This window comes from Malaclemys terrapin, chromosome 12 (assembly GCF_027887155.1).
Source record: "Malaclemys terrapin pileata isolate rMalTer1 chromosome 12, rMalTer1.hap1, whole genome shotgun sequence".
In the NCBI taxonomy this organism is placed as follows: Eukaryota; Metazoa; Chordata; order Testudines; family Emydidae; genus Malaclemys; species Malaclemys terrapin.
Window position 1 is genome coordinate 17940028 of NC_071516.1, and position 288358 is coordinate 18228385.

The 288358-nt window shown below is 43.6% G+C and overlaps 1 protein-coding gene across 2 annotated transcripts; it reads left to right on the forward strand.

Annotated features, from left to right (window-relative positions):
• The first annotated feature begins 4664 nt into the window (after window positions 1-4664).
• On the forward strand, window positions 4665-224384 carry PREX1 (phosphatidylinositol-3,4,5-trisphosphate dependent Rac exchange factor 1). 2 transcript variants are annotated; one of them, XM_054045980.1, is made up of 40 exons: window positions 4665-5058; window positions 90389-90460; window positions 96045-96167; window positions 106981-107085; window positions 111610-111711; window positions 126271-126432; window positions 131813-131946; window positions 135684-135799; window positions 137273-137422; window positions 141663-141810; window positions 148657-148757; window positions 152894-152997; window positions 154115-154164; window positions 158051-158126; window positions 165935-166007; window positions 169104-169246; window positions 177756-177848; window positions 184948-185096; window positions 187807-187892; window positions 191686-191822; window positions 192519-192690; window positions 195372-195538; window positions 196401-196562; window positions 197182-197392; window positions 198717-198996; window positions 201195-201395; window positions 206319-206407; window positions 206908-206990; window positions 207716-207806; window positions 209484-209612; window positions 211047-211088; window positions 213626-213843; window positions 214651-214750; window positions 215930-216073; window positions 216840-216954; window positions 217486-217552; window positions 218198-218385; window positions 218960-219062; window positions 219715-219782; window positions 222073-224384. In XM_054045980.1, the coding sequence occupies exons 1-40, from the start codon at window positions 4906-4908 to the stop codon at window positions 222113-222115; spliced, it is 4950 nt and encodes a 1649-aa protein (XP_053901955.1). In that variant the 5' UTR covers window positions 4665-4905; the 3' UTR covers window positions 222116-224384. The 2 variants fall into 2 exon arrangements, with proteins under 2 accessions (XP_053901955.1, XP_053901956.1); XM_054045981.1 differs by having other exon boundaries at window positions 198720-198996.
• The last annotated feature ends 63974 nt before the right edge of the window (window positions 224385-288358 follow it).

Here is a 288358-nt window from a genome sequence, read left to right on the forward strand (position 1 = left end):
GAAGACAATAGGACTACTCACTATTTGAAGTTAAGCATATGCTTAAGTGCTTTGCTGAGCAGTAATGGGATTACTGGGCCTCAGTCATTGTCTCTTCCATATTTGGGGTGATTTACTAGAAATCCTTTTATCTGTTCTCTTCTGGGTCTATATGACTTCTTGGGATGCTGCGACTCAGATGAGCAGTTAGGATGAAGAAGACATCCAATAAGCCAGACTTGTGTAAAGAGCCCATGTCCATAGACAAACAGACACTAAAATTACCAGTCAGTAAAAAGCCCTGGATCTTCATCTCAAAAATCACCAGCCTATCTATGCTACTTGCATGAAAGGACTAACTCAGGCCTTCTCTACTTTAAATACATCAATTGCTTATGTTCCTCTGTTGATTAAGATGCACCTTGCAAACATACGTCCGTTGACTAATAGGGAAGCCAGGATGGAGTTGAAGTACCCGATAACTTGTAGAGATAATTGATGGAAGCTCAATAGACAGAACACGCTGACACAATCTGTTCAGTGAACTCCGACAGTTGTCATCTGCTTGATACCAGTGGTCGCAGCAGTGTACATACCTTCATGACATAGCAGTAAAAACACCTGGGCCATGGCTACACTAGCACTTTCACCATTCCTGTCAGTTGCACCCAGTGGTGAAAAAAGGGCACCAAATTTGCTAGCATAGAGTGTGTCAGTAAGTCAGTGGCAGAACCTGGAACACAATCCGGGTCTCCTGAATCCCAATTCCTGGTTCTAACGACTAGATCATATTCCTTCCCTGTGAGCCATTCAGTCCCTCCAGCGCAGCTGACCATATGAAATGTAACTCTCTCCCAAAACTTTAACATGAACATCTCATAAGAAATACTCTAGAAGTGACTAAAATTCCAGAATGAAAGCATTTTATTAGCACTTTGAGTTTTTCGGACACAGGTAACATCCCTTTAGCAACTGTAATAGCTTTGTAAGGACACAGTCACAGCACTGCTCCCCATGTTAGCATCTAAATCAGGAAAGTCTTTGAAGCTGGGTAGTTCATCAGCAGCATCAACAAAAAAGGTAGCCACATTAAATAGTAGTTTAAATATTGCTCAGATAGCATTGCATCGATAGCGTGATTTTCTCCTGCATCAGCATTTGCTAAAGGGAAATGAAATTCACTTTTGAGGTGAACACAGGAGACAAAGTTGGCAAACTACCAACTTTCAAGTTACCAACTTTCTGGTTCAGCCACAGGGTGGGGGCGCAGCTTTGGGGATTTTAGCTCCCAGGCAGAAGAAGCAGAGGGAAGCATTGTGATTGTAATTATGTGTGGAATAGGAGGCTGGGTCCTGGCATTTGCCTGGAACAGAAAAAGTATCTGAGGGTATTTAATTTATGGCAACAGGAAAATAAATAAATAAATGTAGCAGTGACTTTGAGACAGAAACATAAGGTTAAATTAAATCAAACTTGAAGGAAAGAGCAATTAACTTGAGGGTCTTATCAGATCCGTTCTACGGTGCTTGCTCTACACCGCCACATTCAGGCCTGCAGTGCAGCTGTTCTCCCATCTCCCACTGTGCTCTTCTTGACAATGGCTCAGACCTGCATTGCAGTGTTACAGTACTTCCGTTGCTTTCCCATCTCCCCTACTGCTCTTCTCTCAGACCGCCTGCCTATAGAGTTATAGGAGCTCTACATCTTTCTTCCCACAGTGAGCACTGACACTTGGGGGCGATGCACTTCAGAAAAGCCTGGTCTCTTAATATTACAATTATGGAGGCAGATTGTGGTGTCGCAGTGTATCAAGACATAAAACGTGTCTGTCTGCCTGCCTGCCTATAGACATTCTAAAGCAGGTTGGCAAAATCCTGACAAAACATTTTTGGTAGAAAATGTTTTGTGGAAACAGTTCTTTTTCAATGGTCTTCTGGTGGACCCCAGTCAGAGTTCCGTAGAACCTGACTGGTTTCTTGCCAGCTTGCCTACCTGGTTTCTTGGCAGACCGCTGAGCCAGGAACCTTTCATTTGGGAGCTGGCACTTCCAAGGCTTTCACCGCTGCCAAATACTTAAGAGCAGTCATGAAACTGACCAGATTGTTGTTAACTTGATAATGAGAGTCTCCACAGTTTCATGGCTGCTATTCAGTGGTGGGCTGTGGTGAAAACATCCAGGGTCATGTCAGTTCCAATCAGTAGCTGCCACAGCTTCCAGGGTCCCTGGCTCCACTGCAGGCCTCCAAGAGGGCAGCTGAGGGGTCCAAGGGAGCTCAAAATCCCCAAAGCTGCACCCCTACCCTGCTGCTGTTCAGAAACTGCATGTCCAAAATGAAATATTGTAGGATTTCAGTGTTGCAAACATTTTTGAGTTTTTGGCCTTTTGTTAGGATTCAGGATGAAAAATATGTCTGAATACGTGAATATTTTCACAGAATTAAAATTCAGTTTTCTGGCTAACTCTAATGCACACTCTGGGCTCCATTTTCTGTTGCACCAGAGCACTGCTCGTACACCTGAGGAAGAGCATGGGACACTCATGACTTTTTGCCACTTTTCTGCCTCACCCAATCCCAGGACAGCCATGTGTCAGATTGGCTGCTGGAACAAGTTGCAGGGCTGCTCCAACTTACACCAGGCATAAAGGCCCCTGTAGGAGCCATTACACGTGCCCAGGATTACCAAAGTACAGAAGGACTCTAGACAAACCTCCTCCACCTTCTGGGACAGCCCCTATGGTGGTGGACTATGAGTAGGTGGTGTAGTCCTCACTTTACGTTGCTTGGGGATTTGCTTTGCTGTTAGCGCAGCCTTAAATCCGCTTGTGGCACCATGATGGCACAAGGGGGCTTCCAGCATTTAAGGATCTGGCCTTCTGTTGCGTGCACTTGTGCATGTGTGTGTTTGATATTAAACTAAAACAAATGTTTTCATACTGTGCAGGCAACCTCTCAAACCAACATATCCCCCCTATTCCCCCTGAACAATCCCCACCTCCTTAAAATGGACATTGTCATCCAGCTAGGAATGAAAACATCCTAGATCTCTCAGTTATACCAGAAATCTGCAGCCAACTTCAACTGTGTCTTTATTGAATAGATTTGTTTATTTCATGTAATATGATATGGACCCTAAATCAACCTCAGGATGACAAGGTGTATCTTTCATTGGCATCATTTTTTGCTTCTAAACAGAAAATGTTCCTAAAGGTTAGAATAAAGGAGCTCTAGGAAGAACAAAAGCTTACTGTTAAAATTAAGAAGGTAATGACCATTTTGGTTGGCTTGTAGATAAGCTAGATGGATCCTAAATATGTATCTAATAAGTTTTCCTCCATTCTTCTGGTGGTAATATCAATAAAATCATAAATAATAATTCATAATTAATTATTAATAGCTCACATTAACATTTCTTCATTCTTTCATTATTTTTCCCTGGAGATGTTAAAATATTTTTAAAAGGGAAATAAATATGTATTAACACTGGCAGCCTGGAGACTGCAGGGCTGTTACACTGCTTTGTTATGGTTCAATAGCCATTTGAGACATTGAATCAACAGAACTCCTTTAAAGTCAATGGGAACGATGCCAATTTGCACCCGCTCAGGGTCTGTCCCATTTGTGTGTGCTATGACCTGGCTCACCTGCCCAGATCCACTCTGCACATACAATTACCTGACCTAGGGTGACCAGATGTCCTGATTTTATAGGGACAGTCCCGATTTTGGGGTCTTTTTCTTATATAGGCCTCTATTACCCCCCACCCCCTGTCCTGATTTTTCACACTTGCTGTCTGGTCACCCTAATTGACCAACTGTTTTTTCTAAAGCGTCACGTTTTGTTTGGTTCACACTAAGAAAGTATTTTCCCTGTGTACTGTGCTCTGCCATGGGAAAAGTGTGTGACCAAACCACAAACACGTCAAACGTCACAATTTTAAATGGATCATCTCTCCAAGTGTGTATGTTTGTATATATGTGTATCTGTTTGCATATATATATGGGGACGGGGTAGTTGTGTCTATCAGTGTGTCAGCTCAGCGTCATCTCTTTTCAAGCATGTGTATGTGGCCGTGTACGCCAAGTGCTGCCTTTTGTATTTATGTATTTGTGTATATTTGTATTTGCTTGTCTGTGTGTATTTTTGTTGTAATCTGTGTGTATGCATATATTTATCCCTCTCTTCATATTTGTGTACCTCTCGGTGTGTATATTTCTTTGTGTGTGTTTTTATCTCGGTGTGTGTTTGTCTGTACAGATTTCTTTGTGTGTGTGTGTAGCGTGTGTGTATATTTTTCTGAGTGCGCACACATTCCTTTACCTATGTGTATTTCTCTGTGTAGCTGCGTGTGTGTGTCCGTGTATTTGTGTGTATTTCTCTGTTTGCGTGTTTATTTCGCTGTAGGTCTCTGTGGATATACTGGCTAGTCTGTGTGTGTGTTTCGCTCCATGTGTATCTATGGGGACACTGACTGTCTGTGGCTCTAGTTGTGTGTATTTCAGTCTCTCTGTGTGTGTCTGTCTCCCTCTCCCTGCACTTGTACCACTGGCTGCGCCTTGCCCTCTCTCTCCCCCCCTCCTGCTTGCAGCCCTCGTCTCGGGAGCTGGGCTCAGGCCCCCTCCCTCTCCCCCGCCCGCCTCCTTCCCTCCCTCCCTTGGCGCTGGGGCTTCCCTTTCCCCGCTCCATTCAGTGCTGGCCGCGCCGCGCGCTGCTGCCGCTGTCCCCGCCATGTCCCGGAGCCGAGCTCCCCCGGGCAGCCGGACTTTGTAGCCGGACGGAGCGCTCCCTTCCCGGGGCGACTCCACTGGAGGCTCCGTGCCCAGCAGCGCCAGGCACCGCACGGGGATGGAGGGAGCCTGAGCCGGCCACGGAGCAGGAAGAGCAGGCGGCACCAGCGCTCGCAGCCGGCTAGGGAGGCGACAGCACCATGGAAGCGCAGCCAGCGCGGGGCCCCACGGCCCCGGACCCCTCCGGCTGCCCTAAGGACTCGGACCGCCAGCTGCGCCTCCGCCTCTGCGTCCTCGTAGAGATCCTGAGCACGGAGCGGGACTATGTGGGCACCCTGCGCTTCCTGCAGTCGGTGAGTGCTGGGGTGCAGGGCGCGGGGGGGGGGGGCGGTCTCCAATGGGCACCGGCGGGGGGTAGCCTGAGCGCACGGCGCGTCCAGCCTGGGGGTCCCCAAGGCACCGGCGCGGGGCAGCTGGGAGGACACAGTAAGTTTCAAGCTGGGGTCTGCCATGGGGCACGTGGGTGGGCGCCTCCTATGCAGCCCTGCTGTGCGGTGCCCAGGAGGTATGCGCTCTCCCCCGGGGGGCAGCGAGTGGGTCCCAGGGACAGGGGGGCACTTGGCGCAAGTGCGCCCAGTGGTCGCTGCAGCTTTGCCGGTGTGGTTTTTACAGGATGCCTATCGTGATAGTTACGCAGAGGCGTGTTCACAATACTTGAGCGGATTGTGCAGTTAAATGTGTGTGTGTGTGTGTGTGTGTGTGTGTGTTGGGGCAGAGGTTTGGGGGTACACGAGTGTGTGTGTGGTTTATGTGCTTGTTGGGGGCGGCGAGGTGTGTGTGTGTGGTGGGGGCGTGTGTGTGTGGTGGGGGCGGCGGTTTGGGGGGGGACGACTGTATGTGTGTGTGTGTGGTGTATGTGTTTGGTGGGGGGCGGCGAGGCGTGTGTATGGCGGGGGCGGGTGGGCGTGTGTGGTGGGGGGAAGGCATGCGAGCGCTTTGGAAAGAGCATTGCTAGTAGCAGCAGAATTTGGTTTAAACTAAGAAAACCCTTTAATGCAAAGTGATCTAAATGCCTCCTTCTGTAGCCCCCAGTCACAGTCCCAGTGAACTCTGCTCTCCTGCCCGGAGTAGAGCGGGAAGGGGATTCATGTCTGGTGTCTTGTATGATAATGACGGGGACCTGTAAAAAAATGAGTCGCGTCCCTTTCTGGGGAGGTTCGCTTTTGCTTTAGTTTCGCTGTTGTTGAGAAGTGACTGTCTATTACACCCAGATAGAAACTCTCCCCCTCGTTGCCTGTTTTTTACTTTAACGCTAAACATAAGTATGGGATTGGGTCAGGGTGTGTCTGTCCATGCGGGGACAATTACACCCTTCCCCTGAAATTATCCTCGGACAAGTTCAGAAGTAAAAACTCCCATTTCCTTCTTTCTGAGTGTAGAAATCTGGACTTGGAATTCATCAGCATGCCACCACACTCCTGTGTAACTTTGTTAAAAGGCTTAATCGTTCATGTAAATAACCAGAGGAGCCTGCACTAAAAGTCACTAGATAACGGATATAATTAAAAGAGAGAGAGAGAGACTAAATACACTGATTGCAGTAGCTCAAGATGCAAAGCTGGAGGAGGAATCCCTGAAGAGACCTCTAACAGATTGGAGAGGGCTGAAATTTTCTTTCTGGTGGATTGCTAGCCAGGTCTTCAATTCTGGACTCATCTAACTGGCTTATACCCTGAACCCTTTCTCAGTTGTCCTTTCTGGCAGGTTTGTCTGTTGGTTTTTTTTTTTTTTTATCAGTTTGGCTGAAGGGTTTTTCAGCATCTCCTAAGTGGCAAATTGCCTAACATAAAAGATAAATGAAAAGACTGTAGTTGCTTTATGAGCTGGGACCTACTTAAATCCTCCTTTTCTCTCACAAATGGTTGAACACAGGAAGAGTCTGTACATTTTGAAAGCTCCCAAATACATTCAGTTTGATTAATTCAAAAACACAATTCTATTTCAGTTTGACAGGCTTCTCTAAAATGCTACAAGTTGCAAAACGGCCCCTAGCCCCAGACATAACAAAACAAAAAACTCAGAGGAAAAACTCCTCTGTCCTAAGTACTGAATTTGCAATTTTGTCATCTGCAGGCTGGAATGTCAGTCACTGGCAAGATCCCGCTGAGTGTATTTTAGCTTCAACATGTACAGTTCAATGCCTGTTCAGTCTCATTAGTGGGATTTTCATTTATTTCAAAAAGTAGCAAATTTATTTATTGTCATTAGTTTTCAAGACAGCAGTAGCGATTACTATGCCTTATGTAATGGAAGGGGGAAAACATTGACAGAGGCACTTTATTCCATTTCCACATTTCAGAACAGAGCAGCAGGCAGTCTCTGTCTTTCACCATCGTTCTGTGCTGCACTGGCTGCTGCTGGGTGTTGATTGGCTTGGGTATTATCTTGGGAGGTTTGGTTGTTACAATATAATCTTACCCCACTGAAAAGTTTGAGTTGCAGTAATGATATTTGAATCCAGGCCTGGAGGATGGATTAGATGTCCTAACAGGTCTTTTCCACTTGTAGGTCCTGATTCAGGAAAGCACTTAAGCATGTGCTTAACTTTAAACATGTGTTTAAGTGCTTAAGTTCTGTCCCTAATAAGGATGATTTTCTGAGTTATGGGCCTAGTTTTTATGGGTCAGATTCTGCCCTGGCTACTCCCTACGCAGCCCCCTACAAATATTTGAATGGCATGAGCACCTATAAGGGAGAAGAATTATGTAGTGTGGAGCATGAGGGTAAAACTAGGAGTAATGGGGTGAAACATTAAGATGATGATTAGGAATGAATATCCTATTAGCCTGTGGAATATCCTCTCCAGGGAAGTTGTAGAAGTTCCATGACTTGGTACTTTCAATACTTGACTGCACAAAGCACTAAAAAATGAGAGCTGTAATATTTTGGTCTAATTCTGGTTGTGGGGCTTGGAGTGGAGGTGAGTGGGCAGTGTTTAGTGGCCTGTGATATGCAAGAGGTCAGACTAGATGATCTGATGTTCCTTTCTGAGCTTAAACTCTGTGACTGTGACTCTAGTGCAGGGAACAATCTGCACTGGTTCCCAGGGGATGGAGGAGTGACCCATTTGGTCTTTTCCATCTTTAACATCTAGGATAATACGCTCTGTGGAGTCAATGGGATTGCATGGGGTTGTAGGGCAAGGATTTTGCCCTATGGCTCTATTAAAAACAAGAGATGACCCTGTGCTCCCAAGTACAAATGCCTTTATTTCTTTTTCCTTTTTTTTCTCTTGGTCCTTTGATAGTATTGCTTAAGAACTGCTACTTCCTACCTGTCGGTCTGATCCTCCACTGCCCGGCACTGTGTGTGACCAGTCATTTACCCCTGTGTAAAGTGAGCATAAACTGCTGCCATTCTGAGGGACGTACCCAGTTAACATTCAAGTATTGTTGAGGAACATGTTAGGCTTCACTGGATGCTGTGAATTTTATTGTCATCAAGTGGATTTCTATATGCATTAGAAGTTATTGGCCCAATTGGAGCAAAAGTCTGTGCAGTATTCTCACTGTTCAAACCCACAGAAACTCATTTTCCTTGTCTGAGGCCAACTTGTTCCCGTCAGTGATTAACAGGAGAGACACAAGGGCCGGGGGAGCACAGTTCTCTTGGTTACTATCATTAAATATGAATTTGATAAATACAAGAGGGCTAAATCCTGCCATCTTTGTTCAGGCAAAATTATCAGTGGGAGTTTTTCCTAAATAAGGACAACACAGATGGCCCTAGAAGGAAGTTAGGCAGAGGGAGTCTGTGCCCCCTGTTAAACATTCACCATTCAAGCCCCAGTTCTCATTTAGTATTCTCAATAAACAATGTTTTAAAAAGCAAACAACACAATTCTATGGGTTTATTCACAGTGTTGACACAGCCATCTACCAGCAACCTCCTTGTCTTCCCTGGTAATGTAAAAGAATCTCATGGGTATTTGATGTTATGGATTTGCCAATAAATCAAAGTAACTAAGAGCATTTTTATCTCTTTTAGAAAGACTTGTATATGGTCATGTAGCAGTAAGGGAAAGGATTTTTGTTTTTTTGGTGCTTAGAGACCTTTTCCCCCTAAGCTAGGTAGGGGTCCCTATACACACAGAGGCCCAGCCTTTATTTGCTTTGTATAAAAGATTCTATGGCCATTATTTTGTTTCCATGGCTCAGTCAAGTGGACATCAAGGAAGTTATAGAATGGAGCGGCTTTTAGGTTTCCAACAAGAACGGTGACAGTCACCATGGAAAACTGTTGGATTTTTTTCTCCTGGGGAATAAGAAGATGTACTTGAAAGGGGCATTTGATCTAAGGGGTTAAGCCTCAACTATTTATGTATCTAAATAAAATATATTTCATTTTTAAAGTAACTGACCCAAAAGAATCATATACGTGAAATGCCAATGTTCTGTGTTATTGATAATACTTTAGAATCTAAAATTATTCAATCTGGCAAGATATAAAATATTTAATGAATTTTTCACCAATTAGCCGTTGGTTAACTTTTTGCATTTCATTGAGTTTTGGACAATGAAAAGAGTCTCCAGCCAGTTTTGTCCCTGTCTTGTCTTGTTTCTGGAACTCCTGTAGAAGGTAGCATTATGTTATGTTTCAGAATCCTGGACGGGGAGATTTATATAAAACCAACAACTTATCATCACATTTTTTTCAAGTTCTCACAAAAATGCTCCTATTCACTTTAATTGCAGGAATTTTATTTTAACAAAATCTAGAATTTCAACCTATCCTAAATCAATAGCACCCCTTTAATGTCCTTTTAACTATCCTTCTGAGCCTGCAAAGCCTATAATTTCCTTAAACTTAGGGCTACCACCCTGAATAAAAAGTCAAAGCTTTCTTTTGGGCTGTCCCCCACCATTGAACTATGGCTACGGATTTGATCATGAATGTGGATGTGTATTGTTGTACCACCTTTCTTATCTGCCTATCTGCTCCATACTCCTAAGCAGGCATGGTACTGCAATGTACAAGAATCCTGCTATGTAAGGCTACATCTGCACTACAAGCTAGAGGTGTGATTCCCAGTTCACCTAGACATATTTGTGCTAGCGCTCACCAGGGCTAGCTAGCTTACTGAAAGTAGTAGTGTAGCTGGATAGCCTGGGCAGTGGTAGCAGCAGCAACAATACACGCTGCATGCATACCCAAGGAGTTCAGGCAGGTTTGTACTCAGTAGGGCTAGTCCCATGCTGCTTCTGCTCATGCCAGTGCAGCTACAGTGCTATTTTTAGTGTGCTAGCTCCGAGTAGAGCTAGCATGATTATGTCTACATGAGCTGGGAATCACATTAGTTCATAGTGTAGACATAGCCATAGCGTAAAGCATTAGACGATCAGGACCCTACTCTGCAAATACCTACACACATGAGTAACTTAACTTTACTCACACTAGTATAAGTTCATTAAAGCCATTTGTGGTATAGATGGGACCAAAAGTTTCCATCAACAACTCTTTAAACCATCAGTGAGGCATTTGAGAGGGAGAAAGTGAAAATCTGAGGATGCCAATGTAGTTAAAGGAATATTGATCAAATAGGAGATAAAATGGAAAACATGTCAAAGGCTAATGGAACTTTACTGAAAGTTGCCGGTGGCATAAGATGGGCTTCAGAGAGAGAGTTTTATCCTTGGTGTCGGCTGAGATCGTAAACCATAAGAATTTTCAGAGTCTCCAGAACCTAAAAAGATTCAATTAATTCGTTCCCTCACTGCTGCCTGATTTAACTTTCTTCACTGTGATTTGGAAAGGCTTCTCTAGGTCCTGTGCTCTGTGTGACAAAATAAAAAGCTGTGATCAAAGGTTTATGTGAAAATCCAATGATAATCTCAATCCAGTGCCCAGCTGGGTACACTCCAAACCCACCTTCTCAGTTGGTACTATGGCAGGCTTGCTGGTATTCCCATCAGAGAGGCCAAGAATGGAATAGATCATTGAGACTGGGCTATTGTCTTTGAGGCTGAGGCATGTTGGCTGTGCACTGCTATTGCTCATAGAATCATAGGACTGGAAGGGACCTCGAGAGGTCATCTAGTCCAGTCCTCTGCACTCATGGGCAGGATTAAGTATTATCTAGACCATCCCTGACAAGTGTTTGTCTAACCTGCTCTTAAAAATCTCCAATGATGGAGATTCCACAACCTCCCTAGGCAAGTTATTCCAGTGCTTAACCATCCTGACAGGAAGTTTTTCCTAATGTCCAACCTAAACCTCCCTTGCTGCAATTTAAGTCCCTTGCTTCTTGTCCTATCCTCAGAGGTTAAGAAGAACAATTTTTCTCCCTCCTCCTTGTAAAAACAACCTTTTATGTACTTGAAAATCGTGATCAGTCTTTTCTTTTCCAGACTAAACAAACCCATTTTTTTCAATCTTCCTTCATAGGTCATGTTTTCTAGCCCTTTAATAATTTTTGTTGCTCTTCTCTGGACGTTCTCCAATTTGTCCACATCTTTCCTGTAATGTGGCACCCAGAACTGGACACAATATTCTAGTTGACACCTAAGCAGCACGAAATAGAGCAAAAGAATTACTTCTCATGTCTTGCTTACAACACTCCTGCTAATACATCCCAGAATGATGTTCGCTTTTTTTGCAACAGTGTTAAACTGTTGACTGATATGCAGCTTGTGATCCACTGTGACCCCCAGATCCCTTTCTGCTGTACTCCTTCATAGGCAGTCATTTCCCATTTTGTATGTGTGCAACTGATTGTTCATGCTGTACCTAGTCTGTGGATAAAGAGAAGTCTTCATTCACCAGCACTGTCAGCACTAAAATTCACTACCAAATTCAAAGAAAACAAGAAAGCTGTGTTTGTTAGAGTTCTGTATATTCATTTCCAAAAATCCCTAATCAAAGCTGCAGCATTGCAATTATGAAGGGCCAGATATTTGGTAAGGGAGACCTGAAAGCCATCTTAGAAACGCATTTGCAATTCCATGCATGCTCATTTACTATGACTCCAAGAGCAAACCAAATATTGGTGCCCACAAATAGTTAGATAGAAATCGTTATTTACGTGTTCATTCGGCCAGTTTGCCAATGTAAACATCTGATCTGCATGTGGAACTGTCGTAACTGCATGAACCCCATCTCCCACTGCAAATGTTATGTAGGTAACCTATTGTACTATACACATTTCTGTATACACCTTGGACTTCACTAAACATTGAGCCCTCACTTATGCTTGTAGCTAGCACAATTGTGCCTGAAATCAGGAAATTGCAAGGATATATGGCTAAGTTGTGCCCAGCTTGTATGAAAATCAGGCTCAAGATTTCACCTTTGTAAAGTCAAATCACTAACTTGTAACATTTGACAGAATATATTTTCTGGTCACTATGAGCAACTGTTGTGTGTATTGTGGTGGCATGAGAATAATTTTTAAGTTAGACTGTCCCTATCTAAGGCAGGTTTCATGTAGGGTAAGTATTTGCACCTGATCTATTTTTAGATCAAAGTATTATACAATCTTTTTTGATAGAATCTAGACGTCTTTCTCCATCTTATCATTTGTGTAAATGTGATATGTTAGGACACATGCCATCGCATAAATTAGCCCACATTCTACAGACTCAAAATATTTTTGTTCTGTACCCTGTAGTATTTTCTGTTATTTGCTTTGCGTTGTAATCAATCTGGTATCTCTGAATTCTGCACTCCACCCATCTCAAGAGGTAACAGGCAGAGGTGTTTTTCATATTTTCACCAGCTTGTTTGCATTCAGGATCAGTGCTTTGGGGTTCAGAGTCAAGAAAACACATTTGTCTCAGAGGTGTGGTATGATTTCCTGTCCTGCCCTGTTCTACGCCTGTTTCAGGTTCAGTAGATGCAGATAAGCTCTGCCTGCAGGAAGGCGTACCCTGTGGTTTAGGTAACTGTTGTTTCTTTGCTCTAAGGCAGCTAAAGGGAGTGGGGAAAGGAACTCACTGGGAAAAGATCTAAATTAGCATTGCTGTCCTCTGGTTTCTGGGGATCAGCGCCACGTGCTTATGTATTGCTACAGTGTATGTGAGAGGCACTCAGATTTATTTATTTTCCTTTTGAAAATCATTACCATTCTCAATGTTGCTAACTCTTACGATTTTTTTTTTTTGAGAGAGAGTCTCATATTCAGCATTGTTTTTAAAGCTCCAGCTCATGGAGTTGTATAAATACATGGGAATCTCTGCTTTCATTTAAAAAAAAAAAAGTTTCTAGCCCTCCAGGTTCCGGAGAAAAGCTTGAAAATGTGAAGCAATAGCCCTCTTCAAGAAGGCAAAAGAAAAAACTCCCAAGTGTATTATTCTTTTTTAAATCCCATGATTTTTTTTAGGGGCCTGACTCATGGTGCTTGAACGTTTGGGGTTGGCAATACTTCATTCTGTTAGTTAAAGAGATTTCCCTTCTCAGAAGAGTCCTCCCTTCCAGTCTGGATAAGTTCCCAGCAAAACTGACTGTTAAGGACTAGGGCTTAAAATGCTACAGTGGTGCCACTGTAGTGGTTCAGTGTAGACACTGTAGACAGTATAATCCACTTTCCTGAAAGGCGGTAGCTAGGTTGATGGAAGAATTCTTCCATCGATTTAGCATTGTCTACACAAGAACTTAGGTCAGCTCAGTGATGCCACTTGGGGTGTGGATTTTTCACCCCCTCTGACTGACGCAGTTAAACCAACAGATAGAGAATGAGGGAGAGATTCAGGGCTGGTCTATACTGAAAACTTGGGGCGTGAGAAATCCACACCTTTGACAGGCATAGCTGTGTAGATCTAGCCCCCGGTGTAGACAATGCTAGTTACCACCTCTAGGGGAGGTGGATTAACTACAGCAATGGGAGAATCCCTCCTGTTGCTGTAGGTAGCACTGCAGCTGTGCTGCTGTAGTGTTTTAAAGATAAATCCTCAAATCACTCTGGGTACTGTAGGCAGTGGCTGAGCCATTGGAGGCCGTCTGTATTTTCCACTGCAGAAAGCAACCGGAATGTAGGGAATGAAACAAAAGCAATTAAAAACAGACAAACCAACCCACCCCAGTGCCAACACCTGTTTCTTCTTCAGTCAGTATCTCAGCTGATATAAATCAGGGTCGCTCAGTTGAAGTCCGTGGAGCTCCACTAGTTTTCTCCTGCTGAAGGTCTGGCTAATAATGTCCTAGCAGCAATGAAAGGGTTATTAGGAAAAACGGATAGGATAAAACATTCCCCTTACCTCTCCCTCTCCCCTCTCCTTCCTGCTGAATTGATGTACCAAGGATAAAAGAGGTGTACTTCTGAAGTGTGCACTAGCATGTCTGAAAGGGAGGAGAAAGACAATGGAAGGGATTAGCTTTTTCCCATGGTATCTTCATGCCTTTCAGATGTTTCCAGTGCCTCCTATGGAACTCATCTTTTGTAGTTCAGAGCATGGTACTCCAGAGGCTGAATCATGTTGATGTTAATGACACTGAGCTCTCTATGTGTCATGGAGCTGAGAGATCCCTACAATTTTTACTTGTTTCGATGTGCCAATAAGTGGCTTCCTCTCACCCTCCTTCTATAGCATAGCTTGGAAGGCAACAGCATATAGTCTAAAGGAGGGGTAGTCCTTTTTTTTTTTTGTCAAGACTCAAATTTCTTGGTCAAGGTATAGACAAAGGGCAGACTCCAGAGAAATATTTTCCACACAGCAATAGCAATAATGATAATAGGTAAATAAGTAAAAAAGATTTTGCGGTTCGTTCAAAAGCATCTGGGTCCAGATTTGGACCGCAGTCTGCCTACTGAGTGCCCCTGGTCTAAAGGGTTAGAACAGGAGATTGTGAACCAGGAATCCAGGGTTCTTTTTTTGATTCTGCTAATGACTTGATCTGAGATCTTGGTAAGTGTTTCTCCATCTGCAAAATGGGGTGAATAATACCTACCTTGCGGGGTGCTGTGAGACTTTGTTAATTAAGATGTGTAAAGGTGCTGCAGATGTCTTGGATGAAGGGAGTTGTGTAATTACTATGTATTATTATTGCTTTCTAATAAAGTCTCCTTTACTGCATAGACATGATGGATAGAATAGCAGAGCCCCGCCTTACCGCAGAGCCTAGATTTGACCAGATACATCCTACCCTGTTTACTACAATCTGCCCAGAAGTGATCTCAGACTGCTCAGCTCATGACATTGGGGACTGCGGATTGGTCCAAAAGGAGCCAAAAAGTCAGCCAAAGGGACACTTAAACTATGATTATATTTGTGTGTGGGATGGGGGTTATTTCACAGAATGCAGCTTGGAAAACTCTCTATTTTTTATTTGCTGTTATAAACAGTAGATGGCACATGGATGGAGCCCTAAGATCTCACTCAGGGTCTGATTTGTAGGAGCACTAAGCACCCAGAACTCCAGTTGAAGGCAAGATGAACTATAGGTGCTCAGCACCTCTGAAGAGCAGGCCATCACCTCTTAATCTGAGTGACCAAACAGAGCAGGCCCTGCCCTTGAGATGCCATCTCAAGTGTGATGTAAGGGGGTGTGCCCAGCTCACCCTTCCCTACCACACCTTCCTGCATGAACAGGACTCAAGGAAAGAGAACTGGAACCCCTAATTCTACTGAGCTGCATATAGCCCATGGGACCGTTGCATGCTAAAAACACCCCTGAACTAATTGTTGTGTACAGTCTATTTGTCACCAGTTCACTACCAGATATGCCAATTTGGTGGGGATTAACCCGTCATTTCTCTTGTTCTCCTTGGTTCATTGCAGCCCAATGCACTCCTGACCCTTGTTGTGGTTTATCTCAACCCCACTGTCCTTGTGCTCGCCACCTCCACAGATCAAGGTGTCTAAGCTGAATATAGTTCTGCTGTGTGCCTGAAGACCATTATTTATCCCTCCCCTGAATTGCAGTAACCAGCAATCTGCCCTTTTGCCATTCAATCCTTCCCCTCGCTACAAGGATGCCAGTGGTTTGATCATGTGTCATTATAAGGGGGCAGGGAGCAGAGAATAGTTCTATGGTTTCCCCGCCATTCTGGTGCCTGTGCAACTAATCTCCTTTGCAGAAGCAGCCCAGCAGCTGGGTGAGTGCAAGTGAGGGGCAGAGACCCTGGGCTCTGACAGGAAAGGACATGTGGATAGAAAAATAAAACAAACCACTAATAGTGAAGATGCTTCTGGCTTCCTTCCCTGGCACATGATTTGAGTGAACACCTCTGCCTATATGGCTGAAGGCAGGGAACATCCAATTCCTGGCTTCGCATGATGGGAAACTGTTGTTATCCATTAAGAATATTTTGCTTTCTATAGATAACGAGAGGGATCACATTTTTCCTATGCTTTCAAATGGGCTTATTATTCTTCATCTCCTGCCCTAAACTGGTTACGGTTGCTGTGTTCCATGAGCAGAGGTGATGCATATTGGGTGGGCTATGTGATCCTGTAATTTTTATATATATCATAGCAAATCAGTCATGTTTTTAAAAGGCCTACTCTATTTTTGTGGGCACAGATTTTGCACCTACAATTTTAAGACAGTTTATTGCTTGTGCCAGTGCTAGCATTGTAGATGTGTGAGTGTCTGATTTGCAGCAGCATTCTAGTACTTAGACATACAGGGTGAGATTCTGTGTTGTGCTGCTAGGCACAACATAGATCTCACAGCCCAGGGGGAAGGGGATAAGGCAACTGAAGGGACCCTGGTGTAACTTAGTCTGGGGGTTGTCCATATTACAGCAGCTTCCTGGGTCTGCCCTATGGGCTATCACCCAGTGCAGAATGTGTGCAGCACTATGGGGCTGTAGCCCCGCCCCAGCACACCTCCTGTACCAGGGCTTGCAGAGGGGTCGTCAGAGGAACCCACAGGGCCTGTGACGGAGGAATCGTCCCCTGACTTTTAAGGCCTTTTTCTGCTTCCATCTGGCATGAAGGGGCCAGAGTGGGGAGGAAGATTTCACCCTGAAATGGGAGAATTTGCAGCCACAGTTAAATGTAGTCAGAAAAGCACATCTGCAAAAGTTGGGTTCCCTTTTCAAGGTCGTCTCCTTAAACTGTACTTGTCTTTGTCTCACCTGCCCTCAGTACTATTTGCAAAACCTAATATTTGATGTTTTAAGGAGCAGAGTGCTCCCCAGTGAAGTGTGTCTGTACTCATCCAAATGAGTCTGGGTGACAGGTGAAACCTGTCAAAGTAGCAGCTAAAAAATAAATAATTTCTGGTGCCTGCCTGTTGTTTCCCTTCAGGCAATTGGAAGAAAATACAAGAAAACTAAAAACAAGGGTAGTTTCTGAAATTCCCTGTCCCTACTGACATCTTGGGTTTTTCTCTTCATCCTCGGAGCTAGGTTCTTTATCTGAGCTGGGTTTTTTGCTGGCAGGTGCCTCACAGCAGCCGTCACAACCATTTTTCAAATATGAGATATAACTGCTGTGGCTCTTGGAATCTGTTGTCCAGTGTCAGAAGGTCTATGTGGGTTGCCAGTGGAGAAATCAGCTGAAACGCATTGATGGCTCAGATATGTTCTGCTACTCTCCATAGCTTTGACCTCCATCAAGGACCATCACCACCTTCCCCATCACAAAAATTAAATCCAGTAACAGAGAAGAGCAGAAGTTTTGCAGAGACCTCATTTGACCTCTGAGTTCTTGCCTGCGCCTTCTAGAGATTAGCAGATAAAACCACAGGTGCCGGCTTCCAACTTTCCCCGGGGGTGCTCAACCTCTGCTCAGTCCCAGGCCCTGCCCCCACTCCACCCTTTCCCCCAAACCCTCACCCCGCCATGCCTCTTCCCATCCAGTTCCGCCCCCCCCCCGAGCGCACCCCATCCCCGCTCCTCCTCCCTCTCAGCGTCTCCTGCATGCCGCGGAACAGCTGATCTGCGACGGGCAGGAGGTACTGGGGGGGGGGGGAAGGGGCGGGGAGAAATTGATCAGTGGTGTGCCGCCAGTGAGCGGGAGGTGCAGGGAGGAGCTTGGCTGCCAGTGGGTCCCACACACGCTACTATTTTGGAGAGACTTTTGATTTGCTAGTAACAGTTTTCATGATAGCAAAAAAATCTGTCTTGTCAGTGAAATCTCTGTAATCGTCACAGACGGTTCTCTCTCTTCCCCCCTCTCTGGCTACATGACATGATGGTTCCTCCTCAGCCGACTTTCAGCTGTGAAAAAGCCAGAGCCTTTTGTTTTGTGCTTTGGATGACAGGAAAGAATGTGCAGTTCATTAGTGCTGCCCGCTTACTCCCAACCTCTTTGTATTGTGGTGGGACACTTAATCCGTGTTTACACAGCAGTATTTCTGTTAAATGCCCTGAATTGACAGAATTGTTAAATGCCTTCATTAATATAATCAGTTAGGTGGTGCTGTTTTAGGGCACATGAAGGCCAGTTGGATTAAAGAGCTAAAAAGCAGCGGCAGGGCACAGTCATCATCTTGGATTTTAACTGTTGTTTTCTTCCTTTGGGGCTGGGGTGGTTCCTGTCTATCCATTTCCAGTTTTTCCCTGTAATTTACATTCTGTACTCCAGCTCACACTAAAGCAACCATCCTTCTGTCCCCAGAGCATGGGCTAGGACTACAATTCCCTCCTGGAGCTCCCTTAGTATCACTCCTTATTTATTTGCAAGGGTTGCCTTTTAGTATCTGAAGTGTTCCTGGGGATGAGTGCAACATTCCCAGCCCCTACCAGTCAGAGACTGGGGCAGAGGATTGAAATGCCCAACAATGTCAGTTCTTAATCACCCACAAAGCAAGAAGCAGTGCTTTTATGTAGGGGCTGCGTTTGCTGCCTCTGCAGCTCTCCCATTCCGTTCTGGACCATAAATTGAGGCCTGGTCTCACGAGTGCATCCAACACTGTAGTTGTGACCTGAACAGAATCGTGAACTTTCATCTAGCTGCAGATCAAAGGCCTGACTGGGACCTCAGCCTTGCCTCCTGTGGATGTGAGTGAGTCACGTTGCTAGGGAGAGTCAGACCTGGTGGCAGAACTGGATGGCGAAAGAACCCCCGGGAGATGTCATTGTCCAAAATGCCTTGCTGATGATCACTCCCTCCTTCCCCCGCTGTAGAAGCCACTTTCTTGGTGAGGCCTCAGGAACCTTTTGAACTGCAGATGCCAACAAACCAGAGTGAGAGAAAACAGCCAGCCCTGTGGCTGTGCTCCTTCCCTCTTCCGCTGGGAAATGCAGAGCCCTCCTCATTAGGAGAATAACCCCCTGCTTACACAGCTGATAGCCAGATGTCAGGCCATAAGATAGTGATTGCCAGCGGCTGACTGGCAGCTCTGATAGGCCACTGGAAGTCTGATGACAGAAAGACAGGGTCTGACCCCTCTTCCCCAGCACCACTCTGCAGCTCAGGGACTTATGAACTGGTTGGCAGCCTGACTCTACAATGCAGAGAATAGCTCCAGCCCGCCACTTCCTTTATTGCTTTGATTGTGGAAAAGGCAGTCGATTTCTGCACCTCAGCCATTTTGGGGTTAGGCCAGGTTTCCCAAGGCGATGTTGGAGAGGGCGTGGAGTGTTGAGCTGTGGAATCATTTATGTTCATGTAAGCCTTTGGTTGCTTAGTGGACTGGAGCTTATCGACTTCCTGCAGCAGGTCATTACTGAGGGACCATATCAACTACACAGAGGAGCTTGATTCATCCTTGCTGTAACTCCATTGACTTCAGTGGCCCAGAGGGTGAAATTTCACCCTGTCTCAAGCTGGCCTCCATTTTTGCACTCCCAGTTTTGCACTTGCAGATCCCTGATCTTTGCAGACAAGTTGGATTGTGCTTCACAAAGTGTCTAGTTTGCCTATGTAAAATGGATGCACATCCACTTTTTCAGGCACTGTCATTTATCCCTGCAAAAACAGAGGCTAATTGCTGTTCAGCTGGCCCCAAAAGCTGAATTCGACAAAGAGAGGGCTATGCTTTACATCCAGACAATTGGAACTTTTTTTCCCCCTGTGAGTCATCAGTTGTTCAGTTGCCAGTGTTTAGGGACACATTTTCCAAGGCTCCATATAGCCCATGTTAGGTGCACAGTTAACTGATTTGGGCATGCAATTGGATGCATGTGTAAATGTTTTGCTTGCACTAATCAGAGTGCTGGAGGAAGTGTGTGGTGTGGCATCCTGGGTGTGGTGTTCTGTCCCGTCTAGTGGCACCGAGACCACTTAGAGAGAGCGATAAAATGAGTCTGCTCTACAGCCTTAGCTAATAAGCGGGTGGCTTTTAGCTCACGCAGTAGAGGCTCATGCACTAAGATCAAGAGGCCCCTGGTTCAATCCCACCTACTGGCGACCGGGGCCTGTTGGCATTACAGAAGCACTTGATATTGCAGGACTATATGGGTTGAGTGGCACAAGCCCACCTCCTTCCAGTTGCTATACCCTGCACACGTCTGCCATAAGTGCTACTACTGACAGCTCTGAGAGTGTTCTGCCAGTGTGCCTCAGGCCTGCCCAGGAGGGACGACTTCTACAGAGAAGACGATAGCTCGGTCTTTATGTCTGTTGATCCTCACTGCTGAGACTGCCAACATGATGTGGACATGAAACAGACTGAAACCAAACCCATTTTACATAGGGGCCACTGCATGGCCAACAGATGTTAACTATGGAACTGGGCTGGGTTTGAAGCAGGGCCCAGAGATAAACTCTAAATCCCCTGAGACATCAAGTTGTCCACGATAAATCATTCTAAGGCTAGCGCTGTCATCCTGGCCGTTTTGCGTGGCTGCTGTTAAAGGCCCACTAGCATTGCTTTAGGAAACTCTTGTGGTAACTCTTGGTGACCCCTGATAGGATAAAGGAGGGAAATGCTTGTCTGGAAAGACAGAGAGTGGCATAATAAGTTGTGCTGTGGCTTTTCCAGCAGCCTGGATAAGGTAACTCCAAGGGTCTCTGGAATGGGTTGTGAGGGTGAGGGGAGTGGATAATGATGGGAGTTCCCTGCTCTTGAGAGGGGACTCTAATTGATAGGGGCCCAAGGCTTAGGAATGGAGTGCTAATAAGGGGTCTGCACTTTTACTGCGTTCTTATCTCAGCTAGGTGGGTGAGTTTCAGTGATGCAGGAAAGAGCCTCTGGCCCTATGGGATTCGCTGCCTAACCTGACTACTTTGAATTCATCACCTCACTGGAGCCATTTGCTCGGAGTGTTGTTTCTGGGTGGTGAGGGTAGCCCCTCTCCTTTCCTTTGAAGGGGCAGATACAGAAGGTTGTAAAACTTTTGATCTTGCAAAAATGCTGCGCTCTCCGGTAGCTAGCAAAAATCTAGTCAAAGTTGTTGGTGGCATTCACGGAGCAGCTGCAGACAGTGGAGTGCTGCTTCTCGGACATCAGTTGGACATCATTTTGGAGTTGAAAAATCCACAGTGGGCCAGGCTGTCTTAACACACATGTGCGGGGCCATTAATTGTCTCCTGCCAGGCAGGACTGAGGTGGAGTGACTGTCTGCTGCGTTTTAAGCCAGGCACAAGGGCTATTAGAAGAGCTCAATATGGAGCTCTGCAGCCAGTGGCCACAGTAATGTGGTGTAGTGGGCTGTGCTCTTCCCGGACCTGAAGTTATGGGGCCTGCTAGGAATTGTGTGTTGGTTGTTTAGTTGCATGAAACAAGCATTGGGTAATGGCACTGAATGCTGGCACTGCTTTCGACAGGTTGTGGTGGTTTTGGCTGAAATCTCACTCTTGAGGGTAACAAAGGCACAGAGAGCACAGATGCTGCTGGCATCCGAAAGCCACCCAGGCCCGTATGCCACTAACCTGTTTACTGCAATGGTGTCTGCCAAAGTGATCCCAGAGTGGCATGGGAAAGTGTCCTACCGCGGCGGAAAAAATAAGGCAGTCCTCCCCAGAAACCTTTGGCAGTGGATTGCAGAGTACCTCCATGAATGTTTCATCGAGATCTCTCAGGAGGATTCAGGGGACATCCCTGTGTACGTAAACAAGATACACAGCATACCCCCCCGCCTAACTCTACACGGGAATGGAAAGCAGATAACGGCTCAACCTCACTTTGTTGTACGCCCTACCTCTTCTAGTACGAGTACATTACTGAAAAGTCAATAGAAAAAGGAAAGAACAACAGGGGAACATTTCCCAGGAAAGCTTCAGAGTTGCGTCCGCTGTAAGCTTGCAACTGACGGAGGCGTGATCCTTCAAGAGAAACAGAAAAGGGGTGGATCAGAAATCACAGAACTTGGCCCCTATGCTGCCTCCAGATATAAACAAGGCACTCACTGCATGTGCAAACATTCCTATAGTACACACACAGCTCCCTGTCCGTGCCTGTGCATGGCTATTAGCCAAATGAAGCTGAGAGGCCAAGTGGCCCGAACAGTTGAACTGAGCTGAACAGAGCAAATCAGTGTTGCAGGCCATTTGGGCAGGAAGGTGCTCTCTTCTCTTGAACCTTTGCCTGGATGGTGAAATACACCGCAGGGCACAGGGTTTGTACAAAGTCCCTTTGGACCATTTAAGTCCTGTTAAGCCCTTAATGTGGTGCATAGAGCCTTATGCAGGCCCTGTACACAGGGCTGAATTTCTGCCTTGGGGTACAGATTAAGCACAGATAACCTTTATATTTAGAATCTTCACAAGCTGTGTTCCGGGGGAAATAGCAGCAGGTGTCATCAGTCACTGCAGCCTGGAGGATGAGGTGAACTGTGCTGATACTGCACTGCAGGACACAAAACCAAATGCAGAATTTCATGTCCCAGGCTCTGGTTTAAAATGCAGCTGGGCTTTTAACTGGGCCGGGCCTGCTGCTTTCTCTTTAGGCTGAGAATCTGAGCTTTCCAGTGCACCCAAACTCCAGACGTACCCTTGCCTGTCCAGTGGCCTGCAAAGCCTTTGCACAAGCTCTGAAGGAAGAAAGTCCGATCCCACACATTTTTTACATCTTCTCACATTCCTCCTTTTCTATGCTCTCCATCAGTACCGACACTATACGCAGGACATTCCAAAGTAACCATCATTCCGAGATAGAGGGCAGGGGAAGAGAGATTTTGAAAGAAAAATGAACCGATGAAGTTGCAACAGAGGAGAAAGCTCTTGTACTAAAAGTAACCAGAAAGGAGGTTGATTCTGGATGAATGGAAGGAGTAGGAAGGGAGAGAGGAGATCTGTGAGATTACTGGAGTAAGCAGATGGATGGCTATGGAAGCATTTAATAAAGCCTTTTGCTATTCACTAATTATTATGGTGCCCTATAAAAACTCAGCTGTGAGCAAGTCTAGGTATTACAATCTTAGAAGTTGCATATGGTTTTTCTATTCTATTACTTTATTTTTTGTACGTTTGCCAAGCAGGATATAGCTCTGTATAGTTTTACACAGAGAACAAAACATTCCCCGAAGAAAGACAATTTTTTTCAGCTGTCAAATATTTAAAGGAAGAAAATGTTAACATGATCAGCTGCAAGTTGATTCTGAGCTGGCGAGCAGCTCGGGTTGACAAAGCTTTGCCTTGTGGGAGGGTCTGTGTTGGAATGAAGGGTCTCAGAAATCTACAGGAGCTACATTAAGAGCAGCAAAAAACAAACAAACAAAAAACCAAACAATGTTTTGGATAAAATCCATCTCTGAGACCAGCATGGTAGAACTTCCTTCCAATATTCTGGTCTCCCTATGGGCTCAATCCTGAGCAGTGTGAAAGCTAGTGTGAGTTGAGGGAGCTCAGCGCCTGGCAAGAGGTGCCTACCACCCTGCACGATCATGCGTGTAGATGGCAAGCACTGTAATCTGCAAGGCACATCAGACACTTTTGCTTTGAACTCTGTTTCCTTCCTCCCTTTAAAAACAGCTTAATAAGTATTTTGACATAAAAGACAGCCAGAAGCAACAACTGTTTGTCTGACTGTGCCTGTTGTGTGTGTCATGGAGGGTTTCTTTTGCACAACACAGGAACACTACATCTTTCGTAAGCGATTGCACAAGAAAAAAGCCACAATATTTGGAAAGTAAAGTATGAATCAAATTTTTACTTCAGTACAGCCAGAGGAACTGAAATTTGCAACCGGGCAGCAAGAATTAAACTGCAGTGGCTATGTCCAAGTGGTGTGTGTTTGGAGGCAGTGCTTTATGACGTCGGTTCTCCTTTAATGTGGTTCTGGGTGTGCTGTCAGGCAGAGTGATACCAGGAAACAGTTTAGCCCAGTGGAAAAAAAATCCCAGAAAAGACACTTAGAGAAGAACATTTGGCTTTGAAGTACATTAAAGACAGAATATTGCTACTTTGCATTTACGCAGCACTTTTTCATCTGTACCCTCTCCATGTTGCAAAAGTATTGAGGAACAGATGGCAAGACTGAGGCCCAGACAGGTGAAGGGATTTGCCCAAGAGCCACGCAGGCAGGCAGTGGCAGAGTTGGGAAGAGAATCCAAGTCTCCTGGCCCCTTGTGCCTGGCTTTACAGGAAAGTAAGCAGAACAAACAGCAGAACACAAACATTTGCCCCATTAATTGAAAAAGGGTGAAGAAGGAACTTTAACTCACTCTTCTGACAACCATCTGACAACTCTGGAAACCCATGCAGAATGAGCTGGTGTTCCCAGAGGAAGTGTCTGCATCACAGTTGGCCTTAATTGTCCAGTTTATTGACATTCTCAGTAAAGACACCAATAATTGATGGGGCCAGAGAGATTAACTCCTTTCTCACTTCGAGGAATTGTCTGCCCTGGTAGAGTTAAGGCACCTTGCTAGGGTGAAGAAGTGGAAAGCTTACCCTGCTGCAACCCCATGGAGTACTCATTGGGTGGTTAAAGGAGGACTTCATTCTTCAGGGCTGTCAGTCGCTGCCGCCTTATTGCTCTTAAGTGAATAATAAAATAAAGTTATGTCTCACATTAGCAGAATTGCTTGATCACTGTTGTGTGAGCAATTGTTGTGATTAAACTGAAATCTCAGCAAATGCTCACACAACCGAGCAGTTGGACATCTGGGTTCTTTACCTGTTTGCGTATTCACACATGTTGCTGAAACAATCTCACCTCACTACTAGAGGGAATTGCTTATTCTTACTAAGAGGTGAGCACACTCCTGAAGTCTGTAACCAAGTCTGACTTGCACAATGCCAGTTGCAAACTGCACATGTCAGTGGCTTGCCTTGTCAGGAGATCTGACCAGGATGCCCTCTGTGTCCCCTGGGGATGGGCAGAGCTGTTCTAGTAAAATACGAGCTGACTTGGACCTGAACTGAGCCTTCTGTGAAAAAAATGTGGGGAGATTTAAACTTAAAAATAGAGAATGCTTCATTTGTGTGGCTTCCTCTGCACTTCCTGGTTTTGGCTAGTGATGTAAATGCTGAGATGCCGCAAAACAGAAGCCTCTTCTGAGGAGATTTTCAGCCTAGATGTACAGGCTTGGGAAGCTTGGATGAAGAATGGAGAATTAGTTGAGCTTTTCAGAAACAAACACTGGACTCTGCTGTGAGTCTCTCATGTCCGGTGTGTTTATGAATTTCTCTCAACTTCTCTGTTCCTCACAAGGGTGCATCCTGTTCCTGTTCTCTTTTGCATTGTTCTAAGGGTATGTCTTCACTTCAGAGTTCATTCAAGCTCTGACTCAGGTGTTACCCCTAACCCACCTCCTGTCCACACACATACCTCTCTTAACCAAGTTTGTTGGCGTTTTCAACCTGTCTGACCTGGCTGGACTCAGGTCCACTTTCACTTGAGGCTGGTAACTCACTTTGCAGTGAAGGTGTACTCAAGTGTCGATAGTCCTCCAATGCCATCCCACAATTCCCCTCATGTGCCCAGGACACACAAGTTCTCCCAGAATTCACTGTGAAAGAATCAGAGTGGCTCAGCTTACTGCGGCACATCGGCTATGCCTCCAGACTTGGGTGCTGGTCACCTGGGCTAACTCTGCAGTGCAGATGTACCCTAGTACAGTGCTTGCTTTCTGGGAGCCAAGCCCTTAGCTTTTTCTTTTTTCAAAGGTGAGTGCAGAAGATACTTGAGAGATGGCTTCAAAAGAAATAAATATGGGCGGGGGGGGGAGGGAGGGAGAGAGAAATCTTGCTGCCTTCTTTTACTTCTGTTTTATGGGCGCATGATGACATTGGTTATGTTTGCTGTGTAAACAGCAGCTCCAGCTGAACTGATGAAATATGGTCAAATGGTTGAGACTTTAACAAGAAACAGGAACAAATGCTCCAGGGTTGTAAATGTGAAGCAGGATTTGGGGGTGGGCATATTCTCTCTCTGACCATAATGAGACTCAAATGTATACCAGCCCTAGCAGTGGTGAGACGGGGGTCTCTTGGTTTCTCCATTGCAAACCTTCTTCTTTAGGGATTGATAACCCAGCCATTTTCATAGGCGTTAATCTTAAATTGCACAAAGTGAATCATTTCCAACCTCCCTCCTCCTTGGACAAAGCTGTCTTTTGCTTTTATATTTTTTCAAAGGGGAAAGGTCTCCTGTGCATTGAAAGAGGCCTCTTTCCCCCAGCGTTTTACACATCAATCAATTGTCTTGAGCCTTTTACAGTTCTCCTAATCCTGTTATCTCCCTTGATGTTATCTTCCTCTCAACCTTTCCTGCCCCTCCCTGGATACATCTGAGGATGCCCTTTGAGACTGTTGGGTAGTTTGCATAATGACATCCATCAAGACCATCCCTAGGCCTAGAACCCATGGAGCCCTGATATTGTTATCAACTCACATCTCATTTGAAGTTCTAGGAGAGCTGCAAAGAATCTCGGGTGCATCCGTGCAAGAATGGCTGACTTTAGCATGGCAGGAAGAAAAAGGATTGAGACCCCCGATATACTGACTTGCCTAATATGGCTCCTTCTGAAGATGAGGCCTCCGTTTGTTTGGGCATGATGAATCAGTGCTGGTTCTTTACTCTCTTTGTCCTTGTTGATGGAGATTGATGGGTTTTTTTCTTTCTTTCTTTTAGAGCAGGGGAGAAGGAGAAGCTGTATATCAGTTTCAGGTTAGTTTTAAATGTGGATTCCAAGTTGTGACAAGGAGCGAAATCCTATAGCAAGGTCTCTCGCCACATCTTTCTTTAATCAGCACTGAAATGAGATCTACATTAGGTGTGCAACATTCTGCATACCATGGAAGAGGCTCTCATTGGTTTCAGGAAGAACATATTTCAGTCGAGAGACTGTGAAGCTGGAAAATGCCAGTTTCGCCACATGTTTTCATTTCTTGTTCTGGAAGAGTGTGGGGGTTTTAGTCTGAGACATTAAAACATGCAACTATTTCAGCTTATAAACTGACCCTTTTGTAGAGCAGACAAGTTTTCATAGGGTCAGAAATGGAAGCAAATAACTGTTTGAAGATCCACTGGTTTCATGGGGAACTCAAAAAACCAGCCCACTTGGAGGCAAATTCTGCTGATACATAAAATGGGAATTTTTCTGCCTCTGTGTTATTGTTTTTTCTTATTGCTAGAGATATCAGCATGAAAGCAGGTTCCTTATTCCTGACTTCATTTGCTTCTTCTGCTTATTCCCTAGCAGCAACCAGAATCCTGTATGTGTTGACACGTGTTTCGGAGGGGTGGATAGGGGAGCAGGTGATCTGGCAATCACTGTGGTGCCATGCAGGGTTTTAACCTCCGGGGAGGTAGACAGGAGAAGCAGATGAACTGCTAGGAAATAGAAGACCCCCCAACCCATGTAAACGTCCCCAGCGATACAAAAGAAAGTAAATACAGTAAATACTCTAGAAAATAAGGGACCTGGGGATAGAGTGGATTCTAAAACAAATAGGTTTCAGATGTTTTTATGTGGCTTCAGCTCCAGTTGGAGGATACATTTGTGTTCATATTAACCAAGGGATACAAAAGCAGGAGTGATACATTTCTAAAACGTTTCTCACATGGATTTTCTATGTAATATAGAGCATATGCAGATTACACAAGAGATATGAAAGGATTAGGGCTAAAATCTGACTCCGTCTGTGCACCAACACAGGGAAGGAAGACTGTCCCACAGACACCTGCCACTGGACTGCCTGGACTTTAGGTCCAGGCACAAAGATATAAGGGGTGCTGCATGCCTGCTTACTCCTCTGTACCAGAGACAGGTGCATGGGGATGGGTGAGGAATGGGCAGAGCTGAGCCAGAGAGGATAGGGAGGTGTAATTTGCTCCTGGTATAGGGCAGCAACAAATGATCACCTTCATGAATAAGAGGGGAGCAGAGAAGAAATTGGGTGTAACATCTCATATGCATGCCACAAAAGCTTATGTAACACACCACACCAGCGTCTATTTCATAGTTTGTTATGTTTACTTGGTATTTCTAAATGCATTCTAATACATCAGTAACTTTGAATATTCTTTCTATCTATCTATCCTTACCTCCTCAACCATGACAGATGTATGGTATTCATCATCGTGCTGGACAGTGAATGCTCAGACATTACTGAAGATTAATGTGGAGCTCTGATGAGTTTACATAGCAGTCATAACTCCAAATGCATAATCTATTGATGTGTGGCACCAACTGTTAAAGCATGCGCCAGCTGCAAATCTAAGCAGAGTCTGGAATGAGTTATGAAGAGCATTCATGCATGGAGTGTGTGAAGTTAGTATTATATGCTGCTGCTCCTGCCCAGTGGTTCACATGGGCTTGCCAGGTCTCCAGCTGTTTGCTTGGGCAATGGCTGGTTTTTAAACAACACCACCACCACCAAATGCATTTTGATTCGTAATAGAATTTTGTTTCATTGATTAAGAAGTCAGAGGGAGATAAGTTACTGCTGTTTCCCTTCTCTATCCTCTAGGAGCTTGGATTAAGAATTAATTTTCTTATGGTCTCTTTAAAACGAACAATGAAGCAGTGATGGTGGAGCCTGGTTTGGATTTTATTAAGGAAAAATGAAAGATACAGATGCAATGGTGGAAACTGAGGCAACGATCTTGCAGAGGCAGGAGTAATTACAACAGGGCAGCGTGCTCAGGCCTGGGGGAAGGACGAGGAAGCCCCTCCTCTCATGTCTGAGTGACCAGCACACATGTCCCTTGGCTGGAGAGCAGCTTGGCCTGAAGCACAGCCTACAGCAGGGAGAGTCAAGCACAGCAATGTCACTGGACTGCCTCGCCCCTGAAAGAAAGTGGGAAGAAAGGATTTACGGAAGAGAGAACAAAGAGTAAACACTCCAATCCCAGGAATGGAGAATTGAGGGTTGGTTTTTTAAGGCAAGTAATCAAAGGGCTGAAGAAGAAATGCCAATTGGCCAACACATTTCCTGCTGCCCCATCCCATTGCTGCCCTGGTCCTGAACACTCACTTCAGCATGAAGCAAACTCAAGGCTCCCCATCTGGGCACCTGACTGGAACGCACCGATTCGGGGCTGTGCCTGCAGGTGAAAGCTGCTCTCTTTTTTGCTTGGAGAAGCATGAAAGGAGATGACCCCCACTGGGCACAGTGATTCCTTGAGTGAATAGGTGAATGGCTCTGTCTGGTTTTCATTTGGCTGGATCGGGGACAGAAGTAGTCAGTCACTATTTAAGGGTCTGGCTATGCTGCGATTAGACACTTGCGGCTGGCCTGTGCCCGCTGACTTTGGCTTGGGCTGTGGGCTGTTTTATTGCAGCGTAGAGCTGCAGCCCCAACTCTGGGACCCTCCCCTCCTCACAGGGTCCTAAAGCCTGGGTCCATCTGAGCCCGAATGTCTACGCCACAACTAAACAGCCCCTTAGCCCGAGTCAGCTGGCACGGGCCAGCCATGGGTCTTTAATTGCAGTGTAGACATACCCTAAGAGGACAACATAGACAGAGCACGCTGCCGGGAGACAGACAGCACAAACGAGTGGAGAAAAGCCCTCTGGGTCATAAAGCAAGCAAGACTAATATATAAGACCTCTTATGAATTAATGGGACAGGCAGTGCCTGCTTATAAATCACACACCATTAATAAAACAAATTCCCTCATCTGTGTGCAGCTAATATGCTATTAAAAGTGAAAGAGTTTGAAAGTCTGACTTGTGTTTCTTCATTGAAGCTCTTTGTTTATAAACTTCACTCAGTATGGACAATGGAGCTAGATTCATCCGTTTCTCCATTCCTTCTAGGTAGCTTCCCTTTCTGGTTACCTGATCTGATCTGATCTTATCTTATCCCTGTAGTCTCACTGAATGTCAATGGGACTTAGGCTCCTGAAAATGGGACTTAGGTGCTTTCAGAAATTTTACCTTGTCTTTTCTAAATCAAAAAAGCCTATTTTAAAAAAATACCCAAATGTAGAAAGACTTGGCCTTTTGATGTTGGGAAATCTCAGGGTAAAGCAAGTGGAATGAAGGAAAGTTTTTAACTGGAAGTTTCCCTTAAGTTTGTGTCAGATGTTGGACTGCGGTTTTAAAAATACCACCGCTAGCCACAGGTGCAGAAACAATCTTGTGTGTCACATGCTGTGACACTAGAAGGATATTTCCACATCTTGAGGCGATTACCTGGGTAAATATTTTGCCCAAGTTTTCCTGGAGAGTGAGTGTTTTCTGCTAGGGAAATTCTTTTTTTCCAGAACTGATACCCACCTAGATAAATTGCAGGTATTTCCTGCAAATACTATGTCTTAATAATTCATTAGCAACCCCTATGTGAGTCTGTTGGGTTCAGGGAACCCTTGGCTCTTAGATACATTTGGTTGGCATTGGTTATTATTATGACACTTAGTTTTTAAAAATGTGAATGCCCCAGAAAATTCGCTCCCTTTCTATCTTGGTCATACTGACAGGGTGGACAACTTTAAACTATCGTTGTCCCAAACACATCAGCATGAAAGATGTGTGCAGGGCAAGTATCAATATCACATGAGGAGCAGGTTTGGAGCTTAGATGCTTGGTTTACAGCATCACCAGGTGTCTGCTTTTTATCAATGAATTTGTTGCTGTTGCTTGGGTGAGGCATGGGGAAAGCTTGCCCCCCACAGCTTTGCTAGTGCACTTTAATCTAGACCCTGCTGTTCCGTGTCTGGGATCCTCCACGTAGCTCTGCCAGTTCACGTCAGTTGAGTGCTACACTACAGTTGCCCCAGCTGTTCCAGCCTTCCTCGTAGCTCTGCCAATGCATTTAAACCCCAATCTCTAACTTGCTACTCCAGCCCTGGGCTTCTCTTCAACAGAGACTGGGAGTGAATTTGCCATTTGTAACAAATTGTGCGGTGTTATTGTATAGTCTAGTTACTAGACAGCAAGTGCCTATATCACAATTAGCACTCCTGCCCCCTGGCATATTAGAGATTTCCCGTGTTGCTACTGCAAATGCTTTAGCTATTCTGTGCACAAACAGAGGAGTTGCCCTACCTCCAGCACCTTCAATGAGAACTAAGTTCACTTTGGGCCAGACTCTGCCGCTCTTATGCTGAGTAATTCCCCCTCCAAGTCGTCTCATTAAAGTGTAAGGTGCCGCTCAGTGCAGGGGTTCTGGCACTATGGGTGCTGGTGTGCAGCATCATCCCCAGGCTTGAAGTAATAATAGCAACTGACTACATGGCTACCATCATCTACAGGGCTTACAGTTTGGTTCAATGACTTTCAGCACCCGGCACTGTAAAAATTTCCCAGTACCTTGACTAAATGTGAGTAAGGATGCCAGAATCAGGCCCTTAGAGAATATAAGTTATTTTAAAGAATGATCTGACAGTCCATGCAAGCGAACTTGTGGCTCTTGTTCCCTGGGATGGTTAAATGCCCATGTCTGTCTCCGACCCATTCATCCTCCCACCCATCCAACTTCCTGAACACTTGTCATTCAGTTCCCTTTCACTTCTTTGCCTGGGAAAGATCGTAGCAGACAGAAAACTCTTTAGAAAAGTGTTCAGAACAGTTTCCTTAGGCTGTCAGATATTGTTTAAGGAAAAATTCAACTTGCTGCTGAAAGGTGACTCCACATTCTGAATCGATACTCCAGAGAGGTAGCTGCGGCACTGGTACCGGAGAGAGTCAAACAGCAAGGGGACTATTGGAGGTCAAAGCCTGATATCATTCACTCAGGATCAGATGAGGTGAGATCAGAGAGGTGTCCTGGTCTGACTGTCTATGATTCTAAAGAATTTCCAATGAAATTGGAAACGTGCTATAGATTATAAATGCCTTGTGATAGGGATTTGCCACTTGGAGTGTTTTTGTACAGCACCTTGTACAGCTGTGATACTAAATACATTAATAATTACAAATCATTCATGGTAATCTTCTGGTTGGTTTGTGAAGATTTCCTTCCTTCCTGGAATTCTGTGAACCGTTACTATGCTTGGAACATTTCCATGGGCCGTAATACCTCCCAAATTCAACATGGTTTCTGACTTGGATTTTCAAAATTGCGCATTCATCCAAACTGGTCATTGGCATGTGCAGGGATGGTAATTCCATGCACAAGTTAGGCTTGAGGGTCTGAAAAGTTGGGCTCTGGTTTACAACGTTGTGCCCTTGTACTGAACTGTTCAAGGTGTCTTTGGAATCAGTGTAATGGTTACTTAGTCTACAGTCAGTGGCCCAGCCTTTGTTAAAAGTCTGTTTGGGTCAGGGTGCCACCATGAATGATTTCTCCTCGGGGATAAAAGAATGATTCAGGCTGTTGCACATTGTGGTGCAAGGCTGGGGGTGATGTCATTGTGCTGGATCATGAAGAAGTTCCAAGCACACTTTGGTGTGTAGCTGGCCTGGTTTAAAGGTTGTGGAAATGTCCCATCAGAACTGGGACAATCTTACAAAAGTTGGGACAGGTGGCAAAGTGACATCCTGTGCTCAGTAAACAAATCAGTGAATGGCTCAGAGTTTTATTACATCAGGCAAAACTAAGCAATTTCCAGCCCTCTACATCTGCTAAACTGATGAGGCCAGAAACATACCGAAGTTACACTGGAATCCTCTTTGACACTCACCCTGCAGCCATTTTTGCTAAGGCTGGGATCTAATTTAGAAAAGCATTACAGGCCCAACTCCTCATGGCAGAGCTGGACTCTTCTATTGTGCTCTCCCTACATGCCTGGCTCTCTGAGATCTGCACATGTAGGAGGAGCAGCAGATCAGAGTGGAGCTTTGCTGGGCAAATCCCAGAGAATTTTGCCCATAGTTTGTAAGTAACTCTGGATCCAGAACTTGGGGTTTGTCTTTGCTCAGTGTTCTTGGCATCCCTCTGCAGCATTTCCAGTATTCTTTATCCTGATCAGTATCACTACTCTTTGGAAGTGGCTTCCCCACTCAACGGTATAGCTGTATTTTTCACTCCTGTAGACAGTATTTTTTTCCCCTTAGTGCTCTTCCTCCTCAGCCGGGTATTCCCACACTTTATAAATACACTTGCAGAAGTGCCATAAGCCAACCCTCCTTATTTATGGACAGAGTTGCAAATTCAATCCAGATGGTGCTGTTTTCCAAAGTCTGCTTCTGAAATCTGTTTGCAAGATATGATCAGCACGAGCATATGCCCAATCGCCTGCTTTCAGGAGATCTCATTTCAGGTTTCATGGTTAATTGTGCAGTATCAAAATCACCCTTCCATAAATGCCCAGAGTAGGTGGGATTGGATCCTTTCTGGTTGCCACAGAAGCTCAGTGTCTAAAAGTTGCTTAGACTCAATTGTTATTTTAAAAAGAGCTCTGGTGATGACGTACTCGACATAATCATTTCCAGGAAATTCTCGGGCCTTTTATCTTGATAAGAATAAAATGTTTTTAATGCTAAAACAGCAATTAATGACACCATTAATAATAATCATTACCTTTGCATCAAGAAGCATATGATTCTAGTGAATGCTAGAGACACATAGGGGATGTGGTTTCTCAAAATGCCAGCCAGAAAGAGACAGTCACATTTATTTAACAGTGCATGTTCTGGAGAGCTTGTGTTCATACTACTCACAGATTTCATGTTCTGGACTCAGTGCCTGCAATCAGTTCACAGCATTTCAGTTTCCCAGGCCGATCTCTCTTCATATTCATCTCCCTCTCTCATAAGAACATAAGAATGGCCATACTGTGTCAGACCAACGGTCCACCTAGCCCAGTGTCCTGTCTTCCAACAGTGGCTAGAGCCAGATGCTTCAGAGGGAGTGAACAGAACAGGGCAATTTGTTGAGTGATACACTCATTGTCCAGTCCCAGCTCCTAGCAGTCAGAGGTTTAGGGACACCCAAAGCATGGAGTTGCATCCCTGACCTTTTTGGCTAATAGCCATTAAGGGACCTATCCTCCATGAACTTATCTAATTCTTTTTTGAACCCAGTTATACTTTTGGCCTTTACAGCAATGAGTTCCACGGGTTAAGTGTTCATTGTGTAAAGATATTCTTCCTTATGATTGTTTTAAACCTGCTGCTTATTAATTTCATTGTGTGACCCCTGGTTCCAGTTATATGAAGGAATAAATAAAACTTCCGTATTCACTTTTTCCACACTATTCATGATTTTATAGAATCTATCATATCTGCCCTCATTTGTCTCTTTTCCAAACTGAACAGTCAAAGTCTTTTAAATATCTCCTCATATGGAAGCTGTTCCTTACCCTTAATCATTTTTGTTGCCCTTCTCTGTACTTTTTCCAGTATCTTTTTTGACATGGGGCAACCAGAACTGCACACAGTATTCAAAGTGAGGGCATGCAATGGATTTATATAGTGGCATGGTGCTATTTTCAATCTTATTATCTATCCCTTTTCTAATGGTTCCTAACATTCCGTGGGCTTTTTTGAGCTGCTGCACATATTGAGATATTTTCAGAGAACTATCCACGATGACTCCAAGATCTCTTTCTTGAGTGGTAACAGCTAATTTAGACCCTATCATTTTGTATGTATAGTTGGGATTATGTGCATTGCTTTGTGTTTATCAACACTGAATTTCATCTTGCCCAGTCATGCAGTTTTGTGAGATCCCTTTGTAACTCTTTGCAGTCTGCTTTGGATGGAACTATCTTGAGTAATTTAGTTCTGTCTGCAAACTTTGCCACCTCACAGTTTATCCCCTTTTCAAGACCATTTATGAATATGTTGAATAGCACTGGTCCCAGTACAGATCCATGGGGGGCCCTGCTATTTACCTCTCCCCACTGTGAAAACTGACAGTTTATTCCTTCCCTTTGTTTCCTATCTTTTAACCAGTTACTGATCCATGAGAGGACCTTCCCTCTTATTCCATTACTGCTGACTTTGCTTAAGAGCCTTTGGTGAGGGTCCTTATCAAAGGCTTGCTGAATGTCTCTTGACCACATGTTTGTAGATTTGTGAAGCATGATTTTCCTTTACAAAAGTAGTGTTGACTCTTCTCTAACATATCGTGTTCATCTGTGTGACTGATAATTCAATTCTTTACTTAGTTTGAAGTATTTTGCCTCGTATTGAAGTTAAGCTTACCAGTCTGGAATTGACTGGATCACCTCTGAACCCCCTTTTAAAAATTGGTGTCACATTAGCTATCTGCTAGTCATCTGGTACAGAAGCTGATTTAAGTGGTAGGTTACATACCACAATTAGTAGTTCTGCAATTTCACATTTAAGTTCCTTCAGAACTCTTGGGTGAATACCATCTGCTCCTGGTGACTTATTACTGTTTAATCAATTTGTTCCAAAATCTTCTCTATTGACACCTCAGTCTGGGATAGTTCCTCAGATTTGTCACCTAAAAAGAATGGCTCAGGTGTGGGAATCACCCTCACACCCTCTGCAGTGAAGACCAAAGCAAAGAATTAATTTAGCTTCTCTGCACTAGCCTTGCCTTCCTTGAGTGCTCCTGTAGTGCCATCATACAGTGGCCACAGTGATTGTTTGGCAGGCTTGCTGTTAGTTTTTGTGTCTTTTGCTAGTTGCTTTTCAAATTCTTTTTGGGCCTGCCAAGTTATACTTTTACACTTGACTTGCCATAATTTATGCGCCTTTCTATTTTCCGCAGTAGGATTTGACTTCCAGTTTTTAAAAGATGTCTGTTTTGTCTCTAACCGTCTCTTTTATTCTGTTGTTTAGCTATGGTGGCATTTTTTTGGTCCTCTTACTATTTTTTTTAATTTGAAGAATACATTTAGTTTGAGCCTCTTTATGGTATTTTAAAAACGTTTCCATGAAGGTCGCAGGCATTTCACAATTGTAACTGTGCCTTTTAATTTCCATTTAACTGGCCGCCTCATTTTTGTGTAGTTCCCCTTTTTGAAATTAAATGCTACTGTGGTGGCATTCTTTGGTATTCCCCCCCCACGAGAATGTTACATTTAATTACTTTATGGTCACTATTACTGACCAGTTCATCTATATTCACCTCTTGGACCAGATCTTATGCACCACTTAGGAGTAAATCAAGAATTGCCTTCTCCCTTGTGGGTTCCAGGACTAGCTCGTCCAAGAAGCAGTCATTAATAGTATCTAGAACTTTTATCTCTACATCCTGTCCTGAGGTGACATGTTCCCAGTCAATACTGAAATCCCCCATTATTATTGGGTTTTCTGTTTTTGTAGCCTCTCTAATATCCCTGAGCATCCATCTCTCTCTCCTTGCTCCGTCCCTCCTTCAGTCTCCAAACTAGATGAGCACCATCATCAGGAATAGCCTTAGCAGTTTTTGCCAGGCCTGCAACCATGCCAGAGGACCTAAAGGGGTTCTTGAATGGTTTAAGTTTCAGAAAGTCATAATCTCCAGAAGGCATGGTCAGGAAAACGTACAGAGCAGCAGCACAGGTGTGTGGGTAAGTCTGCCGCAGCCCATGCTTCACAATATGATTCAGACAGGCTCGTGGGGATGAAGGTCTTAGTATCAGTGATGCCAACTCTTGCAATTTTATGGTGCGTCTCACCATATTTGATGTTTTCCTTAAAGCCCCAGCTCACATGATTACAGGAAAATCTCAGCTTTCCTTTCTAGGCCTCATGCTACAGAGAAAAGCTTGAAAATGGCACTGGGATGCTTGAGATGTCCCAGTGCCATTAATGGTAGCTTGGGAGGCATTGCCTCTACAGCTGTAAACCTGAACTGAGGCCTTCCCAAAGGTCAAGGGACCCATAGCTCTGTCTTGTCCAGACATGGGTGGCTGTGACTGGACAGCAAATAACTTGTGATCATTAGGAAAAATCTATGAGAAGCCTTCAAGCCTAGTGTTCATCTGGCACTGGCTACATTTCCAAAGCTCCGCAAAGGGCTGCAGAACTGCGATTTCCCTTTACACTTCTTGGTCCCCCACATTCAGGGCGGGAAACCTGGCAAAAGCTGGTTTTGACCATTGGTACCAAACTGATCGGAGTCTGACCTCAAAGTCTATGTTGGACAACAACCTCCCTAAAAATCCTGCTTTTTTTCAGGGATCTCCCAGTGGTTGCTATTTACATCTGCCGAACAAAAACATGCTTTGATGTGATGAACTATTGAGGTGATCTGGCTTCCCTGCTCCAGTACCTACAGAACCTTCATACTGCATTTAACAGGTGTGGGAAGAAAGAGAGTGGGCAGAGAGGTGTGTGAGCTGACTAACATAGGCAAAGAGCAGGAGAGATTCTATGGTCTTCTGCTAGTGCCACAGACTTTTGACAGTTCTAAGACATGTTTAACTTGCCCTTAGCCATTTGCTCCAAGCTGGAGATCTGCATAGATCTTCTCAGGCAACTAGGGAATAAGAGCAGCTTCTGAAAGAGGTGGTGGAATCAAAATTATTTGAAAGGTTTGAATCCCAGCTTGAGGGTCAATTACTGGAATTGGTGCAGGGCAATGACACGCAACCTTCAACAACGGCAAAAACTACCTGTGCCTCAAGAAGTCCCACAGTGAGTCACAGTCCCTACTCCGTCTGCAACAATGCACGTAACAAGCTGGTGAGAGTTCACTCATCAAAACAGCACAATAAAGGTCACAGAGTTATTTAGGGCTCAGGGAGAGATTTAGCATTCACAGCCTGTCATCAGAGGAGTTTGGCTTTCTCATTGTTATGACCCCATATATGTGTCTCTGTGTGTGAATCTCTGTGTCTGTCTGCCAGTCTCTGTGTTTTGGTTCTAAATAGCCATTGTGTGGACTGACTCAGCCCGGAGAATGGAGCCACATGCTGAGCTATGAAGGATCACATGCACCTCATGAGTATTCCCGGCCTAGAGATATGAAAGGGTTGTGGAAATAGCAGCAGGATAGACTGGATCTCCTCCTCTTTCTGCCTGCAGTTCTGCCTATGATCTGGAGGCTTTCTCCAAAAAAAAAAAAAAAATGTGGAACTCTGAGGCGGGTAGGTCAGAATGTGGACTTGGGCTTCCTTTTGTGAGTCTGTGTCAATGTAAAACAAACAAATGGTGAGCACACAAATCTTTTCACTATTTGAAAAAATGCACATATTTGTACAATGGCTTTGGGCTATGCATTTCCATAAGAGGGAGAGTGAACTCACTCCATGGTAGCCGTGGCTTGTAAACAAAGAGATCCACCATTACAAAATATGGCAAGCTCTGTTTTCACACAATGGGTCATTCTGTGCCATGTTGACTATTGGACACATTTGAAAGGAGGAATTTTCTCCCGTTGCTTTTATTTTGCATAATCATAATGCAGCCAATAATTGAATACATAAAATGAATAAATTAAGAAAATTCTTTTTTTATGCCGTTTCCTGAATTCAGATGATTATCCAGGCAGTTAATGCTCACTGCCCCTAGCACTTTTTTTCTGCTGTCTTCCTGGAAGTCACCACGAGCTTCCAAATGTGAGGCCCCCTTTGCTGAACCTTCCGGGGGGAAGGGCTGAGTTTGATTTAAACAGTGGGGTCTAGAAGATAGGAATCCAAAACAGGTGCATATTATTTAATCTGCTGATGCTTTGGCTGGTTTAATCGAGTAACCTAATTCCAGTAACATAAATTCTGTTGAAACCCCCATGCAGGTCCTGGACCAGATTGAAAGGAAATAGCATTGTATTTCCCCCCCCCCCTTTCTAATATACAGATTTGCCTTTTGGCAAAGATCTATCCGTCTATCTTACTAGGTGCTTATATTGGCATCTGTCAACAAGGTGTCTAAAATCAAGCATTGTCTCAAAGCTTGGTTGGAAAACCAAAATTTTTCCTGCAAAATATTTTGCAAGAAAAATCCCCTTTTTGAAATTTTTCAACCAAAACATTTGGGGAATTTTTGAAACAAAATGTGTTCCGTCTCAAAATGTTGATTCCAAGCAAAATCTTTTGTTTCAGACTTCCTAGTTGGAAAATCAAAACATTTTCATCAATATTGACATTTTCTGTGGAAAATTTCAGCTTTCCAACAGGACATTTTTTTGGGTCCAAACCTTTCAACCAGCTCTGTGTGATATGTCCTCTGTCAGGTGGCCACCTGTGACCCTGGCAGGGGGAGGGGTGAGTAGGTCCTTTTCCTCCCTAATTCTGTCATGGAGCAGACATTGGCTAGTGCAGGGGATTGGGATTCCAAAGACTGAAGGGGAAATCCTGGTCCCATTGAAGTTAATGGGAGTTTTTGCCATTGTCTTGAACAGGGCCAATATTTCACTGTAAGATTCTGTTCCCAGCGCTCGCAGGGACTTGGTGCATGACCTGGACAAGTCAGCTTACCTCTCTGTGCCTGTTTCTATAAAAAGGAGATAATTATAGCTAGCATACGCAAGGAATTTGGAGCTTAATTCATTAATGTCTGTAGAACGCTTTGATGCCATTGGAAGGTGCTGGAGGATGGTAAGTATTTATCTTAGTATTATCATCCTGTAACAAATAACACAAGTTGTGAGCCAGGAACTCAGTGAGCAGAGATCATTGTGTTCAGCGTGCCTGCAGAATAGGGCAGTAACGATACATGGAGTCAGCCTTTTAGGTTTTTAAATATGAGTTTTGTTTGCACCATAAATTTGGCTGTATGAGCCCAGCCGGTGGAATTATGACTACATGGATGACTGCAGACAGGGGAAGAGGAAGATCGATGTGAGGTTTTTGGTTAACATATGTCACAATTAGCTCTGGGATTCTATGCCCCAGGTGTCAGCCCCCCCTTCCGTGGGCTCAGGCTGCTGTTTCGCTGTGGCTTTTGGTTTTGGCACCAGCTCTTTACTTTTCCCTGTCTGAGACAGTAGCTGAAGTGTGCTGAGTCCAGCACACACTCCAGCTCCTTCCAGTCAGGCACCTGTTGCCCTGTTCATTCCTTTGGTTTACAGTGGAGACTCCACAAAGTCAGTTCGTCCCAGTGGGCGAGGGACCGTAAGTCAGATCCTCACCATGGTCGGTATCGTGAGCGTGACTGGAAACACTCAGTGCTGCTGGGGTTTTACACTTTAAATCTCTGTGGGTTGGTATGTAACTTGCCATATGTACGTATGTGGGTGAGTGCGTATTTGTCCTTTCAGGGTTTGGTCTATACTCAGGATGTAACCCCACCTCTGCAGATGGACATGCCTCTTGCTGACCTCAGTTGCTTGCCATCTAGCCATTCACATCTGTTAAACCAAAGTAGCTGATTTAGCATAAGTTAGACCAGTGTTTTGTTTGGTTACAAACATTGGTGCAGACTGGAAATTCCAGCAGAAATCTGGGAACAGGCAGTTCAGGAGACAGGTGGTTGGCATTCTGAGAGTCCCATCCTCCCCCCACCTTCAGATTCAGCTTCCTTTTGAGCAGTGTGAATTAGACTTGTAGGGAGAGTCAGAGGAAGAAAGGGAGAACAGGGAAAGGATTGGGGGAGAGAGAAAGAATTGGAGAGGAGGGACAGACAAGGGGAAAAGTAAGCAGAGAAAGGGAAAGGAGACAGAAGAGAGGGAGGGAAGGAGAACAGAGAAAGAGCTGTTTCTTGTCTTTTTTTTTTGAGGAAAGGGAGCCTTCAAATCAAGATGACTTCGTTCAGCTGTACAGGCCACTTAATACCCATGAACTTGCAATTAAAGGCGGAAGTGGCAGACAAGAGACGAGCTAAAAGAAGATATTGTTAAATGCTCAGCCGTGAAGGATGTAGGGAGAAACTCGGAAAACCCGACAGAGCCCAAGTCATGAATAAACACTCAGTTTCCTGGGATCTGCTGTGGGTGGGAGGGGTGCTGGAGGCCTCTGTCATTCAGAAACGCTGCAGTGGCAGAGGCCCTTTGTCCTTCTCTGCTGGACGCTGCCACAAAGGGAGGTTTTATTCAGTTTCACAGCGCTGAACCGCCAGGCCCCTTTCTAGCAGAAGGGTTTCTTCCCTAGGCCAAGCTCTCAGAGAGCTTTGCAGAGAAGCTCTGTGAGCCTCGATTGATGTTTGCCTTGGAAATGCATTGTTTGCAGCTTGAATTTTTCTTGATCTTTTGCCCAGATAACCTCAACTGGTTCCTATTTTGCTATGGGAAATGACACATACCCAGTGAGGGTTTTTTTTTCTGGATTATTTTACAGAACGGAGACACCAGAAAGAATCAGGATCGTTACTTTGTGGGTTTGCCTCAGGGCTCCTGGAGTGCCCTTGTTTTTGTTCAGGTCAGAGGGTGAAAGCTCAGCTTCTCTCCTAGTGATAGTCTGCTCATAATTGTGTGTGTCCATAGTAACCTTTGCTGGCTGGTGAGAAAGAACACCCCCGCCCATTGCTCTAAGCCTGCTGCCCACCTCGCAGTCTCTAGCCGGACTGGATTCTCTCATAGTTTGGACATCAGTTAAAGTTTCTACTTTATCATACTAGAATTCTTTGGAGTGAAAGATCCTGTATGTGTCTCAGATCATTCTCAGCAGAGTCCCATCTTTCCTGAAAACCTGGACTGATTATATACAACCTTGCGCCGCAGAGAGCCCTGGCATGTTTTACATGTGCCTTTCATAATTATGACCATTTGCAGTCACAGTTACCAGATTTGCATGTGAAGTTGTGGTAACTGCATTCACAAATTACATGCACAATCATGCATGAATTTTGCCCAGGCAATTATGCACCCAATTTTTATGAAAATCTGGGTCTAGAGAGGAGGTGTTTACTAGTGGCTAGAGTGGGGTCTAGGAGACAAGACTTCAGACTCCTATTCCCGACTTCACTATTTATTTTCAATACAACCTACAAGTCATTCTTCTTCTCTGTCCTTCAGTTTGTCCATCTGTAATGCTATAATTTTACCACTGTGAGAGCCTACTTCTGATGTCTCTACCAAGGCTCTCTACACACAAACATTACACTGGTATAGCATTTATTGGTATAGTGCAATTTAGGCTAGGTATTCCAGTATCGTTTTCACTGCTGCAGGCTCACTGTCTTGTTGGGAATGTTTGCAGTGTGTTATGGGGTACCTGCTGGCGTTGTGGGAGCTGGGGGTCAAATGCCCAGATTTCTCTTTGATCTGTCCTAAAATCCATCACTCACCCACATGGCATTCCGAACTGCTTACCACCAACATGGATGAGGCATAGAGGAATGTAGCGCTCTTGTCCATCATTGGGACAGGGTGCACGATCCTAGAAAGGACCCTGTGGGTAGATGGACTCAACAAGATAACTCGCACATGAAGGCGGTGGATGCACTCCTGTTTGATCTGGTTGCGGAGCAACTGCACTCGATGCAGTGATGTTTAGGGTTGTGTCCAACAAGCACTGAGTAGTGGGACCTGATTGTTTTACAAACCCGGGAGGACAAGCATTCATTCTAGACCTTCAAGATGCAGACGGCCATGTTCCTGGAGCTGTGTGCTGAGCTAGCCTCTGCTCTGCCAGTGCAGAAACCACCAGGATGAGCAAGCTGCCTTTAATGTGGGGAAGAGAGTGATGATTCAATATAGAAGATTGCACGCACAGATTGAGGAACCACTTCAGCATGGGAAAACTGACGGGCAGTTGTCATGGAGGCCTGCAAGGCAATAAAGCGTGTACTGCGGCACAGCGTGGTCAGGCTGGGCAATGTGCAGGAAATAACAGATGGGGGTCTAAGCAGTTAGCTGTATTCACTGTGATGGAGCTATAGATAGGATGAATATGCCAATTTTATGACCCCCTCCCCTAGACTTGGAGTAATTGAACTGAAAGGGGCATTTCTTGATGATTCTGCAGGCCTTTGTACATCACCAGGGACGCTTTGCTGACCATAACAGTAAAAGCCCACGACAGCAGCATATACAGAAATTCAGGATCCTTTTGCAGGCTGAAAGCAGGACTTCTCCCCAGACCATCCGTCCTCACTCTGGAAAAACTCACTGAAATCAGTGGAAATTTTGCTGGCATAAGAATTCAGCGGAAACTGACTAAGGTCTGCAGGACCTGGCTCTCTGACATTGATCTGTGAAAAGTTTTCTGAAATGCATGTGCGTTAAACTTGCCCAGTAAACTAGCTGTTTTTTATTACTCTGATTAGAGCTGGGGCTGGGTTCAGAGTAGGGCACATCTAGTTAAACTGAAGTGATTCCATTAATAAAGGGACTAGGATGTGCCCCTGCTTCTGCATCCAGGCTCCCCTGTGCTGTTACAACTCAGCACCAGGCTGCCTCCACATATGAACATTGGAGGGAATAGTGGAGGCTATTCCACTAGCCTCTTACGCTGATACACTGATTTGATGCTCCCAATCTTCCTTAACCAACTTTATGATCCTGTTTCCTTTCCTAGTTTCTTCTTAAATGAAGCACTTTAGCAGGTTACATTAGTTCTTCTGTATGTGGTTTGCAGTTGTGTCTCAGGGGATGATCTGAGCTGGTGCTGTGTGGTGGCAGAGGTAACAAATGCCCCATCCTGCTATCATTGAGCAGGGAGGAGACCCAGAAAGCTGCTGCAAAGCCAAAGGTTTTTTGTTATTACAACCCTGTGTGAATTAGTCATCGTTTAAAGGAGACATTTGGCTGCCTGATAGCAATTGTCTGCAAATTATCTCCACAGTGTAAATGTAGATGTTAAATAACTCTCTGACATGCATTTGTAACTTTGAGCGGAGTCAGCTATACAAGCTCTGGGTAACTTACTGCTCTAGTCACCATCCAACCAAACATTCCTAATGATTAAAAAATATATAAGGGCAGGCTTTTAAACGGGTCTCTGACTAACACCCACAAACATCAGGCTAGTGCGCACCGTGTATGTGGACACGCTGGGAAACTATGCATGAATTTACCCACAATAACAGGTGCTGAGGTGCGCCCAGAAATTTTCCAGGTGCATTTTGGGGTGGCCTGGTGGAAATTTGACTTGCTGTGTCAACATAAGGCTCTGCTTTGATCACTGGCCTTGGAGTGGCTGGAAGTCTGGGGATCACACAGAGGCCAACGGGGTCTTTAATGAGTGGATTCCATGATGCAGAGTGTTTTCTGATGAACGCTTACTACAGTCTGCCACTTTCCCTGCCTCTGTGATTCGCCAGAATTGCCATCTCTCATGATTTTATCTTGAGTCGAGCTGTGCGACATATTTTTGGCAAATAGCAAATTTAACAAGGATGTTTTTTGGGGTGGGGGCACCAAAACCATTCAATGAGAAAAACCTCCCCAAAAAATTAGTTTTGGTTCAAAATGAATTTCAGATTTTTTGATTCAGCTACTGAACTTAAAAATCAGTTATTTGCTCAGGTCTCATCATGAGTCTCGTGATACTTGGTATTTCTTATAGCCCCAGCTCCTGGAGTCATGTGACTATGGGAGACTCTCAGCTTTCATTTTAAAATGTCCCTACATTTCTAGCCTTCATGGTTGCGCAGAAAAGCTTGAAAATGTGAACCCTAAAGGCTAAAAAGCCAATCAAACAGAAGGAAGCCAGAATGTGTTACTTTTAAGCCAATTTCATGATATTTTGGGACCTGAATCATGATTTTTGAACACTTGGGATTGGCAATAGATATCTCAGAAGCATGGCACTGTATGCATCAGTGGATCTAGGTGGGAATCAGTGCTCTGGCCTTTGTAAATTGCAGCTCTGTGTTGGTTGGCCCACTTTGGAAGGAGCTCATTGAAGTTACCCCAGGGATGGATTTGGCCCACAGTCTGGTAGGTGCCAGGTATGTAGAGAGCTAGAGGACCCAGTTCAAAGTGGAGCCCTGGTGACTAGACACTGCTTAAGGTTTTGTTTTAAAAGTCTTGGGTGACTTGGTTGAGCTCTACACTGCTTTGGAATATTAGGTCTTGGCAGTATAGCCCGTCACTTTTTCATGAATAAGAGCCACATCCTGTTCTACTTTGCCTGGGCGTGTGGAAAGGAAGGTGGCCAGAATGCTGCTTCTCTTACCCCAGCGAGTCTGTGCAGCAGATGGGTAGGATACGTACCTAGCACTCAAGAGAACACTCCTGGGGGGCAGTCATTGTGCCCTTTGGCACAGAACCTCTTCAGTGACTATGGTCTGCTGGTTAGCGGTGCATGAAGACACTCAGGCAACTGGATTGTGCAGCACGCAGAGCTGGGAATGTAGGATGTTTCTTTTAAAAGCAGCACTGTGCATCCTATCATGCAAGTCTCATTCACATCCTTGAGTCACCTTGCACAGATAGGATAGCTCCAGTGCCTTCCCAGCATAGCTTCTGCAGGTCAGGGCAGAATTCAGCCATGAATGGCTAAGATTTAGTGCTGGGTTACTGTCAGAAGGTTGCGAAGTTTCATTTGGTTGAGAGAAGAGCTATAAATGCTTCTCCGAACCCCCTGAAACGCTTCGGTCTGCAAAAAAACCCTGCCCTGGAAATCTGTTGAGAAGAGGATGGGTCAGAAATACCCCCCCACAAAGCTCTTCTTGGTGTATTTTGCTGCTTGTTGCCAGCACCAGGGAGCTCAGAGGGACTCAAAAGTTAAAAAAACAAACAAACAATCCTGAACTGCCTGTGAGTCTCCAAAAAGTTTCCATTTGTGTTTGAGCAAAGAGTTGTTGGGCATTTTACCTAAAGCGGCTCATCCCATTGCTGCTCCGACCCTTCCTCTGGCTGCTCCGGCTGGTGTTTTGGCCTCAGGCAAAGCTTGCTGCTCAAAGGGAGGTTTTTCTCTGTTTATAATTTTTATTCCTTTCCTCCTTGTTTATGGGGACATGCTTTTCCATCTGCATGAAAACAGTGTGGAAGAGGTTTGCTCTGTACAGCCATCTCCGGGCCTTAATCACAAAATAACGGGGGCTGTGTTGTGCTTTGCCTGGCTGAGCCTTTTATCTCGCAAGGCCTTTCAGGCGGCTGCAGGAATTGTCTTTGCAGCCTAAAACAAACCTCTGGAACAGATTATTACCCTGTGGCAGCCAGCCATTGGAGAGTTAGCTTTTTTTAAAGTACCCAACCCTAATGGCTGTGTGTTAAAAGTGTCACATAAACTCAGGGCTCCAGCACTGTCTTTCTATGGCTTTTGTAAGTGTAGGACAAGTCTGGTTCCCCTTTACTAAATGACCACAGTGCTAGTATGCTGCATAGCCATGCTTACAGCCAGACTAGAGCTGGCCCCTATGTGGTGGCATTAGGGGCAGGTGAGAGGGCACAAGGAGCCCTGCTCTTTGCAGTCCCTGTTCAGTTGCAGTTTCTATGCTCCCCTAAGTGCAAGCATAAGGCTAGCACCCTAACAGGAGCAAGGAGGAGGCAAGGCTAGTGGCTGACTGGCCATGGAAAGGAGCATCCACTGCACTCCTTCAAGAAGTGTGGCAGTGGGCACATCTCCCTGTGAGCTGCAGTGAGCGTTTTGCATCTTCGAGATCCTGTGTCTCGCAAAGTTCCTGCTGGGCTGGGTGGCTCGGTTCTGCACCCTCCCTCCCCAGTGTTTCATGTACTGCAGGCTGGGTAACAACACAATGGTACTCCATGCTTGTAATACTAAACTGGACCATTATTAAGAGAACTATTTACAGTGGTGCAGCCTGCAACTGTTGTTAGTATTCTAACCATGTGCCCACAGATTGACTTCACGATGCCTCCCCCAAACTCTTCCCTCCTGCAATCTGTGCTCCTTCATCCAAGTTCCACGCAGGTTGCTACACCCAATCGCAGCTGAGCCCACAATTGGAACTGGTACCAGGGATTAGAATCAGTGAAATCCACATAAGTGACTCTACACTGGAGATGTGGCACCCCAAGCTTGTGTAAGTAGTGTGTAGCCTATTCAGAGCTGTGAACTAGTGTTCCCAAGCATCCATTTTCCACTGGGCAGCCCCTTGTCACTTTATACTGTCTGCTTTCCCGCTTTTTGTGGCTGTTCCATGAATTGGTTTTATCTTACTCTAGGGCCATATTTTCAGGCAAAACTCCCATCAAACTCAGTGCATGAGGAGGATGATGAGTGGTAGGTTGGTCCCTATTTATTGAACAGTTTACTTTACACTGTGCTAATGTTTAAAGTAAAATTGAATGTCTCACAGCTCATTGCCTCCTTCTCGGTTTCCAACTACCGAGATACCCCTTAGGTGTTTTTGCCAGGCTCTGAATTGGGCCTCTGGGGTGCCTAATTCAGGCCACACAGAGAAGCTATCCTCTCTCTCCGCAAGAGCAGAATGTCCTTCTGCAGAATTTTTACCTGTAATCCTTATGCCCAGCTTTGGAAAAGACGTCTATAAACCTGAGCTAAATTCAGCCCTGGTGGTGCTCCTTTGAATCTGACAGAGTTACACCAGGGATAGATTTGGCACGTTGCATCCAGACAGTGACAGGTGGCTGTGAAACCTCAGGAACAAAGATGCTATCATTTTACCTTCACTGGTGGTTTTCAGTTCAGAAACTGCTAATCAGACATCACATCACTCCGGTGTTGAATGGATTAGTGGTTTGTGCATATTGGTAGGGTTGGGGCAATTAGCAGAGTCTCCTGGATGCAATCATCATCCCTATTCAAGGGGCAATAGTCGCAGGTTGTTCCAAGCTGTCCTATGCGAGGTTAAGTTGCTGTCACAGAAGGCAGCGATGTCAGTGTTACCTCTACTGCCAAAGGCTGCTCTCAAGTGCTAATTATCTTGTTCAGCTTTTAGAAGCCACCGGAACAATTGTTGTTTATAAGACAAGTCCTCCTCAGAGGGTGGGGGGAAATGAGGGATTTCTATAATCTATTTCTTTGCAGATTAGAAAATGAAATAAGTGAGATGAATGTTCAGTGACTTACCTCTGGGTATTGCCAATGCCCAGCGGGTGCCCTGTAGTGCTCTGCTTGGGCACAAACTGAGACCGATGGGGAGGGGTGCAGTTTATTGACATGGGGATGAGGCTTTAGATTCACATGGGAATCGAATAGGGGCAGGGGAAAAACAGATTGATTGCATGTTAACAGCTGGAATTGACATACATCAAAGGCCACCTTTATGGCTTTCCCACGCCAGCAGCCATATGGTGGTACCAAAGAGGAGTGACATGTCAGACACACTCCAGCTGGGCTCTCATCCTCTTCCCCCTTGTCCAACCAGATGCTCCTTTCCCCTCTTTTTCACATTTTATTCAGATTTTGAAATAAACAGTGGGGTGACCCCTCCTGGCTTGGGTAGATTCTTAGTTTCTTGTAGAACATGAAGGTGGTAGGGACTCAATGGGAATAAATAATTACACAATAACAATTTGTATATTAACAGCTCCTTGCCACGGGCTGTGGCTTGCACAAATGCAAACAACTACACCACCACAAAAACCTAATGCCCTCCTCCCATGCCACCATCACCACTGAAAATACCAATGCACCAAAACAAAGGAGGGGGCAATTTATAAAAGAAAGACCCAGGCTGGAAAGACAAACTGATTAATATGGCCCAACACCATGGAGAAAGTTAGGGGGAAGTGTTAAAGTTGGAAGGGATAAAATCAGCCGGTGTAAACTGTCATCGCTCTCTCTATTGGCTTCAATGGAGCCAACTGAGTGGCCCAGGGATTTCAGGAGGGAGCAAGTTCTGCACTGTGAGAACAAAGCATAGTCACCTGGTGGAAGCCATAAACAGCATGTGATATGTGAGTGGAGATACATGGCACTACAGGATCGGGTATCCAGGTTAGCCAGGGGCAATGATGTTGGAGGGAAGATACTGTCTGCTCACTGAACATAGTGTAAGGGGCATGCTTGCCTCTTGGGTTGGGTATCTCAGAGCCTGTATAAGGCATGTATTGGGCTTTGCACTTTGCTCAGATGTGGATTTGTTGGGGGTGAGTGGAACCAGGAGTCTGTGTGCATGTTATACATTTCGTGTGTTACTCATGTTTCATGTCCAGCAAGTTCTCCATACTTTTTCCTGGCATCCAGGGGTTTTGCATCCCTTTGGGTTTATAAGTGAGATGAGGGCGCATCCAAATAGGGTACACTGATGAAAACTATCAGCCCAGGTCATTAGTGGTCGATAGCTATTATCATCTGATGCCTGCTTAAGCGGCCCATGTGTAGCATTGAGCTTAGCTGTCTTAGTCCAGTTCCCTGGGAAGAGGTAGTCATCTTATCAAACCTCGGTCATAAATGGCCCTGACTGACTCCCTTGTTGGCAGTTGCACCAGAGAGGCCGGACATGTTGTGGGCACGGAAACGAGTAGCCTCCCTTCATCCTGAAGTTCTGATCAGGGTTGCTGCAGATTGGCTGTGCAATCTGGGGGGTGCATGGAACAGTAACAAGTTTGAAGGTGATACATACAATGAAATCCTAGAATTGAAACCAGTCTATTTCTGTTGTCATTTATTTCTGTACTTATATATTTCCGTTTCTCTTTATTTTACACACACACACTCTGTCAATGTGCGTCAGGTTCCATGGCTTATTCAGTACTTAGCCTCTCTGAAGGAGCTTTGGTCACTATCAAAGTAGGCTTTGGTCCTTAATAGAAAAAGGAAGATTACAGCTGAGTGCACTGAGTGACCTAATCTAACACCCACTGAAATCAGTGGGAATCTTTCTATTACAATGAGTTGGGCCAGACCTTAAATATGTCCCAACTTCTCTTTAGACTGTGAGTTAGGGCAGGGAATGATGACGATGTAACTGGCAGATGGACACACAGAACTAACCTAACGTCATTGTCATTTGCTTACAAAACCTCTTTGATTTTTACACTTAAAAATTGCTTTCAGTGGGAGAAAAATGGGACAATCACATTTCCCTCCTCATTAACCCACCAGTTCACCGACTATCATGTCACTGTTTTACTAGGGTTAAATGAAATCCCTCATAAATGGGAGGTTGCCCATACATCTTAAAGAGCCCTCTTTCCCCCTTTTGCTCATGTACATGGATGATGGATCCCATGTTTTCATGAGCAGTTTCAGCCTGACCAGTACAAAGACGTGTTTTGGATTCCAAGTAGCCGTGCTGCCTGCAGGATGAATTTGTAGATAGCCTCAGTTCCAAGCGTGCTGATATTCAGCACTTCTCTGGCTAGTGTTTGTTGATGGTAGGAATGAATAATAAATATTCCTTGGTATCATGGAGCTGTACTGGCCAGGACACTGGGGGAGGGCCAAGGTAACCTATTAGACCTTTCCTTTCTATAATCTCTATGATAAAGCCACTAGGTAGTGAGAAAGGCGTGGGGGCTTTTGGCTAATTTAGTGAGGCTGGCAGCCCAAACTCCCGGGTTCTGTTCCCAACTCTGCCAGGGAATCACTAAAGGCATCTTGAGGCCAGTTATGGCCCCTCACCATGCCTCGGTTTCCCCTTCTGTGTAGGGAGGACAATAATGCCCCACCCCCCGAAGGAGCATTTGAGAATTCATCAATCAATGTGTCTAGAGGAAAGTGCTTTGAGCTCTCTGTGAGGAAAAGCAAGCTAGCTGTGCAAAGGATAATTTTACAGCCCTCGGTGTTTAACCCCTTTTGGTTAAACGTTTATTTTCTCCTCTTTTGCCTCCTTATTGGAGCAGCCTGTCCATCCTGCTGAGGAAGACTGGATATGGCTCCCTAAGAAGCCTGTAAATGGGGCTTAGAGCATTGAGCGGTCTAAGGCCCGTCTGGCACTCTCTTTCTCCACACTGTATTTTTCTCTCCCCCTCTCACCTCTGATGATGAACCTAGTGTCCCTGGAAAGGAGCTGCCAAAGATATGCTGCTCCTCATTGGCATTGTAGATTTCCCACTGAGCCTCCTAGATCAGAGTTCACAAGGGGGTGGGGTAAGATACACATGGCCGCCATCAGATGGCTCAGCACCTTATCAAGCAGGCCAGAGTGGCCTGATTGCTGAAGCAGATGTGGTGGGTGGTGCTGTCCTCAAAGTGCCCATGCTTTAGACTCACATATGCATATTTAATGCCACATCACAAGCTGTGATAGAAATAGAAGGGGTTCTGGTGCCAGAGCATCCTAGGCAGCTAACCCTAAATTAGAGATGTAGTTCCTAAGGGCTGCAAAGCAATTCCCATGGGGAGAGAGTGCAGGAGGGAAGCTGGGACATCAGCAGTGCTTACTCAACTGATTAACCCTGGACATGCTGGTGAAGTTTGTTTTGTTCGAGTAAATTAGGTACGGAAGGGATGCTTGTCAGCTTTACTTTTGAGGGGGGTTAAAAAGACATTGATGAGTGGCCTATAGGCCCTCGATATCAAACTCTCGTCTACATAAAACCCTTGAGAGAGAGGATCAGGGACAATCCTGAGCTAGTGCAGAGGGAGAAATCAGCAGGCCATACAACCTCTTCTCTCTATAGGATGGGAACCTTTGAAAGGTGTTCAGGGAATAAACTACTCTTTATGTTTTGGTTGTAGAGGCTAAATTTTAAAGAGTCAGATTTAGTTCTCAGTTGTAATTGGAATTACTCAGATTTACTCCAGCATAGGTGAGAGCAGAATCTGGCTCAAAACATGTAGCCCAACCAGCGTTTGTCCTTTTGTGTTTGGAAAACACGTATTATTTTCCCTCTCTGTATTTCTAATGGAGCAAGAGCTGATGTGGCTGCTTTATATTTACTGTTAGGTTGTCAGTGGTCCTGGTCTGCATGGGGAACAGACATGCAAGGCGTGACTGGCCACGGCATTACTCCAGTGTGACTCCCGTGGGGTCAGTAGAGCTGCCCTGGTGTAAACTGGAGCAACCTGGTGAGGAATCAAGCTGACTGGATTTTTGAGTAGTACATGACAGTGGAGGTGATTTTTGACTTGCTTGGCTGCAAAGCATGCTGAAATCAGGTGAGACAAGGGGAGTTGTGTTGCAGTGTGTGCATGGTTGCTATTCACTCCGGCAATGTTTCTCCACTCCGTGCTGTCTGCTCCTGCACTTAGGGCTGTGACGCCCGGTGGGCTGAACGCCTGGCTTGGTTTTTACAGGTGTCACTAGAGTGACAGCTTTTCCAGAAGTGTTAAATTCCACAAAATATTGTAATTCTAGCTGGGCCTGGAAACTTACCTCTACAGCACCATTAAGGGTCAGCATGAGCTTCCTTCCTTCTGTTTGTATAGGGCTTGAAATCAAACACATTGCTGAAATTGCAGTGGCATTAAGAGCTGTAGTATTAACTGCAGGAGTTAGGCAATTCTTTAATAACTCTCCAGGAGTGTGTCAGGCCCAGCTCAGAAAACATCTCCCAGAACAGACAGTTACGGGTTGTTGCTGCCTTCACCATTTCAAATTCCTGTATTCAGTGTGGGTGGGGGTGATGGATTGACAGCGTTGGAGATGGAGGTCCTCTATCCCCACACCAAGCACAGCAGAGACAGTTTAGCAGAACAAGCTTCCCCTCACCCTACCGGACCAATATACACGAACTCTGACCTCCAGGGATGATCTCTAAGGATGATTCACTTTCCATGGCTCATCCAATCCTTGGTCTCTCTGCTGACACTACCAACACAGTTGCTAATTCGTGCCAACTGCAATGGTGGCTTTGGAGGAACTGGGTTGAGATCCACTACTCTCTTGTCACACAGGACACCAATCAGCTGTCAGATGATAACAAGTTTCGGGCACTACCAGTCTAAGCTGGATTCAAATGGGTGACCAGTTGTAGAGTTGTCTACCATCACCAGTCCCCTGAACCATCCAGGCCCCTCTTTCCTGTACTCTAATTGATTCACAGATGTAGCAACATACTTTGTATGAATGGTAAATAGCAGGATGTATCCACCTGTATCTGTTACGTGCATCATGTGTGTGGCCTCAGATGAGTATTATAACTGCCCTGCAGATAAGAATGAAACCTGACAGAAAATACACCAACCAACCCTTGTTTCAGAACAATGGATGCCTCAAAGCACAATATGTGAAGGTGAGACGCTATAAAACAACACTGAATGTTCAGCCAATCGGAGCAGTTCCAAACTGATCAGCTAGTCATTCTGATATGATACTCCTTATCTTCGCCTGCGGAATGAGCCCTCTTTGGAGAGCTGAGCATTATCTGTGTCTCTGTCCGATCAGAAAGAGCTGCTCTTCACTCCACCTCCCGCTCATTCTGGTCTTGCTCTTGGTGAAATTCTAATCCAAAATGAGGCACCTGACATTGTCTCATTCCCTTATCTCCACGTAATGGGGCTCTCTTATGTGTTCTTAGAGCAACAGGAGCATGAAGCAAAGCTGGGCACTTTTGTGTGCAGATCCCTGTCAAGCATGCGATTATGTGTGATATCGCATGCGGGTAGATCCTTCCTGAGGACTGCATCTTAACCCTCAGTGGGTTTCAGATGCTTTCCGATTTCATCTGGAAACGAGTTCCCAGGAGTTGAGTCTGATTTTCCTAGAGCAGTGGGAATGTTCACAATAGACAGTGATTTGAATGAGACTGTTTGTATGGGTGCAACATGAACAAAGCAAAATGATAAAGTGACATGAGTACATCTGACTTCTTCAAAGGATAACTCGCAATCTTAATTACTAACTGATTTGGAGGCTATATATATTGCCGCCAAGTTAAAGAAGTATGGGCTGGATGAATGGACTGTAAGGTGGATAGAAAGCTGGCTAGATCGTCGGGCTCAACGAGTAGTGATCAATGGCTCCATGTCTAGTTGGCAGCCGGTTTCAAGCGGAGTGCCCCAAGGGTCGGTCCTGGGGCCAGTTTTGCTTAATATCTTTATTAATGATCTGGAGGATGGTGTGGACTGCACTCTCAGCAAGTTTGCAGATGACACTAAACTGGGAGGCGTGGTAGATACGCTGGAGGGTAGGGATCAGATACAGAGGGACCTGGACAAATTAGAGGATTGGGCCAAAAAAAACATGATGAGGTTCAACAAGGACAAGTGCAGAGTCCTGCACTTAGGACGGAAGAATCCTATGCACTGCTACAGACTAGGGACCGAATGGCTAGGTAGCAGTTCTGCAGAAAAGGACCTAGGGGTCACAGTGGACGAGAAGCTGGATATGAGTCAACAGTGTGCTCTTGTTGCCAAGAAGGCTAACGGCATTTTGGGCTGTATAAGTAGGGGCATTGCCAGCAGATCGAGGAACGTGATAATTCCCCTTTATTCAACATTGGTGAGGCCTCATCTGGAGTACTGTGTCCAGTTTTGGGCCCCACACTACAAGAAGGATGTGGAAATATTGGAAAGAGTCCAGCGGAGGGCAACAAAAATGATTAAGGGTCTGGAGCACAAGACTTATGAGGAGAGGCTGAGGGAACTAGGATTGTTTAGTCTCCAGAAGAGAAGAATGAGGGGGGATTTGATAGCTGCTTTCAACTACCTGAAGGGGGGTTCCAAAGAGGATGGAGCTCGGCTGTTCTCAGTGGTGGCAGATGACAGAACAAGGAGCAGTGGTCTCAAGTTGCAGTGGGGGAGGTCTAGGTTGGATATTAGGAAACACTATTTCACTAGGAGGGTGGTGAAGCACTGGAATGCGTTACTTAGGGAGGTGGTGGTTACCTTCCGTGGAGGTTTTTAAGGCCCGGCTTGACAAAGCCCTGGCTGGGATGATTTAGTTGGGAATTGGTCCTGCTTTGAGCAGGGGGTTGGACTAGATGACCTCCTGAGGTCCCTTCCAACCCTGATATTCTATGATTCTATGATATGACATCGGTATTGTGTGTCCAGCAGCCCTTTCTGGCAAGTCACAAGAACAGAGCTTGGAAGAATATCATCACCCTTTTACTCTTATGTTCTGCCCTTGCTAGGCAGCGTATGAAAGGGATACTGCAGGTAAAAAATCCAGAACCTTATTCTGACCTCACCTACACCAGCATAAATCAGAAATATCTGCTGAAGTCAGTGGAGTTATACAATGTAAACCCAGTATAAGCGAGACCAGAATCAGGTCCCATGTTTAAAAAAACCCAGCCACGATTTAAATCCATATTTGGGTACCTGCCTGATCTTCAGAAGTGCCCAACACCCATCAGCTCCCATACTGAGTTGCTGGTTGCTCAGTACGTTTGAAAATCAGGTAGGTGTTTAAATATGGTCTTAGCAACCTTAAGTTAGGCTTCTGTTTTTGAAAGTCTTCACACCACTTTCTATCCTATGTAATTATTATTTGCTTAATTGTTAATTAATTGTTGATTATTAAAACTTTAATACTATTAAAAATATAATGTACCTGTCACTATTTATACTTATTGTTTATTTTTAGCATTTCCCTGATCTTTGCAATAAGGTTAGCACATTGAAAATAACCTAGTCAGTTTTACTCTCTGGCTGTCATGCACTTGGAAAACAATTAATAAATAACAATAATGACAATCATAATAATAATAATAAATTGAACATTGAGATTGTATTGCTTTCCAGTCTGGTACAGACTTAAACTATTTTCAACTAAATAAAAAAAAATATGGAAAAGTTTCTACTGGTCTTAGATTTAGTAAAAACTTGGGTTTTTCTCTTTAAAAAAGCTACCTGTTTTGAGGCCTGACAATGGTTCTTTAAACATGGAAGTCTTCTCTTGCAGATATGTTGAGCATACAATCATGCAGAGCACTACAAGGCAGCTGTCTTCCTCTGCTTGTTTTACAGAATTCAAGTTTCATTCCAGACTAACCTCATTAACCTCACTATACAAGCCTCTCCTCTCCCACAGAGACCTGTCGGCCATTGTCAAGGGCAGCTGCATTTGCTTATTACAAAAGCCTCAGTCATTAGTAACATCAATACAAAACTCTCAACAGAACCCCGGATTACAATTATAAATCAATCTAAATCTCTTTTCAAGCACAGTTACAATATATATTGCCAGTGATCATTCACCTGAAGGGCTGCTGCAAGTTCCAGTCAATGCATACATTTTTAACAGAGATATTTTTACCAACAGATCTCTTGGACACTAAACTCAATTGGTCTCCACCATTCGGTGGCAGGTTGAAGAATGGGCAGTATTTCATGTCTTGACAAACCCTGTATCCAACAGCCTTGCAGGTTTCCCTGAACGAATGAACAAATCTGAGAGCCACATCTCTTTATAGTCCACAAACGTGCAATAAAGTATTGTGATTGTGCAGACTGAGGGGCTTTCCCCTTCGGCGGGACATTCCGACAGTTCAAAATTTCCTTTTGTCCCAAACCAGAATGAAATGTCAAAATGACCTTATCAAAACACGTCTTTCTGGTAAGGTTGATGTACTTTGTTTCTATATTATATTATATCAGAATAAGGTCAAAATGAAATACTTTGACTTTATTGAAACAATTCAATAAAGTTTCATCAAAAATGGTGACAAAAATCAATATGTTCGCATGAAATGTTTTGATTTAGTTGAATCACCATTTTCTGATGAAAAAAACTTTTTGTTGGAAAATTTCCAACCGGCTCTGCTTATGAGCCTGGAGAGATTTGGATTCTAACTACAATGGTGAGTCACAACTCCTTTTTGCTCAGTGTGGGGATAGTGTCCCTGACCTCAGGGCTCTGCGGGGGCAGGCATGGGACACAATGGCCTTTGCATCATAATTCTATGTCTGTTTTTAGGGCACAGTTCTGTTTTTATTTGTTTTTATTTTTCACAAAGCCAGATCTATTGCCCTAGATAACTGGTATGCAATATAAATATGTTTTGGGGCAGACGGAGTGACTACAACAGCTGAGTTTCAGAAACAAGCAGTGCAATATAGACAGTTGGCCTAACTCCTGGACTGTGAATTATCGTGCTAAGGGAAATATGTGGTTATTACACCATCAGTCTGGGCCGAAGGGGCTTAGCTTCTTGCCCATTGTGGCTAGCGGTGGCATGGTTTCTTCCACCCACATCCCTCAAGTCTTTCCATGGATTTATATTCCTAGCATTGTGATTGAATTTTCGATAGCCAAGCAAATCTCAATTCCCTGGAGATGGAGTCTCCCCCTCCCTCTCAGGACTGGTTACAAGCCTTCTAGGCAAGCTTCCAGTGCTTGAGAGTCCCTGAATGCTTTGGGAAGGATTCAGAGCTGACATCTCTCAGGGAGATGTTAATGAAAGAAAGGGGAGGAAGGGGTGGTTTCCTTAGGAACAAAGACCTTGATCACTGCAATTCTGAAATCTTTGCATCAGCTGCCTGTAACATTTCAGATTGATTTTAAGGTTTTTTAATTACACCAGGCTGCAATGACTAAGAGCCTCATATGCATCTGACAAGCATTTTTTTTTAGCTGATGTACCTTCTTGTGCATTGTGATTAGAATCACCAGGTTGTTCTGTAGTAGGTTATAACCTTGGGACATTTTGTAACCATGCCTCTTGAGAACAGAAATTCATTTCCCAGTGACATCCATACTGTCCAACTTTTTGTCCCATTTAAAATGAAATTTAAATATACATAATACATTTGTTTCTGCTTTTAACTGCTCTGATCTGCTGCTAACTTTGCTTGTGTTTAATTGTCAGACATCCTGTGGCTTTTATGTCAGGGCTGATCTGTAAGTACATTTTGGTTGATATGCCTTTAAAAATAAAGAGAAGCATGCGAGCCGTCAAAAGAAGTTTCCTCTGTGCAGATACGCTGCTAAGAATAACACCTGCACTAGGAGACTGGCCTGGCCGTTCTATAGTTACTGTAATGTAAAATTGATGCTTCTGGGTCAGTGAAAGCTAATGTTGCTGGAGGACACTTTGGTAATGGAGCTTTTCTTTCTTTGTGAAGGAGACTTACAACTGCTGGTGTTCCCTTCAGCTGGTGAATACTTCTCAGGAGGGCATTGGGGTACTAAGCTCTGATAGCATTGGTTAATGTGGCAGCTTCTTTAGAAGCGATAAGAAATCCCAGAGTACCAGTCTGATCTTGTCATTATTTCTCCATCTGCAGGAAGAGAGAGATACAATGTGTTTAAGAGCATCCAAACTGGCAAGGCCCCCTCTTAAAACAGATTTGGGGAGTTTGATTCCAGATACAAGCCCAAGGTCCAACCCTGTATCTCTGGCAATATTATTCTGCAAGTGAAATGAATGAGAACAAAGCTCTGGGTGCCCTATAGATTCCAGGATTGAGTCAAACTTGCACTTCATTGCTCACAAGAGGATGGATCCTGAGCTGGTGTAAGTGGAGCGACATCTGGCCCTAAATGAATAACAAAAGAGCACTGGGAAGAAAGGAGGAAACAGAACTGTATTTTTACTGAGAGGGTTTGTGGGTCGCGTCAATTAGGGTGCTGCTATTCAAGAGCAAGGACTTGTGTTGCTCTGCTACGTTGACGTTGCTTTTGACACTGAAGCATTAAAATCACGTACCCTGGTGGTTTAAACTACCTTGCCAGATTTCACCCCATGCACAGAGCAAGCTAGTGTCTGAGTCAGTGCCCTTTAGGAGTCAGTGTCAATGCAATCAGTACCGGAGAATAGGTTAATGCAATCATTGAAAGGGGGCCTAAAGCAGGATCCCGAATCAAAAGAGCTGTAGGTAATGTTATGCTAATGTCAGAGAGTCTAACAAAGGTTCAAAGGAGCTGGCACTCTGACTGAGACTTGCAGCACAGATTGACAGGATGAGCTGGGGGCAGATCTAGGCTGGTTTTTTGCTCATTCCTATGACCCGGAAAGAAAATGGTATAAATTTCCCTCCTGAATTGTTTCCCTCTTCCCTATCTCACAGCCTCTGGGTCACTGTTGATTCCCTCTCTACCTCCTCACACATTCACAGAGTTGCACTGGTCTAACCGTAGGTGTGAATTTAACCAGAATCAGTTAAACTGGTGCAATCCCCTTTGTGGACATTCTGAGTGCAGGTCTACGCTAGAAGTGCTACAGCAGCGTGAAGACGCTCTATGCCGACAGGAGAGCGTCTCCTGCCAGCATAATCATTCCACCTCCGCAGGTGTCCCTTAGGTTAAACGGGTGCAACTTTCCTGGGTAGACCAGGCCTAACTAAAAAGTTAAAAAATCCACTTTCACTGTACTATAATTAAAACAGTCCATAATAATATAGTTAAAGCAGGATAATCTCCTACAGTCAGGGTTTTAAGTCCAGAAGGGACCACCAGATCATCTAGGCTGACCTGTACGTGACAGGCCACTAAACCCAACCCAGTTACTCCTGTAACGCTTTTCTGGCTAGAAATTGTATGAAATCTGTTATTTCTTGTGGTATTGCCACATCCTTTCACTTCTGTTTGGAACCCCAAAGAGCAGAGATGCGTGAACATGAAAAATAATGAGAAAAAAATTAACTAAATGCAGTACAGAAGAAAGTTTCAGCTCAGGTTTTGGCCAAAGGATCAGGTTGTTGGTGGTGTGGTTTTATTTTTTCTAAGCCCTAGTTTCAGTGTTTCTCTGTTTTGCTCACTGACAAATTTGCACTGTAGCTGTAGCTAATACTTGGCAAAGAAGCAGTTATAAGCAAAGTTTGCTTTCCTGACATGCTGGTCTCTTCTTGGCATTATTAAAGTTAAATCAGACTCTTCTGAAATTATCAAATGGATTGTAAACCTTTAAATGCTTCTCACAAAGCTGTTCCAACAAGGCACTGGAGCCCTTTGTAAAGGCTGTAATTTTTTTTTTAAAGCAGCATCTTTTTGGAAAGTTTAATACTCTGGGACCTATTTATCCCTCAGACCACCCTGTAAAAGTGTTGGACTTGAAATCTACCCAGCAGGTAAATTACTCTCTGCATTTATCTTTGCAAAAGAATAACCAACAGCTTTCAGTAACTTTCACCTCTCCTATAAAACTTTTCCTTGGCAGTCTAAGCATCTGCTCGAGTATTATATGGGGACTAATTGGCTATGCAGCTGTTGGTTTTGGAAGATGGCAGTTGACTGCATTGTGTGAGTGTTCACTCCACAAATGAAACCAACAAAAATATTGAGGTTTGCACACACTCACACTCACACTTCTCCGTTACACTAAATAGTGAAGAGAAACGATTTAGAATTTGACTCTCTCCATCTTTCTACTGTTTTTCCACTTTTAAAAATGTCTAAGGAAGGATTTTTGTTTTTGTTTTTGTTTTAAACTTGAGAACAATAAGTGAGGCAAAGGGATGGGAAACTAGAATGTAAACATAAATGTCAGACCAACTTCCGAATAATTATCAAATCAGGAGTCTCCCAGCTTATTGAGAAGGAAGAGGCCTGTCTCTTTTAGAAAAAGCCCTTCACTGTCAGGCTGTGTCTTCATGAGGAATTAGGGGGGTAAATCCCAACTCGCATAGATGTACTGATGTTAGTTCTTGTCGAGCTAATGCGCTAAAAATAGTAGTGTAGCCAGGATAGCATGGGCAATGATGAGTGGCAGCACAGGCTACTGCTCTGAGACCAAACCCACCTGGACCCTGAGGCCGTGGCTACACTCGAAACTTCAAAGTGCTGCCGCGGGAGCGCTCTTGCGGCAGTGCTTGGAAGTGCGAGTGTGGTCGTGCGCCAGCGCTGGGAGACAGCTCTCCCAGCGCTGCAGGTACTGTACCTCCACGAGGGGATTAGCTTGCAGCGCTGGGAGCATGGCTCCCCATGCTCCCAGCGCTGGGGCACTGTTTACACTGGCGCTTTACAGCACTGTAATTTGCTGCGCGCAGGGGGGTGTTTTTTTCACACCCCTGAGTGAGAAAGTTGCAGCGCTGTAAAGCACCAGGGTAGCCATAGCCTGAGGGTATGTACTTGGGGCAGCTAGCCCATGCCGCTACTCAATGCTTCCCGTGCTGCTGTGGCTATCCTACTATTGTTACCGTTCTAGCTTGATAAGAACTAGTGAAAGTATGTCTAAGCAAGCTGGGAATCACAACCCTAACTTCAAGTGTAGACGTAGCCCCAGAGGAGTACGCTGTCTTTTAACCCATTCTCTCCCAAGATGTTAGTTTGCGGTGGAAATTCTCCCGCTGGAGAAAAGCATACAAATGTATCTGTTACAGACCTGATTTAGCTCACAATAACTTGCAACCACAGAGCCCTCTTGCAGAAAGAAAGGCATGTGGAATAACTCAGAATCAAACTGCAGAAGAGTTGATAACTGTTCTTTAGACCAGTGGTTCTCAACTAGGAGTCCGGGATTCCCCATGCGGGCCGCGAGCAGATTTCAGGGGGCCACCAAGCAGTGCTGGCATTAGACTTGCTGGGGCCCAGGGCAGAAAGACAAAGCCGCACCACATAAGGCTGAAGCCCAGGGCCCTGAACTGCACCACCTGAAGCAGACGCCTGAGCAACTTAGCTTTGTGGGGTCCTGTGTAGCAGGGGCCCAGGCAATTGCCTTGCTTGAAAAACAATTGTTGTGGCACAGGTGGGTAGTGGAGTTTTTATAGCTTGTTGCGGGGGGCTCAGAAAGAAAAAGGTTGAGAAGCCCTTCAGACTTCACATACACGCAGCAAGACACCCAGAGCCTCTTTTTTAGAACCTCTTTTAATCAGGACAGAACATTTTGAGATGGCTGAAGATTCATGCAATGAGAGTCTGAGCGCTTAGCAGGCCACTGGCATGACTGGTTGGCATTGCCTGGCATAAACATGTTCATGATTAGCAGTCAACTGGCCTTGGGACACAGGGTACCTCTCTTATTACCTTGGTTGGGACTACACCCTAGAACTCCAGAATAAACTTAAGTCCTTCCTCCCGTCAAGATAGATTTCCATGCTGTTTACTCCATGGGGGTGGAATGGGATTGCGGCAAAACGTTCCCTCAGCGAAGGGAGTTTGCCTTTAGTGTCCTTGGACAAAATTTCCACATATGTTAGTGGTGGATCATCAGCCTTCCATTGGTTGGCTGCTGCCTCCTGCCCTAAAAGTAGCTGCATAAACAGCCCTCTATATATACGGTGTGTGAGGTTGGTTCAGGTTTTAGGGCATAAAGGAAATTCAAATGATTATTTATTATGAATTCTTAGTCCCCTCACTTTACTGAGAACCACATTCATGGGTGAAAAAGAAGGAAAGGAGCAAAGAGCTGTTTCACATTCAATCCAGAGCGAAACCTGCTCCTCATGTCATGGGTAAGCAGCTTTCTCCAAAGACATCTGCCTTCGGAAGGGCTAGTCATGCATCTCAGTTAAAAGTATGTAGTAAATCCCAAGAATGGAAGGATCCTCATGCCCAAGCATTTGTATCTCCACCAGCAGTCAGCTGGCAATTGAGGGATGTATCTGTCCATTTCTAGGGATCTCTGAGTTAAAAGGACTTGTGCTCCCCCCATAGCACTTTGCCTTGATTCAGTGCCCATTTGATAACATTTGCAACACGTTTCTCTCATCTTTAGCAGGTAACAGTAGGTACGATAGCCTCTGTTTACATAGGACAGCCCCATTTTCTCTCGTCCCAGATACTTCCTTTACTTTCCCCATACAGAGTTCCCTTTCATGCCAGCAGAAATGAGTTATTGAATATACAGGATTTGTAGTTTTAGTTTATTGCCAAAGCAAAACCCTTCACCATCCAGTCTCTCAAGAATACAAGCCATTAGAGCAGGGAGGGCGACCTAGTGATTGGAGCAGGCTTCTAATTAGAACTCGCAGGTTCTTATCCTGGCTCTGGCGCTGGCTTGTTGTTTGACTTTGGACACGTTAAATGGGCCCACATTTACAAAAGTGGCCTTTACGTTTGGGTGCCTCCATTTTTAGTTGTCCAACGTTAGATAAACAGGACTTGATTTTCAGAGATGATGAGTCTCCGTAGCTTCAGTTCAAGTCAATCTGAATTTTGCCCAAGGAAGGACAGCAGGATTGGGCCCACCCTTGGTCTGCTCAGCATATGCTGTCAGTCAGAATGTAAAAGCAACATTGTTTGAGGATATTTTCTGCTTAGGATTCATTTTTGGCATACCATGCTCTCTCCAGCTTTGAAGGCCTCAGATGGCTCACATACTGTTACATTAATTATATTAGTCTGTTTGACCAGTAATGTAAACGACCCCACCCTCAAAGCTGTCTGAAATGTAAACATTTCTCAACTTACATCCAAATATTTATATATCATTTTAAAATTCATAAAATGCATCTAATGTGGATACTCAATGTGCTTGTGTAGTAGGTGGAAAAACTACTAAAAATTTGATATGTTCACTAGAAAGAAAAAGGCATTGAAACAAAGTGAAAAAATCAATCGGTGTTATAGTCAATTGCACAAAGGGGGCATGGTCAGACCTTGGGCTGCCTGTTTAATGCTCAATAACACTGAAGTGGTGAAATCTTGGCCCCATCTAAGTCAATGGCAAAACTCCCACTCACTTCAGTGGAGCCAGGATTTCACCCAGAACTTTGCTCTCAAAATCAATGCATCTTCACAGTGAAGACACTATTGTTCCCATTTTACAGACGGAGAAGTAAAGGCTGAGAAGTTATGTGACTTGCTCCAGATTACTGATAATGTCTTCATAAGGATAGAATTAGATCTCAGGAGTTTCTGGCTCTTCATCCTGGGTTTAAGGCAAGCAAAAATAAAATAGATTTTGACTGGAGAACAATGAAAGCTAATCCTTGACATCAAAAAAGAATGATTTTTAATCAAACCAAAAATACTTCTCCCTAAACAATTCTTTGTGCCCTGACCCAGAGTGAGTAATTGCCATGGTGGGCTGGGTGTGTTATTTTATGTAGCTGTAGGAGACGGTCTCTGGAAACAATATACAAAAGAGACAGAGTGTAAAAATAAGCAGGGTTCTCTAGAGAGAGGCAGGGGAGAGAAAAGTCTCCTGACATTTCCTGTGCAATTCTTTTCCCAAAGCAGAACAGTTGTATTGGGTTGGACAACTGAAGAGAGGGGAAGCCTGGGAGGATTATTGTGTATAGTGTACGTGTGTGTGCGTGTGCGCACACACGTGCAGATGTGGGTGATTAAGGTACATAACAAGTAACAATGCAGAAGACCCTTCCATATCAGCCATAGGACATCTTTACTTAGATGAACAATGTTCCCTGCCAGCCTTTTGGGGTGCTATTGATTGACATATCTGACCTACCTGTGCTGTTTCCAAATACATTGGCTTCAACCTGTAGTTAACTAAAAAAAAAACCTCAGCTGATCCAAGCCAAGCTTGGCTGTGACCGTTTCTTAGGAAGCCATGTGACCACTGATCACATGGGTCAATGCTGGATCATTCCAGGAGCTTCACTGATGGCCTCTAGAGTGAGCTACATCCAGCCCTCCCTTGCTAATGGGGAGCCCGTTTAATGTGGGCCTTTGGAGAAGAAAGTATCAAGGGGGAAGCTGGGAGGCTCCTCCAAGCTCTGGATGGTCATCAAAGAACCTACGGGTGTTGGGGAGAAGGGAAAGTGCAAGGGGATCCTGCCAAAATTTGAACCTGTGGCTCCAGAGAATCTAGTATTATTATAGTAGACAGAAAAGGCACCTGAAGTGTCAAATACTAGAAACACAGGCATCTCAGTAATGCGGACATTCAAATTCCAATCCTGAAGGACTTCTGAGGCAAGGATGCACCTGGGAGCAATGCAAAGCAAAGGGGTACAGCAGTCAAATGCCTGAGCTGCCTGCAGAGACCTCCCTGAACTGACTGTGTGGAAATGGTCTGGGGTGTTCTCTGTGTGAGGCCTGTGGAGAGATTCCCAGCAGGAAAGCAATTTGCTCCTGACTTCCCAGTGCCTTGTTAACACTACCAGATCCAGGAGCCGTATATGCCGGCTTCTCCCCACCATACAGCAGGGGGCTAAGATCATACCACACAGTCGGAATATAAAAGTGATACCTTTCAGAACTGGGACAATCAAAGAGAGAGATGATGACGATGAAATACAGAAATCTTGGCAAAGATGTGCAATTGTGTATTCCACACAGTACAGTCCGTATTGCTGTAGTACCTTTCAGACCATGACCAAGTTATCACTTAGCCCGGATTTAGGAAAATGTCCCTCTACAGGACAGTACTTAAACATATACTTAACTTTAAGCAACTGCTTAACTACTATTGAAGTTAATGAGATTTATGCTTAAAGTTATGCATGTGCTTTAGTGCCTTCCTGAACCTGGGCCTACATAATATTGGAAGCCATTCCTCCTTCTTCCCCTACCTTGTCCTCCTACCCCTTCTGCTATTCCTGGAGGAGGCAGAGGAATGTCACAATAGACCTTATATCACCTTGCTTGGCTGTTGACAGACCATTTTGAAAAGTTGGGTTGTCTCCAGAGTAAGCCATTTAAGTGGGAACATTTAGGTAGGATATGATCAGACCAATTTTTGGTGGGGGGTGGGTAATGGGCTACAGCCTCCCTTACAGTCCTCTCCCTTTGTTCTGCCAACTATCTGTACAGTGATCTGTAACTTAGTTTGCTAACAATGTATGGATGCATTGCAATAGATTTTCTGATCAAAGTCACACTTCAAAATTGAACTAACTGCAGACCTGTATAATATGAACCATAATGGTAAACATTTGGTTTACAATGGGGCTTGGAAATATTTTAGCATTATTTAGATAGGTTGCCCTTCACATCTAGCAGGATTGGAGACATTTTTCCCTCCTATGTTGCAGAATTATTAAGGGTTATTTATGAAAGGTTTGCAAGAAAAATAACAAACCCAAGAAGCACTAGAGACTGGTTTTCCCCAAATCACAATGTGGTTATTTCTGTAGCTTCAGTGTTGAGATCTCAAAAATGAATTGGCCAAACAAAATGAAAACGATTATTATATAAAGTACAATAATGAAATATTTAATCATTTCCCATGGAGGAAGAAGGATCTTTCTTTGAAGGAGCCGATTAATTAATGCCATATGGTAAGAAAAATTGTGGTCTATTTTCTTTTAATTAAAAAAACAAAGCAAAAAAACTTAGCCCCTTTTTAAAACAAGTGAATATAGTGATAATGGGAAGAGATTCTAGGTACACACAGTGTAATTAATTACCCAGGCTGAAATTTGGCTAGACAGCAGGATTAGCACACAGACTCTTGCAGAATGTGCTAGGGGATCTGTAAGTAATAACAACAAATGATCAGGACCGTGAATTCTGTCTCATCAGATTTCTGACATTCCTCGCTTCCTGGTGTATGCCTTTAAGAATTCTGCCCTAAAGAAGTTTGGTTCGTGACAATCCCTGTGTAATTAGAAGCATTGCTGACAGCTCCAGCATAAGGGATACAATGAAGGAGAGGTACCAGTCTGTCTGAACGTTCAATAATTGACAGGGCATCAGAAGCAGCATGATTAACACTGTGTAAATTAACACTATGATAATGAGCCTCTGACACTGTCAAAGGCAATGGAGCTGTCACCTTAGGGATGGAGAGCTGCATTTTTTAAATCTTTAAAATTATCCCAGTTCAATCAACATGCGCATTTCAAATAAAGATCGATCATCTATTGTATAAAGCATGGAGTCAAGGAGGGGAAAAACAACAGATAGCAGGTCTAGTGTAATTAATGTAGGTTAGGGTGATTAGCTGGGATTGTACTGCTGGTTTGTTACTGTCCCTGATATGTTAACTCAGCCCAAACTACCTGGCTTTTACAGATAAATAATATTTTAGATTTCTGTGACACCCCTTCTCTCTAAAGGGGCCCCACAAATATGTGTTTGCGCCACTGACATGCAGAAACACCTGAGGAAGGAGAACATCAGTGAGGTTGACAGTTAGCACCCCGCACATCTCACATCCGGTAGAGAAGGGAAACGCTGGCTGGGGAATCTGGGAGAAGAGCCTGCTCTGATGAAAGGTGCAAAGGGATCTCTGTCATCCATACATCACAGACAGGACCTCATTTTTTTACATTATCTGAAAGACACGCCCAAGCAGTAAGCAATGCAGAACTCCCGTTTATCTATCTCTAAATGCTGAAGGGCTAAGAAACCTTGGTGAGATTAGAAACTTGGAGTTTGCAGATTCTACACCTCAGAAAATATCGATCAGGTGTCCTCATGTTCCTCCAAAGAGTTCTCCTGCTCTGATGGATTTCAACAAAGTTAAAAGGTGTGTCCCTATTTTTCTCCCCTGGTCTCCTTATTTATTACTTCCAGATGTTGGTAGGATAGACTAAGCTCTCCCCTTCAGGTCATCCACTGCAGGTCCCTAATGGGAGCCAGTCCACCCGCACTGACCTTTAAAGCATTTCATAGCTTAGCAGACTCAAGGTTTTTTAATAAATAAAGAGGTACTGTAGAGTGTACCTGCATCTGGCAAACAGTAGCAAAATGCGTTGCCTTTTCAAGTGTTCTTTCTGCTCCAGTTGCTAAAATTCATACAGTGAGAGGTTTCACAGGGACTTCTCCTATGCGCTATTGCTTTTTTCCTACATCTTGCTTTTAAACACAGCAAAGCTGACCAGCAAGCCTTTTGGATTCCTTGGTGGAAAAGACCCAAGATCCATTGGTAAATCGGTAGAGCAGTCATTAGCCATTATCTGTGGAGTGCTTTTTAGCAGGTTAATGCCTAGTATGGTATTGTAGGATGCCAACGCTGATCAGTCCATCATCTTCTGCTCCTCCCAGCCCTCTTTCTCTATTGAAGTATCTGGTCCCAGAGCTATTTCTCTGGACACCCCCAATCCATTCCTCCTCCAGCATACCAACTGTCAGGCCTGTCTCCCTGGAGTCTTGCTCCTTTATCCAGGCCCATCAGAGGGATTCACACGCTTCTCCTGTAACCCTTCTAAGTCTTTCCTGCTCTTGCCAGACCTCCCTTCCCAGGAGAGGATCCCCAAGGCCTATTCCCCCCCCCACACACCTCCTTCACACCCCTGAGCAAGAAAGTTGCAGTGCTATAAATTGCCAGTGTAGACAAGCCCTTATGCACACTTGCCATTCAGTTAACACTTTTTCCCTGCAGACACCAGCAGAGGTGTTAGCCGCAGGATGTCACAGTAAAACCATTAAGCCTCTGCATTTATATTACAGTCTAAAGGCTGGTCTACACCACAGTAAACAAGTGTAGACAAACCATGAGGCCATATCTATATGGGTCGGTCAAATCATTTTACCTTATCCAGACTAGGATTTAAAGGTGTGATGTTATCTAATTACCACCTTCTAAGCTCTAGTCAAGACAAAAACAACGAGGAGTCCTTGTGGCACCTCAGAGACTAACAAATTCTAAACTCCTCCCTGCCCTTTAAATTTGAATAGTTTAATATATTGTAAAGTAGAATTACTTTGTATTAACTTGTGTTTTAGAAGGTGTTAGAATAACTAATTCAATCTACTGTCACTCTTTTAATCCTAATCTAGACAAGGCTTTAGAACTGTATTTAGTTGCAGCAGTTGTAAAAGCAGGTTGAAACAGAAGTAGGTTTCTCACCACATCAGACAAGTGGGGAAGGAGTTGGAGGGAAGCACTGCTTCTCCATGCAAGGGAGAGGAAGAGAAATGTCCCTCAGCTTTTAGCATAGGAGGGGGAGCTCTGGGCACACCCCACATTTGTTTTCTTTATTCTCTACCTGCCATGATGTGAAAATTGTATTTACACATGGTTTCTTACCTTGGTACCTGGCTCAGTGTAGAAAGGGCCTTAAGTTTAAAAGTTCTGGACACCTTGTGCAGGTAGAAGAAATTAGAATAGTTTATATGAGGCTAATGTCAGAAAGAAAATCTTCCCAAACACCTACAACACTGATCTGGAAGCAGCCTTCAGTTTCCCATTCATCACAGTGCAGAAAGAGTCCCCTCAATCCTACTATCTGGATTCCAAGCAGAACTCAGAGGGTATGAACCACACAAGGTAAAATTCTCTTATCCAGTAGTCTATGAGTACAGGGAAACCCAAGGTCTAGGCTGAGTGAAATCTAATTAGAAACTGGCTGCTGGGCAAGATGCTGCCCTGCCCCTAAACTCTTGGGTGCATTGGCTGAGTGGTGCGTCCCACCTAAGGCTGAAAATGAGAAATGGCATCCTGCCTTTGTTTCCTTGTGAGCACCACTGAAGGATTCCAGAAATGGATCATTTTCCCTCCTGGCCCAAGATGTTTCTAAACCCTTCCATTTGCTCAGTCAGCTGCCTCTCATGTTGAGAGGAGAGTGGACATTATTAATTATGCTGACTACAAAAAAAGTGGGGACAACCATGTATTCTTATTAGACAAAGGAATTTGAGGTCTAGGTTGCTCTTGGACAGGTGACCTTGAAAAATATTTTCCTAGCCTGATTTTATTATTTATCGCAGTAGCCCCTCAGGACCCCAGTCATAGATCTGGGTGCCATTGTGTTGGCTGCTGCACAAACACAGAACAAAAAAGCAGCTCCTGCCCCGACAAGCTTACAGTGTATGTGGCCTGGTATGAAGCTCTGCAAACTGAAACAAACCAAGAAAGCTAGCATGAACCCCTTTGAAGCAAACTTGCCAGACTTTACACGGCTCCAGCACCTTATCTGAGCTTAATTGTCAAAACTTCCTCCAATAATGATGCCATCTGCATTCCAGTTAATCCTATCCTTATGGAAAAGTCCTATTGGATTTTAATAAAGGGTAACTTTTATATAAGTGTTTTTACTAGCCTATAGAATGCCCAGAATTCTATGCCTGTTATCTATTTGTATAGGATGGTTTAAAATCCCCACACACAACTGAAAAGAACTTACTCTATTCATTCTATAGACTTTTAGAGTAATTTGTATAAACCCATATTAAATGTCTATAAACCCTATTGCTTTAATCCCTGTCGTGTTCTATAGGACTTTCCCATGGAAATAGAACAGTTAGGGCAAGGTTTACAAAACCAGAGGCCCAAGGTCTGCATGCATTTCTGAGGGCACATTTTTGCCCTTAAATTGGCTTGCATGATAATTGTGGTTGGAGAGGCAAATTGGGTGTGTGCACAAACAACTAGTTAGTCTGCACCCAATAGCAGAATCTATTTCTTACAAACCAGGACCTCACACTTAACGGCCAGTCTAATTTATTTTATTGTACTGTATTTTTTAAAGTAAAATCGGCTACTGTTTCAATTCGAAATGCTGACTTAAAAAAGGAGAATTAATTAAACTCGCAGGACTTGAAAGTCCAGATTTATATAGGGAATTCTGAGCATCTCAGCAGATGCACCACAAGTCACTGGCAATCTCTGAGTGTTGCTTTTATTAAATTCTGGGGTATTTTTTCCACTCTCAATATTTTATTGCAAATAAAGTCTCTGCTCTGTGTGAGCCCTCAGTGACTGGCACTCAGTTGAATTCACAGATGCGGTTAGGACTCTTGCAAAGACTAAATTCAATCCAGTGTGTAAACTTGGTGGGTGAAGTGTTAAATGAGCTATTTGCCTTGGCCCAGGACACTGTGATAGGAGACCTGGGCTTTGGCAGCACATTCACGAGTTTGTTCTGTGGGCCGGTAGGGAAGGAGCATGTGGGGAATGCAGTGCAGGCAGCCTTTGGGGTGGCTGAGGATGCTGATAGTCTTGGATGGAGAGCTCCCACACTGACAGAGAGGATGAATGGCAGGGGTGTCAGCTCCAAAGGGAACTCCTTGTGTGCATTTCTTGGCCAGAAATTAGGTGCTACTATTCAGCAGCTAATGAAAGGGCAGCTGAGGGGGGAAAATGGCAGCCTGAATGAATGGGCTGCTTAGTACAGCCAGTCAGTGCATTGGCACATAGGCTGAATGGTCAATGTGCCTTTCTTAGCAGGGGCCATTCTTAAGGCTTCATGTTTTGGGGTGCCAAAGCCCTGGATAATCCTAGTTTCAAATCTAGGGTTGTCAAATAGCCTGTTTTCATAGTGGCTGTCCCAATTTCCAGAGGCCCGTCCTGGCAATAGGTGCCTTGAACTGTTGCTGAGCTATTTCCACCAGCAACGCGGCTAGTACAGAGGAGGATAAAGCCTGCACTACTGCTGGGAAGAGCACTGGCTGCAGAAATGCTAGCCCAGGGAGGAATCTCAGGCCCTGATTCTCATCTGACACTGGTGAAACTCAGTTGCCATCACATGAAGGAAAGATAACCTGGTGTGACTGAGATCAGAATCTGCCCCTGGGGCTTTACTGAAATATTTTGTGAGTAGCATGCAATGTAATATAAATATAGAAAATGAGGTTATAGGGAAGGGGGGGAAAGAAGTCACTCTGGAATGGAGGAGGGCCTGGAGATAATAGGGAAACCCCTCTTCCCCCATCCCTCCTGGGACCTGATCATATTCTGATTCACATCATAGCATAGCCCTCATGCCAAGAACAGTGGAGGAAAATGCCCATGATGGGGCACTAAACAGAAAAGGCCCTTAATCACCCTGACTGAACAATAAATAACCACCATCAGAGCCAGCTAAATTTTTTTCATAGAGCTGGTTGAAAACTGAAAACTGCCAATTATTTTGCACAGGACATACTTTAAAAACATTTCCCCCCCAAAATATCCTGTGAAAATTTGTTAGTTTGCCAATGAAAGACTACAATTGAAAACCGAAAATATTTCACTTTTCAAAAATGATTTTGGTTTCTTCTGTTCAGAATATTTTGACACAAATAAAAATGTTCTGGGAAAATTTTCATTTTGGTCAAAAAGCCATTTTTTGTCAATCATATTTGACCAGCTCTTTTTAATATATCTATTAATAAGAACATAAGAACAGCCGTACCGGGTCAGACCAAAGGTCCATCTAGCCCAGTATCCTGTCTACTGACAGTGGCCAATGCCAGGTGCCCCAGAAGGAGTGGACCTAACAGGCAATGATCAAGTGATCTCTCTCCTGCCATCCATCTCCATCCTTTGACAAACAGAGGCTAGGGACACCATTCCTTACTCATCCTGGTTAATAGCCATTAATGGACTTAACCACCATGAATTCATCCAGTTCTCTTTTAAATGCTGTTATAGTCCTAGCCTTCACAACCTCCTCAGGTAAGGAGTTCCACAAGTTGACTGTGCTCTGCGTGAAGAAGAACTTCCTTGTATTTGTTTTAAACCTGCTGCCTATTAATTTCATTTGGTGACCCCTAGTTCTTGTATTATGGGAATAAGTAAATAACTTTTCCTTATCCACTTTCTCCACATCACTCATGATTTTATATACCTCTATCGTATCCCCCCTTAGTTTCCTCTTTTCCAAGCTGAAGAGTCTTTAATCTCTCCTCATATGGGACCCGTTCCAAACCCCTAATCATTTTAGTTGCCCTTTTCTGAACCTTTTCTAGCGCCAGTATATCTTTTTTGAGATGAGGAGACCACATCTGTACACAGTATTCGAGATGTGGGCGTACCATCGATTTATATAAGGGCAATAATATATTCTCTTTCTATATTGATCTCTTTCTATTCCCAATACAGAAAATACATACAAATACCTCGGGGGCATGGTTGGAGCTGCATTTGAGGGTGCAGTGGCAAGCTGCATGTGTAGCATGGTCTTATAAATTAGGCACACAAATGCTTGCACATTTTTAACACATGCCTATGCATACACAGCACAAGGCCTTTAAGCCCTGGGTTCTAGACTGCCTGTGGTGAGGGTGACCTCTTCATACCATCTGTGTAATGGCAGATGGAACCCCAAACATCCTAAGGGATACCAAGGGTGGAACTAATATGCCCTACTAAATGTTTGAATGCAGTCTGAGGTGATGGGAATGCTGGGGAGGGTAGCTGACTTGCTGGAGCATTTCAGGTGGTGGTGTGCATTGCATGCATTGAATGCCCATGGAAGCCCTGAATATGACTTCCTGACTGGCTGTGCCTTCAGGACAATTCTGTCTGGTTCCCAAATGCACATGTAGAACAGCATGCCTTATTACAAGTGTCCCGGCCCGCCACTGCTTTCAGGTCAGGTTACGCTAGCAGGCTTCTCGACTTCCCCATTATGTTTAAAACATAATGGTGTGATTCTTTGCCCTGATTCAGAGGAAGCGGGCATTGGAGGCTGTGTGTGATACGATTGTGTTCTGCAAGAACATGTGTGCAGGGAAGAAATGCTGCAGTGAGACGGAGTCATCAAGACAAAACAAATGTATGTAAAGGGGAACTATGAAACCTAGCTTTTTGTGTGTTTGGGGGAATGGGGCAGTAGATATATTTAGATTGTGCTCTTGTCTAGCTCTCTGATCAGGCAAAATGATGCATCGTTTCCTGTTTGTTTTGGGAGGCACGGGACAGCTTTCTGAATTTGGGTCTTGGTAAGCACCCCAAATTGTAGATGCTTCTCTGAACAATCCAGATTTCTTAAATCTGTAAAACTGGGCAGGAAATCTCACAGGAACAAGCTTTCTTGTGAGATATTCTGGTGTGTTCTGGGAGCTGGAGAACCCTGTAGATGAGCTTGTCTCACAGCATTTTGATGCTTGCTCTTTTATATGGAATTTAAGGATGCAAAGGCAGCTGTGAAAAGAGGAAAAAACAATCTGCCCAATTCACCCCCAGGAAGATTTTTGGATTGGTTGAGAATTTGGGGCCACATTTCACAGCGTTGTGAGGATTTTATGCTGCCTGTTTGTCCAACTCTGCATTATTTTCATTGACCACATTATCCTTGTGGAAGTGCAGGCTGCTGACGTGCACAGGCATCTTCCAGTCTGTGGTGCAGGGACCTTGTGCCAAGAGGTAAATAAAGGGCTGACTTTTGTGATAGTGATTTCCACATTACTGTGCCCCACGGCACTCAAATGGCTAACGGTTCCCCGGGAGGTGAGAGCCTAGACACTGCTGTGCTGGGCTTAGTAAAGAATGCAGCGCAGTTCAGTGACTGCACTAGCATCAAGCAGTTTTTCATTAGTGAACTGTTTATTCCTGCTAATGACATCAAATGTGGCTATGTGGCTTGCTCGGCTTGCTCTTTTAATTCCTTTTTTAAAAACCTGCATATAAAAGAAACTTATTTGCTGGAAATCTAAACCACTTCCAGGCCAGATTTTGAGAGGTGCAATTTTGTGTGTGGCCTGAGTCGCATGCATGCAAGCCCCAGGATCTACATGCACAACCCTCAACTTGGGTGCGAGTTTCGGAAGTTATGAGCATGCAAAGCTGAGCCTTTCAAAATCTAGCCCTTTATTTTCTAACTCTGAAACTATAAAGAGATTATGTTTCTTCTGACGATGATTTGCATTAACAGCTTTATTGACAATTGAGTTTTAGTTAAACACAGACTTCCTGTCTTCATTCTCTAGAAATGGAAGTACCAGTCCTGAACCCTGCCTCCGTTGCAATCAATGGCAAAACTCCCAATTGACTTCAGAGGAGCCAGGATTTCACTGTGAGTGTGTTGGAATAGTGAGTGGAGTGAGGAGGCATCGGTGTTTGAAGAAGGGAGAGGGCTTGTTTAACTCTACCTAGGTTTTTACCTTATTTAGAGACAAAGATGTGATTTGATGGTCTTATCGCAAGCCTGGGAATCAGAAACTTCCTATCTCTGGTACTGACTCCATGTGTGGCCTTGAGCAAGTATATTAAGCTCTCTTCTGCTTTCCTCGTCTGCAAAACGGAGATTATTACTACTTGCCTCACAGGGGTGTTGTAGGGCTTACTGAAGTCAATATTTGTAAAGCGCTCCATTATGTATATCTGTCCTTGGCTTTTACAAGCTTTGATTATTTGTCAATGGCCTACCTATCACAGCTTGTAATTCAGGGTTGATCTTCCCTAGAGGAAAAGAAACAATCCCCCATAAATATATCGATAATATCAGGTAAACACACATACCATAATGTGCACAAGCAAGGCTGGACATTTCTATGACAGGATATACTATATGCTATTTCTAGAAGTAGCTTAGAAATCAGTTCTATATTGACTGGTGACATCTGATCACAAAAATGGATGGGTGAGACCCTGTGCTGTTTGTGAGCACCTCCTGCTGGTTAGATGTTGGGACAAGAACAACAAATGAGTGCTGTCCTTAGTCTCCAAGCCTCAGTGCCAGGCCCAGGAGGAATGGCGGGGAACTTCAGCTGAAGTTTGCCGCAGTAATTGCCATGGAAGTGAGCAAATCTGTGTTGGGATTGAGAACCGAGAACCCTGCCACAGGGACCAGTGGTTTGCAAAATAAATATGAAAAAGCAAATAAAACAGAAATATTTCACTGTACATTGAAATCTTTCAGACTAGCTGTTTGACTTGGCCAAAGTTGCTCCTTAAGGGAAAAAAAATACATGGTTAACTCTTTCTGTCCTCATTTCCTGCCAAATAAAGGGAGGGGGAAGCAGGAACTTGGAGACAAATTGTTGCATTTGTAAGCAAGCTGTAAAAGGGAGTATTAATTTAAATTCAGACACTCCTCCCTACCTGAAAAGCCAAACTAGGAATCCAATGTTGGGTTCACTGAGTTCAGTGGGAGCAGGATCAGCCCCTATATTCTTAGCTCTTGGGGGGATTTTGATACGTGTCTTCCTCTGGATTCAGTTTCTTTTCCATATATACTGAGCAGGTTAGCTGACAGACACACATGCTCTAACTGCTTGTTTTATGAGGCGGAAGAATCCACAGCAGGGAAAGCTCAACATGCATTTTGCTTTTTGAAAGCAGCCCAAAGTGTATTAACTGAACACTCTCCGGGGCATAGCAGGGGAGAGGGGAGAGTTTATCTCCCAGATGCCAGGGGAGGCAGCCTATCCTGCCTTCCATATAGATAGTTTGGGACTGTTCTAATCCCACCACACCTCCTGGGACTCTGTGGCATCAATCCCGCTTTTGCCCTTTCACCAGATCACAGATTTTTCCATGTGTCTGCACTTCTTGGAAATTGCTCACAGGCCGCAGAGAAACAGCCTCTCGTGTTAGGCTCTGATGGTGAGAATCCCAGCCTGTCATAGCCCTTTGTGGGGTTTGTGCTACCTCCACAGAAAGCTGAGCTCCCCGTTGTCACATCACAGCCGCTTAGCACAGTTCTTCCGGCGGGATATTTGAAGCGCCAAAGACCAGAAGTTATAACATGTGTGTTCAGTACTGGAGCTCCAGTCGCCAGCTTTGAAGGGACTTTTCAAATACACCGGAAGTCTTTATAACCGTTGGTACTGAACTGACAGATGCTGTGCCACGCTGACATGATTCTGAGGAGAACTAACTAGAGGGGCCGCTGTTACTGAAGAGATTTATGTTAGGATGGTCTAGTTCAGAAATATTAACTCCACCAATGTAAGTCCCATAGGTACATTCCTGCACCACTGTTCAGAATGTATAAGGGGAGCAGAGGGTTGTTGACTGCAGTCATTAACACTTGCTGTATTAACTCTGGTGCCCCATATACCTTCATTGGAATTCAGCAAATTGTTTGAAGTGGATTCATGGCAACTGTTGCCAAATTCTAAGACCAGCTCTCTGGATGTGAAGGGCACGTACAGACTCTGAGGCTATCCTCTCTATATCAACACTAAAGTTTGGCTAACAAGAACCCCTTGCATGGGTAATTGTGTCCTGGGGAAAATCCCTCCAGATGGGAATGTCTGCCCCAGTTTAAAATTTTACTTGGTTCCTTTTTTAGCTTTGTAATACAGCAGCTCAAAAAATACAACAGAAACACCACCCTGTGTTCCATCATTTTATCTTCCTGGGTCCTTTTAAAAATCTAGTACAAAGATCAAAGTACAGAATTGGTGGCCTGATTTTTCTGTACCATAAAGGTGACCTTAGAACAGTACAGTAGTTGCACATGCAAAGTAGATGCACAGATGCAGACTTATAAATGTTACCTTTTGGGCTTGCAAATGATACAGCACACAAAACTGTGAATGCGGCTCATTACACATTTGCATACTCACAAATAGAGACCAGGATGAGGCCTCCTTGAAAATATGGTTCATAGAGAGTATGCCCCACAGCAACATCTCAATATTAAGGTCCAGTTTGGAACCTAAGCTACTTCAAAGACCCTCTAACCATATGACAATTAGATCTGAGCAAAATGTTCCTAATGAAATACAAAACCAGGTGAATGTGCTCCGTTTAGGATTTTGTTACATGGTTAAAACATAGACCTGGTTTGTGGGTCTCCCAGGTTTATGAGACTCTGAAGCAAGCCTCGATTGAACAATGACTGTGCATGGGAATTGTGTAAACTTGGTGGTAAAACTGGTGGAAACGTGCTGAATCTCACCTGTTTCAACTAACTCTGAGCTTTCCTCTATACTTGAAAATCAAAGTGAAACTCGGTGTGAGAATCTGAAGACTGAAGGCTAGAGTCTCAGCTGTGTAATTTGGTTTTGCTGACGTGGGGCTACAGTTAATTCCCTCAGCTGAGCATCTGGCCCTTATGTTTGCATGAACCCCTGAAAAGAGAAATTGCCAATTTCTCTTCAGGTTTGAAATGATCATAGAGTGCTTCTTGGAGCCAAAGCACAATGTCTGCAAGGATAGGCTGGGCTCTTTCACGGATTTCTGCATGTTTTCATCTGGCCCATTGGTTTATTTCTGTTCAGCTTGTGGGAAGACCCAGGAGGGTGAAATCCTGGCCCCACTGAAATCAGTGTGAAAACCCCATTGACTTCAATGAGATAGGATTTTTGCCCTAAAAAAATTTCAGACTTCCCTGTGAAGTATTTGATATTCTGTCCAAGAAAAAATCACTAGGAAGAGAAAGAGCAGAGGTCGAGAGAGAAAGAGAGAGAGATGTTGGAGACAGTCATCTCCCCATCATCTCAGTTCTTTAGTTAGGTCAGAAGTCAGCAACATCTTTGCAATCAGAACATAAACTCAAAGGGTCCAACAGTTCGGTATGCGTCAGTTTAACATCTGGACACTGGTGTGTGTGTGTGTGTCCTCCTCCAAACCTGATTTTGGCATCTTTTGATGTTTGTAGACACTCTGATGCTTGAATCTCCCCCGGAGAATGGAGTAATGTAACATATACTGGAAAATGGTTCAAAATGTCTTGGTACCGATGGGCTCTGTTTAACTGAACAAACTTCAGTGGGCTAGAATTGGCTTTAGTCTGCAGCCCCCTTTCAGGTATGGGTTCAGTGAGAGTTTAGGTAATATGGGTCACCTCCTGAGATCTTTATGCAGTGTTTACTCAGCGCTTATTCCTCAGGCAAACTCCCACTGAAGTCAGAGTAAAGGCTGAATAAACACAGAGTAAGGCCCTCAGGATTTGGCCCTATTGTTTCATAAACCACCTAAAAGAGGGGTAGAATACAATGCATCTTTCATGTAAACTGCACCCTAAAGCACTTTGCAGAGTTAAGTGGTTCAGCAAAAAGATCAAAATAAACCAATGATAGAAGCATAGAGAGAGAGAAATTAAGAGGCCTTGGAAAGGGACAGCAGTTGTATGGAATTTTCAAAGGAGCCTAGGGATGTTAGGCACACAGCCTCCTTTGAAAATACCAGCTGGCATGTTTTGATGTGAGTTCAGAAATGAGCTGGAGTAGCAATGAGATGGAGATATCTAACCCAGATGGCAGGAGAAGGAGAAGACTCTTTCCCCAAAGTGCCGAGATTGGGGTTTGAGTGAGTGATGTTAGATTGGTGGGGAGGGGAGGGTCATGAGGTATGCTGGAGCATGCCCATGAAGGTGACAATTTTCAAAATGAATGGAAAACCCTTAGTGCTGCCTGAGGATGGGATCACTCTGGCCTTGCTTCCTTGTACTTTGACGAATGTGGGCAGCAGCAGCATTCTACAGACACTGCAGCCTGTGGAGCTGGGACTTGGAGAAGCCAGGTGAAAGCTGCAATGCAAAGGCAGGAGGTGGTGACAGCCAGGAGGAGGATTTCAGTAGAGGTCACGACAAAGGAACAGAAGTGGCAATAGGCGGGTTTGCAGCAACAACTGTCTGTCACTTCAAGAAGTAGCCTTTATCATTTAAATGAAAACAAACTCTCCATAAGAAAGGAATCTCTCCCTCGCTGCAGTGTCAGACAGGCCACATGTTGCTCTCACTCCCCATTGGTCTCACCTTTCTTTGCTATCAAGCCATGAATGGCTTTTGTTCTCTTTTTGCAGATTTCAGGTGTAAACAGTATAATGGAAATGTAGACACAAGCTGGGTCCTTTCCAAACCTGCGCTGTAAATGATTTTCCCCAGGAAGCTATGCTAGGTGAGGTCACAAAATTCACATGTCCTGGATCCAGAGCAGGGCTCTACTGAGAATGTCCATGCATATGCATATTCATGTTGCAGGCATCACACTCCCAGGTGCTGCTTGCAGAGCCACAGTGCTGTCACCCATACATGCTGAGAGACACTGTCACTGGCTCATGGGTTGAGCTGATTCTCTCACATTTCACTAGTAGCCCTGGAATTTTGTACTTGCACAAACTGTGAGATTGGTACCATCCAGGCAAGCCAGCATTGGTACATAATGACTTGCTGACACAATCCAGACACGTCAGCTGAGATTTACAATTGAGCCTAAGGGAGTAAAATAGGATTTGAGTGCCTAAGTCCCTTGGGCTCCACTGAAAATCCCAGCCCTATGCAATACCTATATTTTGCAATCCTTTTTATTACCTTCTGTGGTATACAGCATGATACCCACTTACAGGACGGCCGTTAGACACGTCAGTCGTGCGTTTTAATGTACGGGTGGTCCTTTTGATGCAGGATTAGTTAAGGGAAAGGATAAATGCCATGCTATCAAGGATTTGGCTTGTGTAAGCAGCAACCACTTCTCACTTCCAAAATATAAAGAAATAATCCTTCAGTTTATTCATACACTTCTGGATTTTAAACAGCTGTTCTTTTCCACGGTGCACTCAGCCCTCACTGGGATTCCCCATATATTGTGTTAAAAAGTGGAAGCAAAAGGTTTTTTGTAGCCAGTGTCTGGGCTTAATTCATATGTATCAGATTGCTGGTACCAGTGTGTGTTTTGTAATACATATAGACATAATTATTATTTACCTATCTGAGGAGGTAAAAAATAATCCCTTGAATGTGGTATCTGTAAGCCTGGCGTGACAGGTCTCCGGGGAACCCTAGCAGTATTCACTGTGCTTCTCCCTGTGTTTGTTTGGAGAGGCAGCTGTTGCCTCTGGATTTTGCAACTGAAGTGGTGTTTGTTTTCTAGTGGCCTATCCAGTTCCACTGAGGGTTACCTTTTAAAAATGTTCACACAGCCTTTCATAGGAGCAGATGATTTGTTCCTTATGTTGCTTTTAGGGTTGCCAACTTTCTACTCAACACAAAACCGAACACCCTTGCCCTGCCCCCTCCCCACCTCTTCTCCAAGGCCCTGCCCTCTGCCCTGCCCCTTCTCTGAGGCCCTGCTGCTACCCACTCCATCCCCCTTGCTCGCTCTCCCCACCCTCATTCGCTCATTTTCACTGGTCTGGCTCAGGGGGTTGGGATGCAGTAGGTGGTGAGGACTCCAGCTGGGGGGTGCAGACTCTGGGGTGGGGCCAGAAATGAGGCGTTCAGGGTGCGGGAGGGGGCTGTGGGCTGAGGCAGTGGTTTGGGATGTGGGAAGGACTACGGGCTTTGGGCTGGGGGTGTGGGCTCTGGTGTGAGTCTGGGGATGAGGGATTTGAAGTGCAGGAGGGGGCTCTGGGCTGGGGCCGAGAGGTTCAGAGTGCAGGAGGGGGCTCTGGGCTGGGGCAGGGGGTTGGGATGCGGGGGGAAGGTGATGACTCCAGATGGGGGTGCAGACTCTGGGATGGGGCTGGGGATGAGGGGTTTTGGGTGCAGGAGGGTGCTCTGGGCTGGGATCGAGAGGGTGGGAGGGGGATCAGGGCTGGCACAGGGGGTTGGGGCACAGGAGGGGGTCAGAGGTGCAGGCTCTGGGTGACGCTTACCTCAAACAGCTCCCTAAAGCAGCGGCATGTCCCCCCTCCAGCTCCTATGTGAAGGTGCAGCCAGGCGGCACTGCGAGCTGCCCCATCCGCAGGTACCGCCCCCGCAGCTCCCATTGACCACGGTATAGAAGTCAGAGGGGAGACATGCCGCTGCTTCCGGGAACCGCGTGGAGCCATGGCAGGCAGGGAGCCTGCCTTAGCCCCGCTGCGCCACCGACCAGACTTTTAACTGCTGACCAGAGCTGCCAGAGTCTCTTTTCAACCGGACACCTGGTAACCCTATTTGCTGTAACATCCATGTTCTTAAAATGTGCAATAGGTTCATAATCCTTAAGAATGAGGACATTGGAATGAAAAAAAATAGTTTCTTAGAGGAGACAAAGAGTGTATGTTAGCAAGAAAGAGACAATGTCCGTCTGGGTAGAATTCTGTACATATCACAGAGATCTTCATACATGCCTGCAAAGGATGGTGAAATGTACTGCACAAAGCACAAATGATTATTACTATTAATCCACCTCGTCACATGTCTAACATAGCCCAGTGTTATGTAGGTGCTTTTACATTTGAAGAAAAAGTGCCCATTTGAAAACACTGTATAGAAAGGCTGATTTGATATTCTGCTGAGAAAAAAGCAGTAATACATCATACAGGTCTTCAGTTCAGAGATCCAGGCACTGACTGGGCTATTGCAGGTTTTTTTGTTTGTTTGTTTGTTTTTTGTTGACTCTCCAGTGTCTAGTACATAGCTTTTATTCTACTTCTTCTTCTTGATCATTTCCAGGTCGTTAGCATTTCAGTTCCTCTTCAGAGATTAGGTCAAAATATAAATATGTGCCGGTGAGCTTTGAGACTCTGAAGCTTACGTAATACACAGGAAGCACAAAATTAGGGCAATAAAGAACACTGTGATGCTACTTCCTGCCACTAAACACCTCTGCCGATGAGGCAAGTCCCTGTTCAGCTGTTTGCAGATGAATTAATTAGATCTGAACCCTTTCTTAAAGCTTCATTCTTCCTCTCAGCTGTGATTCTTCATTGTTTCAAAAAGAGACGGAAAATGCTCTTTGTATGGCAAATATTGCACATAAGTATTTCTGGACAATTTGCTTGTATGATGTTACTTAAGTTCTTTTCTACCTTTACCAGAAATTGCTCATTTTAAATTTCTCATGATGAGAGCCTAAATATCAGCAGTCAGTAATTCTGAAATTAACACAATAAATCACTGCAGTATAATCTGCAATATAAGAGGCATAATAGCAAATTATAATAATAAATAGTTTTGATCTCACACCAGTTTTACATTGGTGTAATTTCATTGACACCAGTTGCTCCTGATTTACACTGGTGTAAATGGAGTTGCACCCATGTAAAACCTGTATATGTGAAAATTGAATCAAGCCCAGTATCTGGCTTTCATCCTGAAGTAGCCCAAATAGTTTTACAAACCATACCGTCTATATATAGACAGGAATCACTTCATTCATTACTAAATTCCAGCTTCCTCTGCGGTGGAACTCAGTAGCTTTTCAACAGCACACAACACTACGGAACAGGTTAGAAGTGACGAAGAGGAGAACAATTCCATCTCCAATTGAAATTACTTGATTCCTGATTGAATACAGGGCCGCCCAGAGGATTCGGGGGGGCTGGGGTCTTCAGCGGCGGGGGTCCTTCCGCTCTGGGTCTTCGGGGCACTTCAGCGGCAGGTCCCGGAGTGAGTGAAGGATCCGCCGCCGAAGACCCGGAGCGAAAGAAGCCCTTGCCGCCGAATTGCTGCTGAAGACCCGGAGTGGAAGAAGCTCCGGGTCTTCGGCAGCGGGTCCTTCACTCATTCCAGGTGTGTTCGGCAGCACTGAAGGACCTGCTGCTGAAGACCCGTCGAAAACTCTCGTGGGGGCCCCTGCGGGGCCCGGGGCAAATTGCCTCACTTACCCCCTGCCCCCACCCTCTGGGTGGCCCTGATTGAATATGACTGGGAACTGTAGCAGAGTTTCATAACAGTTCTTCGTTTAGGTGGTTTTCAATTTGCTTAGAAAGAAGTACCCAAAGACATGGTTTTCCTCAGACCTATATATTTAGTTTGAATGTGTTAATACGAAAATATGTCCCATATCAGATTGAAGTGTTTGGAAATAGCCCCAGCGCTGTCATTGTTTAAATTATCCTGAGATTATTTACTATGTTGTGGTTGAGACTTAAGCGCAGATCTGTAGCTCAGAGAGTGTTTGTCACATGGAGGATGAAGGATGTTCATGTTTCCTGTAATTTCTGCAAGGTGATTGGTTATGATTTGTGCATCTACTCCACACTAGAAGAACATGAGCACTCTGCTGAGGCTGAGGGCTAGCAGTTAAGCAACTTGAACTAGGATGCACCTGCATTCAAAACCCAGATTTCACCAAATGTTCATTTGAAACCGTCCCAATATTTTAATATATCCATGTTCCCAATAGGACTGGCTCCAGGGTTTTTGCCGCGCCAAGCAGCAAAAAAAGTCGCGATCTGCGGCACTTTGGCAGCAGTAACTTCATTCTTCGGTGGCAATTCGGTGGCAGGTCTTTTGCTCCGAGAGGGACTGAGGGACCCGCCGCCGAATTGCCACCGAAGAGCTGGACGTGCCACCCCTCTCTGTTGGCCGCCCCAAGCACCTGCTTGCTGAGCTGGTGCCTGGAGCTGGCCCTGGTTCCCAAAGAGGTTGTGAGCAACTGCATTGAAAACAATTGAGTTATACCAGTGTCAATTTGGTGTCCCAATTGATCCGAAGCGCAGACCCAAGGGCAGTGGCAGTGCTCACCGAAGCAATGAGAAGAGAAAGGGGGTGTTGTACATTCAAATGCAGGGTTTTTATGGGAATGAGGAGTTATTCCCAGCATTGCCAGGGCCAGATTAAGGTATAGAAACTGCAGGTCTGTGATGAGGGCCCCACTTTCTCAAGGCACATGATGAGATCAGAATCTCAGCTTTCATTTGAAAAATGTGTTTCTGTTTCCTCATAGAGGCAAAGAAAAGCTTGAAATATGACCTGCGCCAGAGGGGATACGTGGAGGGGAGGGGCAGGCAGGGTCACGCCCCCCCCCCTTCTGATTTGCTGCTTCACTTGTAATGAGCATGCTCACACAGACTGAGCATGCTCAGTAACACTGCTGAAGCCGGCTGCCCTCACTCCGTTCCACCCCTCCCCCACTATCGGCAGGGCACGGGTCGCCCCTGCCTGAGTGTAACTGATGCAGTCTGAGTTTGCAGAAGGCTTGAAACAATAGCTCCAGGAAGTGTGAACTAGCTCCTTTATCTTAACTCTGAAATTTGCTCATCTCCCCCGACCTAGCTGGAGTGGGGCCATGAGGGGGCATAAGGAGTTGGCTAGGGTGCTGGGTTGCTTTAATTCAAACCTGAGTATTACCAAAGTTAAAAAATAGTCTGTCAAATATCAATCAAAGCCAATACATGGCATTAGCTACCTGTCTAGGGAACAAGCTTCATAATACTGCACTTTGAGATACTGTTTATTGCTGATTTGGTAGTGGGCTGTCCCATGCTGTTTGGCTGTTTCTGTTCCCTTTTTCATTTCTCCCTGAGTTATGCACAGCTTCTCTTCCTTGTATTTACTTGGAAATCTCTTTCTATTCCTGAACATTTGAGGAAGTATGCTTTGTATTTTGGGTAGGGAAGTTGAGCATGAGTCTCGTTGCAATCTCTGCTCTGTTGTTTTGGTTACAGAGCCATTCCCACTTTGTCATCCACTCCTTGTTTTTATTGCTAGTTTGCGATCTCTGATTTTAGAGTTGGTGAGAGCCTGTCCTTGCTTTGTATATTTCATGTGGTCATGTAACGCTTGTTGTCATTGCATTATTAGCTAGAGCTATAACTCAAGTTTGGCCTCTAACCTGACTCCCATCCACACACACAAATCTGTAGGGTCATGGCTACACTACAGAGCCTATGTCGGCATAGCTGTGTAGTTGTGTCTACCCTAGGGATTCTGCCGGCATAACTATGTCTCCTGTGAGGGTGTGAATTTTTACCTCCCTAGCCAACATAGCTATGCTGGCAGAACTTTGTAGTGTAGACCAGTCCTAGCTCGAGGGAAGTGGTGCTTTAAACTGGAGCTAGTTGGCCCATCAGGTGCGGAGGAGGGGTTGACATTCGAGTGCAGCGGACACTTGAGCTGCTAATGCAAAGGATGCAGCTACTGCTAATCCAGGCACTCTGCTAACCCAAACACCGTGCTGTTCTTTTTAGGGATAGGGCTAGTTTCTTAAGTGTTACTCAGTTTTGAATGTGGTTGCAATGATCATGTGTCTGGAAGTTAGTATTGTTGAGGGCTGGGAGTGAAAAGTTCTTGGAGTGTGGTTTTAACAAGCCTTCTTAGTGGTTTGTGGATGGGGAGCTAGGAAGATAGCTGAGTATAAGGGCATGTTTATACTAGGAAAATAAGCGTCCTTTTACCACGTTAGCTAACACCTTGTAACTAAACACTAAGATATGTTTAACTTGACCTACTAATACACGTTAAAACTACAACAGCCTTGTCCACACTAAAATTTTACCATGTGTTAGTTAACACATTCGCTAACAAGTGGTAAAAACACACCCTGTTTCCTCGTGGAGACAAAGCCTAAGTATTTAAGATGCAACAAGAACCCCTCAGAACCCATTTCAGCGGGAATCCAATGTGATTATCCATCTGTGAAAGACTCCTTCTGCAAATCATGCCTTAAACTGAATGCCACATGCAGTGGAGGTTCTGAGTTGCACAATTCAAACTAAATGACTTGCAGTTGTGATAGTGGACTGCCAGTGTAATAGACTGAATGGCATAAGACTTGCATGCAAAGGGAGGCATTAAAAAAATCTGGCCTGACGAAAAGAAAATATCCGTGTAACTATTGTTTGCATATTCCAAGAGTGTGTGTGCGTTTCCCTGTGAGTCTGTGTAAGGATGGAGATGATTTTATTTTTCCTATCCTTATAAAGATGCATGATGCAGCTTGCCCTGCAACGTGGTACAGAAAGGAAACATTTCACTTCATAGTCTCTTCTGCTTAATATAGGTTTGCTTGAATCCTGCGAGGCATTTGCACCTTGAGTAAACATGCGTGATGTGTGGTGAATCAGACATGGCCTACTGTGTTTGGAAAGCCAGCAGACCTTTAAGGCAACGAGTCACAGACTCACAGTGCACAAATAAATATTGTGTTGATGCAGCAGCAGAGTTTTAAACAAAAACAAATCCTCCAGGGGCTGTTTTTCTGCAATGGGCTGCTTTCCGAGCGATTAGCACGCACACAGGGAAGAAGGAACCTTGAGCTTCAAGAAAAGTAGGAGGGGAAGGAAAATCTGCCCTACTGATCTGGCTTGTGGCATTGACTCGAGTGATTCCCCATTTGCTTCTAGACGTTGTGTAGTCCTAGTACTCTGAGCTAGACTCTGCCTCTCTGTGCTGGTGTGCTACTATTTCCTCCCTCTTTTCTGTTGTGCATGCAGTAATCCGCCACTGAGTTTAAGCTGCTCTAAAACCCAGCCTAATGACTGACTGCACAAGACTAAGGTATATGGGCAGATAGAATAGGAAAAGTATCTATCTACTATCTTTCCATCCATCCATCCCAGGCTCACTGCCATGGTACCTCAGCGCCTTCAGAGTTTAACTTTTGATTATACCTAGGGCTGCAGATTTGTCACAGAACTGTTTAATCAAAAATCACAGAGCAGTCATGGGAGATTTAGTAGAAGTGATTTTTGATTTAAAAAATGCCATAACAAATGAGGAGGAGGGGCCTGGGTCAGGGAAGGTCTGGATAATGTTCTCACCCTACATGTAGGATGACCAGATAGCAAGTGTGAAAAATCGGGATGGGGGTGAGGGGTAATAGGAGCCCATATAAAAAAAAGCCCCAAATATCGGGACTGTCCCTATAAAATCGGGACATCTGGTCACCCTACCTACATGCAACCTGCAGTGATTGTTCCTGCAGCTCCTGTCCTGGAGGGTTGGGCCCAGATCCCCACTCTAGGTGTTGCAACCTGGCACATGGGGTCACAGTGCCGCTCAGATTTGGCCTAGCCAACCCTCCCTCATGACAGTGGAGAGGCAGCCAGGCCAAACCTGAGCAGCACTGTGACCTCACACACCAGTGGCAATGCCCAGAGCAGGGAGCCAAGGCCATGGGACAAAAACCACAAGAGCTGTTGCTGCAGGATGAGTTTATTAAAATCACAGACGCAAAGATGAGTCATGGACGAATGAGAAAATCACATTATCTGTTACATGTTTCCCACCATGACAAATCTGCAGTCCTACTTATAACTTTCTTATACTGTATGTCTTACGCTGATCTCCCTTCCCCCACTATCCCATAGTTTTCTTTATAATTTGGGGAAGGCTAAAACAAGTCAAATAAGTGAGTTTTGCCTTTGATTCTGAAGGGGTGAGTTTCCTGGCCATCCTGGTGTGAATGAATTCCATCACCATGGAAAGCTCAGTTCCCTATGTTTATGAATCTCACCCTTGTGATTGATGGTTCTGTTATCCCAGAGAAGCACAGCTATTATAGATGAACATGACTGTGCAGAGGGAGACAGTTCCTCTGACAACCTGTCTAAGGCATCAGGACCAAACCCTTGAATTCACGGTATAGCCAGTGAAGAGTGCGGAGCCGGGACTCTTTGCAGCCTTGGATTCTGAGTAACCAGTGGCTGACTTCAGAACCAACTGAAGCTTTTTTAATTAAGTGAAGGGATCACTAATGTATGGCTTTGTGGCCAAGTCAGAGTTGGATGGGATACAGACTTCTGGACAGTCAGAGATGGAAGAGGCCATTTTTTTCATCCCCAGATCTTTAGGTATCTAGAAGATATCACAGCAGAAGTCTGTTTGAATGCTAAGAGAGCTGATGCCCTTAATGGAGGGTGAGGTTATGGACATGGCAGGTTGTTCAAAGTGCTCCCTTCTTCCCACCAGCATCACCTTTGTCATTCCGGGGCTCAACTTCAGCCAGTTATTCTTCATCTCCAGGTACCAGGGTGATGGTACTGTTGATGATGTTGGATGGTAAAGAAGATATGTATTGTGGGCACTTGAGCCTATGCCAACTGCTGAATGGGAGATGATGCTGGTGCAGATGTGATCTAAGCCAGGTAGAGTTACCTGCAAAGGATGGGATGCGTTGACTCAAAGCATTTAACAAAATGTCTCTAGAGAAGGACTTATTTTCCCAAGCATATTTGGGAGCAGGTTGGAAGGAAGGCAGCATTGTCATGTGAACACAGCATGATACGTTAGCTGTTGGGCTGTTCTTTAACCACTTGAATCGTTTTCTTTAGCGACTTGAGTGACTGTTGCAAAAGACTTTGATTTCAGAAGAAAAGGGATTTAAAACCAGGGAACAGATAGTTTTGCGTCCAGTAAGTCCAGATTTTTATGGTTACATTTTGAAAAGTTGGCTATTAGGTTTCTAGGACAAAAAACAACAACAACAACAATCTCATTTAACAACTGTCTTGTTTCAGTGACACTGGAGAGATTGTTGTTTATACACATCAAGATGATCAGAAGGTTGGAACAGACTAGACAGTCTGTCTACAAAGCTGATTCTCTCTCTTCCCCCTGGCATGCCTTTCCCTCTTTCTTTTCTCTCTCTCTCTCCTTCTGCGTCTCGCTATTTTTTCATCTCACTTTCTCTGTGTGTGCCCCTCGCTCTCTCAGTCTCACACACATATTAAATGATCTTTTCAGACAGGCGTCACAGAAAAGCTGTTTTTTAAATTAACACAGGCTCTGCTTTTTATTGACTAGACCGTAACAGCTAATGTGATTTGCACCTTCTTCTTACCAGCTTTCTATTATTAGAAATATACATTGCTGGGACTTAGATGCTGGTAAATATTAGTCACCAGTGGAGCTCGCTGATTGTGTAGATTCATTAATTATTCCAATTGGATTTGTTATTTCCAAACAGCGAGAGGAACCTGTATAAAAGGAAGCCAAGAGTCCCTGCTTGGTTTATCGTTTTAGAATTAGGGAAACAGCTTTTCTGTCTCATATAAATCTGGCTCCTATTAATTAGTGCACAGCTATCACACCCAGTGCTGGAGCTGGGGGGGGGGGCAATCATATTCTCCCCTTCCCCACATACTTCCTGTCGATCCTGGTGCCGTTGCTCAGCATGTTAAACAGTTCATCTCAAACAATCCCAGTGGCTTCCCCAGTTGCTGCCAGGACATTTGGAAGCACATGAACATTGTGGGTGACTTCGGCAAACTTACTGGTTAAGGTTATTGGCTGGGTTCTTATAAACTGGCTCCTGGGTCATCAGAAAAATGTTCTGTCCCCTAAAAATAGTGGTTCTCAAACTTTCCCATCCTGGGACTCTGCTCCCAACTCCCCATAGCTAGCTGGGATCTAGTCAGGATCCTCTTCCCATATAGCCATATGGGAAAAGCAAGGTGGTTGTGACCCCAGACGTTTGTGAACCCTAGGTTGAGAATCCATACTCTGGAAATTATATATATACACGACGGGCCTAATCTGTCTCTCCATCCATCCAGCTGTCAACTGTGTACTGGCATCCATCCCTGTAGTGTCTGAACACCTTCTGATTCTCTTCTCCCTTCTGGTCCAATAGTAACAAATGAGAGAGGGCCAGGGCTGAGCAGGAATATAGTGGTGCCCATGCAGTACTGAAGGGCAAATAAATGGCTCATGCTTACACTCTTCAAGCCAAGAAACTAGAGGCAGAGACAGTCACAGGCCACAGGTTTGATTCAGCAACACAGCTCCCTGTGGTGTTATGGGCAGTTGCCCAGCTCCACATGAAGCCGAATCAAAAATTAGCTGGATCTGCGTCAGCTGACATAGACACTGCTCAGAAAGAGTCCAGCTTTTAAAGGCTTTTTATTATCGTTCAGTAACAGGACAGCTTTGTAGCATACATACAAAGGAATGACACAAATCCCCCTCTGTCTCAGGTGGGTAAGAAAAGCCCCTTCTTCCCCTGCTTGCAACACTCCCCAGGGCTCAGCCCTTTGCGTAGGAGGTGCGTATAGAAACCACTAACAAGGACAGACAGGAAAAACTCTCTCCCCTTTTATGTTGGTACCACTTTAATTGATCCCAGCAGATTCCCTCCTCTGGGTTCCCACTCAGTCAGCCTCCCCTTCAAGTGTTTGTCTGTGTCTGCCAAGATGCCTTGGAGGGGGAAGGGTAAAATTCTCTTCTCCTCATCTCAAGGGAGGCTTTTAACCCCATCACTGCATCACCAATGTCCTCTGCTAAATCCTTACAACTGGATCAAACATGTTGTGGTCGGATATATTTAGTGTAAATGCAGACAGTCCCTCACTAGCAGTAACCTGAACAGAAATCTAAAGATGGGTATTGGAATCACTGTCCATTTGTATCTGGACCTGAGCTTTTTATTGGATTGACTTTCACAACCAGAGATGTATTGAATGAGGGAGCCTGGGCAGGGGTGAAAAGTTCTGACATTGTTTTGACTGCACCTTTAAACTAGTCCAAGTAAAATGAAATGGAAATGAAAATGCAACCCAGGCATCATTTGCAGGTTTCCATTTCCCTTCCCCAAGTTCTGGGTATACTGAGATTGTCTATAGCCCCAGTTCCTAGCTCTGACATGCCCTCAGCTTCTGCAACATGAACATCCTTTGTTGTTCCTTGCAGTCCTTTTCCTTGACATATATCTTGATGGGAGACAGGCATTTTGCCTCCCAAAGTCAAGTCAGAGGAGAGAGAGGAAGCCTTCAAGAGAATAAACAAACAGTTCCTCACATTGGTCTGCCGGTGCTAACAGATATTTAAGTCAAAAAGAGTCAGTGGAGCTTCTGAGGAAAGACATTTGTCACAAGACAAAAACCAAACATCTTTAAGGAAATGCCTTTTATGTACCTGGAATGCTAAGCTCAGTCTAACAGTCCTAGTAATGACATGAGGTAGGTTTAGAATCAAGTCTCAGAAATGATCGGTCCGTTGTGTTATAACATCGTACTTGTGTGGCTGGATGCTAGGGAAAAGCCAAAAGGCACAAGCAGTGAACTCAAGCAGTATTAAGCCATTTGAAAATAATCCCTTTTTCTCTTCCTTCAGGCATTTCTGCACAGAATCAGACAGAATGCTGTGGACAAAGCCGAGAAATACATAACAGAGGAGAATATCAAGGTACTTCTTCCAGCTTTCTCATTTTATTGGCAGTTTTATTAGTTTATGTGAAGAACTCATAATTAGTGGCAGAGAATCCTGGGGGAAATTATTCATGAATATTTCAGTGAATGAGAAATCAAACACCCATAGGTCATATTCACACTTGTTTTTCATTTGTTCTTCAGGAACACGTTGCGAGTGACATTTGTTTTGTAGGAATTTTAGTTAAAAACAATTTTTGGGACCTGTAGCCAAGTGAAATTTGTGGCAGGAAGAAATGGAAGTTCTAGAGCTTCAGCCATTAATCTAAGGCTTATAAGCTGAACTGGGGCTTGCTCCTGTAGCAATGACATCAACGGAAGCTTTGCCATGAGCTTTAATGAGCAGAGGATCTGACAGTAATAGACCAAGGTGACAGCAGCATCCTCATCATGACATGAACAAGGAGGTTAACACCCCTTGTTTTCCCCAGAGTTGGTTCCTCCCTTTCATATGTTAGTATTACTGTAATGTCTAGTGACCCTAATCAATGATTAGGACCCTGTTGTGCTATTCGGTGTGCGGTCAGTAACAGTAGGCCTTGCTGCAGACAACTCACTAACTACATGTCAGACAGGACAGACGGGTGGCACAAACCAAGCCAGACGATGTGGGGGTGGGTTGGCAAGATGAGATAACAATAAAATGAACAGAGTTTAGCCAAAAAGTAGAAGTCACAGCTCACCACTTAGTCCACCTGTGCCACATGGGAATGATTGGGAGGCAACAGGATGGGTTAGAAGGAGGGATTTTAAAGAAAAAGGGTACAGATTTTACCAGGGAGTTTTTCCTGTGCATGGGGGAAGGGGGAGTTGGGAAAAGCATGGAGAGGCTTGAGAAAGAAGCGGACAGGTGGGCAACTGAGGCTGCCACTGTTGGCAGAGTGAAGGTGAGAGTCCCTAAGCATTCCTTGTGCAGTCTAGCCTGGGCTGTTAGCAAGGCAGAAGTGTTACCCATCAGCAGAGAGCACGTGTTCAGGGGAATAACACATGCAGTGACTAGTGACTACAGATCCTGCGTGCTGCAAAATATGTAAAAAATAAACTAATAAACCCACACACCAATTTGATGATCTGACGAATGAACAAAGGTGTTGCTGAATGTTATTCTTGCTGCTATTATTCATTTAGTATTAAAACATGTGCTAATTATGACTGTTTCATAATCAAGTGCAACAACCACCAGCCCATCCAGAAAACTCCTCATTTTCTCTGGTGATTAAATGGATTTGTGCTTGAAGTTCCATTGCACCTCTCTGGGGATGCACCATTATATTTTCGGTTTATTCTTTCGCTAGGTGCCCAGAGGACTTTCATGATGAAGTCTTTAAAGGCTCTTTCTTATTAATGGTTATTATCTTTACCAGCTTGCAGGAACAGAGCTTCCCTTTGGAAATGAAGGGCCTGTTTACATTACAGTGGAGGCGGGTTCATAGCAGCACAGTATGAACGTTATTTCCTCCTTTCTGTTCCCACCAGAAGCAGTTTCAGTGTCTTTCCTGCAGCCAGGAGCTTTTTCTTCTTGGCCTCCCCATGGTGTTGCTCACTGGTGCCCTGTGGAGACAGGTGCCCACTTGTGCTCTGTGTCTCTGGTTACCAGGGAGCTGTGAGATAGCTAGCACCTTGGCTGGCTGGTGGCACATACTGTGGAGAGTGTATAAATGGCTTGGAAGCCTGTTTAAAGATGAATCTCTCTCCTCCTCTCCCTCTTCCTGCAGTTCGAATGTCTGGAGGGAAGTTTAGAGTATTTTGACTGTTATTCACTGCAAAGCAAAGGAAGAAAATGTCTTTTAGGACCAGCTGGGATAACACTGTCAGTACTAGCACTGTAGATTTCTCTTACAGCTGACATTTTAGGTGGTTGGAGAGTTCAGGGAACCTTGGACACCAGTTGTGTCACCTCTAAAATGACCAGTCCCAGGTCTGGTCTACACACAGTTTTTGTACCAATATAACTAGTTTGGTTTGAGGGGTGATGTTTTACTGAAATAATTATATTGATACAAGCCCTAGTCTGGATGCAGTTATAGCACCATAAAGGTGCCTCACATACATATAGCTTGTCACCTTTCCATATGGGAATAGCTATCCCAGTATAAAGCACTGGATATATGGCTATAATGCAGCCACACTATGAGAGTTGTCCCACTTTTACTGTACCGGTATAACTAAAGCGACACAACCGTTGTGGGTAGGCAAGTCCCCAGCTGCAGATCCCTGACATAGTGCTGGGACATAGAAACTTCATATCAAACAAACAGACTTTTTAGCAAAGTTAGGGAAGGCCCCTCTGCCCCTTTTAGCCTTAGATGACCTTTGTTACCTAAGGAGCCTGGATTCCATTGGCCATCACAGAACACAGTATATTACACAGCAGATATTCCTTGGATCATAAAATACCCCCTTGAAGACTGCTCCTTGTAGGGTAAAGTCATGCCTGACAGATGTTTTCCTCTTCCTTGCTAATCTCCTTCTGGCACAGCTTTCCTCCTGGCCATGCAACAGAGGCTAACATATCATAACATCAGTTGCAGCTGAGCTGGAGAGCTGTGGTATGTTCTGCTAGGATTTGCACTGGGAATTTTCTGGAAGCAAACAAACAGTCCCTCTGTGGAGAGAGAAGCTTGTGTTCCTCTCCTCCTTCCTCTGCTTTCTTTGGTTGAGCACAGCGAGCTGTTCAAAGGCCAATAGTGCCAATTCGCCATGTTGGAATGCTTTATTCTTTTTGAGCCAAATGGTGGCTTTAAGACACAGGCCTGCATTGGGGATGGTGCAGGGCTACAGTGTTCTAAGTCAGTGGTCCTCAACCGGGGGTCCAGGGGCCCCTCGGGGGCCGTGAGCAGGTTTCAGGGGGTCCGCCAAGCAGGGCCAGGGCTAGACTCCCTGGGGCAGAGGGCAGAAAGCCGAAGCCTCTCCACATGGGGCTGAAGCTCGGGGCCTTGAGCCCCACCACCCGGGGCTGAAGATGAAGCCTGAAAAATGTAGCTTCCCCGGGCAGTTGTCCTGCTTACTACCCCCTAACATCGGCACTGGCTTTTATATGCAGTAAACCAGTTGTTGTGGCACAAGTGGGCCATGGTGTTTTTATAGCATGTTGGGAGGGGCTCAGAAAGAAAAAGATTGAGAGCCCCTGTTCTAAGTCAAGCTCTGAGCCTCCTGCAGTGAAAGGGGAGAGCAAGTACAATGCAGTTCCATTAGGAGGATGCAGCATGCTCTCCTTTGCACATCCAGCCAACAAGTGTGGAGCGGCAGAGGACTATGGCACTGCCCTCTTGAGAACCTTACAGCAGTGGTGGGCAACCTGCAGCCCGCAGGCCGCATGCAGCCCATCAGGCTAATCTGCTGGTGGGCCGTGAGACAGTTTGTTTACATTGACCATCCACAGGCACGGCCGCCTGCAGCTCCCAGTGGCTGCGATTCGTCGTTCCCGGCCAATGGGAGTTGCGGGAAGGGTGGCCAGCACATCCCTGAGGCCCATGATGCTTCCCGCAGCTCCCATTGGCCGGGAACGGCGAACTGCGGACAGTGGGAGCTGCAGGTGGCCGTGCCTGTGGATGCTCAATGTAAACAAACTGTCTCGCGGCCTGCCAGTGGATTACCCTGATGGGCCGCATGTGGCCCGCGGGCCGCAGGTTGCCCACCACTGCCTTAGGGGGCACAGTTGTGTCTATCCTTAATGTAGAGTGGAAGGCTCTTTGAATCCTCAATCTTGCACATGCTGGTAGGGACCAGATACAAACTGGCCATAGGAGGAAATGGACTTCATACCTGTCTTGGGGAGAGTTAGTACTTGAGCTCAAGGTGGTTCCTCCCGTGAGTGGCTAATATCACATTAACTCAGGCTGAAGCATGTGATATCATAGCCAATGGGTAAATTCCAATGCACAATATTGCAACCTGAAAGCATGCCCGATAGCTAAAATGTGGGGTGGGAAGTGCTGGAAGCTTCTGAGTCTCCTGCACTTCACCCAGTGAATGTTTGGACAGTGGAAGCCATTTCTCTTTGGTATTGTTTACATCACAAGAGTGTCACTTATTGATGAAGCCAGAGCTAGGCTGTTTGCAGTGTGAGAAATGGCTTGACTTCACCGCATTCCTTCCCTTTGACACAGGCCTGGTTAGAAGAAAGGATTGGAAAATATAGTGTAACACATATATCCCAGATGAGGCTCTAGTATACAGCCTGCCTGCTAAGCCTGTCCTCTAGAGACTGCCAATGCTTATAACCTAGCTGGGCCACTCGTTTGTCGGGACTCCTCTCTCTTTATGGCAGCATTCCAGCCCCTGCACTTCCACTTCCACTCATGGTTTCTTTTCCTATTTCATATGGTGATAACTAAATATTATACAGCTTGCATGTTTGTAGCACCTTTCACCCAGAGAACTCTGTCAGCATACTACACCCCAAGGGCTTTTTTTCAGACGTGAACTGAGTGTGTGTGTTTGCACATCAGCAGTTGTGCATGCTCACTACCATAGATACTCACACAAAGTCAGAAATCATGTTCACCCATGGCTAGCAAGATACTTATCTAGTAAAAGGATGCACAAATGCCCAACTTGCACCGACACGCAATAGTGCATATCCAAATTAAGGACCTAATTCTCCATTACCCTGCAGCTTGTGTGGCCATTTCCATCTGTGCAAAGTGGGAGTACAATGCTATTATTCTGATTTGGTAGCATTGTTATATTGATTTTGCTCTAGTATAAATAGCAACACAAGGAGCAAGGTAATAGAGAATTGAGGCCCTTATCTACATGTGCACATGTGTGTGTGTGCGCAAGCTGGGAATCAGGCCCTTAATGTGCAGTTATGACTATGTAAATACATGCCTAATTTTGGTCTGAAAAAGTAGGTCCTGTGTTTGAAGGAAATGCTTTGTCCACTAGTCAAATACACGAAAGGTGTGGAACATGGCTGCTGTTTCACAGCACACAGCAACACTGCATTGCAGGGTCAGACGAAATGGCGTATATAAGTGAATAGTATCATAATTATTTAAAGGATAGGAATAATAACTCCTTCCAGTTTGCCTAGAAAATCATTGCTAGCCCCTCATGTTGTGCAAAAAGTACCACAGGATCCTTAGTGACCACAAGTGCTGACGTGTTCAAATGACCTCTTATGTCTGTTTCCTCTGAAAGTTGATTTGTCATGAGTGGGAGGGGAAGGCAGAGGACTTTTTTGCCCGTCTCCTTAAATGTGAGTTTGGCCTTTGTGAGCCCACATGGTATTTCCCATTTACCTTCTTGAGAGTTTGTGAGAAACATTCTATAGAACTGACAAAGGCCGATGATGATTATCAGGCCTTGGAAAGTTCATCTTTATTTACATAGGTCAATGGCACAAGCAAAACTAAGATAATCCCTGGGGGAAGGCTGAGAATGTGAAAGGCACATAATCATCCGTACCCCAGAGACATTTTAAAATGCAGCCACTCCTATTGATTTTGATTGCTTCCTGGCAGCAGTAGATAGGCACCGTATTTAGGCACTTCTACTTTAATAAGACACCCCAACCTTCATCAACAGTTAACACTGGATTTCTCTTGGTATTTCAGATCCTGTTTTCCAACATCGAAGACATTCTTGACGTTCACAAGGAGTTCTTGGCTGCCCTGGAATTTTGTTTACAACCAGAACCTCAATCTCAGCATGAACTGGGAAATGTTTTCTTAAAATTTGTGAGTACAATGACTTAATGCTATCTGTAAATGCAGTTTCCTGTCACATGCTCCCATGTCCCTTAGCTAGCCCTAATCTCTTAGTTTTGGTAACTGTACCATGACAATGTGTATCTTTTATGAACGTACTATATAGGGTGGGAAAAACCTTTGTGAATGAGACTGGAACAATGGCAACCAGATCAAACCCAGCAAAACAAGGAGGTATTTTTAGAAATTCTTCCTCTTCCCCTTGCATAGAATTTCTTTTTTCTTTTCTTCTAATCTAGCTGATCACATTTTACTAAGAGTTAATTTTCTTTGGTTCTAAAAGTTTTAAAAGAGCATCTCCATTCTAAATAGAATCAATGCAAACATCTCTATGTTTTAATACAAAATAAGATTGGGATTTTAAACCCAAAAAAGACAGAAAATTCAAAACTAAGACTCCTACTGTAGCAATTCTCCTTAATAACTTGGTTACATAATGAAGGCCCGATTTAGGTGCGCAATCCCAAGACTAATTTTTGTATAAAATACACTAATTCTGTATGCAAGACAAGTAATTATGAATGTGTACAATTTGATTGGCATCTCACTCACATGCTATTTGCATGCAAAGTTACCTGATTTGCATACAATAACACACAGTTGCATGGACATTTTTTATGTGCGACTGCACTCCCAAGGCGTTTGAAAATCAGAAACCTCCCACATAACATCTTTGCTGAGAACGCTAATAACTTTATTCAACAGGAGCAACTCTCCATTCAAATCTATTCCATCATTCAATAATCTGGGATGATCCAGAGTTTATAGTGTACCTGGTCTGTTTGAGTGCACAGAATTCATACAGTCATTCATTACATTCATAAAACCACAGCACCTGCTCCCTTTGCATACATTTGTTTATTTATGATGTGACAATCATGTAAATATTATTACTAGTAGTAGAATGTATTATTTATATTGTAGTAGTGCCCAGAGGCCGTAGTGAGGAGTGGGGCCACACCATGTTAAGGCTATGCAAACACACAGGAGAACAACAAATCATAGAAATGTAGAGCTGGACCAGACTTCAAGGGGTCATCTAATCCACACACACACCCCCCCCCCCCCCCCCCCCCCCCCCCGTGCAGAGGCAGGATTAAGTCCATTTAGACCGTCCCTGACAGGTGTTTGCCTAACCTGTTCTTATGGTCCATATATTGAACACCTACTAGTATCACTGCCTGACAATGGGACATACTAATGATCAGATGTTTATTTTACAATTATGTGGAGATGTTTATTTTACAGTTATTAACTGGAGATACTAAAACAGGATGTTCCCTTGGGGGTGCTGGAAAACTGCAGGGTTTCTTATAAAATAGCATTGATTCAACGGAAATGTTAGTATATAGTCATTCGCCCAAATTCAGCCCTGGTGTATAACCCCATTAACCTCACTGACTATAGTTTCTTGTATAAATGTTGTATTGTATAGAGTCACAAGGTGGATGAGGTAGTATCTTTTACTGGGCCAAATTCCGTTGGTAAGAGAGACAAGCTTTCGAGCCACACAGAGCTCTTCTTCCAGACCTCACCCACTTTGTGTCTCTCTAATATCCTGGGACCGACACGGCTACAACTACACGTCAAGTAATATTGTATAACAGTAGTTTTCAACCTGCGGTCTGCAGACTAAGGGTATGTCTACACTACGGGATTAATCCGAATTTATATAATTCGAATTTTGGAAACAGATTGTATAAAGTCGAATGTATGCGGCCACACTAAGCACATTAATTCGGTGGTGTGCGTCCATGTACCGGGGCTAGCGTCGATTTCTGGAGCACTGCACTGTGGGGTAGCTATCCCATAGCTATCCCATAGTTCCCGCAGTCTCCTCCACCCATTGGAATTCTGGGTTGAGATCCCAGTGCCTGATGGGGCCAAAAACATTGTCGCGTGTGGTTCTGGGTATATGCTCCCCCCTCTCCAGGGAAGCAACGGCAGACAACCGTTTCGCACCTTTTTCCTGGGTGAATAGTGCAGACGCCATACCACGGCATGCATGGAGTCCGCTCAGCTCAAGACAGCAGTCATGAACATTGTAAACACCTCGCGTGTTATCATGCAGTTTATGCTGAACCAGAACCTGCAAAACCAGGCGGCGAGGAGTAGGCTACGGCAGCGCGGCGGCTAGAGTGATGAGGATATGGACATGGAATTCTATCAAACCGCGGGACTCGGTGCTTTGGAGATCATGCTGTTAATGGGGCAGGTTATAGCTGTGGAACGCCAATTCTGGGCCCGGGAAACAAGCACAGACTGGTGGGACCGCATAGTGTTGCAGGTGTGGGATGATTCCCAGTGGCTGCGAAACTTTCGCATGCCTAAGGGCACTTTCTTGGAACTTTGTGACTTTCTTTCCCCTGCCCTGAAGCGCCAGAATACCAAGATGAGAGCAGCCCTCACAGTTGAGAAGCAAGTGGTGATAGCTCTGTGGAAGCTTGCAACGCCAGACAGCTACCGGTCAGTTGGGAATCAATTTGGAGTGGGCAAATCTACTGTGGGGGCTGCTGTGATGCAAGTAGCCAAAGCAATCACTCAGGTGCTGCTACGAAAGGTAGTGACTCTGGGAAATGTGCAGGTCATAGTGGATGGCTTTGCTGCAATGGGGATTCCCTAACTGTGGTGGGGCAATAGATGGAACTCATATCCCTATCTTGGCACCGGAGCACCAGGGTACCCAGTACATAAACCGCAAGGGGTACTTTTCAATGGTGCTGCAAGCACTTGTGGATCACAAGGGACGTTTCACCAACATCAACGAGGGCTGGCCGGGAAGGGTTCATGACGCTCATGTCTTCAGGAACACTACTCTGTTTAAACGGCTGCAGCAAGGGACTTACTTCCCGGACCAGAAAATAACCGTTGGGGATGTTGAAATGCCAATAGTTATTCTTGGGGACCCAGCCTACCCCTTAATGCCATGGCTCATGAAGCCATACACAGGCAGCCTGGACAGTAGTCAGGAGCTGTGCAACTACAGGCTGAGCAAGTGCAGAATGGTGGTAGAATGTGCATTTGGCCGTTTAAAAGGTCGCTGGCGATCGTTACTGACTCGCTCAGACCTCAGCCAAACCAATATCCCCATTGTTATTTCTGCTTGCTGTGTGCTCCACAATCTCTGTGAAAGTAAGGGGGAGACCTTTATGGCAGGGTGGGAGGCTGAGGCAAATCGCCTGGCTGCTGATTATGCGCAGCCAGACACCAGGGGGATTAGAAGAGCACACCATGAAGCGCTGTGCATCAGAGAAGCTTTGAAAACCAGTTTCATGACTGGCCAGGCTACAGTGTGAAATTTCTGTTTGTTTCTCCTTCATGAAAACCCGCCCCCTTTATTGACTCATTCTCTGTAAGGAACCCACCCTACCCCTTCCCCCAGCTTGCTTTCAAAGGAAATAAAGTCACTATCATTTAAAAATCATGTATTCTTTATTAATTGATTATAAACATAGGGAGAGAACCGACAAGGCAATCTGGGTGAGGTTTGGGAGGAGGATAAGAGGGAAGTAAAAGGCCACTGAAAAAATTCAATATAATGACAGCCTTTTGGTTGGGCTGTCCACTGGGGTGGAGTGGGAGGGTGCACGGAGCCTCTGCCCCCCACGTTCTTACACGTCTGGGTGAGGAGGATATGGAACATGGTGAAGGGGGAGGGAGGTTATACAGCGGCTGCAGCGGCAGTCTGTTATCCTGCTGCCATTCCTGAAGCTCCACCAGACGCCGGAGCATGTCTGTTTGATCACGCAGCAGCCCCAGCATTGCAGCCTGCCACCTCTCATCTCAAGCGTCCCTCATGACCTCACGTTCACTGGCATCTTTCCTAAATTTAGATACCGTGTCCTTCCACTCATTCAAATGAGCTCTTTCATTGCAGGTGCATTCCATTATTTCTGTGAACATCTCATCTCGCGTCCTCTTTCTCCGCCACCTTATCTGAGATAGCCTTCGGGATGGAGGAGGGAGGCTTAAAAAATTTGCAGCTGCTGGAGGGAGGGTTGAAAAAAAAGGAGAGAAGTTTTTAAAATGATACATTTTACAGAACAATGCTTATACTCTTTCACGGTGAGCTACACTATTCACATTACATAGCATATGTGATTTCAGTACAAGGTCGCATTTTCCATCTTAATATTGAGTGCCTGTGGCTTTGGTGTTAGAGATCTCAGACGCAGGTCCGGGCAACAGAATTCAGCTTGCATGCGGCCATGGTAAGCCTTTGTCTTTCGGCTTCTGCGCCCTCCTTTCCCACATACCAAGCAAAGCCCGCTGACTGCTGCGGTTTTCCTGTTAACCTTCAGCAGCAGAAAACAAACTAACCCCCCCCATCCAATTCTCTGGGATGATCTCTTTATCCCTCCCCCCACCGCATGGCTGGTATCAGGAAAGATCCCTGCAGACACCAAACTAACCCCCCCACCATGAATTTTCTGGGATGATCGCTGTACCCCTCCCCCCACCGCGTGGCTGGTAACAGGGAAGATCCCTGCTAGCCAAATGCGAAAAGCTCAGGGCTAATTCCCCCCCGCCGCGCTTGGCTAACTGCAGGGAAGGATTTCTTTTCAGCCACAGGCAAACAGCCCAGTAGGAACGGCCACCTCTGTCCCCTTCATTAAATTCCCGTATTTCAACCAGGTTACCATGAGCGATATCACTCTCCTGAGGATTACACAGCGAGATAAAGAACGGATGTTGCTTGAATGCCAGCAAACACCGGGACCATACGCTGCCAGGCTTTGTCATGCAATGATACCAGATTACTTGCTGCAAGCATGGCGTGGTCAAGTGTCCTACCATGGAGGACAGAATAAGGCTGCACTGCCCAGAAACCTTGTGGCAAGGCTTTTGGAGTACCTCCAGGAGAGGTCCCTGGAGGATTTCCGCTCCATCCCCAGACACGTTAACAGACTTTTCCAGTAGATGTACTGGCCGCGAATGCATCCCAAGTCCTCAGGGCAAAGTAATCATTAAAAAATGCTTGCTTATAAAACAAGTTTTATATTTTAAAAGGTAAACTCACTTGAGGTCCCTTCCATGGGGTCATGGTCTTGCATACTGGCTTGGGAGGGTTGGGAGGGTACTTCAGTCAGGCTGAGAAAAAGATCCTGGCTGTTGGAGAGAACGGAGTGCTGGGTGCTCTCTGCAAGCTCGTCCTCCTCCTCTTCCCCATCCGCAGAATCCTCAGGTGTAGCTGATGAGATTATCCCCGCCTTGGAATCCACGGTGAGAGGTGGGGTAGTGGTGGCGGCCCCCCGCCAGAACTGCATGCAGCTCGGTGTAGAAGCGGCATGTCCGCGGCTCTGACCCGGAGCGACCGTTTGCCTCCTTTGTTTTTTGATAGGCTTGTCTGAGCTCCTTGACTTTCACGTGGCACTGATCTGAGTCCCTATTGTGGCCTCTGTCCATCATGCCCTTGGAGATTTTTTCAAAAGTTTTGGCATTTCGTCTTTTCAAACAAAGTTCTGCTAGCATGGAATCCTCTCCCCATATAGCGATCAGATCCAGAACCTCCCGTACGGTCCATGCTGGTGCTCTTTTTCTATTATCGGCCTGCATGGTTACCTGTGCTGATGAGCTGAGCTATCTGTGGTCACCTGTGCTCTCCACGCTGGGCAAACAGGAAATGAAATTCAAATGTTCGCGGGGCTTTTCCTGTCTACCTGGCCAGTGCATCCGAGTTCAGATTGCTGTCCAGAGCGGTCACAATGGTGCACTCTGGGACAGCTCCCGGAGGCCAATACTATCGAATTGCGGCCACACTAACCCTAATTCGAAATGACAATATCGATTTTGGCGCTACTCCGCTCGTCAGGGTGGAGTACAGAAATCGATTTTAAGATCCCTTTATTTCGAAATAAATGGCTTCGTTGTGTGGACGGGTGCAGGGTTAATTCGATTTAACGCTGCTAAATCCGAATTAAAGTCATAGTGTAGACCAGGCCTAAGATTTCCAAAGAGGTCTACACCTCCATTTGAAATTTTTTAGGGGTCCGCAAATGAAAAAAGGTTGAAAACCACTCATATATAACTTTGTTATTGTAATGTTTAGTAATTCATTCTTAATCGAATACCCCTTATTAATGAAATATACATAAATGTGTAATAGAGAAATAATTAGACTGGGGTTCTCAACCATTTTCTTTCTGAGCCCCCCTTCCCCTGCTATAAAAACTCCAGGGCCCAGCTGTGCCACAACAACTGTTTTTCTGCATATAAAAGCCAGGGCTGGCGTTAAAGGGTAGCAAGCAGAGCAATTGCCCAGGGCCACACACGACGGGGCACCACGAAGCTAAGTTCTTCAGGCTTTGGCTTCAGCCCTGAATGGTGGGGCTTGGTGCCCCGGGCTGCAGTCCCGTGCGGCGGGACTTTGGCTTTCTGCTCTGGGCCCTAGCGAGTCTAACACTGGCCATGCTTGGCAGATCCCCTGAAACCTGCTCGCAGCCTCCCAGGAGGCCCCGGACCCCTGGTTGAGAACCACTGATTAGACAATAATGCTAGATGGATGAGTGCTACTGCAAATTTCGCTTGTATTGGAGTCTAATGGACTGGCACATTCTGCATCAATTTGCACTGAAGCCCGTACAATGCATTGTTCATAATGTCTACACGATTCTGTCCCACAGTTCCCAAGAGACAAAGGCCTGCAGTCCATACATTGCAGTGAGTCAAACTCCTTCCAGTTCAGAATATACAGTCAAAACTGGTCATAACCATAATTGCTATGTGTGTTCACCTAGGGCTCCAGTTCTAAGGAGATGCAGAAATAATGCTGGGAGGTACTATCACCACTTAGTTCCAGGCAAGCAATGACCAAGAGAAGGTTAGCAAAGGGGGAGAAAGCAATCTCTTAGTATGTGGGGTCCTGCTGGAGCTCAGAAGATAATATACAGCCTGAAGTGCAGCAATGTGGAAGACAGAAAGGGCTAATTCTCAGGGGCCAGTGTCTTGCCACAATGCAGATTTAAATAATGATACCCTGGCAACTGGCAGTGAGATTTCTAATGCATTGGCCTGGGTTTAAAGCAGATCTCCAGTTCCCCTCTTTGCTTAGGGTACCAGTGCCCCATGTCTGTAATTGGTACTGTTCTAGTGAAGTCGTGGCACGTGTGAGCAAGCTGTACTATGGAGGTACCGTTGTTCTCAGCAGTTTTCCATGGAGTCATTGCATAGTTTCAGCGAAATGGTGGGCAGTATTTTGTCACAAGGAGAATAAAGGATGGAATACTCTGGGCGTTGAAGGGAAAAAGCCAACAATGATCCCCAAGAGATGCAGTTCTGGGACATAGCTGTAGAGCTGACACTTTTTCCATAGCACATGTTGTTAGCCAGTTTGACAAGTGAGCAACCTAGATGCAGAAGGGAGAAAACCTTGAGATAACAAATATTCTAAAAATAAATCTTGTAAGTCTCTGGGTCCCCCTAGCAAATAGAGTAGAATGAATAGATGGATTTCCCACCCTGAATTGCATATGAAAATCACTAAAGGTTTTGTGAATCCAAACATCACTCTCGCCACATTGTTTTTCATTATGGTCAAGTCACAGCATAACCCAAAGGGGATTAGTGGTGAGGAAGTTAGATAAAGCCTGTGACCTGAATGTGCCCATGTATCTTCATGATCACCTGACTTAATAGCAAGTTTATCATTGTTCCCGATTACAAGTGCCACTTCCGTGTCACCTGCCAGATGTTAGCACAGATGTTCCCCCGCAGCAGATAGCTGTTTTTAAAAAAATGCTAAATTCAGCAAATAGAGTGAGAATCCCAGGACTCAAGTGCCCACAGGCTAATGGTGTCTCTTTCTGACATTTCCCTTGAATTTCTAAGCTCTAAACGTTTTCCCTGAGTTTCCTTGTCATAAAGGCTCTTTTATGCAGACCATGGAAACATCAGGCTGTCTGCGGACCAGAAATGCACAGAGCTGGCGAGAGCTTGGTCTCTCTGTTATTGCCAGAGCTGATTCATGTCGGGTGGAAGCAGTACAGGAAGTCTGTGTGCAGATTCCTGGATCACAGTGAACTACCTGCTGACAGTGATATAACCTCAGAGGCCAAGCAGCATCTGCCTCCATATAACTTATGGTCTGAACAAAGCACAGAACTCCCCTTCTCCCCACAAAAAACCCTCACAACACACAAGCGCTTTCATGGAACTTTGAGTTCTCTGTTATTTTTACATGACTGCTCCCTGCTGGAACAATGGGGCTTCCCATCAATGTCACAACAGTTAGGCACAAGTCAGCCAAGCAACATCTATTGATGTATATCTATGGCAACTGACCTGCACTGTAGGCCAGCCTTAGCCTTCATTCCGCCTTGGATCACCAGTAGGGTGACCGGCTAGCAAGTGTGAAAAATCGGGACAGGGAGTAGGGGGTAAAAGGAGCCCATATTAAAAAAAGCCCCAAATATCAGGACTGTCCCTATAAAATGGGACATCTGGTCACCCTAATCAGCAGTGATGAAGACAAGACAGGTTGCTGACTAACCGAGCCACTAGGTCTAGGTAGGAGCCTTACTGGCTGATGGAAAGGAAGAGTATCAAAAATAGGGTGTAGATGCACCACTTGTAGGTCCAACCTCCAGTTCAGCAGTGCTGGTTTATTTGATTCCATCAGATTTCTGAGCTGCTATTAATTTGAATTAGATACATCTGCTGTTTGCCTGGTGCTGTGTGAATATGATCAGACAATGCTGTCTCAAGGATGAGGCAAGTTAATGCAGCATCCCCTAAGTACACTGGAATCAAGCAATCTCGAAGCATTTAAGAATGTGCTTAAGTTCCTGAATAAGGATGGAAAGGACCGCATGGTTAAAATTAAATGTGTGCTTAAATGCTTTGATGAATCGGGGCCCAAAAGCTGAGGGGCTCCTTTGAGGGGAACTTTTTTCTCTCCCCACTCCAAGGACTCCATGCAAGGCTCAGAGAGAATAAACAGAGGGGGAACAAAGCTTTTAGGAATATTCCAATTTAGAGCAGTAAAAATTTATTTTTGTCAGTACAGCATCTCTGGGTCTGGATGCACATGGGGAGCAGATCTGCTGAGTAAGAAGGTGTCATTTTTACACAGTCCCTTGTCTGACCATAATTGCACTTTAAGGTAGTGGTAACTGTAGGTTCAGCATTCCAGGGGATAACATCTCTAATTATGGAACTGATCATTTCTTCATTGATGGGAAGGAGGGAAACCTCAGTGTCACCCAGAGAGGAAATTAAATACTTCAGACACTGAGTAATTTAAAGAATAGCTCTCATACTTGTTGGTCTTATGCATGAAAGGCAGCTGGAAAGGACTTGATGAAAGCACTCTGCTGTGTGTATAATTATTATATTGAGTCAAGTTTAGCAGGGTGATTTTGTCATGATACAAATATAAGCTCTCAGAATGTGGAACGCATGATGCTGCAGTCAGTAACCTGAGCAATGACATTTGCTCCTGTTGCATTGATACAAGCTCGCCTCCTGATCTGAAACAGATGCTGTCATGAGAATGGAGGCTATTTCTAGGAAACTAGTTTTCAAGCGTTCTGCTCCTGTGCGTCTGGAGCTGCATGAGGGAGTCAAGAAGAGCAAATATTGGAGGAACTCACCTGCCCAGCTTCTCCTTCTTTAACTTGCTCTTTTAAAGACACAATCAGCATGATTCCCAGTTCCCTCCATCCATGTGTGTCATGCATCCAGCCTGCCTTTTCCTGTGTCTGGTGGTCTGGAGCCTCCCTTTCTATCAAACTCCCCAGGATTAAAGCCATATACTGATGTGAGCCATGCTGCTGAGAGATAAAGGTCCAGAGCATCTGCTTGCCCACGTCCCACTCCAATTTCTTTGTGGCTGCTGCTTTGTTTGCCCTATGCCATTGGTATTATTGTGTTTGGGGAGAAATCAATTTAGTCTTAGCTCTGCACCCATCAATAAAAGGAGAAACAAATGCCCCATCAGATCAGTGATCCTTTGGTATAAAAACAAGCAGCACTTTACTCAGTTCATGAGCACGTGTCCGGCCCTGAAGCAGTTGACCTGAATGCTGAGTTAGCCTCCTGTATCAGTGTGTAAACACAGTTTCTCTTCCATGAGGTCATAGGGAATGCAGCTAATATTTCTCCGGATCCATGTGGCTTAACTGTTTCAAACAGCCATAGTTTTTGCATGGATCTGTGCATATCAACATAAATAAAGCTGTTAAAGTCTGCAAGTATCTAATCTGCAGCTTGCGGAGGAAGATCTATGTGGACCAATACCTGCAAGATACTGCTTCTAAAAGTGCCCATCTCATAGTTTGGGACAGATTGTGTCTGGTCCCTGGATATGGAAGGGTGCATGGAGCTTTCATCCCCTAGGGCACAAGAGCCTTTAAACTGCAAGGTGCTGGAAATGGTTTTTATTGCTTTTCTGTAAAATATTCCATGTTGTTCTCCAAATAAGTTATGTTTGCGGTGTGCTCAGCATCTCTAATCTATTACACTGGAAAAAATTCTACCGTCACTCTCACCCTGTGGTTTAAATAAAGTAGAACATGGTATTACCAGCTGCTTCTTGTACTTTAACAAGGAGATTTTCTTTCAGTTTGTGGGCGTGACATCATGTGTATGGCCAGAAGGATCATGTATATTTACAGCACGGTAGTTAAGGAATTAGAGGAGCACCTCCATTTATTGTTAATGTTGTGCCTAAATTCAGACTCCTTTGTAAAATATTTAATTTGTATTATTCTGAGAGAAAATACGCAAACCAGTTCTGTCCATACAATCATACTCTGAGTCAACATGTGTTACTTTTTTCTTGCAGAAAGACAAGTTCTTTGTATACGAGGAATATTGCAGCAACCATGAGAAAGCACTCAGGCTCCTAATGGAACTGAACAAGATTCCAGCAGTGAGAGCATTCCTCCTGGTGAGCATCTTCTCTAGCATTTTGCACTTAACAATCCAACTTTGTATTGTACTTACAAGGAACCTTTCATGTCCCAGGGGCTCAAAGCACTTTACAGACATGAACTATTCAAGCCTTACAGCTGCTGGGAGGGTAGATATTAATATGTCCATTGTTTTGATTGGCAAACTGAGTCACAGAACTAAATTCAGCCCTGGAACGAGCAATTTCAATACGAGGTTGTTCCCATTTAGCCCAGAGATGAGTTGTCCCACAGATGATTAAATGAGTTGCCCAACAAGTCAATGGCAGAATTAGGACTAGAACCCCAGTGAATCTGATTTCCCACTCCATGCTCTAGCCAATAGACAGAACTCCCTCCCAAAAAGTGAACTGCACTTCTTGATTATTTTCTGTTTCTTTGGTGGCATTTCCTCCCTCCAACATCCTCCTCCCATCTTCCTTGATTCCAGGTCATCTCTCCCTTGTTCCCAACCATGGGCAAAGGTATTGGGAGTGAGAGTTGCCACCAGCTGATAGCCTAACATCCTGAATCACCCTAAGTTCTTACTGCATGCCTTGAGGTAGAAAGGAGGCTGCCATTTTGAAAATGTGGTCCTTCATATGAGGGCTTCATTCCCTTCCACTCCTAACTTGTCTCCCACCTGCCAAAGGCCTAGTCCTTCCGGATTAAATAGAGAAGCAGAAGCCCCTTCTGAATGAATATCCCTTCCAGGTAGGCCCTCATCCTCTGGGCACTTTTCAGCCACAATTCCTAGACCTAACAGGAAGCATGGAGAACAAGAGTTCATTCCCTTAAGTATTTAGGCCCTCTTCACTCTTGTGAGTTTGAGTTAGTCCCATGATGTCACTGTGTTTTTGAAGCACTGAAGTGTCTCCTTCTAGCCTGTTGGCTCCTCTGTGTGTCACTGCAAAGGAAAAATTATTTGGGAGAAGGTCTAGACCAGGGGTCGGCAACCTTCAGCACGTGGCCCGTCAGGATAATCTGCTGGCGGGCCATGAGACATTTTGTTTACATTGACTGTCTGCAGGCACGGCCCCCTGCAGCTCCCAGTGGCCATGGTTTGCCGTTCCCAGCCAATGGGAGCTGCGGGAAGTAGCGCGGGCTGCAGGGACATGCTGGCCGCCGCTTCCCACAGCTCACATTGGCCGGGAACAGCAAACCATGGCCACTGGGAGCTGTGGGGGGCCGCACCTGTGGATGGTCAACGTAAACAAAATGTCTCGCGGCCTGCCAGCGGATTACCCTGATGGGCCGCGTGCCGAAGGTTGCCCCTGGTCTAGAGAGAAAAGTGCATATGACCATTGTTTCAGAGTGTTCTCTGCACCTACTAATTGGGCCAACAGAGACAAAAAGCATTAGCTATGTTGTTGGCCTCAACTGGCAAACTGGGCAGGAGGCCCAGAGTAAGAGATGATGTGCTGCCAACTGTCGTTTTCTGTAGCACCTGGATTCAAAAGATTCTTAAAATAGCTGTAAATATGGGGAAAACACTAAAGCCTGTGCTTTGCTGTGGCTGCTATAATTTCTTCCACCCCCAATCTCCCATGAAAGCCCACGTTATAATGTCACCCTGCAATGAGGGCTACATTAGAATACAAAGCATTGCTTGTGTGAATGGATTTGGCCTGGGTGCCCTCTCACAGCTGGTGAAATATAGAGTCCAGCTTCAGAAGATCTGGGAATATATCTGAAAACTTAGTAAGATTTAAATGGCAATTTTGATCCGGTGTTGGAGTGATGGGCGGAGAAGAGGCCTGGGAAGGACTGAATCACACGAGACTCTTGGAAAATTGAACTGAGAGCTTTGTGAGCTGGTAGCAAGCACCACAGATCTAGAATAGCCTGGAGAGTGGTTATTGTGCAGGAGATTGTATGAAAAATTATCATTCGGGGCTGTTGATAAATGGTGTCTGTGAGGGCTGTCTGAAAATAGAGAGATGATTAAACCTACAGCCAAAAAAGCACCAATGCTCAGAGTGCTTCTGGGCCACTATAATGAATGATGCACTAGGAAAATGTTCTTAATGAACAAAGCAGGTGAAGCTTGGCTTGTTTGAGGCGTCATTACAAACATAAAACTTAACTTTGGTTGACTGGAAGGTTTTGTGAGTCTTTCAAATACACTTTGAATGAGTTATGGAACAACTCTGACCCTTTTACCTGGACTTGGTTGGGTTTGGATTTACTTTTCTTACTTCTTGTATCAGCAATAACTATACTGAGTGTATAGTTTGTGGAGAGTTTATATTGTCCCTTTCATTAACTATGTCTAACCAAAACTGGATGGGTTTGCCCTATCCTGGGTACAGACATGCCCATTTACCCTTTTCTGTCTGGAAACTGCAGGCTAAAATAAGATGCACTCATTAGGAACAGTATAATAAAGTTATGGCCAAAGTTTGAGCTGCAGGAAATCAAAGTCCACTGCATCCCATAGACAGTCTCACAGCCTAATCATATGTCCCATAGGGTAAACAAAACATACCCTGGAACCAAACGGTGGGTTCAGACATGATGATTAGGCAGTGAGACTGTCTATGGGATGCAATGGACTTTGATTTCCTGCAGCTCAAACTTTGGCCATAACTTTAATGAGTGCATCTTCTTTTAGCCTTTTGGGTTCGATATCCTTGGGGCCCAATGGTGTAAGCCTTATATAGGTGAGCACTAACTCACATGAGAGGTCACATTAAGTTCAGCAGGACTATCGAGTAATGACAGTTAGTTGGGTTCCTTTTGCTGATTGCACATTTCCCCCTTCACATTGTTTGACATGTTCTGAACCTCAGTCAGTATAATGTTTATCTTTGGATTAAGAACTCCACACTACCATCTTTACCCATAATGGCTCATCTCCTATTGATGCCTAGAGAGCTTTGAGCATCTAACTCCCTCCTTTGTGTCATCAGCACTTGCACACATAAATCTCCCGCCACAGTTAGTAGCATCTTCATGAAGCATTTCCCATCCTTTCACATTCTATCCACTGAGTTTCAGCATGACTTGCATGTCGGTGTTTTGTCAGGTGTTGTCAGTGCTCCAACTGAGCAGGTAGTTTTAGGAAGTGAAGACCGATTCTTGTTTTCCAGAAGGAGCTGGGCTCCAACACCAAAAAGGAAAATACTGGATAAAGCAGGGGTGGGCAAACTTTTTGGCCCGAGGGCCATATTGGGGGTCCAAAACTGTATGGAGGGCCAGTGTAGTGTATTAAATTGCTCCCCATAAGAATGTGCTACTTACGGTTGCCAGTCCAGGTGCTCTGAGCAGCATGGTAAGGAGGCGGGGAGTGGGGGGATTGGATAAGGGGCAGAGGGTCCTGGGGGGCAGTCAGGGGACAGGGAGCAGGGGGCGGTTGGATAGGTGTGGGAGTCCCAGGAGGCTTGTCAGGTGGTGGGGGTGTGGATAGGGGTTGGGGCAGTCAGGAGACAGGGAGCAGGGGAGGTTGGATAGGAGGTGGGGTCCCGGGGAGTGGTTAGGGGACGGGGGTCCTGGGAGGGGGCAGTCGGGGACAAGGAGCAGTGGGGGTTGGATGGATTGGGGGTTCTGAGGGGGCAGTCAGGGGATGGGAAGTGGGAGGGGACGGGGGCCAGACTGTTTGGGGAGGCACAGCCTTCCCTACCTGGGTGTCAAGCATTAAATTGCTCCTCGTAGGAATGTGCTACCTACAGTGTTCTACTTACAGCTGCCAGTCCTGGTGCTCCGTAAGTAGCACATTCCTACGGAGAGCAATTTAATACACTACACCTGGCGGCTCTCACCGCCGCGCTGCCTGGCAGGAGCTCACAGCCCCCCCTCCCAGAGCGCTGGCGGCACGGCGAGCTGAGGCTGCGGGGGCAGGGCCGGGGGCTAGCCTCCCCGGCCGGGATCTCAAGGGCTGGGCAGGACCGTCATGCGGGCCGGATGTGGCCCGTGGGCCGTAGTTTGCCCACCTCTGGAATAAAGGATATAAAATGTGGAAGAAAAAAAATAAAAAGAACATCATTGCAGAGGGCTGATGGGACCTGTTATGCAGGATTCACTCCCACTCAGTTGCTATTAGTATTATTGTTTCTTTTGGGTTAGGAACAATTTTTCATTGTGTGTTTGTAGAGCACTTAGCACAGTGGGGTCCTAGTCCGTGACTGGGGTGCTTAGGCACTACCACAATGCAATTTACAATCGACTGGCCCCCAGCTCTGACTTGTCCTGAAAATTTATCAGAATTCCTCCAGCAACTCTTGACCACGGTTTGGGAATGACATTGTGTCTCCCTGGCTTTGTGCATGCAGTGTTCATAGGGTGCAGCATTCTTCTTCATTTCTTGTTCTGAAATGCTCTAGAGTGTTAACAGCAGCAGAAAAACAGTTGCTGCCTTTCAGGGAGTGGCTGCTTTTCAATGGTGATGAAGTGATTCTCTTTCCTGTACAATATGGTTTGGGATCCGAATGTGTGAACAGTGCTATGGAACTATAAAGTCATTATCCAAGAGTGTATGGGAGCTTTGTATCAATGATGATGTTTCTTTTCCTTTCTGTTTACAGAGCTGCATGCTTTTGGGAGGCAGAAAGACGACAGACATTCCACTAGAGGGTTATCTGCTGACACCAATTCAGAGAATTTGCAAATATCCACTTCTCCTAAAGGTACCATTTAGAATAGAATTTCCCCGGCTGGCTGCTTTGTTCCTGGGTTGCTTCCAGCCCTGGCTCTCACGCTCTCACTTCTGCCCTCCGAGTTTGCATATCTAAAAGTTAACTTCCACCCTATGTGCATGAATGACTTCTGTAGGTGTAGTCAAAGGCTGGCTCTAGTCTAACAGATGGGTGATTACTGCAGTGGTTTGGGTAGATGAGAAAAGGAGATGTACTGACTCTGTAATGCCGTTCTGCTTGAGAGTCCCTTATGCTTACTCAGAAGAGTCAGTGCTAAGATGCCACAAGGACTCCTCGTTGTTTTTGCTGATACAGACTAACACGGCTACCACTCTTGAGTGCTATTTTAGCCACTTCCTGAAAAGCTGTGTTCAAACAGAAGTTATATCATTATTCTGGGGGTGTTGGATGGCTCAGGGGATGAGTAATGGGCTATCAAGCCTTTCATCTCTAGGTCACTTGTTTGAATCTACCTGTGTCTAGAGGGATTACAACCTCTTGTTGTTTGGCAGCTTGTCTGAAATGTGTTCCGGTGTCTCAGCTCAGTTCCCAATTGACAGGTAACATTGCAAAAAACATCCTTCCTGTTAGCACTAATTGGCCTCCTTGTTGGCAATCTCAGCAGATGAGCCAAAGAACCAATGGGCAATGAGGACTGACCTTACTTCTTATCCCTAGCAGTGGCCCCTCTGGGTCAGGACTGAGGCACATAGGCAAAGGCGGCCAGCATGGGAGAACTTGCACTGCCCATGCTGTACCTGTTTTGTGGTTAAAACAGAAGTCGTCAGTCTCCTGGGCTGCCAGTCTCATACCTTCTACTAGAATCACATTCATTTATTAATACAAAAAAATAAAAGAAGCAACTGCCTTCCATCTCTAAAGAAAGGTCCCTTTGTGGGGAGTGAAGTAAGAAAATATATGTTCCAATCAGGGCTGGGGAATCTGCCTTTGCCAGGCATAATGTTGTAGCGCCACTGTATGTCACAGAATGACACTGTACTACTGTGTCCATTAGTCCCAAATGCATGAAAACTATCACTACCTAGGTGTGGACTCCTTGCCTTTTTCCTCCTTTTATTAAACCACTGCTTGTTTATTTGATCCTATTGTATTTTCTCTAATTCACCGCCACTCCCCCAGACACTTGATTGGAGTTTTCAGTGTCAAATGTTTCCATTTGTGCTTGTGCAACTTTGCACACGCCCAATCACATGTGCCTGCTGGTTTTCACACACTATCATTTGTGGGCACAACTGTTAGGATTTACACACACTGAAACTGTTTTGTGTGCAAACCAAGTGCAGGCTGAGTTCACATTGGGTTTCCATACACAAAAGAGTGTGAGCATAAATGCAGAAATGGAGGACAATGGAGACTGCTATGAACATTTCTTCCTTACTAAAACAACAAGGAGTCCAGACTCCTCATTGTTTTTGTGGATACAGACTAACACGGTTACCCCTCTGATACTTTTTTCCTTTCTGTTAGCAATAGTTGGGAGATGACAATAGCCTTTGTCCTACAGTAGGGTTACCATAATCCAGCAATCAAAAAAGAGGACGGGAGGAGCCCCGCCCCATCCTGCCCTAGCCCCGCCCCTGCCCCTTCCCACTCCCCCCCTCAGAACCCCCAACCCTCCCCCCACTCCTTGTCCCCTGACTGCCCCCTCCTGGGACCCCTTCCCCTAACTGCCCCCGAGGACTCCACCCCCTACCTAAGCCTCCCTGCCTCTTGTCCCCTGGCTGAGTGTCGGAGCCCCATGTAAGTGACACCGTCCGGCCGGCAGCACTGTTAGCCGCGCGTGCTCTGCATGGGGGGGACGTCCGGACATTTACAAATTCCCCCCGGACGCTATTTTTAGCTTAAAAAGCCGGACATGTCCGGGGGAATCCGGATGAATGGTAACCCTATCCTACAGTGCCACCAGCTCTGGTGTATCTTTGGACATAAGACTGGTCACATCTAGACCTTGTGAAGCCTGGTTTGAATGGTGTCTCAGCTCCTGCAATATATACATTTGTTTATGTGGGATAGTTTGGGGAGGACTGGGTGTCTGTTCAGTCTTTGAATTTACACTGGGACTGTGAGCAACATTACTGTGCATAGAAAGACGGCTGCGGTGGTATCTGATAGGGTAAACAGGCCAGAGGAAGTGGGGATCTAAAAATGCGGTTGCTTTGCATTCCTGATCAAGGACCTTAGTAATATTTATGCTTCCTTGTTTCCACATTGTGGCTGGTTGCTTTATTGGCTCCCAGCTGTGTTTATCAGAGTGGTGGAGCCTGAAAATCTGAGGTTCCTTAGATTCTCTGGAGTTTCCAAAGGATTCAGAACACTGGCCACACACAGGAGAGTAGTAACCGGATTCTTGCTCCTGTTCCACTCTCTTTGCACTGTTCAGGAAAGTTCCTGCAGGTTGCCTGTATGGGGGAGTCCCCAGTGGGTGCAGAGCTTGTGGAGCTGGCTCCTACACCTGCCTTTGCATAGCCTGGTGGGCATGTTGGGGACATGCTGGATGTGGATGGCCAAAGTGGCTAGTGGATGATATCCTCTAACTATCCCCAACTGGGGAATGGTCTCTGGGCTGTTTTCACCTGTGACCAGGGTGGGTCAGAGAATCAGGGATCTCCTCTCCTGCACCTAGTGGAAGCTGGGCATAGCAGAGAATCGAGCCCTAAAAGAGAATGAAAGATATTGCTTCTGGAAGGCCATTGGTTTTCTATGCCTAGATTTGTCCTGCTGCCTTCCCCCCGCCCCTTGACCTTTTCTTTCACTCAGACCACATGCTTGGAGTTTCTTTCAGACAGTTTAGTGCCTTCTGCTTTTCCATCCATGTCCGGTAAGTCTCGCCTGCTGAGTCAGCCTGTGCTGAGTGGGGGTTGGTGAATTCCTAAGTCTTTGGAAAATATGATACTTTAAAGTGGATTTCTACCAGTCTGTGTTGATCTATGCAGCTACTTACCCATTGGCTGCAAGTTAATGACATGCAAATAGAAGTCTGTGTTCTATTTTAAAAGCCCATCAATATATTAGAACAGCATATTCTGCAAATATTAAAGCGACTCCTGAAACCTCAGTGCCTTCATTCAAAGACAGATGGGATATGTGCCACTATTTAAATACCATGGACATAGTTGCTATGGAAACATCTCAGATAGAGACAGACATTTTTGATTGTCAGATAGCAGTTCTAGTGATATGATGGAATTTTAGCACCGTCTGACTAGGGTGACCAGATAGCAACTGTGAAAAAACGGGTCAGGAGGTGGGGGGGTAATAGGCGCCTATATAAGAAAAAGTCCCCAAAAACGGGACTGTCCCTATAAAAACGGGACATCTGGGCACCCTACCTCTGACTTCTGTTTCTCTTCTCTTCCGTAGCTTTTGGTGCAAGGCATTGAGTGCTAGTGATGGGTTCTATGCCAAGAGATGGCAGTGCCTATGAATGGAATTTCCATAGGGCCAGTTTCTCCTGCTTTGCTTTAATAAAGAATGTGTTGCTTTATACATGGAGAAAAGGGAAAAGACGTTTGAATAAATGCCTCTAAGCTAGAGGTTCAAATCTAACCCAGCTCAGCTGCAACCCAAGTCATTATTATCTGATGACCATTTATTGGTGTCAAGTATCAGAGAGGTAGCTGTGTTAGTCTGGATCTGTAAAAAGCGACAGAGTTCTGTGGCACCTTCTAGACTAACAGATGTATTGGAACATAAGCTTTCGTGGGTGAATACCCACTTTGTCAGATGCACGTGGGTATTCACCCATGAAAGCTTATGCTCCAATACGTCTGTTAGTCTAGAAGGTGCCACAGAACATTTATTGGCCTTTTTCGAAATGGTCTGGTGGTTTCAATTCCCTCCCACATACTCAGGTATGTGTGTGATAAAAATTCTAATTGGCACTAATCTCCATTCTCTGAAGCCAGACTAAATACTGACTAGGCCTGGAGACTGAAATAGCCTCTCCTACCTAGAAATGGTCCCTTCAGGTCAGTATGAAAGCACGCTGGAAGAATAGGGTTAAGCGTGCACTGTTGATGCCCCTGCTGTGCCTGACTTCTGGATAGAGGACACCAGTGTTGCCAATCTAGAACTCTTCACCAGTATTAAATCTACTTATGAAACAGTAGTAGAGTGCACTGTAAGGCATTGTCGGGAAAGATGTTCTGGGTGGAAATTCTTATTTTGTTGCATGTCATTACTTTATGGGATTCCTTTCACATCCCAGTTAAATCACTGTTCATTTCTTAAAGATTCATGGACATGAAATAGATCTACTGGAAAATGCTGAAGGGAATTCAGCTTCTGTCCACGCAACACATCAGCCTCATCAAGAGAGTCTATGTCATTAGTGGAAATGTCTTTCAGCTCAGAAAATGTCCTTAATCTTCAGAAGCTACATGTGTTGATAGTTTCTCAGGGGGATGAGTTCATGATGGATATATTATGTGCCTTCCAAATCTCAGTTAATGCTACTGAGAAAAAATAAAATAAAATAAAAATGGAAAGTTTTAATACCAGTTCCTCAGAAGTAGACATGAGTGTTTCAAACTTGGAAAGAACTGGGAAAGAACTTTGAGTGATTATAAAAAAGCTGACTGAGTGAAACCAACTCTCCAAACCCAGAAATAAAGTTGGTGTTAAAACAATGCAACTTCCAAATAAAATGAAAGCTACTGAACTGCAGTGACTGCGGATTGGGCTCTGTTTTCTCTTACTCCGAGGGCATTCTGACACAAATATATTCCTGCTGATTAGCAAAATCATAGGCCAGGAGTTATTCCTCCTTTCTCTTTTACTTTGTCTTTAACAAGAGCTTATGAATTTCAGGATTTTCAGATAACCTAGACATGATCTTGGTATGGTCAAGTTTTACCCAATATTCTGTCCTCTCATTAGTCTGAGAGGCATTTTTGTCTTCTGCTTAGATTTACAAACTGGGAATCAGGACTTCTGGGTTCTCTTTTCAGTTCTATCATCAGGAGAATCATCTTTATCATTGGGGATGCTGTGAAGTTAATAAATAATTTGCAAATTGCTTTAAGCTCCTTAGGTGTAAGGTGCTGTAAATGTTTTTGTAAGAACAGGAGAATAAAACCACTGAAGATGCTGAGCATCTCCTGAGGTACTTGGCTATAGGTAAGTAGTTAGTGTTGATAAGATGCTATGGAAATAAGTAAGCAGGTATCGCCAATATTTTCTATGATTCCCTGTAGTATGATATCTAGTGGTGGATCTTCCTATAGTTTCTCATCTGATGAGGCCAGTTGATGTCTGAACCAATGCATGAGGGAAATGGAGATGGAAAAATGAATTCAAATGTTGATGATTGTTGCTATTTTAATGATAATTTACATTTTCCTAGTTTGTCTATCAATTGCAGCAGCTCTGACTAGTGTGAACAGTTTTTTAATGTTTGTGTTGCTTTTCTTTTGAACTCTCCCCAATTTCCCTGTCCCAGGTGTGGAATGGGGCTCAAACCTCAACACTGTTTTCCAGAACAATTCTGATACTACTATTAATGGCCCCCTTCCTCCCAGTACTGCTTTTGCCTAGCATCTCTAGCATATAAGGGAGTAAGCACAGAATTTGTTGGCTTGCATATTAATGATCCTCAATATGAAGTCTTTCTAATCTTACTTTCTATTCTTCTCTTTCTTGTTGGTGCTGCATTTTGGCAAAGGATTTAGAGTCTGTATTTGGGAGGTTGGCATTCAGAATATCCCACTATTCATCTGTCTGTTGACAATGAGTTTCATCATGTACACGAAATAACAGGCATCACCTTTTAAGCATGGGATTGGGCTCAGTGAAGGCTTAAATTAAACAGGGAGAAATGTGCTGTCTATGGCAAGCATTCTGATCCTTTAAGAGGAGAAGAAACAAAGACCACACCACAGACCTTGGTAGCGTACACTCTACCAATGAGGTAGAGTCCAGCATTGATGTGTCAGCTGGAAATCTCACTGAGTAAATATTAGTAGAAGATCTGTATTAAAGCAGCACTCTGGCTGATAACAATCCTATGACTCTACATTAATTAGTGGGAACTACTGCACTCCTTAGGAGTAGAAGCAGCTCTTGTGCTAGCTAATCCCAGTACAAAAATAGCCATTCCCCCCTAAGAAAGTGCATTTATATCAATGAAAAGAGAACCTGGGGAAGTAGTGACCATGAGTAAATCACAGCCTTAGGGGGTGGGATTAGAGGCATTCACCCCCCTCTCCCCTACTTCATACCATATCAGGAATGAATAGCCCAGGATAACCACACCCCTGGAATCATCTGATCTCCAAAGGCATGTCACAGGGGTTATGAATGTTTCCTGTTTTATGCATATTCTGCTTAGGAGTTACTAAGTACCCAGCCAGACATTTACACTCAAGTTCCAGTCTATTTTTTCCCCATAATATGCATCACTATACAGAAAATCCAAGGTAGTAATTATGTGTTGCTTCATGTGATGGGAGAGTCCTAGGTCCTGAGAGGGAAAGAAGGACCTGGAGGCAAAAACTGAGCTGCCAGATTCAGAATCCATTTGAAAGATAAAGCAGAACAATGAGGCATATGTAAACCCTAATGAATATGGTGCCTGAATTTTGAAATAGAGGATAATGAGGCCAATCATGCAGATACAGAGTGGGATGGAAAACTGCTAACTTCCTCTCTATTCCCCTTAGAGTTGTTTAAAAGACAGGACACCTCTAATTAGCCAGCATTTAATGTGTTACCATCTAACTTTCCCACTTCGGAGAAACAATGGGGTTGTATTTGGGTTCATAACATTGCATCAAATGTTTAAATTAATTCCCCTGTCCAGAATGAATTGAAATTTTAAAAACGTGTTCATAAATGAATGATATACTGCTGTGCAGGGATGCCGTTCAATTTAAGAATCCCACCTATGCATGAAATAATTTTTATCTGCTATTTTCACAAGTGATAGCTAAGATTCCTATCAATGAAAAAGAGAAAAATTACTTCTCATGGTTAATGATTGTTCACTTTGTGGATTTTACAGCATTTGTGTATAATCAGTGGTATCGTTTCTCCCACCGTTTGTGAGAGTCTTTCACAGAGCAGAAGGGGGAAAAATACATTTAAAAATAGGATTATAAAATCACACAAATTAGCAGGCAGACTCAGGGACAGAAACACAACCTGAAGTGATTTTTAACTTTAAAAAAAAAAGACTAAATTTCAAGTTGACAGAGTGCAATATTATTATTATTATTCCAGTTACTTTAAGGAAAATAATACAGAATCACACAAACATTAAAATCATGGAATCATTTCTATTCATATTAGGTTTTGTTTCAGAAATACAGTTTGGAGCTGAATTATTTATTAATGATCCTTTCCAAGTAGATTAGAATAGGAAATCTGGTGTCTTTGTTATCTTTATCTGTTGCCCTAAGCTTTTCAATATGTAGCCCACAGGATTCCCACCTAAAGCTATATTTTACATGTGCACTAGTTTGTTGTGCAAATCTAGGCACCCCGGCAGGCCACGATTTGCATCTGCAATGAATGTGCAGCGTGAACATTCCAGTGTGGAAAATGTAGTGTATGGTCATAAATTTGTGTGTTCTAGAACGTATGGAGGAGGAAGCATGGAAGTATTTTTATGTGGATACTTGTAATTTTCAATTGCAAAGTATGCGCTCAGCTATCGGTTTACAGTATACAACTAGAGAGTATCATTTTGAGGGTGGTGGGGAAAAGGCTGGCAGAGTCTTAAAAAAAAAAAAAAAAGAACAGGTTAGCCGAATAACATCCTTTGTGCTCGGAAGTGTTACAGCTGGGTTTGTATTTGAAAAACCTCTTACTTCCTCTGTCTAAATAATCTGCATTGTTCTTCCCTTCGGTGTTTGTACCTTCCTTTAAAACGCACATTACACTGAGTCCTCTCCACCCTGTTTTAGTTTTAAGTTTATGGGGCATGCACAATTAGCAGCACATACTTTTTTTTCTGCTCCCTGATGTTATATTTTTCATCCCAAGTGATTCCGTTTTTACACTTGGATTCTATCAGATGTTTGCAAATCTTTTAGCTTTGCGCTATGTGACCTGCATTCATGACTGAAATACTTGACTTAAGTTGGAAATCCTTTTGCTGTGTTGCATGATCTATGATTGGCATCTCTGCTTGTCGGGCATAGAGCTCTCTTTTTTCTGTGGCAAAATGCTGCACTGAGCATCTGAAAAATATTCAGAGAGTACAATTTCATGGAAAGAATGTACAGTTCAAAAGAAAATGTGTGTTGGGCAGCATGGGCTTTTCCTGTGTGCTCATTTCTTAGGCTTAGGGTTGCCAACTTTCTACTTGCACAAAACCTGAACACCCTTGCCCCGCCCCCTGCCCCACCCATTCTCTGGGACCCCGCCTCACTCCATCCCCCCCCCGTTGCTTGCTCTCCCCACCCTCAGTCACTCGCTCGTTTTCACCGGGCTGGGTCAGGGGGTTGCGGTGTGTGTGTGTGGGGGTGGGGTGAGGGCTCCGGCTGGGGGTATGGGCTCTGGTGTGGGGCCGGGGATGAGTGATTTGGGGTGCAGGAGAGGGCTTTGGGCTGGAACTGAGGGGTTCAGAGTACATGAGGGGGCTCTGGGCTGGGGCAGGAGGTTGGGATGCGGGGGGTGTGAGGGCTCTGGCTGGGGTTACAGGCTCTGGTGTGAGACCGGGGATGAGGGGTTTGGGGGTAGGAGGGTGCTCCGGGCTGGGACTGAGGGGTTCGGAGGGCAGGAGGGAGATCAGGGCTGGGGCAGGGGGCTGGGGTGCACGGGGGTGAGGGCTCTGGCTGGAGGTGCAAGCTCTCTCTGGGGTGGGGCTGGGGATGAGGGGTTTGGGTGCAGGAGGGTGTGCCGGGCTGGGATCAAGGGATTTGGAGGGCAGGAGGGGGAATCAGGGCTTGAGCAGGGGTTTGGGGCGCAGGAGAGGGGGTCAGGGGTGTAGGCTCCAGGCGGCACTTACCTCAAGCAGCTCCCGGAAGCAGTGGCATACCCAACCTCTGGCTCCTATGCAGTTCCTGGCCAATGGGAGCTACAGAGCCGGTGCCCGGGACGGGGGCAGCGTGCAGAGCATGGGAGCCAGAGGGGGGACATGCCACTGCTTCTGGGAGCTGCAGGGAGCCTGCTTTAGCCCCGCTGTGCCTCCAACTGGATTTTTAACGGCCTTTTGCCAGACTCCTGGCAACCCTACTTAAGCTCTGATATGTTTGCATGGAAATCACAAGCAAAAATAAGCTTTTAGAATCCAAGTACAGAAGCTGCAGATGCACCTGTTGACATGGCGCTTTTATGTTGTTTCTACCAAAAATAAGCACACAGATTGCCATTTCCAAATGAAGTGGTGCATGTGTGCAGCAAAGTAGGTTTGATTTCGGTTACATTGGGATCCAGTCCTGCTTGCATTGAATTCATGGAAGTTGTTAAACAGATTTCAATGAGCATCTGATCAGACCTTAACTCTTTTGGAGAGGTGATTTTCAAGCATGGTGCATGGAGGAATGAGATTATACCCATGCACCACAAGCAAAATTCATTGCTTTGTTTATTTAGATATCTAACATTTGTTGCATGTACTAGCTCACACTTACAGTTCAGTAAATGCATGGAGTGGCCCATCATCATTTCCTCACTGAGTTTTAAAGCAGACTTCTGTCTCCACTGCCATGTAGTCAGAACATGGTGGGCTGCTATGGGTGGCATGTCTGTAGAGCTGTGCAACGGTGAAAGTGATGTTGGAGTACAATGGAGGAGTGTCAGAGAGGGCCTGTCCTGACGGACCCAAGGGAGACAGTCCCCTCTGTCATCTCAATTTCCTCAAAGAGGGGAGGGGATCTTTTCTTAATTTAAATTAAAATAATGGATTTGAAATGATAATTACTTTTCAAATGGAAGACAGAAACCCAAGGTTTGTGATTCAGACAACGGTGGCTGTTGGAAAAGCTCAGGCTTTTCAGTTCCCCAATGAAGGCATGTTTGGGGGAAAGTTAGTGTATTTTGTGAATTTGTTTAAGGTCTCCTATGTGGCTGCATGCTTATTGCAAGCAGCAGCCTTACTTTCCCAATGCAAGGCCTGTAGTGCATAAATGATAATACACAGGGCATTTGGCAATCCTGACTTAGGCCAGGCAAAACATATATGGAGGGTAGGACAGTCCTACCCGTGGTCAGACATCTGGTCACTGTCTCTTGAGTGCTTTTCAACATGCTGGCAAACACTCTCAGCGTTTACTTCGCGCATTCATAAATCTGTTGCTAAAATAAAGAAGCACCTCGCTGCTTTTCAGAAGTCCTGGGCACTGCCCTTCCAGGGGAGAGGTATCTCAGAGCACAGGCTTATGAGGCTCTTCAGCTCTGGGCCAAGCTTGAGCGGGAGTTGCCTTTCTGTCAGTCTGTGGCAAGCCATTCCTTTTTACCCCTATGGCTGTGGAGATTGATCTAGCGCCCAGGCAGGCGTTCTATTGGAAGAAGATGAATTCCTGTTTCTGTTTAGTGTGGTGGGAGTGGAGGGCCATTTTCTCCACCTCTCAATGGTATTTCGGAAGGGCTAGCTATACAGACAGCACTAATATATACATATACATTTCCAAAGCAGCACCTGTGACTTAGAGCTGCAGAAAACCCTTTATTGATTTTAATGGGAGTCATGCAGCAAAAATGTCATGTGCCCCTTTGAATATGTGAGGCTGAGACAGATGACTGTAATGTATGCCCATATTATCCTCTCCTGTCTTTTTGAACACTCATCTCCTGCCTTACCCGGAGCCCATAGGGAGTAAGAACAGCCCTCCCATGGGATCTCCTTCTGTGATTTTTGATTGACAGTTATAGGGCAGAGTGAAAGCTGGGGGGACCCAGCTCGTTTCCCTGTTGCATATGTTACCCAGTCTGGAAATCACCCTAGAGCCTAGGATAATTAACTCTGCTCCCCTAATGGGACTCCTGGTTGTCAGCACAATACGCTTCTGCTCCATCACCCACCTGACAACAGCCATTATCAATCACCACTTATAATTTTCAGGAAGGAAAATTTATAGCTAAGTGCAAGTTCCCAAAATAGCTCGTTCCATACATGATGCAAAAAGGGGCTCTGGTAAAAGGGCAATACAGGGTTTGATAAACTGAAAAAAATAATCCAAGGGAATGAAATTTTGGACTTTGTTCTTTAAAACTATCGGTTTTGAATTTGATGGTTAATTATTATTGCAAATCTGTATAGCCCTGTAAATTTACCTTCTACTGTACGAAGGTGAACAGTCTCATTATACAGCACCCAACATGTGAGAGTGAGAGAGAGCCCAGAAAATGCAATACCAATGCATCATGATTCTCCTGAGAACAGTAGCTTAGCCTCAAGATGTGGATTTCATTTGAAAAGGTTACACAAAACTGATTAGTTAGTAAATAAGTAATGACAGTACTTTCGCACTTGTATAGCATTGGCTCTTAAACAGTTTCACAGAAATCAATGCATTAAGCCTCTCAGCACCCCATGTAAGGTAGATACTATTATCTTCATTTTGCAGCAGGGGAAAACGGGGCACATGGCTTAAGTAATTTGGGGCAAAGACAGAAATGGGAAGCCAGCCTTCCCGAATCCCAGCCTCCTTCTTTATAATATTGTTATTAAATCCTTAAACAGTTTTTGAGAATCTTTTTTTTAATCTTGACATTATGCCCCTTCTTTTATTCTTTTCTTTCATGCGCAGTTGTCCAAATCTTTTAAACATCTCCAAATGTTGACTCATGAACTTCCATATTCTCTCTGGTCCCCTCTACCGTGTATCCATATGCCTCATACTCTTTAATGCATTTTTCCTCACAACAGCCCTGTGGAGTAGAGTGCTGTTTTCCCCATCTGTAAAATGGGGATCTTAGGCACAGAAAAAACCCCAACAAACAAACCAACCAGCCCTCATGGGGCTTGTGCTACAGGGCTAAAAAAAGCAGTCTAGAGGCTCCTGCTTGGGCTGGCGCCAGGGCTCTGAGACCCAGCTCCCAGAGCCTGGAAGGGAACATCAACATTACTGTTTTTAGCCCAGCAGCATGAGTTCTGTGAGCCCGAGTCAGTTGACCTGGGCTCTGAGACTCACTGCTGTGTTTTTTGCAGTGTAGACGTACCTTACGTGACTTGCCCTAGGTCATACAAGAAATCTGTGAAGAAGCAGGGAATTGAACCCAGGGAAGACTATCAGTCTGGGTGTTGTAGTCCTGAAGTGACAGTTCTTAGCTCTGTTTGCAGCCCGCCCTGCTGCACATAAGCTCACTCCATTTCCCTTTCTGGAAATGTGGAATGAGGCAGCTCAGCAGCAGTTTGCCATTCAGTCACAGAACTTAAAAACAGCCAACGTCATGTTGAAAAGAAAAAGAATATTGAGAGAACGTGAAATATTCCAGCTGGGCTAAAAATGTGGCTCTTAAACACCATATTATGTATCAAGAGGAAACCGTGAATCTCACTAAGGTTTTTTTAATGGCTCTTTTATCCAATTGAGGCTGGCAATACAATAATATTGGTCTGAAAAATGATGAATTATGAGTTGATGGTGGTTACACTCTTTGCCAAACCCTCATCGTTGGTGATTATCGTCAGGTTCCAAAGCGTTCCCATGGCTCTGCCCCAGCAAACAGTGGCTAGCTGGGCTATTCTGATCTGAACCATGTGAATTGGAGTCTCTTAGGAATCCTTCACAGGTGACAGTTTGTTCATATTTATGTTAATAAGTCCAGACAACACACGTCCATCGACTACACTTCATCCAGAGAAGAACTGCTGAGCTCTTGCTTTTATCTGGGCCTCTCCCCTTCCCACGCTAGATTGTTTGGTAGCATTTTCCTTTCTGGGACCTGTCTGTGATCACTATGTGCTTGTCCGGGGGCCACTAAGGCCTTTGGCTCATCAGGGATTGTCTAGGGGTTATAGCAATGTTGTGAGAGTCAGGACTTTTTGGTTGTGCCACTGGCTGGCTCTGTGACCATCGGTCAAGTCACTTAATTTTCTGTGCCGTGAATTCCCCTATGGTATAATGAGCACCTGCCACCCAGAAATGTTGGAAGAATTAATTAACGCTGTGTTCTTGTACAATGCCTTTCAACCCAGGATTTCCGAAGTGTTACTATCACTGTTATTTAGAGTATTGCACATGGGGATACTCCTATTAGCAACACGTACAGGGCTAGCTTTTCAAAAGAATGCAGCTTCTATAGGCTGCTGAGGGCTGAGCTGTTTTGAAGATCTGGACTGTAGGTCCTTATCTTACACCACGGGAGGTGCACCACTGACTTCAGTGGGAACAGGATCAAGCCCATAGAAAGGGCTATCGTTAGAACATATCTATTTGCATATGTGCAGCAGGAAATAATTTATTTTTTATGTAATTATTTAATGCAATTGAGCGTGGCTCTTGTTAGCACCAAACACGTGACACAGCACAACACGCTTTGTATGTCTTTCCTCTTTTGACATATGTGATAAATGAAGGGGTGGGGGGGAGAGCTCCCTTTTATGGACCCAGCCAGCCAGTTAGCTATAAAATCCCTCTTAGTAGCTGTTCTCTACTTGCTTTACCTGTAAAGGTTAAAAGTCACTGCAATACATACGTAAAAGGAAGTGAGTGGGCACCTGGCCAAAAGAGCCAATGGGAAGGCTAGAACTTTTTAAAATTAAAACAAGACTCCCCTTTTGTCTGTCTGTTGTTGTTCTCGGGAAGAAGCAGAGACAGGGCTAAAACTATGCTGTAAGAAGCTTGGGGCCAAGTATGAAAAATTATCTGAAATGTCTAGAAAGACGCAATTCGGTTTATTTCTTTTTATTTCTTTATGGCTCGTGGACTCCTTTGTGGTAACCCCAAATGCTTTTGTTTCACTTGTAACCTTTAAGCTGGACCTCAAGCAGGTTATTCTTGATGCTTAATTCTTGTAAGTGGGTTTTTTAAATCTAGCAATAGCCTGAGTTTTCAAATATATTTTCTTTCTTGTTGTTTTTAATAAAATTTACCTTTTTTATGAACAGGATTAGATTTTGTGTCCTAAGAGGTTTGTGCACATGTTGTTTAATTAGCTGGTGGCAACAGCTGATTTTCTTTGTTTTCTTTCTCAGCTCTTTCCCGTAGGGGGGGTGAAAGGGCTTGAGGGTACCCCACAGGAGGAATTCCCAAGTACGCCTTCCTGGGCTCTCAAAGGGGTTCTGGACTTGGGTGGTGGCAGCATCTACCTATCCAAGGTCAGAGAAAAACTGTAACCTTGGGAGTTTAATACAAGCCTGGAGTGGCCAGTATTAATTTTTAGAATCCTTGCGAGCCCTCACCTTCTGCACCAGAGTGGGGAATCAGCCTTGACAACATATTTATCAGCCTGCACTTATTTAGCAACATAGCAATATAACAGTACCCCTGCACTGACCAACAGCCTTTCCTAGACCAGCATCTACAGCAACACACATACAATTTTCTTTAATTGAACAAGCTCCTGAGTGCTTTTCTTACGCAATTGCACACGAATCCCTTGCTAGTGACTGTTCACATGTTTACAATTTTCCTTTTTTAGGAACTAGCTAAGAGGACACCTTCTAGGCATCCCGATCACCAAGCGGTCCAGAATGCATTGCAGGCGATGAAGACTGTCTGCACCAATATCAATGAAACCAAGAGGCAGATGGAGAAGCTGGAAGCCCTTGAGCAGCTGCAGTCCCACATTGAAGGATGGGAGGTATGGTGGCAGATCAGTGGGGCTGCTAAACCCCCCGTAGGCAGTTAATTACACTGCATAACACAAAGAACTGGAGCGCAATGATTCACATTGTATACAGGGATCTCTGTATGTCTTCTGTGGTATATAAATGCACTTAAAGGAGTGGGTGGCACTTTGATGAATTGAGAATTCAGTGGTTTTTTTATGGGAGTGTGAGCTGTGCCTACATGGTAGCATGAAAGAAGGAAATTGCAAGGGATTTAAATTTGAAATTGGTAGATCTTATTTGAGGAACATGGAAATCTAGAGGATGAAATCAAAGATGTTCTAAATTCCTCTTCCTACAAGTCTTGACTTTTCCCAGGAGCTTTCAAAGTTAACCCACCCGTGTTAATAAAAATTTTCTGTCTCCTCTGCCCTCTCCCCCCAAAACAACGACGAGCTAGGGCTGCTATGTCTATATTTGCTGCTGTTAGGTAACTCAGGGAAGGGATTCTAGTGAAGTATTTATTAGTTGATGCTGGGGAAGAGAACGGAGAAAGAAAGATTGAGAGAGAGAGAGAATGAGAATTTGGGAGAAAAGGCAGTCTGGAAAGGAGCCATCCAGTGGTAGATTCTGGCAGTAGATTTAATGCAAAAAAGTTTGTCAGTTTTGTAATTTGATGTCTTTAGCGGAGGCCATGGGATTAGCAGTGCTGCAATCCCAAGGGAGATGTACAGTTCATTTTTACTCCACCATAGGGAGTTAGTGGTGTGAAACGGCTTCATGGAGAGATTGGCGTCAGGAGTTTCATGTGCCTGACATTTAAAATATCCAGGCTGAGTGCTGCCAGCTAAGGATTCCTTCTCTGATGACATCTTTCCAGAGGTCATGTAAACTTCCTCGTGTTCGGACTTTTGGGTGTGCTCCAGGACTGCTTTTTTGTTTGTTTGTTTTAAACCTTGCTCATTTTCCCCCTGAAGGATGTTCTTGGCATCCAGCTGAAGACATGAGAGCAACACAGATATCCAGCTGTGTGGTTTTTGGATAGCAAGCTCAGCAAACAAAGCCAGATAAAGTTTAGTACAGCAAGACTCCCAGAAGCAGTTGAAACCTTTACAGCATTGATGTGATTTGGGGGTCAGTTAGGCAAGAGGCATGTCTTGAACTCTGAAGTCTCAATGGTGACTCTGCGAGTGTCCATGATGTCATATGTAAAACAAGATCCAAACTGCGCATGTTTTCTTAGGGTTTAAATAACCCACAGCAACATTGTGGGGAGGAGAACAGTTTGAGATCTGTTTATCTTCCCTGTTTTACAGGAATGCTACCTAGGTCACTCAGCCCATCAGTTTGAAAGTTCAGAAGTATTTTTCACTAGCAATAAGCTATGAAATACATTTCTGAGGCTCCTACCAGTGGTTTGAAGGTTGTGGTACCTTCACATATTGTAGAAAGAGATCATATTGACCATGTCATTTCTTCTGATGTACATTTAAGCAGGTTAGAAACTGGTTGGTAGTCCCTTACCCTGGGCTTCCACACTGCCAGGGTCTCACAAAATGATGTCACGTTTGAGCAACGTAGCCATCCCTAGAAGTGATAGGGACTCAGATACCATTTGCAGTTCAGAACCATGTCTTGAGTTACATTTCACAGTTTATTCCCAGTGAGAAGGGCTCTCAACCTGTGCTAAATCATGGGCAGTATAATTTATGCATTAGAGCATCATCAAACAGGCTGTTTTCTCCACTTGATTCGTGGTGAATTCCTTTCAGAATTCTGTGGATTTGTTAAAAAAAGGGGAGCCGAGAGAGAATGCTATAAAAGGAGAATCCTTTACATGGGGCTTTTTGTTTAGCACAGAACCAGTTTATACACTGTTTCAATTTACTATATACTGACAGTTCTGTAGGGGAGAGATGAAGTGGTTGAGGTAATATCTTTTATTGGACCCACCTTGTCTCTCTAATATCCTGGCACCAATGTGGCTGCAACAACACTGCAAACAGCAATGGAAGATATTCGATAGTAATCAGTTAGGGACACCCCAGATAGACTGTGTTCCCTGTGTAATCACTACATGCTGATACCCTGGATTCCCCAAATCTGATATGTGCAGAGAAGCAAAATTCCCATCTTAAAAGAACAGCAGAAATCGTAAGAGATGTGTTCATGCTGAGGCAGATCAATCATTTTATAATTGGCTCTAATTTGCAGTTCCACTTGGTGTAACCTATTTTTACCTGCAGCCCAGTCCCACTCAGAAAGGTAAGAAATCCTTCCCCATCCGTGTCAACATCATAGAAATCATTCCTACTGTGTTCCTTACAACCAAAAGACTCGCTAATTGGTATGAGCAAGGAGCAAACGTGTCAGCACCAGATAGGAAATGCATCAAACTCTTTCAGTGATGGGCCCAATATAAGTAGAAAAATTAATAGATTTTAAGGCCAGAAGGGACCGTTATGATCATCTAGTCTGACTTTCTGCATAACACAGGCCATAGACACAGCAGTTTAGCTGATATACGTTTTATAATCCAAAGTTAGTTCTCTTTTCCAGTAAGACTCAAATCAGCCAGTGATTCCTGCATCGAAACCCCAGTAACAGACAGGCCTCTTATTGGTAATTTCACTGTGGTCATTGCTTTTTTCTGACCTTCTCCATCACTTTCAGTTCCCTTGCACAAATTAAAAGACATCAATGCCTGCATCTGCCCCATTGACTGATATGGGAGCAGGGATGCTCAGCCCCCGTTAGCCTAGGGTCCCAAGTGGACCAGAGCATTTATTCAGCTATTTGTACAACTGTACATAGGGATTAGGGGGTCACACATTCTGGAACTCGGAGATCTCTACTGTCTGGTCCAGTTGGCCACTTCGCTTTGTCAACAGTTTATCTTCAAAATAAAATAAAGAGCGCCTCATTTCTGGGCATGTCTTAGCATGTCCCATATGATGTTTAGGAAAATAAAGCATGTTAGGACAGGAAATGGAAATATCGTAACCAGTTAATTCTTGTTAAATGTTAAAAACAAATATACAGAGACACAGATGTGTAACACCGGCACGCACACGCATGTTGACTCGCATACACAGCAGCCTTTGAATAGTAGCTGCTTCCTTTACTAAGCTTGAAAAATGCAGCACAATTGGAAAGAGCTGGTTTGGAAACCAGTGAATCCAAGAACAGCTCACACCTCTAGAACAACCAGGGCTGCACTGCATTTAGAAAGTCTGAACTCTATTCAGTGATGTCTCTCAAATAGTTTGATAGCATCACATAGCAGATTGAGACCTCAGTACACCTTATAAAAATCATCATGGGGGCACTTCACCCCATATGCCATCTAATTCCCATTTAAAACATTCTGGAGAAGACCATCTGCACAGGGGTAAATTTCATCCCTTGTGCCTAGAGGTATCTGCGGTCTCACTCAGTGGGTCTAAAAGTTGCTTAACAGCATTGTTGCAGGGATTTGTGAAAACGGTGTTAATAAATTCTTTGCAAATTAAGCAGTTTAGCTGATATACGTCTTATAATCCAAAGTTAGTTCTCTTTTCCAGTAAGACTCAAATCAGCAGGTCAAATTATATAATATACTTCCTATTCTGCCCTGCTGACCAGACTAAAGAAGTCACAGCTACACTAAGAAGTTATTCTTCCTAACTAAATTACAAATGCAAAAAGTGTTACTCAGTCAATAAGTGTTACAGAAATGAATGTTAAGTGCTACCAATGCCTCAGTGTGTTTGTAGTAAATGGATACTTGTTAATACAGAGTCAATTGAATCCCTACACCTAAGCTTAGCAGAATTCAGTGGGTTTTTCATATTTTTGACAGATAATGTCAATGTTTATTTTTAAGCATTTTCTTCTATTTTTATCATCTTAAATTTTCACAGTTGCAGGAAATTATGGGGGGCAGGGTTACACAATGGGAGGGTCAGACATTTCATGACAGTAGGCATTGAGATTCAAAAAGTTAAAGGTTTACAACTGTTAAAACACAAATTGCCAACATCACATGTCAGAATATACCAAGTAAATAACCTTAAATCAAACTAATAAATTCTCAAGCAGCATTTTTCTTACTTTGCTTATCTGCAAATTTCAATTATCTATAGAAATATTTTTCATCAGTTTGGGTGTGTATGGTGAAATCAATGTTTACCGACATCTTACTGATAAAAATAAAATACTTCCAAGCCTATTGGTGCCTGTGAAATAATGCTAAACATAGGAACATAGGGCTAGACCCTAGGGAGTGACCAAACTGCACTTGGTGCAGGCTTAGGGGGAAGAAGAGGGGGTTATACCCCCTAATCATGGAGTTGGCTGGAACTGGTTCAGCCCCCAGTGCAACTTAGAACATTCCTACCACTTAATTTGTGCCCAAATGCAGTGGCCCACAAGGGTCTGTTTCACCAGCTGGGAATCAACCAAGTACAATCACACTCCAGCTATACTCTGTACAGTGGTACAAGGAGAGGATGGCCAGGAACCAGCTACAGCGGCCTTGTGTCTCCTAGGAACTCCCCTGTGCTGGGGAATCCTTGAGCAGCTATCTCAGCCAGCTTTGCAATTGCTTTTTGTACACGTGGACTGTCGCAGAGCATGATCTGGCCCATAGAAGACACAACCTAATGATTTTCATGGGTTTGTTTCTAACTTGGACATGTTTATTGAGAACTTGAGGAAGGAGAGTAGCTGTCTATGCTACTGACAGGAGGACTGAGGAGATGGATCTCTGGTATGTTCATCTGCTAAAAAGATGGTTAATAGAGAACATGACAAAGCTGCAATATCAGGGAGGCTCCATTGCCCATTCTTAAGGCTACAACTTGTATTATTTGCAATGCTGGGCACAGAGTCTGACTCATGTTCTAGAGAGAGTACACAGGTGGCAATACAACATTCTTGAGACTCGAAGCGATTTCTTATGAAGAAAGGATCATTGATTTGAACAGGGAAATCTTATGGTATATAGGATTTTCAATAAGGACATGTCCAGGGAGAGGACAGTATATATAGTCACATTCCAAAATTAAGAAAGAGGAGATTTACCATCTCACTTCTGATAAGTTCACCATTCAGTAGTTGTGATTAGAGCTGAGTAAATAATTGATTTTTCAGTTCAGTGGCAAAACCAAATATCACAGAGCTGTATGCGTTACTCTCCCTTCTTTCGTTCTTTCTTTCTTTGCCAAAGCTATTCGCCAAATCTGACTCTGATTCACAAATAGTTTCAGTCAACCCAAAACTGCATTTTTTGGGCAATAAACTGTCTGAAAAATGTTGCCCAGCTCTAGTTGTAACAGATGTGATAAGCAAATGCATAGATTTGTAGTAACAATGTTTGAACCCTCGGAAAAGAAAAGGTAAAATAAATAAAATTGTCTCTCTCTGCTCTAGGGGTCCAATCTGACTGATATCTGCACACAACTTCTGCTCCAAGGGACTTTGTTGAAAATCTCAGCAGGAAACATCCAGGAGAGAACATTTTTTCTGTTCGATAATCTTCTGGTCTACTGCAAGCGGAAATCCAGGTGAGCCCCAGAGGCAGTAATATGCTTATCATGGGACAATTCTTAAATGTACATCTTCCACCAGGGGAAAAACAGCAACAGCTGACCATCTACCTATCTCCCATCAGCCTCTAGGACTGAGTCACAGGTTTATTATCTGTTCCTTTCATCTGCTTTTACTACTGTTGTTCATTCAGTCTGGTGGACATAGAACGTGCTGTACACCAGGATAAGTGTGCAGACCAGTAACAGAGTCCCCGCCCTGAAAAATGTACAGTCTAAAGACATGAGTTGATGATACAGCACAGAAGAAACAGAGTAAGGTGTGGCCCTTACAGCTGAAAAGCTTCCCAGAGCAGGTGAGTCTTCAGGAATGCTGTGAAGAAGGGCAGTTTGCCACTATTCATTGTCAGGTTGTTCCAAGCATAAGAGGGTTAGGTGAAAGAAGATGTGAAATCAGGAGAGGGCAGAGGAGACAAGAGGAGTCCAGAGAGAATGGAAGATGAAGACAGGCCACAGGAGTAGCTGGTCAGGAAATTTCTGATGGAACAGGGTTTTTTGACGGAAAATGCAGATTCGTTGAAACTGAAATATTCTCTAGAAATGTGTCGGTTTTGATGAATTTCCACTCAAACATAGGCTTCGTGTCCATGGAACCCTGCCTGGTGGGTTGTTGGGGAACATGGGCCTCAGATTTAGGGACACCAGGGCTTCCATGGCCTATGGCTGTGGGGCAGCACCCCTATGAGGACTGCACAGGGTCTGGGATCCCAGGGTTTCCAGGCTCCCAGCCACAGAACTGTATGCATTATTTCCCCTTCTTTTCCTGGTAACACTAACTCTCCCCTCTTGCCACCTTATAGCCCTATTAGTATTAACTATTATTACTAATGTAGCATTGACAGTATGCAAGGCTCTTCACAGACATAGCTACTACAGCAATTATTCCATATTTTATTGACTTAATTCTCCTTTCAACTTTTATTTCTTCCTTCATGGCTCAAATCTCATCCCCACACCTTCCCCTTTCCCTACTTTTCCCTTCATTTTTCGTTCCTTGCTTCCTATTATATCCCCTCTCCTAACCCTCACCAATTTCCTCTCCTCTCTGCTAAATGTGCTCCTTTTCCCCCTTTACACATCATTCCTGAAGGAAGCCTCACACTCAAAATGTTGAATCTGACCTTTTACTGCCCAGTTTCGGCCTGTCTAAGAGCTTTCTCACTCTCTGGTTCTCTTTGTAGTTTAGGTTGGTACAACCCCTCCCCTTATGCACTTTTCCTGGAACACTAAGTTTTAGGAAACAAAATGTTCCACTGCCTTTTAAGCAAGTGTCTGTGTTTTTGCACAGCAGACATTACTGAGCTACTCTGTACTCTGGCTTGGGATCGGACCAGGCTGCTCTAACGCTTTGCGTTCCCCCCAAGGATCAGTGTTATTTCTCTTTCTTCAATAACGTAACATGGACTGTCCAAATCTCCAGAATATGATTTCCATTAAAAAGCAGAGTATTCAAAGAAGCCTTCGGGCATTGCATCATATGAAAGATATATTTAGGGACTAAAAGGCTACTTTAATTTTGGATATTTTCCTTGTCTAGCTGCTATTTATAATTTGGTCCTGAGTGGAAATGAAAGTCTATGCACATGTGATAGCATTGTCTGTCAGCCAGCTGCATGAAAAACAACTGACACATTAATGGGATGCAGATTTTGTGAAAGTTAACACTGTCTACAGTGGTGCCTGGCTTAAAGCCTAATCACCTGATTCTGATCTCACTTATGCTGATTTTAACTGGTCTAACTCCACTGGCACTACTCCTGATTTACTCCAGTGTAACTGAGATCAGAATCAGGCCCACAACTTTCAGTAAAATGTCAACAATAAGACAAAATGCTGCTGCTCTGTTTTGGGGGGAGGGCTAACTCAGTGGTTTGAGCATTGACCTGCTAAACCCAGGGTTGCGAGTTCAATCCTTGAGGGGGATCTGGGACAAAAATCTGTCTGGGGATTGGTCCTGCTTTGAGCAGGGGGTTGGACTAGATGACCTCCTGAGGTCCCTTCCAACCCTGGTATTCTATGGAAAATATGGTATCTCACTCTGGTGTAAATCAGAAGTAGATTTGTTGAGCTCAGTGGAGTTACACTGTAAAATGGGTTTGGGATCAGAGTCCGGACCCAGATTTTGAAGTGCAGGTTTGCTGTTTGATCTTTTACAGAGGCCTAGCAAAGTCTGACAAACTGATGACACAGATTTTGAGGGCTGAGTATTGTTTTGTTATGTTAGAAGCAGCTTCTATTGCTGTTCAAATTGCGTCCTGATGTCAGGAACAATATGCCTTCTTTGAGGAAATTGGCTGTCCATCCAAAGGTCTTCATCAGAGCTGTCTGAAGAGCTTCTCTTTTAAATCAACTCAGTTCTCTTGAGGAAATGATCTAATGACTCTAAGATTTCAACCCTTGTCAATCTGATTGCATGTAAATATCTGGTCATCACCAAGTTGTATTTATCATCAGTGCTAGTTGGAAAACAAAATATAATGTTCACAAAAGTTTTTTGATTCTCTACTCCCCCCCACCTCTGATACCTGTTTTTCATTTCAACAGAAATTCTCTGACTAGCTCTTTTTATCGCAACATGATTTATGTCCCTTGGACTCCTGGCAAGTCACGACGGCTGCCCCTTAACGTCACAGAGTTTGAACACCTGCCATCTTAAACAACGCTCATTTGGCCAGTTTTGGGGTGGTTCCTATAGTGGGGTTGTTTTTAAATATGAGAGCCAATTAAAGCACAGCAGGTGTCAGCTGGATCGTTTTAAACATCGTCTATGCAGAAAGGCGCAGGACATAACAGTGAGAAGGCCTTTCCTGGAGGCCTCCCATAACAGAGACTCTTCTGTCAATTGAATGATAAGGGAACAAACCCTGACGCAAAGGTTGCATCAATGGGGCTGTTATGCCAAACAATGTTGGTATGAATGTAATATGCAGAGACTTTCCAAATGCCTACAGCACACCATGTAACACTAGCCTCTGTGTGTTTCCCTGCCAACTAGGAACTCGAAATGGAGGTTCTGAAAGTTTCCAAAAACTGTCAACCAAACAGAGGCCAAATTTAACATTTTACATCAAAATCATGAGGTTTCATCAAAAACCATGCGGAATTCAGCTGTGTCTACAGAAATCTGTGCTGACATTTCTGGTTGGTTCAAACCCACAACAAAGCAAAACTCAGAGAGGTCAAAATGCTCATTAAACCTTGCAAAATGCAGCTGTTGAACAGCTCTGTTTGCTACACTGACAACATGGCATGGTTATCATTGACATGTTGTGCAATAGAATAATTGAATTAATATGTTCAGTGGTCAGATCCCCATGAAAAGCAAAATTGGAATAATGTGGATGTAGTTGGCATGGTGGTTTTTTTTAGTCTTAATATATCTCAAATGGAGTGGAACTGTTGTTTCTAGTGTTCATTAGATTTAAAACAAGATATTTGTTATCAGCTACACTTGTTTATTCACATGTAGAATTGTAACAATATAAATCCATCAGCCCCAGGTTTTCATTACATTTCATATATTATTTTTACTGCCTTGTCAATAGTTACTTTCCTAGCTCCTAATAAAATAAATTGAAAACAGGATTACTACAAATTATTTTAAAAGAAAGCCATCACATTTACAAACGCCAATCTCTTCCTCTGGGCAAAGATAAAGGACAGCTATTAACTGCATTTCTGATTCCTAATTGCAGAGTTGCTGGGAAAAAGGCATCTAAACGTACCAAGTCAATCAACGGATCCCTCTATATCTTCAGGGGCCGAATAAACACCGAGGTCATGGAAGTGGAGAATGTGGAAGATGGGACAGGTAAGGAATCAGTTTTCTCCCTCTAAGGACAGAGCAGGTCCATATCCTCCCTTGGTAAACCGCAAAGTACAAAAGTACTGCATCTGGTTGCAGTTTGGGTCCTTCCCTGGGACTTCGGCTCAGGCCCTATGTGAGCAGCAAAAAGTATTATATACCTTTGTCATTTGAAATATTGCCAATCGTTACCCTGAGAATCAAGCCATTTATAAAGGATTTGCTGCCATGAATGAAATATGATTAGATATTACTGTCCTTGTGACCTACTGACACTGGAATCTGGCTTTGATAGAAGAGAACTAGTGTATTTCAGTTCAGATCTTCAGTTGCCACCTATTGCTGTTGCACTGGGTCATGGGGTTTGTATTCTGTCCTTGAGGCCAGGGGCAGGCTAAGGGGACAATGCAAGAGTCCCTATGTTCTTAATGCAAAAATCCTCCCAATGTAAGTTGTGGAGGAGCTAGTGAATTCCCAGGAGGCTCAGAATGGAGAAACTTGACAAAGAGCAGATTCTTTTTCACTCAACATTTTAGATCCAGATATTTTCTTTAAAGGATTTTCATTTGAAAGCTTCTAGTGTGATGAGGCCCAGCTATAAAGCATCATTAATTAGGTCCCTTTTGGGGCTGAGGCCATGGACATGGAGCATGGAGACAAAGGGAGGGATTCACACTAGAAGAGGTTGCTGTAGGTCTGGGTTATAGCAGAGAAACCAGGGGATGGTTCATAGATTCATAGCTTCCAAGGCCAGAAGGGATCGCTGTGATCAGGTCGTCAGCCCTCCTATATAACACAGGCCATAAGGAGTGCCCTGAATGAATCCCTGTTTGAACTAGAGGTGATCTCTTAGGAAAACACGGTGTGTCCATGTGTGAGGGAGTGCGTGTCACTTCCAGATGTGCACTGCCACTGCCTGCCATGTGTCACTTGTGCAGGGGTGATGAGAGAATTTCAGTCTCTAGGGCTGTACTTTGACACTTTTCACTTTCCTTGGCAAGACTTTGCACTATGGGATTTGTCCAATACAGAATAGAAATATATCAGTATAATTTCACTGGAACTCAAGCCGTCGGTGAGCCCACTGCAGACTTCCCCTGTTAACATGGCTCTTGGGAATGAGACTTGCCCAGACTCTTGCTGACTGAGGGGACTGCTGCTCAGACATGGAACTCCCATTGCCTCCAGTGGAATTTCTGATTGTTGAGCAGTCACAGTTTCAGGCCCATAATGTACAAGAACCCAAGTTTTCAAACTTGGCGCACTAAAGATAGGTAGCTACATGAGTATTAGATTGTCAGAGGAGCTAAGCACCCCCAGCTTCCATTGACTTCCATAAGAGCTGCAAGTGTCCAGCACCTGTGAAATTCAGGGCATTTAAATGTGGAAATTGTGGCCAAAGCATCCAAGGTTAATTTGTTTTCATTAAAGGGCCAGGCCTTCCATTCACTGTCTGGGCTGTGCATTGTGTTTTTGCAGCAGATTATCACAGCAACGGCTACACGGTGACTAATGGCTGGAAGATACACAACACTGCCAAAAACAAATGGTTTGTTTGCATGGCCAAGACTCCAGAGGACAAACAGAAATGGCTGGATGCTATAATCAAGGAAAGGGAACAGAGAGAGAGTAAGTGAATGGCATATCTTCTAACAGCACTGAGTGACTCACACAGGAGAGACACTGTGTGTGTGAACATGTGTGTGTGTGTGTATGTGCGCATACATGGATGTGTGCGTACATGTTTGCGTGACTATGAATGTGTCAGAGGGAGAGAGAAGCTGTTCTAGTTTCTTAAAGTTTTCCTCTATGTGACAGTGGCTTTTAATGGCCAACTTTAATGACAAGAGAATCAAGTGACTGGAAGCATCAACTTCTTAATTTACCCCTGGGCATTTTAATGCCCCAGGCATCATATTTACAGGAATCAAATTATCAGTTTCTTTTATGCACTGAAGCACTTTGAAACATTGTCTTTACTTTAAGTTTTATTTGTAAATAGAGTCTGCAAGGTGGAAAAAAACAGCCTTTTGCCAGGCGGTGCTACAAACTCATCCTCACAAGGAGTCAACCTAAATGTTTCTGGGCAGTGCATTGAAATAAAACAATTCAGGGAGAACATCTTTGGGACTGTTTGGGCTTCGCAGACTAGGAATGCTGACAAATCTGTGCAAATGTTTGTGTCGCTTTTATCTTTCTGGAACTGAATGAAAAACATGATTGTCTGTGGAATTGTTCTGTAAGAGAGGTAAGGTCTATGGAGCCTAAACACAGGATGGGGAGCCAGGAATCCTTGAGTGAAACGTTTCTGACACCGACTTCCTCTGTAGCCTCAGACAAGTTATTTGACTACTCAGCCTGTTTCCCTATCTTCAGAATGAGAACAATAACTCATTGGCAGAGGTGTTGCCAGTTAAACTTTCTAAAGCACTTTGGAGATTAGGAGCCTGACCTATAGAAGTGTCCTCCCATTTTGCAGGCACTGTTTTGTGGGTACAGTTGGCCTCATTTGCAGCTGTAACTACCTAATTCTGCCAGCATGAACTGAGGTCAGTCTGAGACCCCTTTTGTACCTAAGCCCTATAAATGTTAAGTGATCCTGGTTTTCACTAGGAATTTCAAAGGATTTTAAGGGAGATGGACACCAAAATCCCACTGAAATTTAATTGGAGTTAGGTGCCTAAATTCCTCAGGCTGCTTTGGAAATCCTAGCTCTAATTATTATAATACAATACTTTACTGCGTGATAAAGTGCAGTACAGTGTAGTATAGTACAATACAAATTACAATGTGGGTTGTTATCTTGGAATACAAGAATCATTGATAATGTGCCTTGTCATATCTGAATGCCAAGGTACCTGCCAATAATAGCAGGGAAAACAGCTTCAGCATACTGTCCAGCCATAGCATAAATGAAAGTGAATTTCTAACCTCAGGCCAAAACCAGTAAGAGAAGGAATATCCCTGAAGACCAGTGAGAGAGTTTTAACTTTTTAAAGAGTGTTTCTAACCATTGGAGGCTGGGAGGTCTGTGCTCGCTAATCAATTCTGCATCACATTCTAACAGAGGGATCCTTCTGTGCTACTTTAGCATTTTTCATTAAAATGGAGTTCCTAGCTCCCAGGCCTGTGTTCAGAACACTAGCCCACATCACTCCAAATCTTCATTGCAGATTAAATTCTTGTTTTATGGCAGCTTGATGTTTTGTGAAAATTCCTGTGCAATCAGATTAAAAATAAAAAAGAGGAGACAGGTTTAATAAGAAACAAAAGAGAGAGGGTGAGACAAACAGAACCACCGTTAAATAAACAGTTGGGTAGGGGAGAGAGGAGCCACCCATCAGGATGGTTGGGGACAAAGCAGAACCACAAGAACAGTTAAAAATGAGAGTATTCTAATGATACGGGTTCTTTGCTGGTATACGTAAGCATGGGAACTAGGGGTGCAGAGGGTGCTGCAGCACCCCTGGGCTCCCGGCTGCCACCCCGCACCCAAGGTCTCGGTTGCCGCCCCACACCCAGGGTCTCAGCTGCCACCCCATGCACCCGGGGCTCTGCTACTGCCCCGCGCACCTGGGGTCCCAGCTGTCAGCCGGTGCGCCTGGGGTCCTGGCTGCTGGCCTCAGCTCTGGGTGGGGGGTGGACAGCGGTAACGGGGCTGGCTTTCAGCACCCCCACTATTAAAAATGTTCCAGCACCAGTGCTGGCATATGTGAGATGTCTGCAGAGCTGAGCTGTTTTTACCCACACTCACGCACGCAGGCATTATATAATGTCATATTATAATATGTTACATAATTTGACTGCCCTTATACAGGTGGCAGTAGATATTAGAAACCTACAGTAGAGAAAGCATGCAATGTACACTTTGTTTCCACTTTTCTTTAAGAACTGCTGGTGCCTCATAGCAAACTTAAAAACCCCATTCTGCTTAGACACAGACTCCAATTCTATAGCCTTGATCCAAAATTGTTGATTATTTTTTGATAATTATGACCTCATCCACTGTGTACTGCCGTGTGCCTCTGTAAAGCAGGGGAAACAATACTTTCCTACTTTGGGGCCATTGCATGAAATGTAATATTTGTAGAATGCTTTTAGATCCACAGGTGGAAATATCAACTCTTAAACAACAACACACAACAAAATCCTTAGGAAAAAAATACAGAAAATCTTGGTGAAGGAAGCAGAATTATTTTTTAATGGAAAGTTTCTCAAAATTTTCTGTGCAGCATCAGCTACTCTGTCTTTTTTTTCTCGGCTGCTTTTCATCATCCTGGTTTATGATGTGGCAGTCGATGACAGGAACTCCGGATAAACACGACTATCGTGGCAGACATTCCAGACCTTATTGGAAAGCTTCGTTTGACTCAGTACTTGCAAGGTCACAGAGCTATCAGTGTTTGGATTAGAAACCTTGGTGAGCTTCCCTATTCTGTGTGATCCTGGAATGAGCTGTGCAGAATGTGCATTCTAGTCTGCTGTTTACATCAGAGCTTGGGGAATTCGGTCATGTCAGACCAGAATGAAACATGTGTACTATTACACTGGCTGTTTTCTATCACAAGTTCACATTGCAAATTAGCTTTGGCTACACATAACAGCATGCATATTTGAATCAGATCATAGGATGGGGGAGGTGATACTAAGTCAGGAGGTCTGCAGAACCAAAACCTTTAGGCAGATATTGGATACATGAAACAAATGCTACCTTTGCAGAATGAAATATTGCATAAGACTCTCACTTCTTAAGCACATGTACCAAAACTCTGAAACAAATGCAATAACCATTTGAAAAAACTCAAAGGCAGTGCGGTGAATAATTGATGGCCATCAGGGCTGTTAATTTTTGTTCAACTTTAGTTCTTCAAGCATAAAATAAGGCTAGAAGGGGTAAACTGGGCATCCTTTAGAGATAATTATGTATCTCTCTATCTATCTAGCCTTTCAGGCTGTTGCTTTAGTGTATAAAGTGAATGTATTGCTGGTGAAAGGTGCAAGAATAAAATAACTGGAAAACCAAGTCCTCTGTTCATTTACCAGACAGGTACAGCACAGACAACAGCAGTGTGTGCTCCCTCCATGCTCTGTCCCACCCAAGTGCCTTAACCCTCAACACCAGGGGCAAAAAATTAAGACCGTTTCCATGGTCTTTAATAAGATAAGAAAGGCCAGCTGTGATATGGATGCATGTTCACTAGGAGCTGGAGTCAGACCAATAGGCTCATTTCAGACCAGCCATCTGATTTTTGCAACTTTCAGTCATGATGAAATTGGGCCACATGCAAACTGACAGCTGGAAGGTGACACCCTTCATATCCCATCATCACTCGCTGAAGTCATCCAGTATCTCTCCAGCTGACTGCTTGATATGGTAGCCACAGTGTATCATCTAGCACAGCTTATTTACTGGTGATAAGCCGAGGAATCAGCGTTCATATCTAGATTGGGTTTAAGTCAGGGTCTGGATTTAGTGTCAACAGAATTTTGGCCCCAATGATGGAAGTCTCTCAAAATCATCTGTTCTGACAAGATTTCTGTCATCTTGAACTAATTCTTGTGAGGGTTACAGCTGCACCAGGAATAAATTGGGAATGATTTGTTTGTTTGTTCCAACTTGCGCATGTTCTCAGTGCATGTTCCTGAGAACATTCCACTATGTGGGATGTGATGAAGGCCTCCCATCAATTTTGCATCCAGATTGTGAAGGGGCCCATTTTTCCAATGCTTGTAAAATAAGGCACTGCCATAAACTCTGATCGTCCCAAGTGGCTGCTGCTGCTCGGTGTATGTGGCTGGCCTCAACTTTTGGCTTTGAGCGAACACTTTGATGGCCAGAATCTGAGGGAACCCCTGCTTTGTATTCCAGGTCTGAAACTGGGAATGGAGAGGGATGCGTACGTCATGATTGCGGAGAAAGGAGAGAAGCTGTATCACATGATGATGACCAAGAAAGTGAACCTTATCAAAGACAGGAGGAGAAAATTAAGCACTGTTCCCAAGTGCTTTCTTGGCAAGTAAGTGCTGTTTGGATTGAAAAGGCCCTTTCATGCCAATTAACCGAAGGGACTGTGGGTTTTCTGTGGATGGTATTGTGAGGGCAGATCAGCTGTGCTTTGCCGGGGCTTAATTGGAAAAGCCATAACCCCCATTACAGCTGCAGTTTATTAAAATTAATCATTAGTTTCTATGTAGTGCTCTGCACAGTCTGTACAATAGCAGCATATTCCACTGTGGAATATTTCACAACAATTATTTCAGATCGGCAGCAGGAGTAAGAAAAAGAGCCTAACCCCCAGATAGCCCACCTGTGTCCCCTTTTGTTCAGAAGGGGATGTTTTATGAGCAACGTTTGAACCCAGTAGAGCTACGCCAGCCTCAGTATCAAATCTAGAGTGTGCTCATTTAGTTATTGCTACACCAGAGACAATGTAAATTGAACAGGAGACCTCATGTCTTGTAGAAGTAAGGGATAAAAAGGACTTTTTTATGGGAGAAAACTCTCTCAGTCAGGCTAGACATTAGGAAATAATTCTTAACCATCACAGAGATTATGTCTTTGAAGAGACACTGCGGAGGTGCCAGAGCACCATTACAGGAGGCGGTCAAGGAGAGATTAGATAAGGCACTAGTGGGACTATTGTAGGAAATGTCCTGCACAGCTCACAGGGAGTCAGAGTTGGTGACCTGAGAAGACTTTTCCGACTCGGCTGCCTGTAGTTGAAATTATCAGCTGGGAAAAAATAATTTTGAGAGACAGCTTATCCAGATACTTCCCCTCCCTCCTGTTCCCAATCACTGTAATGAGGCGGTTTGCATGCAGCAGCCCTTGGGTGTATGTGAAGTGGAAGTGATGCAGTGTCTTTATGCCTGACAGACAGCAGTCTTGATTGACAGACTGGTATTCCTGGTAGAGTGAAAGTGCTTGGCTCCTTTTTATTTTTCCTAGTTTCACATGGAAAGTTTGGGCTCTGGATGTGAGGCGAGTTCTAGTATTTCCCAGTTTATGCACAGCCAGAAGTGCCAGACCAAAAGGTTGTGTTCTCACAATACTGGGTCCTTTGCTGAGTCCCCATATTTTATCTAGTTCCAAAAGTCATACATGGAATTTCCTGAGCAAGCCCTTTCTCTTTAAACATACTCCTTTATGTATTGTAAATGCTTCACACTTTCTTCTGCTCAATGCCCTCAGTCCAGCCTGGCAACAACCCTGATATTCCAGTCTTGGAAACGTGATGCAGCTCTGGCAATGCCCCACAATCCTGACCCCTCCTAGGACCCCACGACCTACCAATGCACCTCAATCCTGAACTATTGTGTCTGCTATTTCATTCAGAATGCCACTCTTCTCCATAAAAAGTAACTTTGCCAGTGCACGTCAGCCTTTACCTAAAGCAACTTTTCTATTCTAGTCCTGGGCCCCCAGTACAGCTCAGCTAATGCATTTCAATCCTAACCTTTTTGCAAACTCGCCGTTCCATTGCTGGGCTTGCCCTGAACAATTCATTTCAATGGTGACCTGCACATTTGCCGGCCATTCCAGCCCAGGATCTCAAAGAAGAAGTTACTGTTGTGTTGCTTTGGCCATCTCACAGCATCCTACTGCACTAGAGCAATAGCACTAAATGATTCAAGGGAGAAAGTGTGGATGTGGAGGGAAAAGCTGATACTGATGTGCTGTGGACTAGCTATAACTGCCTCCAACACCTTGGTGTTATGAGTTATAGAAATATCAAGTGTATTTATTTATAGGACTCTCTCTGGAATTTGATAGCAAGGTGGATTTACTCTCTCATAAATCATTCGTTGCAAAGTTCTCTTCAGGTGCACCAGCAGACCATCTAGGTATGCAAATAATCATACTCTGTGAAAGGGATGCTTTAGTGCCAGGAATGCATTTGCCACAACGGTTGCTTTTTGTACTTTTTTCCTTCAGCACCCAATTGCTCAAATGACCTTGAACTTTATTGAATTTTGCAATGTAGAGGGGTTAGCAACCCTAGAAGGTTTCAGATCTGTGTGGGCAGATTGGAGCAACCTAAATGGCTTGGAAAGATTTTTCTGTGTATTTCTTGAGGAGCAGAAAGCCAGTAACCTCAGGAGTGGGGAGAGGTGATGTGGCTGTCAGAATTTAGAATTAAGACTACTCTAAATTATGCTGGGGACAAACCAGGGATCCGACAAGTGCCAAGGCGGCTTATGCAAGCTTTACCCCACCTCCCACTCCCCAACCACCTGAGCTGAGCAGAGCTAAGTATTTGCCCTGGTCTCTATTTAAGCCGAGGCAAAAGTGTCTAAGCACCCTCTTGCCCCAGGACCTAAGTTAGCTGTCTATACCACTTTTCACCTATTGAAGTGACAAGTGAAATGAATGATCATATATTTAGGGCTTTAAAGTTCATTTTACTGAAATAGAAAAGGCAGGATTATAGGCAATTCCAAGGGCTAAATTCTGCCGTCACCCAGGTGCATACACCTAACACTGAAGTCATGTATGTAGTAGAATGTGACCCTAAAGACATTCCCAAATATCACCAAATTAATTAACATATTTGTGGTAGGCACTGGTTGCCAACTTTCTAATTGCAGAAAACCGAACAACCCTTCCCCACCCTTCCCCAAGGCCCCGCCCGTGTTCTGCCCCTTCTCTGAGGCCCCGCCACCACTCATTCCATCCCCCTCCCTCCATCGCTCGCTCTCCCCCATCCTCACTCACTCACTCACTCATTTTTACCAGGCTGGAGCAGGAGGTTGGAGTGTGGGAGGGGGTGAGGGCTCTGGCTGGGGGGGGCAGGGTCTGGGGTAGGGCCAGGGATGAGTGTTTTGGGGTGCAGGAGAGGGCTCCAGGCTGGGGCCGAGGGGTTCGGAGTGCTGGGAGGGAGCTTGAGTATGGGAGGGGGTGCAGGGTGTGGGCTCTGGGAGGGAGTTTGGGTGCAAGGGGGGCTCAGGATTGGGTTGGGGTGCAGGAGTGGTTGTGGGGTGAGGGCTCCAGGAGGGGGCTCAGGGATGGGACAGAGGGTGGGGTGTGGGAGGAGGTGCGGAGTGCGAGCTCCGGGAGAGGGCTCAGGGCTGGAGCAGGGGGTGGGGTGCGGGATGCGAGCTCTGAGCGGCGCTTACCTCGGGTGGCTCCCAGAAGTGGCCGGTATGTCACTGCAGCCTCTAGGCACAGGGGTGGCCAGGGGGCTCTGCACGCTGTCCGCACCCGCAGGTGCCACCCCCACAGCTCCTATTGGCTGCGGTTCCTGGCCAATGGGAGCTGCGGAGACGGCACTTGGGGCGGGGGCAGCATGCATAGCCTCCCTGGCTGCCCCTGTGCCTAAGGCTTCAGGGACATACCAGCCACTTCTGGGAGCCGCACAGAGCCAGAGCAGGCAAGGAGCCTGCCTTAGCCCCGCTGCACCACCGACCAGACTTTTAATGGCCTGGTCAGCAGTGCTGACCAGAGCCACCAGGGTCCCTTTTCGACCGGGCGTTCTGGTTGAAAACCGGACGCCTGGCAACCCTAAGTTGAGGGTAGATTAGGGTGACCAGATGACAAAGATGAAATATTTGGTGGTGGGGGGGGGTGAGGTGTGCCATCGGAGAAAAAAAAAAGCCAGTGGCGGAGCAGCCCCATCTCCACCCGACTCTATGGTGGCCGCAACAGCTGAGCGCGCCCCGGCCCGGAGCTGCCTGGCTTGCTTCCCGGCCACCCTCCCCGCCATGGGCGCGGCGCAGGAGGCCCAGGCCTGCCTTGCCTTCTACCCGGGGCTTGGGCAGAGGGAGCCGCTGCGGGATCTCTGTTGGGCTGTGCTCACCTTCCTGGAGAAGCTGGACTGGAGCAGTTTGCAGGGTGAATGCTCCAGGCTTGTGCCGCCATACAGCTGATCAGTGCAAGCCTGGGAGGGAGGAGGAATGCGGCATGCTTGGGGAAGAGGCGGGGCCAGGGCAGGAATTTGGGGAGGGATCCAATGGGGCAGTGAGGGGGCAGGACTGGGGGCGGGACCAGGGCGGGGATTTGGGGAGGGATCCAATGGGGGAAGGAGGGGCGGGGCTGGAGGCGGGGGGGGCAAGAGCCCCTCCGGGCTCCGCCTGTGCGCCAGAGCGGAGGGCAAAATTGCTTGTTTGTTCCATGTCCCGACCATCGGTCGGGACGCGGGACAAATAAGCAAATATTGGGACAGTCCCAATAAAATCGGGACATCTGGTCATCCTAGGGTAGATTTTGCTGTGTGCTGGGCCTCTGGCTAAACTCTAGAGTGGTGTGCCCCATTCCAGACATACAGACCTGGGAGTGAAACCATGTGTAGACACCAGGGGGCAGACCCTCAGTTGGTACAAATTGTTCATTGATTTGCGCTATGACAATTTATACCCTATGAGGCTCTCCCCTCCCCCCCTCCCCAGATCTGAGAGGGCTTCTGCTTTTGTTGTGTAGAACTAGGTCCCTGGAGTTTGAGGGACTCCCCAGTATAAAACAGTTCTCTTTAAGTATAAAACTAAGAGCTGATGGGAAAAAATAACTGAATGCTGCTCCGAAGACCCTGAAGCCTTTAGCAAAGTGAGATGGTTTTCTTACGTGCTACTTTAAGATTTCTATGGATTTTGGTTCTCAAGCAAAATTAGTGTTTGCTCTGTAGGCTTAAACTCTGAGAAGTATGTGACCCAGAAATATTGGCAGCTGCTGGACTGTTGCCAAAAAAAATCTGTTTGAAGCCAAAGAAGGACAATCAAGGAGTTTACAGGATGATGGAATTTTAACCTCATGCACTTATTAGGCAGGAGAGGGCGGGGTCGCATGGATTCTGTTAGTGCATATGGAGATAAGGGAACTGCATGTGCAAATGGCCAGGTAGACAACTGAGAGACCATTTGCACACACGGTTACTTGATTTCCATGACTTCCATGTTGCAGGTAACTTCGCCTACAATTTAATTGCATGTTAATTTGTGCACTAAATGTGTTTGAACATCAGAGTGTCTAATTCGGTCTCCCATGGGTCCCTGGGGCTTAGTTCCTCATTTCATTTGCTAATGACCCCTTCTGGCAGACAAGGAGCAGCATTGACTGGCTCAAAGAAAAGACACATCCCACCCTTCTTCACCTTTAATCCATGGGGGAAAGCAAAGGATCCCCTGGGCTCCAAGAGGAGTTCATAGTGTTTGTCTCTCCATACAGGAGTTATTTCACATACTCTTTCCCTAAAGTGTTAGGTGCCAGTCTTCCAACCCTCAGCTTTTATTTGTGCACACACAAAATCATGCATTGGCAAGTATGCACCTGGACTTTGCAGCTGCAAACACCTCTGCACATTTTAATGTTTGTACATGCCCTTTAAATAACCTAACTCCTGTTAGCACACAAGTGTATCATTTGCACCTGCAAAGCCTATTGGGAGCTATGTCAGAAGGATACAATGGAACATACATGCAATTTTGCAGGCACATAATTAGGTAGCACAACTCCTATTTCCAGGAATGGGAGTGAAGCATCTGATTCCCACCCATGTCTCTGATGGTCTCCCAGTGATTCTGAATAAGAAAATAAACTAAGATGTTGGGCCTGATACATCACTGTTTTACTCTGGTCTTTTTACAAACTGTTCGTTTCCATGAGATTATGCTGGTGTAACGAAGCAGTTTTGTTGCTTTCTTTTTGCCATTACAATTACATGGTAGTCCCTCAACAAGCTGAAGCTGTTTTTTATTGTTGTTGTTCTAAAAGCAAAACAGTTACACTACCTAGGCTGGGATGAGTCAGCCCGTGATAAACACAGAAAGACTAAAAATGCTGCAGTAAAAGGCCATAATTGGAGGCACGGATGCTGGTTTTGATAAGCAACAGCCCTACACAAATTGGCAGGCACCCAACTGGTTTACTGAACTCAGAGTTCCCATATGTTGCTCTGCTTTCAAATATTCCTTTTGTTCTTTTTGATTAATTTTACACATTCTGGTGTAGTCCCTGATTAAACTGACAAACTTGCTAGGTCCCTCAATGGCACTGCCAGTGTCCCATTCATCAGGTTGGCAAAGTTTATATTCTCTATACACACTGCCACTCTAGTTGAGTTACACACAACATAGCTAGCTGTATTCAGAAGTTTTCCTCTGCCCATGTTTGCAGCTCTGCCTTCATCATAGAAACAAGCTATGTGTCAAAGCACTGTGATTCACCTGCTTATTCAGCATTAGTATCTCTCATACCACCAACTTTTAGTAGGGTAGGAGAGATTGATAATCATTTAATTATAAGACAGGCCCCAGCTTTAATGCAGTGACCTTAAATTAGCCTATCAACAGGACTTGAACTCAGTCTGAGTCTACTCTCATTTGTAACGATGTAACTGTATTGAAGGTAATGGAGTTACACCAGTGCAAAACAAGTGAGGGAGGCGAATCAGACCCAATGAAGTAAGATGAATATCTCTTTCAATTCAAGCCATGGACGTTGCTTTGATGGATACCAGGGTAAAAATATAATTTTCCTGTCTGTGATTTATTGTTTTTTAAGGGCATCAATATACTTTCCTTTCCTGCTCTCATTTGGGAGTCTGGAGCGCTCATTAAAATAAGTCCCTGTTGTAGCCCTTTTTGAACCAATTGGATCTTCTTTCCCTCCAAGTCTGCTAGTTATGGAGAATTAAGGGAAATGTTTCCCACAGGAAATGCAGAGCATTTCCCACAGAAATGTAGGCAATCCAGCTGTCTAGAAGAGGCGCCGTCATTCCCTTCTGTGTACTGTAGCCGAAATGTCACGTAGATGTTAATGCGGTGCTTCAAGAAGAGAGTACCAGTGGTTGGTTAATGCCTGGCAGAGACATGTTTGCTTGCCCTTAGGGAGAGAGAGCTAATTGCTTTTGCTATTCTACTTCCCCTTGCAGTGAGTTTGTATCCTGGCTCATGGAGATTGGGGAGATAAGCAAGCCGGAGGAAGGGGTCAACCTGGGACAAGCCCTGTTGGAAAATGGCATCATTCATCATGGTGAGTGCTCTGTGTCATAGCAAGGTGCCAGATCTTAGTAAGACACTGGAGACATTGGTGTAAAGGTACTTGCAGTTGTTCACATGACATTCAAGCAGCTTCTCTCAATGTTTGCATCAAATCCTCATTGTCCCACTGTGAGAGGGCATTTAACTCCTACTAGTATTAATGGGAGTTATACACATGAGGGGGGCCACCTTTGTGGTAGTTGTGTCATAACATAATGACTCAGCATCCATCCTAAGGCAAGGCTGCATCTCTCCAATGACAGGCTGTGTGACAGTCTTGTGAAAATCAAGGCCGTCTCTGAATCTGGGATTGGGTAACAACCCTAAGTGGCATATGGAGGAAAAGTGACCCTTCAGTTTGAGACAAATGCATTACAGAGTAAGTGGATCCTTTCTCCATGCCTCTTAGCTGTTTTACAGAGCAAAGGAGTAGAAGGACAGTATTCCAGGTGCAGTGCCCTCATCTATGACAATCCAAGCACTTGTGTTCCTTTGAGTAAGTGCACTCTGAGGGCCAGATTTTCAGATTTTGGATAAACAAACACATCTAGTCGGCCATTTATGCCTGTAATTACTTGACTTGCATGTACCATCTCAGTAGTTGTGCGCGCACACACACACACACACGCCTAAAAATTGTGTGTTCATTTGCACTTAGTATTTTTAAAAATCCAGCCTTGAGCAACAAGTCCATTCTCGATGTCTGCTGTGGAAAGCGAGAGAGGAGGGCCAAGTTGTGCAACTCAGGAAAAGACCAGAGACTTGAGTAACAGGGTGGGGTCTGTGGCTGACTGAGTGTAGAGACATTGGACAATTTCCCTTGAAAAATGAGGCTCAGTCTCAGGTGCTGCAGAAGTTAGGAGTGTTTTCTCATAGACACACAGTATTCTCCTTATGCCGGGAGATTCCTAGCCATAGAGTGAGGTAGTAATGGGGGCGGGGGAGTATTTGTCCTTTCCAGCTCACTTTCCAAGAGCATATCTTTTTAAAAGTGTCATGTGACTTTGTTGATGAAGCCCAGGAAATGTTCCTTCTACATGAAATCCTAGGGCAGAGGTTTAAGGTTCCGAGGCCTCTTTGTATGAGCAGTTGTGTGAGCGTTTGCACACCTGACTTGTTTGAAAATCTGACCCACTCCCTGTATTTTTAGTAAAGCATGATTTTTCTCCTGCTTTTTGTGCCCTTCAAAACCCACATTTCTCCTGTTCTTTCCCATTCTTTTTCCATTTCAGAAAGCAGAATAACTCAGTCATGTACAATTTAAACAGCAGGTGCCCCATTTCTAGCCATTAGGTGTATGTGGCTGGAAAATGCTCCTCAAGGGAATAAGGATTTTATTCCTTAAGGTCCTAAATTTCCGTGCAATCTCTAAGCCAGTTTAAATAGGGGAGCTATTTAATGAGACTAGTATTGCTTTAGCACTAATCTGTTGGCATTACAGCTCCACTAGGGCTTCTTCCTGGTGATTATAACAGTGTTAAGAAATTATGTCTGTTGTCTTCTCTTAATCAAAACACAGGGAAACCTTTCTTTGCTGTGTGCTAATACCAGCAGCCCGAGATTTCCCCATGCACATGCACTTCCACCGTCCATGTGCAGACACCTTCATTCGTTTGCACTCACTATGAGCCCCTCTTTCACAAATGCTCAACTCCCATTTAGGCAACAAAATAAGTGGCCAGATTTTCAAAAGTGCTCAGTACCCCGGAGCTCCCATTGTGACACTGATGTCTTATTTACATGCCTAAATAGAAACGGAGCCCTAATTGTGGGTTCTGAGTCCTTGAAACTATGACCCCATGTGCATATGCACACAGATATCCCCTTGCATGCATACCCATACTCTACACACACACTCAATCGCTTGCACAGCACAAGAAACTCTTCTGAGGATGCATGATCCAGTATTGATATTTTATTACAGCTATTCAAGCTACTATAGCTGACCACCCTGGCATTGGTCTGAGGTTCTTAGATATGATTTGGCAACTGTCCCAACAAAATCTTCCAGCACAGAGAAATTAAAATAGTTAAATATTACACTCCTCCAGAGGCCCCTGACAAAGAGCAGATCCCTATGACTGTTTAAAATATTGCCTGTATCTAGAGCTCCTATTGTCACTGTCTCCTGGTGACAATTGGTATACTTTAGCAGGCACCTTCAACCCTATTTTTAGCTGAGGAAACTTCCCTTGTAATTAGGTTTTGAGTTTTACTGACATGAAAAGAGTCACAATATTCATCTCCTTATCTTGAACACTGCAATGTAGCCCCACATTAGGCAACAACGTGTCTTATCTTTTGTTTTTCCTTGGTATAATGTGACTGTTGGGAGAAAACTGCTGATTCTCCTAGCCTGCCTGACCTCCTCTGGGAGCAGGACTCTGTGCAAGGCAGAACAGACCCATAGCAGATCACAGACTTGCAGGAGTGCTGAGCTTTGTGCATTTTATCACTTTGCTTCCTCCTCATCTCCTTTAATCCTGGCTCCTTTATCTGAGGCTGCTGATGTGTAAGTGACAGCCTGGTACACATAGCAGCGACCTAAAGGAGTTTAATCAGAACTTTGTCCTAACCTGTGCCGGGCACAAAGGATCAAAGAGATCTCCCTGCAGGACCCATTCTCAGTCAGATTCAGAAGTATCAGACCCAGAGCATGCAGACTCTCAATGAGGGAAGAGTCAGCAGCCATCACAGAGGGCATCAAAAATTCCCCATGTATGAAAGGACTTGAGAAGCTTATGAACATGATTATATGATGGGGTTGCCTTCAGTACCAGGAGACTGGACTTGATGAGCCTACAAGTCTCTTCCAATCCTATGTCCTGTGTTCCTATGTCAAAACGGTGACTGGATTCTGCAACATGGAACCAGCGTCACCCTTTGAAATTTTATACAATCTTTAACGCCCCGCCAAAGAGAGCAAGCAGCATTATCGACACCCGCAGAACAGGAGGTAGATTATAGGTAGTTCTTCCCCATCCCCAAATATCCACAAAAGAACAATCTTTGTCTTCTAAGGGTGGGGCCCGTCCACTATGCAGCTCAGACAAAAACCCGGGACTAAACTGGCTCAGACTAACTCAGTTTAAACAGCTTTGGCCAGCCAGTGAATCCCCATTCTCATAGGTTGGCCAAACTGCATCTAAATCGAGCTAGTCTCAAATAGTTTTAAACCACATTTTAAGTCAATTAATCAAGCATGGTTCCCAGCCCAGAATATAGGGCTTCAGAAAAAGGCCTGGGGCTACCAGCTAGTTTTGGTCGGTCATATGACTCATTCGAGATAACAAGGATGACTGGAACTGCTCACTCCTCTCCTTCATCTCTACCTGCTGCTTTACCTGTTCCCTTCTCCTTCCTCTGTATTTGCTTTCAGTTTTGGATTCATCTTTCCATTTGGGACGTGTCCCTATCCCCAATGAATCATATTCTGCTTCCTATGCTCACCTCAAGTCACCATTATAATACAGCATGGACCAATAAGATCTCAGCTGCACCATTGCAGAATGGCCATTTTAGCAAAGTAGTGTCTGGAGAGCACCATTTAATTACATCAGTGAGCCCATTAACACCTTATTTAAAAACCAGTGCTCTGGTGGAAGAATCCGTCCAACATCTGTATTTCATCTCACCAGTATGCTCTCTCCTTTAGGAATTGCAGCAGATCCCTATGTCAGAGCCTTGGGCAGCTGCAAAAATCATTTCATTCATGTTAAAATGACTGTTGTAGGGTTACAGAATCTGCAAGGCCCTGATTCAAAGCTGATTGAAGTAAGTGGAAAGACTCCCATTGACTTCAATGGAGCTGGTTCCAAAGCTGTAAACAACTGAAACAGGTTTGATGGAAGAGAACAGCATTTTGCAGGGTATTTCACTTGACTGAAATTGCAACATTTTGGAGAACCATCCCTTTGGGGCCAGACAGTCAGAAATGTATCTGTGCAAGGTATGCACAACAGCAGGACTGGTAATTGTGTGTGTGCAAACCTGACAATGTGAGCCTTTGTCATTAGGGGGACTGTAGAAAATGGTAGATTCTTTACGTGCAGAAATACTGTGCTGTCATAATGCATGGCATGGGAGGAGGCATAGACTGATTATTAATTACTGCTCTGGTGGTTTCAGTTTCAGATAAGCATCACTTTAAGAATGAGCAGGTGATGTACAGGTTTCGGTATGACGATGGAACGTATAAACCAAGAAGCGAATTGGAAGATATCATGTCCAAGGTACTTGATCTCCCTTGTAGGTTGGAGCCTGATAATAACTCTGAATAATAGTTATAAAAAGTGTCTTTTTTCCATCTGTTTGGCCATGACCAGCACTATAGCACACTGTCCAAAGCTAGTAAAACCACTAATTTCTATCATTCTGCCACCATGGTAGTGTAGGAGACATTCTCCCTCTGGTTCCCCATCTTGCCCACTTTCCATGCCATTTTGGATTATTCTATTGATTAGGAGAGAAAGCCAGGCCTAGTGATAAATTATTATTATTATTTACATACATCATGGTTGCACCCAAAGCCCCCAGTCAGGATGAGGGTGTGAATTCTGTAAAAACACAATAGGCTAATTTATACTAGCCGAAGCCTCCTTCCAGTTTAAGAAGAGAGGTGATGTAGCAATGGTGTGTAGATATTTAGGGTTTTTTTAATGATACTTACATATATGTAAGGTGAATTCCAGTGTGATCCCCATCTGCCCCTCAACCTGTTATTAATTGGCTGATTTCTTATGGCCATCACTTCAGAGGTGGTTCTTGAGGAAAGATCAGGAGGAGAAGAGGGGTAATTCCATGGGTAAGCAGCAGCATAGAATAAGCTGAGCTATTTGTGTGAGAAGCTGATGTACAAGGCTGCCATTGCTGGCAGAGCAAAGGAGGTGGGGTGACACAGTAAGAGACAAGTGTGGAAAAGCTGGGAGAGAGGTGAGAAGATACTTGGAGGTGAAGACAAGAAGCTCATACTTGGTAAAATGGGGAGCCACTAGGGGAGCCAGTGAAGGGGGACTCAAACAGGTGTGATTCAATCAGAGTGATCTTAGCAGCTGCAGTTTGCATGGGCTGGAATGGGGGTGGGTGCTGGAAAGGAGGACGTTAGCGGTAGAGAGCAGAAGTGAAACCTCAGTGCCACGGATGGAAGAGAGATGGTTGGAAGTGGAAGGGGAAAGAGAGGACAAGGAGAAGAGTTTCTAGAAACATTTGATCAGTCTAACTCCTGTTGAGAAGATGTTCTCCAGGGCCATACTACTGTAGTTCCAGAGCTGCTATAGCTATTCAATATGGTTTTTAAAAAACACTGGATCTGGTGCATAATTATAAAGCCACATTTGTTTTGTTCCTTAGGGTGTGAGGCTCTATTGCCGACTGCATAGTCTTTACACTCCAGTGATAAAGTAAGTTCTGCTTGTCTGTTGTGTCTGTCTTTCTTAAGGGGATAACATGCTGCCATTTGAAATCTTCTCTCTTTCTCCCTATAACCTGGAATGAAACAGTTTGCTCAGTTTATCCGGGCTCCTTTGCTACCATCCCATCTCCACAGCTGGGATTAGCAGAGGTGCTTCTGCTGAAGGACCGTAGAACTGAATTCAGGAGGGCTGGTCTCAGGGCCATTCTGGAGTCTGCTCTCTCTACCCATTCATCACAACCCTTAGCTTTAGAGCATTTATTTACCCCAGGTATATTCCTGAGTTTGGGGTTAGAGTGGGCATATTAATAAGTGATGCCTGAATCAGGAGAGATCATGGAGGTGCATTTGTTGCTGTTGCTTGTTGCAGGCAGTATTGTTTGTTTTGTTAAGTTATGTAAACTTACTCAGAGGCTGAAGCAAAGGTCTCATAAAAAAACACGAAGGGATAAATCCTGACCTTGGCAAAAAACTCTTACTGACTTCGGCAGGAGGATAGCCCGGATAGGGGCTTTGAAATTTGACCTTGTGTAACAAATATTAGCCCAAGGCATAGAACTAATCGAGGTGCACTAGTTAACCTGCTTCCAAGACATGGGATTTTTAAACCTTAATGCCTTAATGGAACGTCCAGATTCGCAATTACTGAAGCCTGTGTCATGAGCCTATTTGAGGTTCAGAATGAAGTGTTCGGATGTCCTGTTCCACTGCCCATGGTTGAGAATGGGACATTTTCACTCAGAGGAACTTTCTGTTTTAAGGTTCTTACAATTTTGATGACAAAGAATAACCCCTGCAAAAAACAAATATAGGGTATGGTTGGAGTCCCAATTTGATCAGAGTTGACTTCCTGTCCCTGAGTTGCTCGGGAGATGTTCCACGGCGAAAGATACTTTTGGCATGACAATGCTCTATCTGCAGAATGAATACACTTAATCATAATTCTGCCTAACTGAAAAGGCAATTACCCTGGAGGGTGATGCAGCCGTGAGTAGGCAAAGTGGCAATGTGTGTGTGTGTGTGTGTGTTTTGTGTGTGTGCCTCATCCATTAAGAAATTCATATGTAAAGCGGAAAAAGCTAATAGTAATGTGAGCCAAGAAAAAATGTCCCTGACCTCAGGGTCCCTACAACATCAGATGGATTGTGCTGGATGCAGCAGTCTCATGAGATAGTGATCGGCAAGGAAGAAATACCACCACGGGTCCATCTTGTGGCATTTTAACAATGCACCATTTTTGCTACCAGGAGATTCTCTAGCCATCCTTTTATTTCAAGATTAATCCAAGTTTATGATGGGATGGAATTAAATGGAGTATGACCTGGTACTGTGAAAAATTACAGCCACTGAAAACTTTGGGCTCCTCAGGGATAGACTTACACCTTCAACACTCTCAGACTCTTCTTTGAAGCCCACCGTCCTTCAAACAAACTCTTCTTACCATCTGCCCAGGGTGGACTGATGTCTTCTACTCCTGAATCTCTGATCCTCCTGCTTAATGACAAGTCTCAGCCTGTCCCAGCAGGCAGCAGCCTGGCACCATTCAGCTGTTCGTTGCCCCAATACCCACCTGTTCTGCCTTTCGATCACTGCTCTGTCTGGCATCTTCTGATCCTACTGTTCCTGCTGTCATAAGCTCCTGGTTGAGGAAGCTCACTTTTCAGAGCATGCTTAACATTCTAACAAGCTGGGAAACCTGCTGAAATTGGAATATCTGGGTGTAAATGCCAAGAAGTATTGGGGCGGAAACAAAAAGTCCCTGATTTTATGACTCTGTGGATATTGCCTCTGTCACAACCCTAATCCGTTCCCTTTACTGAAAACACAGTGGCCTCGACACAGCATCTGCCTTTGCAGTTTGTTCCCACCCACTGATGGTTTTACAAAGCTTTGGGGCAAAATATAATGGTGTCCCACTGGCAGCAGAGCATGTCTTACTTTGGAGGGCGTTGCCTCAACAGCAAAGTATGTGAGGAGGGTGTCTAAAGAGAAAATGGTTAGATTTGTGGAAGACCGGCAATAGATGATTGACCAGCTAATGACGGTAAGGGTCATAGCAGGAGTATTTGTTTATTCCCCTGGCACTAGTGTGTGAGTGGTAGACAACACTTCCCTGTGTTATGGGGGCAGTAGGTATCATGCTACTTTAATTTGTCTGAGGCAGGGCGACTGGCTGCGATTCAGGCGTTCACACAGATATGTTTCCATATTGTGGCCACTCATGTAGTGGCATCACCTGCAGCTGATGTGTCAGTGAGTTTAGGTCCAGACATCCTTCCTGAGAAGCATTTAACTGGCAGCAGTGAGCAACTGGGCCTTGGACCAAGAGCCCAAAGCTAATGAAATGTTAGCCCTTTCATCCCAATGTCAAAGCTCTCCCTGTACGCTGCTGTCCAACATTAAAATGCGAGGAGCCACCTCTCACAATCTGGAAAACCCTATTCATTAGAGCGCAATATTTTCATGCTCTGCTTTCTTATTCTGACATTTCCAAAGCACATTTGCTCATGATAAGTGTGCGAGAGGGGGAAGGTGCCCACATAACTCCCACAGCTTGGGCTGGACTTAGTGCATTACTGGAAGCCAGGCCAAAAAATGTGTGTAAACACTATGGGGAAAGCTTTTGTTCTGAGGACACACATTTCTGGAAATGTCATGCTGTTTTTTCAAGTTCTGGAAGTGCTACTTCCCCTTCTAATTTCTTACTTTCTGGGTTATGCAAACATGCAGGTTGGAGTTATTTAAAACAGCCAGACACAGCACAGTTGCATCTGTAGGTGACCAGTAAAGGAAAAATGTGGGTAGGGTGAATTTTAATTTTAGATTTTTCTTCTTTGTCTTAAAAAATCTTTTGTATAGTTTGGTGCTAATGAAAGGGGCTGAGTTGATAGCACCAGAGAGTAAGATATTCTCTTGAGCTATAGAACAGGTACATCCTGGAAGTAGCTGTGAAATTTTCTCCCACAAAACTGTGCCAATGGACCTCAAACCTGAATTGGAAGGACCACCTGTGGGTTGAGAGGGGAATTCATCCTCTGTGGCCCATTCAGCAGTTGGCCTCTCTGCTGAGACTGCCAACAAGAGCAAGCCAATTAATGCAAATTAATTGCAGTAATGGCTTTTGCAATGTGGGACTAGGAATTGGATCAAGTTCACCAAACTCATTTCACCCAGGCCAGTGAACAGCCATAAAATGGAAACAGCTTTCATTCACTACTGCCCTGGGATGTATTCGATCCAGTGACCTAAAGGTAAAAGTCGTTATATCCTAATGTCCTGAGCCACCTAATCCCCCCTGCTTTAGAGACTTGAGACAAATTTATTTTCATAAAGACCCAAAACATCAATTATTTCCATGATCTTGGAACTGGAATGGACAAAGCCTCTAAGGAGCAGTGAGTTATAAATGTATTTTTTCTTTGTCTCAGGAATGGTGCTACTCTAGATGAGAGCAGGAGTGTAGAGGTGCTGGTCGATATTAGAAGTCCTAAGTACTGGCAATTATAAAAAAACACTGTATTTGACCTTTTCTCCCTGGATATGGTGGGAAATAAAATCTAAATGCCAAGTTTCAGAAAAATGTAGATCTGAAGCTGGACATGATGTTTCTCATCCAGGCTGTGAGATCTTCCCTAGTTTAAATCTCAGTCCTTTCTTCTAGAAGAGCAGAGTAGCTTCTACTTTTTTTTAAATTTTATTTAATTTAGTTACGATGCTACACAAAACAGGGACGGTCTAGTTGACCTCGTAGGTCTTTCCCATCCATAATTCCTTTTCCTGCAGAAAATACAGATTGTAATAATTTACTCATTTATCCAGCCTAATCGAAATGTGTACATTTTTATACTGATGTTTCTTATTTTCTTTGACCTAAGAGATCGAGACTACCACTTGAAGACCTACAAATCAGTCATCCCTGCCAGTAAACTAGTGGATTGGCTGATTGCACAGGTAGGAAAATGTAGATAAATAGTACTTACATATATTGCTGTCATGCTATCATTGACAGCTTCTGAGTCGCAAATGCCTGTTCTCACTTCCTGGTGACATTGTAAATAAGAAGAGGGCAGCACTATCTCCTGTAAGTGTAAACAAACTTGTTTGTCATAGTGATTGTCTGAACAAGAAGTAGGACTGAGTGGACTTGTAAGCTCTGAAGTTTTACATTGTATTGTTTTTGAGTGCAGTTATGTAACAAAGAAAAATCTACATTTGTAAATTGCACTTTCACGACAAAGAGATTGCACTACAGTACTTGTATGAGGTGAACTGAAATATACTATTTCTTTTGTTTATCATTTTAACAGTCAAATATTTATAATCAAAAATAATATACACTTTGATTTCAGTTACAACACAGAATACAATGTGTATGAAAATGTACAAAAACATCCAAAATATTTAATACATTTCAATTGGTATTCTATTGTTTAACAGGGTCATTAAAACTGCGATTAATCATGATTAATTTTTTTTAATCGCGATTAATTTTTGTCAGTTAATCGCGTGAGTTAACTGTGATTAATTGACAGCCCTAGAACCTGACTCTCTCTTACATAAAGACCCCTTTATTTTAAGTTCTCATTGATGAAAAGCAGTAGATAAGAGCTAGGTATTATTATATTGCCAAAGTGACGTAAAAGGGCCTTTGTGTAGTAAGCATCGGGCCTGGAATGTTCTTCTTCGGAAAGGTTCTCTCCAATTGCATTTGACATCTTTTTACATTAAGGAAACAAACGTGATTGAAGACACACTGTGGGACCCCATTTATCAAATGAAACAGCTGAAGGGGGGCTACCTATTCCTGCCTAGCAAAGGCAGAAGGAAAGCAGACAGATTAGAGCTCAGGTTGTTGAATCTGTTCCATGTGGCTTAACAGGGTCCATGGAGAATGCGGGGAAAAGAAGCTGCTCTGGCCAAAGGGGAGCAATTTAATCAATCTAATGTGGCCATGATTGTAGTTAATCACAGTTCTGTAGGCAAGAGGATGACTCAGAGGTCAAAATAAAAGATCAGTCTTGGGTCTGGAGAAAGTCAACTCATTTTTTCCCCTCCTTTTCCTCATTCTATTCGGTTAATCCAGCCTGCAGGTTTGCTGTTCACTGAATTTTCCTTTACACTTCATGCATTAGGCTTGAATCATCTGTGTATAGAGGCTAAATTGATGTGTGTGTGTGTGTGACATGAGAAAAATGTCTGGGGTATTCATTTAGTTAATAGGAACATTGTCAACATTTAACTTCTGCATCTTGGCCTTGGCCCAATTCCCATTCATGTCATTGGGGACATTCCTTTGATTCTAATGGGAGTTGGATTGAGTCCCAAATTTGCTAAATTAAAAATCAAAAATATGATTTTTTTTCTAACTGGTGGCACTACAAATTCTTCCATGGATATAAAAATCCAGACGGATTCTTCCTGCTACTTATGTCATTCCTTCCTTTATGAATAGGTCCTATGGAACTTAGTAGTAAATTTTTACTTTTCTATAGTTTTTTTTTTAACTATCCCATGGAATTTAATAGAAAATTGCTTCCATGCTATGGAAACCTATAGGATGGTACAGAAATATATAGAAAGATGATTATTTTCTATTAAATTCTTACTCCTGTTCTTCTTTTTGCAGATACAGACTAACACGGCTGTTACTCTGAATCTAGAACCCTAATGCACTTCTGTAGAATTCTATTAGGACTTTTCTATAAGAGCAGTAATAAAGATTGTGTAATTAGAATTTAGCTGGTGATGTGCATTAAACAGAATAGACTCCCAATTGCTCTTCCATAGCTGTGATGGCTCTACAGGAATGGAAGGGTGTTTGTATCAGTAAAGCAGATGCAACTGCCAGGCATTGAGGGGAGCATATGCAGCATGTTGAATATGGGGATGATGCCACTTTTATGTGGCCACTTTTCTGACTATAGCTACACTGTAAGTGCCCTGCACTTACGATAACAACAATCAGATTTCCAGTCAGATAGACCTACAAAGAGCAGCCTTCCTATGCACTTGCTTGGAATCCTCACCCCCAGATTGAACTGTTATCTTACAATAACTCTTTGGATCTTCTACCTAAATATTTAACAGCTGATTTCAATGGGAGCCGCTGGGTGCTCAGCCCTTTGGAAAATCAGTTCATCTTTTAGTCACCCAAATATGGCCTTAGGAATTTAACTTTAGGCACCCATTTTTGAAAATCTAGGTTGTGGTGTCTAATGTGATTTCATAATTAAACACATCACAGAAAAGGGATCTTGGAAAAAATGCACTTTCTGGTTCTGACAAACCCTCTATAGTCAGGATTTTAAGTAGAAAATCATGGTTTGATTTAGAAATGTACAAAAAATAGTGAAGACCATTGTTTCCTTTAGATTCAATGACTCAACATAGTACTTGAAGGATGGAATCTGCTTTCTGTTTGTCATTTGGACTGGAAAAGTCAGGGGGCTCTTTCACTAATAGAAGAGGCTGTTTTTCATTTCCTTGGCCCTCACAAATATTCAAAAGATTCAGCAACACAAAGGAGTAAGAGCTTTTTTCCTATAAAAGAAATGATATTTTAGCCATCATTTGAGATCCTAAACCCTGCCTCCTACTTGGAGAATATTATATTTTCTTGCATCTGTCAACAATCAAGCTGAATTTAGTCTTGAGTGACACTTAACTATGTGTACATTTAACCTGTTGCCATTTAAATTTGATACATGCAACAATCCTTTGTGTATCACATGCTCTCAGAAACTGGGCCAACATAGACACTAATTGCCTGATTATCAGAGATGCTGAGCACTAGTAGGTACTCAGCACCTCTCACTATCAGGCCTATTAAATTGTGCAACTTGGAATACTAGTAATTCATATTCAATACCAGAGAGTCTTTGTGTGAGAGAGGGACGCTGCAGGATTTCCATAACCCTGGAGATTTAATACAGAGCTTGCTTGACTTTTCTGTTAGTTATTTCCTGCTCACAATGGCTGGATTTGGTCTCAGTCATCTCCCATTCTGTGTCTAAGGTGTGTTTTGTATTCAACACTAGAACACAGTATTAGGCATGGCACTGGAGGGAAAAACATGGCCGATGGAAGATGGGGTATTTATGTCTCATCCCATGGCATCGGGTTAAGTCCTGAAAAATGAAGACTTGTAAGAAAGCCTGTGTTGGGTATTTCTCCGGTAACCCTCTGACCATTGTCAGGAGAGGGCTTCAGTGGTCATAGCCTGAAAGGAGAAATACCTGCTCCAGCATCTGTGATTGCGTGGAAATTTATAGATAATCCACTAAGCATTCATGCAGGTGAATGGCTGGATCCTATCCCCTTCATGTTCCAACCTCGTCTACCTCCCACTGACAGCTGGCTGAAAAAAGATGAATACGGCCCTTCCCATAAGAATGAGGGCTGTTGTAGTTGATGGAAGCTTAATAGCTGTAGCTGTGAGGAAAAGGCTCCAACAATCATTCTTGTGCTTTCTTCTGTACCACTATGAACTGGTCTGTAAAGGCCACTTCCCTGAACTGATCTGTAAAGGCCACTTCCTTCTCCTCCTTCAAATCCCTGCTCAAGATCTGGTTCTATCTTGATGCAAGAAATTACCCAACTAACAATAGCTTGGTATTGAGTGGCAGTTAAGGAAGGGTGAATGAGGCTCTCACTCATCTTTATAATCCCCAATCCTGGGCCAAGCCAAGGGCCAGTTTAGGCTCCAGAGAAACTCACAGCAGCTTCAGGACTGCCCTAAGTCTCTCCAGCTGAAACAGCCCCCAGGAGGCCATTCTAACAGCAAGAGATCACCATAATGCAAGGGCCATGTCCTTTTCTCTTGGTCATTCCCCTTAACTTGGGGGTGGGGGAGGGCTACAAAGTAGGTGGTGTAGGCTAGCTATGGTGACCCTGTGCCACATAGGGATTCTCCCATATGAGGAGGATGTTCAGATGGTTGGTTTTACATCCCCTTTGCCTCACCAAAGGCGTGCGAAGAGGCTGTAACAGGGGCCACAGGCTGAGCCTTGTAATTGTAGATTCTAGACCTATCCTCCCTCCTTTGTATGTTGCTTTTCTTCTTAGATTGTAAGAAGGGCAGGGACTGTCTCCTTATGTGTGCAGACAGCACCTAGCACATTGTGGGTTCTACTGTAATGTAAATAATCATCACAATCCCAAGACAGAGCACCGATGAGAGCATCCCAAAGAGAGTGCTGCTGGGATGCTAAAGGACAGCTCCTTTTGCTCACTGGTAGAACTTTCATCATGGAGGTGTGTTTGTGTGCATCTCTGGGCATTTCCTTCTTTAGTGTGGGCGTGATTCTCAGCTAGTGTAAACTGGCATAGCTATATTGACTTCTTTGGAATGATGCTGACTTGCACTAGCTGAAGCAAAGATTTTCTTAGGCATCATTGTAGTGGACAAACCATCCCTTCCTGTTAATTCCTCCATTCTCTCCTCCATATCATCCTTTCCTCTGTCTATAATTCAGCTTCCATAAGCAACATACTTTCTGCTTGTACATGTAACAGAGGGAAATAAGCATCTTCTAGGCACAGAATTTCCTTAAGGTTACTGAGGAGGTGCTGCTAAGTCAGCTCAGGCCATCAGAAGACCACATCTGCAGCGGCAACTGAGCTGGCAGCAAGTAATTTGAGGATCTGGGCACCCTGGAACTGAAGTGTGTGCCCTCTTAAAGTGGGAGCATTACTTCCCAAGGCTTCCCAGCCTAGATAAGGGTCTGAATTGTAATGGAGCTCTTGCAGCTCCCATTGACCTGAATTTGACTTCAGTGTGAGCTGCAAGTGCCCTGAAAATAACAAAAGAATATGCAGAGCTGGGAGCATTCCTGATCAGTCTGCAAAACTGTGCAGAACTGCACCTTGATTTTATAAGAATACAAGCATCTGCTGGAGACTATATTGGTACTGACAAAAATCAATTCACTTGTGACCTGTGTCAGAATTTGAATTCAGAGCCCCAGAGATGACAGAGGCTAATCCACCAATAGTTGGTCCACACTCCACCCGGAAAACATTAAGTGGTAATTCTAGGAAAGGAGGTGTGAAAGTAAAAGGAAGAATGTAAAGCAGAATGCTGTTACAAAGATCATTCTTCTAGCCCATTGCTTTGACCATGTCACCCCTCTTCGAATCCCTCCACTGGCTCCCCCTTCTCTATTGCATCAAACATAATCTACTTGTCTTCACTTTCAAAGCCCTCCATGGCCTATCCCCACCCTACCTTTCATCTTTTACTCACTATTGAGATGTAGACTCCCACCTCTGATCATAGGTGCTGGAACTAGCGGTGCGGGGTGGGGGGTTTACAGTTTGGTTCAATGGCTCTCAGCACCCCCACTATAAAAATTGTCCCAACACACTGCCTCCGATTGGCTCATGATGCCACCCTCCATCACCTCCTTGTTACATTTCCAAACAGGTGCCTTTGTGCTCTCTCCCATGATGCCCCTTCTGCTTGGGAGGAGCTCCCTGTAAACATCCCCAAAACTATCTCATCCTCCTCCTTCAAAACCCTCCTGAAAACTCTCCTTTACAGTGATGTCTACAAAAAAAATGTAGCCACGGTTTGGCCACCAGTGTATTGAGAACACTGCCTACCATGCTGGCCAATAGTGTCTCCTTGTACTCCTGTCTGTCTGTCTGTTTGTCTATCTGTCTCCATCTGTCGTCTCTTGATTCATACTTAGATTGCAAGGTCTTTGGAATGTCTTTTTGCTCTGTGTTTGTATAGTGCCTAGCACAGTGGGATCCTGATCCATGACGGGGCTCCTAGGTGCTACTGCAATACAAATAATAATAAAGGGATATTGGGCCTTATTCACCACAATGTTAGCTCATTGTTTCCCAGGGTGTAGCTCCATTGAGTGCAATCCATTGATTACACTGGCATAAAACCAGAGTAACATGGTGGTGTGTTGATTTCATGTGCAGTTTCTGCAAGAGACACATCTAAAATTATATGTAGAATGTTAAATGATGTCTCTCTTTACAGTTTTTTTTATTACTGCTCTTATTGCAGTTGGAGGGATTGCCAAATACTATTTGGAAATATGCACCGAGGATCTGAAATGCTCTATTTTTAGTTACCTCCTAAATTTAAAAGGTGCTGGTTTTCAAGGGATGTGATCTGAGGCCACGCTAATGTCATAGGAGTAGCCAAGTTTGCTTTAGAATCCCTGCACTTGGAGATTTTAATGTGCAGTTGCCTGGAAGAGAACCAGATCCCAAAGGCTAATTTAAAGAATGGTGTCAGAAGGCATTTCCCCTTCAATTTATTCACAATTACAGAATTAAATTAGATTTTAAATCCCAGCCCCTATGCAGAACGAACTATCCATTTAGCCTAAAAAATAAGGCATAGTGATAGCTGGGAATTGTCACATGGCAGGATGTTGAAACTGAGAAGAGACTTGTAAAGCCTTGAAATTAGTTTACAGTCAAAAATTGAGTTTACGGTTTATTAATACCTACTGCTTGTGTATCCTTGGGAGAGTATGAAATAGACTCAGGCAACCCCTGGAGCAGTCGCACTGTATCCTGGCAGGGATACAGCCATTGCTTTTTATTTTACAGATCTCATGGGTTTTGTCTTGCTGTCAGGTAGTGGCAGTCACACCATCTCACAGTGAGCAGCATATGCAGAGGATCAGGCAGTAGAAGGGAGGGAACCTAAATGCAAACAAGTCAGGGTAATAGGAATCTACCCTAAGCATGTCAGTTATTCTTAGCCAACTTCAGGGTGTGGGCTTGGGGAGTATGGGACCTGTGCTCAAACTGTGTGCTTAATTTGAGTGTTAAATCCAAGGCTGCATGGGTAAGGTCTGCAGGGTGGAGCCTCGTCATTCTTCATACATTTTTTATTTTTTGTTTCTTTGTATTTTTCTCTTGAGAACAACCTCTAATGGCTGCAGTTGTGGCCTTTATTTTAGAAATAAAGGCACCTCAATAGGGACTGATCCTGAGAGATGCTGAGCACCCAGAACTCAGTGGGATGTCACTCGGAGCTGTGAACCATACTCAGCACCTTGCAGGGGCTGGCAGCGAGCAAGAGAGGGTACAAGAGGCACACCTGCAAAAATCTTCCCGTGTACATGCCAAATAAACTATTACATATGCAGAATTTGGGCATTTATTGCAAATAACCAATTTTCTGCATGCAAATTACTTTTTAATGATTTGTAACAGGCACATTTGCAGGTGCACCTCTTACACCCTACTTTGAAATGTTGGCTCGAGGGCTTCAAATGATATTTAACTGAGTGAGTCCTTTTTTGTAGATTTGGCTGTATGAGAAAACAGAGTACCATAGAAGTTTAATTAAATGCAAACTTTGGTTATTCACTTGAACTGATTATGCATAGAGAGTTTTCCCTCTCGGTTTAGATATAGATAAAAATCTCTCTCTCCTTCTAAGAATGAGTGGTATTGTCTGTGGTTAATGGGTACTGAACTCAATCTTTATTGTGATTGCCAGTAATAAAGAAAAAAAGTCTCCACACTGAGGTAATATTATTCGTCTGTGCTTGTAAAATAGCTGCTTTCCAGAGGCTTGGTCTTTTGTCCTCCCAATTCCTGTGGGAGGGAAGGGGTGCTATATATAGGAATGAATGGGATTTGGGCAAAGGGAGGCCTGTTTTAATTGTTTGCTATTGTTCTCTACCACTCTGCTAATTTCAGAGCTGCAAGCACAAGGCAGGGAAATTGTTTAGATTAGGAAGTAGTCTGAGGTGTAACATTTATCCTCCTGTTTCTAGGGAGACTGTCAGACTCGGGAGGAAGCTGTCGCACTGGGTGTTGGACTCTGCAATAATGGCTTCATGCATCACGGTAATGTATCAATAACCCATCTCATAGCCAATTAACAGAGCTCTCACTTCAGTCTCATTAACCAGGGATATCTGCAAATCCCTCTCCTATAGGCTGTGCCACACATGCTGATATACAAACAGCTGCAGAGGTCCCAGCAGGATCCATCTGAAATGCAGCTATGGAGAATACTGCAGGCATTGAGCCTATACAGGATGTCTGGGGTAATAGCTCCCCCATAGGGTCCCTGCGTTGATGATACAACAAGGAGTCCGGTGGCACCTTAAAGACTAACAGATTTATTTGGGCAATAATCTGTTAGTCTTTAAGGTGCCACCTGACTCTTTGTTGTTTTTGTGGATACAGACTAACACGGCTACCCCCTGATACTTGACACGTTGATGATGTTCATGGCAAGCACTGCAGCACTTAGCCAGTGTAGAGAGGAGCTATTTTTCTCACCATGTGTTTCAGTGCCATGTCTGGGCCATCGGAAATGCCGCACATGCTAAATGCCGTCCTGAAATGTACTTCAGTGGGTCTCAGGAGTGACATGACATGCCCTGGTCTAACCTGTGCTGAATCTCAAACACGAGGCTGAGCTATTCTAAAGGAATTGCCAAATTGCTCAGTCCAGTTCCTGCCTCTTGGAGCTGCCTTGGCAGCCCTCAGAGCTGAGCTGCTGGAGCTGCCAGATTCTCAAGCTCAGCCCTGTGTTTTGAGGTCTGCCCTGCTCTTTAATTTCTCGTGGCTATTTTAGATGGTTTTTGCACCCCCCCAGCAGTAAAGATTTGCTCTAAAATAAAAGCACCGGCTGTTTACTGACCCCACATTCTGCCATCTCCCATGTCCTCATAGTAATCACAATGCGGCATGTGGGAAACCCAGCTGAAATATCCCAAAACCCTAGTGCAATATAGGAGTAACAATTAGTGAGGGAATGTAAAGGAGCATCACTATAATTCCTGCCCCAAAATGAAAAGGGACCACCTCGCCGATGGGCATTTTAGATGGGCAAAGCCAATGGAAATTCACATCGGAGGTAAAAACATGGATTCTGAGAATTTGTAGCCATTTGGGGCTTTAGAGTTTGAATTAAATTCTCTGCCCCCATTGCCTATCCCTGAGAAGACACTGTAGCAAGCACAGCCTGTTCCCGGAGTCTTAACTGCTAATCTCAGTTTATGGAACTGGGGGAACTCACCATGTAGAAACTCACTAGCATGTTCGCTCTCTTTCAGTTCAGCCAGCAGCTCTGGCCCCACTCAGGAAACCTGGAGGAAGAGGGACGGGAGGGTCAGATTGTGATACCATTATTCACATTGCGTAGTACCTTCTCAAAGAGCCCCAACGATCCTTTCAGAGCAAGGTCCTACTCAACATGAGCAAGTGTCTCAGAATATGGCCCATCATGAAAAGGAGACAAGGGATGAGCAATCCCCAGGGAAGCCGAGGGTCCAAACTTTCATCCCTCCAGCCTGGTGATTGGGTGCATGGAGACCTGAGCTCAGAGCTGGAAAATGTACGTTGTAGAGCCCCCATCTCTGGCAGACCCTCAGGGAGCGCCCCAGCCATCGCCTGGATTTTAGGATACATTGCCTTGTGACAACTGCAGGCTTTTAAATATAGATCTATTATATACATATATAAATGAAATGGCTGCAAACATTGTCATGAAATGTTCCTGGAAAAGGTGAGTCAGGGACTAGAGAGAAGGAGGAGTGTGGAGAGCACCCAGTGTTGCTGCTCTGGGCCAGATCAGAGGCTGTCTGTAGGTTTCTCTGCAGTGTTTACCCATAGGCTTTAATCAGAACCACCCTTGACATGGCCCCAGAAGGGGAAACAGATATTAGGAAACAGACACCACGGCCAAACTGGTTCTGCAAATCCCTGCCAGACAAGTGATTAAAAAAGCTGCTGAAGGAAAGAGACTCTGTTGAGAAGTTAATTTACTTCTGAGGCCATTTTTTGTTGTGTTGAGCTGACTGGCCTTTGGAAGCCTCACAATGGGCTTGTGTTTACAGATGGGAATTTCTCCAGCTAGTGGCTGACAAAGCAGCCACTGCATCCTCCCTTGAGTATTTCAGATTCTGCACCAATAGCGTGAAAAGGTGCCCCATATCTGACTGCAGGGAGAGGCACGTTGAATATGAATAAGCAGGAGCCCTGGGGATTGGGCATGGTCTTAAAGCTGTAGGGATAGGGATCATGGGGCCCAGCATGGAACTCTTTGGGCACTAGCCACCCAGATTTACTCTGGTTTATGAAGCTATTGTTACACACATACAACAGCCTTTCTCTCTCAGAGCCATATGGTGGAACTCCACTCCCATTTTCAGCTCTCCTATCCATTCTTAATACCTTCATTCCACATACACTCTGAACCATTATGTGTGGACTCCCTTGCTATCCCTCTAACAAGCAGTTCAAGAGCAATATTGTTCCCAAAGCTGTGAACCTGCCCATTGTCTTCCTCCATGATGCTGATGCCACGACAGGGAAGTAAACAAATCACATCAATATGTGTTTCAGCTCCATTAGACAAACGGCCAAAGATAAATCAGCATTTGACCAATGAAGAAATGCTAATTCAGTGGGGAAGTAATATTTACTTTCCAGGTTCCAAGTGGTGTTTCCAGAGATGAGACCTATATGAACCAACCATAATACATAGTTGTCTAATGCTTGATAATATACTACATAGCACCTTTCTTCTAAGAGGACCCGATGGACATTACACATGCATCAGAAGCATGGATGTAGTTTGGGGGTGTCAGAGAGGGCATTGCCCTCCCAAATTGCAAGCCTCAGGCAGGCGTGGAATTTGCCCTTGCCCCCCACACGCAGCCACATTGGCCTGACTGGAGCTGACTCCCAAATATAGAAGTCAAACTATGCCTATGATCAGAAGAACTGAAGATCAGACCAAGATCCACCATGCATCTTGGAGAGGTGTGCCCAAAGTGTGCTAAATAAATGATTGGCTAGAATTGGTGGTCAGGATTTTGTTTGGTCTTTGGTTTTCTAAAGGTTGGGGGAATATTTTTAGATTTCCTTCTAACTTGCTCTCTCTCTGTCCACATGTGTGTGTGTGTGTCTTCCACCTTTGGTTTTCAGTCCTGGAGAAGAGCGAATTCAAGGATGAATCCCAATATTTCCGTTTTTATGCTGATGAGGAGATGGAGGGTACAAGTTTCAAGAGCAAGCAGCTGCGTAATGACTTCAAGCTCATTGAAAACATCCTAGCAAAGCGCCTGCTGGTAAGACAGAACTGGTCTGGTGTTTGTTTCACAAAAGGCATTGTGATCTTTAGCTTTCTAAGAGACTAAATTTATACCACAGTAGAGTAGAAAAAAAACAGGATGGGAAATTACAGACAGTAGCCAGATACTGCAGCTGACTGATTCACTGTGAGGCTTCTTTTTCTTGAGCGACAAGCTGGGGGAGGTAGATTCAAAAGGAGGCCTTGCGTCAAATGGACTGAAGTTAAACACTGAGTGACATAAATAGCATGGTAGATGTACTTAGGTAAAAGTTGGGTAATTCTCCAAGATTCATATGTTTTTAGGCATCACTATCAGAGTGATTCCAAATAGCTTCAGATAGGCTGGATTCCTATACAGAACATATCCAGTTCAAGTCTCAGTTCCAATATCATGGCTGGGATCCAAGAAAACCATTTTCCAGGCAATAATATTGTCCTCCATGTTGACTGCCCTTCAAATAGTTATTTCCCATAATTCCCAGTCTGTTAAATACCATCACACTCTTGACTGCATGTGGACTGCTTTACCCTTGTTTGGACTTGGATGTCATTTGTCCAGAAAACCTCATTTACTGCCAGTGGCCCAGAGCCCACCCTCCTCTCCTGTTGAGCACTGGCAGAATGCAGGAGCAGAAAGAAAGCCCAGGTCAGTAACAACAAAAACAGCTTTGCTGGAAAGGATCCTGAGGCCCATTAAAGGAGGGAGGAGTTTTCCTGGGGGATGACCAAAATTGCACCCTCCTGCTGCTATTCTACCTGCAGGGAGATCATTCAATGTTTGTCTTAATGGCTAATTGTGATATTTAAAGCACTATACAGTGATGTCCCTCCCTCCTTCTCCCTAAAAATCGTTCACCTGCGCAGCCAGTGCTAGTGAGCTGTGTGTCTGTATCCATCCTCCTATAAAGTCATTTGATACAAAGAAGCTGCTAAAGGAATAATTTACTTAACTTGCCAAGAACTTACATTCTGGGCTTGAGTCCTGCATTTTGCAAAGCACTCAGAGATCATTTTCATATTCACTCGGAGGGAATTGTCATCACTCAAGCGGCTTTGATTTTCTTCCCTGTGGACAGAGGTCCCTTTTTGGGGGAAACAGATTAACCAGCATACATCTTCCACTTTTCTTCCCCCTTATTTAAAAGTTCAAGTGTCTAACAACAGCATTATTTCTACCCCTGAAATAAGGGAGCCTTTTAAAGATCAGCAGTAGACCTGGTTGATCCTACTTTCTGCTAATGTGTTGGGTGTTTTTTAGCATTCACCAAAGAGTTTATGTGAATAAATTTCAACCTCTTGGGCCTTTCACTTTGTCTGTTTCCTATCGATTACAAGTAGTGTATGACTGAGCACCTAAGTGACATCTACTCCCTGACTGGGTAACTGAAAGATTTAAAACCGGAGAAATACTTATTACATTACTGTTACTGTAGTTCCTAAACAAGTGTCATTGTGTTAGGCACAACACAATCCCCTCCCAAAGAGCTAACAGTCAAAAATGAATAATGAATGATTCATAGCAAATAAACAGCACACTTCTTGGTACAGATTTTCAAATTAATAATTATTTGTGCTAAACTTCTGCGCTTCATTGCTATTTACACAAACCAAGAGCTGCCTGAATGCTTGTGAAGTAGAAGATCCCACGGATACAAGCACTGGAAATGCATCACATTTATTCATGATAACATTCATGCCTCCCTTTTTTGGTTAGCAATAAGGAGCTGCTGGAATCCTTGTGCTTCCCTGTCTGCAGAACATCTCCGCCTTGCTCCTTAAGGCTCCCTGTAAGCCACATTGTAGTTAGGGTAACACAACCTCCGCTCTGCTGGATTTTGTACTGTATCTCTGCAGTGTAACCTGTGTTGCCTGAGGGGAACAAACTCAACTCACTTACCAACTGGTGCTAGGTTTTTCCCCCTTTCCCTATCTTGGACAACCTTGCACTGCAAGGAGAGAAACAACAAGAGCTTTCTGGCCAATGAAAATCACAAATGCCAAAGGAAAGTGATTCCAGGCTGGAAAAAAATGCACTTCAAACAAAGTTTGATATTCATTTATTTATGCAGTTGTTTTTGATTTATGCACATAAATCATGACATGCTGAAAAAATACACAAAATTCTTTGCATAGTTCAGAAAGCATTAAGGCTTCTGACTGCCTCCAGCTACAGGGATTGTATCCATGTTGCAGCATTCCCCTGTTAACTTTTGATCTACACTTCAGCTCATCAGGCCCAGCACTTAAAGAATCAAATCTCAGACAGACAAATGTGCTTATGGAGATGGATATCCATGAAGGATCCACCAGAAGTTTCACACTCACAGTCCAGTCTATCAGTAGGGTACACCAACCGAGTCAGGGTAATTTGTCTGATCTTAAATGAAAGGTGTCAGAGCGTTTCCCATCACTGTAGAAATACTGCCTGCAAACATCATGGGGAACAGCTTCTAAAGCACCTAAGGAGTGCGGTAAGAGCCTAAGTCCCATTGTTCAAAAGGACCTACGTCGTTCAGGAGCCTAGCCACCATTGAAAGTCAATACCAACATTACTGCCTTCTGGCATTGTAGGTGTTTTGGAGAAAGGTGGCATCTAGTGGTCTCAGCACAAGAATGAGGAATACACCTGTGTCCTAATCTAGTTTCTGACATGAGCTCACTGTATAGCTTTAAGCAAGTCACTTAAACATGCTGTGCCTTAATTTTCCCATCTGCAAAATGAGGATAATACTTACCTGCTATCTCGGTCATATTTAGAAGAGGCTTTGAAAACAAAAGGCACTAAATCAAATAATAATTAATAATAATAGCACTTTGAACTTACTCTGTATAGTGTAGCACCCTCCCATCCCAGGGTCTCAAGTGTGTAGGTACTAGGTTGCATTATAACTCATTCATGTTTCTCACTTCAATTTTAAAAGAGCCATTTCAATGAACAAGGCAACCCCCTTAAAAGTGCTGATAAAACTATGGAATTGCAAAACACATTTCTCTTATTCAGAGATTAAATAGTGACTTGCATTGTTAAAATAAAGTCCTGCTCACTCCCTAATAAAATCTCTTCACTGTTTACTCATTCCAGGGGAATTATTCTTAAGTCTTGTGCTAATATAAAATGACCTCATTCTGCACAGCTTCTGCAAGAGAGAGGCTGCCTCATTACCTTTCATTGGTCTAGCCTCCCAAAGTCTATTCAGGCTTGAGAATTCAAAATCATTGATTAAAAACACCCTCAGGAACAGAGTCACTAATGAGAGTCTGTCCCAGAGGGATCTCTGAACTCCCAAGGAGTTGGGCTGGCAAGTCAATAACAAGAGGCATCTGTCATCCAGGTGTAGCCAAAGGCCATGATAAGGGTATTTTTGAGTGGATTTGGCCACTATAAACGCCAGCAAACACTAAAGTGAAAATAAGTCTCTCTTATACTGTAAATCTTCCATTCTTAAGTTATTCAGAATGTTCAGTTCACGGTGGAGGTCATGGATCAAAAGGATCTTGGTTTTTGTTGTGTTTTATTTTTTGTGTTTAGTGATTGGCGAAATGTAACACCAAAGACTTTAGTGGCTCAAAGGCTTCCTTGGCAAGGCTTATAGCAGAGCTGGATTTATGCTGCAAATGTTTTCCCCACTAGTGTATGTCTGAAGTTTTCAATTAATTCACTTCAACCATGTTCACACTCTCGGTTGAGTTGGATTTCCGCAATCATGCAATCAAGTTTTACTCATGTGTATCCTGAGAGGGATTGGATTTAAGATCACACACTTAGGTCAGTATGCATTAGGGTTACCATATTTCAGCAAGCAAAAAAGAGGACGGGAGGAGCCCCGCCCTAGCCCCGCCCCTGCCCCTCCCACTTCCCGCCCCCCCAGAACCCCCAACCCTCCCCCCGTTCCTTGTCCCCTGACTGCCCCCTCCTGGGACCCCTGCCCCTAACTGCCCCCCAGGACTCCACTCCCTATCTAAGCCTTCCTGCCTCTTGTCCCCTGACTGCCCCAACCCTTATCCACACCCCCACCCCCAGACAGACCCCTGGGACTCCCACGCCCCATCCAACCACTCCCCACCCCCTGACAGCCCTCCTCAGAACTCCCAACCCATCTAAACCCCTCTGCTCCCTGTCCCCTGACTGCTCCGATCCCTCTCCGCACTCCTGCCCCCTGACAGCCCCCCCCAGAACTCCCAACCCATCTAAACCCCTCTGCTCCCTGTCCCCTGACTGCTCCGATCCCTCTCCCCACTCCTGCCCCCTGACAGCTCCCCCCCAGAACTCTCAGCCCCCCACCCTGCTCCTTGTCCCCTGACTGCCCCCTCCTGGGACCCCTGCTCCTAACTGCCCTCCAGAACCCCACCCCCTACCTAAGACTCCCTGTTCCTTGTCCCCTAACTGCCCCCTCCTAAGACCCCCCCAACTGCCCCCCAGGACCCTACCCCCTACCTGTACCCTGACTGCCCAAAACTTTCTCCACTCCCCCCCAAAAAGCCCCCCCCCGTTTCTTGACTGCCCCCTCCAGAACCTCCCTGCCCCTTCTCCTGCCCCCTGGCCCCCTTACCTTGCTGCTAAGAACAGGGTGTTGGGCTCTGTGCCAGCCGGACACGTGGCTGCGCTCCCCAGCACAACAAAACCCGGTCCCTGGCCCTGCACAGTGCTGCCGGACCGGGCTGCAGGGGAGAGCTGCCCTTGTATCAGCACAAAGTGCTCTCGCTCCCGTTTTGCTACGCTGCATGGCAGAAACAGCTCCCAGTTGCAAAAGGGGAGGGCTGCACTTTGTGCTGATACACTTGCTCAGAATGCAGGGCGGAGCTCCTCTACAGCTGCTCCGGAGTCCAGCCCGGGACTTTCCTGCAGCCCTCCCAGCCGCTCGCTCTGCTCTGCCGGGGGAGGGGGGAAATCCCGGACATTGTGAGTGCTTTACAAATTCCCCCCGGACGCTATTTTTAGTACAAAAAGGAGGACATGTCCGGGTAAATCCGGACGAATGGTAACCCTAGTATGCATGCAAGGAGCACAAGGAATACATCTGAGGAATACCTAAAAATACAGTTATTGGGCCAGATTCTGAAAACTGGAACAAAGTCTCAGTAAAAGGGATTTGCCTCGAGGAAACTGAGCTGAAGCGAAAACACAGCAAATGCAAGGGGAGAAATCTTCAGCCTTTTGCGTGCTTCCAGGCCTTCTGACTTCATAGCCACCCTCAACCGGCCACTGGAAAGTATGTGAGGGGAGTACCAGATATAACCTTTGCTTCCCTCCCAACACTGGTTTAGCCCATGTGCATTTGTGTACAGAAGATGGCTGAAATAGAGGTTAACCTGGAATAAAGGAAGCCACAAGCTATCCATTTGGTGTCACTGTTTATTCAGACAGACCATATTGCAATCTGATGTCCTGGCCACTGACAATGGTTTAACATGTGTTTTCCATGTTGGGGGAAAATCCCCTACCAGATGATTAGGCACTTTCATAGTGCAGTAGGGATATAGTTCCATGTTCACTGAATCATCTCACTCTTTGTTGTCACCATTTTTTAATGTTGGCTTGTGGCCAAGTTCTGTTGGTCCATCGGGGCACACAGACCCCTTTGATTTCAGTGGGGAGCCGTTTATGGAAATTTGAGGGCAGAAAGTGATCATTAATGACTTAGATTCTCCTTAGCTTAAAGCTTATACTTTCTGCCTCTCTGCCATATCCCAAGTAGCCATCTTTGCTTCTGCCAAGAGCCATCCATTAAATAGCGTGGCTCTGTCTGGGAAGATCAGCCCTTAAAGATACAGTCCCCTGTACATATCTATTACAATGATTACATTAAGTAGAGGATCTACAATTTTTTCAGAGCCTGGACCATCTTTTAATAGACATTGTATCATGGACATCGCTCCACCATTCACAGTTATATGACTTCCCTGTGGCACTACAACTATAGCTTATGTGGGAAAGTGTCATACAAGAAATATTTAATTCAGTATTTTTAGCTGCCTTTTAATGGGATTTAGCAGCTAGGAATGAAAGAGGAGCCAGCATCATGTGACCAGCCTGCTTTGCATGGACTACTCTGCAGACCATAGTTGGAAACCTGTGTATTAGAGTGACTAGCAAAACAAAGAACTATATAATTGTTATGATGGACACTGTAGTGGTAACAAGCTGTTATTGGGAAAGAGTGCAGTCACTAATAAACGGTGATACATGTGCTGGAACTCGTCTCTCACTTGTTGCAAAGAAAGCAGATGTGATAGAAACAAATATAATGGGCTATTTTTAGGATATTTCTTCTCCCTGTGTTCTGACCAAATTCTATTTGAGGATGTTCTGCCTGTCTAAACTTCCCCTGCAATTTCAATTGAATATTCTTCTTTACATCCTGGACTGTATAATTGTGTGATGCTGCTGTTCAGTATTAAGCAGCTGCCGTTTTATACTCCCAAAGTGGCTGCATTTCAGGGGTGACAGAAGTGATTCCTGTATATGGAAAGTCTCTTCATTGTTTTGGGATCCTTTGGGATGAAAGGCTGTACTGTACCGAAATGCAAGGTATTACTATTTCATTATGTGGAAAACACATCACAGCTTTCTTAAAGTGTTGCATAGCAGCAGATGAAGTGAATACTGATTTTAGTTTGCATAAATATTTATAAAAGGGCTTTGGGATTCTTTGGCTTGAAAAGTGGCGTAGAAATGTAGGACTATTAGTTTCATCACCATCACTTTCATTGAAAACAATCCACATTAAAAATTTTACAAACAATTCCGTTTGCCCTCAGTTTTAGAACTGAGAAGGGCAGGAAGGTCATTAGAAAATGACAGGGCATGAAAGAGATTTCCATGTGCAATCAGGGTATTTGCACACAAACTAGACATTCAATGGTGTGTAGCCCTTGGCTTCTCAGGTTTTGCAAATCAAGACCTCTGTGTACATCTACACAGTGAGCAGCTGCCCACAGCAGTGAGTCTCAGAGCTTGGGCTACAGCGCAAAAAATAGCCGTGTAGACATTATAGCTTGGGCTGTGAAACCTACACCTCTCCCTAGGCTATAGAGCCCAAACTCCAGCCTAAGCGGCAATATCTACACAGTTATTTTAGCACCGTGGTGCAAGCTCCATGAGCCCGAGTCTTGATCTGGGTTTGACACGTGCGGCCGCAGGCTGCTGCTCGCTGTGTAGATGTGCCTTGAATGTTTAAGATACTGGGTCATTTTGTTTCACTATCCGCCTCTGTGAGAAAGCTGAATATGGTCTTGTCATGCCACATGTGAATGTTCAGAAACACCCAAGTTTTGTTCAGAGTAGTGGTCGTGGGTCATATAGAGTGGCAACTTTACCATGTTATCAGGGAATACAAGGACGGTGAGTTAGTGTGGTTTCCAATAGAGCTATCTGAAATTACCACTATTCCCCAACAACCTGCCTCAGCGCTGTTGTTGATTTTTCTCCCAAAAGGTTAACACTGCATTTGGCTTTAGCTACGTGACTCCCATTCAAATAAATGGGAATTTTAAGGCTAACTCCCCAGTTGGTGCTTTGAAAATGTAGCCCTGAGCATGCTTCTCCAACAGGAGAGAAACTGCACAGCCTCTTTGCATGGAAAATGACAAGTTGAATGGGAGAGCTGCCCAAGTAGTTTTCAATTGAATCCCAAACTTGAGGCAATAATATACACATTGTGTTGGGCTGAAACTCATGCCACTTGTAACAGTGCAAGGTCAAAACCTAACTAGCACTGTGCTCATTTTCTAATGAACTCTTTGTACTGAGTATGCTTGAGTAGCATTGTTCTCAAAGCGTTTTGTTAGAAGGAACCACTGCACATTTTCCACTGAATCTTCCCCCCTTGGTGCTTCCCTTTTTATCTGAACATCTCCTGAACAGGTGGTGGTGGTTGTTTTTTTTCTTGCAGGTGTCCTAAAGTAGTGAGTTATTTTGCACCTGGAGATTTTTGGCTCCTTCAGGGAAGGACGGTTCTATTTTCATAATATTCTGCTGTGATGAACCACTAACAGGAGGAAATTGATAAGTTTTAGTTAATGGCATTGACTGTAATAGAAAAAGACCAGTGCTTTTCAGCAGTGTAGAAGTCGGAAGGATCAAGGGAGTAATCTTCTATAATTTTCTTCTCATAGTGGCACGTGTTAGATTATAGGCAGCTTTTATTTTCATCTGATTTATTAGATTTATTTCTCTGATTTATTAGATGTGTATTAAATGTGTTAAGTTCACTAAAATGCATGAGGCTTATCTGATGGAACTCAGTACAGAGACTGAAATCACAAGTTATTAAGTTCAATACACTACAGGAGAGGAGTAACTGATACAGTTTTAGGCTCTGTGTTATGCAGGAGATTACATTAGATGATATAGTCGTCCCTTCTGACTTTCAGATCCATGAATCTATGACAACAGTGACTTAAGAAGTGAAAAGCCCAACTCTGTCTCCTTTCAGCTCGCCAGTTCCTCCAAAACACACTTCCATATCTGTAAAACATTACCCGTTGCTCTTTTTGTTTTTAAGATCTTACCTGGAGAGGATGACTACGGGTTTGACATTGAAGAAAAGAATAAAGCAATCGTGGTTAAGTCTGTTGAGCGAGGATCTCATGCAGAGGTGAGACCTTCTGACAATTATAAATATTTCCCTTTTGGCAGTGGGAAGAAGCTTCTTCTTTGAAAAGGCACAGCAATATCCTTTATGAGCCTGTTTCATGTTAGTGGCAGCTAATAGGAAATTGGGGATTGTCTGCAGTTCCTCTGGTCATAAACTGCCTCTGTGCATTGATACGTGTTTGGCTGCTTTGCGTAAAACATTCTTGCTGAAACATTTTTATTAAGTGAGAAGACAACAGACAGCTCCTTTCTGTGAGGATCGCAAAGTTTGGGCAGTGTCAGGAGATACAAAGCTTAGAGCAGGGAGACAGTAGTTGGATTTACAGAGTGGGCATACACTGTATTTCAATACTGTTTTTTTCAACCATGTATAAACTGGTGATTCTGGTGTTTTCTAAAAGCCCTAATTAGCTTGATTGGATTCTCACATATAGTAATGTATCTATCTGAGGTAGTTATGTGGCCTCCATTACCACAGTATCGGAGCACCTCACAACCTTTTGATGTATTTATCCTTACAACCCCTCCCCTCCCCCCGCAAAGGTAGGGAAGTGCTATTATCCCCATTTTGCGGAACGGAGGCATGGAGAGACTTGCCCAATGTCACACAGGAAGCTTGTGGGAGAGCAGGGTCTGGAACGCTAATCTCCCAAGTCCAAGCCTAGCACCTCTGTCTGTGGGCTCTCTTTCCTGGCGATCCTGCAGATTGCTTGGATGTGGCTGCCTCTGCTTCCTTAATGATCTAAGGCGAGGAAGCAACCAGATTGATTTCGACATGTTGAGAGAATCCCAAATAGCAACTTTAAGATGCAGTTTAATATTAGAATTAAATGATCTTATTCTCCTTTGTTTTGTAGCCATCAGCAAAGCTGTGCCCATGCCTCAGCTCATACTCAAATTAACAGAAATTGGCCAAATATTTTATTAATGCAAACCTCTAGGGTAAACCATTGCCTGACAGATAATCCCTTGGTCATTTCTTTGGCCAGCTGCCTGTAGAACATTCTGCATTGAAAATTTGTTTGTGATTTGAGACAAAAGAAGCACACAGTTTTCTATGGCATCTTTTTCTTGACTGTCCAAGACAAACAAGCTGTGACCATCTGCCCATCTTTTCAGCTTGACTTTAAAATCTTGAAGGAACCAAATCAAGATCTCACTGAACTGGAAAGCTGTCAACTCAGTTCACCAAGATTTGAAGCCTAGCAGTAATGCGTTTCATTACATTCTTGGGCTCTTTAATTGCTTTTTGATACTACAAAGCAATCTAGCATATGGTTCAGTGCCAGCTCAGCCGCTTTAGGCCATTTTGGAAATCTTCTGCCTGTTTTAACACTCCAGGGACAAAATCAGGGCAAGGAGCTTCACTTCATTGTGTCCAACCACGGTTCATTGGATTTTATTACCGATCTTTAGGCCAGGTTAGGATTTCAGATATACTAGTGTGAATCTGGAACAACTCCATCAACTTCAGTGGGGAATTACTCCAGATTAAAGGGGGCAGGGGACAAAAGCCCACAGCTAGGTATAAAAAAAGGTGCCCTTAACATAGGGCTAGATGTTGGGGGGGAGGGGAGAATGGAAAATTACAGTAGAGTCATAGGAGCAATCGGAAGGATAATAATGGGTGGATCTACTCAGCATCTTAGATGTCTGTATACAAATGCAAGGCATATTGTGAATAAATTGAAGAACTGGAAGCATTAGTACATAAACTAAATTATTACTTAATTGGCATCACAGAAACACAGTGGGATAAATTCATGACTGGATTATTTCTGTAGAGGGGTATAGCTTGTTCAGGAAGACAGGCAGGGAAAAAAGGGAGGTGGTGTTGCATTATACATCAAGAATATATACACTTGTTCTGAGGTCCAGAAGGAGATGAGAGATAGACCAGTTGACAGTCGGTTGGTGAAGATATCACGGTAGGGGACTACTGTAGACCCCCAAATCAGGAGGAGGAGTTGGATGAGGCATTTCTAGAACAAACATCAGAAATATCCAAAACACAAGACCTGGTAAAACTGGGACTTCTAACTACCCAGTCATCCACTGGAAAAATAATACAGCAAAACACAAAATGTCCAGTGAGTTTTTGAAATGTACTTGGGACATTCCTTGTTTCAGAAGGTGGAGGAAGTAACTGAGGAAGTAACTTGATTCTAACTAACAGAGAGGAATCTGTTGTGAATCTGAAGGCAATTTGGGTGCAAGTGATCATGAAATGATAGATTTCATGATTCTAAAGAAAAAGAAGGAGTGAGAGCAGCAGAATAAGGCCAGTTTGATGTAAAAAAAACGGACCTTCACAAACTCACAGAATTGGTAAGTAAAATCCCACAGAAAGAAAATCTAAGGGAAAAGGGAGTTCAGGAGAGGTGGAAGTTTCTCAAAGAGACAATATTAAAGGCATAACTATCCTGATGTAAAGGAAAGATAGGAAGAATAGTAAGAGGCCAACATGGATCCATCAGGAGCGCTCTGATGATTTGAAAATCAAAAAGGAATCCTACAAAAAGTGGAAACATGGACAAATTGCTAATAATGAGTACGCAAGAATAGTACAATCATGTAGGGACAAAATCAGAAAGGCAAAGGCAAAAAATGAGTTACGCCTAAGCTAATGATATAAAAGGCAATCAAAAGAGGTTCAATAAATATATTAGTAGCAAGAGAAAGATGAAGGAAAGTGTAGGTCCTCCACTTAGTGGGGAGGGAGAGCTAATAACTGATGACATCAAGAAGGCTGAGGTGTTTAATGCCTATTTTGCTTCAGTCTTCACTAAAAAGGACCAGATATTTAAAACAATTAATATTAACAACATGGAGGAAAGAACACAAGCTGAAATAGGGAAAGAACAGGTTAAAGAACATTTAGATAAGTCTGATGTATTCAAGTCAGCAGGGCCTGATCAAATGCACCCTAGGATGCTTAAGGAGCTAGCTGAAGCAATCTTGGAACCATTAGTGATTATATTTGAGAATGCATGGAGAGGGGGTGAGATCCCAGAGGCCCGGAGAAGGGCAAACACAGTATTTATCTTTAAAGGGGAATAAAGAGAATCTGGGGAATTATAAACCAGTCAGCCTAACACTGCACACAATCAGTTTGTAAGCACCTAGAGGATAATAGGGTAATAGTCAACCTGGATTTGTCAAGAACAAATCATGCCAAACCACCTAATTTCCTTCTTTGACAGGGTTATTGGCCTAGTGGATGTGGGGAAGCTTAGATGTGATATATCTTAATTTTAGTAATGCACGGTCCCATCTGACATTCTCATAAGCAAACTAGGGAAATGGGGTCTAGACTGAATTACTATACAGTGGGTGCAAAACTGCTAGAAAGAGCATACTTAAAGAGTTGCTATCAATGGTTCCGTCAAATTGGGAGGACGGATCTAATCGGGGTCCCACAAGGATCAGCTCTGGGTCAATGTTTTCATTGATGACTTGGATAATGGAGTGGAGAGTATGCTTATAAAATGTGCAAGTGACACTGACCTGGGAGGGGGTGCAAGCACTTGGAGGAGAGGATTAGAAATAAAAATGACAAATTGGAGAATCTATCTAAAATAAACAAGATGAAATTCAATAAAAGACAAGTGCAAAATACTAAACTTAGGAAGAAAATATCAAATGCACAGCTGCAAAATCAGGAATAACTGGCTAGATGATTAAAAGGAACTTGGGAGTATAATGGATCACAAATTGAATATGAGTCAATAATGTGATGCAATTGTGAAAAGGCTAATATCCTGCTGGGTTGTATTAACAGGAGCGTCATATGTAAGACACGGGAAGTAATTGTCCTGCTTTGCTGGGCACTGGTGAGGCCTCCGTCGGAGTACTGTGTCCAGTTCTAGGTGCCACGTTTTAGGAAAGACAAGGACAAATTGGAGAGACTCCAGAGGAGAACAACAAAAATGATAAAATGGTTAAAAAAACTGGGCATGTTTCATCTTGATAAAAGAAGGTTGAGGGGGAACTTGATAAACAGTCTTCAAATATGTTACTGGCTGTTCTCTAAAGGACAGTGATCAATTGTTTTCCATGTCCACTGAAGGTAGGACAAGAAGTAATGGGCATAATTTACGGCAAGGGAAATTTATGTTAGATATTAGGAAAACCTTTCTAACTATAAGAATAGTTAACCTGGAACAGGCTTCCAAGGCAGGTTGTGGAATCCCCATCACTGGAGGTTTCTAAGAACAGGTTAGGCTAACATCTGTCAGGGAGAGTCTAGGTATACTTGGTCCTGCCTCAGCACTAGGGGCTGGACTAAATGACCGCTTGAGGTCCCTTCCAGCCTTCTGTATGTATCTCCGGTATGCCTCATTCAACACATTCCAGGTTTAGTATATTACCAGCAACACTTGTTTCCACATGTTTTGATCCTGGAGCTTGTTTGTACAGTACACTCAGACACCTAGGAAGGAAAGAGCAGTGAAAAAATTACCCCATTGAGAGTTATGCTTGCTATCTGACTTTGAACATCCAACTGACAAGCAGATGTATTGTATTTGCACAAACCATGTCCAACATACAACCATTTGGCCAAAGGCCATCTGATGGATAGCAACCAGTGGGCTGCTCGCTGATAAAAAAGCCAGAGGCCCATAGCCAGACAACTGTACTGAGTTATCATAAGGAACGTCCATGATTCAGGAAATGCAAGAGCCATTACAATGTAGAATTTTGCTCTTAAAGAAACACGACTCCAAATTTTAATCTGCTTGAATTGTTATAATCCATGGAAGAAAATATATTTTCCAAGGTTGTTCAATTTGGCATGAAACTTTGCACCTAATTTGTACATGGATTTACTGTACCATGATTGTTTGTCTAAATTGGTCTGTAGTGGGTATAAATAGACAATTAGACATTTAAAGTAGTCGTTGGCACATAGACTTAGTGCAGTTATGCATGAATTTGAAGTAACTCTGCACAAATTAAATGCATAGGCATAATTCTGAAAATCTGAATTTATTTTTCTAACTCCTCCATATCCTGTTGTAAACTTGTCAGTATAAATAGCTACTAATGACACAAACTTTTCCATTTAACTATAAATCAAAATATTAAAAAATCTATCCTCCTCACTTTGTTCACAGAACTCTCATAGTTGATAATGATGATGCACTAAGTCAAAAGAGTCATGTTCATTTCAGCTGTGTTAGAAACTGGGGGGCAGGTGGAGGATTAGGCTGAATTAAAATTTGCCAGATGGAAAGATAAAAGAGAAGAGGGATGTTCTCTAAAGGGATGTTATGAACAGAAAGTGCAAGTAATATAGAGAGCATTTGATGGCTTCTCCCTTTAATAATTTGGCTGAGAAAATATATAGTTTAGTAGGCAATAGGGTGCACCAGCTCCTGTTGTCTCTGTGATGAAATGAACAAAACCAAGCACTTGTATTTCCTAAATTCTAATTAAAAAATCAATGAACCCTAGACTATAAACTGAGCTCTAATTTCCAAGATCGCAGTGCTAATTTAAGATGAGCGAAACCATTCATAGGCTAAGACAAATCTGGGCTTCCAGCTTCTCTCATGCCACAGGTTAAGTTTCAGATCTGGAAGTGGATTTGCGAAGTAATGTGTATACCTCCTTTATTGTAAGTCAATGAAACTGTCTGTAGATTTCAAATGCAACATTGAAGGGCTCGTGGTCAGAGCAGCATAGCCAAGGTCTTGTAGAGCCCAATTTCTGGAATTAAAATTTGCCAGCTGGAAAGATACAAGAGGGAAGGGGAATGAAATACCATTTACAGGTTTCTAAAGGGATGTTATGAACAGAAAGTGCAAGTAATATAGAGAGCAATACACTTACACTGAGAACGGCAACCCAGTACAATCCCAAAGAGATTTTGCCTAAGAGAGTAAAACCATCTTCAGGTGTTGGACATTTTTAACTGGCTGAGTTCAAAAGCATTGAACCTCACCAGCTTCAATTATATTTTCAGGCAGAGAAGATATGGAACAAGACAGATCTTAAAATCAGTGGGAGTTACTCAGAACCTGTGGGCTGAGTGGTAAATTGGGCCCATAGCATTTTGTTTTTCTTTAACTTCATTAAGGGGATTCTGGATTTTGTGATTCTCAGTCTAGGTGCTGGTATCTCATTTAAAACGAGCTGATATGTGGATGGATTAGTAAGTGAATTGTTAAGGGTTATTATCTAATAGTTAGAGCAGGGGGTTCTGCATTCTGTTCCTTGTTCTGCCTTGGACTTACTGTGTGACCTTGGCCAAGTCACTAAGGACAAAAGTTTCAAACTCGGGGGACTAAAGTTTGGCACCTGAATAAAAATGGCCTGATTTTCAGAGATGTTGAGCAACCAAATCTCCTTTTGAAATCCATGGCAGGCTTTCCACACTACTTAAAATCAGACCACATTTATTTAGGTGGGTAACTATAGATTATATGCTTAAATTCAGTCATTCAAGTTTGAAAATGTTGGTCTCTGTGCCTCAGTTTCCCCCTGTCAACTATGGATAGCAATACTTCCCTATCTCACAGGGGTTAGTGAGGCTCAGTCTGCGATCCTCCCAACAAAAAGTGCAGTAGAAATGCAAAATCTTAGGAAGTAAATGTATTCTTGGTATCCCCTATTACTTCATGTTACTGTTGTTGGATTGAGATTCTTTTATTAGTTGTGGACAGTCGTAGGGTCTCTAAATGTAACTGACAAATGATTTGTTGACCTGGGGAAAGAAAAAAAAAACTTTGTGTATATCTTCTGGACATTAATAATCCTAGTAGCTTGCAAACCAAGGAGTAGTCGAAGCTATCAATCTACATCTGTGAATTACAATGTTTAGTGTAGACAGCACCGCCAGCAAGATGTGGCACTATATCTGTATCTTACTGTTAAGTTGTTGTCTTGTATGTTGTTGTGTTGTTGATCTGACCTGCGGTGTTGGCAAGACATTCAGTTCTGTCTGTGTGTACTGGAGTTGATACTTGCAGTGTCCCCATAAATCTCTGTGACTTTAACAGTGAGTATTACAGTAGCCAACCTTTCCTGCATCCTGAACTGTTAAAGGCCTTTCAAATGACCTAAAGCTTTGTGTGGTATTTATGTTTCATTTGCAGATGGCCAGCCTGCAGGTTGGAAGGAAGATCTACTCCATTAATGAGGACCTGGTATTCCTGCGTCCGTTTCAAGAAGTGGAGACCATCTTAAACCAATCTTTCTGCTCTCGGAGGCCACTTAGACTTCTGGTGGCCACCAAGTCTAAAGAGTAAGTGCCCAGAGAGACAGACATAGAAGGCTATCCAGAGACATTAACTTTTTTTAATACCTGTTGTTAAGGTAACTACATAAACATGTTACCCATCAGAAGTTCCAGTTCTGTTAAAAGAGGTAGAAGTTGTGAATTGTGCTTGTTAGTGATCCTTACATCTCTTAAAGCAGCTGTGGAATATCCTTTGTGCATCAGAATTAACTCTTGGCCTTCATGTGCACAAATGAAATTGAGTTACAAGGAATATAACTTCATCAGCAGCAGAAAGCGTCTCAGCAGTAGGTCTTTGCTTGAGAGAAAGCACCTCAGTCTACTGTATCACATTGCTTGTTGTTGGACTGGTCTTTCCATCTCAGTTCATACAGTTTTCTGCTCCATAATGAGTGCGTAGGCCAGAAAGGATTGACACCACACCCAGACTGTTGGATCAGGCCCTTCTTCTCAGGGCTTCAACTTTATTTCTTCTACACAAAAGACGAGTAACTCAAATTCCTTCCCCCGCAATCCAAGGTCTTCTGCAGGAGCGATCTCTTCCCTGCAGGTTCCCCTCTATATCCAGCTGCCTGCAAATCATCCACAACATGTGCCCTTTCCCCTTGTGACCCAGGGGCTTCCTGTCAGAGCCCCCTGCTCTTTGCAGCTCTTTTTCAATCCTCCTTTAAGCGATTTGCCTAGGAGTTGAGGGCCTCCCTCTGGAGCAAATCCAATTCCTATAGCTCTGCCCCTAGGGTTCCCTGCAGGAACCTGCCTACTCCCTGCAGCTTTCCAGCTCAGCCGAACTACTAGCTGGTTGTATATTTACCCGACTCCTAGCTAATCAATCTCAGCTAAGAGATAGCTAATAAGTCACTACTGGGCCCCAATTCCCCTTAAAGGGTCAGATACCCTGTGAAAGAGGGCCCGTAGTGAATCAGGGTCCCGTGTATTATTGGATTACATAGCCACAGACTTTGCCATGTAATCTACCCCTTGATGTGGAATTATGGTCCAGAATCTAAGCTTTCATTTAAAACAATTGGCCAGAACCTCAGCTGATGTAAATCAGAACAGCTGCATTGAAGTCATCCTGGAAATGGAATTTAATATAAAAATAAATAACATGGAGGTTTCCGTACTGACTGTATCATTCACTTTCAAACTTAATACATTAAACACACCAATTTTTAATTAGCAAGTCACAATTTCTCATCTCCCAGACCAGACTGCTACAGAACCCAGACTGGGTTTTGGTCCAGCCCAGGTAGTTGCGGGGTACATGTTGATAATGCCATCTCTCTTTGTTTGCTGGGGTATACAACCTTCAATTTCATTCTGAGCAACAGGGATGTGAGCCAACAAGACCTGTGAGTATCTGGCTCCTAGGAAAACCTCAGCAGAATTCATTTCTTTGAATTGAGAATAATAAGGGTTATGTCCTGTGTGCTCCCCCTGCACGCTATGCTTAGCTGTAGCCTTCATTAGACCTGGATTTGAGTCTGTCTCCAGGCAGGGGGGCTGACCCACCATATGTTCAGCTTCCCTATGCTCTGCATTCAGACATGTGCAGCAGCTGTCTTTAGTTTTCAATTTGCATAGACTGTGATGACATTCCAGACAGAAACACAATCTGCAAAACTACTTAGTGACAAGTCACTTCTGTGCTCATGAGAGCTTAACTACTGTGGTTTATTGTTTGTTTCTTCTTCACTTTTACTGTCACTTTAATACATGGCATGTCCATACGGAGAGTTAATGAACAGCAAGCTGGGAAGTAAATCCACATTGCTGTAGCATACCATGCACTAATTGGCCATGTGGGCCCCACTACTGCACACTAAAAGTTCCACAGTGCACTTTGACCTACTGCTGTTTGAAACAGTTAGTGCTGAGCATGCGAGGATGCTGTAGGTTTACATTCCAGCTTGCCATGCACTGGCTCTCTGCATGGACCAGCCTAACAAGAAACTCAGACTAGAGTGGGTTATATTGTATTCCATTCAGGTCCTATAAAGCACACGCTCCTAGAATTAGCCTAATCAGTTGCAAAATAACATTGTCCTGCATATGAGGATTAGATGGTTCATCACAGGCCTCATTATTGCATACAATTACCACAAGACCATTGAGTCAAATCCAGTTCAAGGTCAAAAGTTGCTACCATCAGAGACTGTTTGGTGGCTTCCTATGTGAGTGTGGTGGGTCTCAATCCAGTTCCAAGAGGACAGATATTCACAGCATAAAATCCACTACCTCCGTTGGCACTAATGGTGACCTCTGTTGTCAAGTGATTGGGCTTGCCAGCTAATCTATCCCCTCAGTTCTAGAGAAGTTTCCTTCCAAATCGGGCAGCCTGGAGGAAGTTTGCACTGGTGCTGCCTAGACTGTACTAGTTCTGTGGGTACTGGGAAGACATCTTCATTCTCTAGGGTTGTCAATCCGGCCACAATCCACATTAAAGTATAATAAAGGTCAAAATATTATCTGACAGAAAGGCAGCTGAGTTGTAAAATAAGTTACTGCTATGTGACAAGAGCTATTGCATGGGGTTAACTCATCTCTTATTAAACTTTTAGGGTATATTTAAAGCTGTTTGCAAACAGTCTAGGAATTTTATTGAGCCCCGAACACACAGAGGTACGATCTTACACAAAAATTGAGAGCAGTACACATGGGTCTAGCAGTCTAATCTGACATGCTGCTTTCTTTCTTTCTTTCATGTTTTCTGCAGAATTATAAAAATCCCAGATTGTCACGAAGCTCTGTGCTTTCAGATACGGGGAACAGCGCCACCCTACGTCCGTGCTGTGGGCAGAGGTAAGCAAGGGGTGTGTGATGTAGCTATGGATTGAAATATTGAAATACAGCCAGCCAGATACATCCCTCTGACAGAACAAGAGCCACATTATGTTGTCCCAAGGTCCTAAAAAAGTCGGTAGAAGTCTCTAAGTGTCGCAGTCACAGAGCAGGACCTCTGGTGCTAGGTGCTATACAAACACAGAGCAAAAAGACACGCCCTTTCCCAAAGAGTTTACAATCTGAGTTCAGTCTACGTATTGCTTTACTATTAGAGCTGGGTATTGGGTGGCTGTTCCCACCTACAGGAAGCAAAAATGACTTGGCTCAATGCCAGGAGAAATGTGGTGTTAGACTATGGAAGGGATGTTGAGGAGGCATCATCACTTGAGCCAATGCAGGCTGGATAAAACACTTGAGACTGCACAGTAGGAATCACTCCCATGCTCTCAGGTGGATGGATCATCTTTTCAATGTTCATGAACTTTGCAATGCATTATATCAGATTTGGGGACTGCTTCTACCTTCACACCAATTTGTACTGCTGTAACTCCATTGGCTTTAATGGAGTTATTCCTAATTTACACTAGTATGAGTGAGAGAAGAATTGGGTCCATCAGTTCTTTTAAAAAGAGAAAGCATAGGGCATGACACAGAGATATTCATTAGTGCTGTGACTGCAATGTGACGTATTCCTGGGGGAATTCTGCGCCATGGCGCATGCGCAGAATTTATGTCCCCCACAGATTTCTTTGCTTCCCTGCAGAAAAATTACTTTCTGACAGGGAAGCAAAGGGAAGCCACAAGAGCAGTCATGGAACCCTCCTCAGCAGTATGTTTTGGGGGCCCAGTGAATCCGGAAGAGAGGTAAATCACTGTGGGGCATGCGGCAGGACTGGGGAAGACCTGGCTGGTGGCTCCTATCCTGCGCCAGGCTAAGCTGCTAGTCCTGCGTGGGATGGGGAGGACGGGACTTCCTCTTCCCTTGCACGGCATCCAGGGCTGGTTCAGACCCACCCCCAGATTTCTCCTCTGGCTGAAGGAAGCTTTGCAAACTCCCCCTCCCCCACTTCCTGCACCCATCACTCATCAGCTGCAGGAGGAGGATCCCTGTACAAAGAGCTGATCCCCCCATCCACCCAACCCCCATGCATTCAGACCCCTCATACTGAAACCCTCCCGCCGAACCTCACCCCTGCCCCATACTCAGACCACCCCCCATGAGCCCTACTCCCCCTGGACCACCCTGATGAACCACCCGCACCCAGATCCCCACCCCACCGAGCCCCAACCAGTTGCATCTGCACCTCCCCCTGAGCCCCCCACACCCATACCCTCCTGCCGAGCTCTATCCCCCCCACATCCAGACCCACCACTGCTAAGTCCCAGCCACCTTCACCTGGACCCTCCTGCAGAGTCCCATTACCATGGCACCCAGAACCCCTCAATAAGCTCCTGTGCATCCAGATCCCACACTGAGCCACCCGCACCCAGATTGCCCCACCCAGAACCCTCTCAACCCATACCTGGATCCCCCCTGCCACTATGTCCCTCCACACTTGGATCCTGCCTTGCTGAGCCTGCCTGCCCACACCTGGTGCACCTGGCACAGAGGGGCAGGGTCCTGGGGTGTTTCTGGGGCAGGCTCAGTCCTTGTGCTGTGTCAGGGTTGGGTGCAGCCTCGCCGCTGAATCCATGTCCCGGGGTGGGAGCTGCACAACAATCTCCCACCTCTGTGCAGCTACTGGCCTGTGCTCCCTAATGCCATGCTGGAGCCTCCACATTTATTTGACAAATACAATTTGCAGAATTTTTATTTTTTTGGCACAGAATTTTTAATTTTTTGGCGCAGAATGCCCTTAGGAGTAAATGTGAAATGAGCCACAAATGAAGCACAGCCCCTCCCTTTATCTTTGGAAGGTACAGAGAGCAAGACCTTTCAACTGTATATGGCTTTCTTCCTTCAGTAGGATTGTGTGTATGTAAAAATATATAATGTCAGCATTTAGAAACAATGCAAAGACTTATCATCCCATATACAGGCAACAGTACCCTGCTTCAAAGCACCTTTTCATTACATACCTTCAAACAAGCACAAAATATAATTTTTTAAGCCAAAGTGCTAAAGCATTTCCTTAATGTACTAGCTAGAAAGATTTCATTTCTGAAGCCGTTACTAGAAAAGGGACTAATTACACTGACTAAAATTGTTTGCATCTTAGATAACTGAGTTTAAAAAGTAATTATGGCTTTAATATAGACTCGTAGGGGCTAAATTCTGATCTGAATTTCATTGGTGTAAATCTACTCAAGTTGGTTAAATTACTCTGGATTTACTCTGGTGTAACTGACATCAGAATCTTGTTCCCAGACTCTGGCAAATTGCCTAATGGGGAAATATTCAGCTTCTTTCAATTAGCATGCGAAAGGCTGCAAACTGTATAGTTATGCAAATTTAAACAACATCTTAGCCAATTAAGACTAGAAAGAAAAGATCATCAAAGATTCCTAAAAGATAAGTTTCCCCCCTAAGAATTTCATTATCTTTCTGCAGTGACTGTATCCAGGTTTATATAAGAACATGCATACTGGGTCAAACCAATTGTCCACCTAGCCCAGTATCCTCTCTTCTGACAGTGGCCAGTGCCAGATGCCTCAGAGGGAATGAACAGACCTGGGCAATTATCAAGTGATCCATCCCCTGTTGTCCAGACCCAGCTTCTGGAAGCTGGAGGTTTAGGGACACCCTGACCATCTTGGCTAATAGCCATTGATGTACACCTCTACCCCGATAAAACATGACCAGATATAACACGAATTCTGATATAACGCGGTAAAGCAGCGCTGGAGGGGGGGGGGGGGGCAGGGCTGCGCAATCCGGCGGATCAAAGAAAGTTCGGTATAACGCGGTTTCACCTATAACACGGTAAGATTTTTAGGCTCCTGAGGACAGCGTTATATCGAGGTAGAGGTGTACCATGAATTTGTCTAATTCTTTTTTGAACCAAGTTATACTTTTGGCCTTCACAACATCCCCTGGCAATGAGTTTCACAGGTTGACTGTGCGTTGTGTAAAGAGGTACTTCCTTTTGTTTATTTTAAATCTGCTGGCTATTAATTTCATTGGGTGAACCCCTAGTTTTTGTGTTATGTGAAGGGGTAAACCCTAAATTCATGTTGATTTAAAAGTGATCCTTAAAAAAAAAGATATTTGTCTTTCAGTCAAAGAGAGAAGGACTCTACATTATTAAATGGGCCGGATTCCCCTCTCTGGGCTGAATGTGTGAATGAGGGCAGGGGACTCTAACCTATTTTTTTGTTCTCCTGATCCTGGGCCAGCCTGTGCTTGATAAGTTTACGAATGGTATTAGATGATGTGAGTGCCTGTGATAGCAGGGGACTGAACTCAATGACTCAGTAGGTCCCTTCCAGTCCTCAATTCTTAGTATCCACATATGCATGTGCACCGGTGTAACTGACTAGATAAAGTGCAAAGTACTAGAGAATCAGACAGATTACACTCTGGTAAATTGCTGTGTATTTACAACCCCATCTTGCACATCACCTACGATGTAATAACATGTGCACCGAGGGCCCAAAAGAAAGGCTCTGTTTGAAGGTTATATACATTTGCCTCATATGACAAAGCTCTTCCAGAGCTCTTTCACCAAACCCAGCAAAACCACAAGATAGCTCCCAAATATCCTGACTCCCCAGCATCTTAGCCAGAAATGCTTTTCACTCCCTCTGTTCTCTTAGTCTCCTCCATAGTTGGGCTGCTGAGCTGTTTGAACTCCCCTCTGGTCTGTTTCAGGCTCCAAGGCTGCAGCTGTGGGACTCCATTCAGGGCAGTGCATTTTGAAAGTTAATGGGAATAATATGATGAATGAAAATTACACGGAAGTTCTGGAGCACTTTACAGCATACAGGAACAGGCAACAGGAATTGCTGGTGAGTACACAGATGTGAGACCTGGATGGAACATAACATAATGTTTTGAGGGGAAAAAATAATATAATGGTCTTATACAAACGTGCTCCTTAAATATTTAAAAGCAATCTTAAAAAGTATGTTTTAACTTATCCGCCTGCGTCCATGGGACCCTACTGTAATTAATGGAGATACTTGGGGTGAAACCCTGAATAGAATTTACACCTTAGTTGTAAAATGTGTATGAATCACAAGTATTCCAGTCCATAGACTTCTAAAGATTGCTTTCCAGCTAATAGCAGAGGTAGGTTTGAGCTACAAAATTTATACCCAGATTCATATTTCATACACCTAAATTTCAGGGTGGATCGGATCTGGATTCTACTCCAGCCCACTTTGGAAATAGGGATCAGCTGCAAAATTCACAGATACATCCAGTTTTATACTCCAAACCTACATCCCTTCCTCAGAGTGTTCAGGTGTTTGTATCTAGGTTATTAATTGTTAGGTTATGCTTGCAACAAGGTTCCAGTTGCCAGTAGACTAAACTCAGCCCTTACTTACATGACACACAAACCCAGACTGCTAGAGGACAAAAACTTTTCACAGCCATCATCAAAAGGCTTAAAATCCATGCGAGAAGAGAGTGTGAAATCCAGGTATATATCCCTGATGAAGTTGAGGCAGCTCTTTGTAACATTCCTGTTCTTTTGAAAGGGATTGTACCAGTGGGTGTACCGAACACACGAAGATGCTGAAGAGGATAGAGCTCAGCAGCCAACATTTAATGCGTACCTGAATGGCAACCATCTTGAGTCAAGCGAAGGACAGCTCTCAGGGGAAGGAAGTGGAGAACTGGATCCCCTTTATAAAAGCCAACAGGAAGCAGGTAAAGGAAAGCCCACCCAATTTCATGAAGGAAGGAAATGTAGGCAGGCAAGTCAGGCACTTTCTGATTACTTGGGAGAAAAGGGGTGGTGGAACTGTGAAATGTAAGTATTGCTGTAGAAAATCTCTCATTCTAGCAAAATGTGCAACAAACTGCAGCTTCCCAGGTGAAATACTGTCATGCTCCAGTTTATTTGGGTGGAACATGAAATTGGGATGTAATATGGAAATCTCGCTGTTGTGGCTCTCAACAGAGAGGAATGTCCTCTGCTCTGAACAGAAGAGACAGCATTAATTAATGGTGGGGTTTTAGATGCCTGATTCTTGCTGGTGCCTTCGGGAATCTCTATAAGTACCAATGTCACAAAGCTAGGTAGGCAGAAAAAAGCCCTCTTTTTAGTACATCTGCTTTGTATTGTCTCTTGCATGCCATGCCCTACAGTAAATGACTGGGGCCCCACATGCTGAGAGAGTATGTACTAATTGGAGTTGTATAGTTGGTAGCTGTGATGTCAAGCCACAACCCAACATAATTACACGGTGTCTGAGTTTTGGGTCAAGATGCATCACACTGGAAAACACTTTTCATGGAGTGAGCCCCTCCCCTGTGCCACGTGTAGGTCAACTTCTTTGGATAGTTCTCCTGGCTCTTGCTCAGTAGAAAGCAGGGACTGATTCACTCTTGGAATATGGGCTACTCAGCAAGCCCTGCCAGGGGTCTCAACTAGAGTAAGGGACCATGGGATATGGTTAACTGGCCACCATAGGGTGAGCTAAAGCTGAGAGATCAAAATGAAAGGCTAAAATGACAGGAGAGGAGGTTCTTCCTCTGAGACATCTGGCCTCCATTTGGCATTTTGGCCATGTGGCTCCCATCATGGGCGTTAGATTATGACTAAAACAAATATGGTATTTATACTTAACAGAAAACTTAAGCCAAATGTAACAAAGCCCTGGGCATGATTCTTTGGCATGACACAATCTAACCTTTAGGGGCAGATTCTGATAGCCCCACTCACACTGAGTAGCCATCTATGCCATATTGGCTTCAGCGATACTCCTGACATGCATACAGTGAAGGACGTGCACAAAGCATTTGCAAGACTAGGGCCTAAGCAAGACTCAGGCCCACCGTGTTTATTTCTTCCACATATTGTCTGTGTTTCTTAGCCTGCTGTGCCAAATGAAACCAGATTGCAATATCCCCCATCTTACTCCTACAGGACAGTTGCTCATTATTAAAGTTTCTGGAGTGAGCACGTCTGATAGCTGTGTGGTATCATCTCCCACAAAGGAAGGGCTGGGCGATGGCAGAAGCAGGGGGAGGGAGGAGTGTCCCATGGAGTTGTGTGGATGACATAGCTGCAAATTAAAGGTCTGCAAATAACTCCAGCTAGAATAAAATCTTTTTTTTTTTTTTTTGTAATTTAAGTGACTTTGATATTCCGGACCAAATTTTCAGAGGGTGAGCTAATTGCGTCAGCAACATTTCTGTGCACATTGCTTTCTACAGGCAACCCTCCCCTTAGCTTGAAACAGTCTAAGTATAAGTAAAAAGACTGACTTACTTCATATTAAGATACTGATGGAGAAAATTAATTGATGTGGGAGGACATTCCCAAAGAACACTCAAACTGGACTCACTCCAAGGGATATACCAGTTGAATCCAGACTCGCTGGACCCCTATTAACAATAGATCTGGGATCAGGTGCACAGCAATGCAAGTTGCATGCAGACCCTAATGCACCAGGGGATCTGAAGCCAAACACTATATCTCCTAAACAGGGGCATGTGCAAGGGGGGCAACGGGGCACCCCCTCAATAATTGTCGGGGGCACAGAACTTCTCCGGCCCCGGGGCTGCGGAAGCAGGGAAGATCGAGCTCCTGCTGGTGGCCTGGTGGGGAGGGGGGACAGCAAGTTCATCCTGGGGCTGGGTGTGGAGGGGAGCAGCGAGCTCCTCCCGGAGGTTGGGGGGGCAGCGAGCTCAGGCTGCAAGGGTGGGGGGGAGCAAGCTCCTCCCAGGGAGGAGGAGCTGCAAGTTCTTCCTGGGGCAGGGGAGAGAGAGGAGGCAGCGAGCTCCGGCTCGGGGGGTAGAGGAGACAGCAAGCTCCTCCCGGAGCCAGGTGTGGAGGCAGGGCAGCAAGCGCCTCCTGGGGCCAGCGAGGAGTGGGGAGAGCAAACTTCTGTGCCCCCCGAGAAGGGGTCAAATTTCAATTCCTGCGCATACCCCTGGTCCAGAAAAAGCCAGAGATAGGCCACTGCAAGATGCACTTCAGCACCTCTGGACTGCCTCTGCTGGTGAAGTTTATATTGAGTGGCCTTGACAGCTGCCTTGGAGAGGAGGTGGTGATAGCACTGGCTGCCCTCCCCTCCCTCTGGCACAGCTGCATGTGCAGTGCACTCACCAGGGTGAACCTGCAGCACTAACTGCAATTTGGAATACAGTGGTGACAGGGAGTCAGTTAGGAACAGTAAACTGCTTCGTGTTTCATCAAGGACATAGAGAGGTAATGTAATTTACCTCCCATTTGAGAGCCCTTGCCAGGTACCCTGGTCTGTGCCATAAATGTATGCTGGGCATACATGTCTCCTGAGTGTGTGTGCGCATATGCACACCTGTGTTTGTGCACGTGTGTGCTACGGAGTGTTGGTTCCCTAACGACTTGCCTTTGGTTCCAGTCTCTCCGTTGATCATGAGTGAAGACATGCCTCTCATTAGCTTGACTGTGGACAATGTCCATCTGGAACACGCGGTGGTGTATGAATACGTCAGCACTGCTGGGATCAAGTGTTACGTCTTGGAGAAAACCGTAGAGCCAAAGGGTTGTTTCAATCTGACTGCAAAGGTACCCACCACCATACATTGCCAGCTTCCTTCCCAAGCACAATAAGGGAAACCAATGGCCCAGGCTTACCCGCTTTGTCTGTTTGGTGACATGGCATGTTATGCTATTGGCCCTGCCTGGAGCTTAGGCTAGTTCATTAGAATGCACCAGTATAGAGTAACTAACTCCTGTTTGGTACAGGCAAGTTCCACTGACCCTGCCTTCATTTCAACTCTTGAGGACTTGAGTCAAGACACTCTTGCAGGAGGGTCCTCAGCTGGGAAACTCTCCCAGTGAAACTCTCCCTTTGTCGTCTGTCCACTAGAGTAGGAGTTTGCTGCTCCTCAGGGCAAATGGGAGGTTCATCCTTTCAGGCAAGCATTTGCTGCACCTTGGGGTAAGACTATGGAGGTTTTCCCCATCAGATGGGTTGGGTTGGTTGATACGAAGTATGGGTCTGATTGCTGCCCAGTGTGGACAGGAATGATTGGTATTATGTTTTGGTGTGCACTACAATGGACAAATAATAAATGTCTGCATCAAGTAACAATAAAGTTATTGGCATGTCCATGACAGGACAAAGCAGAAATAACAAGAGAGGGCAAATGTGCCAGAGAATGAACATTCCCTGTGGCAAAATGACTGTTTTGAGCAATTCCAATATATTTTAAAAACTTCTGGCCGAAGTTTTGAAGTGTTGAGATTAGTCATGACAATGATTCAGAAGGGCTAATTAGGGAAGAAAGAGGGCTGGATTTGTGCTGAATGCCACTTTCCTCAAACATGCCAAAATGTGGGGTGTACACTGTTTATTCAGTGGAAGGATATTGCGGTATTCCTGGCTCTCAGCCCTGTACCATTGGAATTTTGTTTCCTTTTTCAGATTTTAGAAGCCTTTGCTGTAGATGACAGTCTCTTTGTGAAGAACTGCAAGAAGCTCATCTCCCAAAGCAGAGCTATGGAGACCATGCCCGAGTATGATTTCCGGCAAACCTGTGACACTAAACTGGAGAGTATCTGCAAAAGGCTCACCAACTACCACAAGGTGCAGCGCTAGTAGATCTCAGTGGCGTATCTAGACAATCTTATACTGTCAAGATAGTGGGGTCTGAGTATTCTTTGCTGTGTTTTCCCCATTAATTGCTTTAGAAAGACGTGCTCTACTGGTCTGAGCACAGAACTAGAAGTTATGTAGATTGCAAGCTCTATGGGGTAAGGACCTGTCTCTAGAGCATCTACACACTGTTGTCACTATGGGTTGGAATGCATGCCTGGACTCCTCTGCTGACGGATCCATCCTGCCCATCCAAATGAGGAGCCCAACCCCCTGCCCCCCATCAATGACAAGAGCTGTCATGTCTGTGTTGTGCACACAAGTTACTATGATTGCATGAGCACATTGTATAACTGTATGAACAAACTAAGTATGCTTTTGGTACAGTTATCTGACATGTTTGAAATCTGGCCCTCAGAAAAACTTTTAAACAATTCTCAAGGAAATTAAAATGTCATTTTTTCCATGATATTTTTGGAACAGTACCCTTCAGGATAGCAGAGATGAGATGGCGGTGGGGATGGGAGGCTGGCAGGGAAAAATAAGGATCTTCTGTGTTGCATCATCATTTTTGGCAAATTAAATCTCACAAACTTGCTTTATCCCCCAGTTTGCAGATGAGCTCAAAATGAAGGTGAGCCCAGCCTTCAAACAAGCCACAACAGAGCCTCACCCCCTCAACAGCATGGATTTCTGCCCCACCAACTGCCACATTAACCTCATGGAAGTGTCCTACCCCAAAACCACTACCTCAACAGGAAGGTCATTCAGCATTCGCATTGGACGGAAGCCATCTATAATTGGTCTTGATCCGGAACAAGGTGCTCATGAATGCTTCAGTGACATTATCTTAGTAAAAAGATTAGTTGTATTTCCGGCGGGTCAGTGAGTTCAAGACAAATCCAAAGAACTGTTGCCTTGACAATATACTTTTTTTTTTTCTTAAAATGCTCATAGTAAGATGGCAGGCAGTATGCAGTTACTGTAAAATAACTTAATGCCTCAGGCACAGAGTATGGCCTCAAGTCAAACATCTTTAACAGCAAAGCAATGTGGTTTTCTCATCACAACTAAAATGCCCTGGGGTGTTTTTTCCACTTAGAAGAGTTGACTTATTGAGTGGAAGAAAAAAGGGATGGGGCTAAGTGGTTCCATAATGTGAAGTTGTATTATAATCACAAGGGTGAGAAACCTCAAGTAGCCAATCAGATGGTAGTACTCTTCCTTCTGAACCATTACTAAACTAATCCCCCACATTGGCACTAGGAGGTTCTGTAATGTTGGAGGTGCTATCGTTCAGCTGTATGGCTGCTACTTAGGATTTCCCTGCCAGGCAAATACTTGTGTTGCAATGTTTCACTGTTGGACCTCTCAGAATATACTTCTGACTCATTCAGTGTCCAACAAGGTGAGTGTGCAAGAGGGCTTGCGACAGCCCCATGGAAGTCTGGACTGTCCCACATATTGAAGAACGTTTGGAGACCCTGTTCAAATTAGGCCAACGAGAGAAGCCCTGCCCACTTGTACTTCTTAAAGATCCCATGGCACTTTTCTTGGGAGTAGGAGGGGTTAGTCACAGTATCACAGTCACGTTCCAGCTGTGCTGCGGATATTCTCCTTGCCACCATTTGTAAATGAATTAATTATTCTTTACTTTTCTTAACAATGATAGTTATTCTTCCAGGGGTCAGTTTTCCCATCTGTAAAGCTGGGATAATACTGACCTAACAGGTTTGTTTCAATCTTAAATTTGTTAGCATTTTAAAAATGCTTTTAGCTCCTCAGAGGGTCAGTGCTGTGAATGGGCAATGTACTACTATTAGTTATATGACTTATCGTGATCCTGAACTACAGTAATGTCAAAAAGCTGAGTTTGCATGCCAGGGAGAAGTCCTGTAGAATAAACAGAAAATTATATTTTTGCCACAATGTTTTAAAGAAGGTTCAAAATTCCTATAGGGAAGCGCACATTCTCTATTAAACACTGTAGGATTTTAGAGCAATTCCTATAGACTAACCCGTTTAAATTTCTGTATGAGCCTGTTGGTTTAATTCCTATTAAATACTATAGAAACCTGCTCTAAATATTTAGAGGCGGTGCATACAGTCACGAGAGCCATACTAACTACTTCTTTCCATGTTTAGTAGGTACTCTGAATCCAGTCTCATACACTCAGCATTGTATCACCAGCATGGCTGCACCATCATGGAGGTGCCTAACCCCAGAAGATGGAGAACTCAACCCACATGAACAATACGAGGGTAGCTTTGACCAACAGAATGGGGGAGCAAACCAGGAGGAAAGGGGACTCACCTTTTTGCTGAAAGAAGAAGACCGGGAGATACAGGACTCATACCTTCAACTTTTTAATAAACTAGATATCGCAGTGAAGGAAATGAAGCTATATGTCATTCAGATAAATAAGTGAGTAAAGAGACCCCTGTGTGTTTTGTGTCTGCGCTGCTGAGGGCACTTCCTAAATAAAGGGACACACTATCTGAGAAAATGGAAATATGCAACCACAGAAATATGTTCTGTGTCCATCAGCATGAATTATAATATGTTAGTATGTGTGTGCGTGCCCTCCCCCATGCCACCACCTTTTCCTGGATGGAGGCAGCCTGACTTGCTCATATGCAGATCCATCTACCTATGTGTCATTTCCACTTACATAATGAGCTAGTGTAGCTGCTCTTTGCACTCGCTGGCTTGAAGTCTATGTTAGAACTAAAGGTTGTCCATTCTGGTTCTGATTCCTATTATTTGTTAAACTCTAAGAATGGGCTAAGTGCTGTACTAGACACAGACACTGGGAAAATCCCTGCCCTGAAGAGTTCATCTATAAGACTGACATAAAAATACACTGGGCGGCCCAGATGAAGGAGCTATTTTAGATCAGAAGTCAGTAGTCAAAAGGGATTTGAATAAAGAAGGCCTGGCAGACTAGGACTGAGAGTTCATTCCATGGAGAGGGGCAGCATGGGAGAAGGCACAGAGATGGGAACAGGAGAAGAAAGGAACAATGAGGCTGACATTGTTATTGGAATGAAGAAGGAAGGTGGGATATGGCAGGAGTTTGAATCAATTACAGAGGCCAGTGCTTATTCCCCATGTGTGTGCATTTTAGCTTGTGACCATGGTGGTTGTGTGTGTGTGTGTGTGTGTGTGTGTGTGTGTTATGATACATGCCCTACTTGGGTTGTGGGCTTGGGTTGTGGGGGATAATGTTTTCTTATTCTCAGATGAACAGCAGAAGGGGCTCAGTCTTTGCCTTCTATCCTTCTTTTTCTGGGCTTTGACCACGGGAGTCAGCTTAATAGGACAAGTTAAAAAGGACTCTCTTTATAAATGTGATTACAGTTTGGCAGACTCAGCACGCAGGAAAATCTGCAAGGCTTTGGGCCAGTCTCAGCAGGATGAGATCTCCTGAAAGAGTTAACACACACTGACTAGAGTTCTTCCTCCACTGGCCAGTAAAAGGCAGATTTATGATGTATACTCTGTGGTTTTTGGAGTGCCAGTTAGTGTCTAGAGAAAAATCCAGCAGGAAAAAGAAGGCAAACGAGGGGACATTTCATCACTCTTGATGGAAGTGAGATTATTTGTGCAGAATAATTTATTTTAGCAAATAATTACACTTTAAAATGTGCCTAAGAGTCTCACAGTATTTTGCAGAAAACTGGGTGGATGACTATTCCTAGCATGCTGCCACAGTTCTGTGTTGCTGTCTTTTTTTTATTCCAAACATTGTGTTATGGGGAGGGGATCATCTAGACCTGTGCAAAACTCTCATAACCAAAACTCACCTGGTTTTGAGAGTTGTTACAGGGCATGTTTGCTTAGGTTTTTGAATCTGGGTCGGTATTTTTGTATAAGCTATCTGAAGTGCTTTTGACCTTAAAAAGAAGAACAGGAGTACTTGTGGCACCTTAGAGACTAACAAATTTATTAGAGCATAAGCTTTCGTGGACTACAGCCCACTTCTTCGGATGCATATAGAATGGAACATATAATGAGGAGATATATATACACACATACAGAGAGCATAAACAGGTGGGAGTTGTCTTACCAACTCTGAGAGGCCAATTAATTAAGAGAAAAAAAAAAAAAACTTTTGAAGTGATAATCAAGCTAGCCGAGTACAGACAGTGTGATAAGAAGTGTGAGAGTACTTACAAGGGGAGATAGTCAACGTTTGTAATGGCTCAGCCATTCCCAGTCCTTATTCAAACCGGAGTTGATTGTGTCTAGTTTGCATATCAATTCTAGCTCTGCAGTCTCTCTTTGGAGTCTGTTTTTGAAGTTTTTCTGTTGTAATATAGCCACCCGCAGGTCTGTCACTGAATGACCAGAACTTGGCAAGTTTCATGTTGCACTTTAGGTTTTGAATTAATGCAAAATTCACCTATTGTGAGTACACATGAACTAAAACCAAAGAGATTTGCATGAACCCCTGTGAATCAAACTGAGTGAGTTTCGTGTAGCTCCTGTCTATACATAGCTCAAGTAATAGAAATGTTGCTTTTGATTTCAAGTGCACTTGAGTTCAGAGCACAGTCGTGAATGCATAACTCACAAGATTACACACCAGTCACTGAGAGCAATGTGTTTTTCCTTTGTAGGCTTTTGTCCACCATAACAGAACCCACTGGCACATGTGAACCTCTGTCCACTGAGGAGACATCCCCACCTTCCTTGGGGGCTGAAGAGAGCGACACTGACAAAGCTGAGCATGGTGGGAGTAAGAAGGTTTGTTTCAAAGTTTCTGAGGAGGACCAGGAAGACTCAGGACATGACACAATGAGTTTCAGAGATTCCTACAGGTGTGTTCAAAGATATACATGGCTCTCCATTCTGGTTGGCAGAGTACTTTGAGGCTATTTAATCTTAATATTACAGTGCTGGATGGCAGCTAGACAGATCAAGACAGATTAATAATCAGAAAGTCAGGTAACTGAGACATAGGATAATGCTGTTGAAATTCATAATTGTGGATATCAAAGCATTATACCACTACTAATACGTGGTAGTTATACACAATGCTTCCACTTTAAAAGTGCCGTACACACAGTAGAGTATATCCTGAAACCCTTACTGCTTACTTAGCAAAACTCTCCTTGACGTAACTTCAAGTTTTATTATTGAGTAAATGCTTCAGTGTGTTCCCCATTACCAAATAAATGGGCCTATAGGTCTGGACACTTAGGACTTGATTCCATTCCCACAGAAGCCTGTGGCAAGACTCCCATTGGTATCAGGGAGTGTAAGAATGGGCCCCACTCCCTGCTCATATGGTATGCATTTAAGTGTATCCAGTACAGGATTCACAACATGTCATCCATTTGACATGGTTCACATGTCACATGGGCTACCACAGGATCCATTTACTGCAGGGTCAAAAGATCAGATAATCATGTAAGGTCAAGAAAGAAGGCAGTTCTCTAATGAAGTGCAACAGCTGCAGGAGGGAATTCTCCAGGGCTTTCAGGAAGAGTAGCCCATTGCTTTAAGACCTGCTCAGCAGCTTCTGTATCTGATCCTGATGGCTTAGTGCCGCATGTGGACAAACACATTGTCCACAGAAAATGCAGACTAATTAGACTTTGGGAGTGATTATGCTGATGGTTGTATCTTGGCCCCAGTCTGAGGTTTCTAGGGTAGACAGTGTTAATGTAGCACCAGTTGTCAGGAGAGCTCACCAGCAGAATTGTAATGATGCTGTATTGGTCTTTGTGATTTTAGGTCTTAAGCAGAACAGTTTCTAGACAATACATTGCATGATAAGGAAGCAGAGGAAAAGCATGTACTGGACTGTAGTTCCTGATATTAATATGGGTGTGGTGATCTGCTACAAGGATAATCGCTCTTAGTATAGTTATGGACTGTGGGCTGACAAACTGCCATGTGATTCCCCTGGCAAACACAGACATCCAGATTTATCCCTGGTCATGTTTGTAGAATTACACCAGGGATGATTCTATTCTTGGGAGTTATAAAACCAGTGTAGCATGTAAAGTGGAATGGTATTGGAATATCCCCCATCAAATTACTCCATTTAGGATCCTCCAATAATTTTGCCTGCCTCAGGTTCCCAAATACACAGGTTCATTCTACAGTTTATAATCTATTAGGACAAAGCAATAAGACCTACCAGGGGCACCAGAAGATCCTGTAGGGGTACTCATTTCAAGCAGACCTTAAAGTAGTGTGTTTCTCATGGTCTTTCAGTAGGTGCAAGGGCTCCCATATGATTTCTTGCAGGATGTCCTGTGAAGCCTCTGGCCAGCTCTTGGGAGTCCCCCTTCAGGTTTTCAGGATAGAATGAAGAGAGACAGGGTTTTTCTCTGGTGTCAGCACTCTGAACCAGCTTCTGGTCTCAAGTGCACAGCCCAGCATAATTACCAGTGCCCAGCCAGTGCCCCTAAAGAGACAGCAATGCCCACTATTGCTAGGATTTTGAAAGGTGCCTAGAAAAATTAATCACCCACCTCCCTTAGGATCTTTGAAAATCCCAGTCTATGTGTTTTGGGATTAGAACCCAGCTGTGCAGCTCAAGGTTAGAACTAGCTTCTCTGAGGCTTATTTCGCTTAGGAAATAACAGCATTGTTTTCAAGTCAGTGCTTTATTTTGTAGTCAGTTGTATATTATTAAGCTCAAGTTATCTCACTGCACTTATCATGCAGATAAACATAGCAAACACTCCTTCCCCCATCCCCCACTCACAACCCCTCAAAACCAAGGCTTTTAAAAAATTTAATTATCTTGGAACATCAAAAAGTCTAATGTGACTTTTTCCCTCCTATACTATATAACCACAGAAGCTCGACAGAGTTTGTAGACTGCTTGATCTTATCATAGATGCTATTGTAAGAGGGGTTTTTTTCATTCAAGTCTATGAACAATTTTCCCAGCAGCCTAAAACACTGAGAAGCAGAAATGGACATCCCGCCTTTCTTAAAAAAATGGGTCTTTGAAACCACAAACCCAAATATTTACTCAGGTGTCTCAAAATCTGGTTTTTGAGACAAGATTGACTTGCTGCTTCTCCTGGAATATTTGCTGCTGAAGGAAATCTCAGACACTCCACAAGAGCCGTCTTTCTTGGGAGAGTACGTTTTTAAAGGCAGGACTTCAGAAGAGAGTAAACAAGTTGCCTTTTTCATTTTCTAATGGAGAAGGATGTGCATGTTATAGGTCAAAGAGAGTTATAAAAATCAGAATAATTCAATCTAATCACGCATCACTGAAGCTTGTGCAGTATGGACCTGTTCTCTTTGTTGCTATTTACATTGATGCAAATGAGGTGTAAAATGCTACTGTAGCAGAATGGTAGCATATTATCCTCATTGTGCACTGATGTAAGTGGCAACACAAGATGGAGAGCAGTGAAAAATCAGAACCCTTGCTTTAACTGTTTATCCCAATCTAGCACAGTAAACAGATGCCAAAAGGTTAAACTCTTGGAGATCGTGATTTGACTATGGGTGACCCCAAATGAGAGTTAGCACATGTTTGGTTGCTCCTGGGCCTGAAGGATGCAGAGGTCCAAATTCTAATCTCTGTTACACCAGCTAAGTCTGTCAGTGAAGACAATAGTTATTCCAGATTTACACCAGTGTTTCTGAACAGAGCATCCAGTCTACAAAAACTGTATTTGCCATTGTAGCTTTTTTGCATTAGATGATGCTGGCACCTGGAATTCTTCACAACAGTACATATGATCTCTTCTTCCTCTGTGTAGATGGCTTTTAGATAGGCTCAGTTTGTCTGCTGCATTATTGGCCATGGAAATGTGGCTAGATAAGGCTTTGCATGAGTCTGATAGCAGCAATGACTACTGAACACTAAAAGGTACTAAGAAACAGCCCTGAACTGGCTAGTGTTCATGCTAATTTGTGTGAAAGCCTCAACGCATTTTGGAATCTACAAAGTAAGGAAAAAATCGGCTATGACAGTTTGATTAGAAGTGCTATTTCTTTTTCTTTCTTGTTTTAAAACAGTGATAGCATGAGCTGTAGAGTCTCATTCGTAGGAATTAACATTTATTTCCTCTACAAGTGGAGCTTTTTTACAAGTAGAAAAATGCATTTTCTTAGTTCAAACCCTGGTCTAGGTACCAAGTAGGGTGACTTTGGTGGGTTCAAACTTGATCCTAGTAGATATTTGCCTACACCAAAATGAAAACCTGCTTATGTGCTTTAAAGGCCTTTTAATGAAATACAAAGAATTGTCTCCCTCTTTTAATAGGAAGCCCATTTCTGAATCCTGTTTTACTTACACAGATTCGACAATTGAGCCTAATCTATTATGGGTAACACAGTGAGATCAAAGACAGAGTCTCTGTGGGGCTGTCACTTGCTTCAGAATTTTACACATAAATGTAAGATAGGAAAGATTATTCTGTCTTATCTTTATTAGATAGAGGCAAACAATTAGGTACATGTAACAGATATGATAGTTACTCAAGGGGGAATCAAATGTATTTTGATAGTTTTTGATCCAGAAAATGGATACTGAGAAGCTACAAAAATGAGCAAATTACAGATAAGAATATGCCTTGTTTGCATTAACCACGCTCCTTTCTCATTGACTGTTGGGAAAACTAATTCAGTGTTTCTCTGAAAAGGGTTTGTACTTCAGTTCAGCAGTATTGGCTATCTCCCTTTAAACTTCTCCAGAAAGAAGAGAAAACAGACCTGACTGATAATAGCGCTTACAAGGGCAAACAAAACCCAGTTCAGGGAGATAGGACTCTGTAGGTTCTTTTTATTAATGAGTTAGGAGGGAAATTACTCTCATTCTTACAATAGCAAAGTTCAGAGCCCTTCTGGTTTAGGTTTACATTTTTTAAAATCAGTGCTGGTAAGTTTCCAAAGCTAAGGTTTGAAAAATTCTAAGCCAAGGCTAGATAAAAACTGTGAACTGGATTCTCCAGTCCATCCGGTTCTCTTTGCACCAGGGGTGTGGGGCACAGTGAACTTGAATCAGGAGGAGACTTGTGCTGGAGAATTCCCCCTGTGTACAAGGAATCTCCTCTGGGGTAAAGCTGGTTGAAGTGACCCTACTGCCTCCTGTGCCAGCTCTGCCTCCCAACTCCACTGCCTCCCGTGTCAGCACCAATCCCCTCCCAGTACAAGGGGAGAGAGGCTGGCAGGGGCAGGGAGGGGAGGGAGTGTGGTAAGGGAAGAGAAGGGAGTGGGCATGACAGTGCAAGGCTCCACTATGCCCATTTCTCCACTGGCATAAGGTTACGGTTCCCTTCCCTTTCAGCTCTGCCCCTGCAGCTTTAACATATGCTGGAGTTAGATGGCTGAGAATACATGGCCAGGCCCCTGTGCTTGAGCTCAGTGGAGAATCCAGCCCACAGAGTTTAATTTTATATTGGTCACTCCCTCTGGGTGTTCCTGGAGCATCTTTAATGAACTCTCTGTGCCCTGATAGTGATGAGATGCTCACTGGGAAATCAGCATTCTTCCTTTATACGAGACTTGCTCACAATCATGCTTCAGTTGTCCCGGGAACTGAAGGTATGTCTACATTGCAATTAAAACCCACAGTTGGCCTGTGCCAGCTGACTTGGGTTCCCGGTGCTTGGGCTTAGGGGCTGTTTAACTGTGGTGTAGACCAAGCTCTGGGACCCTCTCACCTCGCAGGGACAATAGTGTTGAATATAAACCGAGTGGTAACTGAGTCAAGGTCCTGGATAAGGAAACATTTTCAACATCTTCCTTTCTTCTCCTTCCAGTGAGTGCAACAGTAACCGGGACTCCGTGCTCTCCTATACCAGTGTACGAAGTAATAGCTCTTACCTGGGTAGCGACGAGATGGGATCAGGTGAGTGAGTGCCTGGCTATCAACCAGGTGTAATAAAAGAGGGTCTCCAACATCAGATGGGATGGCAGGCTAAACATCTACAGCTTTGCTGGTTGTTATTACCAGGGTGTTTAGTTGCAAAGGTGGTTCATTCGAAGGAACACAGACCAAACGAGTCACATGATAATTAAGGAGTTGGAGGTCTGCTCTTTCCTCAGTGGACCATTGTACTCATGGTGTGTGGAGGAGAAATTAGGCCAGATTAGAGCCCTTTGTTGCGGATTTGCTTACAGAGGGTATTTGCATCGTCTGAAAAATGTTTTGATCTGTGGATTGGGGAAGGAGAGCTCGCAAGCCACCCAGTTTGTCTTCACTGATCTCTTCAAGGTCATTGTATTGCAATAATATTCTTCATCGTTAAAAGCACGGTCACAGTGCTGTTTGGGTTGGGCCGTAACCACATCACAAGATGTGAGAGACCCAAAGTGATTAGAAAAAAAAATCTTTTTTCCTTTTATTAGGTGACGAACTTCCCAGTGACATGAGGATTCCTTCGGACAAACAAGACAAACTCCACGGCTGTCTTGAGCATCTTTTTAACCAGGTACAGAACACGAGCGCAGTTACGGGAAGCAGCGTATGCTGCATCTCAGAACAAGGTGTCAGAAATACCAGAGTCTGCATTACCGCATCATATCTCAGCGGGGATCCAGCTCGCAAGGGTTTGGAGTCAGATGCGAGGAAGTGGATGTGAGATAGTTTGAGGAAAAAGTTTTGTCTCCAACAACATTCAAGTCACTCTGTGTGGTTAGGACAAGGGTGACCTGCAGCTTTGGATTCATGACAAAGAGCTTTGAAAACAGAGGTGTGAAAACCGACAATGAGTGAAATCTTCCTGTTATGAGTGATCGGAATAGATCTCATGGACAGAAGTTTTGGAAAAACTGTCCCCTATTAGAGGAAAAGAATGCAACCAAAGGATGTTTTTACACATTTATAACCTCAGCTAAATTGTTCTTCTCTATCCCCCTTGTTCACCAGAGCCCAGATCATGACTCTCATGCCCACACTGCATACACAAATTCATACTAGGCTCCTGGGGAGAGATGAGGGTTGGAATGGTTTAATTATGTTTGCTAAGGATGAGATTTCCATCAAAATTAATAGATCTAGACTGTGGTGTGGAGGCATCCAGCTTAGCTTAAGTGAATGTGTTAGCGCCAACATACAGCAAATGCAGCTTTTTTTGCACTTTTCCTCAATGAGTGGCCTCTTCAAAAATTCTCCTGGAGTTTTACTAAGAGTGACCTAATCTAATTCCTGCTCCAGGTGGATGCTATCAATGCGCTCCTCAAAGGATCAGTCATAACCAAGGCCTTTGAAGAAACTAAGCACTTTCCAATGGACCACAGTTTGCAAGGTAAAAGAAATGGTTTGGTTGTATTAAATAATGTAATTTCCCAGAATACAACAAGCCCTTAACATTAAGAACTAGAGGTTCAGAAGTCAGTACACCCAAGTTCATGTACAAAATTGTGCACACATAATTTGCACACACAGTTACAACAGTTATGTATGCAGTCACAATAACTGGACATATAAATGACCAGTGACATGTTGACTATTGGTATTCTGTACTGTTCAGTGGGATCTCTACACATCCTGGAGGACTCACCTCTGTAGCACAACCCTAACAAGCTGCAGCTCTGTGGCACCCAAAAGTTCTGCATAAGTTTGCTTAAGGAACTACTCCACTTCTTTTTGGGGATGGATAATCGCCAGAGTAACACCACACACATAACACCAACACACATTCTGGAAATCAACCCATTCCCAGAGAGAGCACAAATGATGCTGTGTTTCTTTTCCTCAAAGAGGATGATGGGAATTTGGCCTCATGAGTTTGGTGACCAGAATGTGGTTTTTTTCTCTCTGAAAAAGATTGGTGTTTACTTCTTAAACATTTGCTGCATTTCCTTTTCCTCTTGGAACCTAAACTCTTCTGTTCTCTTGGCTGATCTTCAGGTGTTCTGGTCAAGGGCTCTCTCTCTTTCTTTTACCCCTGGTTTTTAGCTACCTGGGCAACTTGCGTAGTCACTCTTCTTCAGAGTTAGGAGAGGTTCCTGTGAACTCTGTGGAAATGCCCTTACGCTCTTTGAATGCAGAAGGAAATAGCAGCCACCCTGCATATATTTTCTTCAAGCTTTATTTTGTTTGTTTTGCTTAAACACAGACTTGTCTATTCAAACTGGATCAATTGCACTGAAAGAGCCTTTCAGTTCACTGCAGCTTCAGGATGGTCCCATATTAATCACTGGGAATCACACTACAGGAATAGACAAGCCCTGATTATAGTCAGCGGGAATCTTTGCCCAAATTACCTTCTTAATGCAGTCCCGAGTTGCAAATAAGCATGAAAAGGAGAGCTTATCATGGTCACATCTCAGTGATGGGTGAGAATTTGCAAATCATCCTGTCTCTTTTTGGAGACAGTAATTTGGCACGCAGGGTCACTCACACCAGAGTGTTTGGTTAAATCGCATAACTACATCATAAGGAATAGAATTTACCCTCTTCAGTTCAAAATACATAGGTTTCTACCTGGTGAAGCAAAGCAGAATATTAACTAGCTTATACGTTCCCAGCAGCTGCGGCCTTAAGTAGGTGTTGGTCTGATTTCCCCCAGGAGGTGACACAGACACACTTGGCTATGCATTAGAAGAAGCAGAGAGAACCAGAGGGGAATGCTGACCTTAGTTCTGCAGCCATGGTGCTCAGGGATATATTTGTAATATATTGCAAAAGAAGTTAATCACACAATTCCAGTGCATTGTGCATGTGAGTCGCATGCCTAATTTTTGTGTATGATGCTGAAAATATAACAAGCGAGGACTCGGTTTTTTACAAGACTATAGGAAATAGCAATCTTTTTTTCTATCTGCATCAGATCCATTTAAGAAATTCCCTCACTGGTGATGGTTGCTGTAGGTGGTGTATTCATTGGTTAGACCTATATGCAAATTATATAGCTAATGAGCTACCCTGAGTTATGTGGCATCTCTCCACTGCCTGGACTAATTTCTCTCTTTTGCTGCAGAATTTAAACAAAAGGAAGAAACCACAATAAGATGCCAGAATAATATTAAATTCAGTGTCCAAGAAGATCCCTGGAACCTTCCACTGCGTATCAAGAACCTTGTTGAAACTATTCAAAAACACGTGGAAGGTCTGTGAATGCAGGATGGTCATTTATCAGTTTCAGTGTTAAAGGAATGTTTTGTTTCTAGAGATGAGCACAAGCTGTAAAGCTCATGGAAGTGAATAAAAAGGGGGAGGGGCCTGATCCGAGCTTTTTGTTGAGATCATTAGGGAGCTAAAAACCAGCTGCAGACTTTGGAGCCAAACATCTCCACTATTTGGGGTTGTTCTGACGTTTGGTTTTGGCCCATACCTGACTGTTAAGATAAAAATTGTATCTATGGAAAAATCTTCCTTCCCTAAGTTCCCAGTAACTTTGCAAAATATTAAAATGGAATGGGTTTGAAATATCCAATTCTTGCTTTATTTTTGCCCTCATGCTACAGAGCATAAGCCAACGTCTTAACTATCAGGGTCAGGAGGAAACATTCTTAAGGGGCAGGTTATTCTGTAACTGCCTATTGCAGAGTTTTGTTCAGTGTTTAATTTGTATGAAAGAGGTGCCAGGGCTCAAGCAATTAGGTGCTGGGGCTCAAAAAAATGTTGACTTTCTTAATTGACGTGGCAAGCCCAGAGGTGCCCAGGCTATGAACTGTCAAGCCCAGAGGTGCCCGGGCTATGAACTGTCAAGCCCAGAGGTGCCCGGGCTATGAACTGTCAAGCCTAGAGATGCTCAGCTCTGGCAAGCCCTGGCACAAATTAAGCACTGTTTTTATTTCACCTTCCTTGGAAGCTGCTGCTATGGGCCACCGTCAGAGACAAGATGCTGTATTAGGTAGACTTCTGGTCACCCAGTCTGGCAGTTAATTTTGTCCCCTAAGTTTAATATGGCAATTGAAATATAGGTTATAAATAGACCTGGATTTTAGAGGGAAGTGGGGAGAGTGGGTTATTGTTCTTCCCAGTGATGATGTATTACAGCACCACAACTGTGGATTGAATGATCATGAGGAACTTTTTTCTAATTCTCTTAGTCTACTTCCGAAGTCTATAGGGACTGAATTGGGTGAGAGTGACTTGCTGGTGCAATTTTAAAAAACACTTAAAGAAAATGAAATAGAAAAAAGACTAAGCAGATGAGCGAAGGAGATGGATGTAATCAGTCCCTGTAACTCCCTGAACCATTACAGTTACAAAACGCCTTGCTTAAAAAGCACCAGTAGGATTCAAGTAGGATGACTGAGTCTGGTGATGCCTACTCTCAAGTGCAAGGCCCAGCACTGAGATCACCTCTGTAGGGATTCCTCCACATGTGCAATTTGTTCCCAATAATTCATGGTAGTCGATGGAGCATTTAATCTATCAAGGTGCCTGATTTATGCCTCGCTCCCTGTTTAATCAAACGTTTTTAGCAAGGAATAAGTCTAGACTAAATAGAAATGGAGAGAGGTGTCTGCAGGGTACAATCAAATCCACCTTTGCATCATGTTTATCAGGTCCTTCCTTCTCTTTACTCTTCTAGATGGGAAAAACCAACTGCTTCTGGCCTTGCTAAAATGCACAGGTAAGGGCTTCTGGCTTGGGATATTGGTGGAAAACTTTGCCATGCTGGCAGATGTCCTAAAGTGTGTAGTTTGGCCAGCATGTGTACATGCATGCGTATGTTTGAATCGCTCTCTCCAGTTCCAGAGATCACAATACCTTATCCAACTAGTGGTGTGCTTGCAAATCTGGTTCAACCGCGCTACTGATGACATTATGCCATTCCTTGTGCTCATGCTGGGCAGCTCTTTCCTACTTCCTTTTCGCTCAGTCTTGCTTAGTCTTGGGGTTGCTCACTTTATGCTCCTGTCTCACCAGGCCTGTTGTAAATGTCATCAAGCACCATGTCCCTTTGCCCTTTCTTCATCTTCTTCCCCTTGTGTAAGCCTCATTCCCAGTTGGCCTCCACTGTTTCTTGATGTGGTAGAGACATGCAGCAAAAAAATGAGAAGCTATTGCACAGTTCATTATGAGGTTGTGGCCTGTCATTCTTTTCAAGCAGGCTACCCAGATAAGGAGTTTGGGTTTTGCCCTGTGTATAATTTTAGGATGTGAATGTCCCCTTTAACCAGTTCATTATTTCCTCAGTGCACCTATATAAGCCCCTTTAGTGTTAACAAGAGCCAAACTTACATAGCAAAGTCCTAAGGGCTTGATCCTGCCTTATTGAAGCCAATGGGAGTTTTGGTATTGATTTTAATAGGAGCAGGCTAAGACCCTAAGGCTATGTCTGCACAGCAGTGTAAGCCCAGGGTTAAAAGACATTCAGGTAGCAAACCCTGGGTTTGTTAACCTAGCGCTTGAGTGTCTACACTCATTTGTAACTTAGGTTAGGACCCGTTGAAACGTGGGGCCCCAGCATCTACACTGCATTATACAGTCCTGAGTTCAACCACCCATATCCCAGACTTCTTGCGCCCTTCCAAAATGGGACCACTCTAGCTCTTTGTTCGTGGGGTAGTGTGGGAAAACTTGACTGTCCAGAGGACAAAACAGTCAGCCCTTGGGACTGGGGGACACTTTTAGTAGATTCCCAGAACACACGTCCAGTGGGGGCTGTGTATACACTGCAAAGCATTTGGGCTTGAACTCTGGGACCTGACTTGACTCAGACTCGGACCCTCCCCACCCATAGTGTCCTGGGACCCTGGCCTGAGCTCTTGGTTAGTGCAATCTGTGAGTAGATGGAAGGCGCGGGGGGTGGAGGAGCGTGTTAGGCTTTGAGTCTGACTCTGAAGTCTGGACTTACATTGCAGTGTAGACGGACCCTAAATTTGTACCAGCATACATTGCAGGCATCATCATTACAAGGGGAAAAAACACACACTGGCAAATCGGATAACTCCCTCTCCCTATTTGTACAGTTACTTCATTTGCACATTTAAATAGCCATATTTTGTATCTGTAAAAAAAGACAATACATAATAACAAATAAAACGCCCTCATCATTTGCTGGATCATTTTTAAAGATGGCTGAAAATCTGGGGCTTGCTTCTCAGCTGCACCAAGTGAGGGTGGGAGGCAAAGGTGGCTCTAAGCCACCTTTTTGCTTCCCCCAGTTCTGGGGCTGGCTGGGGTCCAAACCGACCCCTGGTGTAAATAGAGCTGTCATGGTTTTGGCTCCGCCCCATCCTATCCTTCCTCCTCAGCCCTTTATGGAACACCCCACAGAGAGGGTGTGGAGTTGGCTGTGCCACCTTTACATCATCTAGGGATTCCGTTGTCGATAGAGCAGCTTTGAGCCCTCTTTGCCTCACCTCCAGTGAGGCAAAGGAGACTTGCCCTGTGCTGAGGATCTGGCCCTTGGTCTTGATTTTCTTAGTTCTTTCATTGTTGCATTCAGTGCTTTATAAAAATAATCTGTACCTTCAAAGCCTCCATGTGATGTATTCAGCTTCGTTCTGCAGAAACCACTCTCTTGGGAACAAGAGAGGCTGCTCTAACCTACCTACTGCATATCAGGAGAAACCCAAGGTGCCTAGGAAGCCGCTCTTCATTTATTCATGTGCTTCCCTTTCCTGCCCTTTGCATGTTCTTTGTACAATCTGCAATCCCCTGAAGTGTGACACAGTTTATCTGTCCAGCATAAGGCTGACTGGCAAGCTCAGTGGAAGCACAGTTAACACTGTGGAGATTCCCCCAGGCAAACATGAACCAAGTGGTACCATTAATGGACGTCATGTATGGGACACCTTCATAACGAGGGAGGTAGGGGAAGTGGCATCACTAATAGTGGAGACCCTGTTTCACGAATACAATTGTCAATGAAGGGATCAAGCCAGGTCTGGCATTTAAGACATGGGGGAGCCTCATCTAGCCCTTGGCATCCAGACAAATGGACAAGTAGGCACAGGGCATCTGTATGGGGGAAAACAAAAGGAAGACTGGGCTGGAAAATCCTCTCTCTCATACCCCCACCCTCTCCCAATAGGGGACAGATAACAGGAGCCAGTGCAAGGTGACAGCTCAAATCAAAGGTCATACAGGGATTGCCGTCCATTCCATCTCAGACAAACTCCCTCTGACTCCTTTGTGACTCTCTTCCCTTCTCTCTGGCAGATACTGAGCTGCAGTTGAGACGAGATGTCATTTTCTGCCAGTCTCTCGTGGCTGCTATTTGCACTTTCTCAGAGCAGTTGCTGGCTGCTCTCAACTACAGATACAACAACAACGGGGAGTATGAAGAGAGCAGCAGGGATGCCAGCAGGAAATGGCTGGAGCAGATAGCGGCCACTGGGGTTTTACTTCACTACCAGTCCCTGCTGTCCCCCAGTGTGGTAAGAGAGATGCTAAAGAATGGGTTTCACAGCTCCACAGTGAATGCTGACCTCTTCAAGGTCACCCAGACACTTTCCTCCTACTTACCTCCTGGCCAGAGCCTCTGACTTTATCTATATGGAAACTCCTACCCCCTCAAGGAACCCACTGTTATTCTCATCCTAATAGCCTATCCATCACATACTGATCCCCACAAATGCTAAACTACTGGCCTGGGCCAGGTGAACACATTTCACTATTGAAAGATAATAGACCGCCTGCCCCATTAGGAAGGGGCAGGTTGGTATTTTGCCAGAGAGGTTTCCTTTTCTGGAGTAATGCTGCCTTCTTTACTGTGGACTAATTTCACAGTTGCTAGGAAAGTGTGTGTGACCTGACCTCTGCTGGTGAGAAAATGAATTTCAACAAGCAGACAAAAATGGTTCTTGCTGTTCCCGGAGCTAAGAGCAAACTGCAAATCTGGTCCTTTCTCCATGTGCTGACCACTACTCAGGCAGTGGTATTAAAAGCTTTCTCTCATGCTGCCCTAATTATGTGTCCAAGCCTGACCTCGAGGCACCACATCTAGTATGAGAAGGGCAGGACTGGTAAAATCCACTGGCCTGTGTTGAGTAGGAAGCTCTCAGGCAAATGCCACCAACTTCTGCAGGATCTAAGCTAAAATAATAATTTTAGAAGGAAAATGAGTGTGAAGCTATGAAGGAAAATCAGGTCTGACAACAACAAGAGCTGTGGAGTGAGACACATTTATGCCCACTCTCCCTTTGGATAGATTACCCATTCGTGTTTGTTTCTGTCCACCACAGAAGGAAGAGCGCATCATGCTAGAAGACATCCCAGTCACGCTGTCTGAGCTGGACAAGGTTGCCTTTTGTTTCAAGCAGCTGGACGAAAGTCTCGTAGCAAGTGAGATTTTTGAGGTTTTTCTATGAACTCTTCTTTCTTGCTTGTATTTCTGGTTAATTTACTCCATGATATTAAATCCTGCAGAAGTGCTCAATCCTGAAAGGTGCTGAGCATCTCTTGTGAAGTGCTGCATTCCCACAACTTCCACAGAATGTAATGGGAGTTAAAGCCACGCAGCACCACACTCAAGGGTACATTGCGTGGTTGGGCCCTAAAATGATAACTCGCATCAGCTCTCCCTGTTTTCTGGACCAGGTAGGAAAGGATCATAGCCAATCAGCTTTCTTCATAGCCAGGACTACTGCTAGGACTTGCCTCATATGAGCAAGGAGGAGACACTTAGTGAGATGAGTATCCCTTGCTATCTTTTATCAGACTGACTATCCATTTTGGAATATCTGCTTAGCCCCTTATCCTTCTAAGTCTGTCGTTTGGAATAGTAAGTATTTGTCTCTCTGTGAACTGTAGTGGCTAAAGTGTAACAGAAATTATAATAATAACTGCAGGTAATTGCTGAGGACCTTGCCTCCAGATCTGTTAATTGACTGCACGATAGAGGCTAGTAATGTCAGCCTCACTGCTAACATTCATCTAATGATGCCACTTGTAAAATCTCTACAGTTGGGAACCACTGGGCCCTGCCTGTGTTTCTTGCCCAGCACGTGCAGAGACATGACAGCTGGGGTGAGCAGCTCCAGACAGATGTTTATTATTCACCAGCCTTTCGGCAAGTGAAAGGACGTACACTCCTGCCATGTTTATCCAGTACAAGCTCACATGACAGGATGCTATTATTATTATTAACCATGTTTACTGCAGTAGTGCCTAGGAACAAGCTAAGAACAGGGCCCCATTGTGCTAGGTGCTGTACAAATACACAGTAGTAGACTCCCTGCTTCAAAGTGTTTAAAAATCTGATAGAAAAGAAAGACACACAGTGGGGGAAAGGGATCTTATGTACAAGCAAAGCAATCAGCATGATGGTATCAAACATCAGATTAATTGCTGGCATGTCTTGTAAACAACATGCTTCTTCTGAGCATAGCGTTTCCCTCACTTGCTGCCACTTCTAACTTTTCAGTAACGAGATGTTATTAAATGGACTGACATGCGCAGACATTGCTAGTCTCTCACTGCTGTTTCAGAAAAACACAAATGTCTTTATCTTTGTTTCCCCAGATACTCACGTCTTCTACCACATTGAAGGAAGTCGGCAGGCCTTGAAGATTATCTTTCACCTTGACAGCTACTACTTCTCCAAACTGCCGTCTCGCCTTCAGAACGGGGGAAGCTTGAAGCTGCACACAGTGCTCTTTACAAAAGGTGCCCACAAAATTCTTGACCAAGAAAAACAAGTGATGTGACTCTAATTAGTTGCTAAACATTTTAAGGGTCATTATTAAGGAATGATCATACATTTGTTATTGAAACAAAACTGACAACTCCATTGAAAATATTTTAAGAGGCAAAAATTGACTTCTCCCCAGAATGATAATCTGATATACTGGGTTGAGAGGTTAATATGCTGTAAAACGGTTAGGTTGAGATGTTCATGAGCAGATTATCCCCAGAGATGCCTGCTGTGGGGTTTCTTGCACCTTCCTCTGAAGCATCTAATCAGAGACAGGATATTGGACTAGACAGACCATGGGTCTGATCAAGTCAGAAAATGTCCATGTTCCTATGCCACAGACTGGGATTTCTAAAGGACATATTTTCTGTGCACACGTGTGTATTCCTAGAATCATCTGGGCTGAACGTCAAGGGACCTTGTGTGGACCAGCTAAACCACTGTCCTGCATTGCGGCATATGGCATAGGATACTTCCTTCAGTGCAATAACACTATGACCATATTCCAGTGATCTGGTACCATAGTAGCCCTTGCCCTTTGAGGTGTCATAATGAAAACTGTGGTTCACAGAAGACATCCCCATTGAGGGAAATACATTCACTTCATCTTATTTTTCACATGGTTGGTCTTTGACATGTTTTGGCAGCTACCTAGTAGGGGGATGAACTAGAGAGACAATCAAATGAAAAAATGATAGCCAGAGTAATATAGTTATTAAAAATCTTGTCTCCTTCTAGCTCTTGAAAGCCCAGATAGCCAGCCCCAGCCAGGTGACTCATCTCTAGAAGAACTCCCGCAACAGATTAATGGAGTCTCCCTTGAAAAAGTGCAGCAATATTACCGTAAACTCAGGTAATGTTCCTCTCCTCCCATCCCCCAATAAAAAAAGAAAAGGGTGTTCAGGACCCTTAATAGACAGATTTTTCTTTCCTGGTGGTTTCATGTCTTGTACACAATGATTCTTCGGAGAAGCCAGTGATATGGAAAGGAGATCTCTAGGAAAAAATATATTCCATTTAAGTTTCACATGCTGTTTTTTAATCAGAAGTTTGTTTTTTTTAAATCTTTGGTGTATTGAAAACCACTTAAATTATTTAGCAAAAAATAGCCTTAATTATAAACTCCTCCTGGAATATAGGAATGTGTCAGAAGCAATTTCCATGTAAATTGGACTTCAGATTTTTGACCGGAGGTAAAGTTAAAATAAAAAGACTTTTTGTTAGTCTTCAATCACTATAGAAAGAAACAATTCAAGTGCTTCAGTAAGAAAATACATCATCTTGGACCACAGGACTTTCCTTTCATATCCATCTGAGATGTTATGCAGTAGTTAGTGAAGTGAGATGCTCACCAACTAATCCAATTCTTAATGGCTAATTGCAGGACATTTTACCTTGAGAGATCCAACTTGCCTACTGATTCCAATACAACAGCAGTGAAGATTGACCAGGTATTATTATATTGTGGTAGCACCTTACAGCCCTAGTCATGGCCCAGGACTCTCTAGCACTAGGTGTGATACAAACACAGAACAAACACACAGTCCCTGCCCCAAGGTCTTGAATCAGCCTGTCTGTGGCTCAGTTAGAGGTCTGTCACCCAGAAATGTGATGCCTGCAATCAATTTAGAAATGATCACTTGTCTATTTTTTTGAGAATTTTGTTCACAACTTACAGTACAATAAAAGCAACATCTCCCAGGCGCTCACCTAAAGCTCAGTTCAGTAGTAAACAGTCTGTATTTGGGGCAGATGCTTCATGTGAATGTTTGTGCATGCTGTAGAAGCATACAGAGATTCAGGTGTTTTTATTATAGTGGAGACAATTCAGGGACTCCCATCAGTGCAGTTATTAACATGTACTGGAAAGTAGATTGATACGATTTGTGTTCACTTGCAACAGACTGTCTCAAACCCTTGTCAAGTCCTCACTTTTTGTGCTGAAAATCATATCTACTCTGAATAGTTGTTACTTTAGATCTACCGAGGAGCTGTTAACGTAGAGTATTAGACCCAGGAAAAAAGTTCTTATAAGAGTCTATATAAATGAAGGAGTAAATATGCCACTGATGCATGTGTTCACTATTCCTGTGTAGCTTATTCGCCCCATTAATGCAATGGATGAGCTGTGCAGACTGATGAAGTCCTTTATTAATACAAAACCCACCCAGTCGGGATACTCTAGTAGTAACACACCAGGAGCTGGGCTGCTGCCTATATCCTCAGAGCTCTGTTACCGCCTCGGAGCCTGTCAGATTGCCATGTGTGGCACTGGGATGCAGAGGTGAGATTTAAGAAACCTTCCATGGTACTGTTGTAATACTAACTTTTCTTCTGTATAAGAATCTAAAAAAAACTTTTGTAGTGATAATTCTCACACAGTGATAGTATCCTCACACCTCTTGTCAACTGTCTGAAATGGACCATTGATTATCACTACAAAAGTTTTTTTCCTCCTGCTGATAATAGCTCATCTTAATTAATTAGCCTCTTAGAGTTGATATGGCTACTTCCACCTTTTCATGTTCTGTATATATATATATATATATATATATATCCTTACTATATGTTCCATTATATGCATCTGATGAAGTGGACTGTAGCCCACAAAAGCTTATGCTCAAATAAATCTGTTAGTCTCTAAGGTGCCACAAGTACTCCTGTTCTTATAACTGGTTATATATTTTTAGATAGGAAACCAGAAAGTAAACATAAACTTGGTGTAGTGGCCAAGTTAATTTGCAGTTACAAGCTAAGTAGCTTTGTTAAAAGTCGTAACTCAAGACTTGGTTAAAAGTCATAAGTAATTTAAAAAAATGTTTTGTGGATTTATCATTCCCTTATGTACCCATGTCCAGAAGTACATTGAGTGTGTCCCTGGAACAAGCAGCCATACTGGCTCGAAGTCATGGACTTTTACCCAAATGTATCATGCAGGCTACAGACATCATGAGAAAGCAAGTGAGTATTTAGGTTCTTTCTATTACTACTTCCTTAGCTGGATCACCTGCATGCCTGGGACCCTCTTTGTGGAAATACCAGTTAATTTCTCTGTGGAGATATGTGTTGTGCATATACACACCCACATCCACATCCAGACACTGTAAAATTTGTACAACTGCATGCATACTTTGCAGGAGCAAATTCTAACATTTGCATGTGTGGACATTAGCCTATTTAAGGTGCATACATAGGGTTACATTATTTAAAGTGTGTGCACAGATGTTTGAAAAATGTACAGAATGTGCAGGCTTATGCCCTTGTAAAATATGTGTACAAACATGTACAAAAGAAAAGGAGGCTGGTCTTTGAAAATGTAGGTCATATAGTATACTTGTATACATCCTGTAGATTCCATAACATGTTCTCATGCATACAACATTATATGGTGGCAATCTCCTAGTGTTAGACAGCAGTGCTTGTAAAGTGCTTTGGGACTTCTGTCATCTTAAGTAAACGCAGATGGCTGATGTACCTACCCAGTGGATTCCAGAGCTACTAAAAGTAGTTAATGGATTGTCAGATAGAAATCAGACTCCTGTTACAATATTTTCCCTTAAGGGTCAGATGTTTTATTGATATTATCAATGCCATAAGTTCTGTGTTTCCTTAGGGACCAAGGGTTGAAATCTCTGCTAAAAATCTCAAAGTGATGGATCAGATGCCGCAGTCTGCACCCCGGTAGGTTATGTACAGTATGCGTTTTCTGAGTATTTATGTTGCATCTTTGCACCCAGCTGTGACATTTCCTTCTCAAATTGACAAGCTCTTCAGCAGCAATACACAGAACTATCCCAACCATCACTATACTAAACCAAGTGCACCAGTATTTAAAAAAGCTTTGTTTCAAATCCCCTGTCACTCACCATTAACTTGTAGGCCTCCTGTGTTGTCTAAATAAAACATCACTGCTGATTTTTTTGACAATGGCAATGAATTGCTAAAGCTCAGTGGCTGTCAGTTATCTGTGGAATGCTGAGGAGCAGAAATTCTTGAATGGCAGATCCGACTGCAACTATGCAAAGATAATTCATGAGCTAATACTTTGGCCAGAGCCCCATGAAGTGTCTGGAATAGCCCGAGTGTCTCATGATTTACTGCAGAGTGGGTTTAAGAGCAAGCAGCTCAGAGCAGAGTAAATTTATGGTGATGCAATTCCTAGAAGAATCAATTGCCCGAAGTTATAGCCATTCTGTTGTCTGAGGGTCAAATCTTGAGAGGTGCTATACACCTGCAAATCCCACTGACTCCAATAGGAGCTGAAGATACTCATTGTGTCTCCTCGAAGGACATAATTTCAGGTGGTTTTTACTATCTTTATTTCTGAGAGAGATTTTTTAACCCATCTCCCCTCTCTCTGTCCTCTCCACCTACCTCCCAAACAGACTCAGAAGAGAGAAGAGGTTCTATTATAACTTCATTGAACATTTATAGAATGCTAGGGCCAAATCCTGCTCAGCTATGCAAGTAGCCCATGGAAGTCATCTGCTCCTATGGAAGTTAATGGGATTCATTTGAGTAAGGCAAGTCAGCTCTGGCCCTTAAAATGAGCAGTGGAAAAGATTATTTAGGTATACAGCATCTCTCCTGGACAGTGCAGGTTTATTCTATTATAGTGTTTTATCTGATCCACTTTTGAAAGCCCTATGAGACGGGACTTAAACCATAATATATTTCAGAGTCAGTTTTTCCTTTTCATCCAGTTTCTCTTAGCTATACCGCATTGGACCACCCTAAATAATTCCCCACCTTCAGTGGCAATTGCACCCTTTAGGTGCTTGTAGAAAGTTATTTCAAGCATGTGGTATGAAAACAGTAGTTGGTGGATGAGGTGAAGTTGTCTGTAACACAGTTGGGCCTGGTTTTGCTTTCTCGGAGACCTTTCACAGGGAACATCTTGGTTCTATTACATTCACCCCCTCTCGGATTCCGAGTGCCAGCTCAATAAGGGATGAATGTGCACTGTCTACATGTGACTCTGTGCCATATCCCAAATGTCAAGCATAATAATTCCAGCAGCAGTGACATTTCCCCATTTTAATGAATATTCATTACCTAAGATCCATTTTTATGATCCTAAAGGTGTAATGTGTTTGAAGTAATTCAGGATAAATAACACTGGAGCTGTAGTTGTGATTTACAAAGTAGAGTGAAGTAGAGAAAACCTCATATTTGATTTTAGGGTTTTAAAGAACCTTTCATTTTAGGAAACTTATATTGGAAAAGCCTAGAGACACAGGTTCCTATTTGGTTTCATCAATGTGATGTGCATAAGACTAAATGGAATGAAAATGAGCAAAAGTAAATTAATTTCAGGTAAACTGAATTTGGGCTAAGTATCAGGAAACATTTCCTAGCCGTGAGATCTGTTAGACTGTGGAATAATCTTGGAAGGGAAGTTATGGAAGGCCCCATCATTTGAGTTATTTAAACTTAAACTGGCCAAAGCCCTGGAAAATATACTACAGAGAACCATCATGCAATTGGGAGATGGAAAAACCCCCACTTTCAGCATCTTGTCTATCTCCAATTTCTGGGTTTTTTAAATGTCTCCGTAAACAAGGGTAAATCAACCATATTGACAAGTACATTGATTGGCATCACAGTGGAATGAGACTTGTCTCAGTTACAAATGTCCAGGCCATATAATAAAAAAACTTAGTAAAAATCCTAAATTATGGCTTGCCAACTGCTAAAGGCCTAAATCTGACTTGAGTTGCACAGGGATGGAGTAAGGTCTCAAAAATAAAAGTCATTTTTTAAAATAACACCTCTGTGTTTTAATTAGCAATTCTCTAATGGCACATTTAGTTTGCAAAATGATTAATAATTACAACTAGCTGAATCTTTCCTGTCAGACTATCAGTGAGTGCTTTTTAGAGTGATAAAAAGCTGAATGTCATATGCTAATTCTAACAGCTTTTTATGATCATTATGCCATGTAACACCAACTTTTAATCCTCCCTTATAGACTCTACAGGCTGTGTCAGCCACCTTTAGATGGGGACTTATAAAAATGAAAGAGACACCCATGTTATGGAGTCAATAAAGTGTTCAGCTGAGAGCAACCGTGCCCGAGGACCCATGTCAACTGACACTGGTGGTTGTTAAATGGAGACGGAAGGATATGGTGCTGGGTGTCTCGTGTTCAGTAAGAGAGATGAATCTGCGACGCCCACCTGCTGAGAACTCCTACAGTATATGGGCAACGATTCTTATGGTTCCTTGGCTTATTGGAGAAGTTCTCTAACCATAAACACCCTTGAGCGGAGACAAACAAACTGCCTTCTGCCAGAATGCCCAGAAGGAATAGCAATTCCATGTCAAGAAACTGCAGCTTTACTAATGACTCAGCTGCGCTACTGGCTGAAAGTTGTGGCCTTCAAGTTATGGATCCGTAAAGCAAAAGCAAGATGAAGCACATCTACTCTCCCAATAGTGTATCTGGCATCCATTTAATTGCCAGCATAATTTTGGTCAGTGGTCTTGAGTAACACATCAGAAATACCACTGATTTAACATACTGACCTGCACTTTTGAACAATGAGTAGCTCAAGTTTCTGGTTTATTTCCATATGAATATAAAGTATTTCTTTTACAGTCATTTTCCTCTTCAGCCCAGTGAGAACCAATCTCTGTATGCTGCAGAGTATACGTTCCATAATACTTACCATTACTTCCTCTTACTTACTGTAGCGTTCAGGTTTGGGATTAACATTTTTTACTAATGGTCTATTATGTATTCTGGAAATACAATAATATTTTACAGGAGAGTTTGGCAATGAAGGATTTTTTAGGAGAAATTACAAAGAAAATAAATTGCAGTCCTATACTCTGATTATTTGAACAGATGTAGTTTTTAAAACCAGGTCAGAAGAACTATAGTTATTTATGTGGAGTGGAGTATCTGTTTTGGATCATGTTATTATATATACAAGATTTAAATAAAAATTATATTGTTTAAAATGGGACCAATATGCTGGCAATTACACAGCTAATCCCAGTTTACTGGAAACAATTCTACATTATTTAAAATCTTTTGGTATTTAAGTAGTCTTTAATACAGTTATTAAAATGTATTAGGAAGGCTTTTAAGTTAAAAGAAAAAGGAATCATGTATATAATGTACTTTATTTTTTTCCTATTTCAAAATTGTTCCCCATTCTATCAGTATTAGCATTAGTGCAGTAATTTTCTCCAAATTACTGGCTGATACTCATTGAGAATGTCAGCAGTCTCAGGCCAGAAATAATGTTCTTTTGGAGTGAGTGCCTTAATAATGATTCACTTATATCTAACAACATTCCACACCAATGGGAGAACCTAACATTATTCTCTTTCACCATAGAAAAGCCATAGTCTCTTTTAAAACAATTCATTGTTGGGAGACTCCAGGAACTGTTTGGCGTGATGGACATTCTAGAGAATGAAGGTTTTCTTTTGTTGGTTTTTTTTGGGGGCGGGGGTGTTTTGTTTTTTGTGCTGAACAGGGCATTAATGAACTCCAGTTTTATTTGGTTAACAATCCAATCCATCCCAAATATTAAGTTAAAAATCATCTCTTCCCACTTGGCTGTGAAGGTTTTTTTTTTATTTGATTTCTTCAACTAGCACAAAATAACTTACTACAAGTTTTGAGGGGTTGTGTTGGCTTCCTGAATTATTAAATGTTTTTAACATTTTTGTTTCTTTCATTCTCAGACTGATTTTTTTGGGAGGGGAGAACACACTTTTGTTTGTTTTATTTACTTTTCAGTATTCCTTCTGACCCACCTCAGTCCACAGCTGAGGCGTATGTGAGTCAGTCTCCTGTTACATCTCAGACACAGGCGGCAGTTACTGTAGAATCCATTGCACTGCAGTCAGATCAGCAGAACATTGTTTCAAAGCAGTTTGTGCTTCTTCATAATCTTGGAAGACTTAATCTTGCCATTTGCTGTTGAAAAGAATGATATTTCTTGAAAAATCCCCTAACTTAAAATTAACTGTAATGATATGTAAAGAAAAACTATTGAAACACCCAAGAAATAAAAACATCGGGGCCAGTAACCTCTCCTGGGGTAAATCAGCATAGTTTTGTTGACTTCAGTGAATCTGATTTACCCTGCCAGATGAGGATTCTGACCTACATTTATGCAGTTCGTACAGACATTGAAGGCGCGTAGAAGATGATCTAAGGGCATTTACACTGTGCACTGTTTTACATTAAAATGTATGTGTTATTCTCATTAAATACATGCTAGAACATTTTATTATTAAAAGTTGGTTTATATTACAATGAAAGAGGATATGATTTTATTTATATAAGTTACCCCTTTAGTTCTTTGTTATTAAACAGAATTTAGGACTTTGCAGAGCTATGAAAGGTCGAAAGTTGAAGGTGTTTGAAAAAGTTGTTTTTTGATATCTGATCAAACTCCCTCTGCAGTGCCGAGCTCTTCCTGTTTGTGCAGTACCACCCACAGATGCGGTTTCACTTCAGAATTCTTATTAAAAATAGGACAGAGCAGTTCTGAGACTGTAGAATTGCAAAGTTTGAGCCCAGGCCTGAAAAAGTGAGCACAGTTGGAGTAAGAAGGCTGTGCTCATGCTAAACTACAAGTGAAGTCAGCAGAGCAGGCTCAGGCTATAGAATCTTCAAGACTAAAAACAAAGTCAGAGTTAGACTCCGTATCCCTGCAACTGCTCCAGGAATACGGCGTCTGTTCTGGCTGGCTCTGACCAGCAAATAGTTGAAGTCGTCTCCTGCTTTGTCCCTGAGGTTTTGCATTGTGTGTGCAGGCATTGGCCAAGCAGCCTCCCTTTCCATGATGCATCATAGAGGGCCACTTTACAGTATCAGTGTGTGTGGAGGGGTGGAGCAGGGTCCCCCTAAATGGACTCTTCTCTGTTTGGAACTAAAGAAACAAAGCGTTACTGCTCATTTGATCCTAGATCTCCTGAATAAGCAGGCTCGGGATCTGGATTTTAGAGTTGGTGGGATCCATCCTGCAGCCTTTCAGCAGGTATAACTCCCACTGAAGTCAGTGGCAGTTCTGCATGTGAATAGACTGTGAGATCCAGATTAAATACTTCATGGGTCCAATTTTAAGGTAAGTCTCAACCTAGCCTTTCATTCTGTAGGCAAAATTCCACACTTGCAATTTAGCATTCACAACAAACTACAGGCATAATAGGCAACACTTGGACATATTTTGCTTTGTGCCTGTAAACAAGCCATTCAATGTCCAATTAGCCGATATCACTGCATGAACAAAATTGTGAGTGCAAGTATTTATGGACACAGAGTTGCAACCACAAAATTAGAGGCCACTTCTGAAAATCTGGGCCTGGATAGTAGCAGCATTATCCATTTCCATATGATTAATCTGCAGACACAAATATTCAGATTCTCACAAGAATTCATAGATTTGGTCAAGGACACATCTGAATTAAGCTTTATGTGTAAAAATGTCATAGTTCCTCTTTCCCCCTCTTTCTCTAGGTGAAATTAAAAAATTGTTTCCTCAACAAGAGTGTATTTTGTCTGCAAAATATTTTTTTTTAAAAGTATGGCCACGGAAAACAGTATTTTTCTCCTGCATCTATCTGCAAAAAAATGATATCACAACAGGACATTGACATATCATGCCCTTCCTCTTCCTCCTCCAGAAATACAAAAAGTCCCCAAAGAGAAGAGGACAAAATCCCAGTGGCGACAGAACATTTGAAAAATGGCCAGTACAGTTATGTTTCTAGTTAGTAGGAAGTATTCCTCTCTTGTGTCAAATGCTTAAGACAGTCATGAGCTAGTGACCTGATCATAGCATAGGGAGATTCGAAGGTCCAAGTTCTAGTCCTCCTGTGACACTGACACCTTCTCTGGACTTTGGCAAGTCCCATAACCAATCTGTCCCAGTTCCCCATCATAGGGATAGTCATAATAATGCTCGCTTGTCTACCTCTCCGGGGAGTTGTGAGGATTTATTAAGTCATGTTTGTAAAATGACTTGAAGGTATAAAACGCTAACTATCACAGTTTCACTGTACGGAATGCACCATTTGAAATATACCTGCTTCCAAGATAACTATGGTAAATACTTAGGCAATGTCTGGCACAGTAAATCATACTAAATGGTATCTGAGGCAATGAATGGGCTTCTAGACACCTGGCCATTATTCACTGATAAAAGGCAATATCAGCCAATCAAAAGCAGCTTACTCACAAAAGTGGAGGTTGTAGTTTTGTAAATAAGGTACTTTGACTAATCCAAGTACCCCCAGTACAACTCTTCTCTAAACTAAATATCGGTGTAGCGCCTAAATATTTGAATGAGACTGTCATTCTGTCACACATCAGATACATCAGTGAGATCTACAGTAGTAGTACAACCTAAGAGTCGCTGTAGTAGAGCAAGGTCATAGGAGCCGTATTTCCTGCTTTGGATAAAATTGGTTTGGCTTTGCCCAGCCTCAGGAGGCCATTATCCTATGATCAAATGCTGTCCCATTGATACACTTTTATAAAATAACACAGAACTGTTCATTGCTTAAGTAGGGTTGCCCTGAACATGTTTAACCCAAACCACCCCAAAAAGTCAGTCTGTTTCCTTCAAACTGTAATTGCATGTCAATTAATCATTTGGACCATCACTATCACTGCATCACTACAGTCCAACCTAGCACTGCTTTCCTGTTTAATATGAAGATGAAAACAGAAGCCAGCACCAGTGTATGGACCCCAGGTTTGGGAGCCATGAATTCTTGAGTTCTAAATCCAGCTCTGACTGGATTTACTGCCATTTCCTGTCTGTAAAATGGGAATAATAGTACTACCTACCTCTTCTGAGGCTTCGTTAGCTATTGTTTGTGAACTGCTTTGAAGCTTGAAAGTGGCTTGAGAGGAGGCATTTTGTTCCCCACTCAGCTGAGAGATAGTGAGCTGGGTACGAGGGAGACAACAATTATAAAAGAACTGCACTTATTTCCCATAACTAGATAGCTGGCAGCAGCCAGCTTAAGGAAAGTCGACCAAAGTACATTTTACATGCATCTTACCTGCTTTATTGTGTCACTCACTTCTCACTGCAGGAATCAGTGTTATTGGATATTGCAGTGCCTCCCAATCTAGGAAACCAATGTATTTACTACAGCTCTCTTCACTAGGAAAATAAACCACTTCATTATATAGCGCTTCATCAGTCTTGTTCATCTGGAATAGTACCCTACACCCTGATTTCAAGAGTATCAGAATCCAGCCTACAGTAATTGGAAGTTAGATGACTAATCGCTTTAAAACATTGTCTTGGAGAGAGGGCATTAATTTTAGATTCAGGACATCCCTTTTGAGGCCTAAGTCTCCTTTCAGTCGAGTTTGAGACCTGTGTAAATCTACTTCAGGGGTAGGCAACCTATGGCACGCGTGCCAAAGATGGCACGGGAGCTGATTTTCTATGGCACTCACACTGCCCGGGTCCTGGCCACCAGTCCAGGGGACTCTGCATTTTAATTTAATTTAAAATGAAGCTTCTTAAACATTTAAAAATTTTTATTTACTTTACATACAACAATAGTTTAGTTATATATTATAGACTTATAGAAAGAGACCTTCTAAAAACGTTAAAATGTATTTCTGGCACGCAAAACCTTAAATTAGAGTGAATAAATGAAGACTAGGCACACCACTTCTGAAAGGTTGCCGACCCCTGATCTACTTATTTATGATCCTTTTTGATTCACACCAGTGTAAGTGAGAGGCGAATTAGAACCTGTATCAGAGGAGAATTAGAACCTGTACATTTACTACCTGGATGCAAAGCAAGGGCGTCCCAATGTAACAGAAGAAAAATCTACCATGATCTATGCCATTTGGCTGGGTCACTTGTAGGGGTGCTGGACCCTGTAATGTCAACAGGCTGCATTTGTGAACGGAAAGTGAAGGACCTGATTCTCCATTGCGCCACACCAGCTTTATGCTAGGGTAACTCCACTGCTGATTTAAGAGGGTGGCAGCATCTGCTCCATTTTATACAGTGTGTCCTTTGGGTTCTGGCAAATTAATGTGTGGCCCTGAATTTGAGAGTCCCATTGCGTTGCATTGAAGATCATCTATTCAGACCTCAAATACCACTGCTGTGCTACTGCTGCATTTCAAGATCATTTTGTACCTAAGACCAATTGCCTTCCCTGAGGGCAAGGCTGAATGATACAAGAGGTAGAATATGTTTTTGCATGCAACAGAACTTCTCATGTTTTAGGAAAAAGTTCCAGAAATGATATTTTATAGAAATGTACAGAATTCACATTTTCAAATGTGTTTTTAAAAATGTACATAATTTAAGTTTTTTTTCCAGTTAAGTTTTTTTGGGAGGAGGGGGAGTGGGGAGGAGAGGGAGTAATTTGTACCAGTAGTGCTATATTTTCCTTACTGTTCTTGTTTTGAATTGAGCACGTGTGTCCTGCATTAGGATAAAAGTTTTAATATACTTTGCAGATGTTCAACTGAATGCATTGCCGTGATGCCTAATCCATGTGGTCATTTGGGGGATTGTTAATACTGTATGGAAGTAAACTATATTTAAACTCCACATCAGAATCATTCCCAAGAGGTCAAAATGATGGATCCTGTACTATCCAACGGGATTCAGATTGTTTCTCTAAGGTTTAAGGGGACAGGGAAATGGGAATGGTGGGAATACTTACACTAGGTTAATAAAACCACTAGGACCAGACCCTGATGTTCTTGCTCAAGCAGAACACCCTTGGGCTTCCAGGGGAGTTTTCCTGCAGGAGGACTAAGGAACTACTTATCATTTGGTGCTCATGTCCCTTCTGGTTTATGGGGATGATAAGCGGAGAATCTGCTTTCCCTCTACTTTGCCAGGCTCATTAGAGCCTCTGTTACTACTGAAAAATTATTGTTGTGGGGATGGAAAATCCCAGGAAACCCATACAGAGCCTCCAAACACAGGAACTTAGAAAGGAGATGGAGGAAGAGTCCCTGCAACTGAAGCCAAGCTTGATGCATTAAAAAACAAGCAAAGCTCCCTTAGCCCACTCACTGCTCTTTAAATCGTGTGTGTATTGTGCATATATTATGCTTTCGGTTTTATTTATGATTAAGGGATTCCTTTCCCCTGCATACAAAGTGCAGCCTCTCCACAGTGCACAGCTGAAGGACTGAAGAACCAGATTACACACACACACACACACACACACCCCAACAAAAGTGTGGGGATGACAGAACTACTGCCTTTCAAGCCTGAATTAACATCTATAAGTTCCTTTGGTTCCTTTAACCCTGGAACTCTGGTAGGTGCTAGACATACCCTCAAACTAGCCTACATGTTTTAATTTAACTATTTATCATTCAGTTCATCCCAAATCCCCAAAGGAATGACAGCACTCATCACTTCCCAAGGCATCACCTGATCTACTGCAGTCTAGTGGTTAGAGCAGTGGAAGTACAGACTGACTGGAGTCCCTATAGTTTAACTCCCATCTGTCACTGATTTTATGCATCACTTAACCTCTCTGTGCTTCATTTTAGACATCTGTAAAATGGGAAATGTAATATTTCCCTATCTCCCAGGGGGCTTGGGAAGCTCACTTACAGTACCGAATGTTTGCCTGGCACTTTGAGATCATCCAGTGAAAGCCCCTATAGCAGTGTTAATTATTAGCAGCCTACACTTGCACATCTGAAGAAACTTCTGCAGGCTCCCAGTAAGGGGAAGCAGACAGATGGAAAAAGCCCTTGTAATAATCATCTCCTGTATGCCTCTGGCCAGGAGCTAACAGTTTGGTTCCCTGATATTCATAGGAGCAGGAAGCAATGTTGCCCAATGGGAAAGGCAGGTCTCAAGAGGGATCCTTTGTGATGATGGGCAATAAAACACAGTTCTGTTCCATTACTGCATGACAGAGTAGGGCAGGAGTCTAGCTTTACTCAAATCAAGCCGGCCAAGTGGCATAGGTCTGAAATTGTAATTGCCGGCAAATTGTGAGATTTTAATGTTGGTATGATTTTACCATTCCCCACTCCATTTGCAGTGAATTTAAATGTGCACATAAAAAGCCTATCATTATGCTGCCAAGTCGTGGGCTCCATAAAGAACAATGCTTGGGCTCCTTCTGCTGAAGCACCTGAACAAAGGACCTGTTTTAGCCTGCTAAAAAGTGTTCTAAAGGGTTGTTCCAGTAAATGTATCACACAACAGAGTACAACAAGGCTGCATCTGCCTGGGTCTATCTGCCACTAAAATTCCATAGGTTGCATTCATGAATAATGGACTAATCTCCAGACAGTATTGTTTGCTGTGGTATATGAATAGAAATTAACCTAACAGAGGTTGATGAAGATAACACACTCCTCCTCTTCCCTGCTAACATACTAGGTGGAGCTGTGCAATTGTTTCATCCTACATTACAAACTACACTACATTAAAAATTATCCTCAAATAATAGGGCAAGCCTGTATAGAAAGAAGGAAAAAGGAAGAGAGAATGAAAAACAAGGGCTAACAGGAGTTGGGCATTTGGGCTAAGCAACAGAAAATTCAGTCAGCAAATTTTCCTTCTCAGGGCTTTGTTCTCAAGGATTTATAATAGGTAGGTAACAAGGAGGACACAAAAATAGGCTAATATAATTCAGATCCACAAACAACCCTCCTCCCTCTTGAGGTACAGTTTAGCCCTGTAGCACCTAGATGGGGAACCCTGCCTTATCATAGAATCATAGAATATCAGGGTTGGAAGGGACCTCAGGAGGTCATCTAGTCCAACCCCCTGCTCAAAGCAGGACCAATTCCCAACTAAATCATCCCAGCCAGGGCTTTGTCAAGCCAGGCCTTAAAAACCTCCACGGAAAGAGACTCCACCACCTCCCTAGGTAACGCATTCCAGTGCTTCACCACCCTCCTAGTGAAATAAAATGCCTTAATAGAAGCATTTCCCATTTGCTGCCTCAGCAGTTGTTTTTATAGAGTTCCCTGCCTTTCCTGATTGGGCCCTTTTGCCCCAGCCCTGCTTCATTACTCCTGATCACCTGAGTAGAGAGCTAGCAATTGAGCAGAGAGTTAACTCCTTGCTTGTTAGAAATCAGGTAAGGTCCTGCAGCTTTTCACAGTGTTCTCTAAAAGAGACAGACTTTACAGTTCTACACCTTAGGCCTTCCAAAGCAAAGGGCCAATGTGACAATGGTATTTCTAAATAGAGAGTGGTATCAGAAGGGAAGACTGAGGTCCTCAAAGATATTAAGGAGCCTAATTCCCATTGATTTCAACAGGAATTTAAGTACCTAAAACAAATGAAGCTCTGGGATGAGGAGTTTATACCAATAGTCTACCAATACTGCCCATAATTTCAGACTGGAATAAATGAATGTGATGTAGATTAATATCCTGTCTTCTCAGAGCAGCAACAGGAAACTAGCAACTGTTTCCATTGTATGTTGGTAATAGTCAGACTCTTACAAAATGCTGGAATTCTCCCAAGTCTGCCACCATTACAAGAAATTAGGAAACAGCAACACATAGCAATGTTATTTCTTCCCCCTTAGTTGGAAAATTAGAAAAAGAACTTAAGTTCCTCTGCATGTTTGTTTCAGCTTGCCCTAGATACAACAAGGCAGAAAAAAAGAGTTCTGTGTAGCAGGTGTATTAGTGTATAGACACCCCCCCACACACACCCTTCTGTCTTTCTGTGTGCGGTATACCAGTGTATAATGGCTTCATCTCAGTCCCCAGAGAGACGTATATTCCTTCCTGATGATTCTCATGTTTCTTTCAGGTCCCTTGGGTGGCTTCCAATCCCCTTCTCAGGGACAGCTCTTCCAGCATGTCAGTTATTAGGCTATTTATTCCAGGAGACTTCTCCTTGTTTGATTATATTCTGTTGTACCATCTTTGATGTCTGTGTCTGAAATATCAATGGCACTTACATCACCCTGACTAAATGTGGCTTTTGGCAGCTCTTTTGCGCTCTCTCGTTGCATTCCAGACCTCCCTTTGTCTTGTGCATCAGCTGTGCGGCCCAGTGCACCATCAGTGCATTTCTCATTAGCCCTTTCCATTAGCTCTCTCTTCTGTTTATTATGTTTATAATGTTATCAGTGATTTCTAATTATTTAGGCCCAGATGTTCCTCTGTTCTGTACAGTGTGAAGAGGACCAAACTCATTGAAATTGGCCAGCATGCAGAGAAAGTCAATGACATCATAGCATCTTGCTTTGAGGCCCGGTGTGCTGAATTTGCACATAGGAAACTCCACCATAAATCGGTGATTGAAGTGTGCCATGAAGAAGTAGGGGCCAGCCATGCTAGGATGATTATTCCCTGCTCCAAAATGCAGAAGGAAAAACCAAATCCAGTTCAGAGCAATATAGATCCCTCCTCACAGGAAGCAGTGGGCCAGACAGGAGCCATGCTGCTATGGCTGCTAGAGCTCCCAGATCTTGGGTCGATCAGGTTTTGGATGCTGCACTTCCTGCCCACTCCTCAGTCCCACTTTGACTACAGCAGGGGCCAAGTTGGCACGTGGCCAGCCCAGCTTCAGAAGCGTCCAAAGGCCATCTTCTTCCCCACACTCCTACCTCTCAGTAGTGCGATGCTCTCTTTTGCCATGGACAAGAAGAGGGTCTTAACTTTCAGTTTCTTTTCCCTTTCTGAGTTGCCCTTGTGCTCCCTCAAATACTGGCAATCCCCTTGAGTCAGTTAATTCTCTTTTCTTATGACTAAACTAAACGGCTGTCTGTTTTGTGCAGGTCGCTCTGTTTTACACTGCCCATTCAGTTAACACATTGGGTTTTTTCTTTCTGAACGGTCAGCTTCTAATTACTGTAGAGACCTGGCCGGGTTGCACTGATGTCTACACAGTCTCAATAAAATCATGTCATGTGGTGCCATCTCTTATTGTTACATTTATGCCCAGAATGGCTATGTGTGGCCAGTCAGATTGATATAGTTGAATTATCAGTTTCTATTTTTTGTACATGTTCCTTGTCCCAGGGTTTGGTGAAGGACAGAGAGCACTTTGGGTCAATAGAAAACAGGTTTTATATGCAAAGCAAAATGGGAAAATGGAGCTTTTCGGCTGGTTTTCTATAATTCAAATAATTCCTTTTGGAAGGTGCAGTTTCTCTAGTATCCACCATAAGACGCTTGACTCAGCTCTGTCTCTGCTTATCATGAGTTCTATGGGGACAGACAGGGAGAGGAAAGGAGATGAAATTCACAAGTGGAAAAATTTAAATTCAATGTCAAGAAAAATTGGCTAATAGTGAGATCTAATAACTTTAGTCTCTTAGTCTCCCAAGGGAAGTGGTGGAAGCCCATATCACTTGGTACTTATAGCACTACATAGAGTGTACAAATACAGTTAGGGGTGATCTACTTTAACCACGTTAGTTGAATTAGATGCAGGAATCACTGGGAGAAATTTATGGTTTGTGTAATGCATGTAATCAGACAGATTGTCATAATTCGATTTTTATTTTTTTATAATTTCAGCTGATAATATTGATCATTTTAAAACTTTTTTAGATTTTTATTTATTTAAATGTTTACAGTTGTGTGAAAGTATGAAGGGGTGGTCAGACAATAATTATTTATCACTGGCATTACAACACGTTTTATACACATTCAGATGGGACTCTGATAAAGTCTCAAGCAGCATTTTTCTTACTTTGCCTATCTATAAATTCCTGGAAACATTTTTGTCAGTTTGGGTGTATATGGTGAAATTGATGTTTACTGACATTTACCAATAAAAACTGAATCCTCTCAAGCCTAACCATCATGGTCCTTGTGGCGTTAAAATCTAAGAATCTATTACTACAAATAATAAGTCATAATAATTAATAGTATCATAGTGCCTAGGAGCCACTGTCATGGAGCAGAATCCCACTATGCTAGTCGCTGTACTGTCGCAGAACAAAAAGATAGTCCCTGCCCCCAAGATCTTACAAGCTAAGTATAAGACAAGAGACCACAGATGGAGACCGGCAGACAGACAGGGGAACGCAAGGAAACTGTGAGACAATATTGATCAGCACGATCGGCAGTGATCTCAGCACATCGGCAGCCTAATCACTGACAAGTTTTTTGTAGGTATCGGGGCAAAGGAGAGTTTTGAGAAGGGATTTGATTGAAGGAGGATAATGAGGGAGCTTTGAGAATGTTTACAGGAGCTTGTCCCAAGCGGCGGCAGCAGCATGGGAGAAAAGCACAAAGGTGCTTGTTTGAAAAGTTAGTAAGTGGTCAATGGAAGCTGGCATCACGGGTTGATTGGAGGTGAGAGATAGTGAACAATAGGTAATGTGGGCCTTGAAAAGTGATGACAAGTAGCTTATATTTGATGCGCTAGAGAAGGGGGAACAAGTGGAGTGATGCAAAGAGAAGGGTGACAGGTCAAAGTGTTGGGCTAGGAAAATGCTCTTCTCAGCAGCATTCTGACTGGATATGAACATAAGAATGGCCATACTGCGTCAGACCAAGGGTCCATCCCAGCCCAGTATCCTGTCTGCTGACAGTAACCAATGCCAGGTGCCCCAGAGGGAGTGAACCTAACAGGTAATGATCAAGTGATCTCTCTCCTGACATCCATCTCCATCCTCTGACAAACAGAGGCTAGGGACACCATTCCTTACCCATCCTGGCTAATAGCCATTAATGGACTTAACCTCCGTGAATTTATCTAGTTCTCTTTTAAACCCTGCTATAGTCCTAGCCTTCACAACCTCCTCAGGCAAGGAGTTCCACAGGTTGACTGTGAGCTGTGTGAAGAACTGCCTTTTATTTGTTTTAAATCTGCTGCCCATTCATTTCATTTGGTGGCCCCTAGTTCTTGTATTATGGGAACAAGTAAATAACTTTTCCTTATTCACTTTCTCCATACCACTCATGATTTTATATACCTCTATCATATCCCCCCTTAGTCTCCTCTTTTCCAAGCTGAAAAGTCCTAGCCTCTTTAGTCTCTCCTCATATGGGACCCGTTCCAAACCCCTTCTCTGAACTTTTTCTAATGCCAGTATATCTTTTTTGAGATGAGGAGACCACATCTGTACGCAGTATTCAAGATGTGGGCGTACCATGGATTTATATAAGGGCAATAAGATATTCTCCGTCTTATTCTCTATCCCTTTTTTAATGATTCCAAACATCCTGTTCACTTTTTGACTGCCGCTGCACACTGCGTGGACGTCTTCAGAGAATTATCCACAATGACTCCAAGATCTCTTTCCTGATTAGTTGTAGCTAAATTAGCCCTCATCATATGGTATGTATAGTTGGGGTTATTTTTTCCAATGTGCATTACTTGACATTTATCCACATTAAATTTCATTTGCCATTTTGTTGCCCAATCACTTAGTCTTGTGAGATCTTTTTGAAGTTCTTCACAGTCTGCTTTGGTCTTAACTATCTTGAGCAGTTTAGTATCATCTGCAAACTTCGCCACCTCACTGTTTACCCCTTTCTCCAGATCATTTATGAATAAATTGAATAGGATTGGTCCTAGGACTGACCCTTGGGGAACACCACTAGTTACCCCTCTCCATTCTGAAAATTTACCATTTATTCCTACCCTTTGTTCCCTGTCTTTTAACCAGTTCTCAGTCCATGAAAGGATCTTCCCTCTTATCCCATGACAACTCAATTTATGTAAGAGCCTTTGGTGAGGGACCTTGTCAAAGGCTTTCTGGAAATCTAAGTATTCTATGTCCACTGGATCCCCCTTGTCCACATGTTTGTTGATCCCTTCAAAGAACTCTAATAGATTAGTAAGACATGATTTCCCTTTACAGAAACCATGTTGACTTTTGCCCAACAATTTATGTTCTTCTATGTGTCTGACAATTTTATTCTTTACTATTGTTTCAACTAATTTGCCCAGTACTGATGTTAGACTTACAGGTCTATAATTGCTGGGATCACCTCTAGAGCCCTTTTAAAATATTGGTGTTACATTAGCTATCTTCCAGTCATTGGTACAGAAGCTGATTTAAAGGACAGGTTACAAACCATAGTTAATAGTTCCACAGTTTCACATTTGAGTTCTTTCAGAACTCTTGAGTGAATGCAGGGCCGGTGCAAGGAAGTTTCGCGCCCTAGGCGAAACTTTCACCTTGCCCCCCGCCCCCAGCCCTGCAGCAGCTCCCTGCCCCCCCCACCCTGAGATGCCCCCCCACGACAGTTCCCCCCCACACTCTGAAGCCCCCCCCCCGGGGAGCCGTGCGGCAGCTCCCCACCCCAGCTCACCTCTGCTCCACCTCCTCCCCAAGCACGCTGCCCCCGCTGTAATTCTCCTCCCCTCCCAGGCTTGCGGCGCCAAACAGCTGATTTGCACTGCAAGCCTGGGAGGCGGGAGAAGTGGAGCGGCAATGGCACGCTCGGGGAGGGTGCGTAGGAATGCTGTAAAAAAAAAAATTGGGGGCACCGCTTTTTGGCACCCCCAAATCTTGGTGCCCTAGGCAACCGCCTAGTTTGCCTTAATGGTAGCACCGGCCCTGGGTGAATGCCATCTGGTCCCGGTGACTTGTTACTGTTAATTTATCAATTAATTCCAAAACCTCCTCTAATGACACTTCAATCTGTGACAATTCCTCAAATTTGTCACCTATAAAGGATGGCTCAGGTTTGGGAATCTCCCTAACATCCTCAGCTGTGAAGACTGAAGCAAAGAATTCATTTAGTTTCTCTGCAATGACTTTATCGTCTTTACGTGCTCCTTTTGTATCTTGATCGTCCAGGGGCCACACTGGTTGTTTAGCAGGCTTCCTGCTTCTGATGTACTTAAAAAACATTTTGTTATTACCTTTTGAGTTTTTGGCTAGCTGTTCTTCAATCTCCTTTTTGGCTTTTCTTATTACATTTTTATACTTAATTTGGCAGTGTTTATGCTCCTTTCTATTTACCTCACTAGGATTTGACTTCCACTTTTTAAAAGATGCCTTTTTATCTCTCACTGCTTCTTTTACATGTTTGTTAAGCCACAGTGGCTCTTTTTTAGTTATTTTACTGTGTTTTTTAATCTGGGGTGTACATTTAAGTTGGGCCTCTATTATGGTGTCCCTGAAAAGTGTCCATGCAGCTTGCAGGGATTTCACTCTAGTCACTGTACCTTTTAATTTATGTTTAACTAACCTCCTCGTTTTTTCATAGTTCCCCTTTCTGAAACTAAATGCCACAGTGTTGGGCTGCTGAGATGTTCTTCCCACCACAGGCATGTTAAATGTTATTATATTATGGTCACTATTTCCAAGCAGTCCTGTTATAGTTACCTCTTGGACCAGATTCTGCGCTCCACTAAGGACTAAATGGAGAATTGCCTCTCCCATTGTGTTCCTGTACCAGCTGCTCCAAGAAGCGGTCATTTAAAGTATCGAGAAATTTTGTCTCTGCATTTCGTCCTGAGGTGACATGTACCCAGTCAATATGGGGATAATTGAAATCCCCCACTATTATTGAGTTCTTTATTTTGATAGCCTCTCTAATTTCCCTTAGCATTTCATCATCACTATCACTGTCCTGGTCAGGTGGTCAATAATAGATCCCTACTGTTATGTTCTTATTAGAGCATGGAATTACTATCCATAGAGATTCTATGGAACATGTGGATTCATTTAAGATTTTTACTTCATTTGATTTTACATTTTCTTTCATATATAGTGCACATATAGTGCACAGCAAGATTCCATTTGCCAAGGCCAGAGAGAAGGTTGTTGCGGTAATCGAGACATGTAAAGAGCCTGGATGAGAGTTCAAGCTGTATGGATGGATCGGAATGGCTGTATCCTGGAGATATTATGCAGAAAGAATGGACAAGATTTAGACAGAGCCCAGATGTGAGGCTCGAGAGAGAAGTCTGAGTTGAAGATGATGCCCAGGTCATGGGCCCGAGTGACAGACAGGCTGGTGATGAGAAAGTCAATAATTAGACTCATAGACTCAAGGTCAGAAGGGACCATTATGATCTTCTAGTGTGACCTCCTGCACAATGCAGGCCACAGAATCTCACCCACCCACTCACTCCTGTAACAAACCCCTGACCTATGTCTGAGCTATTGAAGTCCTCAACTTGTGGTTTAAAGACCTCAAGATGCAGAGAATCCTCCAGCAAGTGACCCATGCCCCATGATTAGACTAGATCAAAACCCACAAAATATATCACAAGGACCATTCCTTCACTAGTAAGGCTAGATAGCATGTCCAAATCCTGAAATCCTTACTCGGTTCTAATTCCCATTTCAGGTGATGGCAAAGATGGAAGTAGAAAGACTCCTGACTCCCTCCTGCATACTCTCTCTTTCTCTAGGATGGGCTTGTTTGCTCCAGAATAAAAAAAAAAAAAAAAAGATTCACTTTAAGAAATGATGATTAATGACCCGCAGACTCTGCAGGGGGGAAATAGATCTGTTTTTTAATGAATTAGGATTAAAATTAGTAATTAATGTTTGAATCAAGTCATTATTTTCTTGATCCTTCTTAAAATTAAATTTGGTTAAAAGCACTTTGAGGGCAATGAGCAGAGAATCATTATTATTTAATCAGCTTTAAATTACGTACATAATTAGTTACACAAGTGAGGCATTTTTGTCTTCAGATAATTAAAAACAATTAGCACGGTTTTATCGCAGTTTTAATGTGTAAAAATCAAATTCACATTGTTAGCAGAGCTTGAAAACTTGCTTTTTTGGGGTTGAGAATTCCTTTTCAAATTATTGCATGAGAGTTAATGAAGCCACCACACGAACACAGTGCTTGGAAATGAAGGATTTGCAAAGGATGCATCATTTATCTCTGATCCCACATGAACTCGGCCCTCTTTTATTTTTTCAATTTGTTTTTATTATAGTTTTGTGAAATAATAATCAACTTTATAGCCATACAAGCCCTAATATATCTTGCTTCAAGGGATAATACACACATTGGGCCTTATTTCCTTTCGCTTATAGATTCATAGAATAGATTCCACAGCCAAAAGGGACCACTGTGATCATCTAGTCTGACTTCTTGTATAACACAGGCCAGAGACCTTCCCCCAAATAATTTCTAGAGCAGATCTTTTAGAAAAACATCCAGTGTTGATTTTTAAATTGTCAGTGATGAAGAATCCCCCACAACTCTTGGTAAATTGTTCTAATGGTTAATTATTCTCACTGTTGAATATTTACGCCTCATTTCCCATCTGAATTAGTGTAGCTTCAACTTCCAGCCATTGGATCATGCTAGCTTGATTAACCAGTTATTAAATATTTGTTCCCCACCTGGGAGGTACTTATAGACCAGGGGTGGGCAACCTACCGTCCGGGGGCCTCATCCGGCCCTTCAGATGTTTTAATCCGGCCCTCTAGTTTCCGCCAGGGAGTAGGGTCCAGGGCTTGTGCCACTCTGGTGCTCCAGCCGTGGAGTGGGGTCGGGGGCTTGCCCTGCTCCACACGTGCCATGGCTCTGCACGACTCACGGAAACAGTGGCATGTCCCTCCTCTGGCTCCTATGCGTAGGGGCAGCCAGGGAGCTCCACACACTGCCCCCGCTCCAAGCGGTGACCCCACAGCTCCCATTGGCCGGGAACTGTGGCCAATGGGAGCTGCAGGGGCGGTGCCTGCACATAGGAACCAGAGGGGGGGCATGCTGCTGCTTCCGGGAGCTGCGGGGGGCGGTGCTTGCGGATGGGGCAGCATGCAGCTGCTTGGCTGCGCCGCCACGTAGGAGCCGGAGGGGGGACACACCGCTGCTTCTGGGAGCTGCTTGAGGTAAGCACCGCCCGGAGCCTGCACCCCTGAGTCCCGTCCCCCATTCCCCGTTCCCCAGTCCTGATCCCCATCCCGCTCTCCGTACCCCTAGGTCCCAGCCCTACCCCAGAGCCTGCACCCCCAGCTGGGACCCCTCTCCCCCTTTACCCCAACCCCGTCACCCAGCCTGGAGCCCCGTCCTGCACCTTGAACTCCTAATTTCTGGCCTCACCCCAGAGCCTTCACCCTCAGCCATCACCCTCACCCCCTCGCGCAACCCAACCCCAATTTCGTGAGCATTCATGGCCCGCCATACAGTTTCCATACCCAGATGTGGCCTTGGGCCAAAACATTTGCCCACCCCTGTTATAGACTGTAATCAAGTAACCCCTTAACATTCTCTTTGTTAAGAAAAACAAACTGAGCTCCTTGATTCTATCACTATAAGGCAGGTTTTCTAATCCTGTAAGCATTCTTGTGACTCTCTCTGAATTCTCTCCAATTTATCAACATCCTTCATGAAATTGTGAACACAGAACTGGACACAGTATTCCAGCAGTGGTCACCCCAGTGCCAAATACAGAGATTACCTTAGAATAAATCAGGTGTTGCTCCAATGAATTCAGTGGGGTTACAATAGTATGAACAGTGTCTGTCTCAGGCCCAGCAAGAATAGAGCAGTGGTTCTCAAAATTCCAAACAGTGTGGATTGCACTTTAATAGTCCAATGGAGCACTTGCCCTTCTATTTTCAATTACACTAATCCCCTGCCTTCCCATTCATAACAAGATAACATCATCCCAGATCAATTGCTTACACAGAATGGTAAGATTAGGAAAGTATTTAATGTATCTTCATCTGCCTTTTAAAACAACTTAACAACTGAAAATAAGGACGAGGAACCAGCACCATATGACCAGCCAATTCTTCACAGATCAACAGAATGTACACATTTATCTAAGTTTTGGATTAAAGATTGACTCAGTCTATAAATCTCAGATCTGGAGCTTGAGGTGTGATTCGTATTCATGGTTTTGGTTAGGGCCATTACAATGTTGTCTAGATGTGGGGGTTGTTTCAAGCCCATTTCACTTCACAATCTGCTTCTTATCCAACACCAGTCCACCCTCTGGGCTTAACAGTCAGTGAACTTCTCACCTAAATCTTTTGCCACTGGCCAATCAACACAGGGCAGACTCAAGTCTCCATATCATCTCGTGATCTCAGATCACTGGTTTCAGGTGGGCTTGTACTCGGCATGCATGGCTCTGCTGTGCCTCCACAGTTGCTACCAGAGCTACTGTGGCTATATTGCTACTTATACTCATAGTAGCTTGATAAGAGCTAGTGTGAGTATGTGTATACAAGCAGGGGAATAACATCACTAGCTCACAGTGTAGACAGCCTATGTCCATTTGAGGATCTGGGCATAAGTGACTTGCCCAAGGTTTCACAGCAAGTTTGTGGTGGAGCAGAGACTTGAACCCAGCTATTCTAAGCCCTAGGCTGCTACTAACCACCGAGTCATCCTTTCTCTCAAATCTAATGAACCTGACGCTGCTGCCCTTCCTGAAACACGTGCTTCTCATGGTCAGCTCTGAGCACCTCCTCTCATCTAGTATGTTTTCTTTGCCTTCACCCATTAAGAATCCTCAGAAATATTGATCAGAATCAGATTTTATTATCTGTAGTTTCAGAGCCACATAAAGCCTTCATAGCAGGCTAATACTTTTTCGTTTTACTCCTCATAACCAGAGAGTTTTAGTTGTGGCCACTAGTAAAACTGTAAAATACATTAAAGAAATCTATGGAATTACCTGTATTTCGCAGCAGTAGGTAAAAACCCTGTTGGTTTCAAGTGAAATAATAGGCTTTTTTTCCAGATAGTAAAGTAAATAATTGGAAAGACTTCATAATAAGTTGATACCTCTTGCACAAGAGCAATCCCATTTTTTTATGCCCCTTCTCAATGAAGATTCTGGAAACACACTGGCTACACTTCCCAGTAACCGCGGCACAGCTGTAATTTCATTAGAACTCTCTATTAATAATCCTTAGCAACCACATAGTGCTTTGCATCTGCAGGTTGCTAAACAGTGCAGAGAAGGTAAGTGATTTGTGTATGTCAATGGCAGAGGCTGGAACATACCCCATATTTCCTCCTAGCATGGTGCTCTGTCCCCTCGCTCCCTCCGTATAGATCCCATTAAAACCCATATCTTTCATCACACAGTTCATGTGGCGGGTGCTTTGTCTCCATAGTGCTGTGCACTTGAATATTATCTGATATTCATATTTTTCTACTTATTCCTTACTGTTAAATTTATACTGCTGGACTCATCTTCAAGGAAGGGTTGATTTAAAGTGATAACAGGGTGCGTACATTTTTCCCAAACCACACATTCTCTGCTCTTCCAAACAGAGTGGAGGGGGCGGGGGCCCTGAACCTAAATAATTGTTCAGCAAATACTTCCAGTTATCTCCTGAAAAATATGCATGTATATAGCTTTACAATAATGGTGCCCAGGCATAACACAATGATGGGTGCATTAGCAATTCTGCCTTAGATTTGACTATGGAGATGGATCCCCAATTCTTATTGATTTTAATGGGCCTCAGCAATAAAGTAAATATTGGGCCAACTCTTCAGTGGGTATAAATCAGCTCTTGATTTCAATGTACCCCTGCCCCATTATATACGTAGAATCATCCATATACATACACATCCAAAGTTATAAAATGGTGAACTTCCTCAACCGAACACATATAGCACCAAAACCTCTTCCTAGCAAAGCAGAATGAGACCCTGCAGGCATTTTAATACCAAAGCAGGTGAGTTAGTTGCAGCTACCTTAAACTGGTTCTCCCACAAGCTGTTACATTCTTTACCTGTAGATAAATGACATTCAAACTGGTCTGAAATTGTTAATCTTTGAAAGTCAAAGAAAATTCAAGGGATCACTTCCAGTCTGCTCCTTCTAACTGAGTACCCCAGTTTTAATATGAGCAGGGAGCAAAATATCAGCACTCCTCAGGACTGGCTTTTGGAAAGCAATTTTTGATCAATACAGCTGAATGATCCGTATTAAAGATGATTATTAAAAACTAATTTCACTGTATATATCTTTCTGCACATGATGTCATTCATGTGATTTGTTGTATAATACCATTATGGTAATGTTACTTTTGTTCCACTCTTGCTCATCTGAGGGAACCACAGCTGATGGACTACTCTTGCAACTCAGTGTAACTAGTTTCAAAGATGTTCAGCCTCGTTAGTTTTAGGCAGACTGTAGTCCATAAAAATTTTCAGACATGCTGAGAGGTTCCATATGTGCAGGAAAGTGCATTCTTCACAAAACCACAAAAAATCACTCAAAACAGATTTAAAATACATAGCACAAACCCCCAATCCTGCTCCTTTCACATTATTGCAACAACCCTGGCTTGTGTATATTTAGAGCAGTGTCACCAGTAATGGAAGTTGATGCTAGTAGGCTCTGGAATGTAATATCTTTTCTATACACTCCAATTAAATTAAGATGGCTGAGGTCTTGGATAGTCAGATTGTTCAATTATTGATTGGCTTCTCAATAGACCATATTTGCTTTTCACGTTTCTAATTTTAACGCTCTGTTCCATTAAATTCACCGAGAATAAATTGCATCTTGGAAGATTAACCAAGTCAGATGGTAAAGCTAAGTGCACAATCCATCCTCCCTCTTACCAATCACTAACAGCTCGTCATTGCTTGTAATAAAAAATGAGAATGTTAAAAGCCTCAGCAAGAACAGAGTCTAAAGGCCACGCTATGTTTTAATCACCTTGATTTCTTTTTCTTTACTGTGGTTGCACATAGTGCAGAGTTTGGAATAGTTAGAGTGAAGCTTGAGCAGCTCTTTCGTTTCCTGTTTGAAACCACAACAAGAGGTGATTGCTTTATCTGTTTCTCTCTGGATGTCCTCTTTGCCTCTCTAACCAAATGTTCTCATAGAAGGAATCACCACTTGACACAAACAGAGCTGGGCAACATTTTTTGGCTGAAACTTTTTTCATCAAAATATGTATTCAGGTCAACTGAAATGTTTTGCAAATTGAAAGTCAAATATGAGTTAGATGCCTAACTCACTTAGGTGCTTTTGAAAATTCCCTAGGCTACTTTTGTAAATCTGGTCCTATATAGTCTGGAATTACACCTAAAGTAGAGAGCCCACCTGTTATCAACTCATGGATGCTAGTCTTAGATTTTGCCCATCTCAGTTCTTTTGGCTAAAACCCCTGAGAAGGACTTGTTGTAAGGATGATAATAAAAATGCTATATTTCAGCCGAAAGGCATCTTCTTGAGTCCTGTTGTAGACATGATGACTCCCAGCATGGTTAGAGATTCAGATAAAATATAACATTAACAACAGCTCTGAACAGAGAGAGAATCATGCTGTTTTCATTGGCTTCATCCATTGGCTAACAGAGCAGGGTACTTTTGAATGGAGTAAGCCAAACGACTAGAATAATCCTTCACTGCTTCCCACCCGACAGAGGTCAACAACTCGTTTTGTGAAGAGAGATGGAAGGTGAACTACAAAGCTAAAATGAAACCTTAAGAAACTCTCTGAGTTTCAATTGTGGTGTCACATAATAATGCGTTCTTGGATGTCTTCAGGGAACCAGGAAGTAGCAAATGGATTTCACAGAGGGCGGTAAATAATCACTTAAGAAGAAAGCTTATTTTTGAGATGAGTGCCTACCCAGGCCTGTGGAGCACAGATGTTCAGTACATAAACGCATGTTTAACTCCACTGCCTTTTTTGCTTTGCTGTTTACCTTTAGCAGGCTTTGTTCCTAAGAAGGATCAAAACTCTAAACTGGGTTCATCTTGTCTATAGAAGGTCAAGAGGTAAAATGGCATGAAGGCCCATCTAATAGAAAGTACAAAGAACCCCCAGTAATTACTCACTGCTTGTTAAGTGGTAGGAAAATGAAAAAAATATTAAAGTCCTAGCTCAGTGCACAGCATGGTGCAAAGGACTGTTGCACTTCAGTGCAAATTTACACAGAGGCTACATATAAGCATGAGTAAGATTAAGCACTAGGTTTAATCCTGTGTGCTGAGCAGAACTCTCAAAATCCTGAATGACCACTACTACTTGCATGTGGGGTGGATCAAGAAAGAGGTGAGATCTGGGCACAGAACTGATGCATCTATAGAGGACATGGATTTAAGCATGATCCTCATTAAGCTAACAAGGTGCTAGCTATATTCTTCCCTCTCTGGACTCACTCCTGTAATGAGATACGAGTCACACTCTCATAACGCAGAATTGGTGTCCCCTGCATTCTCCTTCCTGTCCATTACTCTGTTCCATGCACTTAGATATGCAACATTCCACACCTGCACTGTAGACAATCAACCATTTTTTATTTGAATTATTATTGCAACATTTTTCAGTGGATTGAAAGTACTAGCCCCAGGGTTTTGGTTAAATTCCACTTGGGGTAAAGACATCCACATTCCCTAAATTCCCCCTGCAATTTCAATTAGATACTGAATTCTTCATTGCATTGGCCTAAATATTTTTTCAGCAATGCTGTGTGCTGTTGAAAAACTGGCACATTCCACCCCAGAGGTGGCCGCATTTAAGCAGTAGTTGAAATAATTGCTGTATAGGAGCTTTGAGATCACAGTGAATGAAAGATGTTGAAGGGTTAAGATATATGATAGCTCATTTTTTTGAAAATAAACTTTTGTGAAAAAAATTCGAACATATTTGGAAACAAATTATTTCAGCTGGCCTTGGGCAAGCCAAATCATTCAGATAAAGAACAATCACAGCAGAACTAATGTTACCAGAGATCATACTCTTGAGGGACACATAAATACTTTATAGAAATGATCATATCCTATAAATCAAAGGCCATCTCTTTGTCCCCTTTCACATATAGTAGCGGGGATGTTACTTAAGCAATAATGACAGCACAAGGCATTTACGGGCAATAAATGACTAGCTGAAAAGGGCTGACGACCCTCAGCTGTTCCTCCAGCCATTAACCCTAGCTGCTGTCTGAGCTCCAGGATGTTGTGTGCAGAAGTTGTGATTGGTGGGATGAGCTGCACATGAAAAGACAGATTTTGTAAAGGGGGTGATGCAGTTGCAATTAGTCTGTAAGGACCCTTTCAATCTATCTATTTTAGACATGTAATAATGATTAGCTCCTACATAGTATTTTCCATCCAGAGATCTCAATATACAATACAAAGGTGCACAGGTATTGTCATCTCTATTTTATAGAAGGAGAAGCGGAGGCAAAGAGAGGGCGAATGACTTGCCCACAGTCACACACTGAGCCAATGACAGAGCCAGATATAGCACTCAGATTTCTAGTCTGGGGCCCTATCTGCTGGACCATGCTATCTCCCCCTGTAAAGTGAATATCACCTTGGTATCCAAGTGTCAAGGTGAATAGCCTATACTACAGCTACTCACATGCTTGAACTGCCTGCACTGTGACAAGGAGGAACAATGCTGAAGTGTGCTTCCTTCCATGGGAGGGAAGGTTGTTGGCTATAATGAATGAATGGATATTTTTTTCATAAGGCCAGTAGATGGTGCTAATTCTCTTTGCATGTGAAAGTTTCTTGAAATAATGGCCATCAGTATGGTATCAAGCCATTTTAGTTGTGCAGTGTATTATAGCCACATAAAGGGTATGTCTACACTACGGGATTACTCCGAATTTACAGAATTCGATTTTTGGCAACAGATTGTATAAAGTCGAGTGCATGCGGCCACATTAATTCGGCGGTGTGTGTCCATGTACTGAGGCTAGCGTCGACTTCCGGAGCGTTGCACTGTGGGTAGCTATTCCATTGCTATCCCATAGTTCCCACAGTCTCCCCCACCCATTGGAATTCTGGGTTGAGATCCCAATGCTCGATGGGGCCAAAAATTTGTCGCGCGTGGTTATGGGTAAATGTCATCAGTCAATCCTCCCTCCGTGAAAGCAACGGCAGACAATCATTTCGCGCCCTTTTCTCTGGATTGCCCGGGCAGATGCTATAGCATGGCAACCATGGAGCCCGTTCTGCCTTTTTTCACTGTCACCGTATGTCTACTGGATGCTGCTGACAGACGCAGTACTGCAGCACTACACAGCAGCATCCCCTTGCCTTTGCAAGTTGGCAAAGACGGTTACCAGCCATACTGTACCGTCTGCTGCTTTGCAAGTTGGCAAAGATGGTTACCAGTCATACTGTACCGTCTGCTGCTGTCATGGGTGCTCCTGGCCGGCCTCGGTGAGGTCCGTCGGGGGCGCCTGGAAAAAAATGGGAATGATTCCCCAGGTCATTTTTTTCTTTAAGTTTTGTCTAATGGAGAGTCAGTCCTGCCTAGAATATCAGGCAAGCCTACTAAAGAACCAGAGAGGCAAACGGCCGCTCCGGGTCAGAGCCCCAGACATCCCGCAGAAATGATGAGCTGCATGCCATTCTAGGGGGTGCCCCCACAACAACCCCACCCATTGATTCCCTCCTCCCCCACCCCTCCCTGGCTACCATTTGTGTGATGAAGTAATAAAGAATGCATGAATTTGAAACAACACTGACTTTATTGCCTCTGCAAGCAGAGATCAAAGGCGGGAGGGGAGGGCAGTTGGCTTACAGCGAAGTCGAGTGAACCACCATTCTGCACTTGCTCAGCCTATAGCTGAAAATGGGAATCTGTGATAAGCACTAGGATAGAAGCACAGGCAGGACTGAATCTCCATTTGTGTGTGGGCCTTCGGTTGACACTAGTAAAATACAAAATGTCCCAGGATATGTATGTTGAAGGACAGTTCTAAACAGCAGCTTTATTTTTTTATTTGCAGCAAAATGTAGAGGTCTACGTATCTGATTGTGAGCCCTGGGAGCAAGGAGTAGGCTGGGGTAGGTGCGACCACACGGTGCTGCCGACTGGGAGAGCAGCCTGAGGCAGAAGCCTCCAGCTGGCATGATATTCCAGGCAGGACTGAATCTCCATTACACAAAACTTAAAGAAGAGAATGACCTGGAGTCATTCCCTTTTTTGTCCAGGCGCCCCCGACCGACCTCACCAAGGCCAGCCAGGAGCACCCATGTCTGCCCAGGCGCCCCTGACCGACCAGGAGCACCCACGGGATGACGATGACGGTTACAAGTCATACTGCACCGTCTGCCGTCCGCAAGGCAAGGCAAGGGGATGCTGCTGTGTAGCGCTGCAGCACCGCGTCTGCCAGCAGCATCCAGTAGTCATACGGTGACAGTGAAAAAAGGCGAGAAACAATTTATTTCCCTTTGCTTTCACAAAGGGGCGTGAGGGGGAGCTGACAACATATACCCTGAACCACCCACAACAATGTTTTTGACCATTCAGGCATTGGGAGCTCAACCCAGAATTCAAATGGTTTTCGGAGAGTGCGGGAACTGTGGGATAGCTACAGTCGTCAGTTGCCCCTCCCTCCGTGAGCGTCCATTTGATTCTTTGGCTTTCTGGTACGCTTGTCTCAGCTCCTTAAGTTTCACGCAGCACAGTGTTGAGTCCCTGTTGTGGCCTCTGTCCATCATGGCCTTGGAGATTTTTTCAAATGTTTTGGCATTTCGTCTTTTGGAACAGAGTTCTGATAGAACAGATTCATCTCCCCATACAGAGATCAGATTCAGTATCTCCCGTACGGTCCATGCTGGAGCTCTTTTTTGATTCTGGCTGTGCTGATGAGCTCTGCATGGTTTCCTGTTCTGATCAGCGCTCCACGCTGGGCAAACAGGAAATGAAATTCAAATGTTTGTGGGGCTTTTCCTGTCTACCTGGCCAGTGCATCTGAGTTCAGATTGCTGTCCAGAGCAGTCACAATGGTGCACTGTGGGATAGCTCCCGGAAGCCAATACCATCGAATTGCGGCCACACTAACCCTAATTCGAAATGGCAATGTTGATTTCGGCGCTACTCCCCTCATCGGGTTGATTTTAAGAGCCCTTTATGTCAAAGTAAATGGCTTTGTTGTGTGGATGGGTGCAGGGTTAATTCAATTTAACGCTGCTAAATTTGAACTAAACTCATAGTGTAGACCAGGCCTAAGAGAATTAAATTCCATGCAATTAAAGGAATATAGCTATGCTCTTTTTCTTGGTGTTCTTTTACTTTCTCTTTGTGTCTAGGAAAGAGACAAATTGGTGGATAGATACAGGATTGCCAGGGCTGTCAAGTCAGGATTTCTCATGAGCAGTACAGAAAGAACAATGGCTTTCATGTTGTGGCTGTAGTGCTTTCATGGTAATATAGCATGTACGGATATATGCTATACAGCATAGTGAGGGCCCTGGGCCTAGTTACTAATCCATTGGGGTGTACAGCCATCACAACCCCTCCCCATAAGCAGATTTACCTCAGTAACTGAAACTTATTTAATCCTGTTATATGCAGCGCAGTTGTAGTTGTGTCAGTCCCAGGATATTAGAGAGGCAAGGTGGGTCCAATAAAAGATATTACCTCACCCACCTTGTCTCAAAGTCATTTGACTTAATACAAGTAGCTGAGTTTTTTAATTAAACATGAATTTATTTTTCCTAGCTGGATTTTTCAGTGGTCGCCTTTTCTCATTTACCTGGAATAGACAGGGTCAATTATTGTGTGATCCTCATGTGTGAGCCTGGGATAGGCTGTTTTATCTCTACCACAGAGTTACCCATCCCTTTGGCCTTCTTGGATCCCTCCTGAACTTATTATCTTCTAAAAGAACCAGTAGGAGTATTGGGCCCAATCCACTAGCCCTTATGCCCTGAGCACATGCTGCAACTACTGTATATATATTTGTGTGTGTGTATGTACACACACACACACACACACACACACACACGTTCTTTTGAATTTCTGTGTTTACCCACCTCCCCCGTTTTTTGTTCCATTTCCACAATAGTCTAGTGAAGGAGTAACCAGGCAGGGCTGTTCATAGAAACAACGAATACTCTGTGAATATTAGAGCGTATTCACAGAAAGCATATTTCAAATTCGTATTTGTGTCAGAAATGTAAGGAGTACAAATTCGTTCAGTCACAGGGACAGAGCCTCAGCTGGTGTAAATTGTCATCATTCATGGACCTCAGGCCAGTAGAGCTATGCCGATTTACACTGGCTGAGAATCTGACCCAGGAGTGGAAATCGCCAGGGAGTGGACATCAGGAGTTGCCTGTATAGCTGTGGCCCTTGGAGTTGTACAGTGGTTGGCCACACCTGAGCCATGAAAGTACAACCTACAGAGACAACAAGTCTCAGCAACCAATGTGTCCCCTTCCTTTCAGGAGGCTGAGCAGCTCAGTTTTAAGGCCACAATCCAGCTCCCATTAAAGTAAATGGGGGAAGCGGGGACTCCCATTGACTCCAAGGGGAATTAGATTAGGCTTTAAGAACACAATTGTGTGACCCCTGCAGTAGTGAGCATGTGAGTAATCCCAATGACTTCAATGTGTCTATGCTTGCGGTTAAGTGTTGAACAGTTTAGTACTAACGATGAGGGCAGCTACAGCTTGCTATGCAAATTAGGTGCAGCCGCTAGTCCCCTGGCAAGTTGAAAATGAACTCCTGGGTTGGGCACTTTAGCATGTGTCATCTGACTTCAAACATATGCTGCCATGATCTTAATGAAAACAGCATGAATGGAGCCCACATTAGCTCTCTGCTGGATTTATAGCCTCCTGTCTCATTAGAATTCAGTGAGAGAAATGCCAGAGTTTGCATTAATATTTAACTGGTTTATGGTGTATTCTATGCACCTTAAAAAGTGTTATTGTACATTATTTGGTGAATATACAGTGCTCATATTTTTTCCCATTAGCCTGTATTCGCCTATGCTGCCTGTTTTCAGGGAGTTTTTTTAAATAGCTTTTACAATCTTTTTGTATATGTTTAATACTGCTCCTTGCTTATTTTCTTCCTCCCACGGGGCTTTTGTTGTCATTTTTGACAGTTTAATTTTGTTTGAATGAATACAGGTTTTTCTTCTCTTTAGTTTTTCTTTTAAAGCTGGCTCCATCCTCACAGCAAAGAATGTGGGATGGGAAAACAAAGGAGCTGGTAAACTGGTGAAAACTTATTTACATTAGTGAACCATGGCTGCTATTTTCATCATGGCTTTATAGTAAAAAGAATGTTGATAGGAGGTGCTTCTACGATCTCACAAAAGGAAATGCTATTATAACTAACAGGTGAGTGCGTGTTACAGATCCACTTCTATACCCAACCCACCAGAGGATGTGAGTCTCTTACAGCCCCATCTAGAAAAATTAGCTCAAGATTTTAGTTCTGGAGGACCCTGAAGTTTCAGCCAAGATATTGGCCATCACACCAGGACTCAAGTGGTTGCCTTGTCCAGCAGACAAGTTTATGGCCCTGCAAAGCACCTGCACTGCACTGAAGTCAAAGGGTGATGTGGAAATCCAGGGGTTACCTGATTGGGGCCCAGCTGTGAGATAGTGCTGCTGGGACTCACTTTGTTCACAGCTATAGGGGATCCTGCACATCCTTGTATGGGTGCCCAGCAGGGAATGTAAGGCTGTTGTGCTCCAGCGTAAGGCTGAGTGGATACTGCAAGTGGGAGCAGGCAAGGTTAAACATTGTGCATTAGGTGGATGAGGAGAGGTAAGTCCCAAGACCCATGTGCACCTGCTCCCTTCTTCTCAGGAATGTAAGGTATAAAAGGGATGGAGCATGGGTAGAGAATGGACATTTCTGAAGAGTGAAGACAGAGACGTCAGTGTGCTACTGGTTTTGCAGATGAGAGGAGAGAAGTCAGAGAGGGAAGTGTGTAGTTATCACCAGTGTTTGTGCCTGCACTTGTTTAGGATAATTGAAGATGAAAAAAGACCCACATGGGTCATTGAGTCCTTTTCCAGTCAAGAGTAGGACAGAGAGCCCTGAAAGAGAATGTATTGTCCTTTGAATGATGCTCAGCTCATAGGCTACAATAAAAGTAAAATGAAATAACATGGTCCTCCTGTGTTTGTAAATCAGAGGCAGACTCTGATTCAATACCAATTTCCTTTTGTTCTAACTGCTGACTGACTCAATTCGAATCTGATTATTTCAGTAAGCAGATGCCTCCCTTCACCTATCTATTGAAATTTTTTCCAAAGGGCCTCTGATTTCGTTGGCTGCTGAGAACGCAGGATAAGGAAATCTGTCAATAAATATATCCTCTGCTACCTAAATCCCTCCATAATTCTCATTCCAGTCAATGTCAGAGTAATTGCACTCTCCTATGATCGATGGTCTAACCCTGGTGCAGTCCTCTATCTGCATAAATATTTCCTGAACTGTCTTCTCACCTTGCCCTGGGAGATCAGTAATTGTTTTCTATTATAATTGTTTTACCACGTCAGTGTTTAGCCTTGAGCTCAAGGTGCCTCAGATTTACCATCCAGTGTGAATGTTATTTCTTTCTTCAAACATCATGTCTCTCCTTGTTTATATTATCACATCTCCTCCTGCCCCTCTCCTTGAACTTAGCCTGTCTGTGCACTGTGAATCTTGGTAATGTAATATTACAGCCTCTTTCCTGATTCAGCCACATTTCAGCTACTCCAATTACACCAGATTTGTCCTTAAACAGCAGGTGCCCTCACTTTTGCAATCTTGTTTTCTGGGGTTTTTTTTCGTCTTCCCTGTCCTGTCATGCCCAGCCTGCGCTCAAATTTTTCACCTTCTGGGCAATGACAGCAGTTAGTCTGCCTTATTCAGAGATTCTCCATACCCCTCTAGAAACAGAAGTTTTGAGTGTGATTATTATTACCTCGATGTTTGTTCCTCCTTGAACTAAAACTATGTGGACCTATCTCAACCAGATATTAGCCCAACTTCAGCAATCAGTGGCCAGTGGCGCTGGAACAGCTTTAATAGTGGGGGAGCTGAAAGCCAAACTCCTTACCCCTGTCCATCTCCCACCCCGAGCAGGGGCCAAGAGCAGGAATGTGCCTCCGGGAGGGGGGACCTGGACAGAAGTAATGGGGCTGAGGCTGGGGCCACAGCTGGGGGCGGGTACAGGTCCAGGAGCAGAGCCCCAGGGCGCAGGCCAGCAGCCGGGACATGGGGCCGGCAGCCAGGACCCCAGGTGCGGGGCCAAGAGCAGAGCCCTGTAGCAGGGCCAGCAGCCAGGACCCTGTGTGGGGGGCCAGAAGCAGAACCCCACATAAAACCTGGGGGTGCTGCAGCACCCCCCACACCCATAGTTCCCGTCAGTGGCCAGCAATTGTCATAGCTGCCCAGTGCAAATCCCTAGTATAGAAAAGAAAAGCCAGAATTTGCACCAGAAGAGTTTCCCCCTGCTTGAGATCAAGGTAAACTCCACTAGTGCAAATTGCAAGTTTTCTTATCTACACTATGGAATCGCACCAGGGTAACTACACTGGTGGCTGGCCACCACTAGCTGAAATAGGGGCTAAACCCCAGCACAGACAGTGCCTCAGAGTACTCATATAGGACACAATCCAAAACCCACTGAAGTCAATGGAAAGATTCCCAAGGACTTCAGTGGGCTCTGGATTAGACCCATAATGATATGCCTGCCCACATAAGGTTGCCTTTGCTTTGAATGGTCACATTTGCAACTGCATGAAGACCACTGTGTGCACTCCCCTGGCCCTGTGACAGCTATAGCCACTTAGCCCTTTACCCGCGAAGGAGGAATTGTACAATTCATCTCACATTTTCTGTTTTGCATCTCCCAGAACAACAAACATAAGGTCCTTGTGCACTGCAACCCTAGGTGCCCCAGGGCTTCTCGCCCAGCTCTAGGGGAATGCTGCTTTATGCACAAGCTCATCAACCTTAGCAATAAAAATGACATAAGTGTTTTTAATGCACATTTAATTTCATTTTATTTCCACTGAATACATACATTACTTATGCATTAAACAGGCTGTGCCAGGAGCTTCATTCCAGAAGCATATTCAACCCGACAGCCTATTCAAGCAGAACAGCAGTGGCACTCATTAAACAGAGGATTAAAAGTTCCTTCCTCAGAGTGGAGACTTTCATTTCTAGTTTTACCCCTATCAAGGGCAAGAGGATTTGCTTTTCTCCCTGCCTTCCTCTCTGTTTATTCTGCCTCAATCCTGAGTAATAAACTGCAGTCAGACTCCAAACTAAAAGAGACAGTATCCTGCTCCCAGATTTTCCCAGCCAGAGTATGTATTTCCTCCTCAGATAAAGCACCATTCTGATCCTCAGGACATATTAAAAGAAGTAAAATCACAATCAAGTGCACACAAAGGTCAATGAAAGAAAAAGTAAATTCTCTGTGCATGTTTGAATTTCACCATGTCAATTACTATGGATCAAATACATCCCTGATGTAACTTCACTGAAATCATAAAGCAACACCAGAGATTAATTCAGCCTTCTGTATCTTCTTAACAATGGTGATTCCATGTTTGCTCCCTTTTTCTGAACTTACAAAATTCAGGACAGTCTGTATTTAAAATGCCAATATATTAGTTAATAGGATACTGAGAGCAATATATGTTATAAACATGAGAAAATACAGAAAACACTCTGCAACTGAAAATCATAAAGCAACAGAACCGTGAGATAAACATCAAAGTAACACCAGAGGCTTTTCACTGTGGCATTTCTGTGGGAACAACAAAATATCTTGGAGCTCTTGAAGAGCATAAATGTAACCACTTAGAAACTGGTATTCAAAATAAAAACATTAAAGAAGATTTATTATGACAAAGATTTTACTCAAAAATTTTTTTTTGTAAAGGCTAAGTGCTATCTGCTCCAGAGAAGTCTCATCAATTTATGGGCTTGGAGAGAAGTTTATGGGTCCAATGTGTGCCTCATTCATTATAATATTTGGCTCTTCTTTACTGTACTAAGAGTACCTAACTGACTCTCACAGCAATCCTGGGAAGTAGTACTAGCCCCATTTTACAAATGGTGAAATGGAGGCCAAGAGGCCCAGATCCTCAAAGGTGTTCAGATGCCTAAGTCCCGTAGATATGAACCTTTGAGGATCTGGGCCAGAGAAACTAAGGCCAATATTTTCAAAGGTGTTCATCAATTTAGAATATCCACCGTGACACACTCAGGGCCAGAGGCACTGAGAATTCACAAGTATCATTAGTGGGGGAGGAGTTTCAGTATATTCAGAATAATGATCCATTCCATGGAGTTTAACGATCATTACCAGAACCATTGCCAAGCTATTTTTTGTAATACAATGTACCCAATTCATCCCTGGTGTGATGCCACTGAGATCAGTGGAATTGCATTGGGGATGAATTGGTCTCAGCATCTGCAAAGCTTATTATGAAACCCATAATGCAAGAACAAAAATATTATACATTCTTGTTCTTGTTGGTCAATCAGCAGCTATCTCCTGAGCATAGGGGAGTCAAATTCAAAAAGGGGAGGCCAGGCAAGCCTGTAGTTTACTATGATTGCACTCTCCAATTACCATTATTAATGGAGCAGGCAAAGGTGAGCAGTTTAATTCTGGAGAACAGTATACCCATGCCCTGCCATTCCCTTTGACTGTTCCCAATGCCCTATCATAACTGTGTGCACACAGTGTCTAGCACAATGAGGCCCTGAGGTGTTGGGGCCTCTAGGTCTCTGTAATATGATCCTCCCCTTCACTGTAAGGCATTACAGAATATCTCTTCATGAACGTGAGTGCCACCCCCCCGCCAGCTAGCTTCAACCTAGAGGCTTTCGTCAGTTTTCAGTTGACCCAGCTTTCTTCACCAGGGCCTGACCCACGTCTATTTATGTTCAGAGAAATATTCCTATCAACTGCAGGGTGCCTGGATCAGACCCTATGTAAAGAGTTTCCTGGCAAAACCGAGCACTCGGACATGCTTTCCTTAGCTCTAGCAAAACCTGCCTAATGTTGATCTGCATGGTTACATTTCCAGCAGTAACAGAGGAACTATTACTGCTGTACTCCTCTCCCATCATTACTGTGGCAACAAAACACTCCCAGAACCAGCAGGCTATTAAGAACTACGCAAGGCCCACCTGAGCCAAATGAGACTCTCCAGTGTCATTTTATATTTATTCTGTAAATCCTAGAGCCAGACCTGGAAAACAAACTATTTCCAGCAGAAACTGGTACTGTCCTTCTAGCTGATTTTACTACTCTGCTGGGGGGAGGGGGGGCACCACCAGCTGCCCAGGAGGTCAGACATGATAAAGGAGCATTTTGAATCACCTATACACAAAGTACATTCACTATCAACAACCTCAACAAAAAATGCTAATAGAAAGGATTAGCCAGCCTGCCCTAAGGGTAATGATGGCCATCTTCAATCTTAATTGACCAGAAAATGCATGGCAAGTATCATTTTTATCTTGCGTCCCAGAAATAATTTGTGTTGCTACCCAGAAGATGCGCTTACTCTCCTAAGAATAGATGGTTTCCTTGGTTTCCTGGCAAGAAGTGCATATATGTATAATGCAAAGATTACACTGCTCTACAGCCAAAATGCTTCTGAAATAAATGTAGTCAAATTTTACTAATTCTGGGTCACTGAGAACGAAAATGATGCTTAAAATTGTTGATGGGCTCTAGTTTTCAAGATATGCTATTGGGTCAGTATATACGACCTTTGACTTGGGAATGGCGGAGGATAAGTGAGTTATAAAGGGAAGGGATCTCAATTTAAACCAGAAATGACTAAAATACATCTTTGACTGGATCTATGAATAAATCTATGACTGGGTTTGGACAGTACTTGCTTTTTAGGCAAAACAATGAATGATGCAATCTGAAGCTGGTATTGCATCATACATGATATGAATTGCATCATGTTATTCCTAGAAGTCATGGATGATGCAATCATAACGAAGCTTACATCACTCTGCTGAACAAATTGCCCTATATCAGCTCTAGATATCATACAGTGTCGTGCTCTCTTATTTGTCAGTGTTTGATTTTGCAAAGGGACACATTTCTGTTTAGCCAAAGTGAGCAGAGATGCCTCGTACTTGTGTGAACAGTGCAGATAACTTCTGCTATGTTTGTAGTGAAGTGACTTTTGCATCACAAAAGCGCAGTATAACCATTATGGTTAAGAAAGCCTATCACCTTTATTTTGGCTGCAAAATTGGAGATCAGGACAAGAGGTGGGCCCCACACATATGCTGCATCACTTGTGCAACAAATCTTCGCCAGTGGTTGAACAGGAAAAGGAAATCTATGCCTTTTGCAGTGCCAATGATTTGGAGAGAGCCAACAGATCATATCAGCAATTGTTACTTCTGCATGGTGCCTCCAGTTGGGAAAGGAGTGTCAAAGAAGAAAAAGTGGACTGTGCATTATCCAAACATTCCATCAGCTATACGCCCAGTACCCCACGGAGAAGGACTGCTGGTTCCTGATGCACCAGAATCATTCTCACTTAAGTCAGACGAGGAAGAGGATGAAACTTCTGGTCCTGAACCATCAATGTCACAGGACCCACATTTTCTCCCATCCTCCTCCTCTGAACCACACCTCATAACACAAGGTGAACTGAATGACCTTGTCAGGGATTTGGAACTACCCAAGAGTAAGGCAGAGCTGTTGGGCTCCAGATTACAGAAGTGGAATCTCCTGGCAGGTGATGTTAGGGTTTCCATGTTCCGTGACCGTCAAAAGGATCTTGTCCCATTCTTCTTCATGGAAGATGATCTTGTAGCCTGCAACAACATCGATGGTGTGATGGCAGCCCTCAACATCGTTCACGATCCAAATGAGTGGAGACTGTTCATTGATTCATCGAAGACGAGTCTTAAAGCTGTTTTACTGCACAATGGCAATGTTTTGCCATCAATTCCAGTTGGTCATGCATTCCATATGAAGGAAACCTATGACAACATGAAACAACTTTTGAGGTGCATAAACTATGACCAACATCAGTGGCAGCTTTGTGGCGATTTGAAGGTTGTTGCTCTCTTGCTTGGTCTGCAGAGTGGATACACAAAGTACTGCTGTTTTCTCTGTGAATGGGATAGTCGGGCAAGAGATTCCCACTACATCAAGAAAGATTGGCCACTCTGACAGTCATTGGAGCCTGGGAGGAAAAGTGTTCAGCATCCACCACTTATTGAATCAAGGAAGATTTTGTTACCACCCTTACACATCAAGCTGGGTCTGATGAAGAACTTTGTCAAAGCCATTGACAAAAAACAAGCAGCTTTCAAGTACCTCCGTGGAAAATTTCCAAGGTTAAGTGAAGCTAAGATAAAGGAAGGTGTCTTTGTTGGTCCTCAGATTCATGAACTTCTTCGAGATGATGCATTTGACCATGCACTGCGTGGCAAGGAAAAAACGGCATGGAAAGCCTTCCAGTTAGTGGCAATAAATTTTCTCGGAAACAACAAGGCAGACAACTACAGGTTGTTGGTGGAAAACCTCCTCAAGGCATACAAAAGCCTTGGTTACAACATGTCACTAAAGATACATTTTTTGCACTCTCATCTAGATTTTTTTCCACCGAACTGCGGAGCAGTGAGCAACGAGCACGGCGAGCTATTTCACCAGGACATTGCAACAATGGAGAAACGCTATCAGGGCAAATGGAGCCCATCAATGCTTGCAGACTATTGCTGGACAGTGACAAGAGATGCTCCATTTAATGAATACAAGAGACAAGCCAAGAAGCCCCGAGTAGACACTGAATAGGACTAAACTAGGTACATAATAGTTTTTTTGCCTTTTGTTTCATAATACATTTTATTTATATAACCCTTTTGCTGATTTTTAAAATGTTACATAAACAGGACAGGTGAAATATTATCATGTAAAGCAACACATGAAAAGACCTAGGTTTACAATTTATGATTAAAACTCTACTATCTACACAACATACATAGACGTAAAATGTAAAAACTTAAATATCTTAGAAACAGTAGCCAATCAGTTGTTTTAATTGTCATATTTGAATTCAGCACATCAAAATACATAATAAATAGCACATTTTATCTCTGAAACAGACGACTTCTCAAAAACTGTAGACCAGTGTTATTAGTCAGGTTTATGTTGCCAAACATTTATGTCCTAGAAATGCTGCTCTCTCCGATTAGTGATTATACCAACTATGTGTAATGCTATATGGCCTTAATAACACACCTGTCACTTTTAAGAGAATAATTACTTCAGTTTTGGCAGGATTCATCTGCAATATTTGTTGTCTCTTTAGATGACATCATAATGGTGCAATGCAAAAGTGATCCACATCTCTGAGTTGGGAAAGTCACTAGCAGCGCAAGATGCTGGGCTGTGATTCAAGTCAAGGGCAAGGATGTTTTTCTGAGAAAAAATAACCAATTGTTTTCTCTAGTGGTATCTGGGGCTGGGAACTGTTAGTGAAAGAAAGAAAGAAAGAAGACTATTCATTACATACAACATCTCAAATCCTTTGGGGTTAGCTTCAGAATTTCAATACTGAATATGTCAGAAAATATACTGATCATTCCTGGATTGCCCCAAACAGCTGAAAATGTAATCACCCAATATGAAAAAGTTACTCTCCTTTCTGGTTATGACTGCAGTCTCAGATCAATGCACCAGTTAAGGAAACATATGGCCACCAGTATTTTTAACTGGTGCACTGATTTCAAACGATGTACCAGTCTGATTCTGCAGGGCATATGAGAAAGATGCCTGAGTTTCTCTAGAAGACTCAGAGATGCTCCTGCACTGAACCACTTCATAAAGTATGGAGACAGTAGTTCACGCATGACTAACCACATCTATCACAAATGACATATGATCTGATTGGTCTCATGACTCACGTAGTAAAATGATGTCTGCCACTATTTTAATTACTTGCAAGCCTGAAAGTGCAAACAGAAGAAGTCAGAGCCTTTAAGCTTTTCACAAAGAACAAGTGAAATTAACATACTGAAAATAATGCACTGAATGCTCACTTCACCCTGTGCTCACATTGGCTCCAATCCTACAAAGACTTATACATGTACTTAGCTTTACGACTGTGAGTACTGCCACTGATTTCAATGGAAGTAAAGTTAAGCATGTGAGTAAGGCTTTACACAGGATTAGGAGCAGAAGGAGTCAGGCATGTAGAATAACAGAAGGGAGGGAGATGTTTGGGGGCTTAATCTTATCCTCCTTATGAAATCAGCTATTAGGCATGCAGTGGAACACCTGTATCAGCTGTGACCCTGATATAACTCATTATTAATTATTATTATTAGAGAATGCACAAGTAGTGCAATAAAGATGGGGAAAAGTTCAAAACACAAAATATAAAGTAGCGAAATAAAACAGGAGTGAAAAAGTCAAAAGTGTCAAAGGGAGGAAAGGAGCAAGAAAGTCAAAAGTGTCAAAGGGGGGTCAACAGTGTGGAGTCTGGAAAGTTGTCCTGATTGCTCATCTCATGCTAGTCTGCCATTCAGTTGGTGCGTAGACTCCTCAGCCACATAGAGAGCTGTTCCTGAGTCCTGGTCATTTGCAGCACACCTCACATCCCCAGATCTGAAATGATTGAGCTTGCTCCAGAGATGGCATGGCAGATTGAAGCCAGGTGGTTGCTCATCAGGCTGACTGATGAGGAAGGAGTTCCTTACAGAGGGAGCAGCTCGTTCCCATACTGCTCGCCACAATATGGCATCATCCGCCATAGAGGTGGACGGTAACATAATACAAATTGATCTTCTACTGATGAGTCAGTGACAAGGTGCTTCCTACATACCTTTGAAAAGTGACAGTTGTGGCATCTCCCAGAATTTCTCAAGGAGGCTCTTTGCTGCAATACAGCATCTGATGTTAGGAGATGGGATATTAGAGAGGACTGGTACCCATTTGATGTTTGTCAGTCTCATGGTCCCTGTTATTATTCTCTTCATTTGATTATCTTTTATAGGAATTAGCTTTATGTGGAAAGAGTTTAACCACACAGGAGCACAGCATTCTTCACCTAAGTAGTAGAGATCTAGTGCTGAGCTGTGCAGTGTTTGTCCCCAAGTTGAGCCTACATTCTTATTTAAAAAGCCATTTCTGCTTGTAAGTGCCTGAGCTACACTGGTGAGGTGGTTTTTGTAGGTAAGCGTGTGAGCTAGAATTACTCCTAGATACACTGGCTTTGGGTTATGTGCCAGTCATTCTTCATTCAAGAAGATATTGAGTTCTCATGAAGTACTGGCATGATTGAGATGGAAACATGTCACTACTGTCTGGGCTTAAGTCTCCACTTCTTGAAATAGCCACTGATAGCTGCCATGTCTTGGTTCAGGCTTTTCTCAATTTTTTTGAAGTCTGTCTCTTGAAGCTCAGCCAATATCTTCTGCATACTTGATTGGTCTTGAAATGTTGGAGACAGATCATTCATAAATACGTCGGAATAAGTTGGAGCACAAACAGCTCCCTGAGAGTGTTTGTTCTTCTGGATCCTCCACATGCTCAGTTTATTGCCTAGCATCACTTGGGAGTGTCTGTTTCAAAGTATCATTTCCATAGCCATAATAACCCATCAAGGTAACATCTTTGACATCTTGACCAGCAGACCAGTGTGTCATACAGTATCATATGCTGCTGTCAAGTCAAGAAACACAGCCCCCACCTTCTTCTGTTGAAAACAATTTTCTGTAAAGGGGATAAGAGCAAGAACTTGGTCACAAGTGTTCCTATTAGGAAGCCTCCCTGGGCAACACTCAGAGCCTGCTTTACTGTAGGCATGATTCATTGTGGAATTAGTCACTCCAGAAGTTTGTAAGCACAGCTCAGAAGCGATATTGGACAGTAGCTAGCTGGAAGGGTGTAATTTTTTCATGGTTTTGGTATAGCTACCACTCTGGCTTTCCACCATATCTTAGGCATCTTGTTCTCTTGAATGACCTGGGATATACAAATTGACAGCCATTTTATGATCTCCGTACCAAGGTGTAGTAGCATTTCTGGCGAAATCTTGGTAAAGTTGCCCGCTTTCACGTGACTGAGTACTCTCTCCATGTCCTCACTGAAGAAAGGCTAGAAGATGTCTTCTTCACTCCAAGGTGGGCCCAGTCTATAATCTGCACCATTCCCTGTATACTGATGTCTCAAAAAGCTTGTCCTTGTTGACTTTTGCCATGTTAGCTGTGTGGCGATGCTTTTTGGTGACACTTTAAACTGATGTATAGGTGCTGACTTCTGTGCTGCTCCCATCTTCCTTATAAGTGACCATGCTTCCTTTCTAGATCTTGTCATGTCCATATTTGATGTAACTTCTCCCCAACATTCCCTGCAATAGGCATTGAGGTGCTTTGCTATCTCTGAGTCACCAAATTCATCGCACTGCTTCAAAAGTTCTGCATATTCCTCCTCTAAGCAGGGTATGTAAGCCTTTTGTTAGCCATGTGGGATGGATTTAGTGGCTGCTTTGAAGATTGCTTTAGAGAAGCAAGTGGAAGCATTTCTATAGTGGTATTATGTGTCATGCACACTATATACACATTGATCAGCTTGAGTGTTTCTCCCAGTCTGCTCTTTTATAGTTCTAATGCAATTTAGGAATAGTGGTTATTTTGGGGATCATCACGCCAATCCAAGTAAGAATGTGGTGGTGCTTTCTTTACAGCAAGTTTTCAAGAACTACTCCCTGGTCATATTGAATTGATGGGTACTGTGAGCAAGATCAAAGCCCTATCCTGGTGAAGGACCTAGAGGCTTTAATTTCCCAACCCAAAAGGTTAAATCCTGCTGACTTTACCCATACCCAGGCTACTCAGTCATGACCCATGGACCAAATACCTCCATGTACCTGAGCTCTTGCATCAATAGCCATGTATTTGATACCTATACCCTTGACCCACACAGCCAACACCCACATCTAGTTCATTCACATTGACTGTGCCCAGAGCACACACAGCAATCATTGGTATGGAACTCTTCCGTGTTGTGGGAAAGCTTTTGTTTTCTTCCATATTTCTGTAGTTATTGTTTTGAGTGTATCTGGATGGCTCTCTGTGGAATATCCCACTGAAAGTTCCACACAGACATCAGTGTGCCCCTAACAATTGCACTCATATCAGTGTATCTGCATGGCTGCCTCATTGAGACAGATCAGACACATAGCTGAAATAAGAGTGACTTGAAGAGTACACAACACATAGTGCCATTGACGTCAATGGCAAAACTCACACTGACTTCAACAGGACCAGGATTTAGCCCTCTATGGAGTCACACCTATCTGCCTGGATGAATGGGTTCTAGAGTAACAGTATCATGCAAGTGAACATAGTTTCTTCACATCAGATTGTGAAATCAGTAAGCTTTTTTTTTTTTTTTTTAAACTCAAACAAAGACGAGTCTTTGCTGGCTAATGGTAAGATTAGGGCTGGTTAAAATTATTCTGATGAAAAGTGTTTTTGACAAAAAATGGAGTTTCACTGAAAATATTTTTTTTTCACAAAAAATAAAAAATGTTATGACAGTTTGGCCTTCAATAAATTTCACTGACAAATTTCAAAATGGTTTTGAATTTTCCATTTCAAATGAATGGGGAAATTCCCACTCTTAGGTTTTTAAACATCCACCCTTTTTTCCCCACTTGGGGTGGGAGATAAAAATGTTAGAGAAAGTGAAGGAAAAAAGCTACTTTTTCTTTTCCTTGTTGATTTTTTCCCACTAGGAAGAATGGAAAAAGTAAACGTTGGAAATGAATTGGAAAAAAACCATTTTCTCTCATTTTTATTTTATTCTTGTCCCCTTTTCTCTACTGGAAAAATGTGAAAGCAGTTTTTTGTAATAGTAAGAGAAAGTAACTCTTTTGCTCCCTTTTTTCAAATTTATTCACACTTTTCCATCAGAAAAAATAAGAAGTGAGAGAAAGGAGAAAAATCCTTGACATTTTAAAAAGAAATATTTCCAAATGAAATAAAATTTTTCTAAAAAATAAAAAAAAGTTACATTTTGAAAATTTTCATTTTGATTTTTTGTTGTTGAAAAATGAATTAAAAGTGAAACATTTTGAGCTAAACAAAAACTTTGTTTTTTTTTTAATCACAAAAACCACCCCAAATATTGGGGCAGCTCAACTTATGATCCATATAAAATAGGCCAGGAAAGTCAGAATCCCATCTTCTCCTCCATTAGTCAGTTGGACACGTATGTAGCAGACACATGAATCAGGAGGTCATTACTCTGCACAGACACAACTTACAATATCTCTGAGTGGCTGGGAAAGGTGATCTATTATTCAACAATTTTCTGGCGTTTCTAACAACACAAGCCATCTTGGATTTTAAAGAGCTTCATGGAGAAGGGAGGATACAACTTTCCATGACCTTTTTCCCCGTCTCGCTACAGAACAAGAAAAGAGAAAAGCTTGATAAGTTTATGGAGGGGATGGTATAATGGGATAGCCTAATTTTGGCAATTAATTGATCTTTGATTATTAGCAGGTAAATATGCCCAATCGTCTGTGAAGGGATGTTAGATGGGGAGGGATCTGAGTTACTACAGAGAATTCTTTCCTGGGTGCTGGCTGGTGAGTCTTGCCCACATGCTCAGGGTTTAACTGATCGCCATATTTGGGGTCGGGAAGGAATTTTCCTCCAGGGCACATTGGAAGGTGGAGGTTTTTCGCCTTCCTCTGCAGTGTGGGGCATGGGTCACTTGCTGGAAGATTCTCTGCACCTTGAAGTCTTTAAACCATGATTTGAGGACTTCAATAACTCAGGCATAAGTTAGGGGTTTGTTAACAAGAGTGGGTGGGTGAGATTCTGTGGCCTGCGTTGTGCAGGAGGTCAGACTAGATGATCATAATGGGCCCTTCTGACCTTAAAGTCTATGAGTAAGTACAATTTCACAGGCTTAGTCTGCTTTTGTGAAAGATACCAGCTTACTTCCAGGCCCTGCTGGGAGTGCCCACTTGCACCATTATCATCATGAGGCACTGGTACGTGATGTTCCATGGTCACTCTCTGCCATATATTTCACTGTAAGTGCAGTGGACATTGAGATCCTGTTAGTGTATTCTATAGTTCTCAAAGCAGTGCTCTTATTCCTGATACTAGCATTAAGAAATAAGGGGTTTTTTAATAGAACAGAATGATTTATTACTTTTGCGATAGTCTACAGGCTGGTAAAATAAAGGCAAATGGTGTTTTGGTAGAAAAATACCAACCCCAGGTGGGAGCAAGGCAACAAAATAAAACATCATTTAAGAATCTGAAATCAATGAAAGTTAAAATGACCAATTCCCGTCATATAAAAATAAGCTTTTCTATGTACAGTATGTATTATAACATACTGTACCCGTAGATAGAGAGAGAGCAATAGAGGGCCTGAGTCTGTTTGCTGTCAAAACTCCTATTGACTTAATTGGAACCAAAATCAGGACCAGATGAAGGGCTAATGGAGGTTCTCCCCTAGTTCAACTGATAGGGGCTTGTGCTCTTGGTGCAGAGGAATAAGAATTCGGTCCCTTCTGCCAATGTGAAGGTCAGTCTGTCCCAGGTGACTACAGATTTATTACAACGTGGTTGATAAGATATTTCAATCTGGTTTCCATCTCATAGAAGCACTAGACTGCACCAAACACTAGAAAACACATTGTAGGTAAGAGACTGGGTAATACAATAGGTCTTTGTTAAGGCTCTTTCCCCACTCTTTTTATATTTCTAACATCTATAGGGGTTATCTGTGATCAGAACGGTTCTGTCTCTACTGCACATGGATAAACTATGGCAATGGCAGGTTTCAATGTACATGTAATACTAGGAATCTGCTGCTGCTGAAGAAATTGAGAGGAAAGAACCTGCAAGAGGTTATTTTCTGGTAACCTAGAGTTTAATAGTTCTGACTAGGTCTAGTCGTTTGGGGATGAAACACATTCCCGATGTTGCCAACAAAACAGTTCTTCCAATTCAGCCACTTGCCCAGAGCTCATTTCATGAAGGCTGGAGGGGACCATCATGTGCCAAGGGGAAAAGGCACAATGAAATTTAATTTTATATTTTTCATAGATTCATAGATTCTAGGACTGGAAGGGACCTCGAGAGGTCATCGAGTCCAGTCCCCTGCCTGCATGGCAGGACCAAATACTGTCTAGACCATCCCTGATAGAAATTTATCTAACCTACTCTTAAATATCTCCAGAGATGGAGATTCCACAACCTCCCTAGGCAATTTATTCCAGTGTTTAACCACCCTGACAGTTAGGAACTTTTTCCTAATGTCCAACCTAGACCTCCCTTGCTGCAGTTTAAACCCATTGCTTCTTGTTCTATCCTTAGAGGCTAAGGTGAACAAGTTTTCTCCCTCCTCCTTATGACACCCTTTTAAATACCTGAAAACTGCTATCATGTCCCCTCACAGTCTTCTGTTTTCCAAACTAAACAAACCCAATTCTTTCAGCCTTCCTTCATAGGTCATGTTCTCAAGACCTTTAATCATTCTTGTTGCTCTTCTCTGGACCCTTTCCAATTTCTCCACATCTTTTTTAAAATGCGGTGCCCAGAACTGGACACAATACTCCAGCTGAGGCCTAACCAGAGCAGAGTAGAGCAGAAGAATGACTTCTCGTGTCTTGCTCACAACACACCTGTTAATACATCCCAGAATCATGTTTGCTTTTTTTGCAACAGCATCACACTGTTGACTCATATTTAGCTTGTGATCCACTATAACCCCTAGATCCCTTTCTGCCGTACTCCTTCCTAGACAGTCTCTTCCCATTCTGTATGTGTGAAACTGATTTTTTCTTCCTAAGTGGAGCACTTTGCATTTGTCTTTGTTAAACTTCATCCTGTTTACCTCAGACCATTTCTCCAATTTGTCCAGATCATTTTGAATTATGACCCTGTCCTCCAAAGCAGTTGCAATCCCTCCCAGTTTGGTATCATCCGCAAACTTAATAAGCGTACTTTCTATGCCAATATCTAAGTCGTTGATGAAGATATTGAACAGAGCCGGTCCCAAAACAGACCCCTGCGGTACCCCACTCGTTATGCCTTTCCAGCAGGATTGGGAACCATTAATAACAACTCTCTGAGTACGGTTATCCAGCCAGTTATGCACCCACCTTATAGTAGCCCCATCTAAATTGTATTTGCCTAGTTTATTGATAAGAATATCATGCAAGACCGTATCAAATGCCTTACTAAAGTCTAGGTATACCACATCCACCGCTTCACCCTTATCCACAAGGCTCGTTATCCTATCAAAGAAAGCTATCAGATTGGTTTGACATGATTTGTTCTTCACAAATCCATGCTGGCACCTTACCACCTTCCAAGTGTTTGCAGATGATTTCCTTAATTACTTGCTCCATTATCTTCCCTGGCACAGAAGTTAAACTAACTGGTCTGTAGTTTCCTGGGTTGTTTTTATTTCCCTTTTTATAGATGGGCACTATATTTGCCCTTTTCCAGTCTTCTGGAATCTCTCCCGTCTCCCACGATTTTCCAAAGATTATAGCTATTTGCTGCAATGTTCACAGCCACAGAAGATGGCAGCAAGTGATTAATGATGTAAAGTTTGCTTCAGAAAGAGTTCTTGCTAATGCAAAAATGCAATGGGGCAAGGTAGGAAAAGATTAGTATGGGTTTTTTTTCAGTTCACTTCAGAAAGTTGTCCATCTTCTGACATTGCAACCCCAAAAAGGAAGCTGCTGTCCTTAGATCTTTGATAACACTTTAATAAAAAAAATAAACTTGCAAAATAACATTTCTTACAGAACAAATCTGGAGATATTGTCAGTACTCCATAAAGTTTCATGGACAACTTTTTTAAAGTTAGGTACACCGAATAAATGCATCCCCATCAAACTCACCTTTCTTGTGCTAAAGACAGTCATTCTGATTGGCTGAATCCCCTCCTACCTGACTCTCTATGGAGGTCAGAGATAGAAAAGACTTACTGGATCATCTACTTAAGTGGGCACATCTGCACACATATTTAACACAGTTGTGTGGTGCAACTTCCCACCTTACCCTTTTGTTTTTCAAATGTGACTTCTACATACTTCCCAATATCAAGGTACTACAAAAATTTAAACACTCCTGCGTGGGAGACCAGACTGTGTAGGTTCCCTTGTCTCTCCAATTCTACTGCCCCATTACTTGAAATTTCTTAAATCACAAACATATAGGCATTAAGTTCTTTTACGAGTCATGAGTAGCCTTCCCGCAGACTGAAATAATCAGGAGAGTTGTCTGTTTCAAGGCTGCTATTAATCAGTAATATCAGTGTAGTAGGTGAACCTAGTGACTGGTAGAGGAGTGTAGTGCCTAGATGCATGGTAAAGGTAATAATATTTACATTTATTGGCCCATGCATTTTCCACAGCCTGCAATATATACCTATAATTTCCCAAGATAGACCTGCCATCACACACACTAGCACAGTGGGTGCAGTTATCAGAGAGATTTAGCGGCACATCCATAAAAGACTTGATGAAGAACAAACAAATGCTGCCTTCAGAGAAATTAAAAGTTATGTCATTGGCATAGCTGCCATATTTTCACCAAGTCAGTCTGGATTGAGACCAAATGTAAGACATTTTGAAATCAAGTAAAGGCTCACCAAAAGGTCAAAATGGGGAAGGGGACCTGAAGAACTTGTAGGTAGCTTGGTGGCTGAGTGAGATGGGTACATGGTAAGGGACGGAAAGGGAGAAAAATATACTTAAAGATTACCAGCATTATTAAGGCCCCATGTGTTTTGCAAAATATCTTAGGGCATCAGTAGTGCGTATCCCTGACCACAATGATCATTCATAACATCAGCCCTAGAGTAACCCTAAGCAGAGTCAATCTGTCTTGGCATGCAAGATCCTCAAATATTATTTCCCACCAACCATGCAGGTTTCCACTGTTGATGTATAAATGGCTCACAAAGGACAGGCTGGCTTGGTGGCACCGAGTTTGGCCTTTAATTCAGCTGTCTAACAAGCATAGGAGCAAGAACATTATTTTTAGTGGGCTTTCAGGTTGGTCTTTGCAAGCTCATTCTCCAACCAAATGATAAAATAACATAATATACAGGATACTGCTCCCAATAGGAGCCCATCTACCCAAAAGGAAAGGAGGCGCATCCACGTGTTCTAATGAACCCATCTACAATACACTCAGAACAATACAACCCTTCAGATTCCGGATCAATGCATTGTGTCCTTCAGTTTTAAATTTCTAATGCCCCTCAAGTTATTTGTGTGCGAAAACACAGACATAGTTTCTACAGCTGGAAAATTGACTTTCATCGGAGCATTTTGTGAAGCAAAACTGGTTGCTTCCCACAGTAGCAGCATGGAATGGGTGCAATTCAACTTAAAAAAATCCCAACTCTCTTCATGGGTATCTGTAAATCCATGTCCTTTAGATCAAAACCTTTGTGTGTCCCAGCTTGCTAAGCCCTACTGATTTAATGCCACACATTTATTTTGAAATACTGTAGCAGAACAGCTTCAAAAGAATTACTGTGGAGTTAATACACACTAAGAAACTATGGTGGTTTGGGGGTCTTCTGGCCTAATTAAATTCCATTTTGTTCAGTCATCCTCAAACGAAACTTCCATTTTCAAAGGGTTTTGTGAGCAGTGCACTAATGAAAGAGAATTTATAGTATTTATGGGGCAACAGTATAAATGGAATTTAATAGCCAAGTGTCAGCAGGGAACTGTCTAATCTTTATCAAGTACTGATTAGTGATCAAGGATTTCTGGTGGGATAATGAGCCCCAGACTGGCTCCTTTCCAGTTTTTGACACTGGCACTGATGTACATCTGTTAATTGCTAGAGGAATACATACGTTAACTGAACTTCAGTTAATTAATGGAGATTTAAATGAGTCACTGAAGTTTATGTTTTTGAAATTTACAAAAATATCAAAAGTCAGGCGATCTCTGCAGGCACTTAAGGTGCACCGTAGCTTTTCCCATGCAAATAAATGAAGAACTGTATTGCTGAACCAGATTCAAGAGCAATCCTCAAGAGACTTAGCATAGAAATGTACAGACATTGCACTGACTTTGATGGAGCCAGGCCTAGGAAAGAGAAATGGACCCAAGCAAGAACCTCAGATCTGATCTACCCCAATGTGAATGTCACATCTGAAATTTACAACCACACCCTGCCACTATAGTGTTTCAAGCCAACCATCCCTGAACTATGGGATTTTAAATCCAGATCCACATTTTTGCCATCTTAGTTAAACACTTTACATGCATAGTTAGGCACCTAAATAAAAGCAGCCCCATTTTCAGAGGCAATGAAAACCCACAGTTCCCAATTAATTCATTTTTGGGTGACCTCCATTTTCAAGCCCTGAAGTAAGTGGAAACTGCTAACATTCAGCACCCCTAAAAAAATTCCACTTAAATATAGGTGCCTACATTTAGCTAGCTACTCAGGTGTGAAAGTGATCACCCTACAGTCTCTGTTTAGGTTTGCCCAAAGCTCTTGAATGAATCCGGCACCCCATATTACATAGCTTTACAATGAAACAGACTGAGATAACCAAAACCCTCTGTGTAAGCTAGTATAGCCCTTCAGAAGTTTCAGGAATTCCTACACCTTTTATGTCTAGGTGTTATTGTAGGAGACATGATTCCTGTAGGGCAACATCCTTATAGTGTCTTTCAAACTCTGTCCCCCTGCAGCACTTTTCATAAAAAGATAAAAGACTTTGAATTTTTTCCTTTATGAAAAAAAAAGGTACCATATATTTCTGCTGGGAATCGCAGTATTTAAAGACTCTCCCAGCTGGTCATTAATCCGCAAGGAAGGTCCTTGCCTTAATTGTTATTGTTCCCATAACTACTTATCTGTTCCACACCAGACAGGTCTTCAGTATGAAAGTAGGAAGTGTGTCAGACAGAGACTTAGCATGACTTGCAGTAAGTACTTATGTTTATTAAAAGGAGCAGGAAACCTTAGCTGAGAGGAGAGAAATCATTTACAGCTGTCACTGGTACGAGCATTCACCTGTGTGCAAAAATCAGATGGGATTTTATTTCAGGGATGGTCATAGTTTGGCCCAGAAACTGTTTTTCTTGGGGAGCTATACAGTGCAGCCTGCAGCTACTTTCATCCCTCAAATCAATTTGTGTCCCCTGAAGACTTCAGTGACCAGCATGCAATTCTCCATCTTGTTCCAGTAGCCAGGTCAAATTGCATGATGAGACCTATAGTCTTGATGGACCTCAATGACAAGCCAGACACCATAAAGGAATTAAGTTACTTAGGAGAACTGGGATCTCTTAACTTTAGAGTGGATTGTGTTTTTTTCCTCCGGGGAAAATGGTATTTGAAAATTATTATATCCTTCTATCAACTCCTGGCTGTTCGCAAGATTTCCCCCCCATTCTCTTCCTACTTAGATAATAAGGAAAGGCTATAGAAATTAGGAAGGATGTTCCTCTCTGGAAGAATCCTTGGAATTTGGAAGAAGTGAAAACATGTAGAATAAATGTGTTCAAAGTAAAGTGTGTTTAGCATCCTATAATCTGGGCAAAGTAGGAAGATACACATTATGGATCCCTGGTATGCCTATCCTAATATTCTTTGTTTCTAAGACTCTTTTTCTTCAGGTAACCAGGCGCGGTGGCCCATACCATTGTGGAATTGTTAATGGATTAAAGTGGTTTCGATTACTACTTTGTTTGCCAAATGGTTTCTTGCTCCCCTGCCCTCCCCCTTCTACTAATTTCAATCCGCTGCTTCCCTTTACAGTCCATGTACATATGCAACAATCTGTCTGTTTTCTCTTTGAAATACAGCAGTCACATCTGTGCTATTGTAGAGACCGCTGGGAGATCCAAAACCATCCTGGGAAGGAGAGATTGACAGGCAGCACCTTTTTAGTTTCAGCAGGCATGTCACTCATTGAGAGGAAAAACGTATCTATTATGTTCTTCTACTCCAAGCACATACACAATTGCAGTATCCTGCATGTCAGCTGCTCTGCAGAGGATTGCTTTGGGAATCATTTGATGTTAGCTAGAAATGGCCAATTATTTATGATGTCCAGAAATAATTTATTTCCCTGGCTCACACTAGAATTTCTCTCATAAATGCAGATTCCTGAAACCTAGTTCATGCCTGGAGAGTTCAGAAGATGTCCACATAAGTCTTTTCCTTTTTATAATTCAGTAATGTACAATACAAATTCTGTGCTTGTGTGAATATTCATTGGTAGCACTATGCATCTCTTGCAAACTGTTTTTAATTAATCAAGCCATGTACGGGTATGGCTAGGAACAGAAGGTAACAATAATAGGTTGCTTCATTGGGTTTGGAGTTTGTTTTTGATTATCTGATCATTGTGTCTCTAGTGAGAAAGCATTTCTGGGGAGAAAGCATGAAAAGGGACATACATGTGAGACACTCTGCTGTGCAACCTTTGATCCTTGCATGAAAGCAGAAAGCTGGAATAGATCTTGATTGCACAAAGAACTGGAAAGTCCCTATTACCATCATACTGCTCCTGTTCAGACCCTGAGTGGTATTTTCTTTCAGATTCTGTTTGGCAGATTCAAACATTAACATAATGCCACTGCTATGTTCAATCTGTAATCCCAGGCATGTTAAACAAGACTGAAAAAGCATTAAATTTAAAAAAGTTTTCTAATAAAATAAATTTAATTTAGCATAATATAAGGGCTAGAATCTGACTCAGAACACCCTTACAGCTTTGTGTGATCTACCCTGACCATGGGTCCAGCCGTTAAGTAGTAAATCAGCAATCCAGGCCCGCCTTGCCCAGAACAGGCGGGAGTGGTCAGGCAGGAGCAGGGAGTGGGCAGAGCCTTTTCTTCTGCAACTTGCAAGCCAACACAGCTGAGTCAGCACGGGTGGTGTCACATATGATATAGGCCAGCTACATCTTATGGCCACCAGAGCAAAAGGGAAACGGGGAGGGAACCGTGACTCAGTTTCCCCAGCAGCTCGGCCACCACCTCTTGCTCACAGTTGTGCTTCAATGCACATTTGAGCCTGAACAGAATATGGACCTGATTTTACTCTCACTTACACCAAAGTAAATTAGAATTAGATTTACTAAAATTAATGAAATTGCAATAAAGTAAAGCTGGTATTTTGGGGAGAAGAATCAGGAGATGTCTTGACTGTAAGGCCTAGATTTTTACATTGCAAACAAAATTACGATTATTGTATATACAACTTATATATGAAAATACATGGAGTTTTGTGCCCAAATTCCTTAAAATCATGGTTTAGAATTAAAACAGTAATAATTGTATTTTCATTAGACACACACATTTAATTAATTGCACAAAATTAGAGGTGGGTCCCAACAAGTTCTGAACTTTTCTCTCCTTTGGGGGCATTTGGATCTGGGATTCTGGTTTAACCTACTTTGGAAATAGAGATCGTCCAAAGTTTAAGATAGAAACTTTCTCAAAGTCCATGGATGTCTGGATCCACAGTTTTGAGTTAGACCCCTGCCTTTTCTGAACAGGACATTTGAAAACCATTTCCGCCTACAGTTAGCTGTTACAGTTACAGAATTGAGTTAAGGGACTGTGGTTTCCCCTGAAAAAAACTGATATTGTAAACACATCACACAAATTGAAGAAGTGCAGGCAAGGGCTCTTTTTCATGTGCTTCGGGGCCTTCTTATTATTAATAAGCTAGCTAATAAATCAGAGCTTTTGCCTGATTGTTAGAAACCTATGGAAAACATATACCAATACCAATGAGGAAAGCACAGATGATCATATAATACTATCTGCTGCCAATAGACATTTTTTGTAAAATACTCCCAGAGACTGAAAGCAACAGAGCCCATAACTGATGAAAAGCATAACACACCACGGCCATCTCAGCATGCAAAACGATTCAAGACAAGGAGACCCCAAACATACAATCACTGGAGCCTAATTTTGACTTTGCTTAGCTTAATAAATAACTTGATTATACTTCTAAACTGCAGAGTGTGCAGACCCATTAGGTGCCTGAAACAGTTGGCCTGCAATGAAATACACCCTTTGGCACCTAACATTGGCACCAACAGTTGTTGGTCACAAGCCACAGCCTGCCTATGCTTTACTCTGAAAGCAGATGAAGGCTATTCCTGGCTTGAATCACACATTGGGGTATATTGCATTGCACCTAATTAAGACAACCTGAAACCTCATGACTAGATTGCTTTTCATCAGTGCTGTGTGACATACATGTGCCAGAAATGTGGGAAAATGTGGCCAATACGCTGAAGCAAATGGTGCAGGGTCATTTTAAGGTGAACTTGGGGGTAATGAACCTGGGGGACATAGCTGTGTCCTTAAGAGCCACTCAGTGCCACCTGACAGAGGGCCCAACATATTGTAACTCATATTAGGCTTGACACACTCATTAGCCTCAACACACTGTTGTCATAATACGTATCTTAAAGGTGTCCTGTAAGGTATCATATGTCAACTGGCAATACACTGGTCCCAAAAAATCATTAATGTATGTATAGGTTGAGTACAACAAGTTATATATGTGGGCTGGAAATATGTTAAATGTGCTTGCATGGCCATGCATAAACCCAGCCTGCCCTAGGCAAAGGAATATGTATTTACCTGTCTGACCAGCTTGATTATTGGCAGAAGACAAGGAAAGTACATTTACACATATGGTAAATAAAGCTATCAAGTTAAGAAGCAGCAGTTTAGCGAGCACACTGGGGGTCAGAGTCTGGAGGTCAGGAATCCTTCCAGGGTCTTGAGGCAGACACAATGGACTTCGAGTAAAATAAGGGGAGCAGAGAGACATTATTTGTATCCATCACTTAGCAAACAAAGGGCCCAACACCCTTTAATTCCGTAAACATTGGGTCTCCTGGATTAGAGATGCTGGTAACGATGTACAAAAACTGCTTGGGCAAAGACTGTAACTTGCTAAGATTAAGTTTTAGAAAGCATGTTTTATTTTGTTTGTAACCATAACACTCTCTTTTTCTCTTGCTTAGTATCACTTAACTCTCTGTTCTTTGTTAATAAACTTATTCGTCCATTACAAAACCATTTCAGTACTGTGTAGTTTTCAGTGTGAGTTTTCAGCTAACCTAACAGGCTTATGTGCCTTTTGTGAATTTGGAGGCAGCAAACCTCATAATTTCTCTTGGTGTCGAGTAAGAGGGACTGGACACTGCAAGGAGATATCTCTGGGGAACTCAGGAACTGGGGTTCACTGGTTGTTATCTGCAAGGCAAAGTTTAGACTGTCAGAGTCTTAACAAGGCAGACAGGCTGGAGTGTCAGAGAACATTCGCTCTCACTCTTGTTAAGGCAGAGGGGTAACAGAACGTCTCCTGGTTCTGAGCGGGATGTCACACCATCGGTGGGGGAAACGCATTATCTTCAGAATTAGGACTTTTAGACTTTTGCTCTGGCACCTCATTTTCCAAACTAGTTGACGACTGCCACAAAGTCAGGCGTGATATGAAAGAAAGAAAAACGATTGCAGTATTGAGAATGTACAGGGTGGACATAATAGGGTCTGTAGGCTTTGCTGGAGCTCTAGGCATGGCTAAAGAGTATGAACCAAAGGCTGTGTATTAGGGTAGGCCTTGTTAGAATAGTAATGCTGGATGTCAGCTAACCAAGTAAGCACATTCCTGACCTGAGAGGATGGTGCAGAGATACACAGAGCTCTCAGATAACTACGTAAACACATTCTCAAGAGATGATATAAGAACACACTGACCCCTCATAATGATAAAGAGAGGAATGACAGGATAATGGATGAGGATGTTTTGTTCAAACTACCAGGCACAAGGATAAGGGTGGTAACTAACAACATCTGGAATGTAATACATAATTTGTTTGTATTAATATATAAAAGGAGAAATCATAGGCCGGGCACCTTTGTACTAGTCTGGGGACAGCATCCTAGTGTGCTGAACTAACTGGTACCTTGTTGCAGGCATACATGTGTTAGTGTACCTGCAGCTCCTATGGGGCAATACTACAGTGCTATGTCAACAATAAACCTGGCCGAGCGCCTTTGCCACTGAATCAAGCCTGGGTCCTTTCTTTATGATTAACATTGAGGTCTGTTGAATCAACATGCTGCACTCACTGCTAGTGCAGCTAACACTGGAGCGCCAAGAAAAACTGCACTAGCAACATAAACAACGATGAAGCACTAGCAACACCCTGCAGGGTCTGCTATAGTCAGATCAGTGTATAGAAGCTTCTTAAAATATAATTTGGGGGATTTGGAATGTGTGCACCATACTCAAGCTAAAACTCTTCTTCGATTACTGGGTTTTGAAAGCTGTGTTATATGGCATTAAATGAGTGTCTCCCCCTTAATTGCAACAGTGTTTCAGATTTTGCATATAGGAACCCAGTGTCATAATCAATTGACCATTCTGAGGTCATCCTGCAATGTTCCCAAACTATTAGAAGCTGAATGGTATATATGCTAAAAAGATGATTTCCTTAAGATTTGCCATATAGTCTCAGCTTCAGCCTCTCAGCTCAATGACTCAACAATCTGGATAGTCTAAACATACCCACTTATGTAATGGGTCCACCTATATCAGAGTATAAATCTTATAGCTGAGATCATAGTTAATCAGTGTGGAATGAATGGGCCAGCCTTGCACACCAAATTTATTTCTTACTGTGAGTTTGGGTCAGCAATCCTCAGATGCTCATCTGGGTCACACTTAAAAAGTTGGTTCTGTCTTTAGAGATATTTCTGGTTTCAACACATTCCCTGTGTTAAGTATAGGACATGTTCCTCAAATGTGTAGAATCTTTCAAAACTTTTTCAGTGTGATGTTTGTAAATAGATTTGGTCCCCTTCTGACAAATTAGTTTTATAAGATGCAGAGTTTGTAATTTTGAAAAGATGACATTTATATATACAAATACTCAAATGTGTGATATCATGTACGCTGACATGAATTCTTGAAAATGACTCAGGTGCCTCTTTGGAGACCCTTTGGAAATGTATTCCTTTATAGTAAGAAGGCCATTTTGCCCAGATATTTGTTGAGAAAACAAACAACAAATGTAATCCAGAAGTATAGAATTCACTATAAAAACAGAACAAATGAATATAACTCTATTCTATTCTCCTTCTTATACCATGCCCATCTCCATGGTATCTAAGCACTTTCCAAAAATGCATTAAGCAATGTGACTAGCATTTCTCACATCTGATTCTCTCTTTCTACCTTCTTTTCTCTAGAGGGAAAATTATGTGAGAATTTTTGTAATGTTTATTTATTTTAGGCAAGGTGGAAGAAATTAATCTGGCACTTCGATGGACAGAAAAAGGGGTATCCAATGAAAATGAGAGGTGACAAATTCAGTGATGAGAGCAACTACCTTTTTACATTATGTGTAATTAGACAGTGGAACCCATTGTCACAGGATATTGCTGAGGCCAAGAACTTAGCAAGATTCAAGATTCTATATACATATGGAAAACTAGAATATGCAGCATTATAAATAGTTAATGTTAAAATTTTTAGAAGGGATATAAAACCTCATGTTTCTAAGTTTATGCTAATTTCTAATTATTAGGGATCCGGATGACCTTTCGGGGCAGATTATCCCACATCTGATTGTTTCACAGTTTCTTGCACTGTCCCCTGTAGCTGGCAACTGTTGGAGACAGGATACTGAACTAAATGGACTATGAGTCTGATCTAGTCTGGTAATTGCTATAGTTTCATGTTCCTATGTTTGAGGTTGTAATAAGATGATAATGAGGACTTGAAACGTTAACTGCAAGACATAAAAACATAGAAACACATCAAAACACATCAAAAAAATGAAAACTGGGATTCAGATGATATTAAAGAAACAGGTAGTTTTTGGAGATTGGGTTGTGACTTTTGTTTATTCCATTATTTTAACTCCATGTTACTCGTTAGTCAAAAATCACCTCCTGTTTTCATTGCAAAAATACGAGGAAGGCACAGTTTAAGATGATGTATACTGGCCCAGTTTAGCTTTGAAGAACTGTGTTGTTGTCTCTATGGTTTTCTTTGTAGTGTATGTTCATCAATTGCTTTCCCCCAGTCCTTTCTGCAGCCGCTATTGAGAGCAATGACATTACGAGCTCTACTCTCACAACATCAATATTCTTTTTATACCCTTTCCTATTCTTGTTAAATCTTTGCCATCAAAATGGAGAAACTGTCAAAACAATGGATTTCTCTGCAGTGTTTTTTGTTTTTGTTATAATGCATTTTTATAACACTGATTATTTCATGAGTGTGTAATCACAGGTATCGTCTTATTCCCAAAGTATATTATTATGACAACAGCAGAAAAATAGCATCAATAACATTCTGTTTCACTGGCATACTGAAAACTATACAGGAACAGAAAATGGAACAAACTGAACACAGACTGTTTTAAAAGTTGGCTGTCACAACCCTCCAGAGGTGGCATAGCCTTTTATCCTTTGCCATAAGTTCCAACTTTCACGGCTGGTTGGACAAATGCTTTTTTAAAAGTGGAAAATAAATTTGCTCTTAGTGGTGCTGTTCAGCCTTTCAGAGGCTCTCCATTTATTCACCTCCTGCTCTTTCTTTCATTTCTTTTTCATGGTGGGGTGTAATATGTATCAACTCGGCCAAGTTGACACAGGATGGAATATCCAAAATGCTCCTAAATCACGTAGGTGCTTTGAAAATCCCACCCAGACCCCTTCAAATTATGATTTTATTAATTGATTATGACTTGGGTCTCCTACATATTCATCTTAATTCCACACTTGAAATTTACCAATATCTTCTGAAATTCAGTGGTTAAAAAGTTACTAGGTTTTTGGACCTTAACTACACTGTTTTATTTTTAAGCAGCAGGCTTATTGCTCCAGTCCAAACTATTTTGGTTACCTGTAGTTCAGGCACCTCATTCAAAGTTATTTATAGCTGACAATTTCCCGCATCATTAAAATGTCGTCATCTGAAAGAAGACTGACAAGGCTCAGTCGGTCTCTCACATGTACATGCAGCACATATATAAACAATGAAATCTCATAATTGGCCCAGGGTATACATGCTTTAGAGTTGTAATTTTGTTACCCCTATCAACGTTTATCTCACAATACATTTTGTATTTTGTTTTAGTGGCTTCCTTGGCTTCCTTACATTTGCCTGGAAGCCCTGGGCAAAATCCATAATAGCTACTAGTGGGCAAACCTCAAATGTTTGACTATGCCCCTTAAAAATGAGGATGTTTATTGGACCTCTTCTTTTCTGCACTTCTCATTCTTTCAATTCCCCTCTCCAGTTACAGGGATCTGATTTTGAAAATGTTACAAACGCAGGGCTGCACACAATTACGGCAATGGCATACCCAAACAGGGTGTTGATTTGTGCGCACTAAGTGGCCAATTGAATGTCCAGTTGCATGTGTAACTGCCCAGTTTGCTCATATGGGTGCAGTAACTGTGTTTGCAAATTAAGCACACAATTGCATGCAGCCATTGGCATGTGATGTGATGAAAATCAAGGCCTTTGATTTTAAATTCAAGTTTCTATCTGAGCTCTTTGCTGTGGTTTATTCCCTCTGGCAAAGTATCTTTGGCCAGAAAAGCATATTATGTATTATATTTTTAGTAGGTCTAGCATGTAATACAGGGAACCCATTTTTCTTGTGTTGTTAATTTAAAAACTAATAAGTCATTGCTCTTTCAAATAAGCCACTGGTTTCTCATAGTCTGTACCCATATATCATTTGTTCAGCAGTAATTTATTATTTCTATAGAGCCATCCATGTTCATAGCAACTTACAATCACCAATTATATGACAGAAGAAAGATTTCAGTCAATCACAGCCCAGAACAAAAATGCCATTGCGCCAACAAAAGTGGATATATTTATTAGCATTAGGCTGAATTTGTTCCTGGCATAACTACTGGCACACTATCTAGAGTGGTTCATGACCGTGAGTGCCAACCTCAGAACAGACTGTCAAAAAGCAGGGCAGACACACCAAACTGGTTGTACGTTCTATCATTAGATTTCACCAACCCAGTAACAAAGTACTACAGTAGTCTTATAACGGCGTCACAAAAACTGTCCTCTTGGATATTCCAGTCTATCTTGCTACCCAGGCAAGCTGGACTTAGTCATAAGGGTCATTTACACCAAAAATCACAAAATATTGAGATTGCTCCCAGTCCCAAGAGACTAGTTGCTTACCCCAGATCAATTTGTACTTTAGATCTCGCACCAAAGACAACACTGGTAGCCAACCCTACAGTAAACTAATTAAGAATTTAATAACTAGGTAATATAAATGAAACAGGTATTTACAGGTTAAAGCAGGCAGCATATATACTACACAATACCTCATTTGCCTTCACTGGGCCAGCTTGAGTACTTTACCTTAACTAATGCTTCTTTTTCTATTTGGTGAGTTATACAATTACAGAGGTTTACGATGCAAACACTCAATATAACTTTATATTTTGGGCTATAGAGATTATAAGTGAGATCAATACCTATAGCATCCTACAAGCATTTTGTCCAGTCTAAACACATTCTTATTAACTTAGCTTTATCAAAGTAGATATTAGATGTTAACACACAGGCAAGCAAGACTAATTTCCAGCTATACATCTGTAAGTGTTCAGTGAGGCCTGCGGCCTTGGCGTGGGCTGGCACCTGGTCTACCAGCATCATAACTACATTGATTTCAATGGCTTTACAACAGGGATGAATTATGTGCCCAAATACCACCATTCCTTTTTCCACACAGACCACTTTCTCAAAGAATTATTCTCTGTTTATTTCTGCCCTTTCACAATTAGCCATCAAAACTTCATGGCCAATGCTATGAGAAGAAGGATGGTACAGCACTTAGGATAGACTCAGAGACTTCAAGGCCAGAAGGAACCATCATGATTATCTGCTAGTCTGACCTCCTGCACATTGCAGGCCCCCGAACTTCACCACCCCCTCTTGTAATAGACCCCTGACCTTTGGCTGAGTTACCGAAATCCTCAAATCATGATTTAAAGACTTCAAGTTCCACAGAATCCACCATTTATACTAGTTTAAACCTGCAAGTGACCCATGCCCCATGCTGAAGAGGAAAGCAACAAAAACAAACAAACAAACAAACAACAACCCCAGGGTCTCTGCCAATCTGACCCAGGGGAAAATTCCTTCTCAACCCAAAACATGGACCCTGAGCATTTCAGCAAGACCCAACAACCAGACACTGGGAAAGAATTCTTACTAGTAACTCAGAGCCTCCCTCCCCTCCATCTAGTGCCCAATCACTGGGGATATTTGCTACTAGCAGTCGCAGATCGGCTACATGCCATTGTAGGCAGTCTCCTCATACCAACCCCTACATAAACTTATTAAGCTCAGCCTTGAAGCCAGTTAGGTTTTAGCCCCCACTGCTTCCCTTGGAAGCTGTTCCAGAACTTCTCTCCTCTGATGGTTAGAAACTTTCATCTAATTTCAAGCCTAAATGCTAGCCTGGTAATTGGAAGACATTGGTTCAATTCTATGATCTGGCACAGACTTCCTATGTGAGTTTAGGCAAATCACTTAGAATATGTCTTTACTGCACAGACTCTGTTGCAAACTAGCAGCCCAAGTTCCCTAGTCCCTAGTGAGCTTATACTGGGACAGTGAGCCCGCACTGAAGCCTGTGTCTCTCAGCCTTCACTACTATTGTTACCCCTGTAACTAGATTAAAGTTAGCTTGGATATGCCTACCTGCACTACAATTACACCTTAATTTGTGGTATAGATGTACCATTAGTCTCACTGTGCCTCATCCCATCTTTAAAATGGGGATAATAGCACAGTATGACAGGAATAATATTTGTGGAGTAGAGCTATAGTTTTATTTTGGTGTTTAACCAAGTACAAAAGCTATTCATTTCCCATTATACTCCCCTACTACAATTACTGTCTATTAAGTAAGTGAACCCCAAAATCAGTACAGTGCACAGAAATCTACTGGACAATGCTGTTCCTTTGGACTGGTCATCTAATGGGTTGTCCTTATATTAAATCTAGCACTGTGAAAAAAAATGATTTATTTTCAATACTAATTTCCTGCTATTTTGCTATTTATATTTGGAATTCCTTCCCTATTAAACTTTGCTTTGCTGATAAATTGTTTATAGAATCACTCTGGGTCAGTGAAAGGAAGAGTCAGCACTCCTATATTCTGCTTTTGAAACAAAGGAGCATTACAGTATATTCCAGCTGGAGGTTTTCGTCCATCTAAAGAGGTCTACAATGCATAAAGGGCATGCTTGTCCAGCCTGCTTCTTTAGCGATGAGATATCCAGCATCTTGTCTTGTACAGTGAAGTTCATCACTATCTGTCTTACTTTGATTAATGTAAATGATTTACCTGCAGCAATCAGACTGTTTGCCAGGGTAGTCATTATACAGTGACAGAGATTAGTCTAGTACTTAATCAAAAAGAGCAGTGATTGATACTCTGTCAAGTTTGGTCTTTAATCAGTGAAGCTTTCCTCCAATCATCAGCCATTAAAGACTCTCATTCATCTGATTACTTTAGAGGCATTGGACTTTTAAAAAAAAGAAAAAGAAGCTACAGAATTTTTGTCACCATATACAAAAATATGACTGCTGTTGTTTTTCAGCTTTTTGTGACTCCACAAGAATTTATATGGGAATGGATGACTCTGGAGTTGGGAATGGGACACAGAGCCTTTTACTTCTACTGTAGACCACTGATTGAACTTAGCCTCAGGTTAATAGTGACCAAAAGTCAGAATCATCTGATGGTTCTTTGGAGACGTATTTGAAATGAGATGGTGGTCTCAGCCCAGTTCCCAGAGGACAGCAGTGTTTCCAATAATTTTGTCACCTTTTTACTCATGTTCCCAACATCTTTACGGAAGCAAAAAACAACACATCAGCAGAATAACCCCAGGGATGAGCTTGACGCAAAGACTATACGTCATGTAAAATGGCAAGGTTAAAAAAACCCTTAATGAAAGGAAGTACCTGTAATAAATTAAGTATATAAATGTATGTGGCAGTGTACACATTCACTGCTTGCTGAGTCCTCCTGCCTTTGATCCTCTGGGTTTCCTTCCCTTGCAACAACAGAAGGACTCTCTAGTTTCTTCTTCTTCTGAACTTCTAATACTGTTGAACTTTGGCTACATAGTCACCCCAATCCAAATCTCCTCCATGTCCAATTCCTCTGTCAGGAATTGGAAGATCCAGCTCCATCCTTCTTTGACCTCCAATATCACATAAACCTATCACTATAAATCTACCTACTATCACCTCATGACCATCATCCATCTCAGTCAACCTCCTTCTGAAATGTTCGCTTGGGCTTTCATTTCCTCTCATACGGGCTATTGTAAGTTTAGGCATGGGTGAACCAGCTGGGTAAGATAACTTTTCTATTTCTTTAAGAAGGAGATTTATAATTTAATGCATGGCACGTAGCAAGTAAGCCAGCACACAAGTTATCTTCAATGTCAGCTTGCTCTGCTTACCATGAGTTTTCCTATTCAACAGGAAAATGGTGGAGGTCTCCCAAGCTATATGCCATGAAACCATACAAATTCCCAGCAAATCTTCAAGAGCTTCAAGTGTCCCCAGCACTGATGAATTACAGTATCAGTTGAGCCTAAATTGGACTGTCAAGTAGTGTAGAATAATTACAGAGAAGCGCCCACAAAGGGGGAATACAAGTGCAGTTGCCATGAACAGTGACATATAGTTCAGTAAAGCTAGACTTCTATTCAGAACCAATATTGTATCAGTAGCGTACATTTTAATTAGTTCTTTGCTCTTGGAAGCATTTACATGAAACACAAAAATGTTATAGGCCTGAATTGTGCTTTTGTGCACGGAATCATGCTGGGGATGGGTGAACACCCAATGGTCCCCAGCAGCATGGAGAGTGGCACTATGACTATGGAGGTCCCACTTTAAATGGGAAATGCCTCTAAGGATCCCAGGGGGAGCACAGTGTTCAGTGGTACCTTCTATTTCTCTCGGGGATGAGTCTCCTTTCACTTACATCAGTGCAAATCAGGAGTAACTCCACCACAGTCAATGGAGTTGCACTGGTGCAAAACCAGAGTGAGTGTGAAGAGAGCTTGTATTCATCACCAGCTCAAATTCCACTAGACTTACATTGTGAGGGCACTCGGGACTGGATTAGCAGGGGATGCTGCTGGCTAAGTGTGAGGTACATTAACATTGGTGCAGGGTTCGACCCCCAAGAGTGGAACAGCATTGTGTGCTCTAGCTTGGGTTTGAATGCAATGATGGAGCTACGCAGGATTGCCGCACTGGAAGAGGTGGGGCTCCTGCAGATCAGGAGCGTGGTGGAGTTGAGCTGAAATGTTTGGACAAGTGTAGACTGTCCTCACCCCTGGTGCTTGGCAGTGTGTTGGGGGGAGGGCGGCAAGGCCATGGCCATACATATTGCAGATACACCCTCTTTCTAATGCTGCCAGCTATGTTAGCCTGCCTTATAGACCCTCAGTGCAGCCAGCGAAAGTATTACGGCTGCTTTCCCCTGCCCCCTCCACAGGCGTATTGGGAGGAAGGGTGCCTTGTACTCTCCCTATTCTAGGACACTCATGCAAGTCCAGCAATAATTTGGCTCAGAGAGTACTCTGATATATATAGCAAACAGGCATTTCCCTAGCAGATCCAGCTGTAAGAATGGAGCTGATCATTTTGAGAGTTGATATATGGCAGATAGAATTTATTCACAACAACCGTATTCCCACTGCTGGGATAAAAAGGTGATTATGTTTAGAAAGGAAAGCATGATTTTTCTATCATTGTAATTGCCCAAAACAATGAATATAAATTGATTTGAAGGAACCGGCAATATTTCTGTAGCCCAGAAAATAATATAAGAGATGTGCAGGTCCCCTAGGTGCTGTCATTTGGAATTAAGAATGGGCAGGATGAAAACTGAGTAAGTGGCTCTGCTGAATGGTTAAGGGATAGCAAACTCATTCAGTGCTAGCTGGCTGGCTGAACCCAGACCTAGATAGCAGTGACACAACATTATTTCCTCACGATACTTGCTTGAGGACCTCTGTGAAATGAATCTGGTGAGACTCAGTCCAGCTGCTAGTGAGCAGGGGTCTGATTCTATGCTCCCTTACATAGGTGTGGATCAGGAGCAACTCCACTGAAGTTAGTGGACTTATGCTGCAATAAAACTGGTACGGAATCAGAATCATCAGCTGGAAAATGCTGAAGTCAATGGAGCTAGACTGATTTATACCAGCTGATGAGCTGCCCCCCACTCCTACCTGTAAAAATTAAAACCCACTACAAACTATTATTATTATTTGTATTGCAGTAACATCTAGAAACCGCAAGCAAGGACCAGGGCCCTTGCGCTAGGTGCTGTACAAACACAGAGCAAAAAGACAGTCCCTACTCCAAAGTGTTCATACTTTAAATATAAGACAAGAGGCAACAGATGGATACAAACTAGTGGGTGATAGTAAAGTCCTAGTATTTTTCTGTCTCTAATATCCCTAGTAGTATTGCATCCATGTGAGGATAAGAAGCAGATATGCAGGTAATGCATGGGGCACTTACAGTGCTGGCAACCGTAATGTATTACTGTATAGATATATAGACGACTTTAGTCTCTAGGCTTGTCAGGCTGGTCCAAACATAGCACCATGCATACAGTCCATATTCCAGTTCTACAAACTTGGTGAGGTATTTTTCTCCAAGGTTCTCTACTACCTATTAGCCATCAAATTGTTACTGCTTCCCACTTCTCAATCAGCCAAGGCCAAAACATAGGATAAATTAAATAAATAAATGGAGATATCCCATCTCCTAGAACTGGAAGGGACCTTGAAAGGTCATCAAGTCCAGCCCCCTGCCTTCACTAGCAGGACCAAGTACTGATTTTGCCCCAGATCCCTAAGTGGCCCCCTCAAGGATTGAACTCACAACCCTGGGTTTAGCAGGCCAATGTTCAAACCACTGAGCTATCCCTCTCCCCCATGTATGACAATATTCAAAATGAGGGACACAAAATAATTATGCAGGAAACTTAAAATGCTGTGGGAATCCTCCCTTTTTTGTAAATAAACACTTTCTATAATCTCAGTCTTATGATTCTTTATTATTAATAATACCTTTGCTCTTTGATAACACTTTACAAAGGAGGTTAGCATCATTATACAGCTGGTTGAAAATTTTCCAACTGAAAGTTTTTCTTTCAGGGTGGGGTTGCAAGTGCTTTGGAGGATAGGATTAAAATTCAAAATGATCTGGACAAACTGGAGAAATGGCCTGAAGTAAATAGCATGAAATTCAATAAGGACAAGTGCAAAGTACTCCACTTAGGAAGGGCAAATCAGTTGCACACACACAAAATAGGAAATGACTGACTAGGAAGGGAGTACTGCGGAAAGTGGTCTGGGGGTCATAGTGGATCACAAGCTAAATATGAGTCAACAGTGTAATACTATTGCAAAAAAAGCGAACATCATTCTGGGATGTATTAGCAGGAGTGCTGTAAGCGGGCAGGAGCACCGCCAGCTTTTTTGCCGCCTAGGCAGCGGAAGGGTCCCGCCCCCGAAATGCCGCCCCCGACAGAGGCGACGGAAGGTCCCACCCCTGAAATACGGACGACGACGACGACTGGGGCGGCCGAAGAGCCGGCCGAAGAGCCGGCCGCCGTGGTCGCTGCCCCCCAAATGTTAGCGCCCTAGGCGACCACCTAGGTCGCCTAATGGGTTGCGCCATCCCTTTAAGCAGGACATGAGAAGTAATACTTCCATTTTATTCCACGCTGATTAGGCCTGAACTGGAGTATTATGTCCAGTTCTGAGCACCACATGAGTGCAGGGGACTGGACTAGATGACCTCTCAAGGTTCTTTTCAGCCCTATGATTCTCTGATTTATTGAAATTTCATGTGGGAAGTGTTGATTTTGTGCAAAAAAAAATTTTTTTTAACTAAAATTGATAAAAACATTTCACTAATTGTGACAAAGTTCCTTCTTTATCTTGGTGGGTCCTGCGCTTATTGGAGGATTTTCTTGCCTCAGAGATTCACCATGTGGGTTGGGGAACAGCCCAGAGACCTTCCCCTCTGGAAGAACCCACAGTCCAGGTCAATTGGGAGGTTTGGGGGGAACCCAGGCCCGCCCTCTACTCCGGGTTCCAGCCCAGGGCCCTGTGGACTGCAGCTGTCTATAGCGCCTCCTGTAACAGCTGCATGACAGCTGCAATTCCCTGGGCTACTTCCCCATGGTCTCCTCCAAACACCTTCCTTATTCTCACCACAGGACCTTCCTCCTGGTGTCTGATAACACTTGTGCTCCTCAGTCCTCCAGCAGCACACCCACACCCACACCCACACCCACACCCACACCCACACCCACACCCACACCCACTCAGCTCCTTGCGCCTCTTGCTCCCAGCTCCTCACACTCACACCACAAACTGACGTGAGCTCCTTTTTTAAAAACCAGGTGCCCTGATTAGCCTGCCTTAATTGATTCTAGCAGCTTCTTCTTAATTGGCTCCAGGTGTCCTAATTAGCCTGCCTGCCTTAACTGGTTCTAGCAGGTTCCTGATTACTCTAGTGCAGCCCCTGCTCTGGTCACTGAGGGAACAGAAAAACTACTCATCCAGTAACCAGTATATTTGCCCTCTACCAGACTCCTGTACCCCACTGGTCTGGGTCTGTCACATAATATTGAAATGTTCTGTTTTTATATTTTTGGAATGGAATATTTTGATTTTTTTTGTTTTGTTTAGAATTTTCTTTTATATTATTAAAAAGATTTAAAATACCAGAACTGAAACATGATATTTCAGTGTTATTGAAACAACACATTTCAATTGACTCAAAACTTGGTTTTTTTTTCAGATATTTCATTTGGTAGGAAATTTTGAAATTCTTCATTTTCCGTCTGTTTCAGGACAAAACACATTCTGAAATAATGGAATTTCTAGTTAAATTTCTACAGTAAATAATTGTACAAGTCAAGTGAGGGGACATCAAGTTTGTGTGGAAGGTAAATATCTTTGGCACTAAAATGAGCACTGTCTTAATGTGAGGAACAACTGAGAGATATAGATTATTTGAGAAACATGAATGATAGCAAAACATTTAGGCACAGATTTTTCATATGTGTGCACCTGAGTGCACAGTACTTTAGAGTATGATATCCCTGATACACATGTGTAAACCCAGGGCTGCATGCACACGTACTTGCATTGCATGCCATGGTACAAGCCCAATTTGCATGTGCACAGTAGCCCAATTTGCATGTCTAAACTCATAATCTGTTAGGGTGACCAGATGCCCTGATTTTATAGGGACAGTCCCGATTTTTGGATCTTTTTCTTTTATAGGCTCCTATTACCCCTCACCCCCGTCCCCATTTTTCACACTTGCTCTCTGGTCACCCTATAATCTGTAAAAGTGCACACACACTTACGGTGCACTAACAAGGCCTTGTGCCTTAGGGGCACATGCATGTGTGCATCACAGTGTACCCTTAAAACGGAGAGCTTTAGTCACAGGGCACATGACTAGGAGCACGCATGTGACCTACAGTAAGCCAAATCTCTCAGACACGGGTAGCAGATTGAAAAGACCCA

Excerpts from the sequence above, each read along its gene's own strand:
- PREX1 (XM_054045980.1), top strand. The coding sequence starts at position 4,906 with ATGGAAGCGCAGCCAGCGCGGGGCCCCACGGCCCCGGACCCCTCCGGC. Across the intron at positions 206,991-207,715 it reads TTGAGCATCTTTTTAACCAG|GTGGATGCTATCAATGCGCT; the intron begins GTACAGAACACG and ends TTCCTGCTCCAG. Across the intron at positions 217,553-218,197 it reads CAGCAGTGAAGATTGACCAG|CTTATTCGCCCCATTAATGC; the intron begins GTATTATTATAT and ends ATTCCTGTGTAG.